The sequence below is a fragment of the Molothrus aeneus genome, chromosome 18 (assembly GCF_037042795.1).
Source record: "Molothrus aeneus isolate 106 chromosome 18, BPBGC_Maene_1.0, whole genome shotgun sequence".
NCBI classification, from domain to species: domain Eukaryota; kingdom Metazoa; phylum Chordata; class Aves; order Passeriformes; family Icteridae; genus Molothrus; species Molothrus aeneus.
In genome coordinates, this window is record NC_089663.1 from 9683731 (window position 1) to 9956495 (window position 272765).

At 51.3% G+C, this 272765-nt stretch overlaps 12 protein-coding genes across 22 annotated transcripts; 6 read left to right on the plus strand and 6 right to left on the minus strand.

Moving 5' to 3' along the window:
- Window positions 1-1362: 1362 nt before the first annotated feature.
- Window positions 1363-46218, minus strand: KIAA1671 (KIAA1671 ortholog). 4 transcript variants are annotated; one of them, XM_066562123.1, is made up of 11 exons: window positions 44651-46218; window positions 44001-44094; window positions 39394-42591; window positions 38509-38631; window positions 11626-11744; window positions 6831-7083; window positions 5193-5367; window positions 4868-4995; window positions 4505-4638; window positions 4270-4352; window positions 1363-3880 (listed from the first exon to the last, which is right to left on the minus strand). In XM_066562123.1, exons 1-10 carry the CDS (start codon window positions 46216-46218, stop codon window positions 4274-4276), a joined length of 5871 nt encoding a protein of 1956 aa, XP_066418220.1. In that variant the 3' UTR covers window positions 1363-3880; window positions 4270-4273. The 4 variants fall into 4 exon arrangements, with proteins under 4 accessions (XP_066418220.1, XP_066418222.1, XP_066418221.1 ...); XM_066562125.1 differs by lacking the exons at window positions 38509-38631; window positions 39394-42591; window positions 44001-44094; window positions 44651-46218 and adding an exon at window positions 34023-34162 and having other exon boundaries at window positions 1455-3880; XM_066562124.1 differs by lacking the exons at window positions 38509-38631; window positions 39394-42591; window positions 44001-44094; window positions 44651-46218 and adding an exon at window positions 22547-23060 and having other exon boundaries at window positions 1455-3880.
- Window positions 46219-76121: 29903 nt separating this feature from the next.
- Window positions 76122-114310, minus strand: SGSM1 (small G protein signaling modulator 1). Of its 3 annotated transcripts, XM_066561927.1 has the most exons (26): window positions 114263-114310; window positions 114126-114169; window positions 103249-103324; window positions 99380-99542; window positions 98463-98615; window positions 97930-97997; window positions 97646-97791; window positions 97097-97228; window positions 96497-96621; window positions 95050-95117; window positions 93764-93927; window positions 93285-93414; window positions 91801-91971; window positions 90799-90937; window positions 90466-90530; window positions 90010-90155; window positions 88973-89101; window positions 88256-88438; window positions 86548-86619; window positions 85468-86049; window positions 84627-84751; window positions 83429-83511; window positions 83105-83214; window positions 82781-82877; window positions 82259-82426; window positions 76122-81968 (listed from the first exon to the last, which is right to left on the minus strand). In XM_066561927.1, exons 1-26 carry the CDS (start codon window positions 114279-114281, stop codon window positions 81880-81882), a joined length of 3447 nt encoding a protein of 1148 aa, XP_066418024.1. In that variant the 5' UTR covers window positions 114282-114310; the 3' UTR covers window positions 76122-81879. The 3 variants fall into 3 exon arrangements, with proteins under 3 accessions (XP_066418024.1, XP_066418023.1, XP_066418022.1); XM_066561926.1 differs by lacking the exon at window positions 91801-91971; XM_066561925.1 differs by lacking the exon at window positions 91801-91971 and having other exon boundaries at window positions 93764-93930.
- A 6186-nt stretch (window positions 114311-120496) lies between these two features.
- Window positions 120497-128952, plus strand: LOC136564484 (sodium-dependent serotonin transporter-like). The gene is made up of 13 exons (XM_066562471.1): window positions 120497-120671; window positions 122367-122501; window positions 122591-122810; window positions 122947-123085; window positions 123273-123407; window positions 124472-124575; window positions 125290-125417; window positions 125498-125610; window positions 125871-126002; window positions 126090-126189; window positions 126458-126558; window positions 127865-128032; window positions 128610-128952. Exons 1-13 carry the CDS (start codon window positions 120497-120499, stop codon window positions 128688-128690), a joined length of 1731 nt encoding a protein of 576 aa, XP_066418568.1. The 3' UTR covers window positions 128691-128952.
- A 758-nt stretch (window positions 128953-129710) lies between these two features.
- On the plus strand, window positions 129711-131671 carry C18H12orf76 (chromosome 18 C12orf76 homolog). Its single transcript, XM_066562054.1, has 2 exons — window positions 129711-129852; window positions 129957-131671. The coding sequence occupies exons 1-2, from the start codon at window positions 129753-129755 to the stop codon at window positions 130040-130042; spliced, it is 186 nt and encodes a 61-aa protein (XP_066418151.1). The 5' UTR covers window positions 129711-129752; the 3' UTR covers window positions 130043-131671.
- Window positions 131672-132631: 960 nt separating this feature from the next.
- Window positions 132632-144798, minus strand: ANKRD13A (ankyrin repeat domain 13A). Of its 2 annotated transcripts, XM_066562227.1 has the most exons (16): window positions 144476-144582; window positions 142975-143028; window positions 142269-142401; window positions 142022-142146; window positions 141530-141575; window positions 140773-140916; window positions 140187-140382; window positions 139556-139622; window positions 138560-138641; window positions 137819-137877; window positions 137073-137209; window positions 136624-136781; window positions 136078-136182; window positions 135748-135899; window positions 135468-135532; window positions 132632-134713 (listed from the first exon to the last, which is right to left on the minus strand). In XM_066562227.1, exons 2-16 carry the CDS (start codon window positions 142981-142983, stop codon window positions 134515-134517), a joined length of 1677 nt encoding a protein of 558 aa, XP_066418324.1. In that variant the 5' UTR covers window positions 142984-143028; window positions 144476-144582; the 3' UTR covers window positions 132632-134514. The 2 variants fall into 2 exon arrangements, with proteins under 2 accessions (XP_066418324.1, XP_066418323.1); XM_066562226.1 differs by lacking the exon at window positions 142975-143028 and having other exon boundaries at window positions 144476-144798.
- A 667-nt stretch (window positions 144799-145465) lies between these two features.
- On the plus strand, window positions 145466-169480 carry GIT2 (GIT ArfGAP 2). 4 transcript variants are annotated; one of them, XM_066561998.1, is made up of 20 exons: window positions 145466-145589; window positions 149830-149963; window positions 150458-150570; window positions 151249-151354; window positions 151671-151757; window positions 151904-152034; window positions 152528-152622; window positions 153169-153214; window positions 153995-154046; window positions 154522-154594; window positions 154917-155014; window positions 155291-155402; window positions 155848-155990; window positions 156724-156873; window positions 158322-158570; window positions 159898-159987; window positions 162304-162386; window positions 162464-162646; window positions 166385-166448; window positions 167247-169480. In XM_066561998.1, the coding sequence occupies exons 1-20, from the start codon at window positions 145466-145468 to the stop codon at window positions 167457-167459; spliced, it is 2346 nt and encodes a 781-aa protein (XP_066418095.1). In that variant the 3' UTR covers window positions 167460-169480. The 4 variants fall into 4 exon arrangements, with proteins under 4 accessions (XP_066418095.1, XP_066418092.1, XP_066418093.1 ...); XM_066561995.1 differs by lacking the exon at window positions 159898-159987; XM_066561996.1 differs by lacking the exon at window positions 159898-159987 and having other exon boundaries at window positions 153998-154046.
- Window positions 168795-174356, minus strand: TCHP (trichoplein keratin filament binding). The gene is made up of 11 exons (XM_066561999.1): window positions 173931-174356; window positions 173722-173778; window positions 173078-173146; window positions 172715-172873; window positions 172400-172512; window positions 172022-172088; window positions 171587-171759; window positions 171281-171362; window positions 170927-171112; window positions 170767-170856; window positions 168795-170309 (listed from the first exon to the last, which is right to left on the minus strand). Exons 1-11 carry the CDS (start codon window positions 174354-174356, stop codon window positions 170277-170279), a joined length of 1455 nt encoding a protein of 484 aa, XP_066418096.1. The 3' UTR covers window positions 168795-170276.
- Window positions 174357-175512: 1156 nt separating this feature from the next.
- GLTP (glycolipid transfer protein) lies at window positions 175513-178282 on the plus strand. Its single transcript, XM_066562228.1, has 5 exons — window positions 175513-175687; window positions 176365-176426; window positions 176619-176752; window positions 177217-177367; window positions 177531-178282. Exons 1-5 carry the CDS (start codon window positions 175585-175587, stop codon window positions 177711-177713), a joined length of 633 nt encoding a protein of 210 aa, XP_066418325.1. The 5' UTR covers window positions 175513-175584; the 3' UTR covers window positions 177714-178282.
- Window positions 178283-180987: 2705 nt separating this feature from the next.
- TRPV4 (transient receptor potential cation channel subfamily V member 4) lies at window positions 180988-187215 on the plus strand. Its single transcript, XM_066562184.1, has 15 exons — window positions 180988-181403; window positions 182471-182643; window positions 182800-182952; window positions 183084-183224; window positions 183316-183614; window positions 184053-184232; window positions 184316-184474; window positions 184588-184680; window positions 184844-184917; window positions 185003-185168; window positions 185368-185434; window positions 185653-185966; window positions 186098-186225; window positions 186428-186549; window positions 186805-187215. The coding sequence occupies exons 1-15, from the start codon at window positions 181039-181041 to the stop codon at window positions 186945-186947; spliced, it is 2577 nt and encodes an 858-aa protein (XP_066418281.1). The 5' UTR covers window positions 180988-181038; the 3' UTR covers window positions 186948-187215.
- A 3843-nt stretch (window positions 187216-191058) lies between these two features.
- On the minus strand, window positions 191059-220054 carry FAM222A (family with sequence similarity 222 member A). Of its 2 annotated transcripts, XM_066562342.1 has the most exons (3): window positions 219990-220054; window positions 204714-204832; window positions 191059-193653 (listed from the first exon to the last, which is right to left on the minus strand). In XM_066562342.1, exons 2-3 carry the CDS (start codon window positions 204793-204795, stop codon window positions 192446-192448), a joined length of 1290 nt encoding a protein of 429 aa, XP_066418439.1. In that variant the 5' UTR covers window positions 204796-204832; window positions 219990-220054; the 3' UTR covers window positions 191059-192445. The 2 variants fall into 2 exon arrangements, with proteins under 2 accessions (XP_066418439.1, XP_066418438.1); XM_066562341.1 differs by lacking the exon at window positions 219990-220054 and having other exon boundaries at window positions 204714-204860.
- A 32193-nt stretch (window positions 220055-252247) lies between these two features.
- Window positions 252248-265806, minus strand: MVK (mevalonate kinase). Its single transcript, XM_066562269.1, has 10 exons — window positions 265706-265806; window positions 265454-265601; window positions 264581-264728; window positions 263422-263577; window positions 261535-261638; window positions 260670-260715; window positions 259759-259849; window positions 259248-259364; window positions 256557-256710; window positions 252248-256246 (listed from the first exon to the last, which is right to left on the minus strand). The coding sequence occupies exons 1-10, from the start codon at window positions 265781-265783 to the stop codon at window positions 256095-256097; spliced, it is 1194 nt and encodes a 397-aa protein (XP_066418366.1). The 5' UTR covers window positions 265784-265806; the 3' UTR covers window positions 252248-256094.
- A 218-nt stretch (window positions 265807-266024) lies between these two features.
- Window positions 266025-270221, plus strand: MMAB (metabolism of cobalamin associated B). The gene is made up of 9 exons (XM_066562057.1): window positions 266025-266104; window positions 266224-266282; window positions 266360-266453; window positions 266558-266615; window positions 267046-267118; window positions 267277-267374; window positions 267647-267711; window positions 268331-268390; window positions 268536-270221. The coding sequence occupies exons 1-9, from the start codon at window positions 266025-266027 to the stop codon at window positions 268621-268623; spliced, it is 675 nt and encodes a 224-aa protein (XP_066418154.1). The 3' UTR covers window positions 268624-270221.
- The last annotated feature ends 2544 nt before the right edge of the window (window positions 270222-272765 follow it).

Consider the following 272765-nt stretch of genomic DNA (forward strand, 5'->3'; position numbering starts at 1 on the left):
CCTTGGCCTTCCTCCTCTACCAACCCCACCAGAAGTTATTCCAGATTATATTTTTGCAATACATTTATATTTGAGTGAAGAGGACAGCTATGGAACAGCTCACCACCAGCTGGGGAAGGATCCCCACACCCTCCACTCTCTCCACTCCCAGGGTGAGCCTGGACTCTGCAGCCCTTGCCAGAACCCCTTAAATCCCTTTAAAGCTCCATAGAAGTGGTTTCATAGAATCACAGGATTATTTGGCTTGGAAGGGACCTCAAAGCTCATCTCATTCTACCTCCCTGCTCCCCCAGCCTTCCACTAGACCAGGTTGCTACAAACCCTGTCCAACCTGGCCTCAAAAGCCTTCACACCTCCTGAAAGTCCATTTTTAAAAGGAATTAAAGCAAATACCTGTTTTTCCTTCTCAGCACTGGGCTGAAGGGATGGATCCAACACTTCCCTCACTTGGCTGCAGCTGCTCTTGCTCCAGTGTCCTTCAGGGAGGTGCTGACAGGGAGCAGTTATGGTGACAGCTCTGGATTTCACTGGAATAGTTTGTTTTACCCCCAGAGCTGGCTTGGGGACAGCAGTGACAGCTCTGGGAACTCACCCCAGAGGTTCTGTACCTGGATACACCTCGTGAGGCAGAGCAGCACCCCAGAACTGCCCACCTGCCCCTGAAACACACCATCCCTGCAGAAATCTGGGATTTGCTGCTCCAAACCTGCTACAGGTCACACTTTGTATTCCCAAATCTGCCCCACGTGCGTTTCAGTTTGCAAACAAGGAACAGAGTGAAACAAACTTCTGTGGGAGTGGAAAGGGGATGGTGTGTGGGGGTTAAGTCCTATGGAATAAAGTTTGGGGATGTCAAAGGTTGGAAAACCAAGCATTGCTCCTTTCTCTGCAGGAAGCGAAAGGCTCTGGTGGATGAGGAACAAATTGAAGATTCGCAGATGTTAAAAAGGTGAATTTGCAAACAGAAAAATAAAAAGGGAGAAATCCACAATTGGTAATTCCAATAAAAAGCAGTGGAGTAGCTGTGCAAGTCCCTGACACAACACCTGGAGCAGGGACTGCTGGGGATCACGAGAGGAGGGCAGTCAGAAAGTGTTCCCGAATTCCACAAAACACATCATCCCACCTTTAAAACCCAATATTGATGTGGCTTTTCAAGCAAGCAGAAACAGCTGAGGAGCTGTGAGGGGAGAGATAAAGGAAATTACAGGACCTCCATCACCTTCAGCACCACTTTTTGGACAAGAGCTGAACCTGCTCCAGGGCAGGATCCAGGAGTGGAGGAAGCGGCACATCCGAAGGAACCTTGGAGCTCACTTCCATCTCCAATAAACAGCAGGAAAAAGCACATGGCAACAAAAGTGGAAGCACAAAAAATTCCAAGAAGCATTATTTGGAATTAAAATAGAATTATATAAAGTGTATTACAGTCTGTTCTATCATTTAAGAAGTAATAACATATTTATATATCTTTTATTACAGAGCGATAACCCGAAGAGAAGGAAGTCGATATTTAATCCATGTACAATATAAAGAAATAACAGAGCAGAAAAAAACACTTTCCCATTCAACAACATTCTAAAGATGCTCTTTAATTAGACATTTAAGCATTAAACACTTCTCAGTAGTAGGTTAAACTACTCAATACAGTAATTTCAGTGCATTGTCCAAGCAGATGTGGAAATGCAAACACATTCAAGGGCTGTGTGGAAACCTCGTGTCAATCCCCTCAGTTTCCTCAACACAAACAGTTACAGAATTTCTGGCCTAGACCAAGAACCAGTAAATCCTCCAACTGCTGGGAACACAACACTGTCACCTGTGGAAGTGGAAAATGCAGCCTGTGGGGATGTTCCTGTGAGCAGGGACTGATTTCTGGACATGGGAGGCCCTACCTGATGTGAGTGAGAACAGCCACCATCCTCCTCCTCACCTGCACCTGCTGCTCAGGCTGCCCCAGGTGAGTGTCACACACCGTGGAACCCTTGGGTGCTGCCACAGGAATATACCCCAAAAAAACACACCAAGAGTCACCTTTTCCACCATCACCTAAAGGAGAGGGAAGGAAATCTGTGCAAGGTTTTAAAAGGAGCTGGGCAATGGTGGTGGCTGCACCGACACGGCCCATCCCAAAAATTCCATCAGAATCCTGGGCATCACTGCTCTGTGGGGAGCAGAGGGGCTGCCAAACTAACACTGGCAACAGCTCCCATGAGAAACAGAGCAAAGCAACAGGGGAAGAAGACTTTTACATCAGACAGACGTCTCCATCTCATCTCCAGGGAGCACAGGGAGCTGCCACCGGAATAAATCCGGGAGCGAGAGATGTGCAGATGGGACTTGTCTCCTGCCATCCTGCTGCTATTTCATCCTGCTGCTATTTCCTGCAGACTGGGACTGCAAATCCCCCCCTGTGACTCCTCCATGAGGTGAATTGGCACATGGTTTTGGCAGCTCCAAGCCTGACAGACATTGGCCTGGGCAGGCCCCATGGGAGCCGCGCTCCCGAAACGCTGATTGGGAAAAAAAAAAAAAAGACAAAAAGGAAAAGGAGCTGAAGGGCTGGTGCTTTATGGTTTGTATCCAGAGGAGCCCCTCAGCAGGACGTGGGGAGTGCAGCCCAAGGAGCTCTGCCAGGTGAGGAGAGCTCTCCGCTCTGCTTTTCCCTCTTCCGTATTTTCCTGGTTCAGCCTGAGGAACACCTGGAGTCACCTCCCTCCCTGGGCTACCGCACTTTTAAAGGTTATTTACTGAAAGAGCACTTATCTGGGGCAAGAATCGAGTCTGTCCTCCATGGCCATGGTGGTTGGTGGTTCAGAATGAGTGTCCAGAGACAGGGAATATCTGAGAATTAGGGATACCCAAACACCCGTGTGGTCCAGGAGATCTCTACTCTGCTATCAGCACATCTTGCCAAACGAAAGACAGGAAATCATCTGAGAAACTGAAGATCACATTTAGGTTATGCCACAAAATCAGCATAAAAATAAAAACTTAAACCTGGTATTTACAGATTAACAAATAAAAATATGAAGTGGGACTATCTGAACTGCTATTAAAGTGACATTCAACAATTAACTGGAACCCTGATATGAGTGTAACATCCTCCCTCTTCCCTTCCTTTTTTGTTATAAAAACAGTATTTACATATTTTTACTTTTTTTTTTTTAAAGAGAACTGGTTGACATTATTGCTTGATCCTTTTTAGGAAAGACATTCCAATGAAGCAATTATTCCACATGCTGACAAAACACAGAATATACCACTTCAAGAGTGACAAAAGTTAACATTTTGTTCATCTAAAAATTATCTCCATCTGCCAGGTCAGCAGATCACATGTAAATACAAGCCAATCAAAAATACATTTTACAAAAAATAATCAAGTTTCCTTTTTCAATATGGCAGTAAACATGATTTGTTCTTCCACTCTCACCTTCCACAAATTTCATTCTAAATAGGAGCTTACTATTTGTTCACCAAAAAAAAAAAAAAAAAATTTGATTAAAATTATTATTTTCATAAACAAACACAAAGCCCAGCCAGACGCAACTCCCAGAGGTGAACACCTAGCAAGGGGAGTTCCCTGGATCACAGCACTCCCAAATATCTGTTTTCCAAGACTTTCTGAAGTGCTAACCGTGACCCAGGGGGGTTTTCCTGGCAGGCAGCTCTGAAATGCCACTGTCCCCCCTGACCTGACAGACACAGCTTTGTATTTGACTATGAATTGAAGCAGCTTTTCTCCACAAAACAGGAAGGCACCATGCACAGAGCAGTTGAGGCAGGAAGCAAACAGCAGCAACATGACATGGGGGTTTAGGTTCAGATGAGTTAAGGCTTCTGTTAAACTTCTTTATCTTCTCCTAGTTAGAATCACTGTCTGGAAAGGAAAACAGAAGGAAGGGTGTGATATGGTTAGCTGGAACAGGAAAACTTTAAAATGTGTTTTCTGTTGTTGTGCCACCTTGGTTGTGTCTATTTAATGCATTAAATGCTTAAGAGCCACCCAGAATTGTGCTGAAACCACACAAAGTTTTCAAACTTTGAAATTCCAACAGAGCGAGGGTTATGGAAATCAAATTATGTGCAGAGAATCGGTGGAACTGTGACTGGGAGTGGAGGGGCAGCAGTCCCTGTCATCCCTGGTGCACAGGGCAGGGTAAGGGCAGTGTTGGTGGGGTCAGAGGGGTGACACCAACACAGCACAGGAAATGTGAGTTTGTCACTGCACACCTGCACCCAGCAAAGCCCCCCTTCCTACCCAAGTACCTTTTCAAACCTGATTCTCATAATGGCTCTGTCTCTTCTTTGATTTCAGCTCCTTCAGCCACTGAGGAGACTTTTCTTCTGACCTAAGATATTAAAAAAACAAAAAAACCAAAACCTCTTTATTCTTTCATTATGAAAACTCCCAACAGAAACAACAACAACACCAACAAAAAAGGAATGTACAGCTTGTTGCATTATTTTTTCCTTCCACCAAGAAGAGCTGGGATTCTCTCACCTGTCCTCCTTTTCCACACTGGAGGGCAGCACTCTGCTGCCGGGAGTGCCGAGCTGTGCTTTGGGGGATTTGAAGAGCTGAGCAGAGCTGGTGTCACCAGTGCTCTCAGACTCCTGTCTTTTCCTCAGCTGGGCCTAAATATAAAAATAAAGAAAGCCTTTTAAGCCAGCATCCAGGCTTTTTTTTTTTTTGGAATGCAGCACAGATCACTCCAGATTTATAAAACCAAAAAATTCCCTGAAATGAGTGAGGGGATTCCTTATAGAACACCTGCAGGTACTGAATTGGTGAGGATTCCTTATTAAGCACCTGCAGGTACTGAACTGGTTTACCTCCCACCTACTGGGCTCTGCCTGAGCTCACCTTGAGAACAGAGTGATCCATCCCTGGGAACACAGGCAGTCTCTGGGCTTGCACAGAAGATGACCTCGGAGTGTGCTGGATCTTGTCTTCCTCCTCAGAATCTTCCTGTTGCATAGTTTTCTTCTCTTCTAATTTATTGTTTAAAAAAAAAAAAAAAAAGCAGAGGGGGAAACCATGAGCTGGCTTTTCATCTTTGCCTCGTCCAACATCTCTTCCTGCGCTCAACCAGGAATGAAGGGCAATATTTAAAAAACACATTTTACCAACTCCTGGCTTCACACCCAAGCTGACCACAACCAATTACTCCAGGTAGCTGAGGGGTTACCTGTGGAATCTTTGAACATCCAGCCATTATCTGACTCTTCTGTCAAGGAGAACCTGTTCTCCAGGTCCAGCCCTCTGCTCCTGCGCAGCGAGTGCGACGCGGGCGCCCGGCACCGGCGCTTCTTGCTCAGCTGCACCCGAGTCTTCAGAGCACTGGAGTCCAGGACATCCGTGTGCTGCACAAACACACACCTGGGAATGAGCCCCAGCTCCTCCACAGTGGAATCCCAACCCACTCGATTGCATTCACCAATTAAAATGGGTATTTGTCTGATTATTATTATTGTGGTCACTTAAAATCATAGTAAAGAGAGTGTATGATGAGGACATGGCACTTGGTGACTAACTGGGTGTAATCCTTTGATCTCTCTAGGCTGTGGATACCTGTGTTGCATGAATAATTTGCACCAAATTAATATAAAAATAACTGCAATAATCAGGAGTTTAGTTCCTAGAGTGTTTTATGAACACAGGCCTTGCTAGCTGGTAGCAGCTGAAGGCAAATCCCAAGACTGGGATCTAAAAAGAACAACTACACAAAATTCCCTTGGAGAGCAGAGCTGCAGCTTCCCTGCCAGCCACAAACACTCAAAGCCACTCAAAGCCACCAGCAACAAGGACACTCTAAGTTTAGTGTCCCAGCCTTCAGAAACCTTCTGTGATCAGTCATTTCCAAGACATCCAATAAACAGTAACATTTATAGAGCAAAATAAGGAGCTGTAATTTATTTACTTGCTTAAAGCAATGTGCTTTTACAGATTTGCCTGTAACCACCAAATATCCCTGAGCCTCCCCTTCTCCAAAAGATGTGGGTTTGTTCCTTTTTTCAAAAGATTTCAGGTCAGGAATAAGATACTTTTCACACAGCATTTGCCAGCTGCACTCAGAGCTACTAATGTTTTACAGAGACACCTTTAGTGGTCCAGGGACAAAACAAAACCTTCTGCAAGTGTTAAAACACTGTGTGGATGTGGCACTTGGGGACATGGTGGTGGTTTTGGCAGTGCTGGGGGAACAGTTGGATTCAATGATCTTAGAGGGATTTTCCAAACTAATTTCTTGCAGCACTAGACATGATTAACTGTGTATGGCCAGGAACTCCTGGTTTTACACCAACTGCAAGATTCTTCAACATAAAAAAAAAAATCCTTTAAAATGCAACTGTGAGCTACTATGGAAAGAAACCAATTGTAAATAAGAAGTATTGGTGAAGGTCCTTACAGCATTAAATCTGCACGGCTGACAGCACAGCAGTCACTGACTATTTGTGTTATTTAATTATGCTTCCAATATTCATCTCTGGAAGTGTCCAAGACCAGGTTGGATGGGGCTTGGAGAAAATCTGTTCTAGTGGAAAGTGTGGATGAGGGTGGAACTGGATGAGCTTTAAGATCCCTTCCAATCCAAATCAGTCTGGGATTCCATGATTGATTATCCAAGGCCAGCAGCTTTATGGAATCTCTCAGAACCTAAACACCACAGAGACTTAGAAGAACTCTGTAGTTTTGATCCTAAACTTTTCAGCCAGGAAAACATCTGGCAAAATTCAGAGTGGGAAAGGCAGGGCAAAACTGGTTGCAAAGTTTCCAGAAGGAACTGGGGAGGGCTTAGCTGAGGGAACACACGATGGCAACTTACATCAATGAAGGAGAAATAACTCTTGTCCTCAGGGAGCGTGTCCCCTGCAGGAGGCACATCAGTGCCATCAGTGGAGTCCATGTCCGTGCTGGAACGGTCCAGGCTGGTGCTCCTTTGCTCTTTGGAGAAGTCATGGTGCTCAGGCAGGGAGGGAGGCTCTGTCTGCGAGGACAGCGAGGACGGGTGGCTGCCCGCGGGCTGCTTCCGCCCCGACACCACCTCATTGTCCAGGGAGGGAGATTCTCCCACAAAGCTGCAAGTGGAGCAAATGGGATCTGTGAGAGTTCAGGGCAAACAGAGACCTGCAAGGCCAGGCTGGATCACACATGGTCAGCAGGGGTTAAATAAAAGTGGAACAGAAAGTTGGAGTGCATCCCTTCTGCAGGCGCAACCCTTGTCACAGATATGTTTTATGAAAAATCCTTCCCTTAGGATTTTTTCTCGTGAGAAGCTGAGAGGTCTCAGGAACAAAATGTGAACAATGGTTATCTGCTGCTGTGGAATGCAACAGGTGCATCTGGGATTGGTCTCATATGGTTGTTTCTAATTAATGGCCAATCACAGTCCAGCTGGCTCAGACTGTCTCAGTCAGTCACAAGCCTCTGTTAGCATTGTTTTTCTATTCTTAGCCAGCCTTCTGATGAAATCCTTTCTTCTGTTCTTTTAGTATAGTTTTAATGTAATATATATCATAAAATAATAAATCAAGCCTTCTGAAACATGGAGTCAGATCCTCATCTCTTCCCTCATCCTAAGACCCCTGTGAACACCACCACAAGCCCTCACCCCTTGGATTCATGGTGTCTTGGGGACTGGGGTGGATTCCACCCAGCCAGAGGAGTTTTTCCTTCAGGAACGCTGGAGCTGAAGAGCTGGGCACCAGGTGGCAGCCTAAGGCAGGGCTCCATGGGCAAAGCTTTTCCTGCCTCACCAAGGAGGGCAGCAGCCCCTGCTCCCCACTGCTGGGATGCTCCCAGTGTGTTCCTAAAATTCCTCCCGTGGCCTGGACTGACAGGAACGAGCTGCAGGGTCAGGTCTGAAAGCTGGACACAGTTGTCTGCCTTTCCTTGAAACAGGAAGACTCTACTGTCAGTAAAAATTGGACTGCCTTGCTTCTAACTCCCAGCTTGAAAAAAAACCCAAAACTTAAAGCATTTAGCTCTGATTTTTTTTTCTCCTCTTGATAGAAGTGATTTGCCACTAAGCAGCATTTCTTGGGCACATATCTAGGAAAACTGTTCTAAACCTAAAACCCCCGTGTATATATCAACATATGTACATCTTTTAAGCAATAAACCTCAGTATTTGGTACAGCAATCCCAGGAGAAAACCACTTAGGAGTTCTCTGCTGGATAACAGCATTCCATCAGCACCAGCACATGGCACAATGTCCAGTCTGGCAGAGCAGACACTGCCCAGAGGGTTTCCAGCACACAAGCAGAGGGAATGCTGCTTCCCTCCCTCACCAGTGGGCCCCAGGATAATTAAGAATGGCACTAATGAGCTCTGGGGGAAAGTTTTTGTCTAGGGTTTTTGCTTCAAATGGCATTTGGTATCTGCAGCATTAGGCTTTAGAGCCACTGCAGCATGGAAGAATGGAGAGAGGAGGGACAATCTGCAGGACCTTTCATGGAAATTAAAGTGTGTGTTGAAAGGATCCTGTTGGATTTGAATATCTCCAAAAAGTCTCTTCCCTGCTACATCCCAGGGCTGCAGCTGATACAATTCACTGAGGTTTTTAAAACTGAAATATCTGAGAGCAAGATGTGATAGAAATCCAGCTGAATTAACATTGATTGGTGGTTCCTCATTCCCAAACCTTCCAAGTGGATTCTCCTTTGGAGTTTCTGCACAATTACAGCCCCATACACCAACCCCCATGGCACAGCTCATCCCCAAATGTGGGAAGGATTCCTGAAGTCCAAACGCAGTTATGTGCAGTGAATTCTTTCCAGAACAGCTAATTAGGGGGAAAATTCCCTTCAGAAAAATGAAACTGAAAACATATTTTCAGTTCTCATTACTGAGATGTATCATGCACCTCTTTCTATTACTTCATTAAGATTTTAGGGTTTGCGAGCATATCCATGAGCTGCCCCTGATGCTCCACAGGTACATTTACAGACACTTCTCTGAGAAATCATGCCTCACGTGGAGCACACAAACCCAGCAGGATGGTTATCACAATGGAAAATAAACTGACAGCAATCCTCATTTCCAACCACAATTAAATTTAATTAGTTCTTGCAAGACAGTGTATAGAGGGAATAAAAAGGTGATGCTTCAGCCTGTGAAATGAGGAGTCAGAGCTGTATGGCTCCACCATCTAAAACCAATTCCTTTCCTGTAAAAAACAATAATTTTCCTTATGAAGATTCTAACCTAAAAGAGTTTTCTACAGTGCCAACTCAGAAAAACTTATTCAAGCACTTGAAAAAATTAAAATCTTTTAGATAAACTAAGAAAAATCCAATTAATGCCTCCAAATGGGAGAAGATGCTTTCTTCCCTGTCCATCCCAAGGAGTTACTGGCCAAAGCCCACTGGAGGAGGTCCTTATGCTAATTCCAGCAGTGACTCAGTTCTAGAGGAAAATACTTCTTCCTTCACCTTCCAAAAGCTCATCTAGGAAAAGGACAGTGTTCATCCTGTTGCCATGAAGTTCTGGCTTTTGATTTCAGAATTCCCTTCCTCTCCCAGAGAAGCAGTGGAGTCACCATCCCTGGAAGTGTCCAAATGCCAAGCAGAGGTGGCACTGCCTGGTTTAATGGCCACAGTGGGACTCAGGTGAAGGTTGGACTCAGAGATCTTGGAGGTCTTTTCCACCCTTAAGGACTCTGTGATTCCATGAAGATGAGGTCATTCACAGAAGCACTAATGGAACACTCCTAAAATAATCCCTGCATGGCTGCAATAGTGGGAAATGCCCCAGGCTGGAGGTTCCCCCAGCACAGCAGGAGGCTGTGACACCCTTTGGTCCCTGCAGGATGTGACACCCTTGTGGGGCTGGCTGAGGAAATGCTCTCCCAGGGAAGGCAGCCAGGCCAAACAGGAAAACTGAGCCATCAACATCTCCTGAGAGCTCCTGCCTCCAGCTGGGGTGAGGAGGAGGCACCAAAGGCAGAGCCCTGCTCAGAGCACCCACAGCAACGGGAGGAGAATGTCTGCACTGCTCCTGGCAGGGACTTATCCAAAATAAACTGCAGACAAAATGCACGTTCAATACATTCCAGGAAGACTTCCATTATTTAGAAGTACATTAATCTCATTTCTCTTCAAGTGCCTGAATTAATATAGCAGTAATTCCCCTGCAATGAGCTGTTAAGTCAAAATAAAGCAGAGCAATGGGGTGGCAAAATGCTGAAGAGTCTCTACACTGTCACCATTATACTTTAAAAAAGGCAAAATCTAAACACTTCTTGCAGTGCAAACAAAATTCCAGCACATGGGATTGAGTCCAATCCTCCAGTGAACCGGAATGTTTAGGTGGAGCTGTTCTAATCAGGATGGATGGATTGAAATAACTCTCCAGTGCTGTCTGCTGTGAAGCTGAGACAAGCACCTTTGTTAAGAAACTGATCTCAGAAATGTCTGTACCATCCTGGAATCCAAGTTAATTTTACAGCAGCCTGGCTGTCACTGTTGGCACTCACTTGGCTGCCGAACCTCGAGCTGGTCCTTACCCTGATTTCATAAGCAATAAAAATATTCAGAGCACACAGTTCTCAAGTGCAGAACAAACCAAACGTAATTGACATTAATGTCTGCTGTAAAATCCCAACAAGTGTAGCATTAGAAACCAGATAAAATGCTATTTTCATACCACACTGAGCAGACATGATACAAGTTCAGGGTAGATCAAGCTGCAAGGACCTCGAGCTGGTCCTTACCCTGATTTCATAAGCAATAAAAATATTCAGAGCACACAGTTCTCAAGTGCAGAACAAACCAAACGTAATTGACATTAATGTCTGCTGTAAAATCCCAACAAGTGTAGCATTAGAAACCAGATAAAATGCTATTTTCATACCACACTGAGCAGACATGATACAAGTTCAGGGTAGATCAAGCTGCAATTTACACAACAGGTGTGAACTATAAAAAACCTCACACTTTGCTGCTCTAGGTTTATTTCACTAAATCATTCTAAGAACAGAAAAGCATCAGCAATACTCAATATCAGTTTCACTCAGCTGATATTCCATTTCATCCTCCACTTCACCACCAATAAAACACTTGAGAGTCTGAGATGTGGGCATGGAGAGATGCACCCTGAGTCACCCCACCTGAGCCCCAGAGGGATTTTGCCACTCTGCTGTTCCAGAGGGATTTTGCCATTCACCCAACCTGGTAGTATTTTTAAAGGAAAGGCAATGACAGAAAATCAGACTTAAAAACAAATAGGAGTGTGTTAGAATGTTGGGGGACACAAGACAGATGATGGATTTTGGACTTGGTTAACATAAGAGATTTGGTAAGAGGATGCTTTGGCAAAAGCAAACGGAACTTTGAAAATTAGACTTTGAGTGCAAGAAGATTAATTTAAACAGGTTTACTGGAAAAAGAAATCTCAAACTTTGCAAGCAAGAGATGTTGTTATATGCATAATTCTGTGTATGTGATTTTAATTTAATGATTGTAGTTCACCAACAGAAGTGTCCAAGAACAGGGCTTGGAGCACCCTGCTCTAGCAGAAGGTGTCCCAAGGCTGAGGACTGGAATGAGAAGACCTTTAAGGCCATTCCAGCATGAAAGCACTGTGGGCTGGTGGGATGGCAGCCTTCCCCCTCCCTCACCTGTCGCTGCTGTGCCGCTGCTCGTTCCAGGTGCCGTACTGGCTGTCGGGCTCCTGCACCAGCGTGTCCGTGTCCTTCGCCCCCGGCGGCTGCCTGGAGAAGCATTTTCTCAGCTGGTCCTGCAAAAAACACCTCCAGTCAGTGCTCCAGCCCCTGGCTGAGGGATTAACAGGTTTTACTGGCAATAATGGCTTGGAATCTGACAGTTAAACTCGGCTGGGAAATGAACTTAAACACGAAGAACTGCTGTGGAGTCGGAGCGACAATTCTCTGTGCAGTAATTCTCTGAACAATAATTACAGTAATTGTTTTCCTGGGCAAATAAAGGATCCCAGAGGTTGGAGATGTCTCCCTGGTTTCAGGAACTCCACGCTGCTTTAATATTGTTCTTATCTCAGGTTGCACAGAGCTTCTCAAAGCACCTATGCAAGCACAAGGAATTGTGCTGGGAATGATATTTCATCTCCTCAAGCACAGCAGGCAAACATCAACTCCACTGCTCTTTTCCTGAGTTTAATAAGATGATCCTTTTTTTTTTTTTTGCAAGCTTTCTTTGGAAGACTTTCAAAATAAAATGCATAAATACATAAATAAATAAATAACCACAGGGCCAGACACAAAAAGCCTTCTCCAAACAGATGTAACATCCAAACCCAACCCAGGACAGACCACAGTGGGTTTGCTTTGTGTTACTCTGACCTCTCCTTTCCTGACTGCTGTTATTCCATGGATCTGCTGCTTTCCTAAGAAGGAAAGAGTGGATCCCAGGCTCTCAGTGTTCCAGGGAGAGAAGTGGGTCAGTGCTGGCACCCCAGATTTGCAGCACACCAATGTCAACCCAGCCCTGCAGTTGTGCAGAGCTATTCAAGGAGCTTCAAGAGCTCCTGAAATCCTACACTGGGAGCAGATAATTAACTGTTGGTCTCTTTCACCTTCATTACCCTGAACAAATACAAGCATGGCTTTCAGATTCAGATCAGTTTTGCTTATCAAGATTTTATCTGCCAGCAAATTACATGGTTTTCCACCTGCCCTTGGAAAAATGCAAGGATTTTTCTCCCTTTGCAAGTACCCTCTGCCTCCAACTCACTGAGCAGAACACGTTGCTGGACTAGAACACAACTCTTCCTCTTCAGGCAGCATGAACAAAGAAACAATAACTAAGAAATACCATACTTAATATGTAGAATTCCTTCATATTATTGGGGGGAAAAAGAGATTGCATGTTTACTTGTTTCCTTAATTTTGCACACCTAAAGAATGCTGCCTTAAGACTACAAAACCATTAAGAATAATTCAGCAGTGCTGACACCTGGCTACTGAAGAAGTCCCACAGCACTCCCAGTTCTCATAACCAGTTCTTATTTCCCAGGGGCCACAGCCACTTTCCATCCCTGTCGTGCTCTTTGCTGCTGACAAAGTTGTTTGTGTTTTAATGCAAGGAGAATACAAAAGGCTCCACCATTTACTCCAACTATCACCATGCACCTCAAAGTTAAAGACCAAGTTAAATTCTGTTTGCAACACTCAAGTAAAACGGGCTCAGTTTGTGAGTTACATGGAACAGATGTTTCCTGCTTTTCATACTCCAGATGTTTCTGCAGCCCCAGAATTCACTGGTTCTTACACTTTATGCAATCATAGGATCTTTAAGGTTGGGAAAAAACCTCAAAAAGATGGAGTCCAACCTATCCTACACAGATATCTAAATAGAGACAAGTACATGAATGCCTGGAGGCAAGTTAAGCTCTTACATTTCCCAGTCCATGCCAGGTACAAGATTGCAAATGTGAGCCAGGCACACACTGCTTCCAACACAGGAGACAGTCTGGTATTTCCTAGAAACCACAGGGCATTTCCTCCTGCTTGGCTTGGCTGTATGTTTTGCCTTCCACAAATTCCCTCTGCAGCTTCCCAGTCCCATGATTTGCTCCAGGGACTCCTGGGCTCAGCTCTCACCCAGTGGCCACAGCCCCTTTGGCTGGTGGCTGCCCTTCTAGGAAAGGCACTAACAAATACCAGTGGCTCTTCTCACTTCCCTCCCAATGCTCATTCAGGGGGTTTTTTTTCCACCTTGATTTTTTTTAAATTTTTTTCAATGCCAATCCCACATCATGAGTTACCCTATTCTCATAATCAACGTGTACGGTGTTTTCCACCAGTTACAACTAAAGCCCGTTACCTCTACACACGGCACCGTTTCATTTGCAATCACTCATGCTGTTTCTGCTAGAAATTAGACTAAAAAGCTTAGAAGCAGGAGCAGAGGAGCAGCTTTTGTTGTGCTGCAGTGGGGAGCCCTTGTTTACACAGCAGTGAGTTATCAGGGCCCTGGGAGCTGTGCAGGAGGGGTGTGGACGGCCCAGATAACAACGGCTCAGCAGCCACAGGGGTCAAGTTTAGATGCAAAGACACCGCTCCTGTGAAGGCTCAGTAATACCTAACAACATTTTACACTGCTGCCCAGAATGACACCATTAGCAGAGCTATTTCTGGGTGCTAAACCCAAAACAAGCCTGAAAAAGAAATAAAATTACTGCTTCTGAAGGCGCTGTGAAGTTAAGTTCAATACAACAAACAAAGTCTAAATGTCAGGAATAAAACACTGCAAACTCTAGGAAATCTAGAGTTCTCTGTGTTCTGAAGGCTTTGTTACATTCAGAATCATTATTTCATTTTGCTCCTGGAGGAAGTTGCTTATTTCAAGATGATTGTGTCCCTGACAGGCCCTTTCAACACGTATTTTTTAAGGTGCCAAATGATTAATTGGAAAAAATAAATGCTCTCTAGGTACCAAGCAGAAAAATAAGGAGTGGGAAGAGGAGCTGATCCTCTCCTTGGCTGGTGGAGGAGGTGTTGGCTGGGGGCACTGAGAGCAGTGCAGAAAAGCAATTTATAACCTGTGCAGCAGCTCAGAGGAGAGGGGGTGCTGAGGAAGGAAGTGACAACAAACCAGGAAGATTTTCCTTGCCAGAAGGTGATTATTAGCAAGAATGAAGAGTTTTAGCTTTTCTTTTGAAGATCTCTTTTCTATTATTGTCATGACACTCCTGAAAGACTCAAGGCAGTCAACACACAAAGCCAGGCAAGGTACAGACGTTTCCTCCATAAACAGAATACTCAGGAAACTGGAAAACCAATAATCCCAAAGGAAAAAGCAGTAAAGAGGGGTCTGGTGTCTTTTTAGCACACAAAATAAACCCAAATTAGAACTTTTCTATTTTACGATGACAGAAAAATCTCCCAAATCAAATAAAACCCATGCCTGATTCAGGTTTCAAATGCTGTAATTATCCAAGCTTTGATGTTTAACTTCCCAATTCTTACACCAGGAACTAGGGATAAAAATCTACTTAATTTTTCTATAAAATTAAGCAGCTGAGCTGTGTCCTGCTTTGCCTCTGGTTCTTCTAAAATGAGCCATTATGATTATGCCTCTTTCAGTCTTCCCTTGGAATTAAGCTGGGCTTGGCTACACTCCAGGGCTGATTACTCCTGCAATTTCCCGTTCCTGAAAATGATGCACACACAACATTGGTCCCACCAGCCCCAAAATTACCCCTAACTCTGGGTCAATGCAGACATTTATGTGCAAAACCCTCCTGCACTGATGGGAAATGAAGACCTGGCACAGGAGGAACCAGAGCTCTGAGAGATCTCCTGAGTCAGAAGCTGCACAGACAGTTTCAAAAATATCTTTGTTTGCCAAGGAGCCCGAGACATCAGCCAGCCAAAGTGACAGCCCACAGCTTGAGTGTGAATGTTCAGAGCTAAATTCCACTGGCATGGGTTGGGTATGAAGAGGAACTGCACAATGGAAGGAAGCTTTGACCATCTGCCTTGTTAATATACAACTCAGAGAAAAAATGGTGCTGATTTCTTGAAAAGGGCTGCTTTTTCTTTTTTTTTTTTCCATTTTTCCCTCTGCTTACTTTAATTAAAGAAGCAAAAAATGTGGTCAAATAGCCCCTTAAGTGTGACACTGCATTTTAGCAGAGCTCACAAGTCCTTACAAATCCCAAAAAGTATTCCAGCTGTTCCCCTGCAGCATGCCAGGAAGAGAGCAACAGACCTCCACCAATTCATATCTTAGGATATTATTTTGTAGTTGACTGCTTTGAATGAGATGCTGGGCTTGATGAGCACAAGAAGTCCTTTATAACCCAAATTATTCTACAATTACTCTAAGAATTCGAAGGACTAAGAGATGAATTATATATTTTAGAGCACTAACAGAATTATCAGGACATAACATCAGATTGAAACCAACCAACACTGAAAACCCCATTACAATAAGAGAGCTTAAGGGTCACAGCCCACGGATTTTAATTTGGAAGTACCCAAATGCCAAGACAGCAAGTGGGAAGAGGATCCCAGGATTTCCATCTGTACTTACTATCCATCCAATGAATGCTGCCCATAAGGAGTAAGTCATGGCTCCAGCTCCTCTTAATTCCCAGCAATCAGGTGGGATTCAGACTGGTGAGATCAGCCAACTCCTGCTTTCATTAATTGCTGAATGGAGTCAGCGCCTGGGGGAACGCTCCAGGCTGAGGCAGCACCTTCTGCCCCCACCCTCCCTGCTGCAGCCCCAGATAAAGAGTTCCAGGAACTGCCCAGCTGAGCCCAGGGATGAGTTCCAGACCTCCAGCATGAGGGAAGGCTCCCCAACCCCCCCCAACACCCCTAAACAGGACAGCACTGCCCCATCCATGGAGACTAGCCCCAAGAGCAGGGACAGAATTAAGGGAATGAATCCATCTCAGAACCTCCAGGGCCTTTCAGCCTGACCCAGCCAGGTAAGGAGGTCAGCAGGTAAGGAGATGGCAGTGAGGGGCTGTGGAGTCTGCTCAGGTGGAGCATCAGCTCTGGGGTCCCAGCACAGGGGGGGTGTGGAGATGTTGGAGTGAGTCCAGAGGAGGCTGTGGAGATGACCAGAGGGATGGAGCACCTCTCCCATAAGGAAAGGCTGAGAACTGGGGTTGTTCAGCCTGGAGAAGAGAAGGCTCCAGAGGTACCTTACTATGGCCTTGCAGTATCTAAAGGGGCTCCAAGAGAGCTGGAGAGGGACTTTGGACAAGGGGGAATGGCTTCCCACTGACAGAGAGCAGGTTCAGATCCATGTCAGGAAGAAATGCTTCCCTGCCCATCCCTGGAAGCGTCCAAGGCCAGGCTGGGCAGGGCTTGGAGCAGCCTGGGATAGTGGAAGGTGTCCCTGCCCCTGTCAGGGGCTGGAATGGGATGAGCTTTAAGGTCCCTCCCAACCCAGACCATTCCATGATCCCTCTGGCCCCGGCGCGTCCTGGGCTGGGCAGCACAAGCTGCTGGTTTTATGTGAAAAAACTGGAGCTGCTGCTGAATGCACAAACAGTGCCTGGAGAAACACACGTGTGCCCCATGTGACTGTGAGCACTCACACAGCACATTCAGCTCTCTCAGATCCTAAGGAGCTCCACTGCTCTGCTCAAAAATCCTTTAAATAATGGATGTTTCCCTCTCCCATGGGCAGTGGAGTACGTTCCAGTCCCACAGTACCAAGCATCTCATAAATGCCATCAGGCCTGACAGCCTCCCTGTTGCTATGCAACCCTGGGCTGCCTTTCCATGTGAGTTTTGCCTGCCTCTTCCACAGGGATATGATACCCAACCACCAATTACATCTCTGCTGCTAAAGCCTGACAGCATTTCCCTTACGAAACAGGAGTTGTTTTTAGAGGGTGACTGGTCTAATTCTCCACATTTCCATTGCTTCCCATTGCTGCACAGGACTGAATCCCAACCCCTTCTCCCTGGAAAGGCACAGCAAAAATTACAGATGTACTAAAGGAGAGAGGGACTTTGGACAAGGATGTGGAGGGGAATGGTTTTAAACTGGCACAGGGCAGGTTTAGATCAGCTATTAGGAAGAAATTCTTGCCTGTGATGGTGGTGAAGCCCTGGCACAGGCTGCAGCACCAAAGAGAGACCCAAAGTCCACCCTGCATGGATTCTGGCCACAGCAGAGAATGTGGGCAGAGGAATGCAGATGAAGTTGGTTTTGCCAGGGATCTGGTTACAACCATGCAGGGACATCAGCTCCCTGCTCTTGCCGTGACTCCTGGTGCTGTTCTCCTCCTCATCCCACAGAGGATTTCAAAGACATCTGAGAGTTTGTCATTTTTTTTCTACTCTGAAAATCGAGCTGCTCTGCCTGGCTGTGAACACTCACCACACACAGGTCAGGTCACCACACACAGGTCAGGTGGTTCAGGGCAAGGCTGAAGATGGAGCAGAGGCTGACCCAATGTGCAAAAAAGCAGACGAAAACCTAATTCTAAATATAAGCCCTGCTAGGGCTGAGTGAGCCACAACAGCACTTCCTCTGAGAGGTGGGAGTGTACAACACCACAGCACAGCAGAGGAACTAGCTGGGAACATCTTTAAAACCTCTCCTATGTCATCAGATTAAATTTCCTTTTCAGCCTGAGGCAGCCAAGCTGATAAGGAATGAAGCCCTAAGAAAGCCAAGGCAGCAGGAAGGAGCCAGAGGCTGGGTCAGGAAGATCCTGAGCAGTGAGAAGGAATCCAGGCTCTGCTCAGGGCACGTGTAACTCCCATCAGAGTTAATAAAACCTGGAACAGGATCCCTCGACTTCAACACTGCAGGAGGCACAAGCCAGAACAAGGCAATTTCATTCTGGGATGCCAAGGAGGGGAGAGATTTGCTTTTTTTGAAAAGCTGCATAGTTGAAATCAACACCTCCTACTCCAAATGCTGCATTTCACAGCTCTTCTACACAGCTAACGTCTCTCCACATGAGACACGAGTTAAACTTCAAACAAACATTCCTGGGAAAAAAAAGCCCTCCCTAGCTTAAAGCCTGGAATTAAAGATGTAGAGAAAGTGATAGGATTTCCTGACAACAAGTGAATAACAAACTTGCTCAACACACGGCTCAGGAGATGTTTTAGGAGACAGCAGTCAAAACACACACACAGTCACCCCCCAGTGAACGCCAGGAGTGCTTCCCAAAACTTTCACAATATTACCAATTTCAATAAAAATGGATTGCCAGGATAGGGAGGCTGGGAGGCCCTGGCACAGGGTGCCCAGGGAAGCTGTGGCTGCCCCTGGATCCCTGGAAGTGTCCAAGGCCAGGCTGGAAAAACTTGGAATACTGCAAGGTGTCCCAGCCCATGGCAGAGGGTGGGACTGGGTCATTTTAAGCCCCCTTTCAACCCAAATTCTTCTGGGAGTCTATGATTCTAAGGCTTGCATTCAGAGAAGTTTTTGTATGATACAATTTATTGCCCCTGAAAGCTGTCACTTACAGCTTAAAAAAAAAAAAGGCAGCAAGGTGGATGAGCAGAAAATATCAGCTCTAAATCCATTTATGCTATTTTCTTCTTGTTTAAGAGTATGGTAAAAATCAACTCCTTGCAGTCAGCATAAGTGAAATCACAGAGTAAAGTCGTTTAAATAATTATTCCTGCCAAAATAATGAGAGAACAACAAAGGCAGCCACCAAATGCCCATCACTATGGGTTTCTGGCCCAGATTTATCTGCCAGCTACGTTCATGGCCTGTTAAACCAAAGAGGAGTTATTAAGAATGAAAAAGCAGGAACTGTTTCAGCACTGGCCCTTGTATCTTCATTAATTAAACTGAACAGCTTCACTCCTCCCCCCAGCTCCAAACAAGACAAACAACTCATTTTTAAAGCCTGCTTGCTGCAAACTTGCTTCCCCTTACCCCAACAGCTCCCTGGGAATTTAAAGATTAAATTTAAAGATTAAAATTCCATTTACTGATAGTACCAAAATATTATTTTTGAGAACAACTCACTGTGTTCTCAGCGAATATTAGGGCAGAACAATTCAGCAACTATTCACCGTAGGGCCTGTACCTATTCCAAGTTCAGAATCAAAGTGCCAACTTGTAGTAATTTCTCTTTACAAATCATTTGTTGAAGGATGTTCACCACAAAGGACAAACTTTTTGCAGATAGATTAGGGTACAACGTAACAGGCACTGCAGATCAAAGCTCTTTTATAAGCAGAGACACAGCCCAGGTGAATGCAGGTGTGGAACTCAAACCAGGACCCTGCCCTGCTCCAGAAAGACATCCTGTTTGATAGGAAAAGGCAGAGTCCACCAGCTTTCCCCAGCAACAAGCTGTACAAGCTTAGAATAAAACATCTGGGAAGATGAATAAAAAACTAGGATGGGAATTTCAGCCTCTAGCAGGAAAAGGGCTGTGGGATGCAGCAAAAACCCTCAAAAGGACTAAGTGGCCTCCCAGCACATCTGGGACACACGTATCAAACAAATCACTCCACTTCCACCTTTATTTTGGAATTAAAAACTGAATCCAAACTAAGTACCAGATGAATTTTGAATGAAAACAACATTTTCTTAGACTGCCCAGTACACCAAAAGCAAACCACTGCTAAATGCACTTAGGTGTTATTTTTAGCATGTATCAGAGCAATTTAGGTAAAGAACATCGACCACACTCAGCCCCAGAATTCATCTTTGCTGTTCTTTGTGAAACACCTCTGAGGTTTTCCATGACTTTTTTTAGCAGTGTAAGTGGAGCCAAGGGAATCAAACAGCTTGCCCTGGTTTTATTGTATGGCAACAAACCTCGAGACCTAGAACAGTGCTGGCTGTGAAACCAGATCTCACACCTATAATAGAACCATGACCGACAGACCCTGATTAAATCTGAGGCCATGTTTAATGCATGTATCTCTGCTCCTCTTACAAAGACACCAAGCTGATGACATGAGATGAAAATGGACAATTAACTCCATCAAAATACCTGAAAGAAAAATCAGCTTCTATTTAAAAGGTCTCACTGCAAAGCAAAAGCTTCTGCAAGCTCAGCTATGGATTCGCAGATGTGAGGGTGAAGAAGTTTACTCAGTGACTTAAATTGTGCTGCCTGAGTTGAATTTGGAGAGCTTTCTGTGCTTTGTATGATGCCAAGTTCTCCACCAGTGGCAGCAGGGAAGGGAGGTGGAAGCCCTTGGCTGTGTCAGGCAGGAGTTCATGGGCATGGCTGCTCCTTCTTTAAAAACTCCATCGGCCCCGAGTGTCTGCTCTACACTACAGCCCCAAAGCAGCACAGAAATCAGTTTACATGAATTACACACTTTTTACTCATTCCATAGTTACTTGTAGCACAATGTCAGTAGTTCCAGGGACTAAGACAGGACCCTGTTGCAATCAGGTAAAAAATACCAGCTCCAGGTCTGTATTCAGCAGTTGTTTACCACAGACACAATGGCACCAACCACAAACTTCTTGGAGTGCTCAGACCTTAAGTTTGAGCCCAAGTGAAACCAAATTCCCATATAAAGCCAAGCACAAGCAGAATTCCTGCTGAAACAGAGGAACAGCAGCTCCAGCACTTTCACCGTGACTTAAGTGAAAAGGTCACCCTGTGTCTCCTAATTTCTGCTCTGTAAGCAGTGCTGGGTAGGACAGCAGAACATTTGTCCTCTGCAGGTTTCACATTCCCATTTTTCAGCCTTCTTCTACACGAGTTGTTCATTCACGTGATTCCAATAAATCTAAACCACCAGCTTAAAAAAAAACAACAACAAGAGAACTTCACCATGCTACCACTGTAACAGTGGTTACCAAATATTTTCTTCTTCATTCTTTTGTGCTTACTTGACACTATTTTCTTTCCCAGTCTGTCCAAACAGGACATGGATAGCAAGCTGGGACAGAAATGCTCTACCCAGTGCTGATAGAGAGCAGTGGAAAGTGCCATATTCAAACACCACACCTGCCCAAGGAATGCAGCGTCACCTGCGCTCATTCCCTGAGCAAACCCCGCCAGAGCTGCCTGTGTTTACACTTCACAGTGAGTAACTGTTTTGTTTAATAATAAAAAAAAGAAACAAAAAACATTTTAGCCACTTCAGAGAGTTTGGATTTACCCACATGTTGGCACCAAGGCTTGGGGCCCCTTTCCACACAACTCAACCACAGCCACTGGTCAAACACTGGGTTTAAATCACCAGTTTCAGGTACAACTCAAACCACTGGTTTCAGCTCCTCTCCATGAAATAAACAGAATAAATCAGATTTGCTTCCCTTTCACTCCCTATCACCTCAAACCTTTGCTGCTTTGCAGGATGTGCCAGAACTAGAATTGGGGGTGTCAGCAGTGACCAGGAAACTCATGGCAGCTGCAGCCCTCAAGAAATCAGCCTCTCCTCCACCTCTTTGCCATGCCATGGAACACAAACAGTGCTTCCTGAAAATAACCTGGAGACCAATGGAAAAGGGAGGGGAAAAGGCTCTGTGTGGCACAGAGCTCTGGAAAACCAAGAGCTCTTCACCTTTCCTTTGCTCCCAGGAAATGCACCCTGTTTGCCATGCCACAGCCTTCACAAGCCACATTGACCCTACTGCTTCTATGGCATGGAAGTAGGAAGTATTCTGAGAAGAAAACACCTATTTTTCAATAAAAGAAGGAAATAACGATCAATTACATCACCTGCACAGTGACAGCACTTCACTCTTCTTACAAATTTAGCTTCAGGCATTTTTTACCAGAAAATCACAAATACTGAAGCATGCCCAAAGCCATGCTGGCCAGCTGGGGAACTGACCAACACCAGCCCACTTTCAGCCTAACTTTCTAATTTCAGACCAGTAAGTGTCCTACCTTACAGTCTTGCTTCAAAATCAACCACATTTTTCCCATTCCCCAAACCTTGAAATGGAAACATCCACCTGTGCTGCAGGAAGAAAGCAGCTGGGAGCAGACAGACAGACAGCACTATCTGGAGGTGTTTTGGGGGCTGTTTTTAGATAGGAAAGCAGACAGGAGGGAGGTTTTGTTAGGAGATTAAATGCTGCAACAAACCCGAGGGTTTGCACTGATTTTTTTTCCCTTGAGGGTCTCAAAAAGGTGCTTACAAGCTCGGGGGGCTCTGAGCTGGGCTGCCTCTTCCTCAGAGAGGAAAACCTCTGCTGACTCCGCACTGAAAACCTTCGGAAGGACTCTCTGCTCCGGGATGCAAAGTGCCTGAAGGAAGAGGTTCTCTTGAAAGGAGTCCTGGTGCCACCTTCCCCTCCACTCCGCTCATGAGCCACCGCAGTAGTGACTAAATTTAGTGCTTCCTGCAAGGATCTCCGCACTGTGCCCATCCACTGGGTCATGTGAGTTTGTGCCACTGTCAGTTTGTCTCCAAGGTAATCCATTTTTTAATTTTTTTTTTCCAGCAGAGATGAAATATCAATATTCAGTAGCAATTAAAATATATTCTCCTTAACAACCCTGATTTATTTTGCGAAAAGCGATTCCGTGTATAAAATATTTCCAGCTAAGGTAAACAGTATTGCACTATCACCCTCAGCATATTCCTAAAATTAAATAACCAAAGATGTGAGGTGGGAGATTGGTATTTGTCAAGTAGGAAAAAATAAAAGACTTTTCCTACTTACAATCGGCTTTGCAGAGTTCCATCAAAATATGTTTAATTCAGCCATGTTAAAGAGATAAATCAATGTTTAAATCCTGACACAGTCACTTGAAACGAGTCCATTTGCAAGCAGAGAATTAGGTTTTCACTCTCTCATTTCAGAGCAGGAAAAGCAACTCCCTTTTTAAGCCAAGTTTTTCTTCTGCTGTAAATATCAGAAGGATAAAACAAATCTTATTCTCCTGGCTCGGCCACTCGACAGGTGAGAGTACACTGACCAAAGTTCTGGTGCTCCTATACAATCCATTTAGCAGCAAATCGATTAGATCTTCTAAACAATAAATCCAGCTCCTCCTCAGAAAACTCTGCAGCAGGCTGTCAGCAGCAGAATCCCCTCCTCACCACCATCCTGGCTGCCTCCGGAGCCATCCTGGAGCTCTCCCGGGCAGAACTGCGGAGCGGAGCGCAGGGAAACGCGTCCAGCCCTCCCCGCGGGGCTGCTCAGAGCCTGCCAAAAGAGCTGCTGGATGACATCAGCTCCTCTGCTTCCAAGGTGGGGGGACAAACACAGGGACTGTCCCCACTCCTCCTGTGCTCACATGGCTCTGGATGCACAGCTGTTTGCAGCACGGCTGCCTCCCAGGCTGGCTCTGCTAAGGCACACGAGGTTACCAGCAGGAGAACGCTGCTGCTGCTGCTGCTGCCGCCTCTGGAATGCTGAGCCCTCCTCTGTGTCCCTGTGCTCCGGGAGGAAACAATGAGGAGGTGACCAGCCGCAGAGGTCTGCCCAAGGAAGGATCTGGGCTGGGCTTTATTATAGTACAGGCAGGGTTCCCATGGCAACGCAGGGAACAGCATCTGCTGGCTCCGGAGCAGGCAGGAGTTGCACAGATCTATTGGAATGATTCATAGTTTGCATACGTCACGTGGACTTACTGATTTTAACCCTTCCTGGGGAACGTGGCTCTGCCAGGGAAGGTCTCACACCCACACCAGAGGATTCCCACTGGGAATCCTACACCTACACCCTTGTCCTGCTGCTCAGTGGGTACCTGGGCAGTGCCAGCACCTGTACCTGGTTCACTGTGCCATTCGTGGCCTCCAAGAGGACATGTCCCAGCCAGTGACTGCTATCAGCACAGGATAATGATTAAGCCAGAGGCTCAAACCAAAGCTGAACAGGTGTGACCATTGGAAGCTGGTTTTTTCCACTTTTCTGCACCATTCCCTGTTATGAGGAATGGCTCCATGTCTTTCCTAAGCTCTGCTCCCTCCCCAGCTGCTGGGAGACCACAGGGTTGGTACCACAAACCCAAAATGATTGAGGGTAACAAGAGGACCCCCAAGTGTCACCAGCCATGGAATCCTGGGAACAGCCCACTTGAGAGGACAGCAGGAATAAAAGCTTTGAGTTAAACTGAGATTTATTGATTTAATGACGTAAGCTTGGACTTTAAAGTCCAAAGTCAAGCTGTGACTAGTTCAGGACCAAGGGGAAAGAGGCAAGAGAGGCACGTTGGGAGCTGCTCGCTCTCTTGTTTGTTCAAGGGGGTTTGTGGCTGTTGCTTAATTTGCCATACAAAGTACCATGAACTTGCATCACCCTCTGCTCCTCTGAACTATCCAGGAAGAGATTCAATGGAAGAAAAAATTTCTAGATAACATTTGATGCAATGGTTCTTGCGTAAGGTTCATTGTATCAGAAATGTGCCTTGCAGACACGCATGAACCCAAGATACCCTGAGCAAACAGGGTGCCTTCCCTTTTAATCCCTGTTTTTAGGAGCTCAGCTCCAACTTGTAACTTATCTCCAGGAAAAACTTCACTGACAACTATGTAGCATTCTCTAACTTATGCTCATTTCTGAATGTATTTGTTTTGAATGTGTGTGAATTAGCAGCCTTATAAAAGCCCTCAGTAATCAAAGGAAATCCAGCCAACAGAGAAAATCCTTTTTTCTCTCCTGCCTCACACAGCTCTTCTCTTAAAGAGTTGCAGGGTTATTTTCGTATGGAAATGGAAAGAGATAGTTTTGACCAGATTCCCCAAGAGCAGGGTGTTTCTTAGATTTGTAAAGAAATAGGAAAAAAATAAATTTATCTACCAGAGTTATAGATAATCCTTCACAAACTATGGAGATCCTGCACCCAAGGCTGGAATTTAAGACTTGGTGCACATTTTCATGCTGTTAAATTTAAGTGTGAAATTTCAAACATCTGTGCCTTTGCAAGTGCAGCTCTGTGCCTGCTGCAGTGCAGGGATTGTGCACGGGGCACTCTGCCATTCCAGAGGGTTTCAGGCTCCATCTGATGCAGGAGCCCCTGAAATAGCAGCCCAAGAGCTCTGCCTGGAGCTGCCATGTGAGTTAGTCAGCAGTTCCTTCACCTCACCAGGATGGGCAGAGCAGAACATAAATTTAACTCCCCATCTGGAATATCACCTGGGGCAAACAGGCGGAGAGGCAGAGCCAGATTTCACCCAGGGCGCAGAGAGCAAAACGTTCCTGCAGCTCGCTGCAAGGACTCCTCACACGTGCATGGAACTTGAAGGATCTGAAAATGCTCTAGAGAATATATTCTACTTTTTTATTATACCTCTCCTGAAAAAGAATGTTATACCAAATATACAAATTTTGTCCTCAGAAGATTGGAAAACTGCTGACTTGAGTCTTTCTGCAATACTAAATTTAGGATCTTCTGGCACCATGTGAACACACTGCTGGGTATTGAAGCATGTAAATTACTGCTTAGATTTACACCTCAATTAACATCAGGGCAAAATGCTTTGGAGAATAATCCAGATGAACCTTCACCATCAAATTCAAATAGTCAAGAGATTTTTCCAGCACTTCAGCTAAACTTGCAGGGGAGTAGAACAAGATGAGCTTTAAAGTCCTTTCCCTTGGAGGCACCTCCCACTATCCCAGGCTGCTCCAAGCCCCATCCAACTTCCCTGGCCTTGGACACTTGCAGGGATCCAGGAGCAGCCACAGCTTCTCTGGGCACCCTGAGCCAGGGCCTCACCACCCTCCCAGGGGAGGATTCTCTAACTGGCCCCCAGCCCAGCAGTCCTGGCTGAGTGAGGGTTTGTTCCTGAACAAGAACAGCACAAGATGATCTTCTGCCCTTGACAAATTCAAGTGATTATCTCACTCTGGGGCTGTCAGGGATCTGCAGCTCCAGAAAACAGAGCACATACACACAGCTACCCAAACTGCATGACTAATTACCTCAGTATAAATGGGACCTCGTTATTCAAACATTGCTGGATACTTCCATTATTAACATCTATTCCACCTACAGCTCAAAACCACAACCCTGCACAAAGGCCTAACAACCCTTGTTTCTCCCCTTATTCAGTAGAAAACAAAATTCCATAGTTACATTATATTTTCCAAAAGCCTCTTACAGCTCATTTGGAGCCTCACCTGCTCTCAAATACATGTAATTATGTTAATGACTCTGTGGGATTGCAAGGTCAATTTAAAGAAGGCCTGAAAGCAGCAGAGCACAGCACACACAGCCCAGGAGGGACAGGGGGAACTTGCAGCCTCCCTATGGGTGTGAGTCCTTCCAGCCCATGGGGTTCCCCTGCCACCAGCTCCACCCCAGCACCATGGAATGGGGAAGGAAATCCAGCTGGAATGGGGAAGGAAATCCAGCTGAAGACCCACCAGAACACCTGGGAGTAGTTTTCACCTCAGCTGGGTCCCCTGAAGGATCCTTTGCCAGCAAAGCAGAAGGGACAGAAGGATGGGCAACCTTAGTCTGGACTAAGTGTGACAACAGTTTCTGCTCTTCCCTTGTGCAACCTCAGTCAGGAATTCACTCTCTGATGGGTTCCTCATATCACCCCCTCCCCCAATCACTCCAATTAGCAATTAGCATTAATTCAGGCATTTCCAAAGGACTTTCTGAGCCACCATCCCACCTACAAACAGCAGCACCCAGCACTTGTGAGGACCACAGCAGCTCCAGTCCCACCTTGTGACACCCTCAAGAGCAGAGCCTGCCCTTGTAAGGCTGTCCCAGCCCTGCATTCCACACCAACTCTCCTTCTGCTTCATTAGTAAGAGAACTTAATTTAACCTCTTGTGCTTGGCAGGATGGACTATTTAAAGATGCAGCACTGGGCTGGGCTCGGTTGCACGGCTCCAGACTAAATTACTCTTGGGCTCCTCAGACATGACAAACAACTCATGGCTTTATGGGCTCCTTATTTTTGCCTCTGTTTTCTGCATTTTGCCAATGGAATTGTCACATTCCAAGAAGGAGCAGCAAGCATTCCTTACTAGTACATGCAACACGCCCATCATGAAGATTTTACCATATCACCTTCCAGTTCTCATTTAATGTCCAAAATAAATGCTTGGCTGCACCTCTGGCAGAGAGAGAGCAAAGCTCAGCAGATGGAGCAGAGGAGCTGCTCCATGACAGATAACCAGCTTGCCACCATTCCAATCCAGGAATTCCCATGACACTTAAAACCACCAACACATTCTGTCTTTGGCTGTGCTATCTGTTCTGTTTTGTGGGTTTTTTTTAAATTTTCATGGTGATATAATAATGCAATTCACTGAGATGCCCAAACAGCCTCACCTGTAGAAAGGCACTCCACAGTCAAAGGAAAAAGGGAAAAAAGCCAAGAGAAAGGAAAAAGAGTGGAATGGATGGAGTGTTCGAACACAAGGACTTTGGACAGTGTCCATACAGAGAAATCTCTTTTGTAACCTGAAACCCCAGGTATCTCAATATTTACACCAAATATTTGGTTTTTATTCTTACTTTTGTTTTCTACTGAAATTAAGCAAGTTACTCTCATTGCTACAGTTCTAATTAAATTAAAGGTTATTCACAATCTTGGACAACTTGCAGAGAAACCTTTCTATTAAAGGTGTTCCCCTTGCACATACCATCTACAAGAGGCTGAAATTCCATACTTTTTCCTTCTGCTAGGGAATTTTAAAAGCCCCCAGAGGCCTCACAAACCAGTGAATACCGAGAGGCTGTGAAAGCAACAGGTTCTGCATCAATACTAGGAACGTTTAGACAAGCACACACTGATATGAGAGGTTTTTAAAGAAAGGCGCAAAAACATTTCATAAAAGAGCCCATCAATGGCTACTTTAAAAAGTCATTTTTTTAAACAGAGATAAAAAGTTTAAAAAAAATTAAATCTGCATTCCTTATTTTCCTTACAGAAGTACCCTTGTGATAAAGAAAACACATTAATAGTTTTCATGACTGAATAAATGCTCCATATACTTGTTTATACCTGAGAGTAATTTTTCCATTCTACTGCCACAGTGATCCTTGACAGCATCAGCAAAAGAAATGAACTTTCCCATTTTATTTGTAATCAGAAAGTCAACCATCCTTTCTCTGCCCAGGATTCTGGGCACTTTTGCAGTAGCATGTCATTATTTCAAATTAATAAGAATCTGTAAATAAGGGTAACCATGAAATAAAATTTTTACTCCAAGTTTTTAAACAATTTTAATGCAACTACCAGTCATAATTGCAACAACTAAAGTACAACAGTATTTCAGAAAATGCCAATTGTTTGGTCCTCCAAACTCCATTTCTCCTGAACCTAAGCAAGGCCCAGTTAAACATCCTGAACATACACAGCTTTTGTGCCTTGAATTGTTTCAGTGTAAAACAAAGCTATCAATGTTAAAGCTGAGGAAACCAGCTAAAAATACACAAGGTTGTTTGCAAGCCCATGTCCATAATCCTGCAGCACTTCCCTTCTAACTCAATGGAGAAGGAAAAACTGAAAAAACAGAAACAGGAAATTCCTACAGCACTGGAAAGGACTAAAACAATTTTCTTTACATTTGTTTATGTCCAAGGGATCAAGCCAAGCAAAAGATGGATGGTTACAGGTTGTTTTTAATTTGTACAAACAAAAATCCAGGATGAAGATGTCTGCAAAGGATCTCCCTACACCAGGGAGGGAAAAAACAAAGTAATGCCATAGCCAGGGCTATCCTGGCCAAGTCCAACATGGAGCAGTCCAACCAATGGACATGTTAAGCACAGATAACCACAAAACATCTTCAAAAGAGAGTTCTTGGGCACAGAACAAGGTCTAAAATACCTTCACCTGCTGAACTTTTCTCCCAGGGCACACAGGGTGAGTGGAGTGCACAGAATCAAGCAGGAGAACACGCTGCTGCTGCTCCACACCACCTGCCTGAGGAGATGTCAGAGCATTCACTGAGGGTGCTCAGGAAATCTCCAACTACTGAAGGCTCAGATCTGACTCACAAAATTCACAGAACCCTCTGAAGGAAGAGCTTTTTTTTTTTTCATGCAAGGGATTTCCTTCTTCAAAGATCAGTAACAAAGAGCTGCTTCTGAACCCATTCCAGCTGCTCCTGGTGTGATCACACACTGCCCAAGGCCTGTCTGAACACTGCTCCTCCATCTTCTCCCTAAAAAACACCATTCCATGTGTCTTCAGTAACAAAGAGCTGCTTCTGAACCCATTCCAGCTGCTCCTGGTGTGATCACACACTGCCCAAGGCCTGTCTGAACACTGCTCCTCCATCTTCTCCCTAAAAATCACCATTCCATGTGGAATCAGGCACTGCTTGATGGCAGTAAATTGAGCAAACACCAGCCCTAAGTTAATACAATAATTCCTTCACCCATTTTAACCCATTTGATGATGAGAGCAGAGGATTTATTTGAGATGGCTGTATAACCCTAAGTGCACACACCTTCCTTTACTTCCAGGTCTCTCTGCTCTTACTGCCTCCTCCTCCCAGACCCAGCACAACAACCCCATGTTGCCACATTCCCCAGGACATGGACAGCCCTCAACCCATTCTGCCTCCCCTTAGATGCCATGGATTTATTGCTCTCCACCATGAATCACTAAACCAAACATTACATTTTCCCAAGGCTCCAGATTTCCCTGAAGTTTCACTTTAAGAACACCTGTGTCCTGCAGTACAAATCCTGTGGTATCCTGAGGAAAGTCCTCTACAAAGAGCTACTTTCCCTGTGCTCAAGCAGCTCCCTAAAATCACCATTTCCTTTCAGCACAGTAAACACACACTGGCTGCATGAACAACTCACCACTGCTGAAGGGACGGGAACAATAGTGGGAACTTGGCTGTGTCCCAGCATCAGCAACATGGACAACAGCTTGGGAAAGCAGGAACTGAGTCAAAACAATTTTAGATCAAAATATTACAAGGGAGGCAGTGAGGTTACCTCTGCTTTGTGTGTGTAAATGAGGTTTAACAATTCTCTTTAGCCTCGTGTTACAGAATGGTTTGGGTTGGAAAAGACCTTAAAGATTGTTCAGTGCCACCCCTGTCATGGGCAAGGACACCTTCCACTATCCCAGGTTGCTCCAAGCCCTGTCCAACCTGGCCTTGGACTCTTCCAGGGATGGGGCAGTCACAGCTTTTCTGGGCAATCTGTGCCAGAGCCTCACCACCTCACAGGGAAGAACTTTTTCAGAAGTATATCCACAATTCCAGATCTAAAATAAGGGGAGCAAGGGCAGGCACAGTCAGCCCCACTTCCAGCTACTCTGAACCTGGAACAAACACAGTCACTACAAAAAAACGACCAGGTCTATAAATGATTACATCTTACTCAATGAAACCCTTATTGCAACAAGTCAACCTAGAATGTGCTATTCCATGTGAGCATTTCATGGTAAATTAAACTTAATGCCACACCTCATTAGAACAAACTGCTGTGCCCTGAGCACAGGAGCAGGGATGTGGCTGTGGGCCAGCAGCACTGCGTGGTGGAACAGCACTCCCTCGTGTTCCCACTGGGAATGGGGCTCCTCAGCCAGGCTGACCTGTCTGCCTGCTCTCAGCAATGCCACAGACACCACAATTCCTCTTCTACAGCAGCAGCCAGGAATTGGGGAAATGCCTTTCCAGATTTTCCTGTGCAAGGGCGTCATTTACCCAGGTTATTGAGAGGGAAGCCAGGTTATCTGCTCCTGCTGGCACCAGGACAGCTCACACCTGGGTGGGAGGGGTTTTTAACTCTTTGGAAGAAACATCCCCACCACCAAAAGCACAAGAGTAGAGCAGCACAGTCCACAGGAACTTTGCAGAAGTGCAGAAAGAGGGAAGGCACAGCACATCTGTACAGAGCCCCTTCCTTCCCTCAGAGCAGGGATAACCCCCTTGAGAGCAGGATGAGCATCACCCCTGGCTCCAGACAATGATTTCAGTTTCCTTCCATCACCAACCCACCTCCTCTCACAGTGACACATCAGGACAGTGGTTATTAACCAGCTGCTGCTTCCTTCAGAGTCACCTGACAAAACACATCAAAACTACTCTGTAAAGGTAGCAACCAAAATCTTGTCAAAACAAACTCTAAATCTTAATTCTCCCTTAAAAACCCCAATTTTCTTTTGATTTTGCAATTGTTCAATTCATGACTATCAATAAAGAACAAGGTCTTTTGAAACCATCACAGTGCTGCAGAGGAACGTTTTATTTAAAACAAGCATTTGCTTTGAGTGCTTTCAGGATTAGCATTTCTTTGCTGTTTTATAAAATGACAAGTGCCAGACAGGGGAAAAAACCAGTCCATCAGGACTGGTACCATCATGGGCAGGAGATCCACCACCACATCCATTCCAGAAAGCCAAAACTGAGCAGTGAAGCAGAGCAAGAATTGCTGACAACTGAGAAAGCCAAGGGCAGGAACAGAACCACCAGAGCAGTCCAGTAGACGCTGTGTCCACCAGGAAGCCAAAAAAACCTGGTTCTTGGACAAAGGGCATTGGAACAGGAAACCCCAGAGCTGTGGCTGCACACTGGCATGACCAGTCTGACCCTGTGACCTATGTCAGACCATGGAGCTGCACCTACAGGGTTTCCTGTGCAAGCCAGACCTAAAGATGCCTTGTGCCAACTGCAGCAGAGCTCCTCACCAGCTGGAAAAGGGGTGATGGATACCCCATGCACAATGGAAAATATTCAAATGTTTACAAGCCATGGGAAAAAAAAAAAAAAACGTTTCACTGGACACAAAGACATTTCTCAGAAACCCAGAGGTGTCACCCACCCACAGAATGCAGATGTGTGATGGTCACACCATTGCAAACAGACTGGGGCAGACCACAGACCCTGCTGTGCTCAGAAAATGCTGTTGGTCACAGCCAGACACATCCTGCCCAGAGATCAGGAGAGCAATCAGCAAGGAATTAGCAAAGAGCTGGCACTGAGTGGGTCCAGTGATGTCCCACAATTGCACCACTGCAGGAGTAAAGCAAAGACACAGCAGAGGAGAGGGAACCCAACAGTAACTCCGTAGAGCAGCTTTAAAAGCAGATTTTTGTTATAGTATTTTTTTAATTAAGAGTTGTAGCTTCTTCAGGTATGTCTGCCTAATGAATAAAGCATCTTAGCTCCCCAAGACAGATTAAATAACACTTGACAACCAACCCCAGCATCTCTGGTTACTCCTGACTGTAAGTAGAGAGAACAGATAAGTATCTTCTCAGTAGCTTCCAGCTGCAACAGCAGCACAGAAAGTGACAGAAGGCACAATTGTGCATGTCCCTTAAATTTCTTTTTTTAACATCATGAATATCAGAACTGTCATTCTAATATTTTCTTGCAGTAAATCAGGGAGTATGCATGAATGAAAGTGAGTAAGGAATGCTCCAGGGCCCCTAAAAGAGAATATACACCCAGAAAATACAACATCCTGTTCTGTTACAGCCTAGAACTGCACAATACTGGAGCCCACTATCCCAGGCACCTTCTGGACTGATCCAAAGTTTGGGTTGGTTTGAGATTTTTCCCCTGGCCTTATGGAAAATCCCATGTCAAAGCAAGAGCAGGGACAGAGCTCTTTACACACTTCTCACACTGACAAACCATGAAAAACATCCACCCTCTCCTCACACTAATGACTAATTTTTTAGTTTGCAATTTAAAGGAGGCTTTTCTCTTAAAAATACATCTGGTCAAATAAAAAAACTGAATTAATGTCCAAGCACTTCCATGTTCTATGCTACTACAATCTCCAGCAGGAAAAGGTTTTCAATAAAATCCCGAATTCTTCAAGCACAGTTTTCTCTCCCAGCTACAAGAAATTCACAGTGGGCAATCTCACCTCACAGCTGATCAAAGGACATACAGGCAAGGATTGCAAAACTCAAATGAGAGAAGGAAACTCTTTGCTACAGTTTTAAAACGTAGCAGCAAACAGCCAACATGAAAAGGTTTGGTGCTGATCACACGCTGAATTAACAGCTGAAAAAATGAAGATCAATGCAAACGACAACAAGCAAATGAAACCTGAACTTTGATGAGTACGGGAGAAATTAAAACATTAATTAGTTCAAAGCAGTACAGTATTTATTCATAAAGGCTTTTCGGCTCAAATTCATGTTTTATAAATGTGAAAGTTTCAGACACACAGCAGCCCCTGTGCAAAGCTGACAGGGCAGCACAGTCATAGCCTGCTAAAAAGAGCTTTTCGTGACAGACAGCCCTGAGGAGTGTTGGAAGAGGAAGTGCTCACTGAGACATCGAAAGCCGTGAAGAGTCAAATTAAAAACAAGAAAGGAACTGTAAAATGACACATTCTTAAAGCTGTTTTCCTGGAATAGCAGTGGCTGTACCAGCAGCAGGGCAGGAGGGTTCTAGGGCAGCAACCCCAGAGCCAGGCAGAGCTTTTACACAAAGAGGGAAGAATATTCCTAACACACACCTAAACTAAACCACAACTCCCATGGTTCTGCATAAACAAGGAAGAAACGTCGATTCCTGAAAGGGTTTTCCAAGGCACATTCGGGTAGGTGACAGTTTTAAGTATTAGAGATAAAACAGCCTTTCTCACCTAAAATAAATCCTGAGTTTCATGTTAGTGCTCAAAAAGGAGCTGCTGAGGAAAGCTTCAGCACATAGTAGCACTCCCAGGATTTCTGAAAAGAGTGGAAACAGCCAGCTCTGGGAGCACACTTACCCACAGATACTGCAGGAACTTCAGCAGACGTGGACAGTAATAATACTCCATTTTCCACAGCTCCGAGTTAACGCCAACCCATCCCTGTTACAGGCAGCTCCCGGGCTCTCCCCGCCTCCAGCACCAGTTAAAAGCAGAGTGGAGCAATTAAAAGCAGCATGAATAATGTAATAATGTTCTGAGTGTGTCTGGCCCCACGTCACCACCACCACCAGGAGCTGAGGCTCCTCAGGAGCAGTCGCTGAGCTACTGGCGGCAGCACGTGACTTAACCACTTGTTATTGAGCAGCCCACTGCTCCCAACTCCGTAATCCGGAGTGGCTCAGGCTGGAATTAGTGACAGGACTTTGGGTTTTGCAGTAAAGGCCCTGCAGGAGGAAAGTGAAGCTCTAAAACCTCTCAGTTATGAAACGCTCTGAACAGCGGAGGGGTCGCTCGCTGACCTTGTTTTGGGTGATGCACAGGAAAGACAAAAACCCACACATGTAACAAGAGGAGCTGCTGTTTTTATGTTCTTTGAATATAAAAATGTCTTTTGTGAAGGAGAAGAAATAGACACAACCAAGTAACTTTTTATACAACCCTGGAATGTTCCCAGGGAACGAAAACTGCCAAAAAAGGAAGAAAGCCCAGGCAGAGCTTTACCCACCCCCGGGTCGTCCTCCTCGGGCTGGGTCTAAAATAGAGAGTGGTGGAGTTGTTGGACATCAGCAGTGGGTGGTTTGTGAAGAGTAAAAATGGGAATTGTAACACTGTTTCTTTTTTACTTACATCCTTTTTTGATAGGAAGGGGAAAGATAAGTGACAGGAGCCCATCCAGGGAGGGCAGCCTGTCCCCTCCCAGCACTGCTCCCACTCTCACCCTTCCCAGGGAGGGACAAGGTTGAGGTGATACAAAACAGCCTCCAAGATGCTGCCTGAAATTTTAATACTTCAAGGAAACTACCTCTCCCTTTCCTAATCATCACCTATGAATTCCTGTAGAGTTCAACCAAAGTATTTTGATTTTCTTCCAGGTTGCGTCAGTTTTTGGGGTAACAGAACAACTCAAGATGGGGTTCAGAAGGAACAAAGCTCCAGTATCAGAGGCTTTACACAATGCAGAAAAAGAGAAGGTGTGGTTTTCAGTGGGCAGGAGACAGACCTGTCATGGGCAGAACTGAAAACAACTGGTGAACTGTGACAAGCCAAACCATAAATTCATCTGCACATGTTTATAAAATATTTATCTTCTCTCCCTTGCACTTCATTTCCAAGATATTTTAGGAGTCAGCTCATGATTTTCTTCAACAAATCCTTCTCCACCCACACATCTCAGTCTCATATAAATGCATCTTTCTATGGAGACCATTAGAGAGATTTTCCTCCCTAAATGACAAAAAAACCCAGACTTTAATATAAAATAAATAAATAATATGTTGAGAGACTTCAAAATAACTCCTGCCTACACCAATCCTAGTAGCAGTGCTCTGTTCTAACTCCCCAAAGCAGTTTGGGTTATAACCCAAAAGCTGCACTAAAGCTGCTCCATCCCCAGCTGAAGGTGCAATTCCTCCAGCCCCAAACATAACTGCAGTTCCTTTATTTGGAGGATGAGTCCCAGCACACATTCCTCAGGTTTTCATTCCCAACACTCTTATCAGTCTGGATGACTCAATCAGGAATCCAGGCTTGTGACTGAACGTCAGCTCTGATGGCATCACACAATTTATGGCAACACCTCCCGAGCTCTGTGGCTGCCCCTGGATGTGCAGGTAGGGCACTGAGAGGGAACAGCCCCACATCCAACCACAGGTGCCAGCCCAGAGAGGGTTTGAGTGCTCACACCTGTCCCTTCACCTGCATTCCAGGTCCAAAGGAACCTACAAGGCCCAGGCTCTGAGATTTGCAGCTGAGTTGGTGAGAGAAACCCCTCACTGTCCAAAGCACAGAACTTAATTTTTATACCTACTCTGTGCTGCAGCAGGGCTAAAAGAGAGGGAAGTACCAGCCATAGTAAAAGCACAGATGATGACAGCCTAGCAGTGATGCTGAATTTTTATAAAAGCTTTCCTCTGTTTTTTAATCAATACAAACTTAAAATAGATGAACAGTGTGATCTAGATGAGTGTTAAATCTCCAAAGTATCCTCCTTTGCAATTTCAAGCACCAATCCCATATTACCACTTTGGTATTTTGCAATGGTCGATTTCAAAGTCATCCTATGTAATGTTCTAAAAGCCTAATTACAAGCAGATTCTCTGGAATATAATCACAAAGAAATTACCTCTCCAGAGGTAAATTATGCTACTGAACCTTGCTTCCATTTGGAATTGTGCTTATCCATAAGAACCTAGCTCATCAGCTGTCCTGGAAAATGCCATTCAAGCAGTTGTTTACTATCACAGACAGATGTGGAATAATGCAACAAATTGATTCTTGCAAATTCATTTGGCAAGTATAAAAGGGTATCAATATGAGTTCTTCACTGCTTTAGTGGTGAATGTGACCAAATAGAATTGTTTATCCTACAACAAGACTTGTCACTTTGAGCACTCAGTCTCACTAGAGCAATACCAACATACCCTCACTGACCAGCAATATGGACTGGAGAATATATTTTGTCACTAAGCCACAAGGAAAAATAAGTAACTTCCCAACCACACAGACCAGAAATTGCACAAAGCAAACAGCAGCACGATTTCACATTTCCATCTAATCCCCCTTTCAAGGGAAATTCAGCCTGCCTTGGGATTCCAGGGAAATAGGGGATTTAACTGTGACTCCTGTGGCTCTTTCCTGACCCCTCGTGTCTGTCCAGCTCACACTGTCCAGCTGGGATATGTCTCCAGCAGAGGGGGGTGTTGGAACGTGCTGACAGAACTGGGAACTGCAGCTCCGCACCCAAAATCTCTGTTTTCTCCAAGGAAAACAAAGGCATAACCTTGCTGCAGAAGAAATGGTTGGGTTTTACATAATCTTCTGCAGTACCTCTGTGGGGCTTTGGAAAACATCAGTGTGGTGAGCTTTCCACCTCCCAAATGCAAGTCAAAGCCCTTTCCATGCACTCACTCACACTTTACACCCAGGAGGAGCAGGCTGCCCTTTGGCTCCCCAGCACTGCACAATCACAGCCCGAGGAGCCTTCCCAAAGCAACACAAAGGAGCAAAGCACTTGGATCCTCCTGAATTCCACACAGGTCAGCTTTCTCTTTTCATGGAGCTGAGTCTCCCTTTCCCACCTTCCCTTCCTGTCTCAGGCTACATTTGGTGAAGCTGAAGGATTATCCTGAGTAAGCTCCCAATCAACAATGAAGTTGGAGAGCAACATTTGTATTTATCTGAGTACAGCACCTGAACAGTTCAGCTATCCCAGCACTACTGTCCCACATTTCCTACCTGGCCAACACCACCTTTATATATTTGCACTATAAGCTGATGGCACATAACATTTAGGGGTTGGATAAATGCCCGTTCTGCCAATAACATAAATTCCCTAAGGTGAACCATGCTAAGAATGGGAAAGAAAAAGGGACATTAGCCCTTGGATACCTTCCATGAAGCTTAAAGGCTGGAACTGAAGAACAATCTGAGCCCACCTGCAAAGCTCCAATTAGGAAATTTGTTTATAAAATCCTTATAGGTTTAAGTGTTCTCTTTTTCTTTGCTAGAAGGAAAGAAACCACTGAGTTTCTTTTCTTTTCTATATTTTTGTGCTCTCTGCTGAAGAGCTGCATACAGTAGAGTGAGAGCCATGACAGAACAGGGCAGTGCAGCAGCTCACTGCAGAGTGTGCTGGCAGACACAGGACAGGGGAGGTGTGACCTTGGGACAGTCCATGGGGACAACATCCTTCAGTCTCCACTTTCCAAACCCTTTACTTCCCTCAGGAAACGCTGATATTTCCTTTATTGCACATCTTTTGGAACATCCAGACCTTTGTTTCGCATTTCAGAACAGCTGGATGTAGGAAGCTATTTCATAACATATAATTTCTCTGAGGGCTAAAGTCAGGATATCCTTCTGAAACTGAGGAAAACAGCACTCAACAACATCAAGCAGGAATTCACCTCAACAATTTGTGTGTTAGAGACAAATCAAACCACCCAAAATGTCAGCTGTGATCTTTCACAGAAACACTTCTCTGTGTGTTGCTGACAGAAAGACAATTAAACCCATCATTTCTCAGAGACACAGTTCTATTTGTCTGCACAAGCTGAGAAAACAACAAAAACTGTAATGCTCTAGAGCCATCTTGAGTTCAGGATGAAAATTCTTCACTCAGAAAGGAAACTGAACAAGCTGCAAGGCTGAAGCTTTGGTGTTGGAAGCTCTGGCAGGGAGCAGTGGGGTGGGATCCCAGGGAGGGGCAGCCTCACCAGTTCAACCCCCAGGAAATGCTTCTCTGCTTGGCAGACACATCCTTCTAGCACAGCCCTTTGTAAAAAAGAAAACAGAGCTGCAAGCTCACTGATCCCACCCCAAACCCTCCTCCAGGGTCACATACCAAACCAAAATCTGATCTCCTCTCCTTGTAGAAACTGTGGTGGCTCCTCTGTGCAGACACTGAGGCAAAGTCTGTTCCTTCTGTTTTGTCTGAGCTCTGCTTGCTCCACTCTTTCCTAGAAGCCTGTAAAATACAGTTATGAATGTGATTAAATATACATGCATATGCACATACATATATACATATTTTATATATATATAAAATGCCTTTTGGGGGAAAAAAACCCAAAACCAGAGGAAACTCAAAGCTGAAAACACAAAATGGAAAAACATAATAGCCATGAACATCCTACACTTTAATCATAAAATTATAGGACCATTAAGGTCTTTTCCAACTAAATCCAACCCCTGGATCTCATTCACACGTCACTGTATGAAGGGAATCTCTTGCCTCTCACCAAAGTCAGGAAAGCAGTGGAGTTTCACAGACAAATGAAGGCCATTCGCAGTAAAAATAAAAATAAAATTTGCTTCCTTCAGATAAAGACAAAAAACAAAGAGAGGTCTAAAAAGATCACTGCTGACAACTCATAAAATAAACCCAAAATTACTTCTTTTCAAGTAAATATAAAATTGCAGAGTTAACAATTGAACCTCCAGGTTCACAGCATTACAAAAACAATAACCACGCTTTTTAAAGCTTTTTCAAGCTCTCCACAAAAACATCAATCAGTATTTCTAGACTTGAAGCAAAAATGAGGTCATCTAGTGCAATAGCCATTGCTCAAGAAAAGAGAGCCCAAAAAGAAATGAACTCCAGTGAAAAGTCTGGATCTGCTGCCTTGCTGCAGAGTGCTGAGAAGTGCTGCAAGGACACAACAAAATCCATAATAAAGAAAAGTTCAGTTACAGCTACATGACAGACTTGGCTACCATTTGAAAATACCTTTTTATCCTCATGGAAGAATGGTTCTGACTCAGCTGACACCTTGTGTTTCCACGAGTTATCCACACCTTCCAAGGGGAAGCTGGGCCTGGATCGATGCAGGTCCTTCCTTGCCCTCAGATCCTGCATGAGGGGCAGGCTGTCCCTCCCTTGGCGGCATTTTTCCGAGTAGGATCGCCTGAGATCCGCAGGGACAGTCCCAAACCCAGACATGTAGCCCTTCCAATCAGTCTTACTTTTGAAAGAGTCACCCTCACACATTTTACTTGAGCTGTCTTTGCTTCTCAGTGTAGAGCTCCTCACGATGTTTTTGCTCCAATCGCCCTCTGGAGCCACCTCCAAGAATTGTTCTTTTGTCACCAACTTCTTCTGCAAGAGCCCATCGTCAGCCTTTAGGGACAGCTTGGAGGCCAGATTGACTTCCAGCCTCTGCTCTGTACTCACTGCATTTATGGGCTGTACCTTTTCAATTACAAATTTTGCACCCTGGTTTCTGGAGGTCAAGTTCACTTCCTCATCCTCATCAACAATGAAAGTTTTCTTCCTAGCAAATTCCACAGGTGAATTTACAAACTTCTCTGGAAAAATGCTGCTGGGGTTTCCCCAGTAAGGAGGGCTGACCTTTCTGTCTTTGGACTTCTGTTTATCAAATTCAGGGCTCCGTAGTTCCAGTTTCTCTTTGCCCTTTTCATTTAGGATTAGTTTCTCTGGCCTGTGCTGCTCTTCTGCACGTTCACCTGGTTTGTTATTAACTGAATAGTGGTCTGATCCACTCTTCCACTCGTTCCAGCTGTAGGTAAGAGTCATTTTCTCTGACACATTTCTTTTGTTCTTTGATCTCTCCCAACTCAGTGAGCCGAGATCTTCAGAAAACTTCTCCTGAACTTTACTGGCCTTTGCTGATTCTTCTTTATATTCTGCCATAAGTGCATCAATATCAAGAATTTGGGATCTGTACCTATCCTCAGCCTTCCTTCCAGGCAGATCAGAATTACTGTCGCTCCTTTTCTGGGGGCCCAGCTCACTGTCCTTACGCACCTGCGCAGAATGCGGCGGGGACCGGGGCTCATGGTAAGAGATTTTCCTTCTGCCACTCTTGAAATCACCTTGAGCTGTACTTTCCACATCATGTTTTAACATGAAAGCATCAACATCTATAATTTTCTCTTTAGAATGATCCAGACCTTTTTCATGATGCTGTTGGTTATCTTTCTTAGACACGTGAAAATTACCAAATGCAACATTTTTGGAGAAAACGGCATCTTTTTCATCTTCTTTGACCCAATCCTTGCTAATACGCACTTCCCAGGAGTCTTCTCTACAAGTTGAACTTGTCACATTTTTATTTGGTTGCTGCAATAAAGGTTTGGACCTTCCAGGAAAACCAGGGTCCAGATTAATTGCTGCTGCCTCGTTTGAACCAGAAACTGTATTAATTTCACTTGCACTGGGAGCACCAACAAAGCTTTTCTCTTTTTTGATACCAGGAATCTGATAAGTCACTGCAAAATAAGTTGCCTTTGGCTCAAAGACAGAACTCTGATGTTTCATGTAATCATCAGGACTGCCAAGAACAGCTTGGTTAGCCTCACTCCCCTCTATCCCATCTTTGATATTTTTGTTTCTCTTTTTAAGTAAATTTTCATTCAATTGCAATGAATCTGTCCGGCTCAGCTTCTTGATATTTTCAGGATTGAGCCACACAACTTCTTCCACCTTGAGTGACTCCTGAGGCAAGGTCCTCCTCCTCCACCTTTCAGAAATCTTCAAGTCAGAAACGCTACTTCTGCTTCTCCTGACCTTCTCTTCTGGATCTGCTCCTCGGAGTTTCTCGTTGTTTTCAGGAGCTGCACAAGCCAAGCTGAAGTCTTGCTCTTTGCAATTTAAGTCCAGACTTTTCCTCAACCCAAAGGCCCCAGATTCCTCTTTAGTAACATTCAGTCCTTTTGTATCAGGGGGGTGGCTACTGGAAGATTTAAAATATTGCCCACTTGCAAGCACTGAAGCCTGAGCCCCGTGTTTATTGACACTTGTGGAAGTCACGTCACGATCCAAGTTGGTTCGGAATTCATGGATGTCAGTCCCAGCTGCCCTGAAACTCCTTTTCTCAGAGGAACATTTCACAACATTAATCCTCTCTGATTTATCTACAGAAGAGACTTCACTCTTATCACCTTTAATTTCAGCATGTAGCTTGCTGACCTTTTCACTCATTCCCAAACCTTTACTTTTGTTTGTGGAATAAGGTATTTTCTCAGCTATGAACAGTGGCTCAGGATCAGTTTTATCAGAGTCTCTTTTCTGTTCAGGTAAAGTGCATTCACTGGAGAGAAAACCAGCAGGTTCTCTCAACACAGCCTTACTTGTGAGAACTTTTGCCTCTCTGGCTTCTGAAGTAACATTTTCTTCTTTCAAGTAAAGAGTGTGACTACTTGTCTTAACTGACTGCCCTGTAGGTACAATGTCCTCATCAGTTTTATTCTCTTTCACAGATGATTTTCTAGTTCTGAGTGTCATGGCCTTTTTCTCAGGAGCCATTGTGATGGTTTCACTAAGAGCCCTTTCACCACATGTCTGAAAGATTTCATACCTGGGCTCTATTCTTTGGTAAATTTGAGAATCTTCTGCATTTTTGGGAGGAGGTTTTTCACTCTTCTCAACCAAAGATTTTTCTAAGACAATTCCCAGACTCATTTTCTTGTCTTCACTTGAAGAAGCTGGTTTTGGACTTTTCTCTACATGTGCTGGATGTTTTGATGGATCAGGCTGCTTGTGATGCTCCTTTGCAGTGGTGCTTTCCTCCTCTTCTCCCATCCACGAGCGTCTGCTGTGCCCTGAAAGCACCAGGTCCTGCTTTGCCTCGGGCTCCTGGTTCCTTTTTGGTGCAGGATCAGCCCCAGAATGCTCAGCAACAACGTTGTGCTTCTGCACATTGTGCTCAAACAGGGTGGCCCGGACAGTTTTAATGAAGGGCTTTTCCAGAAGAGCTGGGTTTAATTTCTTCTCAAAGTTGCTTGTGAATGAGACAGAACTCTCACTCTGCTGGGAGAAATGCTGACCATCTCCCAGGAAGCTCCCTTTCCTCTCCAGCTGATCAGGTTTATTGGTTATCTTTAAAACCTGACGGGATTTCCAAGGCTTCCCAGGAGCAAATGCCTCGGTGAAATCTGTGCCATGGGTGAGCTTCAGCTCCTTGCTCTGGAACAACAAAATCCAACAGTTATCTTGAGTTTATTTTTAAAATGTGTAATAACATTTCTTTTAAAACTTACTTGCACCTACTTTGTGCAACAGAGCTTGTACAAGACAAACACATCCACATTCCCTGAACACAAACTCCACTGAGACCAAGGTAACCTAAGGGAATGTGTAGCTCCAGCTCCTGAATCTTGATTTTAACAGAATTATCTGTCTTATAACCAGTTACATGGTCAAACTGCAAGGAACATGAAGATCTGAGTAAATATCACAGCTGGAGATGCTCAGCTATGAGAAATATTAAGCTGAGATGAAGTAAAAAAGGAAAGAGGGAAATTAATATTTTTTTATCAATCCTTCACTATTATCTACTCACAGGAAATACAAGCAGCATCCTAAAAGATGGTATTTTTAATAGCACTTGCTGAAAAAGCACATAGTGCAAATAATAAAGGGAACCAGAATACGAGAGGTCTTACAGGAGTTCAATCTTTTACTCAAGTCTTACAATTTAAAATTTAAATTCCCTCAAGAGTTGACTTAAGATTGTCTTAAAAAAAAGCTAAAGAACATCAGAAAATTAACTTTAAATGTATTTATAAATGAAGATTTTTAAGTCTGAACTATATTCTTCAGGGAATTTCTTTAATCCTACATTATTGTCAGATTCTGAAAACAGCACTTCCATTAATGAAAGATTTTCCTTTTGAAACAAATTGTTCTCCTTGAAAATAACGCTGAACTACAGAAACTTTGCACCTGTAGCTTTTCCTTACCACATATTCCTATCTTGGACAGGAAAAAAGCCATAAGAACTCACTAGAAACACCCTTAAATTACATTAAATCTCCTCTACCAAGAACTGTCACCAGAGAAGTTCTGTTTTGCAACACTGAAGTGTTGCTTAGAAACAGAGAGAGCCTAAAGCTTCCACAGCAAATCCCCATTTTCCCTGGAACACTTTGTTGTCCAAACTGCTCAGGTAAATGTTGCTGAGGAGACTGACCAAGGTCCAGGCTGGGATTTATCAAGAGCTGTGAAATGGATGCAGAAAAGCACAGTCTTAATGCTCTGCTTGGAGAAAATAAAGAATAATCACTGCACAAACCCACTACAGCCACAGGCAGTTCACTGGGGTTTCATGCATCAGAAATCCCTTAAAAACAGGGCACAAAATATTCTTTCCTCTTTACCACTCCTACACTGAGCAGTGTGCACACAGAGCTGGACAAACTCGGCTGACACAACGCTCCTGAACTTTCCTCTGCACATCCTAAAGACAAACTCACACCAGCAAATCCACTGGGGTTGTGTCAGCCCTAATAACCTCCATACCCATTAAAAAGTCACTGATTGATAAAGCCACACACAACAGGACCTTGCAGAGGCAGCTGCTGCCAGTTCCTTACTTTCGGATTTTCCTGCAGGTCATGGATTGAGTCAGCTCCAGCCTCCCCAGGTTTCTCAGGCTTTGCTTCACCCCCTGATGTTGGACTTGAAAACCTAAAACAAAGGATTGGTGTTATTTCTTTAATCCAGCTGGTCAATGAGCAGAGTGGCTTCATACCAAAGTAGGCCGGTAGAAATTATCCATCCAATTACATTTCCTAAAGAAGAAATATCACTATTTCATAGTAAATGACTGTATTTGGTGGTTAAATTGTATCTAGACCAAAGGGATTCCCAAAATATTAACATATTATTTATTAATATAATATAAATTATTGTTAATATAAATACTATTGTTAATTATGCATCTTCATTGTTAATAAAGGATTTAGATATGCATAACAAGCTATAATATCTCTCACTGACAGTTACACTTACATGCAAAGGTCACAATATTGACAGCTTCATTTTTTTCAGCTGTTGTCAGAATATATTTAATTTTCTCTTTTTCAGATTAAAAAAGGCAGGAAAGGAGCTTAAGAATAATACTAAAAAAAAATTACACAAAGTGGAAGCAAAATGATCAAGCTTTTTTTACTGGACTGAGAGAGCAAGTTTTACTGAACAACACGAAGCCAAGAGGATTAAAGAGAATTTCTCTGTAACCTACATCTTGGTTAAGTCTGCAGAGAGTGGCCGTGACTGCAGTGAGCGGCGCAGATTTCCTCCCTTAACCTCAGGATTTTCTGTTGTCAGCTCCTTGATCCTCTGCTGGATGGTCACACACCTGTTTTCCTTCTCTGGGAGAAGCTCTGGATCCACTGTGGCACTGGGATTTTCTGAAGTAAACAAACTAATGTGTTTTTTAACACTACCTCTTAAGCTATTATTCTCTTTTTCTGAGGAAGCTGCAGGACTTTCACAGCCCAGGAACGTGTACGTTTCCTTCTGATCTGGTCTCTTCCCCCCCTTATTAGCTCTGCTTTCACTGGTTGTTTCAGGGCTTCTTTCAGGACCATGCAAGTTAATTATTATTTCTGGTTTTGTCTCAATTTGTTCACTTTTAGATTTAAGTTTAGTTTCCCATGTGTATTTCCCATTATTTAAGATGCCAATTTCCTGACTACTGCATTTCAGATTTGTTTTAGAAGAACTGCTTTTATTCAATTCAGCTTCTTCATGTTTTGGCCCCGTTTCAGACTGATCATGACTACCCACATCAGTAAAAGCAATTATGGATACATTCTCCTTGCTTTCATGGGATGAACCAGCCTTCTTGCAAGAAGAAAGATCTTTATGTTCAAACTTAGCTGTCAGGTCCATGGACAAAGGCCTTGGTTTTCTAACCCCAGATTTCTCTGTAGGAGATTTTTCCTCAGAAGTTTCCACAGCATGATGCTTTTGATCTCGTAATGACTCCAGAAAAATAGCAGACACTGGTCTATGTTTTGCCCTTTGCTGGACATCAACACAGAAATCAACTTTATTGTTGAGATTATTTGCATCATCATTGTTCTTCTCCCCCGGATGAACTTCACGAGCATCTTTCTTTTCACCAGTTTTGAGGGAGTTCCAGGATTCTGGTCTGAGACTGGAGGAAAATGACATATGCCTATGGAGAGCCCCCTCAGGATTCCTGGGTGTCTCTGCTGGTTTCACAGAGCCCTGGAGGTCCTTGCTTTGCAGAGCAGAGAATCCCCTGCGCTCCTGAGCCCTTTTCTCCTGGACCTTGGTCTGCTCAGGGCCCCCTGGCTCAAACAGAATTACTGTGTTGGCACTGGGCCCCGTGTAGAAAGTCACATTTGTCACCATGTCACTGCCAGCCTGATTTCCAGCGTCAATGGCTTTCTGATCCACTAAGGGAGGGACATTCCCACTCAACACCTTCACAGAGGACGTTTCCTCAGTGGCCTTTCTCACCATGCTGCTGGATCTGAACGCTGGGACGGGCGGTTTGACGTTTGCAAAAGTATCCGAGGATTTCTCCTTACAAAAAGGCTTTGGGAAAAGTCTGGGCCTTGATCCCAGCGAGGGCATCGTTGCAGATCTCAAGGAATTCCCAAATTTCTTGTTCTCTTCGAGAGTCAGGGATGCTGAGGCCTCCTTTGCCTTGTTGCTGGCATCTGAAAGCACGCTGACATACACGCGCTGTGCCTTCTCCTCAGCCCTGAGCTCAGCTAGGTCAGCGACTGCCGTCAAAGACGCCAAAGTAGAATTTATTTCTACTCTTGTTGCCATAGTTGGAATTACACATTCAACAGAAGTGAAAAACTCCAGCAAGGAAAAAGAATCTGCAAAAAAAAAAAAAAAAAAAAAAGGAGAAAAATGCAAGTATTGATGTAGAGTCAGCATGAACATCAAATAACATCATTCTCACATAAATTCACAAGGAAGCAAACTCAGATTAAGGTGCCTTTCAGATATGCTGATCCCAGAGTTTATCACACTGAAAGACATAGTGTTCCTTCTCCAAAAAGAAAGAAGCACCATTATTTACTGACTTGGCCCAACAACCAAATACAATGGAAATGAACATATCCTACAAATTTCCACATTCCCACTTACCATAATTTGCTGCTGCAACCAATCCATAGGGCCTGAATTCTTTCTCATAGTGACAACAAGAACTTGGTCATCAAGGGCACATTAAGGACATGGAATGTGATCACTCCAGAGAGACTGCCCAGACTTCAGCTGCAAATAAACAAAATATTCCAATTCAGGTGTGGCACATACCCAGACAATGCCATGTGGGACAAAAATCCAGAGCATTCTAAGGAGAAAAAGCTGGTTCCCAAGCATAAGTGACCTCATGCAACTGTAAAAAGCAGAAGAATGTTAATTTTTCAAACAGCCATTAAAGAATCCAGAAATTACCACTTAAAGGTGTAATTGAAAGGTGGAGGGAGAATAACTCAGACTGCACAACAGACACACCAAATCTGTGCTGTTAAAACCACATTTAGGTAAGACTGTTTGCATATTCAAGTGTTGTCAATCACTGGTTAAACACAGAGCTTTGCATTACTGTAATCTCAATTACTGTAATTTACTTTCTATTGTAAAGCTCTTTTCTGGGGCAGCAGTCTGTGAAGTGCTACCTGAGCAGCTGACCTGCAAACGGCTGATTTTCCATCAAAATGGAACTTTTACCATGACAAAGCAGTTTTGTATCTCGCTAGCAAAGGCAGGAGAAGAGCTTTGGCTTTAATTATATTCTTACTGCAGAGAAGTGGGAAAACCAGCAGTAATTAGAATTTCAGCTACAAGAAGTAACCTGAATCCTTCCTAACAGAAGTATATTTAAACTCGTAGCAGATGCAGGCAGCTATGTAAGGTTAGATTATTTTTTTCCTTCAAAAGCTGTCATACTGTTCATTTTTAGAAAACTCACACTGTACTTCATAACCAGGGGCCCAAATTGGTGTTGCCACCCTCTTGTCTCTTCTGGGCAGCCTTTGAAGGGGCAGTTTTGGACTCCTCTCACTGGACCCTATATTGGTGTGAATTTACCATGCAAATAAACTTATTTGTAGATTCTGTGGAATATGGAGCTTCCTGCTTGTGATTATTAAAAAAAACCCAACCAGGGTTTTCAGGATCTTGCCTTCCTGAGTCTGCAGTCTGGAGAAGTCGTTATTTCACCTTCAGCTTCCCTTGACCAGACTTAGCCCACACTGGCACTGAAGTTGCAGGGATTTATTTTTGTCCCTGCTTGTGCTCCCTCTCTCAGGCAGAAGAATGAACTCCACTCACCTTGTCCGTTCCCTTTCATCTTCCAATCCACTTGGAGTTCTGTCTCAACCACTTATCCCTGATGCCATCCCCCTCCTCCCAAGTCCACGACCTCGTCCTTCCAAAATAGCCACTAACCCAATCAGCTTATCCACATCAAGCTGCCCCTTCCACCATCTCACAGATCTCCATGAAATCTTCCTCCCTCTCCCACTCCTGGCTCTAAAAAACAGCCACCAAAATCCGATTAAAATGCTCTCACATTCCAAGGATGCAAAGGTTTGGGAGGTGCTGTAAAAGGAAACTTGCTGGAATGAAGCTGATGCTCACAGGCAGCATTGCAAAGGGAAAAATTCAGCTGTGAAAATAGCATGGGTCTTGCAGTAGCTGAGAATAAATTCTCTGGAAAAGAAGAAGGGGGCACAGAGCTTCTTAAATGGACTAAAACTTGATCCTCAGTGGAACGCAGGGCAGTGAATTTACAATGTGGGGCCTAATCCCTGGTAACAGAGTACAACTTGGTTCTCCAGCCAATATTCCTAACACAATATTTACCCCTTCCTCAGTTTCTTTACACTCCAGCTTTACAGGACTCCATTTTCCCCTACATAATCTACCCAAGTCAGTTTTCATGTTTTAAATTCAGACACCCTACAACAGATACATGGCCCCAAACAGACAAATGTTTGAAAAAGAACAAAAATCTAGTGGAAAAAATAATCACCCAAGTTTGAAAATGATAAAGCTCCTTGATACAATTACACTTGATAAAGAGGGATCATGCCATCAATGCCAAGTGTAACATACACCAGACTCTGTGTCTCAATTTTGAAACATATCTTGTTTTAGATAAACCTGCTTCTTTCATAATAAAATACCTCTAGTCCAGTTGGCAACGTACAAAATTTGGGGCAATTTATAAAGATCAACTGTAAATTGTACTGCAGGAGGATTTCAAATGCTATTAATATTTAGTAATTCTACTGTAATCGTACTACTACAGTTGTAAATCCCTCACCATCAGCTACATCATGTCATTGCCTCCTGACCTCCTCTGCCCAGGGACAGTCAGCCAAGCTGCCCACGATGCCCTTTCATGTCCCCATCCTGTGTGGCAGAGCCTCAAAGCCACCTTGTCCCCATTTTTGGGCACCTTACCCCCATTTCTGGGCACTGTTTCTCTCCCTGCCTCCCAAGCAGTGCCCACGCTCCCCTTGGCTGTGGCAGGCACATTCTGCAAACAAATGAAATTATAAATGGCACTGAAGTGTCTCTTGAAATTCTCCTGCTTTTATCAGAAAGGCTGGCATATGAAGGCCTGGCTCTTCCCTGCTGCTCCTCTTCCTCAGCTTCCAAACACCTGTGACTGGGATTTTTTTATTTTTCCTGGGCCAAGCTGAGCCGCCACAGGGTGTCACGGAGATGCAAATGCAAACACTGCTCCAGGCCCCTTCAAATCTTAATGCCCTCGGGTGTTGCCTGCATTTTTAATTAAAGATCATTACAAAAATTGTCAACAATTTTCCTTGTAAGGAACCAAAATGGATTATTCACTTCATAGGGTTATTTTTTGCAGAAGATCATTTGGGAAGGGCTTCACCCCAAACACGCCCTCGCTTTGGCACTTGCCCACCCACCACACACACACAACTATTATTTACATCACTGCTAATTCCTTTAAGCCTATTAAGGCAACAGCAACAGCCTGCAGATAATTTTTCCACCGTGAATCACGTGACTATTGCCAACTTCCTTGCTCAGAAACAAGAATGTTTTAAATGACACAAAGCAAAATTATCTATAATCTGGCCCTGAACCTCGCAGCAGATAAACAAGTCCATCTGTCTTCTCTAAGGGTGGAAAGCATAAAAATTCCACTGAGAAAATGTCTCTGCTATTAAAAAACCCAAACAAACAAAAAACAAAACCAAATATGTTTATGACATGGAAATCAAGCAGAAAGCCTGGCTCCAGCAGCAAATACTCACTGAAAATACGCCCTAGAAAAATCACCTAATAAACATGAAGTTTTTCTTCTTTATATACAACTTTATCAGCAAATCTGCTTCCAGTATAAAATTTTTACTCCCTTATTATGTAGATACACAAAGAATTTTGTTAACAACATATATTAGCAGCTCCTGAAAACATGGCTTTGTCCATGACTGGGAGGTTGGGACTGGGTGATGTCTAAGGACTCTTCCACCCCAAACCAGTCTGGGATTCCATGATTCTGTACATTCCCCTGGCCCAACAAGCCACAGGAGCTACTGGGAGCAATGACCATAAACCAAGATTTATTTCATCCCTCCTACAAAAGTTGCCCTACTGTCTAAAATGATTCAGCCTTTACAAACATTTTTCCTCTCTCCTTTCTCCTTCCTGTCCTCACTGACCGAACCCTGGGGTCAGTCTGCAGCAATCCCTGTCTGTTCTCCCCAGAAATCCTCCTTCTGCTCCTTCCTGCACTTGGAGAGGTGCTGATTGGATTAAATAAGAATTAACAGAGCAGATCCCATCACTTGCTGTGCACGTACGAGTGTGAGTGCTGACAGGAACATAACTTACTACAGCGCAACAAAAATAACACAAAAAAACCTTATTCTGAAACTTTCATAAGCAAGCAGATCATGAAACTAATTCAGTAAAAAGCAGGCTTTTTCTATTTTTGGGTTTAAGCCTGATTCAGGTTATTATTCACTGCAGTGGGATCCATCAGTAGTATTTAAGAGGACATTCAGGGTCTCTTAAAGGGAGAGATTATCAAAAATACTTTCATAATGGCTCTAATTTTTAATTTGCCAGGCTAAGTTTATTCACAAAGTAAAAACAGCTAATAAAATGCATTTAAATTCTCTTCTCCCAAATTCACAATAACTCAGTTCTGCTTCTCAATAATGAAAACTAGAATGCTGAGAATTAAAACTACATATTCCAAATCTCACAAGCCAGATAGATCTGCAAAACCCCACAGACCACTAATATTAGAATTCCAAAGCATTGCAAAATTCAAAATATCCTTCCTCCATTTCCCATGTCCAAGTTTCTTGGAAACCTCTAGTTCTTCTCTTTTACAAAAAGAACTAAGTGCTGTTCTTTTGGACATCCCGGTCCAGTCCCAACCCAAGGATGAAAGACACCACTCTGACATTTCCTCCCACTGCAGAAAAGATTAGCATTTTGTTAAATAAAGTGTCCATCCTATAAATAGCAGCATTTACAAGCACTTGTAAATCTCTAATTGCTCCTGCCAGTACAATTGCATAACGATCATCACCTGCCAGAGCTTCACCCCCATGCAGCTGCACTCAAGAGCTGCAACATTTCCAACCACCCTTTCCATTAAGTGCTGCCATCTCAGTCCCACGGTGAGAACTTTACACCTTGTATTTCGATCTCCATGCTGCAAAGATTGGTTAAAATGGTAAGAAGTTATAGAACAGCAGTTTCAGTAATTCAAGCTGGCCCCATAGAGGCTGTAATAGTTATTTAGTAAAGCAAAAATTCGATGTTAAATACACTGGAATGGTCAGTATGAATTTAAATCTCATTCTTGATGTAGCAGGACAATCAGCTGAAACAGAGATTCAGGAAAACACCATGAGGGTGGGGAGGCCCTGGCACAGGTTGCCCCATCCCTGGAAGTGTCCAAGGCCAGGCTGGACACAGCTTGGAACAACCTGGGCTAGTGGAAGCTATCCCTGACCCTCCCAACATAAATCACTTTGGGATTCTGTGATTAATTTATGGTAGAGTAGGATTCAACAGCAAAATGCTACTGTGTGTAACCAGGACAGAATGCATCATGATGGCTGTGGGGCACAGGGAGTCATCCTCCAAATTTCCTTGAATTTATGAGACAGATGTGTCTGGAGAGAATGATTTGGGTAAAAAATTACATGTAATAATCTGTTTCCATAGCTGTCAGTCTGTGCTATTTTCATAACAACGTGTGTCATATATAAAACATAACCCACCAGGATTAATGTACAAAAAGGGCAGATTGCTCCAATTCTTTCTAGAAAACAGCTTCAGAATACCATCCTTTAGAAAGGAACCATTTGCTACCATAGATTTAGTATCAAGTACCCATTTTTGGGTATTCAGCTCCAAAAATTTCTGCACTGGGTTTTGGGGGCAATGACCACTGCTCTACAAACAATTCAGGCCAACACCTTGGTCAAGATCAACTTTGTCCAAGCCAGGTCTTGGCTGGAGATTTTCCTCTTTGTACATTGTGTTCTACTCAAGAGATCCCTCAAGAGCACAGGGACTGACAGAACATGCTTGGCATTTCCTCTGACCTGCACAACTGCCTCATCACACCCCAATCTTCCACAATTTCCTTCTCCCCAACCCTCTCATTGACAGTTTCAGAGGAAACTCTCTTCCCTTTCCAGATTCACAGTAGGCTTGATTTGTTTTGAAACTCCCTCGAGTCTCAGGTAGAAAAAAACCCCAGCCAAATGAAAATTACATTAAATGTTGGTGAATCACCATTTTTTGGTACCAGAAGCTGCATATCCTCACCCTCCTGTGTGAATCACCTTTTACTTCCAGCATTCCACACAAGGGATTCCACCCAGCTCATTACTGGGTGGGTATTTTCAGAAAGTCCAATTCTTTTGGCAGTTGAAATAGGGAATAAAAGCAAAATCCTGATTTCTGCCAGCTAAGGATGACATTCTGCAGCAAAACATGAATTATGGGATAAGGCTGAAGTGAGGCTAAAAGTGTGTTTGTGCAGAAGGTGGGTATTCCCAGCAGAATGCTGTTCTGTTTGCTTCTCTCATCAAACCTTTGCTTTTGTGGTCAGCTTCAACTCCTGCTAATGTTCTTTTAGGTTTCATCCTTGCAAATGCTTTTAAACCACAATCAAGACCTGCAAATAACCTCCCCATGCAGTTTAGCAGGGAAAAAAAAAGACATTCCAGAAACAACTGCATTGTGTGCCAGATAAAATATTAATAATCAGGTTTGGCTACAAGCAAGAAAAACTGCCTATGGAACTGAAAAAAGATTAATAAGTCAAATTAAGGCTCTTCCAGAAAGATGTTTGGTTGTTTCAGGGAGGATTTTATTCTATCTGTAGCTCCCAAAGGTCAAAGGGGTCATGTCCTGGACACATCAGAGGGTGGGTACTTGAATTTGCAATTTGGCAAGTTTCTCCTCATAACTTTTCAGAATCCTCATGGAACTTCCTTCTGGCTAATTGCAACATAGTCTTCTTGTTGAAGGAAGCTTAACTTCACTTTTAACTGTATTTAAAATAAATTTTGGCTAGAGTTCAGTTTTTCTGCACAGATCCTGAAGGAATGGGTTAAATGCCTGACTCTCCTTTTCATATCTTATGCTACACATCCTGAATATGATGGAATTAATCAAAATCTAATTTATTTATGCGTCCTTTGAGTGTATTTTCTCCATGACCTTGCTTTAAAAAGGTGAAATTTGGCTCATTATAGTTTCAGAAATACATCAGGCAGCTACTGATCCCTCTGACCTCGAGCAGGCAGCACTTTCCAAAGCCCCAGAACTGAGGCAGGGCTGTGTTTCTCGAGAGGCTCCAGCTTTGGGTGGGAATGCTCTCGTTTGGCAGGCACACCATGGACACAGCTGAAGGAGTGCAAGGAGATGGATGAACCAGCTGCAGCACAGACAGAAATATGGGGTTGAAAAACAACTTTGGCATTCTTCCATTTGATACTCCCCTCCACAACACCACGCTCCGTACCATGTTCCAGCAGTAAAAGGAGCTTAGAGACCACCCACACCTGGAAATATTTACTGTAACTGTGCATATTTCTCATCCTCTTGGCAACAAGGGAAGAGGAAGGACAACTGTTTGATCTCAGAGCTGACAGGACATGGATATATCACCACTGGACTTTGTTTTATTCACTGCCTTCAGAGCCACCAGCTGCTGCAAATGCTTTTAAAAGCAGCAATGATATAATTGGGACATTTTCCTCTTAAAACAGTGGTGGAGGCTACTTGGACACCGACATTGGGACTCCTTGATGAGCAAAGGTGCAGTAAAATAGCCCTGCAGCACCTTGCTAAGCCTGGCAGCCAGCGTGGGGACACCAAAGCTTATGTGGACTGTGGGAGGTGCAGCACTCCCGTGGGAGACAGGGCTTGGCTGACCTGCTGAGGAATTCAAGTCAAAGGATTGAGTGAAGCAGATCCGTGGGCTTTGGTTTATTGAAAAAATCCACCTACGTGTTACAAAAATAGGCAAGTGCCTCCACAGCACTTTGAAGCCTTCAGAAATAAAGCTGACCCATGGCCCTGTGCTCCCAGGCAGGAATCAGGGGAAGGATCTCTTCACACAAACCCAGCCTCTGAAGGTCACTGCAACACAGAAATAGCATGAGGTGAGAAGACATTTCCTGCTTGCCTTCACGCACAGCAGGTGCTTTTGTGTCAGAAGGACAAAGCCCCTAATCCTCTGATCTGCCTCCTCAAATTCTAATGGATTTCCAGCGCTGGAAAACGCATTTGTGGCCTGGCACAGTAAACCACCTTCAGAGAGTACAACCAGCTCAAGCTGTGGTGTGATTGATGTGGGGTCACCAGGACGAATTTATAAATACTGAGCCTTTATACATTCATCTGAGTGCTGAAAAATTAATTAAGGTATTGCCATATGGAGAGAAAAAAAAGTGGTTTCATCCAGAAAAATTAAGGTTACTGGCCTTGGAGCACGACCTTGAACACACTGAGAGATCACTTCAACAGTTTAAGCATCTGGAGCAAATTCAAACCCATAAAACCAGAGGACAAAAGAAAGAGAGTGGTGGGCTAGAAGACCAAAATCATGATATTAAAAATGATATATGTGTATACATAGCTATGGTGACTAACATGTATCCAAGGGCTAAGAATTAACATTCCTTTGCTTCTGCAAAAACAAGAAAGCAGGTTTACAGTGCATTATTTTTATACCTGTACTTTTCCTGACAGACACATTTGGAAGCTGCACAGTCGCCAGCAAAGACTCATTCACAAAGAGCACGTGGCAGCTACTGATAAAACACCCAGAGCAGAGATGCTGCAATAGATTACACTGCTCCTAAGCTTTCACCTGGACTAAAAGAAATCACATGATGACTGGCTCAGGCTGGAAGGGACCACAGAAGGTCATCTGGTCCCATCTTCCTGCTCAAGCAGGGTCATTTCAGAGCACGTGGCACATGGCTCTGGAATAACTCCACTGAGGGAGACTCCACAGCCTCTCTGGGAGATCTGGGGAAAACTGTCACTGCACATTCTTGGTACGAATATTTATGTACTGCTTCAGCTCTCACAGCTCTGCCTTCAGATGTCTTCTCTGATGGCTGGTTTGCTACTTGTGATCTTAAAAAAATCATATGCAAAAAGCACTGTGTTCAACAGCTTTTGATTTGGCTGCTAATGACACATTTTCTATCAAAACAGAGTGCCAACACTGTGTCACAGCAATTTCTCCACTCAGTCCATCATTCCACCTTTCAGATATTTGATTAGTCAGAGCATAAGCACGTAGTCAAGTTCACTCAACAAGCAAATACACTCGAGCCCAAAATACTCGTACCAGGCACTGCTCTGGAAATGAGCTGCAGCTGCACGGCAGCAAGACACTGACAAACAGGGGGCTGGACCAGGTGCTTCCCAGGAACAGATGATTCTGTTCTTGAACAAATGAACAATTTCAAAGCCTGCTCCCCTGAGTCACAACAACCTCTGCTCTGAAGATGAAGCCTGCAAAGCTGCAGATAAGGAGATCTCCCTGGGAGTGCTGCGGGAGACAAGCACTGTGACAAAAGACTGGCAGAGCTGGCATTAATAAACAACACAGCTCCATCTCCCAGGCAGCACCTCCATCCTCTGCTCTACAGCAGCAATTCAAGCACTTCACAGAAAAGATGACCCAACTTGGAACAGGAAAATTATTAACAGTATTAAATTGGATTAATTTTACTCCAGTTATGTCTTTCAGGATACTGATGGAGCCATTAAAATTCATTCAGATCAAATGACATGACCCTCAGATTTACCATTTCCACTCCTGTCTCACAGATAGTGAAAAAAGCATTGGACTAAGTAGAGATGGGTGGATCTATTCTGAGTCAAATAAAATATTTTTATAAAAGCCAAATACTTGGAGGCATATATCATTCCCTGAGCCAAAATCCCTTATGTCGCCCTCTGCCCTAAACACACTGACACATGAAATCCTTTTGGCTTTCAGGTTGTTCCCAGTGTTCCAACAGCTCTTTGATCTCTTCCTTGTGTACTGAACCCGGCATTAAGTCAGGTAGGATACGGTGCTGCAGCAGGGTGCTGCCTCCTGCCAGCCATCAATAAACTGCCCTGAGCTGCACACCCAGAACAAACCTGCTCTGTCAACAAAGCCTGACGTTGTGCCAGAGGAGCTACTGCTGCTGCCTTGATGATAAGGCTCCTCTTCTTCCTTCAGTGGGCACATCTGGCTTTTCACATATGCAGGAAATAGGGTTTTTTTCCCCCACATTAATGCAAATGCCCACCTCAGAATCACTGGCTGGGTACTGCCAGCTTGTACAAGTGTTCCTTTGCTTGCCTGTGAGCAGGGCATTGTTACCAGCAATCCACAAAGGAGCTTCCTCTTCCCCTAAAGCCCCAGGAATGGAATAGAACACAGAGGGTCGTGTGTGAGCCAGAGCTGTGATGCTGCATTTCTCCTCATTTCTGAACAAAAGGATGTTTAAGCCAAGAACTCTGACAGCAACAAGCCTGCACATGCATTGTACACTACCTTGTTCTTCAGAAACACAACATTATTCAGCAAAATCAAGGCCTGTAATGAATTATTGATAACACGTACACTATCCAAAAGCTTTGTAAGTACTTAACAATCTCCTCCACTTCCCTACATGCTTGAGAAAGCACAGAAAGGGAAAAAATGCCTATTAATTGAAAGACAACAGCTCAGACACCAAAAACATTAATGTATTTATTGAGGGGGGGGTGAAAGAAAAACAAATAGCTGGAGTTGGAAAAAACCAGCTCTGAAATCCAAACGGTGGCACTGGGAGTGCCTGGATGTGCACAAGCACTGGTGTGGAACATCCCCAGCACATGGACAGGGAGGCCCAGGGAACCCCAGGGCTGCTCAAACCACACTCACAGCTTTGGCACAGAAGGGAATTTTTAACCACAAGTGAACCCTGGGGGCTTTTTAACTTTTTGGGAAGCACTTGAAACTGATGGTCCAATGTAGAGATCACTTACATTTTAAGGCAGGGTAATAATGAATAGCTGACACAGGCATATTTTGCAGCTCACAAAAATTAGGAGGAGTGAAAGATCACAGGTTTGTCCTCACCAGTTCATCCAGACAAAAGTGCCTCAGCATGAGCACTCACTTGTCCATGAGCAGCCAGACCATGAAGCTTCCCTCAAATCACCCCCACCCAGCCACACTCACACCACAATTACAGCAGCCCTGGCACCTGATCCCAGCTTCTCAGAGCATATCCAAGGAAGGGATTTAATAACCTGAAAATGATCTCACAGTGAATTTAGAAACACCCTTCTGAAGTTATTACAAAGAAGGATCCTTGCACTGAAATTTGACTCAAAAGCAAACCAGGATACACCGAGTTCTCCCAGCTCCTCACCTCTGTTCGTGCCTGTCCCCACAGAGCCCCACAGTGAAGCATGACCCACTGATCCCACTGTGATCACTGTTAACACCACTGGAGGCCTCTGGAAGGCAGAGACAGTCACCAGCCTCAAGAAGCACAGCAAGTCCTGCAGCTGCTGAGAAATCTGCTGAGCCAACTCCCTCGCTGGCCTTTTTGGTACAGATCTGCAAGTTCAAAGGGTGGCATAAAGTTGTCATAAAAACAGACAACTGGCACTGCATCAAGAATTTCTGAAGGAGGAATCCTACCTGAGCAAAATCAGTTATAGAGCAGGAGACACACTAATCCAAGGAACTGAATAAGTGGCAAAGTTGGAAAGGAAATTAAAGATCCACATGTCCTAACATCTTTCATGAGACAGCAGCTGGTGAAGGATGCTTCAGAAGTGACTTAAGCACAAAATCTAATTTCTTTTCATTTTCTAGTAATCTGCAGCTTTGAGACTTGATGAGCCAACAAGAGACACCTGCTCAGTGAAGAAGATTGGGCAATTTTTTCATTTTGTTTCATCACATATGAATCAACCAGCAAACCACGGACAAAAAAATCCGCGTGAACTACCAGACACAAACTCTGCCCAGGAGCTGCCCTGGTCAGCCTGATGAGTTCCCCTCCCCAAAGTCATCAGGTTCAAGAGCCAAAGAGTTCAAAAATCAGCATTAACCAAAAGCAGCCAGACAGGCTGGAAGAGCTGTGCCTGACCAAACCTGCCCAGTGCTCAGGCAGTGTGTGGCCTGCTTGCTCTGCAGCAAAGTGATAAACGCCACAGATTGTGAAGTCTAATAAAAGCCAGTCCAACCTACTACAAACACTGTCTTGCACATTGGTAAACAGTTATAAACAACCTTCTGTTAATTATATATTTTAAAATATACACTCATGCCTTAACAAGTTTTACACTCCAGCCTTCAGTCCAGATGTGAGCAGGAGCAGAGCCATTAGATCTGACAAATTGTGGTGCTGATTCTCTCTGTGAGCAGCTCCAACCCTGGGTTTTGGGGGCTCAGTTCAAGCCCAGCTTTCCAGGGTTATTGACAAGACATGACAGAGAAGAGAATACAACCACTTCTACAGTCAAAATAAACAAAGATGGAAAAAGCTTTAACCTTAAAGTAACCATTTTCAGCATTTTTGAAGCATGAAAATCTGACATGAAAGCTGTTAATTTAAAAATAAAATAAACTCAACAGAAGTGAAACAAAAATTTTGGAGACAATTTGAAAAATATATGAACCTGCTCCCTACAGAGCCAAGCTTGTAAAAGCACCATCTTAGCCAGCCATAAACCTACAGTAGAGCAAACCTGAATTCCAGATCAATTGCTTAGTACATTGTGTGCAACAGTCCAATATCAACAAAGACAATGCTCTGTGTGATCATTACTTTACACATAGATCACACACATAGCACAAAATCTCTGAAGATTCTACACGTGCTGGTGTGGAAGCAATACTATTTTTTAAAATATTCATTTTGTGAAGAACATTAACTGAACACTATGATAACTTGTAAGAATTATGATACATAAATCCATACATTTTAGAAATATCTAATACTACTTGGATAAATGAATATATGTATTATAGAAGAACAGAAGTGTTAGAAGCGACCTTAAAGCTCATCTCATTCCACCCCCTGCCATGGGCACCTTCCACAAACACATTCCCAGTGTTTAAGAACAAATAAGAGAGAAAAGGCTCAATATGGTTCCTCAGAAGTGTCACTACTGGGGCCTAAGTTACACAGGTGCTTCAGTGAAGTGCCTTTAGGAGAGGAAAATATGTATTTCATCTTAAGGTTTCCATCATCTCCCTTCGATTTCCTCCTCATGCATGAGCACCAACATGAGAGTGACACTATTCAAGCAAATATTTCACGTGAAGTACAGATCCACACTGAGATCTACAGAACACACCTCCTGTGTGTGACTACAACACAGGCTACAAGAAAACCTCTCCCTGCCCAAAACTAACCCTCTGTGCTCCGAGCACAGGGAAAGGGCTCCCGTGGAATCTGCAAGCACTGCAGAAGCAAAAGGAAGCACAATTCCAATATGTTTAACGACTGAATTAGCATAATGCTCACGAGGCAGAAAGCAGAAGCAGCCTCCCTGACCTTCTTGAAATGCTGACCTGCAACTATTGATGAGCATTTCCAATGGGTGCTGGGATTCACCCAGCTGGGGAAGGAGGCAAGGAAACATCACTGCCCTGTCCAGTGAGAGCAGGTGAGACACGTGGAGACCTCTCCAGCAGCTTCACACATCTACACAGGAACAGTGACTAAAACTGTGCTTAGGAGAGTAACAAAGACCTGAAGTTGTACTGGAAACTCTGCTGTAATCAGAGTGATTCATTTAATCTCTCCTTAGTAGACAGCAGCCACAGAGCTGCAGTGATTTAATTATTTTTTTAAATATTCATTTTGTGAAGAACATTAACTGAACATTAGGATGACTTGTAAGAATTATGATACATAAATCCATACATTTTAGAAATATCTAATAATACTTGGATAAATGAATATATGTATTATAGAAGAACAGAAGGGACCTTAAAGCTGATCTTGTTCCATCCCCTGGGCCAAGCCCTGTCCAACCTGGTCTTGAACACTTCCAAGGATGGGGCAGCCACAGCTTCTCTTGGACAGAACTGCTAGTGCTGCTCAAACATGCAAAAAACCCACACTGCATCGTGTCTGCAGCAGGAACAGGATGGTATTTAGATAACTCTGCAGCCATCATGTTGCTGAAAACATTCTAATGACAGATTACACTAATATTTGACATCAATAGTGCCAATACAGTAAGACACTGTTTGACAACAATAACAACAGTGACATTTCTGTAAGGTCCCTGAGTTAGGGAGCGAGCCAGCCGTGCTGCTCAGCTCCAGCAGAAAGGCCTGTTGTGCTCCTTTGGGTCAATGAAGAATTCCCAGTGTTCTCATGAAATATCAAACAGTGGCCAGAAATTCCAACTCTGTTTTAAATCCTGGTTTGCTGGGCTCGTTATGGATGAGGCAGCTTTGTCCATGGAAAGCCTTGTATGGTTGAACATAGTCCCAGCAGATAAACATCCCTCCTAAATGCTGGCACAACTCCCTCCCTGCGAGGAGCCGCCGGTGCTACGGCTGCACTGAGACAGCCAAGCCCAGCACAGGCTCAAGGCTGAGCTCGTTAAAAGAGCAAAATAAAGACAAACTTAAAATTCCGCTCCTGTTTGTGCCTTTCAAACTGTAAAATAATAATGGGTCCTCGTTTTACAACAGCAGGAATAAGCAGTTTTAGAAGTTGACATTTATTAACATCACTTGTTGAAATGCACTGAAAGCACATATTTAACCAATACTGTGATTACAAAAACAGTCACTATGAAAATATAAACAGAAGAGGCTGCTGTGTATGGCAACAATGTTGCAGCACTAAAAGCACACAAATCCTCCTATTTTCATGCATTTCACTAAAACACTGGCAGCTTCCTACCCCTGGAAAGGGGTTGGAAGGGTTATGAAGGGTAACTACCAAAATCAAAGAAAAACTAACAAAGTACAGGCCGAGCGCCTTCACTTCTTCACCTCCTCCCCAACGCACTAAACCCACATAGTTTCGATTTAAACGACCGAATGCAGCTAAGTCCTTTTTCCTCTCTGCCATCCACATAGTTTAGATTTAAAGAACAGAATGCAGCTAAGTCCTTTTTCCTCTCTGCCATCCACATAGTTTAGATTTAAAGAACAGAATGCAGCTAAGTCCTTTTTCCTCTCTGCCATCCATCTCCCTGAGGCAGAGCTGGAATTGCCCGAGCTCTGTGCAGGAACTGGGTCAAGCCCGGAGCTGGAGTTAACAGCCCACTCGGCTCCTGGCGATTCCCAGCCCCCAGCCGAATGAAAGGGGTGTTTTGACCTGGAAATAAGGCTCAGATCTCCTCCCTGCCCACATTAAAGCCCATCTAACTGCGAACAGTAGGACAAGCCTTACTCCAAAGCTGCGGCATCGCTCTTTGGAGGAGCTGCTGGAGCGCACACGCTTCTGCCCTCCAAGTGAAAACTGGGGAGACACCAAGCCTCCAGCAACTGAATTGTTATCTTTTCCTGCTCGTTACACCAGCCCAATGACCATCCTGACTCGTAATTACTACAATAGTAAGATGCTTTCAGTTCTCACACTGCTCCAAGATCAACACTATCTCCTTTCAGGCAAGCAGAGGCTTTACTCTAGGCCAAAACTGGAAGTTTTGGCACTTAATTCTAATAAGAACTTTTAATGAACAGCTCTGTAAGTGGCTTTAGAAGAGCCCAGATCCCCCCACCCCCAGTGTTTAAGTGTATGCTCATTGGACATGACTCAACCACAAACAAGCAGTGTTTTGGATAATAACCCTCTCTGTGCCCTGGACTGCCCAAGCTGTATCACCACAATCACACAGCCCTCAGAAAACATTCATTTCCTCTCCTCAAGCATATTTTGTAGAGATGAAGAGCATAAAAAGAAAACTCAACTCCCACTGTCTCAACGTAAGTGTAAGGCATTCAGGAACTGCAAAAAAATGTATTAATGATCTCCTATTTATACAGACGCACTGAAAAATATCCCCAAGCTGCTTGAAAGTGTCTTCGTTTGGAGAAGTTTCAGCATTACATATTCCCAGAACAAAGACAGTGGGAACAAAGAAAATAAACCTCCTTGATTTGAGAAAAGAATCTAAAGATAAAGTATGCTCCCCTAAACAGCTTAATTTTAAGAGTCTGAATTCTTTAAGCCTAGGCCTGAGGAAAATCATCACCCAGTAGACTTAAATATCCTTTTGTGATCAGATGTTCAGGTCATACCAATCACGAGAATAAAAGGGAAACATTAGGGAGTTTTTTTAAGCAATAGCTGAAAATAGATAAAACAGTCACCACACTAAATTTAGCGTGTTTTGGCAACACTCAATATCCAGGTTTTCATAAGAATTTGGTTTTCCTGCCAGTTAACAGACCTCAACACATGGGAAGTCCTCTTCACCTACAGAAGCCCTCTCAAGGCAAAAAGCAATTGACTTGCTCTGGCTCGGTTACTTGTAAATATTTTAATTATTCCTGGAACACAGCTTGAAAGGAATGGCCTGAGAGTTCAGAAGTTCATGGATGTCCTTCAATCTCACTGAGAGTCAATGAAGGACAAGAGAACAGAGAACCAACTTCACTTCTTCTAACCTAGCAAGAAGAGCATCTCCTCAGAATCAGCAGTCACATCTCACTGGAAACACATATCCAGGCAACCCAAGAGCCAATTCCTGGACATTTTTAGGAGAAGTCTGCACATCCACCTACCTAGAGCAAGTGCATCTTGAGTTTGTCAAGCATGCATGGAGTCCTCCAGTTAAGCTGTTAAACCTACCAAGCCTGTAGTCACTCCAAGGGCCATGATTAGGATTCAAGACTGGTTGCTGTGGAGAGAATTCCTCAGCTCTCCTGATGCTATTATTCCAGTCTCTTTGGCTGCAAGCTCCAGACAACCACACAGTGGTTTACACTGCAAACCCTACTACCACAGCCAGGGACTCTTCATTTAAAGAGATTTCTGAAGCAAAAGCAAAAAATCTGTGGCTTTTGCCCTACAATGCCTTTGGGCAATTCTTACACACAAAACTAAAAACACACCTAAAAACATTGCAACATTCCCAGGTTCCAGTCACCCCTGTGCACCAAACACAAACCAGTGATACAGACTGGGCTCACAGCATCACCACAAGCCTCATGCCTGGGCTTGCAGGATTGAGCATTTATTTCAGTCTCACTTTTCCAAGCAGCCCACAGCACACAGCAGGATCTCCTGCTCCATAAAGGATTCACTGGAATGGTCCCTTCCTCCCCAAGTGCTGCCTCCTACTTGAGAATTGAACAAGCTGCACTTACCCTAAGAAATAAATAAATTTATAAAATCAGTGAGCAGAAAGGCTGCAGCACTGCACACCCTCCTGTGATCAACAGCATCATGGACATTCCCCCAGCTTGGGAAGTGAAAGACTTCAAACCTCATGCAAGACAACATGCAATTAAAATAAACAGCTTGAAAATAAGGAAAGAACAGCAACATTACACACAAATGGATGCAGAACACTCCAATGTGCATTTAGACACACCCTCTTACTGGTCAAATTTTTCACTAACTACCCAGCATGACCAATGCACTGCCAAAGGACACTTCCCTGGACAGGGACAGTGCCAAGCTACCAACTTCTGTGGAGTATCAATTTGAGAAAACACACCAAGGCTTAGAGAAATACCTTGATCTGTGAAACTCCCCATGATTTTTAAACACATGAGCAGCTAGGAGAGGAAGTCACACCTGTAAGGTGTCCCTAGCTGACACTCAGGGAAATCCTCTCCAATGTGATCCTGAGCCCTGTCCCTGATCTGCACAGCACTCCCCACAAGCAAAGCTACACCAGAATTTTCAGGACTGTGGGAAGTTTTCTTGTCTCCATTTACAAACTCAAGGACACAGAAATCCTATCAATTTGATTCACATGTTACTTGGAAAATCTGCCAGAAGGGAGGAAGCTCCACGAGCAACAACCAAACAGGGAATAACTCCAGGACAAGGACCAGAGGGTGAAGAGCAACACATTCATTACCACAGAGACTGAGCTCCTTTTTCACTCTGCAGTAACCAAACACGTGCCAAAGAGAGGGCAGGTGACAGGACTGGTTTCAAAATTATCTAATAGCCAGAGAAACATGAGTGCTGAATGGAGCAGAGTCCAGGACAACACCCAAGCGAAATCACAGAGCTGTGCAAAGAATCCCAGGAGCAGGAATACCTCAGCTCTCCATCCACCTGGGACCTGCTGGTCAGGACTTGCTTCTTTCACATGTGGTCTGAATGTCACCTTGAGCACATGGGGCAGGAAGGGCTGGTAAACTTATGAAACACCAAGTCTGAAATTCCTGCTTTCAGTAAAGCCTATTTTCACATTGTAACTCTGTTTTTTTCCACTTTGGAAGAAATCAGGCATTCGGGAAGCTTATTGCCACTGCCACAATGGAGTCTGCACACTTAAGGGGCTCAATTAACACCCAAGGTGATGGTGCTGCACATGGCTGAAAATAGAATTAAAAAAAAAAAAAACAAAAACAAAAACCAAAACCAAAAAGAAATCCTGCAGCTAGACAAAGCCTGAGTATGGCAGAGGGAAAAACTGCTTCATCATCAGCCATGGAAATTTTCTGAATCCCTGGTTATCTCGTCAGGAGCAGCACAGATGGGGACTGTGCCCTTTCTCCTGCCATAAGAGCAGCAGCTCCAGAACTGCAGCGTGAGCACAACCCTGGGGCTGGGGCCATGCACGTCCTTTACTGCCACATATAAAATGAGACAGCAAAAAATGACAAACCAAAGTATTCAAGTTGGAAACAGTCCTAGACTTTGCCTCCTTTTAGGGACTTTCCATACCGTAACAGTCCAGAGGGACTTGGTTCTGTGCCTTCTATACATTGGGAAAGAAACATTTAGCTTAGAATTAGCTCAGGGCATTGTCTGAAACAGAGGGAAAGTTTACACACCCATTTTCAATAAACTCTACACCTATCAAAAGGGAATTACAGGCTACAACATCTATTTAAATAGGATTCCAACCTCCTTAACTACTCTGAAGCACAAAGGCTTTATAGCTTTACTTACTAATAAATATCCTTGATAATTCTTACAGGAAAGGCAGAGCACATTGCAAGGAAAATCCTAGCCAAAAAACAAAAGAGGGAAAAGTTTATAAATTTTTGAAAGATTTTTTTTTTTTCTCTGAGAAAGTCTTTACCTGGATTAAGCTGCCAGGCAGCTTTATTAGCATTTCTGCCACACAACTGTCTGCTTCTCTACACACCCTGCAAACGTCACAGGAAAACAAAGAAAACTCCCATTTTTATGTGGTCGTTAGAAAGATGCAAATCCTTCTGGTTTGTGGAGGAGAGACAAGGAAAAGAAAATGCCAACAACCTTCAGCTCTGGCAAAAAAGTACCTCAGAAGCAGCTGAACAACTTCGCAGTTACCCTGGAAACAGAGTTTACCCCTCAGCAGACAGGGAAAATTGCCTGCAATTACCACCCCGGAGTAAAGCACCAGTCTGGACATAACATCAGTTTCTGTTTGCTGCAGCTCCTTTAATGTGATCCCAGTAATTTATCATGAGCAATATTTGATCTGGAATGGAATTCTATTACCAAACCCCAAAGAGCCTGAGCTCTATTACCAGACCTGCAGGTAAAATCAAAGGTTACAATATCTCCTAATGGCACAGAAGAGCTCTGCTATCTGCCAAGTGCAATTTCCCCTAATCCCATTCCTCACACACAAATCAGAATCGCCCGGATTACTCCACAGAAATAGAAGTCAAGTCAATACCTGAATCCACGGGATTAATCTCCCACCTCCAGACGGGAGAAAGGCAAGAACAGCAACAATGCTGCAGGCAGGCTCAGGAAGGCAAAGCTTTCCACCCGGCTCCGTGCAGCACCACACAGGAAATTCTGGGATTTCACTGATTAGCTTCACCCATCCACAATCCCAGTGCTGCTCCCTCCCAAATCCGAGCGCACAACTTCGCGCAAATTCAAGGAACTGACCTCCACGTGATCTTTTGGAGCAGCTATTTCCACCCAGAAGCAGCACTTCAGGTCTCTCCGTGCACATATAAACCGCTTGGATTTGGAGTTAGGAGGAAAAATTAACAAATGATCTGCGTATCACCAGAACAACACATATCTGTCCGCCCAAGCGCTTCCAAAACAAAAATATATGCCCCTAGCAGGGGGGTTGGAATGAGATGAGCTTTAAGATCCTCTCCAACCCAAACTATCCTGAGATTCTACGCCACACGAGGCCAACAAACAAAGCTATGTGCATCTTCAATCAAAAAGAAGCGTGATGACTTTAAACTGGCACTTCGAAGTAATTTTAACGAGCTGATAATATATTTCCCGAAATCCAAGGCATTAAGGAGTCACATACCACTCTCGGGAAAGCCTGAATCCCTCCTGCTCTGCCCAAGGAGCCGTCGCCCGGCTGTAAACCAGGGGGGGAGAAAGGGGGAGCATCTTTATTTGTCCATTTAAGACCTCCAAGCACATTACCATCCCTAATCCAGCGAGGAACAGATAATTGCAACCCGCGTGGATCACAAAATTACGCTCTAATCCTCAGAACCACGAGCAACACCACCATCCACCAAAAACCACCTACAACCCCATCCCACCTCCGGCCGCCGAATTGGAACCACAGAACGGGATTTTTTGGAGGGGGGCTTTTCTTTTCTTTTTAACCCACGAGGACACCAGCCCTTGTTCTGACGCAGTGAGGAAGGAGCAGCCAGGAGGTCCGGCAGCGGGGCTCGGGGCTATGCGGGAGCGGCGAGCGCACCCCGGGACACGGGACCCCCTGCCCGGTGCCCCGGAGCCGGCGAGGAGGGCGAGGCACCCCCGGGGGAAGCGGGGAAGCGATTCCCGTGCCGACCCTACGGCTGAGCGAGCACTGCCCGCCTTTGTCCCACCCAGCAGCACTCACCCAGCCGAAGCACCGGCTGCTCGCTCCGCAAAACAGGGCGCCGGCTCCGCCGCACCGGGGAAGTTGCTTGAAGTGAAGTTGGGCGCGCAGCGGCCTTTCCCCCGCGGCGGCGGCGGCGGGCGGCGAGCGGCGGCCGGGCACGGCCGGGGGCGGGGCGGGCAGGGGGCCGTCCCTCGGCGCTTCCCCGGAGCGAGGGGCTGCGGGAAGGCGGCGGGAGGGCGGCGGGAGGCGGGAATGTCCCGCCCCGGTGCCGGTCCGGCCCCTTCGCCCCGGCGGCCGCGGGGCCCCGCGGGAAGCGCCGCTGTTGCCATGGTGACCGCGCGGTGCGGGCCGTGGGCGGGGCTTCTCCCGCGCAGCGCGGCCGCGATTGGCTCCGCCCCGCTCCACCTGCTCCGCGCGGGCCGCGGGTTCGAGTCCCGGCACTGCCGTCCCGAGGGACAGCGGCTGGGCGTGGGTAGGGCTGGAAAATGTGGGGTGCGTCAAGATTATCTTACTGTGTCCACTTCTGGACAAGGATAAATTAAAATAGGAGATACTGGACAGGGTCCAGCAGAGGCCACAAGGATAATGTAATTATCTATCTAAATCTGGAGCATTTTTGTGATGAGGAGAGGCTGCAGGGGCTGGGCCTGGTCAGTCTGGAAGGAATCTCACTAATCCATACAAACATCTCAAATCGTGTGCCAAGAGGGTGGTGCCAGGCTCTGTTCAGTGGTACCCAGTGATAAGGAGCAGTAAACACGAGATCCACCTCAGTATGAGGAAGAAGCTCTTTCCATGGAGGGTGGCTGAGCCCTGGGACAGCTGCCCAGGGAGGAGTCTCCCTTTCTGGACACGTTCCAAACCCACCTGGATGCAATCCTGTGCCACCTGCTCCAGGTGACCCTGCCTTGTTGGACTGGATGATCTCCAGAGGGCCCTTCACACCACAACTGCTCTGGGATTCTTTGATTCTAATCAGTGGAACAGGCAACAGCTGCATCCCTTAGTCAAGGACACCCTTGAAAACTACAAGCTTTAAGGACATGAATTAAAAGCTGATGTATGTTTATGTAAACATTGGTAACTTTCAAAGCCAGTACATTCTATAGCTGAACTATGTTTGTTACAATAATAAAAATCACACCTACAGGTCAGAAAGACCCTGCCCAGGTGAAGACCCTTCCCCTGGGCATGTGGAGAAGCAACTTGGATGGAAATTACTAACAAATCCTAAAAAAGGATTGTGCTTGGAAAGTTACTAACTCTGAATTTCTGTGTATAAATAATAGCAGGAAAGTTCGGTGGGGTGTGTTGGATTTGTGGAATACACTGAGCACCCAGGCTGCACAACCCTGAAATAAATAATCAATGTCTCTCTCAAATGTGTCATTACTGGCTTGTCACACACCAGGTAAAAAATCCAATTTTGTGTCTACCAGTGGCCACCCTTGGTCACCCTCAGGGCAGCAAGCTTTGGAGCCCAGTCCAGGAAACATTGCCTCAGAGCAGAGAGAATCAGAAAGGAAACATTTCTGTTCCGACCAGGGAGTGTTCCTCTTTAGTCCCCTTCTCAGGAATGGCACCCAAGTCATGGGATCTGCCCACTGGCATCCTCTCCATGCCACAGCTGTCACAGTTCAAAAGCTCCAAGTGCTGCTTTTTGTCATTACCAAAGGTGTGGCTCCCTGCCGAGGAGGCCAAAGTCGGCTGGGCTTCGAGGCGAGGCCATGACTCATGGCAGGAGGAAGGAGAGTGTGGATGATGGGCTGGCCAGGGGCCAGGGTGATGCCATGGCACAAGGAAAATGCATCTCCATGTCCTCATCCTCTTGGCACGGCAGGGAAAGACCAGGCAGCAGGTCCTGTGTCCCTGCTCTCCATGGGGAACTCATTCATCTGCCTTTAACCAGCTCAAATCTCCTTCTGTTGCAGGCACAGGGCTCCTGAGCCATTGGATCTCTCTGTGATCCATTCCAAGGTAGCCAGACAGAGTTTCTGTAGCTGCCCCTTAGCAGGTGCATGGATGGGAGCAAGAGGAAAAGTTTCAGCAGCAAAAACATCCAGCCCTGTAACAACAGCAGGAATGTGGAGCTTGCCTTGCCTCCTCTGTTCCCACCCACATCCCAATTAAATTAAGATCGCTTTCCCACAGCTTCCCCCCTTGCTCCCAAATCAGGATAATATAGGTGTTTTCCCTACCTTAGCAACCCTTTCATCTTCACCACACCAAGGGATCCCAATTCCATGACTCATTTGCCTTTTCACTTTTCCAGAAGCCAAGCCATAACCCATCCCCTCAGCCAGCACCTTCCCTGCAGCTCCAGCAGAGATGAGGGCGATCCATGGCTCAGATCAGCGCCTCTGCCAGGAGGGTGTTCCTGCCTCTTACACCTCTTTGAAGCGCTTCTTGTTCCACCCATGGCTGGGAACCCCTGCTCCAGCACACGGGGCTCTCAGCAAAGTCATAAGGAACGAGAAAAGCGCCTGATCAGTTATTCAGGAGCCACTTAATGGCAGCTCCCTCCACAAAAACACCTACACAGCGACAGAGCCAGAGAACTGGGCATGCCAGGCTCCAGAGGCCTCACAGCCTGGGAGCCGCATTCAAATGGACACTTCAAGAGAGCAGCCCTGTTCCCAAGGAGCTGCTGTCTTGTTTCCCACTGTGTGAGGAGCAGCCTCAGCGTGTGCCTTGGTGAATGCCCCGGGAGGTGAGACCTGGGAGCTTCAAAGTGGCCACAGAAACTCAGCCTGGTTGGAGCTGTGGCAGGCCTGGGGCAGAGCAATGCCGGCGGGATGGCGGCGCTGAGGGGCACGGAGCAGGCCCGGGCCCGACCCTGTGGGGCCTCAGGGGCCAGATCCTCACCCTCACCCAGCCCTTCTTGCCCTGGGGACACCCTGAACCTGTGAGAAAGGGAATGGATGGAGCGCAGGACCAGCGCAGAACTGTGGGACTGGTGGTGCTGCGCTGGGGAGATGAGAACCCCCCGGCTGTGACAGCCCAGCCCTTGCAGCCCAGCTCTGGCACCAGGAAGGAGAATTGTCATCCCACTGCCACCCCAGTGCTGCTGCTCCCTTAGAATCACAGAATTCTTTGGGTTGGAAAAGCCCTCTAAAACCATCAAGTCCAACCCCAGCCCCACCCAGGCCACCTATGTCCCCGAGCTCCACATTGACATTTCATTAAATCCCTTCAGGGATGGAACTCCACCACCTCACTGGGCAGACTGTTCCAGTGCCTGACAATCCTTTCTCTGAAGAAATTTCCACAATATTCAATCTAAACCTCCCCTGGCACAGCCTGAAGCCATTTCCTTCTGGTTTTGTCCCTTGTTCCCTGGGAGCAGAGCCAGATCCCCACCTGGCTGCACCCCCCTGTCAAGGAGTTTTGGAGAGCCAGAAGGTCCCCCCTGAGCCCCCCAACTCCCTCAGCTGCTCCTGGTGCTCCAGACCCTTTCCCAGCTTGTTCCCTTCCCTGGACACACTCTAACACCCCAGTGTGTGTCCTGCAGTGAGCAGGGGTTGAGGACAGGACCTGGCAGGTGGCAGAGCCCTGGCTCCTGGAAAGGTTCTTCCCGTGTGCTCTGTCCCCACCTGAGACCCTGTGTGAATCTTTGTCCCACTGCATTTATCAGCATTTAGCAGAGCAGAGGTGACCCCAAAAGGGGCAGAGTTAAATGCAGAGCCCTGGCCTCTCACCCCATGTATATGAATTAGGGCTGTAATTCCACCCTGCAGTGTGGATGGCAATAGTGAACAGACGCTTCCAGACCCATCTTGCAGACATCTGAGCTTTGACCCTCTGTTTTATGACTTCACCGGAGCCCTCAGAGGGATGGCAAGCAGCAATCTACAGTGAAGGAGTGCCTGCACTCAGAAAAGAATGACAGGTCCCTTATCTATGAAGTTTCCATTCTTCAGATACAGTTTTCAAACAAAAGGCTCCACTCCTCAGATGAGTAATGCCACTGTTTCTCCTCTCCACCATACAATTAACTTCCAGGCTGGGATTTCTTCAGAACTGAGCTAAGAATGGCATAAAGCAGGGAGCACCAGGGAATGTTCTGTGCTCCAGTGGGGCTGCTCGGGTGATTTAGCTCCTCTCACACAGCCTGTCAGTGCCCTGCAGTGGAGAAATGGGTTAATTGCAAATGGCACATGGACACTGCCCATGACAAACCTGCACAGTGAGGGCAGGGAAAAAACACCTGGGGGGCCCAGGCAGACCCCCCCAGCCCCTGCTCTGTCTCATTCCTGTCTCACCCCTGCCTGACTTTGGCGGGTGCGACAAAATCCCCTCCTTTGTTCCAGCCAGGAACAGTCTCCGTCTCTTCCTGCTGAGCCAGTTGCTCCTGTTATGTGAAAAGGTGGAGGTGTATGCAAAAACTGCCTGTCTGGGTCAGGGGAACACTGATTTTTCCAGTGCTCCCCTGCTATCCTTCCCAGGCCCACGTGGCATTGAAATGCTCTGGTCCTCGGCAGGGAAGCAATTCAGTGTCCTGCCTTGCAACCTTCCACCAGGTAACTGCTCCCACAAAATTCAGATGTCACAGACACGTTTTATGAAAAAGCCTTTCCTTAGGATTTTTTCTCCTGAGAAGCTGAGAGGCCTCAGAAACGAAATGTGAACAATGGTTATCTGCTGCTGTGGAATGCAACAGGTGCATCTGGGATTGGCGCATGTTGGTTGTTTCTAATTAATGGCCAATCACAGCCCAACTGGCTCGGACAGAGAGTCCGAGTTGTGATAACACAAGCCTTTGTTATCATTCTTCCTTTTTCTATTCTTAGCCGGCCTTCTGAGGAAATCCTTTCTTCTATTCTTTTAGTATAGTTTTAATATAATATCTATCATAAAATAATAAATCAAGCCTTCTGAAACAGGGAGTCAGATCCTCATCTCTTCCCTCATCCTAAGACCCCTGTGAACACGGTCACATTCAGAACTGTTGGTGACAGCTCAGGATGAGCCCCAGGAGGAAACAGGCTCCCCACACACCTCAGGCACTGAGCACTGCAGGAAGGTGCTCCACTGCCCACTACATATAATCTGCATAAAGGAAAACAGGAAATCCTCCCACTCTCTATCACCACCACAGCAACTATCCTTAAAAGTTCCTTTCCCACCTCTTCTTGCTCATCCACCATGGAAATCAGTGCAGAGCTACACAGAGAGCAAGTAGAGCACAGGGAGGGCACAGCCCTGGCACTGCCTTCCCAATAAAACCTCACTGGCCACGGGGTTGCTGCCTCTCCCATCCTCAAATTTGACTCGGGAACAGGGCTGAGAGGAGGAAGGCAGGAGAGAGAGTCCTGTTTTAAAGGGAATAGTCTGTTAAACACACAGTCCTTGTGAAGGCTGAGCTCTGCCAGGCCCTGGAAAGGGCATCACCCCTCTGAGGGGGTGTGGAGCCTGTGGGATTACACCGTGGTGTCCACACAATATTTCTTCCTCCAGAAAGGAGAAGTTTGGGAAGGCAGAGGCTGTTAAACCTCAGCTGCTGAAAGCAGCCATAGCCAAGGAATCCTTGACTAAAAAACAAGGATAATTGAGTGTCAAATTTGTATGTATAATGCTCTCCAGTAGGAAGGAGCTGTTAGATTGCACCGTCACGGAGGTTTCAGTGCAACAGAGGGAAGAACCAGTGGGTGTGGGATTGTTGCCAGTTATATAATCCCTGGTGGTTTTGCCTGCACTGGTTTGGGTGAGGACATGGCCCCATGGTGATCCCTGTGCTATCAGCCAGCAGCACATGGCAGGCTTGGGGGGCTGTGGGGAGAACAAAAGGATGCAGATTTCCTGGGAGTCTGCTTTTGTTTTGCCAAGCAGAAGAGTGACTCAGATTTCAGAGCACTCCTGTAACTCAGCCAACAACAACACGTCCTTAGTCACGGCGATAAAGCTGAGGATCTGTGTTCCATTTGCTGGACTAAAAAAAGCTCAAACTCATCCACCCAAGGGCCAGGTCAGTCACTAAACAAGAGACTGAACCCCGAGCTGTGTGCAGTGACGGCAGCATCTTCCTCCCCAACAACCTCTCCACTCCTGGAAACTACTCAGAAAAATCCACTGAACCAGCACAGATAATCTGGGTGCTGCACTATCACAGAGCTCTCTGATAACTCCTAAGCACTCACATGTTGTTCCAACAGAGCTGCCAAAGCCTTGCAGAAATGCTTTCACTTCCTGAGAAATGCTCCAGGAAACAGCACCATGCTTCCTTGTGCTTAAGGACTGGCTTAACACATCCCTGTGCTGTTGTCTCCTGGATCTGAGCTCGTTTTTCATGGCTGTGAGGTACATCCACAGCTCATTGGAAATGCCAGAGCATGGATTGCTTCACCTCAGTCATTGCACTCAAAGCAAGCAAAAGGAGAACTTAAATTGACAAAGGGGAGGTTTAGATTGGAGTTTGGGAAGAAATGCTTCCTTGTGAGGGTGCTGAGGCCCTGGCACAGGGTGCCCAGAGAAGGTGTGGCTGCCCCATCCCTGGAGGTGTCCAAGGCCACGTTAGATGGGAATTGGAGCAGCCTGGGATAGTGGAAGGTGCCTCTGTGAGTGAGACAAACTTTAAGGTCTCTTCCATCCCAAACAACCTTGTGTTGCCCTGACATTCCCAATCCCAGGCTAACAAAATCCCTGCTGTACAGTCCTCCAGCCCCCAGTGCTGCAGGGCTGGGTAGGGACCCAAGGCTGTCAGCCCTTTACCCTGCATCAGTCAGGTGGTGGTGCCTGTACAAACTGGGCCTCTCTGCAGGATTTACCCAGGGATTGCTACAGCTGTGAATCAGCCTTTGAATTTTCAGCTTCGTTTTCCTTTGCAAAAGGCCTCTGTGAAATAGGTGCTGGAGCACCTTAAGGCAGCAGAGAGAGCTCAGGGTGTTGCCAGGACAGCACCCACCTGGGCAGATGTTTGTGCCAGGACTCAGCATGTCCATTCATGCATGTTAACAAGGGCTATAAATACTCTGGGTCCTTCAGTGCCACGTGCCTGCGCCTGGCAGGAGGGTGTGTGAGGACGAGCACTCGCACCTGGGCTCACCAGCACAGCCCCCAGTGCCCCCCATCACACCCAGCCCTGGGCCACAGCCAAACTGGTTCATCTGCCACAGCCCCCTGGGAGCCAAAGGATTGGGCTCGGGAGCAGAGGAGCAAAACAGAGCATGGAAAGTCCTGGGGCTGCCACCACCCCTCGGAGGAGCTCCCATAATCCAACCCCTCCTCAACATCTCCTGAGGAGCCCTTGTTGTTGTCGAGGGGTTGGAATGGTTTCTCTTCCTGCACAGGACAGAGCTGCTCCACCAGCTGCTGTCTCCTGCACTGCTTGGAGGTGGCAACTGATGGAAATTTCCATGCACTTCAAAGCACAACCTCAGGATAGCTGCTTTTGTGAGAAACTATCCCAAGTTAAAAATTAATGAAATTCACTTTTAGGATCATTTACTTTCCTCCATCCGAAAGGTGGGAATTTTGCCAGTCTCTCTGCTCAGAGCACAGAGCATTCCTGCTTTGGCACCTTGGGGATGTGGCCTCTGGTGGTTAGGTTGCCAATTAATATCAGGTAATTAACACATTTGCAAGGGCTGGTTGAATCCCACCCTGGCATTTTGCAAACTCTGCGTGTTTGGGGAGTGTCTTCATCAGCTTTTGAAGTTCTGAGCTGTGAGCTCCCTGCAAACCTCAGCCTGCACTGGAAACTGGGGCTGGGCCTTTAGAGCAAACATGCCTAAAGAAGCAAACATATTAAGGATTAATTAAATACCAGGATTTATTTAATTAAGCCTCTTCTCATAAGTAGGTAGAGGCAAGAATCTGGAGCGAGCATCCAGCTTTCCTTGCATTCCCATTTTTAGAAATGCAGTTAAATTCTGTGCTGCTTAAAACACAACATTGGGGTGATGTGGACCCCTCCAACAGCAGTGCAGGAACTGACACCACAGAAAGGAGGATGGGGGCACCTCTTACCTATTTCCACGCCTGGCATCCCCCCATGGAACAGCTGGAAGATCCACAAGCACCCAAGGATCTTGTGGAGTCCAGAGGGGTGACAAGTGCCAGCCCTGAGCAGGGAGCACAGGCAGTTGTCCTCCTCACATTTTTGATGAAAACCTTGTCCCTCCTGTTCCCTGCAAGAAAGGCATCACAGCCCATCCTATCAGTGCCAGTTGAAAGGTCTGGAGACTGATCCAGGAAATACTGAGGGAAAAGAACGACATCAAGTCCAAGGTCATTTTGAGCACCGTTGCAGAATGCACTCCCTCACCTCCTGCCCAGCTCACCTGGCAGCACAGGACCACACACAGGTACAAACCATCACCACCACGGCCCAGCTCTGGGCTGCCACCATGCCAGTGTTGCAGACATCTTTTTATGAAAATCCTTTCCTTAGGATTTTTTCCTCCTGAGAAGCTGAGAGGCGTAAGGAACAAAATATAAACAATGATTGTCTGCTGTTGTGGAATGCAACAGGTGCATCTGGGATTGGTCTCATGTGGATGTTTCTAATTAATGGCCAATCACAGCCCAGCTGGCTCAGACTTTCTGTCTGAGCCACAAACCTTTGTTATGCATTCCTTTCTATTCTTAGCTTAGCCAGCCTTCTGAGATGAAACCTTTTCTTCTATTCTTTTAGTATAGTTTTAATGTAATATATATCATAAAATAATAAATCAAGCCTTCTGAAATACAGAGTCAGATCCTCATCTCCTCCCTCATCCTCTGACCCCTGAGAACACGGTCACACACCAGGACCTTCTGTCACTCCCCATCTGCTCTCTCTGGGGCAGTTCACTCCACACAGCACCAAGGACCTGGCCCAGCCCTTCCCCAGTGCTCTTCCTCCTCTTCCATCGCTCTGTTTCACCATCAGTTTAAATTCTCCACGTTACAGGAGGGTACAGCAAGAAAAAGGACAGAGGTGACAGTGCCAGCAGAACCAAGGAGGTGTCACTGCCACACATCTGCCCAGAGCTCAGCAAAGTTGGACTGAGCAGGGGATGGGGAAAAGTGAGGACAATGAGGGCAAGGAGGGTGCAAAAAGGAGCCCAGGTCCTCCCCAGCACAGGGGACACTCACCATGAGCAACAAGAGGCTCTGAAATCCATGAGCAGTGTGGAAATGCAGAGCATTTTGGGCACTCCCTGCTCAGGGTATCCCCATTCACTGCCTTCCCAGGGACCACACAGACAGAAAGAACCACCAAGATCTGATTGATTTGAAAATACATTAACCATAGAGAATAGAGCTTTAATTTTTCTTTCTCAACAACAATAAGGAACAGTTTACATTAAAAAAAAAACCAAAAGCATGAATAAAATAATATAAAACAGATATTATACCACAGTGTGGAATTCAGATAATCTAAGAACATTAGCAGCACTTCTACAAATAGATTAAAAGCTGTAAGTGCTCATTAAGCTCAGATCGAGCAACTCCCAGAGACCAAAATGGCATCCAACAGAGAAAAGCAGCAATTCTGTGTAGGGCAACAGAAAAGTCTAATGCCAGGACACCAGATACATTCAAATCCCTGTGCTGAGGGGTAATTCCCTGTCCCACAGAGCCCCACGATGGCTGTCACACCCTGCTGCCCTGCCAGGCTCTCCAGAACACTCCTTGAACAAGGGAAGTGACAATCGTGGGTCTGAGGTTACATCCACGTTGCATTTTCAAAGCTTTTCATTAATTCTGTTTGGGAAAACAATTTCTTCCCTGGCTTCTGGGAATTACTCTCCAGAGAGAACGAATTTCTGAGAATTTAAGTCAATCTTACATAGCCACAACAATGACATTTTTAGTCTCTCAGTATCCACGATCAGGATTTTCAATTCTTTATTGTCCTTAGCAGCAAAGCCATACTCATTCCTAAAACTTCCATGTATTTAAGATCTTGTGCATAGTTTAATCTTTAGCATTAATTTGTTAAAAAATAAATTTAAAAAAAAGAGGATAAATGGTGCTTTTCCCCTCCTCACCAAAGCACTGATGCAAAATGCCCTTGCTCCCAGTCATGTCCCACTGCTGATGGCTCAGGAGCCACCGTGGAGAAGGGACTGTTCCCTGCAGCACCATCCACAGGTTCTGCTCAGCCTCCATGTGCAAAACCCATCTATAAAAGGAAGCTATTAAACTACTGAACAGGAATTTAAGGTGGAATATGCACCAATCCAAAATTAAATTAGAAATTAGATTAGACACATTAAAAGACTTCCATGGCTATTCTAAACTGTGTACATTCTCCAGAAGTTCGGGATTCAGGCAAAGCTGGGAAGGAAGGAATCCACACACTGAGCTGTGTGAATGTGTGGCCATGGCCCACGTGGCCACCAGAGGACAGAAAAGTGGTCACACTAAGAACCACAACTGTTTAGATGCCTTAATTGGTGAAATATTGCTTATTCAGGGCAATGAGGATGCTGACCTTGAGTGGAAAAGCAGGAACAATCAGTGGCATTTGATCTACTTCAGGGCATCTGAAAAAGCTTCTACAGGAATTTCTGACACAGGTTCTGGTGAATTCCAACCCTTCCATGGTGCTAGGAAGGGCTGGAACTCCATCTCCACATTGTGCTCTATCAGTTTGTGCTCACACGATAGTAAAATGCTGAAGACAAGCCCAGAACTGCTCAGTACTCAGGGAAATTCCCAAATGGAATGAGAAATAAGACAGAGGTTTTGATGACATGACCATCATTTTGGTCCTACTGATCAAATGCTCAGAGGCTCCCACTGTTCCTCTGGAGAAAAGAGATTTAGATATCAGAAGATATTTCAAAAGCAAACTTAGGGGATGAGAATCCCAAAACTAAAGTGATTTTGATATTGTAAGATATTTCAAAAGGAAACTTAGGGGATGAGGATCTCAAAACTGGTACCAGTCCCTGGTCAGAGGCCCATTGGCTACTGTGGCTCCCAGTGCAGGGGACCAACCTCAGGAAAATCCAAGAAAGACAGGAGAAATAGTCAGGCAAAATAAGTAATAAATAAATAAAAAACAAAGAATAATAAGAACTTCATCCCACAAACTGCTCTTGGCCACAAGGCTTGTGTCTCCAGGGATTTTGGGACCCATCTCTTCAATAGTTCCATCTCTCAGCCTTTTTTCCACCGGTCAGTGACAAGGGCTGACACCTACAGTTCCACTGCTGGCTCACATTGCACTACCAGGTGCATTTGGATGAGTCAAGGGATGTTCCCCATGCCAGGGGCTGGATGAGAGCAGGACAGGGACACAGCAGGAAGTTCCCCCACAAAAAAAACCCAAAAAACCAAACCTCTCAATCTTCGTGAAAAACATTCACAGCAAAGCCATTCAGGGACTCAACACAGCAAGAGAAAAACTATGAAAAATCACACATTTAGGAACAAACACAACTTCTAAAGGATCTGCACAGGTGACACCAAAAGAGATGGGTACCAGGAGCTCCTTGGAAGGTTGCAAGAGCAGAAAGCTCAAATGCAGGAAGAGAATCCATTTGAGGAACACAGGGCCAGGACACAAACACTCAGTGGATTTACACACACTGAGACTACCTGAGCTCAGCACAAACCCCACAGCAATGTGGGTGCTCAGTGAGGGTGTGATGGGAGCCGAACTCAGCCCATGGAGCCCATCCTTTCTTCCTTCCTCAGGCTCAGCTCAGAGTGACTGGAGCAGAGAACGTGGGCTGGTAGCTCATGCCACCCTTGCAGCAATCTCCTCAGAAGGTGTGGAGTTATGGAATGGTTTGGGTTGGAAGGAAACTTAGAGATCACCCAGTTCCACCCCCTGCCATAGGCAGGGACACCTTCCACTATCCCAGGTTGCTCCAAGCCCTGTCCAACCTGGCCTGGGACAATTCCAGGGATCCAGGGTGTGCCAGTGCCTTATAGTGCAGAATTTCTCCCTAAAATCCAATCTAACCCTGCCCTCTGTCTGTTTAAGGCACAGAGCTCCAGTCCCTGTTCCCACAGGCTAAAATAGTCCTGGGCTGGCAGTGCCATTGTGGGGGGGATTTCAGCTGCACAGAGCTGCTGGGATGAGACATTCCTCTTCCCCAAGGGGCCAGACAAGATTACTGTATATGGACAAGCCTGGTGACAGGCCTCTCCTGCGTGAAAAACAGGCCATCCTGGGCTGCACAGCTGGGAGAGATCCCTGCTGGCTCCCAGCACCATGACTGCCCCTGTCAGAATTCCAGAACAAGGCTTTATCTCATGGGGATCCTGCAGGGGGGCAGAGCCAGGCAGGAGAGGCTGAGCCCAGAGAAGACCCACAAACAGCTGCACAGCAAAACCTTTGCTTTTCAGCTTCTTAGCAGCTTTTAAGCATTAAAGAGAGCCCCAAGCTCCTGGTGGGGTCTCGCTGTGGGTCCCCACAAGCACAAGAACTTGCCCAGCAACACAGCTGAAACAAAGCTTTTTAAAATTATTTTTCCTTAATTTTTTTTCCTCTTGTCCAGTCTTAAAGCCAGAAGCAAGATGAAGCCAAACTGAGGTTGTGAGGGTGGCTCTGCTCTGAGCTTCCTGTTGCCCCACCAGAACAACTCTCCCAGCACAGGGACAGTGACAGATTGGCACATCATGGAATAGGTGCTATAGAAACCACACAGTTCTTAGAAGCAAAAGATTTCTCACCCCACCCTCCCCTCAAAAAATAACCCACTTAGTTGACATATTTTCTCTCTATACTGTATATATATTATATATAGACACAATTCTCTGGTAAACATTTACAAGATATCGTAAATAACATTGAAAATTTCTATCTCCATTTGCACAACAGCGCGCACTCACACAGCACACAAGGACACACAGTCAGGTACAATCAATAAATAAATACTTTTTTTTCCCTCCCCCTCCAGAAATTATTCAAAAAAACACTGCTATTGAGCGGCCCAAAGACACTCTCAGTTAATACAGACAGCAAATATTGTGCAGAATTTCTTGGCTGTTTTTGTTTAAAAACCAAGGAAAGAAGCTTGAAAGGTTTAGCATCAGCAATGTTGCTTGGTCAGGTGGTGTTTAAGGTGACCCTGGCCCTCAGGAAAGGGAGAACAGATACTTCCCATTCCCTCTAGACAGGTGACAGATCTGTCCTAGAGCCTTGAGGGAACAGGAGCAGCCTGGAAGGAGGGAGGACATGAGCTTTTCACTCTGCTTGGTGGAAAGATGAAAGATTCTCACAGGAACTGGCAGATCTCAAGCTCTTTGTTTCCTGTGCTACCACAGTCCAGCACCCTTTGGGGTTTTACTGCTTCAGGGAATTTCCCAGATTGTTGCACACATCTCTTTATGGGATTATGAGGAGTGAAGGGCTGCCCATCGCTCTCCCCCTGCCCCAGCCCGTTCCCCAAAGGGTTCAGGATGTGCCACTGCCTTTTCCAGCTGTGACCTCCATGTCCCAGAATACAGAAATTGCTGATTTGCTGAGAAACAGCAAACCACTCCACCAGGCTGCTCAGCCCTTCCCTGAAGCAGCAGTTTTCTCCTGTGCAGACTGACAACCACCTTTTTTCTGCCAGCAACATCTGACACATGCCACGAGCCAACACAAACCAGCACAGACAGATGATCCACAGGAGGAGGGAGGAAGGGCCCCTTCCCCTCCTGTGGGAGCACTCCAGCAGCAAGGCAGGAGCAGGGCCAGAGGAGAGCACACACACAGCACACATTGCACCAAGGGGAACACAAAAGTTTGCAGCAAAACTTGAGAGAAAGTACCCTCAGAGAGAGAGCTCCAGCTCAGCACCCTCAGCACTGCCCTCCCTGGCTGGGCTGGACCCTCCATCCACCCACCCACCCCTCTCCTTTTCCTGCATTGTTTTTACCTGAGTTGAAAAATGACTCCGAAGCCTCTGCAGGGGCAGCCTGTGTGGGACACAGCAGCTGGAGAGGCACTTCATGCACTGGGCTCCAGGCTGTGCGGGAAAAGTGGCCACACAAGGGCATCTTCCCAAAGCAAAGCCCACTCAGGGACCTTGGGCTATTTTCCTCTCACAGGCCTGTGGGAAAAGCCCACCAAGACCTAACTGGAGATGCTCAGTGGGTTTAGGGGACTCAACAGCCAGCCCTGAAGCTGTCAGAGGGAAAGTCAGGATAATCAGGAGCTCTGACTTGCCTTCTGAGGAGCCCTTCCCTCACAAGAGCTCAGAGGAACAAGAGACCAGACTCCTACCACAAGCAGCTAAAGTAAGGCAGGTAAGAAAACCTCCAGCCTGGAGTTCCCAGAGGAGGTCAGGACCAGATTTCCCAGTGTTCAGAGAACATTACAGAGGCTGGACTTTGAAAAATAACCCCAATGCTGAATTTGGAGCTGTTCTGAAAATCCATCCAGACACGAACCTCTTGTGTGCTCAGATATTGTAGGAACAATGTAAAATCCCAGGGAGAAAACAGAGCCCTAAAAAAAGAAAATATTGAAGGGGAAGCAATGCATTGAGGGACAAGATCAAAAGAGGAATTTCTGTGATCAAAGTCCCCCCCATTACTGGCAGAACCTTGTTGTGTCAGTGAGAAGCTGAGCACTGGCAGCATCCCTGTGCTGCCTGGGCTCGCAGGGCTGGCTGCCTTCCCACCCCACAGGGAAGGGCTGCCCAAGGAAGCAGCTTTCCAAGGAATCAAGCAGCTTTCCAAGGAATCAGCTTCCCCTCTGTGCCACCAAGCTCTGCTCCCCCAGCCCCCGAGCTGCACCCTGGGATGTGGCAATGCCTGGGCAGTTTTGGTGGCCACAGCAGCTGCTCCGAGGCCAGGAAGCCACGGCCTGGTCCTGCTCCAGGCACAGGAACACACCTGGAGGGATCTTTGGTTGAGTCACTGCAGAAGGTCTGAGCCTGGGCCTGTGCTGAGCCCAGGGGACTCCCAGCTCACTTAGCAGCACGTGTCCCACCACCTGAGTCCCACAGGTGTGGCACTTGGAGAGACAGGAGAAGGGAGGGAGCCTCGGAGGGGAGTCCTGGCTCTTTGGGTGCCTCGTCTGCTCCAGGTCCTTCATTTGTTCTCAATCAGAGTCTGCACTTTATAGACCAGGTCCCGAGCCAGCTTCAGGATCTGCTTGGTGTTGTGGCGCTCGGCCATTTCTGCAACACAAACCAGACAGGTGAGAGCAGAGCAGCCCCCAGCCCCCAGCTCTTCATTCTGTTATCCCTGTGCTGCCACATTCTCCACCTCCCCTGGCAGGGACACCTGGCTCTGGAGAGCCATCCCGAACCAGCCCAAACCTCAGCTCCCTCCAACACCTCCAGGTTGGCCACTGCTGAGGAGGGCAGGTGGATTCCAGCCCCACCAGATCCCTCAGAGCTCTGGCTGTTGAACATTCCCACACCTGAGCAGCTGCCCCAAACTCAGCCCAACAGAGCACGAGCTGTACCATTGAAAAACTTGATGATGTCTGTAAAATCCATGTTGTTCTCCAGGATGATGTCCCGGTACATCTCCACCAGGGCCAGGGCTATGAAGAGCACGTAGTGAGCAGAGGAGACGTGAGCAGCAGCCCAGATGGTCTCCCAGACAGCAAAGACATCATCATACACCAGCTCTGTGAGCAGAGAACAGCAGTTACCCCTCCACTCACCCCACCCTGGCTCACAGAGCTCACAGCAGCACTGGGGAGACACACTGGGTGCTTCCTTCCCACAGGAACCTGCTCCAGCTGGAAGCAGTCTGTCAGTCATCTGTGGGGAGAAAAATTCTGCCCAGCAGCAGGTGACACAGGCCCCAGGACACACTCATGGAAAAGCTCAGCAGCAGCTCTGGAACAACAGGTTCTGTATCTAGACAGAACAATCAGCCAGACATTAACCAAGGAAAAGTGAAAAGGAATTAAAGTTTAAACCTGCTGAGGAGCCTGGAAGCAGACCCTGCCCCACCCTTGGGTAGTCTCAGCACACACCTCTCTTGAAGTCCAGGAGAAACCATCGGTAGCAGAAGTAGAAATGAGTGTAATCCCCATTCTGGTGCATCAGCTCAAAGAGCTCAGAGTCCAGAATCTGTCAAGAAAAGCAAAAGGAAATTCAGGAATGCACACACAAGGCACCAGCCATCCCTCTGCCTACTTCCCTCCATCCCACTGCTCTCCTACTGCACCAGCACCTCCCTCCCTTTCCTGGCACACACTGCTCCAGCCCCTGCTGTCCCTCCTGCTCCCCAGCCCCTCCAGGACCAGCTTTCCCCCCTGGGTGTGAGGAGCTGCCATCCCCATGCCAGGAGCTCTCACCTGGATCAGCGACCTCATGTTGGCAAAGTGGGTGTCCATGGCTCCTCCATGGGGGAAGTTCTGGTTCATCCTCTTCATCAGCTCGGTGAAGCAGCTGAAGGCCAGAGCCTCTGTGCAGGGAGGAGAGACATCACTGCAGGGCTGCATGGGCCCTGCTGCTCCTGCAGCAGCAATGTCCCTCCAGAAAGTCCAGCCTGGCCCCAGGGTGGGTTCCTGGGACAAAAGGGATCCTGCTCCACACCTCAGGCATTCCACTGCAAAAGGCCACCACCCACCTGGCACATCCCCCCACAGGGACAGGGAAAGCAGAGCAGAGGCACTCACCATCATCCAGGATGACCAGGAGAGGGGCCAGCAGGTCACACATGCCTTGCACATAGCCAATCTCAATGTGCTGCCAGATGTAGCTGTGTGAGAGAGCAGGAGAGGTGACCTGGGACCTGAGTGCCACCACCTGTCACTTCCTTTGCCCATGCCCTGTCTCCCTTCCCAGGATGCTGGGGTAAATCACATCTGTTCATTCTGTTATCCCTGTGCTGCAAATGATTAAATTCTTGTGGTGCCCCCCAGGTAAGGCATGGCACAGTCCTGGATCAACACCCTGCCATGGCCACATCCAGGGTCACTCCAGGGCTGTGCCGTGGCCATTGCAGGGCAAATCAGCACAGGGAAAAGCAAAATGGGAAAGCACAGCACAGCGGGGTCACTGGTTAAAGGGCAGAGACTGATAGAACTTGTTCATCTCTCATTCTCATCCTTCTCCCTCCATTCATTCCCTTGGTTCTCCCTGCAGACACTGCCTGCCTCCCCTTCCCATTCCCAGTGTCCCAGGAAGCACCCAGCCCTGCAGGGATATCTTCCCTTTTTTGGTAGCAAGGCAAAATGTGTTCAGAGAGGACTCAGATCTGCTGCTGGCACAAGGGAAGGATCTTTCCCATCCTGCCCACTGGTTTTCCAAAATGTGCTGTGCTGAAGGTCTAATCTCAGCAGAGATCTCCAGCTCTGGCTGTCGGGTGAAGTGACAGCACCAATGGAACAGCAGCTTCTCCTCATGTTTGCAAGATGAGTAATAATATTTTAGCCTTTACTGCCTGTGAAGCAGGAGCTGAGCTGGAGCTGGTCTGAGCCTGTGAGTGTCACTAGGCAAGCTCTGAGTCACAAGGACTCAGAAATGCACCCAGGTCTGGCTCTCTCCTGGGATTTTGGGCAGGCACAAACCATCCCGGTGCTTCAGGCACTTTCTCATTAGCACTACAGCTCTGTGGGCTGATCCTCATTAAAACATTTGCCAGGCATGCTCCAAGAAGCAGGGAGCCCCTGCCTTGTCCAAAACCCCAGGACACAGCAGTGATGGGGAAGGACAGCCAGACACCTTGGTCTGGCAACTGCCGCATCCTTCGAGCTGCGGCCCCAGTGCTGGGGTGATGAGGGGAGGAAGGCAAGGAGCAAAACTCCATAACCACACCACAGTTTGAGGCTCCAGCCTGCAGGTGAATCCCAGGAAGGCCCCCAGAGCCCCCACCTGCACATGACGTTGCGGAGCTTCTCCAGGTTGGCGGGGGTGAAGTACCAGTAGTTACGGTCACAGCGCTGCACGTCCTTCTCAATGCGGTGCAGGTTCACCGTGTACATGTCCAGCAGCTCTGGCTGCCCAAAACAAGAGCAGAGTTGATTTGTTTTCTAGTAAAAAGCAGGGAGAGAGCTGCAAGGGCAGTGGAGAGACAGGGCAGACTTTGGGTGGAAGGTGGGAGCCCCTCTATGCCCAATTGCGGGATCAGCACAGGGCAAATGCAGGTAAATCCTGCCCCTCCCTCAGCCCTGGTGAGGCACATCTGGAGTGTGGTACTCAATTCTGGGCTCCACAGATAAAGAAAGACAAGGAGCTGCCAGAGAGATTATTTGGAGTCTCAAGTATCTCTCTGATGAGGAGAGACTGCAGGAGTTGGGCCTGGTCAGTCCAGAGAAGACTGAGAGGAAACCTCATAAATCCATACAAACATCTCAAATCATGTGCCAAAAGGAGAGTGCCAGACCCTTTTCAGTGGTACCAAGTGACAGGACAAGGAGCAATGGCCATAAACTGAAACACAACAACATGAGGAAAAACTTCTTCCTATGCAGGGTGGCAGGAAGAAAACTTCTTCCCTTCCAGGTGACAGCCCTGGAATAGCTGTCCAGGGAGTGCATGGAATCTCCCTCTCTGGACCCATCCCAAACCCACCTGAACACAATCCTGTGTCACCTACCCCAGGTGACCCTCCCTTGGCAGGGGATGATCTCCAGAGGGCCCTTCCCACCCCAACTGCTCTGGGGTCCTGGAGGGCAGCCAGGAAGGAACCCCCCCTTGCCAGGTCTGCACTTACAGAGTAGGTGACACCTGTGGAGGAGAGAGCAGCTGGTTCACTGCTGGTCAGATCAGTCACAGTCAGAGAGTCCAGCTGTGGGTACAGACTCTCCATCTCTGGTTCCTCAGAGAGGTTGTCCTCACTCTCCACCAGGCTCTGCTTCTCAGCCTCGCTGTCTGCCCAGCTCTCCACCACAGTCAGGGCCACAGTGTCACTGTCACGCAGGAGCCCCGCCGAGCCCTCACCCATGGGGACAAAATCCACGCTTCCACCAGTGGGAAATTCCCCTTCCAGGCTGTCCTGGCCCTGCAGCTTCTCCTGCTGGACACCATCTGTGTCTGGTGGGGCTGGCAGGTCAGAGCCAGCAGCCTTTCCCTGGGAGCTGGATGAGGATTTGGTGGTTTCCAGGGCACTGTCCTCGTTGCTGAAGCTGCGCTCCGAGAACCCCGATGTGATGGAGAAGTTTTGGGAAGAAGGGTGCCCAGAATCAGGGGAACACGTGCCATTGGGGACTGTCCCATTGGGGATCTTGCTTTGTTTGCCATCTTCCAGCTGAGAATCTACTTCAGTCTGTTCCACCTCATCCACAGATTCAAACACCTGCAAAGTGGGAAGACATCCCAAGCATTCAGTAAATGTTGGGAATATGGGCACTACATCCCCAAGAGCTGTGCACTCATAGTGCCCATGTTCCCAGCAGTAGAGAGGGAGAAAAACCCCCCCTTATCTTCTTCTGCCTGGACTTGAGTCAGTGCTTGGTCATTTGCACAACTCCAAGCCCACAAATCCCTGCTCCAAAGGACTTTGCTTGGCATTATATACTGGGCAGAAATTTCAACAGGTGTTAAAATTAAACACCTGGGCATGAACAGCCATGGACCTTCAGGTGTGAGGCCACGGGGCAGAGCTGGCAGGTGAACATTGAACACCCCAAGCAGAGCACAGATCTGACATTAGTAACTCCAAAGCGGGTTGGGGACTCATTCACCTCTTCAAACACTGGTTCTGTTTGCCAGAAATCGCTGTGGTTGTGGTGAGGGGTCAGCCCAAGCCAAGGCAGAGCCGTGGGGACAAGGAATGGAGGGACAAGGTGCTCACCTGGGTGCTGGAGCTGGAGTCGCTCTGCAGCCGGGCGTGGTTCTGCCGGCCGGAGCTGCAGCTCTGCGAGGACTGCAGGGGACAGGGGAAAATGAGAAACAAAAGAAAAGAAAAGCAAAGGGGTCAGGGTGAGGGAACTCAAGCAGAGCTCTGGCACTTCTGCAGGTGAAGAACAAGCAGAAATGCACCCAGTGAATATCTGACCCACGATTTTCCTGTCACACCCATGGTGCTGCATCACCCAGCACAGCGTCCTGCCTCAGCCCCTGACACTGCTGGGGAGGTGATAAAGGCAAAGCTTTGTTAGGTCAATGCACACAGCAACTTTGTTCAAGTGCTGTGTGCTGGGTCTGAAGGAGCTGCTTTCCTCTGGCCTGCATGGAGGTCATGCTGCCTCCCTGGAGTGAGAATTTCTACAAATCTCTGTCCTAATTTGGCAGCAATGCAGCTCAGCCCAGCTCCGTTTACATAAACGATGAAGTCAGGCTATAAAACACTCCCTCCAAGCATATTCATGCTTTTTTCCTTTTCTTCAAGGACAAATATTGATGTTTTAATCCAGACTCGGTGGAAGCAGCTCCTCTCAAAGTCACGAGTACCCTGTTCTGGCTTCCAGTCGAAGCACAGAGGGAAGGGCTGGGCTTTGCAGGCACCAGCCTGGCTCTGTGGGGCCCCTCTGAACAACCAGCCCACAATGAGAGCAAGTCCTCCTCTTAACTGAGCAGAGGTGCAAGGCATGGCCATGACATCACACACAAACAATAGGATTTTAAGAAAATACAGCACATTCAGAACAGCAGTTGTCCCCACCCTTGTATTGTGGGTGTTTGCTGGGCAGGGCTCTGGTGGGGAAAGGAAGGGCGACAGTTTTCCTCCATTACCATGGGAGCACTTAAAACAGGAAATTTCAGGTTGAGATGGGAAAAGAGGGGAACTTTTCGTGTGTTCACTCTGCCAGCTCCCTTCCCACATGTGGGTCCAAAGGAAGAGCCACAGTGGAGATGCTGAGGGGATAGGAATGATTCCCAGGGCTTCAGCCAACTGAGCAGCACCTCTGAGAGCTGCTCAGCATCCAGTTCCACTCTGCCCATGGCTCAGACCTGCCTTCCCTGCATCTCTCCCTCTCTGGGCACACACAGAGCCTGCAGGACTGGGGCTGAGCTCATCTCTTTCCCAAAGCACCCACATAAACTTCCCAGAGGGAAGCAGATCAAATCTCCAGCGCTCACCTCCCCTCTGGGCCAGCAGCCTGAGGTCAGGGAATGCTCTGCCATGCTGGGCTCTTCTCCTCCAAGGACAAAACTCTCATGGAAACACTCCCTGGACTCTGTTCCCAGGACTGCCTTTCCTTTCACAGGCTTTTCCCTCCACACCCTTCGGTTTGGGTTGTGGACCTCATTCCTCACTGTATTGCTAAAAGCCAGTCCCAAGGTGCTGGATGACACAGTGTGCTGAGGGTGAGCTGAGGCTCCTTCCATGCCGGAAAAGGAAGCCAGGAAGCCCAGTGCCACGCTTCACAGCCCCTTAGTGCCATGCTCTTCCTCCTCACCCCTACTTCAGACCATCTTCCCTGGAGCTAATCCTGAGTATTTCACTTCCACAGGGAGCAGCAAGACACACAGGCGGGCACAGGTCAGGGGAGGAGGCTGGGCAGGACCTGTGTCTGCACCCCACAGGGACTCTGGGTGGGCTCTGCCCAAGCCCTCACCTCGTTGCTGATGGTGGAGTCCCTGTGCATCATCCTCTGGATGTGGGAGTCCAGGCTGGCCCCCGAGGAGCACTTGGCCAGGGCTGCAGCGTGCGACTCCTTCTCGCGCTGCCGGACGATGGCCTCGCAGCCCAGCCACTCTGCCATGGTGTGCTCGTAGCATGCCCGGGTCTGCTCGTCAGCCTGGCACACAGGGGGACAGGGGCTGGCAATGGCTGTCCCTGGAGAGCCCCAAACCAGCCCCTCCTGTGCAATGGCTGTCCCTGGAGAGCCCCAAACCAGCCCCTCCTGTGCCCCACACAGGGCGGTGAACATCACAGCCACACTTACCCTGCACAAAATGTGGCGAAATTTGGATGGAAAACTGCCCACCCATCTCCTCCCTGCCCTCCCAAGGTGCACAAGGCACTGAACATGAGGAGTTGCACAGGTCAGTGAGAAGCTTGGCCCTAGCAATTCCTGCTGATCCAAGGGTTTGTCCCACTCCTACCTACAGCCCAGTCCAGAGTGGACATGAGGCCCAGTGGGCTCACAGGGGTGTGCTGAGGCTTCTTCCATGGTGGAAAACAGAGCCAGGAAGCCCAGTGCCCTGCTTCACAGCCCCTCAGTGCCAGGAACATGCTCTTCCTCCTCACCCCTACTTCAAACCATCTTCCATGGAGCTAACAGACCTCTGCTCACAGACCCCTCCACTGGGCAGGGCACACCCTCACCAACCTCCTTCCTCTCTGCCTCTGTCATCCCAAACTGGTAATGGCCCAGCAGGAAGGGCCACACAGCCTTCCTGATCTCGTGCTGGATCCCGCCGTAGTAGATGAGCCGCAGCAGCTCCTGGTCCTCGTAACTCTGTGGGAAGAGCCTGGGTCAGGGCACAGACACAGCCAGGTGTCCCCAGGCTGGCTATGCCACCCATCAGCACCACAATTGATGCTGCAGGTTTTAGCATTTGTGTTTTTCAGATTCTGAGCTGCTTTGGTGTTCTGAGCTTCATATTAGGGGATGGTGAGCTCTCTTCACAGAGTAGGAAGACACAACAATTCCTTCTCTAGCTGGGGACCAAGGACAAATGATCCAAATCTCAGGCCCAAGAGCAGAAACAACATGGACTGAAGAGAGGAAAAACAAGCAGGATGGAACTGCATGGGCTAAAGCTGGAATTGGACAATTAACTCCAATATGCAAATGGAGCAGAACTGATAAAAGTGAGAGACCCCATGACTAGTCATGCATTTTGGGTTCATCTTGGGTGTAGCCCTGGCTGGGCTCTTGTGCTGCCCAAGGTGTACCCATTGAGGCCTTCCAATAAATCCCTACTTTATTTTTAACTCTGTCTAGTCTCTTTGTTAGAGAGCCCCCAGCCCCACTGCCCATGATCCCTCAGATCCCTGCCTGGGTTTAAGTAGAGCCATAGGCTGTGGGTGGACATTTTGGCTCTCCACACCAAAGAGTGACCCACAAAGTCACCAAAGCACCGCTGCTGTGCCCCTGAGCTGGCAACACATCAGGACCCCACTCAGGACAGCAGCACCTGTGTGACAGACACTGCTGCAGGCTGGCTCTGAGCAGAAGCACCTGAAGAAGAGCAGTGCTCACTCCTCAGCTCTCACATGCCAAGGATTAGGAGCCTCAGGCTCTGTTCATGGGACAGCCCGGCTGACTTCCCTCCTTGAGGAGCTTCTTGACGTGTTTCACCCCCTCCCCGTGCCACACCCACTTCAGTGGCACTGCCCTGTGTCCCCAGGGCACGGCCCTACCGAGCTGTCCTGCAGGTATCTGTGCCAGATGTCCACGGTGAGCCCCGCGCTGGCGCTGCAGGGGACATCAGGGGACACGATGTTGTGGTTCACCAGCGCTGACAGGTGAGTCCTCACCGTGGACAGGTGTCTGCAGTAGGCCAACCCTGCAGCAGGAACACCACACCTTCAGCTGTGCAACTCCAGGAAACACGAGGATGAAGAGCAGGAGAAAGCAAGGACACCTTTACCCAGCCACATCCAGCCCTTGGAGCAGGGATTGTACCAGGACAGGTCCCTCACCTTGTACCCCCAGTGCTGCTGCTCATGGGGCTCAAGGCTGAGAGGCAGAGCCCAGCTGTTTGTTCCCCACCCTGAGCACATGCAGCAGGCTGGTCCCAGCTCCCCCAGCCCAGGACCTCATCCCTTATCCTGTCACACATCCCAAGGCAGCAGCAGGGGGTCACAAGTACTCACATCCGTAGAAGGCCCGGGACAGGATCTGGTACTTCATGTTGTCACACAGCAGCTTCAGTGGAGCTCTGCCAACAGAAACACACAAGATGTGAGAGGAGAAGATGCTCCTGTGCACCCCCTCAGCCTGGCTTTGATTCCACTGCTCCAGCTTTGCCTGCAGGGATTCAGCAGGGACGCTGCCCGGGTTCAGAGCAGCAATTCCTGCTGCCAGGCTATGGAGCAGCTGAGATGTCCCAGATGCAGGGACAAGGCTCACCTCAGCCACATCCCAGTGACCCTGCCATGGCTCCTGGACACGAGCCCTGGCTCTGCTGTGCCCCTGTGCCCCTGTACCTCTCGTGGCTGCAGCCATTGGCCGGGCCCCCGTCGGAGGAGCCGCTCTGGGAGCAGGAGGAGCAGGAGGATTTGCGGGTGCTGGGCTGCCATATGGGGGGCAGGACAGCCCCTGGAGCATCCATCAGGTCCTGGGGCACTGCAGGAGGGCAGAGAGGAGCATCAGCTACAGCCTGGCACTGCCCTGCAGTCAGGGAGCTACAGAGAGAGCTTTCATTGGCAAACGCAGCATCCCACTCTTGCCAAGGAGGCTCCAGCAACCAAGCAGGAGCCACCACAGGGAATCACAGCACTGGTGAGCTCAGGAGAAAGGAAAGGGAACAAACAGCACTGATGAGAGAGAACCATTGCTAATTAACCAGCTAATTCAGAAAGCTGATCTTAAACTGCTTCGTGCTGACCAAGGCAGAAACCCAACACCCAACGCAGAGGTTCCAGAGAGAAAAACAGGATTGAAATCAGCTGCTGTCCCAGGAAGAGTGGAACACTGGAAGGGAAAAGGCCCATCCCTCAAAGGATCTCATCCAAAGTTCAGGGAAAGAAGGGAGCATCCAAATCACAAGAGAGGAGATGAAGACTTGGATGAAGAAGTTGACAGGCACAGCAGGAGCTCTGCATGTTGTCACTTGTTAATCCCTGCTTAAACTCAAAGTGCTACTCCAAAGGCCTTGGGTCCTGCCCAGGTACCACCCACACACAGCCCAGGCCATGAGGAATAATCCTTTTTACTCCTCCTTGGAAATTAAATTGTGGTAGAAATTTCATCTTCTGGCTGGGTAAAGGTGCCCTCGCTCTCCCTTGGTCTCACTGGCTCTCCCTGCTTGTGATAAGGAATAAATTACATTGGCAGGAAAAATACTGAATTATTCCCACAGAAGCCCCTTCCCCTCCCACTGAGCTGATGGGTCAGTGACAATCAGTGATGACAGGGACAGCTCTGCAGGAGCTCTCAAGTGACAACACAGGTGAGCTGAGCACCAGACCCAACCAAGAGCTCATTACACTGATGCCAGGAGGTGCCCAGAGCAGCACGGAGAGCTCGGGATCTGCCAGGGACACTCAGGCACCATTTGGGGATCATCACCATCTTGCTTCCAGCTGGAATCTTCATGATCTTCCCTCTCCCAGCAGTCACAGGTGCAAGGAGTGGGTGAAAAGCACCATTAATGGCAACTAGAGACACAGAGAGAGGACAAAGGCACCAGTGAAAGGGGAGAAAGGAAGAATCTGTGGAGAAGAGAGAATGATGCAGTTCCACCCCTGGCTGAGGAGGTGCACAGGAACAGCACAGGCTGTGATGATGCCAGCTGAGGAGGTGGCAGCAATTCATTTCCCAGAAAATGTGGCCCCCAGCATGGAATTTTAAGGGGTAGACCAAAAGGCAACCACAGAAAGGCACATCTCTATCTGCTGTTTTAGCTCAAATCAGGTTTTTATCTGACTCACTGAATTGTGTTAGTCAGCTGAAGGAAGGGAGAACCAAGTATAATCTCAGCTGACGTTATGGAGGAGTCACAGTGGATGTAATTTCTCCCTCATAGCCTCCAAAATGTACGAAAAAGGTTTCCATCTGATTTCAGAGCTTTTTTAAAAAACACTCCACAAGTCTTCCATCTAAAACTCATCCTCTCCCTCTTCTAAAGTCACCTATGATGTCCCCGGAGGTCAGGAAACAGTTTTTGGCATCTCACAGAAGAGTGAGGATAAATGTACAGACATTTCATCCAGGTTCAGATCATTCACCACCAGGCATGAAGATGCATTTCTGCTTTGGACAATCCAGCAGCATCCCCTCCCTCGAGTTAGGGACTGAAGACAGAGCACGGTGCTGGGACCTCCCCTTTGTGCTGCAGGAGCCACACTGAGGGAACATCACTGGATTTAGTGCAGCCTGGGGGCAGCAAGAGAAGAATCAGCCCTGGGGGCTTGTGATGGCAGAAGGTGGCCCCCAAGTGACCAAAGTGAATCTTTTTACTGATATTATGTGGGTATTATTAAGAGGGGTTTTTGCTGACCATTAACGCTGTTGTGCAGCTGCAGAAACAAAGGACTCAGTAGCAAGTGGAAGTTAAAAGAAAAAACAAAACAAAAACAAAACAAAAAACCAACAACACAAAACCAAAAGATAGACTCATGGAATGATTGGGTTGGAAGGGAATTTGGAGATTACTTAGTTCCCTGCCATGGGCAGGGACACCTTCCATGATCCCAGATTGCCTCAAGCCCCATCCAGCCTGGCCTTGGACCCTTCCAGGGATGGGACAGCCACATCTGGCTGCTCTCTGTGACAGGGTCTCCACATCTGGCTGCTCTCTGTGCCAGGGTCTCCCACCTTCCCAGGGTGCCTGATTTAAATGATGACATTGAAATCAGGCAGCAGTGGCACAGGCAGAGCCCTTCCCCTGGAACCACCTCCCAGTTTGCCCTGTGCCCACCAGTGCCATGTCCCAGCTTCTCCAGCCCCCCAAAGGCTGCCCTGCACTCACCAAACTCTGTCTGAGTCCCAGGGTAGATGATCCTGAAGACATAATCCGTGGCTTCATCATCTTCCTTGTCAGATGCGGACTCAGAGGAGCCCTGGGGGCTTCTCTTCTTCAGTTTGGGGAACACCTTTCCCTGGGGAGCAGAACCTGCCCTTCACCAGCCACCCAGGTCCAACCATTCCCTTCCCAAGCTCCTGCCCCACCTGCTTTGCTATATCTGCACATTCCCTGGATCAAGTTTCCAGTGGCAGGTGACTCCATAACCCTGCTGGGCACAGGGTAAGTACAGCCCAGAGAGCCAAACCCTCATGGGCAGCCCTCCCACAGCTTTCCAGAAGGGTCTGTTTAGCTTGGCATGAGCTAAACCCAACCACCATGTTTTAATATTAATTAATTGAATGTATTAATTTGGGGAGGGGATTAATTCAAACACAGCAGCCACTAATGCCAGGCAGAGAGTCCCAGCAGGAAGAGGCACCCACCTTTCCCCGCTGTGACCAGAGGGGTGGGTCCAGCTGCCCGTGGGGCAGGAGGCCATTCTCCAGGCAGGACAGGAACTGCAGCAAGTGTCCTCCACGGGGGAAGCGCAGAGGTGGCCTCTGGATGCCATCCTGGCTCACCAGGACAACCGTGCCACCACTGTCTACTGCTGGCAACAGCGAGAGCAGACACAGCCATCAGTGAGGGAAACGGTGCAGCCATGATATTTTCTGAAAAATCCTTCCCTTAGGATTTTTTTCTCCTGAGAAGCTGAGAGGCCTCAGGAACAAAATGTGAACAATGGTTATCTGCTGCTGTGCAATGCAACAGGTGCATCTGGGATTGGGCTCATGTGGTTGTTTCTAATTAATGGCCAATCACAGCCCAGCTGGCTCAGACTCTCTGTCTGAGTCACAAGCCTTTGTTATCATTATTTCTTTTTCTATTCTTAGCTAGCCTTGTGATGAAACCCTTTCTTCTATTCTTTTAGTACAGTTTTAATATAATATATATCATAAAATAATAAATCAAGCCTTCTGAAACATGGAGTCAGATCCTCGTCTCTTCCCTCATCCTCGGACCCCTGTGAACACGGTCACAAAACAGCACAGGCAAGAAAGCTCAGGGAATAGAAAATAAGGACTTTCTCCTTGGTGTGGATTCTTCTCTAACTCCATGGTAAGACAGACCCTGGAAAAGTCTTGCTGGGATCGCCCCCTTGGAGCACTCCCAGCCAAGCACCACTGTGGTGGTGTTCACAGGGGTCTTAGGATGAGGGAAGAGATGAGAACATTGACTCCATGTTTTAGAAGGCTGATTTATTATTTTATGATATATATTACATTAAAACTATACTAAAAGAATAGAAGAAAGGATTTCTTCAGAAGGCTAGCTAAGAATAGAAAAAGGAAGAATGATAACAAAGGCTTGTGGCTCAGACTCTCTGTCTGAGCCAGCTGGGCTGTGATTGGCCATTAATTAGAAACAACCACATGAGACCAATCCCAGATGCACCTGTTGCATTTTACAGCAGCAGATAATTATTGTTTATATTTTGCTTCTGAGGCTTCTCAGGAGAAAAAAATCCTAAGGAAAGGATTTTTCATAAAACATGTCTGTGACACACCACAGCCAGGAGCAGGGGAAAGACTTTTCTAGAAGCACTTAAATCACAGTGACCACCCAGAGCTCTGGGAACTGCCCTGGAGCCACAACAGAACTATGTCCCAGAGGTAAGGGATCAAGTGCCAGGTGACAGAGCCCCCAGCAGCCCCAGGTGTGGCCTTACCCTGCTGGTGGCAGTGCAGGTACACGATCTCCTCCAGGCGAATGGTCATGGCATAGTCCCAGTACACGCTGCAACAGAGGGACAGAGAAGCTGTGAGCCTCCAGGGTGAGAGAGGCTCTGCTGCTGCTCACAGCAGCACCAAACCCTGCTCCTCACCCCCGGGCAGCAGCCAAAGCCACAGAAAGGGTGAGATCCCAGAGCAGTGATGCCAGCCTGATGAGTGACAACATGCCTCCAGAGCCAGGAACTGTCCCTGCCACCTCAGCTCAGCCAGGCCAGTCCTGTCCTGCCTGCCCTGGGTGGTTCCTCTGCCCTCACACTGTTCCCAGACACAGGAAATGTGCCCATGGATCCTGGCAACTGCAGGGAGGGACTGGAGCCCTGCAGAGCTGAGCACTCTCCTCTGAGCATCCCAAGAATCCCTCAGGACCATCCCAAGCATCCCTCAGGAAATGTGCAGTGAGGTCCAAGACTGGGCTGCTGCTCTGCCCCAGGGAGGGGGAATAAACCCTCACAATTTGTGGGGTTTTTCAGAGCTCACAACAGATTTGGTCTCAGCTGCTTCTGTTCAAGAACTGTCTCAGCACAGGCACCTCGAGGTGTCTGAGCAGATCTAGAACATGCTGGAGAGCTGGTGGCCACCAGAGAGAGCAGAGAGGAAGGGTTTCATTCCTGTGGAGAGCCCAGCACTGCTGTCCAAGGGTGTCAGCACTCAATCACATCCCACTGCTTTGCAACAAAGCAAATTTCCAGATTCTGAGCAGCAGCAGCTTCTGCCACTTTGTAAAAATAGTGCTTAAATAGCATTAAAAACAGCTCGTGAAGGACAGGAAGGTGTGCAAGAGTGACTCCCTGTACAGTCATACTCACTGTGCCATCTGCCTCCTCTCTTCCTTGGTCACGTCTTGACACTGGGAATTTTTAGAGCTTAGGCTGATGCCCAAGGCAAGAACTCAGAAAAGGAGTGTAGAGATGAAAACAGATTTTAGGGGAGGGTACCAGGCTCAACTGAAGGGCCCAGGGGCCAAGAAGAAAAGGGAGATGAAAAGTACACAGGTAAACAAAAAACTACAGCTGACAATGAATGAAACTGAGACCAAGTTCTGCTGAAGATCTCCAGTTTAAAGCATCAACATCCTAAACACTCCCACTTTCCTGGAGCCAGGAGAAACCTGGGAGCACAGTGTGCCAGGAGGGAGGGAGAGCATTCCCCTCAAAAAAATCCCCCAGGGCAACAAACAAAACCACTCTGTGTGCTTTGGAACAAGCCCCACTCCCTCTCTGAGCACTTCCCAGCAGACACATCTCACACCACCTCCTGCCACCCTCTCCCTGCCTCCTTCCCATTACAGGCTCAAGGGTGATGGTGTTTCTCTGGGAAAACAGTGATGGCTTTGCATCCCAGATGCAAGCTCTGACCCAGGGGAACACTTTCCCCCACAGTCACCTCTTCTCATAGTCCAGGTCCCCCACGGAGCCGTTCATCAGCTGGTTGGGGGTCCACTTCAGTGCCATGATGTCAGCAGTCTGGTGAAGGGACAGGTACCCTGGGATTGCCTCCATGTCATCTCGCTGGGAGGAGAAACACAGTGACACACTGAGCTGGAACAAGCACAAAGCCCCGGAGCCCATTTGTGGCCCCTCACACAGCCCTGCCCACCCAGCCACAACCAGGGAGGAACCCACTGTGTCCCTGGAAAACCTCCCAGCACAGACTCCAGGACACCTCAAGGCCTTGGAAAAGGGCTGAGAGCAATTTCCCAGCAAGGAAAACCTAATAGCTCTAACTAAAAGCAGTTTGCACTTCATTTATTTGACTACAAGAAGCAGGAGGGGACAGGAGGAGGAGTTTGGTGGCAAAGAACAGGCAGGGAGAGGAGCCTGTGTTTCCACCCAGGCTGGAGCAGAGCTCTTCCATCACCAAAACCTCCACAAACACAGCCCACTCACTGCCCTCCCAGATGGAAAATGTGCTTTTCTGCATCTGTTTGGGACAGAACAAGGTGCTGCTGGGCAGAGCAGAGTTTCCAAGCCCAGCAGGACTCACCGGCTGCACCAGGACGTTGTTCTTGCCGTACAGGAGCGTGGCTCTGGAATTCTGGTGCAGGGACTCCACATAGTCCCTGGCAGACAGGGATGGCCTGTCATCCATGCTGCCACTGGAATGTCTTTTCTGAATCTGCAAGAGACACACTCACAAATGTGAGGTGAGCACAGACACCCTCTGGCTTCCCAAAAGCTTCCTTTGAACCTCACTCCCTCCTCACTTATGAGAGTCACTACTGGAAGTCTTTCCCTCAGGGTCCTTTAAGGGGATTCCTGACTCTGTCCAAGCTCAGAGAAGCCCCAGGAGTGAATTTTGTTTGCAATGCACAGAGCAGTTTCAGCTTTTGGTTCATACACGATGATCCCAGGGACACAGACCCTGGCATGCAGTGCCAAGAGGGGCTGGCATGCCAGTGCTCTCCATGGGCCACATTCCCAGCACCTCTACCTCAAAGACTTCCCTCATCAGAGGGCTCCAGAGGCCTTTCCAAGCAAAGGGAGCCCAGATGTGTGGATGTGGGAGGAGCAGACAGGTTTTTCCCCCACTCACACAGAGCGCTGGGCGTTTGGTGGGCGAGTCCTGGCGGCAGTGGGAGCTGTGGATCCTGTGCCTCTGGACCAGCTCATCTGCAGAGGGGTCTGTCCAGAAGTGGTCAGCAGTCTTCATCTTGGTGTATTCCAGTGCACAGGGCCCCACTGTGGAGAGGAACGCCCCAAACATAAGGGAACCATCCTTGATCCCACGGCCGCGGTCACCTCCCAGATCTGCAGATCACAGATTTGGGAGCATGGGTTTGGAAAGCAAGGAGGGAAAGCAAATAAAGCAAGGGTTACCCAATAAAGATGCTAGAATTGGCCCATCCACAGGATCCATCAGGAGAGCTTCCTTCTCATAGTACTTACTAGAAGAAATAAAGGACAGCAGAATGCTGGAGCACTGCCAAGTTACAGACAGTGGTTTAAATCCCCACCATGCCCTTCTCTTTCTGTATCACCCCTTGATGGGGAGAGGGCAAGAAGCCTTAAACAGGCTGAGAAATTCCTGGGGAGCAGCAACCCTCCTGCAGCACACTGCAAGCATCACCATCTCCTAACTAACCTGTCCCAGCACAGCATGCAGATCCCAGAAGACAAGGACAACGCAGCCCTGACAACCCAGCCATCACCAGGGCCAGTGTGGCCTGTCTGTATTTTAAGGAGTGCACAGTGGTCACCAGCAGCAGGGCATCCACCAGAGTCCCACTGAGTGACACACCTGGCCTGTGCCATGCAGGGACTTCCCTGTCCCCTGTGGACACAGGTGTTCCCCAGCCAGCAACACCCCCAGCGCCATGGGCAGGACATGGGTGGGCTGTGCCAGTGCTCACCTGCTGTTCTCCACCAGGTAGTGCACGATTTTATCCAGGACCTTTTCGAAGAGGGCTGTGCGGATCCAGAGGTGCCGGATGGCCTGAGGAGACAGGTTGGGCAGCTTCGGCACCTTGCGCACGTTCTCTGGGACCCCCTGGGCTTGGTTTCTCCTTTAGAGGTACAAGACAAGAGACAACAACACCACAGGCTCACCCCTGAACTCTGAGGGAGCCCAGGGCACCCCTGCCACCAGGGGTTTGGGGGTGTTGACTGTGTCGGCTGGGGGATCCCAGGGAATTTCCTGGGACAGAGCTCTGGAGGTTCTTCCTGTCCCAATCCCATCCCCTGCTCCAGAGGGGCCACACCTGCATTTGAAACCACATCACCAAATCAGTTCCCCACTGTAAAGACAATCCCAGAACTCTGCTCTCCCTCAGCACAGCCCTGCAGCCCACACACATTTCCACGGCTGAGCTCACAGGCAGAGCAGCTCATCCTAGGACAGTTTAAAATTCCTGCCCTCAGGTAGCTGCTGCATCCATCTCCCTGCTAATTGTCCAAGGATGAGTAATCCTCTCCCAAACAGCAGCTGAATTACTGCAGCTTCCAGCCCTGCACACTGAGACAGGCCAAACGTGGTTCCAGCTTGGTGAACTGGTCCATAAACTGTGACAGCTCAGGAGCAGCATGCTCAGCTGTGCCTGAAGCACCAGACCTGAGGCAGAGAGACTTAAAACTTGTCCACCCCTGCTTAAACCACAACCACAACTCAGCCTCCTAGAACATCAACCAGTTTGGTCAAGATATAAAAAACCCAGGAGAGAAGACTGAAGGAGCAATTCCTGCTGTCGAGGCTCAAGTTGGACCCAAACCACACTTCCCAGCCCGAAACCCAAGTGAGCAGAGAGGACTGGCAGCCACGCTGGTGCCTTACGCGTTCTCAATGAGCTGCTCCAGGTCCTGCACCTTCCTGCAGAGCTCCTCTGCCAGGGGGAAGCTCTTGCCCACCTTCATGAAGAGCGCTGCGATCTTGTTGCTGCGCAGGAACCCGGCCGCCCTCCGCTTCAGCCCGAACAGCACACAGCATTCCACGGCGGCTGCGGAGAGCACAGGGCCTCAGGATCAGGATATTCCCACTTGGAAGGAGCCACAGGGGTCACCCAGTCCAGCTCTTTGAGGGATTGGCCCATCAGTGGAACACACAGAGTTATAGCACTACGCAATCTTGGCTTTGGTAGCACCGTGCTCTACCCAATTCAGCCAGCTCGGGGTCTCTGCAGCACCTTCCCTATGGAGCCAGGCTGAGAGAGGTGGGGCTGTTCAGCGTGGGGAAGAGCAGATTGTGTGGAGACCTCACAGCAACCCCCAGGATCTGAGGGGATTACAAGGAATCCAGAAAGGGACTGTTCATCAGGAGCCCTCCTACTAGACCAGGTTGCTCTAAGCCACATCCAGCCTGTCCTTGAACACTTCCATGGATGGAACCTCCTAAAACTCATCAGACAGTAGGCAGAGACATCCCCACCTTGCCTTCAGGAAATTGTAATCCTATCCCACATGGGAATTAACAACAAGCACTACAGCTCCTCCAGGCAGGAGGGCAAACAGGCTGACACTCTTCTTTTTGTGGTTTTTTTTTTTTGTGGTTTCTTGTGGATTGTGGAGAAACCAGCATCTCCCTGATGTTTTCCCTTCAGCCCAGTCTGAGAGATGGGCACAGCTGGAACAGGAGGTTTCACTCCCTGTGCTGGGATGGTGCAAGTCGGGAGGAGAAAACTCAGGAGCAAGGACAGGCACCCTGAAGGTTTCTAAAGCAGCACAGGAAATGGGGCAACTTTCCCCAAAAAACCTTAATGTTCATACAAACATTTTCCTGAAAAGCTGAAAGGAACAAAGACCCTGGGGATAAACCACAGGCAGTGCCAGCAGCTCAGTCTGGCTTTGGGGACTCCACTGGCACTCGGGGACACAGGGACTCATTAAGCCCCTGTGGAAGGCTGTGCCTGACTCCATGTCCTGAACTGTGCCCAGAGGCACTCACCAAACCCCAGTGAGTGCCCAGACAGCCCCAGACACCTTCCCTGCCCTGCCAGGGGCAGCAGGGATCCCAGGAATCAGCCATGACTCCACAGAAAGGCACACACACACACACAGGCTCAGCCAGCAGCTCGTTCCCAAAGCCCCCTGGGAAGGCTCAGGATGGATATCTGGTGCCAAACACAGGCTGATTAAACAGGCTGATCAAAGCACTGGAAAATCACACAGACCCACAGTGCTCAGGCCCTTGATGCAGGTCTGACAAGGAAGGAGTTCTGCTCCCTCCTCCCTGGGAAGCCAGCGCTGCTGAGCTGAGCCTGGACGCTGCTTCCCCTCCTGCCTGGAAAGGCACACTTCCCTACAGCTGAACAACTCCACGGAGACATGGAAAAAGGCATTCCTGCAGCCCCATCTCAGCAGCTCCCAGGCTGGGAGAGGCTCATTATCCTGCCCTGATCCATGCCTGAGCTCAGTGCCCAGCAGCAGCACCCGAGGGGGGGTGAGAACAACAAGAGATTTGGGCCAGCCCAGCCCTGCTGACCCCCAGCAGCCAGGCAGAGCCACTGCACGGACATCTGGCTTTGAAACCAGCCCCTGCACAAGCCCTCCCAAAGCCCAGAGGGCTTCATCTGCCCCAGGATTATGTGCAGCCACAAATAAAATAAACCCCACAAAATAAACCCCAAACTGCTCCATGGCTTTGCCAGAAAAGCCAACACCTCCCTCATGTGTCCTATGCTCCATGGCTGAAATGCAAGTGACAAACAGCCCCACCTGCCTGGGACTGCACCCAGGGGTGCCCATTTGGAGTGCCCAGCTCAGGCTGGTGCTGAAAGCTCAGGTACCCACGAGGGGTGAGCAGCCAGGGCTGCTCCTGCTGCACTCCCAAGAAAGGGAGCTCCCAGTGCCACCAGTTCCATTCCAAATTCCCAGCAGACAAATGGGAGCACTGGTGCTCCCTCACTGTGCTCAGGTCACAGGCAGCACATCCCAGCTCCTGCCAGGCAGGGAGAAATCTCAGCTCCTGCCAGGCCTCTGGCACAGAGCACCAAGACAGAGCTGTCAGCAGCATCTGTTCCCAGTGCCAGATCTGAACCCATGCAAAACACCTCTCCTGCTGGCAAACTACAGGGAAATGTGCTGCTTCCACAGGAAAAACTCTCCCCATGCTCTAGTAAATCCAGGGGCGATGGCAGGATTTTTAACTAGGATGAGTTTTGGAGCTCAGTTTTGTCAGCACTGCAAAGAGATTCTCCTCACCCCTCAGGATATAACTTAGAGCAGAGCCAGGATATCCAGGATATAATCTATGGTGCATCAGCTACACCCAGCTAAGGGGGAAGCTTTGACTCCTGGCAAAAGACTGAAAATATTCCTGAGCTGCCCAGAGCTCTGACATGATCCAAACCCCTGGGGCTGAGCAGCCCTGGCTGACGTGGGCACCAAACCCTGGGCTCCCCATCAGCCTCCCAGGGCAGCCTGGGTGTGACAGATGCCAGCTCGTGTTTGTCTGCTCCAAAACCCCCCCTGCCAGACCCCTGGCTCCATCCCCAGGGGTTTGTGCTGTGCAGAGGGCTCTGCTGGGAAGGGAAGGCAAGGCAAGGCAGCTGTCTCCAGGGAAAAGGGCAGCTCTGGCAGCCAGAGCCAGGCTTGCAGCACACTCTGCTTGGCAGGGAAAGAGGTTATTTATGAGAGGTTATTTATCACCCAGCTCCTGGAGAGCCACAGCACTGGGGAAGGTGAAGGATGGAGATGCTCCATTCCAGCAGATGGAAAGCAGGAGGGGGACACCAGGAAGCAGGGAAATGCAGCAGCACCTTAAGAGGCCAGAAGGGAAGCAAGGAGCCCTTGGTGCCTGCATGCCTCAGCTCCCTGCCACAGGGGCCTATAAATAATGGCAGTTTGAGGAGCCTCGTGCTGCACAGAAAAGCAGGGAATGAGTCACACCTGGAGGTCTGCTCTGCTCTTTCAAAGCCACACAGGGGCCAGGGGCTGGGAACAGGCTCCTGGGTGTCTGATGTGAGGCTCCAGCAGGAAAGGAGTAAGCCCACTGTCCTTTCTGTCACAGACATCTTTCATGGAAAATCCTTTCCTTAGGATTTTTCCTCCTGAGAAGCTGAGAGGCCTCAAGAACAAAATGTAAACAATGGTTATCTGCTGCTGTGGAATGCAACAGGTGCATCTGGGATTGGTCTCATGTGGTTGTTTCTAATTAATGGCCAATCACAGCCCAGCTGGCTCGGACTTTCTGTCCGAGCCACAAACCTTTGTTATCATTCCTTCTTATTCTATTCTTAGCTAGCCTTCTGATGAAATCCTTTCTTCTATTATTTTAGTATAGTTTTAATGTAATATATATCATAAAATAATAAATCAAGCCTTCTAAAACATGGAGTCGGATCCTCATCTCTTTCTCTTCCCTCGTCCTGAGACCCCTGTGAACACAGTCACACCTTTCCATAAACCCCTATTCCATAACAGCAAAGAAAAGATTTGGACTTGACAGACTTTCAGCTGGATCAATTCTCAAGGGAATTTAAAAATAAAACATTGTTTCTAGTCCTTCCTCACTGCCAGCATCCCTCCCTCTTTTGACACATCCCTGTATATTTTAAGCACAAAGACCTCAGGGATTGTGACCTCTGCCAGAACAATCCATCCTCTGGCATTCCCCATTCCCCCAGCCCAAGGTCCTGGAGCTGGAGTGGGTTCCCAGGAGTGGCAGAGCACCAAAACCCCCAGTCCAGGCCAGCACAGGAGACTCACCACAAAAGGAGATGATGTGGCTGCTGTCCTCATGCACAAACTTCCTCGTCACAGCCTCCTCCATGATCTGCTTCACCTGCAGGACAGAGGCACTCAGGGAAAACATGGAATTTCAGCCATGGACCTGCAGTGGGGTGGGTGGACAGGAGCCTCCTCTGCTCCCAGGTTATTCCAATGGCACAGGAGAGCTCACAGAGGGTTGGTGCAGCTCTGCCTGCTGAGCATCACCACTACTTCAAAAAGTCAGGAATAAATAAGAATTGTTTCATTTTCTGAGAAACTTCACAGTAAGAAAACGAAGAGCCAAGAATTAACTGAGGGAACTGAGCATCACTTAGATAAATAAATCTAATCATCTAATAAAGGTACCTAAATCTCATATTTAAGGTTTTTACAGCCTTGTTCTGTTCTCTCATTCTGCTTGACAAATTTCCTGTGACACAGCTGTCCCAAATGACTGCAGCTCTCCATCAGTGCCTAACTCAGTGATCACCTGGTGCCAGCTGTGCCCAGGAATCCCATCTGCAGGGCAGTGCCAGCAGCTCTGCCCTCCCTGACTCACAGCTGGCACTCAGCTGACCCAGGGGGAGCTGTCACTTAGTGCTCACCAGGGCCACCATTAGGGGGACAAAAACAAAGAGGACCCCGCACAGAATTGCTGCAGGGAGCAGACAGGAGGTCAGAGCCAGCAGGCTCAGGGTCTGGCAGCAGGGGGGTGACCTCCATCCCCAGCTGTCACCCTCCCTAATCCTGCTGCAGGCAGCCAGAGCCCAGCTCAATCTTTGCTCCTTAAACATTCCCTTGCCAACCACTTTTCCCTTCAAACACAGCTGCCAGCATGCCTGGATGTCATCTTCCAGTGCCTCTGCAACATCTTGGTTTTGGAAAACACAGGGGGAAGTGTTGCCAGCACAGAGAGCACAGAGCTGAGGGTGTGAAGGAAGCTCTGCTGAGCAAGGTGCTCTCCCTGAGGGCACAGGGGAACACAGCAGGTCAAGACTTGGCCAAGCAAACCTTGGCATGAATGAAAGACCTTTAATGGCATCATTTGGGGAATTAAACTCCTCTGCAAGGTGTAATCAAGGGCAGTTATGCACGGCTGACAGCTCCATAAAGGAAATCCTGAGCATGGATTAAGAGCAGAGGCCTCTGTGAGCCAAGAGCTGCTCTGTCAGAGGCACCAGGTGAGATCCCAGCACTGCTCCCTGCCTGGTGACTAACAGAGCCCTGAGACTTCCCTGGATGCCAGCAGCTGAGGATGAGCTGGCACTGAGTCAGGAACTCACAGCAAGGAATGTCACTGAGACGCGGAGCTTGGGACTGGAGGTGCCTCAGAGCACTGGGGGATTCCTCATGGTCCAGCTCCTGCACCTCCCACACCCCAGCCCTGTGCTCAGGGCAGTGATTCCACCTGCAGGAACACCCCAAGGACCAGGATAAAGCTCCACCTTCCACCTCAGTGCTCTACTGTGTCCTAAAACCGCAGCTGCCCCTGGTCAGGGCTCCTCCTGGTGCTCCTTCACTCCTCATCTCCCACCTTCAGGTTTCTCCTGGTGCTCCTTCATTCCTCATCTCCCACCTTCAGGTTTCTCCTGGTGCTCCTTCACTCCTCATCTCCCACCTTCAGGTTTCTCCTGGTGCTCCTTCATTCCTCATCTCCCACCTTCAGGTTTCTCCTGGTGCTCCTTCACTCCTCATCTCCCACCTTCAGTTTCCCCCTGGTCCCAGAGCCTCACCTGGGCACCAGGGAAGGGGCAGCTGCATCCTCACTGAGGGTTCTTGCTCCAGCACCATTTCATTTTACACTTTACAGCAACAGAAACAGGGACAGAGCCAGCCCCAGCAAGAGCAGAGGAGCCTCTGTCTCCCCACACATCCCCAGGCCTTGGAGCAGGGATGGGGAGCAGCACACACCTCCATGTGTCCACCACGTGCTGCCCCTCTCCCTCCACCTGGGATTCCCACCAGAGATATTCTGGCATCCTGCCCAGCCCAGGAGCCATCACAGACACATCTTTTATGGAAAATCCTTTCCTTAGGGTTTTTCCTCCTGAGAAGCTGAGAGGCCTCAGGAACAAAATGTAAACAATGGTTATCTGCTGCTGTGGAATGCAACAGGTGCATCTGGGATTGGTCTCATGTGGTTGTTTCTAATTAATGGCCAATCACAGCCCAGCTGTTTCAGACTCTCTGAGAGTCACAAGATATTATTATTATTATTCCTTTCCTCTTCTATTCCTTGCAAGCCTTCTGATGAAATCCTTTCTTCTATTATTTTAGTACAGTTTTAATATAATAAAATTCATATAAATAAATATATATTATATATATATAATAAATATATATATTATATAATGTATATATTATATATTATAAATATATAATATATATATAATAAATATAAAAATTCATATAAAATATCATAAAATAATAAACCAGCCTTCTGAAACATGGAGTCAGATCCTCGTCTCTTCCCTCGCCCTGGGACCCCTGCAAACACCACCACAGGGGCCCTCAGGGATTCCCTGAAATTTGGCTGAGCCACCCTTGTCCAGATGGCTCCTGACCCTCACCCAGCAGGACTCAGCCCTTCTCTCTCACACACAGATATTAAATGTACACTCGTGGCAGCACTGGTGGTGTCAGCATTTTAAACCCCCCACACAAAATACACCTGAAAATCAATTTGCAGAGTTATGTCTTTACCAGCTTCTGATCCAGTCAGGAAATACTGGAATATAAGGAGTATATTCAAATATTTGGTTGAAATTTCAGTACATTGACACAATGCCTGCGGGGCAGTGACCATCTGTCTGTCCAGGGCCTGGGGACCATCCAGGACAGCAGGACAAAGCTCTGAGTGGGCATTTCAGTGCCAACACAGCACAAACCACCTGCATGCTCGAGGCACAAACAAAACACCTTCCAAGAGACACAGTTTAGTGGAAAATTACTCATTAAAGGTAAAAAAAACCAAAATTTGCACTGCATTGACTGAGGTTGGAACACTAAAAATAAACCAAGTCTAAAGGACTGGAAGTGGAAAGGGCAGCAAGGGCACTCACCTGGTGTGTGACAAACACAAACACCAGCACAGACAGACAGGCACGGCCTTGTAACACAGAACAAGGGAGATCTTGGAATCCTGGAATGGGCTGGGTGGGAAAGGAAAAGCTCATCCCATCTCATCCCATGGGCAGGGACAGTTTCCACTAATTCAGGCTGCATCCAAGCTGGCCTTGGGCACTTCCAGGGAACAGAATCAACACTTCCAGGCAATGGAGCCGAGAGATCCCAACTTTCTCTACCTACCAAGAAAGTTTTCCAACAAAACCATCTTAAATTTGCCCAAACAGACACAGCTGGCACCTGTAGGACAGCTCAGAGCCAGAGAAGCCCAAAACTCCTGACAGATCTCCTGTGCTGCTGCCTGCAGACCCCAAAGGACTCTCCCACAGGCAGCTGGGATCTGCCAGGGGATTTTGACACCCCTTGGCTCCCTGCACAGAGCAGCCTTGAACAGCCTCTGAATGTGCTGCATTTTAATGCTAATTCTCAGACTGCAGCCAGAACAATCCCAGCAGATGAAGCTGCCCACTCTGGATCTCATGCCAGCCTAGAGAAATGAGATGTTTGCTCTTCTTTTATTAGAAAGGAAATTAGAACAGCAACTAATAATTTAGCTGTAGGTAAACTCGAGAGGAATATCATCAAGTATTCCACAACAGCACAAACAGCCCCCCTGGCTCCAGCTGGGAGCACAGGACAAATCCCCCTGGAAAGGGAAATCAAACCCTCACCTGTCCAACAACCCCAGCGAGGGATGAAGGATGAAGGTTTAGACCTCTCTGCTACAAAACTCCCAGGGACATTCATCATCCAAAGCCCAGCTTTGCTGTCACCCAGCCCTGCTGTCATTTACACTGCTGGAACAAGCCAAATATTATCACAGCCACAGCCACCACCGAGGTGCAGGGACCAGGAGCACACCAAAAACTGCAGGTTTGATTAGCCCAAGGCAATATTGACTCTCAACTGTTGTACCTGGTCAGATTTTTCCCTGCAGAACCTGTACCCTGGATCATTTGCAGTGTATTTTCCTGCCTCTTGCACAGCCTTGCACTGGCTATGAAGGCATTTCTGTGGATGCACAGCACCTCCTGTGTATTTGGCCATGCTCATAACTCTGTGAAATTGTTTACAGCAAGCCAGATGCAAACAGAGCCCCCAGGGAGATCCTTTTCCCAGTCCTGTTCCAGGGTCAAGCTCGCTCACGTTGCCACAGGCTGAGGGCAACTGTGGGGATGCTCCCGGCCACCAGATCCAGGAATGGGCCTGGCTGCCATAACCAGCACCAAAAAATGCCTGGATGAGCAAAAAATGTGGCACAGCAGCTCCACACTGGAGCCAAAGCAGTGGGAGAGCCTCCCATCCCATCCCATCCCCAAAGGATTTACAGCTAAAAATGGAGATGATGGAGATGATGGAGATGATGGAGATGATGGAGATGATGGAGATGATGGAGATGATGGAGATGATGGAGATGATGGAGATGATGGAGATGATGGAGATGATGGAGATGATGGAGATGATGGAGATGATGGAGATGATGGAGATGATGGAGATGATGGAGATGTCTCCTGCTCCCTCTGAACATCCATCTCTACACAGGGTGTCAGATCAGGTGGATGAGATGCTACAGGACCAGAGCCAGGAAGCTGCACTGCCTGGACCCCCTCAGAATCATGGAACTCATCACAGAATCATGGAGTTGTTTAGGTTGGAAGAGACCTCCATGATCACTGAGCCCAACCATTCACCCAGCACTTCCAGGTTCGCTGCTCCTGTTCAATCCACCTGGCCCAGGAGAACCAGCAAGCCCTCAAAAGCCATCAAACAAACAACAAAATCATTTAAAAAAACCCAAAACCACCCAATCCACCGATGGAAAGAGGCTTTAAACTTGATTTGCTTTCGTACATTTGCTTTTCAAATTCTTTTCCAAGCTGGAGCTTTCTCGTTCTCATCAGCGTTCTCATCACTGCTTTGATTATGTGTTTGAAGTTAATCCTTGCACTTAAAAAAAAAAAACAAACAACATTTTCCTTGTCAGTTTTGGTGCAATGTGGGCATTCCCTGCTGTGGTCTGAGCTCTCCTGTAACTGCTGCTCCCAACCAAGGTCTCTTTCCCCAGAAATCTCCCCAGGCAGCAGCTGCCCATGGAGCTCTGCAGCACTTCTCAGGTGCTACAAAAGGCTGGAGATCACTGAGATGCAACACAGGACATCCCCAGGCAGGGCTGTATCTGCAAGGACAGCCAGCCTCCCCTGCACTGCAGGGGGATATTTCCCAGCAGGAATGTGGGCCTGGTTCTGCTGGATGTACCAAAGGCGTCCCAGGCAAAGCAAGTGCAGAATCCCAGCTCAGGACACATTTCTCCAAACCCCAAGTCCTTCTGGTGCCCACAGCAATGTGCAGGGAATGCTGGATGGAAATCCTGGGCTATTTCACCACATTGCCTATGCTGGAGTCTGTCACCATCACATTTTCTGAAAAATCCTCTTTGCCCAGGATTCTTCTCCTGGGAAGCTGAGAAGCCTCAGAGAGAAATGAAAACAACAATTATCTGATTCACTTCTCCTGTGTTTTGCTGCTTTGGAATGTGGTTTGGAGATTGTTTATCCAACAGGTGATTGTTTCATTGGTTTCATGTGAATTGTTTTTACTTAATGACCAATCAGGGCCAGGTTGTGTCAGGACTCTGGAAGGAGTCACAAGTTTTTCATTATTACCCTTTAGCCTTCTGTCTGCATCCTTTCTCTATGCTTTAATATAGTTTAATATAGCATTCTTTAATATAATAGGGATCATAAAATAATAAAATAGCCTTCTAAGAACATGGAGTCAGATTCACCATTTCCCTCCCTTCGTCCCAGAAAATACCACAGGAGCTAAAGCCACTTTTCCAGCTACAGCAGAACTTCTTAGACTGAAACCTCTCACCAACCAGATTTATCTGCTCATTTGAAAATGAAATGTCAGCCTGTTGCCTATCTTGTTGCTACAATGCCCCTTTTCAGCAGCCTTGTTGATGAAATTCACATTTCAAACTTGGTGCTGCAGGTTTTTGTGCCTTACCACCTTCCTGATCTTGCCAGCAACAAACACCCTCATGATCCCAAAAGCAGGTGCCAGGCACTGTTCAGCACCACCCCAGCTGCAGCCACGCTCTGCCACTTCTCCAAGAGTTCACTGGCTGACCACTACAAAAAAAACCCCAATTAATTGTGCAGGGATCAGTTAAACCCCCCCAGCTGCAGGGCACAGGCAGAATTCACACCCAAACCCCAATTAATTGTGCAGAGATCAGTTAAACCCCCCCAGCTGCAGGGCACAGGCAGAATTCACACCCAAAACCCCAATTAATTGTGCAGGGATCAGTTAACCCCCCCCAGCTGCAGGGCACAGACACCATTTACACCCAGATTTATTTTGGTGGCCCCTGGCACGAGGGGACAGCACAGGGACAGCTCTGGTGGCACCAGGCACTTGCCTTGAGAGCCATTTGGCAGCTCCCTGTTCTTGCTGCCTCAGGAACATCGATCACCCTGCAGCCCACTGAGACCTCTGGCTTTTCTAAAAAGTCTTATTTCATTATTTATGACCACTTGCTGAATAAAAGATGGCACCTCCTGCAGCTGAGGGATCCTCCACGTGACACACAGGAGGGAATTCCAGGCCAGCCCTTCCCCAGGAACCACCTGTGCTCACAGCTGGGCACTGGGGTGAGGCTCCTGGGGGGGGATAAGGGAGGAGAAGAACTCGGAATATTCGTGCAGTTTGCTGGAAAATGAATTTAAAATACATTAATGGAAGGATCCATAATGCAACATTGCACCCTGGGGGGGACACAGGGGTGATCCCAGCCACGTGTGTTTGCTGAGAGTGTTTTGCAGCAGATTTTCCTCACAGAGCATCAACTTTTGGCCAAAAAAACCCCTGCTTGCATCACTAATTTAAGCTGCCTGAGCTCACGTTCTAGCTGGTGCTATTCCTGTTGTGCTTGTCAAAGGCACATTTCCACGCCATCTGTGGGCACTGCTTGCTGTAAATGCTCAATGCAGACATTTAAGGAAGCATTTGAGGCAAACTTTAGTCATTTCTGTGTTTCCAGCACACCCAGCCTCGAGGCTGGGCTCTGCTCTCACCACATCCCAAATTCCTTGTTTTTCCAAGCTGCTGATGGCACCCTGAGGAGTTCTTTGGATTCACTGGAACGTGGCAAAGGATGATGCTGAAACCAAGGGCGACTTCCAGCTCCCAAACTGCCCTGAATCTGTGCAAACCCAGGTATTTCCATGGCAACAGCCAGGATGCAGGGAGGGAGGAGGGCAGGGAATTTTGGCAGCAGAGGACAGAGGGTCCCCTGGCCCAGGGAAGGTGTGAGGAAGGGGGAAAGCAGCACAAAAGCTGCTCTGGGGATGGAGGCTCAAGGCAGGGGTTCCTGGAGCACGAGAGCTCTTGTGCACAGCCCTGCTTTTATCTCTGAGAGGAGAGGAAATGGTCCCCAGTGATCAGGGCTGCTCTTCAGAGCAGATCGATGCAGGCAATCGAGAAATGCTGCATTAAGGGCCCTCTGTTCTCTCCTGGTACAGAAATATCTGAAAAAGGCTGCCCTGGGTGCTTGAGAGACATCAGAGGGTCCCCTCTGCCAACAGCAGCTTTCATTACCAACCTGAAACTCATCATCCTCATCCTTATCTTGCCTGAACACTTTTGACAGCTACACAAAGGCCTTTTCCCTTTTTTTTTTTTTTTTAATAAACTGGCCTCGAGAGCACTTAAAGCTCTCAACATTAATTTTTCAAACCTTAGTAACATTAAATTAATTTACAATTTTCTACCCATCCAGAATGAAATAGCTGGCACCGATGCCTGCAATCTGATATTTTGGAATAGCAGGCACACAGAAAAAAAAACAAACCCAAGCTGCAAAAACACTGCTCTTACCAGTCATTTGTGTTATTTAGCCACAAACCAGGCAACATGGCTGCAAAGCAGGGGCTCCTCTGAAAGGGTGGGAGGAAGAGACTGACTGCTGTTCCCATGACACATGATGAAGGAATTAGTCAACAGCTACACAGTGACAACCATTCCAGCTACTGAAAAATAAACAATATATCTGGCAGAAGACAAGCAGGCTGTGGTCAACCCCAATATTTGAAACAACTCTAAGAACAGGTAGCAAAATATTCAATGCAGGTTCAACAGTTCCTGATGAGCAAAGACTCAGAGCTGCTTCCTGAGTGGCAAGTTAAACATAAACTAAGTTTGGTTGGGTTTTTTTGCAGAAGAAGGACCAAGATGACTGTTTGCTTTCACACACCACCCAGCTTTTCTCTCAGCTCACATTCCAGGGACACGTGTGCAGGTGGATTGCACAGGTAACAGCTGCTTCCCTTGCTCTGTGCCATGCAGCTGCCTGGAGGGGCTGAAAACAGAGCTCAGGACTCCCCAGGCAGAACAAAACTCGCAAAAGAAGGAGGAGAACAAGTTACAAGAAGAATATTTCTACTTGAAAACCCTCACCCCTCCAAACCTGGGCATTTCTGGGTTGGTAAAAAAACCTCATTCCACCTGATAAAAGCCCTAAAAAAATCAGAGAGTGTTGGTCATGATGCTCATCCTGCATAGCAGCACAGAGGATGCCTCACAGAGTCAGACTCCACTGCTTCCCTTGCAGCCTGCTGACAAACAGTCAATCCTGCAGCTCCCAGGCTTGGTTTGATTTATTATGGCCATATGGGCTCGGGGGGAGGAAGAAGATGGTGACAGATAACACAGCTCATCTCAACCTGCACATCCACTGCAGCACAGGACTGCTCCAGAACCCAGTCCTTAACCATGGCAACAGCCAAATAGTGAGGGCTGCTCAGTGCCCTGGCTAATTCCAGTTTATTGTTTGTGTCCCTGCTCAGATCAGACCTTCTTCCCAGTGTTTGTCTTCTCAGTTATGGCCCTGGGGTGACAGATGTGGCACAGCTCCCCAAGCACTGTCCCTGCTCTCAGCTGGGCTCACCTGCACTCAGGGAGCAAAACCAGGTGTGGCCTGGTGAAATGAGAATGATACAGCTCTAGAAAGGTTAAAATTCTGGGAGTGGGGGGGAAAAAAACCCCAAATTTCTGCACCTGGCCCTTTCTACTGCTCCTTGGAGTCTGCACAAGTTCCTGACTTAACCTGAGGTCAGCCTAGAAGAAGAAGAAGGAAAACCAAAAGCATGAGCAGAGGGGCACCAGAATGCCCCACCTGCTCCTGGTTTCAGGATGGTGCTGAATAATTAACCCCATAACCCACAGGATCATGTTTCCCCAGGTTTTTCATTCCCACCCGAGCACAGTGGGAATTCCACTCCATGGAGCCCCCTCGCCTGTGTGGCTGGGCACCCACAGCCCCCATTGCTGGACACAGCCCCTGCCCAAGCCCAGCACTTCCAGCGGGAGTGGCCGGCAAATCCCAAGGCAATGGCAACCACCTGGTGCCTGCAGGGAACCCACACCAACATCCTGAGCAACGGGATCACCAGCAAAAAGCCTCTGCTCTGTGTCAGCACCAAGGGGCTGCTGCACAGAGCCCAGAGAGTGACAAACCCAGCTCACAGCACCGTGGTGGCTCTGCACAGGGCAGGAGGGCTTTCCCCAGGCACCCTTCCCTCCCTCAAGCTTTCCCCACATTCACCAAACCCACACTATCTCCCCCAAAACCAGCAGAAGGGCAGGAACCAAGGCCAGCTCTGCTCCCTCAGGTACCAGCTCCCCTTTCCCCAGCCCTGGGAGCCAGCAAAGCCGGGCACTGAGGGCCAGCACAGGAGGGGCTCTGGGGGAAGCCAGGAGCAGCCCAGGCTCCCACCCTGCAGCAGCTGTCTCTGCGCTCGGGAGCTGCCACAGACAGCAATAATGAGATGGCAGCTCTATCCACAACGCTAAATAAATGTCATACCCTTTTCCTGGCTTAATAGCCGTTGCTGAGGCAACCAGTGGTATTCCTCAGCATAGGATTAAAGGTGGGAAGTGGTCGGGGTGGGCAGCGCTGTCACCCTCCCCAGACCCACCACCCACGGCTCCAAGCAGCGTCTCCCACTCCCTGTAAACCGGATAGCAGGATGCTCGTAACGCCAGAAACAAAACACAAACCCTCCTCCCTCCCTCCTCCCTCCGGCATCCCGGGAGGTGACCTGCGGGGACACAGCGTGGGCAGGACATGACAACAGCCCCCGGTGCCCCGGCACCGGGCAGGACTCGGCTCCGGGACTCGATGGACCGTGGGCTCGGCTGTGACACGCGGGATAAACACGGGCAGCTCCAGGCATAGAACAGCGCACAAACTGATAAGAGTTAAAGATGCCCGAGGAGGGGGAGCACGGCGAGATGCGGAACGCCATCCCCCCGCACCGGGCACACACATTTGGGCCCCCCCTTTTCCCCAGCAGCCGCTGCCCCCCGCCCTGCCCAGGAGCTGCGGGAAGGGCTCGTCCCATCCCCGCTCCCCAGGGAAGGATGCAGCGCCGGGACTCGCCCCTTTTCCCTGCGGAAAATCCCAAGTTGTGGCGCGCTCTGCCCCCAGCCAAAAGCGATTTCCCAAGGATTTTCCAAGGCACTGGCGCTGCAGGGATGCTCCTCCGCCCCCCCGGGACCCGCAACCGCGCCCGGCCGGGCTCTGGGCCCCGCTCCGGGTTGGTTTTTGGGGGGTCTGAACCCCACGGCAGCAGCAGCCGGAGCAGCGGATGCCACGGGCGGGCGGAACCGGGGCTCCCCCCGGGCAGAGCCGCCGCTCCCCGCGGGCACCGGGCCGGGGCTGCTCCCGGGGGTCCCGCACCCACCTCCTTCTTCACGGTGCGCAGCAGCCGCTGCCGGGTCTCCGCCTCTGCGGGGAGAAATGAGGAGAAGAGACCCGTTAGTGCTGCCCTGCCCTGCCCCGCTACCGCCGGTGCCCGGTCGCGGTCCCCGCCCGCCGTACCCGCCGGGGCCGCCGCCATGGCCGCGCTCGCTCCGCAGCGCCCGCAGACTGCCGGGCACCGGGCCGGGCCCGCACCGCCCCCCGCCCCGCCGGGGAGGGGCCGCGCCGCCGCCAATCCGCGACCGGCACCGGCACCCCGGGACCCCGGTACCGATGGGTCCGGTACCCCCGTACTCCCGGCACCCTGGGACTCGCAGCTCCGGTACCGATGGGTCCGGTACCCCGGTACTCCCGGCACCCCGGGACTCGCAGCTCCGGTACCGATGGGTCCGGTACCCCAGTACTCCCGGCACCCGCAGCTCCGGTACCCCGGTACTGATGGGTCCGGTACCCCCATACTCCCGGCACCCCGGGACTCGCAGCTCCGGTACCCCGGTACTGCCGGCACCCGTGGCTCCGGTACCCCGGTACTCCCGGCACCCCAGTACTCATGGCACCGGCACCCCGGTACTCTGGTACTGATGGGTCCGGTACGGTACCCCGGGACTCCCGGCACCCCGGTAATCCTGGCACCGGCACCCCGGTACGCCGGCACCCGCGGCTCCGGTACCCCGGTACTCCCGGTACTCATGGCACCGGTATCCCGGGTACTCCCCGCATCCGCAGCCCCGGCTCGCCCCGTACCCCCGACACCCCCGGCAGCGGCGGCCCGAGGGGCGACCGGCTCTGGGCAGGTGCTCTCGCCGGGGTCGCAGCCGGGACCGGTCCCACGGTGCGGTCACAGCCGTCCCGCGGCTCCCGGTGTCGCCTCCAGCGCCCCCCCCCAGCCAGGTCCCCGCACCCCCGGTTATCTCCCCGTTATCCCAGCCCCGAGGTGCCCGGGGACGGTGGTAGCAGGGCTGGGTGACCCCGCACGGGAGAGCCCTGGGGGTGTCGCCGCTCATGGGGATGGCTGGGGCAGTGTGTGGCCTCGGACGGGGGGTCAGGGCTCTGGGGTTCCTCACAGGGGCGGAACAGCCACGTCCTTTCAGGCGTGAGCCATCCAGCCCCGCTCCGGCGGCCTCCAGCGCGGCGGGAAGGTGACAAGGACCAGAGACCCCCAACGCCTCCTGTGAAAATGACACCGCCAGAGCCCCTCGGAGAGCGTGCCCTGCCTGCAGCTCCATCACCACCTCTTCTGTTTTCCTCTTCCCTGGTTTACTGTTCCAGGACATTTCCATAGAAACAGCATCCTGGCTCCTCCGCAGTCCGGTTTCCAATAACTACAAACGGCGGCGGTGCCAGGGCAGCGGCCACCGGCACGGCCCCGCTGCACCGGGGCTCCATCCCGGCAGGGACACCCCCGGCAGCCCCCAGCCTGATCCCAGAGCTGGGCTGCATCCTCTGTCCCCGAGCTTTGCTCCTCCTCGGTGGCTCTGGTGACAGCAGGGACCAGCATCATCCCGATGGTTCCCTGTTGGAGCATCGGGACGGACAGAGACGGACAGAGATCCCTGAAGGAAGGTTGTGGAACTTGCTGTTCATTGCAAAGGGTGCAGGGCCCAGCTGGGAGCTGCCAGCCTCAGCTCAGAGCAGGACTGAGAGAAGAGAGGGGGAGAGAGGATGAGAGGGTAAGAGAGTAAAAGAGTAAGAGCATAAAAGGGTAAGAGAGCAAAAGTGTGAGAGAGTGAGGTTCCCCTTACAATACAATAAATCTTCTTCTGTGTTGAATATTCTCATTCTCACTAACCAATCGAGTACAATATACAAATCCTATAGCATTTATACATACAGACTTTAAGAACTGTTACATTACCATACTGTGTTACATTTTAAACCCTAAAAACTCCTCTTTGGACCCCTTCTGCCAAGCTGGCAGGGTCTGCTCTGACCCTTGGGCCTGTCTGCAAGCAAAGGGTGTTGTTTCATCAAAAGGGGATTACCTTTAGCCAGCCACACCATTGTTTTCCAGTAGTTCAGAAACTGGGGTATCTCAAAGCTTGCTTTCATTTCAATCTCTCTTATTTCCATAGTCTCAAAAACTTTTGCCAGGCAATCATATTTATGAGGCTTTCCTGTTTCATCTTCCCCAACAGTTCCCTCCACTGCCCAGGCTGGCAGGAGAACAGGAGGGAGCTCTGGCCTCGGGATTAATCCAAATTCCACTCCTTCAGTGCCTTCCAGGGCCAGGTGGAAGCCTGGGCTGTAGCCATATTTCCGTGTCCTCTGTTTGCTTTTCACTGTTTGTCTGCTTGTTAAATACCCATTTAGCACAAGTGCAACTCGGGGGAATGCGATTGCTGGACCAGATGGGTCCCAGAATCTTTGGGAGAAAATCTGAAAAAAGCACGGGACAAGCTCCCCTCAAGCCTTGCTGGTTCCTTTTCTTCGGAAAATTCTGCCTCTCCCCAGATTAAGGCCAGGTGGGAGATGATTGGCCCCTGTTTTCTGGAGCTTGGAGAGCTTAAATGAGAGCACGTTGATCTATACTTAATGTGATTAAGTTACATCTCCGAGTATCATGCTAATTAAATTAAACTTCCCACTGCTGCCTCTGAGGCTTAAGCAGGATAGTTGTTTTAAGACCACAATTCACTCCCCTGCATGGCTGAGCAGGTGGGATAAAAGCACTCTGCTAATCAAGTCATCCTGGTGTTTAGAAACAACTTCTAAAGCAAGGGATATTCAAATTTAAATCTGATTGGAGTTGGATTTAAACTCTGCATTTTCAATCTGAAGTGATTTGTGCTTTGAATAAGGAAAATAACCGGGAAAAAGCAGAAGTTACAGGGTGAGACAGTGCACAGACTGTCTGACCACAGTGTCTCAGGTGTAGAAACAGAATTTTGGGAAGGAATTCCTCCCTGTGAGTAGTGGGCCCTTGGCACAGGGTGCCCAGAGAAGCTGTGGCTGCTCCATCCCTGGAAGTGTCCCAGGCCAGGCTGGACAGGGCTTGGAGCAGCTGGGACAGTGCAAGGTGTCCCTGCCCATGGCAGGGGTGGCCCTGCCTGACCTTTAAGGTCCCTTCCAACCCAAACCATTCCATGACCTCGCCGAGATCCCTCTCCCCCTGCCCTCCTCCCATGTCCAGCAGCTCTTTCCGCCTTGCAGCTTCTCAAAGCAGCGGAGATGTCAAAGCTCCCGGCTGATGGATCTGACAGCGCTGCCCTGCCCCGCAGGCGGGACGGCAGCACCGGCAGCGTTCACGGCTCATTCCCCAGCCGGCCCGGGGGCTCTGTCAGCCATGGAGGTACCGAACCGACGGCTCGGCTCAGCCCTGGGCTGGAGCGGGGCATCCACCGTGCTCGGTCCGTGCCTGAGCTCCCGGAGAGCAGCGGGAGCATCCCTGCGCTGCCAACCCGGCACGGCCCGGCCACGGACATTCCTGCAGGCCCAGCTCTGCCCCCCCGAGCGTGATTTAATAGCTCGGTGTGAGGGAAACGAGACTCTTCAGGAGAGAAAGGAGCTTAGTTTTAAATGGATGCCAGAGCTTGGAGAGCCGCTGCTCCACACTGGGAAAGGGGTCACTGTTCAGTGTTCAAGGGATGCTGGGGGCTGTCCCTGCTTCCCACAGACCCCTGAGACCCCTGGCAGTGCCTGAGCCCATCTGCTGAGCCCTCCTGAGCAGGGGCAGGACGTGGGCACAGGGAGGTCTCCCACTTGTCCCACCGAGCCGTTCCATGCAAACCACCTGGAGAAAAGAAGGGCCAGCAGCAGAGAAAGAGCTGCTCTCTATTATCTATTCTCTGTGATCTATTATTTTTCACAGTTGTTAGGGCTCCAGCTGCCTCAGTTCTGTTATTTACACCTGGAGATGGTCTTTGGTCAGGGGGGTTAAACCCCACTCCCCAGCAGGGAATTCTCTCCCCTTCCTCCCAAATCCCGGCACAAGGGCAGCCCCACTGGCAGCCCCCACAGCCTCGGCTTCCATCTCCACTCCAGCTCTGAAGGATTGGGATGCACGGCTCTGGGAAGTGCCAGGAGGGGCACAAATCCCGCGTAAACCACAGCAGATTAACTCCCCCTCACCTGTGTGCTGGGGCTGGGCTCGGGGGGAGCCACGCCGGGTTTAGGAGCAGGGGCTGAAGGAAGGGCTGTGCTGGGACCCCCCCAATCTCAGCTCGCTCCCCCCCCAGCCCAGGGACCACCCTGAGCCCCCCCTCCACCCAACCCCTTCACTGGGGGAAAATCCACATTACCCCACCAGCAGAAAACTGCTGTGTTTCACAGGAGAGGTGTTCAAAGAGCGATTATTTCACCTTAAAGCAACAATAATTTCTGGTTCCACAGTGCAGAGGGAGTGCAGTCCACCCCGTGGAGGGACTGACAGGACTGGACCCACTTTTAGGTCTTTCCAACCTAAACAATGTGGGAATTTTTCGTCACTTGGGGTTGCTAATTGTGGTGGTGTTTACAGGGGTCTCAGGATGAGGGAAGAGATGAGGATCTGACTCTATGTTTTAGAAGGCTAATTTATTATTTTATGATATATATTATATTAAAATGATGTATTAAAACTGTACTAAAAGAATAGAAGAAAGGATTTCATCACAAGGCTAGCAAAGAATAGAAAAAGAATAATAACAAAAGTTCCTTTCAGAAAGTCTAAGCCAGCTGACTGTGATTGGCCATTAATTAGAAACAACCACATGAGACCAATCACAGATCTACTTGTTGCATTCTACAGCAGCAAATAATTATTGTTTACATTTTGTTCTTGAAGCTTCTCAGCTTTAAGAGAAAAAAATCTTAAAGAAAATATTTTTCATAAAACATGTCTGTAACAAAACACTTCCACGATTCTGTGATTCCATCCTATGACAGCCAAAGCAGCCAGGGCCGGACACAAACAAAACAAAACAAAAAACCACATAAATGTGCTTTTAACTGGAGGTTTCTGACGGGTCCCCGTGTGTGTGCCTGAGGGATTAACAGTGTCCAGAGGCTTCCCGTGCCCGGCAGCTGCGTCACGATGTCACCGTCGTCACAGCAACCCGCTCGCCATGGCCCTGGAGCCGCGGCTCCGGCTCCGGCTCTCCTGGAGCTTCTTTTAATTAAAGATGGGAAAGGCTGTGAAAGGCCCCCAGAGCCCCGGGAGAGCCCGGTGACCCCAGGTCTGTGCAAGCCCTGCACGCACGCGTTTCACCGCAGTGAATTTTGCTGTGGAACTGTCACAGGGCAGAGCGGGGGCTTTGGGGACGCTGCCATCCCCTCCCGGTCACAGCTCAGCTGTGGAAGTTGTTCCACTTTCGTGTGGCTTTTTCCCCAGCAATTCACACCCCAGAGAGACCTGTCGAGCCCAGATGGATGAGATGACCTTTAAAGGTCCCTTCCATTCCCAAACCACCCCATGATTCCCGAATTTCCCCTGCAAGCATCAGTGTCACCTCCTTAGCAAAACGCACCACGGAGAGAGAAATAAGGATCTGTCAGGAGGAAACACAGTCCCATTTTACCACCTCAGCCCCAAAAACTGAGCTGGAATCCCCTCCCCTGGGTGGGACCCACGGGGTGATGCTTATTCACACAAGGTGAGGTGATGCTGGTCCCTGCAGGGTCAGGCTGGTCCCCATGAGGTGATGCTGGTTCCTGCAGGGTCAGGCTGGTCCCCATGAGGTGATGCTGGTTCCTGCAGGGTCAGGCTTGTCCCTGTGGGATGATGCCAGTCCCTGCAGGGTCCCCATGAGGTGATGCTGGTCCCTGCAGGGTCCCCATGGGGTGATGCCGGTCCCTGCAGGGTCAGGCTGGTCCCCATGAGGTGATGCTGGTTCCTGCAGGGTCAGGCTTGTCCCTGTGGGATGATGCCAGTCCCTGCAGGGTCCCCATGAGGTGATGCTGGTCCCTGCAGGGTCCCCATGAGGTGATGCCGGTCCCTGCAGGGTCAGGCTGGTCCCCATGAGGTGATGCTGTCCCTGCAGGGTCAGGCTGGTCCCCATGAGGTGATGCCAGTCCCTGCAGGGTCCCCATGAGGTGATGCTGGTCCCTGCAGGGTCAGGCTGGTCCCCATGAGGTGATGCTGTCCCTGCAGGGTCAGGCTGGTCCCCATGAGGTGATGCCAGTCCCTGCAGGGTCCCCATGAGGTGATGCCGGTCCCTGCAGGGTCAGGCTGGTCCCCAGGCTCGGGGGCCGCCCTCCCCAGCTGCCTTTGATCAGAGCACGGCTCTGTTTCCCTGCTCTCCGTGCCGTGGGTTTCCAGCGGGAGGTGGGGAAGCGCGCTCAGCCTGACCCTCCCCTCCTCGGATCTGTCATCAGCCGCACAGAAATCCTCCCCAAGTTACCCAGCCTGAATCCTGCAGGATTTGCCGGGGTGGCAGGATGGCAGAGCAGCCCTGCCTGGGTCCCCCCGCCAGCCCTGCAGCCCCAAACCTCCAGAGCCACCCCAGGGACAAGTGGAGCAAAAAGATGGATTTCCTCCTCTCCGTCGTCGGATTCGCCGTCGATCTGGGCAACGTCTGGCGGTTCCCTTACATCTGCTACCAGAACGGAGGGGGTAAGGACACCACTGGGCTTATTTAAGTCTTCTTTTGGAGAAATGATGCCTTTTTCCTCGTTTTCTATCTTTCCCACCCTGAAGAATTCACTGTTTCTTCTCCTTCTTTGTTTCCAGCTGCTCCACTTCAGACAGGGCGGTTTAAAGACCGACCCAACTTCTCCCGACATCTGTCTCTTTTCTGTTTGTGTCTTTCTTCATTCAAAATCCTCCTCCACTCCCTCCATCCTCCTTCCCTGGGGTCCTTTCCTCATTTCCTGGTCTTTCCCTCCGTTCCTGGTCTCCTTCCCCAGTGGGGTTAGAGGTGCGTTAGCAGCTCTAGGATCACAAAGGGAAAATTAGCACGGTCCAAATTGCAAAAAAGGATAAAAATCTGTAAATTTGGGCTGGGAGGTTCACACAATTCATGATTTTGAGACTCTGGGAAGCTGCCCCTGGTTTAAAATCATCCTCATGAGCATCCCACCCTCCTGCTGTGGATCCTGGCTGGCAGTGCTGGACATCACGAGCAGCCCCAGCTTTGAGGGATCAATGGGAAGCAAAGACACAGAAAAAACACCACAAAGGGAAAAAAAACCTTCAGTAAATGACAACTAAATAAATTGCTGGGAATGGAGCAGGATAGAAACCCCCCTCACATGGAAATGAAAAAGGAGGGATGAGAATTTTGTGCTGTTTGGGAAAGCGCAGCGGATTTAATTGCCAAAGTTGGCTTTCAGGGAGCATCCTCCACTGCTTGGGAAAATTAGAAAGAGGTAATTAGTTCCATACTCAAGGCAAAACTGTGGATCCCAGGTGCCCACGTTGAAACAGAGTTATTTGTGAGATGCTCCTCTGGGACTGGGAGCAGAGCTGAGCCCCTCTGCGTGCCTGTGGTTCGGGTGGGAGGTTTCCACCTGCCCCACACACATGGGAGGGTGAGGAGTTCAGGGAGCAGCTCTGGGGGAGCACAGCCCCACGGAGGGGGAGCACGGGGATGGGCAGCGCTGGACTCACCCACAATTCAGGCTCTGCCTGGAAGGAAAACACTGGAAACACTTGGTCCTGTTGGGCCAGCCCTGCCAGGCAGCCAGGGGTGCTGCAGGAGGGTGTTGGGGATATTTGGGATACTGGAGGTTTCAGGGATATTGGAGATACTGGGGGTTTTGGAGATGCTGGAGGTGCTGAGGGTTTTGGGGGTACTGGGAATGTTGGGGTGCACCACACTCACATCTGTCAGAGGGAGGAGCTGTGGGGGTTAAATTAACTAATCCCAGCAGAACTCAGAGAGCAGTTCCACTCCCAAAAGCTCCATGGGGTACAAGTGTAGCCCCAGTAAAAATGAGGATGTAATGAATAATGCAGATTACAGCGCTAATTATGTGTCTTGGGGTGGCTGTGCATATTCAGTCAGATTTTCCTCCAAAACTCTTCCAGACCTGAGGGGTGCTGGGTGTCCCCTCCCCTGTGTCCCAATGGTTTATGTGGTTCTTTGTTCCAGCCTGGCCAAATGGTGCCTCCCCAGCAAGGGCTGGGACCCCAGCAGGGCTGCTGGAGCACCAAGCAGGGTCTCACATCTCTGAGCTCCTCTGACCAGACAATCTCCAAAGCTTCCCACAAACGCATCCAGACCTGCTGGGGCAGTGCCGGGAGGGAGGGAGGTGACAATGCCATGGTCCCCTGGTGTTCACCCTGCTCTGCTCCCCCCCACTGCAGGAGCCTTCCTCATCCCCTACACGCTGATGGCTGTTTTTGGGGGGGTGCCTCTCTTCTACATGGAGCTGGCCCTGGGGCAGTTCCACAGGACAGGTGCCATCCCCATCTGGAAGCGCATCTGCCCCATCTTTAAAGGTGAGAGGCCCCAGCTGGGGTGACACCCTGACCCCCAGCAGGTCCCCAAAGTCGTGTCCCAAAGCTGATCCCGATCCTGCTTTTCCCAGGCATCGGCTTTGCCATCTGCATCATCGGCCTCTACGTCTCCTTCTACTACAACACCATCATTGCCTGGGCTCTCTACTACTTCTACTCATCCTTCTCGGCCACACTGCCCTGGGCAAGCTGTGACAACCCCTGGAACACCCCTGACTGCACCAACTACTTTGGGAAGAGCAACGTGACCTGGACCAACTTCTCCAGGTCCCCCGCCGAGGAGTTTTACACGTGAGTGCAAGGATGTGGGTGGTGTGAGCTGGGCACATCCCTCAGGGGGCTCTGGGGTGGGAATGCTCCTGAGGAGCTCAGGGACTGCCTGCCTGGGGCTGAGGCTGCTCCCAGCCCTGGGGATCCCATCCTGCAGGAGGAAGGTGCTGGAGATCCAGAAATCTGGGGGTCTGTATGACATCGGGGGCATCCGCTGGCAGCTGCTCCTCTGCCTCTTCCTCATCTTCACCATCGTCTACTTCAGCCTGTGGAAAGGGGTGAAAACCTCTGGGAAGGTGAGGGGAGCTCCAGCACTGCCCTGCCAGGGCAGGAGGAACCCCTCACCTGGTAGGATCTTGCCACCCCCGAGAGGGAATGTCACCTCCTCCTCCTCACCCCTGTCCCCGAGGCCACCCTGGGCGGGCCCAGCGCAGGGTTTGGGTGCTGGGTGGTGACACAGGGTGACAGTGCCTCCCCCCCCAGGTGGTGTGGGTGACAGCCACGCTGCCCTACGTGGTCCTGCTCATCCTGCTCATCCGAGGGGCCACCCTGCCTGGAGCCTGGAGAGGAGTTGTCTTCTACCTGCGCCCAGACTGGGGCAAGCTGCTGAGCACCTCGGTGAGTGAGGGTGGGACCCCCTGCCCAGGGCATGGCAGCACCCAGAGCCCTCCAGAGCACACCTGTCACAGACACATCTTTTATGAAAATTCCTTTCTTTAAGATTTTTCCTCCTGAGAAGCTGAGAGAACTCAGGAACAAAATGTAAATATTGATTATCTGCTGCTGTGCAATGTAACAAGTAGATCTTTGATTGGCCCATGTTGGTTGTTTCTAATTAATGGCCAATCACAGTGAGCTGGCTTGGACAGAGAGTCTGAGCCACAAACCTTTGTTATAATTCCCTTCTTACTCTATTCTTAGCTGGCCTTCTGATGAAATCCTTTCTTCTATTCTTTTAGTACAGTTTTAATATAATATATATCATAAAATAATAAATCAAGCCTTCTGAAACATGGAGTCAGATCCTTGTCTCTTCCCTCATCCTCAGACCCCTGTGAACACAGTCACACACCCACCCACCCATCTGGTCAGGGCAGCACCCAAAACCCCTCCCCAGGGCACCCACCCAACCCTGCCCACGGGCCTGGCCCCACCACAGGGCAATGGGGCCCTTGTTCCCACAGAAACGGTGCCCTGGACAGGCTCTTGGAAATGGAAATCCATAATTGAATCACCCATCTCATTCTGGCCGGTTTTGTTTGTGCTGTGCTCCCCCCTGGGCTGACAATGGGCTTCCTGTGGGTAATTACCAGGCAGCACTTGAGAATTCTCATTAAAGGTAATGAGGGCTGCCAGCACTGAATGTGCCAGGCAGGAGCGGGCACGGCAGGCTCGGGGCTCCCCTCCATCCATCCCTGCTCCAAGGGTGACACTGCTGAGTGTCCAGGGTGGAAATTAGCTCATTCCATGCCACAGCAGCTCCTCAGCCCCCAGGACATCTCCTGGGGGCACAGGGCAGGCAGGAGAGGAGCTCTGGACCCTTTTCTCTGGACACTCTCAGCACAGCCCCGGCCCTGTGCCAGGGGGTGTCCATGCCATTGCTACTGTGGGGCACCTCCCAGCCCCATCCCAGCCCCAAGGACCTCCTGCCCTGCCCATCCTCCTGTTGTTTCTCCCTCCAGGTCTGGGTGGATGCTGCTGCGCAGATTTTCTTCTCCTTGGGCCCTGGATTTGGAGTCCTCCTTGCTCTGGCCAGTTACAACCATTTCCACAACAACTGCTACAGGTGAGGGTCCATCCCAGTGGGCAAGCTGCAGTGGAGGCACATCCCAACAGATCCTGGTGCCCTCTGCCACATCCCAACAGATCCTGGTGCCCTCTGTCACATCCCAACAACTCCTGATCCCCTCTGCCACATCCCAACAGATCCTGGTGCCCACTGCCACATCCCAACAGCTCCTGGTGCCCTCTGTCACATCCCAACAACTCCTGGTGCCCTCTGTCACATCCCAACAGCTCCTGGTGCCCTCTGTCACATCCCAACAGATCCTGGTGCCCACTGCCACATCCCAACAGATCCTGGTGCCCTCTGCCACATCCCAACAGCTCCTGGTCCCCTCTGCCACATCCCAACAGCTCCTGGTGCCCTCTGTCACATCCCAACAACTCCTGGTGCCCTCTGTCACATCCCAACAGCTCCTGGTGCCCTCTGTCACATCCCAACAGATCCTGGTGCCCACTGCCACATCCCAACAGATCCTGGTGCCCTCTGCCACATCCCAACAGCTCCTGGTGCCCTCTGCCACATCCCAACAGCTCCTGGTGCCTACTGCCACATCCCTGGTCCCCCTGGCTGCAGACTGGGCATCTTTCCCCATTTCACTGATGGTTTTGATGTAATGGGCCAGGAGAGGGAACTGGAGTGGGGCAAGGCCAGGGCAGCTGGAGCAGGGTGAGGGCTGACCTGGAGTGGGGTCTCTGCCTCTTTTCTGCCCTCCAGGGATGCCCTGGTCACCAGTGCTGTGAACTGCCTCACCAGCTTCCTCTCAGGCTTCGTCATCTTCACCGTGCTGGGCTACATGGCTGAGATGAGGGACGTGGAGGTGGAGGATGTCGCCAGAGATAAAGGTTCTCCTCCCTCCAGCAGCCTCTTCCCACCCCCAGGGCTGTGCCAGGGAACAGCCAACCGAGCCAGTGTCCCCTCCCAGGGCCCAGCCTTCTCTTCATCACCTACCCTGAAGCAATTGCCAACATGGTGGGATCCACCTTCTTCGCCATCATTTTCTTCCTGATGATGATCACCCTGGGGCTGGACAGCACGGTAGGAGGGGACAGCCCAGCTGTGTCCCCAGCAGGGACCGGGGGTGGCCATGTCCCATGGCTGAAAGTGGGGTGACAAGGGGAGGGATGGGCTGGGATGGGATGGGATGGGATGGGCTGGGATGGGATGGGATGGGATGGGATGGGATGGGCTGGGATGGGATGGGATGGGGCATCCCCACTCTGCCATGCAGATTTTCTTGGAGAGCAGGGCTGTCCCCACACCCCATTTCTCCACCCCTCACCAGCATTTCTTTGCAGTTTGGAGGCTTGGAGGCCGTGATCACGGCCGTGATGGACGAGTACCCCCAGGTCCTGGCAGGGCGACGGGAGCTCTTTGTCCTCGGCCTCATCACAGTCTGCTTCCTAGGCTCCCTCAGCACCCTCACCTACGTGAGTTCCACTGGCACCACCCTGCCCTGGCCCCCCACATCCCCTCCTGCACCCCGTGGGGTCTGCAGCCTCCCCCTGCTGCTCCAGGGGGGAGCCTATGTGGTGAAGCTGCTGGAGGAGTTTGGTGCTGGCTGCTCCATCCTGGCAGTGGTGCTGCTGGAAACCATCGCTGTCTCCTGGTTTTATGGTAAGAAACTGCCTCTGTCGTGGAAAACACTCTGGGGGCACCTACACAGGTGAGTGACCCTGCACAGGTGAGTAAATCCCAGGCACTGGATCCTGTGTGGGGCTCCTGGCCAGGCTGGGATGGGAGCAGAGGGCTGGGATGGGGGCAGAGGGCTGGGATGGGAGCAGAGGGCTGGGATGGGGGCAGAGGCCGTTGTGTCCGTGGGGATATCCCTGACCCCACATCCCCAGCAGGATCCCAGGGCTCTGAGGGCTCTCTCCTCTGGCAGGGATCCAGAGGTTCTCCCACGATGTCAAAGCCATGCTGGGCTTCACCCCAGGGCTCTTCTGGAAGCTGTGCTGGGTCGCCATCAGCCCAGCCCTGCTGGCGGTGAGTGTGCATGGCCAAATTATGCACAAGGTCATTGCTGTCCCTCTGGACACCCTGCAGCCACTCCCCTCTGCTGCCCAGCTCCCTGTGCCATGGATCACTCCCCTCTCACCCACACGAGGTGACCAGGAGAGCAGACAGGGCTGTGGGACCTCACACCAGCCCTCCCCATGCTGCTGCTCCAGCCACAGTGCCCACATCCCCAGGACCTCACCGAGAAAGGGAGCTGGAAGTTCATTTTCCAGTCTTTTCCACAGCTCCAGGGCAAAGCTGGGTGCTCACACGGGTGCCAGCTCAGCTTTGCCTCATCCTCCCAGCACTCAGCATCCCTGGCAGGGCTGGCCACGGGTCCCTGTCCCCTGTGCTGGGCTGGATCCATCCCTTTGAAACGCCAGCTCCCACGGCACTTCAAAGGCTGCCGTGGGCACAGGGGCCTAATCTCACTGGATCTGCAGGAGAAGAGGCCTTGTGAGGATTAATTATGGCTCTAAGCACTTTGCCCTGGTTATTAAGAGAGGAGTATTATCATCAAAGCACACGCAGCAGAGGGTTTTGTTTCAGCACGGGGCTGAGCAGCCCTGGCAGGCCAGCAGCTCACAGGGATTGTCAAACAGAGCCTCCCAGCCCTCACCCAGCCAGGGTGGCAGCCTGGGAGGTGCCCCTGTGATGCCCATGCTGCCTGGGATTTGGGATGACAGGGGGAGCAGCAGGACGTGGAGGGTGCTCATAGAATCATGGAATTGCAGAATGGTTTGGGTTGGAAGGGACCTTAAAGATCATCTGGTTCCATCCCTGCACCCTGATAACCTGTGGGGTGAGCTGGGGAGATCAGGGAATTGTTTGGGTTGGAAAAGCCCTCTAAGATCAAAGAGTTCAAGCATTACCCAGCACTGCCAAGGCCACCGCTAAGCCATGTCCCCAAGGCCCACATCCAGGGGGATATTAAAGCCCTCCAGGGATGGGGACTCCACCACTGCCCTGGGCTGGACAGCCCTTTTGGTGAGGAAATTTTCCCAGATGTCCAACATAACCTGGCACAACCCGAGGCCATTTCCTCTGGTTCTGTCCCTTGTTCCCTGGAAGCAGAGCCCAACTCCCATCTGGCTGCACCCTCCTATCAGGGAGTTGTGGGGAGACAGAAAATCCTCCCTGAGCCTCCTTTTCCCCAGGCTGAGCCCCTTTCCCAGCCCCTTCCCCAGCTCTGTTCCCTTCTCTGGCCACGCTCCAGCCTCTCCATGTCTGTCTTGGTGTGAGGAGCCCAAACTGCTCACAGGACTGGAGGCCCCTGTGGCTCTGCTCGTTACAGTTCATTGTCATCAGCTCCCTCCTGGAGCAGCCTCCCCTGACCCTCTTTGAGTACCAGTACCCCGAGTGGAGCATCTCCGTGGGATTCCTCATCGGGGCATCCTCCTTCATCTGCATCCCCCTGTACATGGTGTACAAGCTCGTCTGGACACCAGGGTCCCTCAAGCAGGTCAGGACTGACAATCCCAGGGCTCCTGGGTGGGCTGGGGTGGGCAGGGACCCCCCCTTGGGAAGCCAGGCTGGTTGATGCATCCTTGTGACCGTGTTCACAGGGGTCTGAGGATGAGGGAAGAGACGAGGATCTGACTCCATGTTTCAGAAGGCTTGATTTATTATTTTATGATATATATTATATTAAAACTATACTAAAAGAATAGAAGAAAGGATTTCATCAGAAAGCTAGCTAAGAATAGAATAAGAAGGAAATGATAACGAAGGCTTCATCTCGGACTCTCTGTCGGAGCCAGCTGGGCTGTGATTGGCCATTAATTAGAAACAACCAACATGGGCTAATCAAAGATCCACCGGTTGCATTCCACAGCAGCAGATAATCAAATTTTGTTCCTGAGGCCTCTCAGCTTCTCAGGAGGAAAAATCCTAAAGAAAGGATTTTTCATAAAAGATGTCTGCGACACATCCTCAGCATCTTTGTTGAGCGGCAATTAAACCCCACCGGGATTTAATGCCCTGGGGAGGGCTCGGGGGAGCGCAGGGAGGAGACGCGCTGTGTTTTATCTCTCCATCAGCGCCTCGCCGTCTGCATTCGGCCCGAGAAGCTGATGCGAGCCCCCCAGGCAGAGGGGGTGGGCATGGCCCCGGTCCTGTAGCGCGGGGGACGCGGGCACTGCTCGGGCTCCCTCTTGGCACAGCGATGGGGCAGCTCCTCAGCACAGACCGGACCTGGCATCTCCACGAGCATCACCGAGGGCACATCCCGGCGGAGCGGAGCCCGTTCTCGCTGCTGGCAGGGAGGAAAGCACGGCGGGGAGAACGGGAGCAGCGCTGCGGCCCCTGCGGGACCAACAGCCGGGGCTGGGGGAGAAGCCCAGCTCCCGGAGCAGATGGAGGAATTGCCTCGCTCCAAGGTTCCCCCCCGTGCGTGTCTGTAGCTGTGCCGTGAGTGTTTGGAAAATAAAGCTGATGCTGATGCTCGGAGCTGAGGGGAGGGAGAGGAGCCGGAGCTGGCAGTGCTGTGTTCATGGAGCGCCGTGCGGGGCTCAGAGCCCGGGCTGGGATGGGGGACAGGGGTGCTGTCGCTGTCCAGACACACTTTATCCTGCTAAAAAGATCCAAAATCCGGCGGAGGACTCGCCCGAGCCCGGGGGTGGGTCCCAGGTACTGCTGAATCCGAGCAGGTCGGTGCCTCCTGCCGCCCCATCCCGGGGGATGCAGGGAATAGGCATTTAAAGAGGGGAAAACCCCTAATATATCTCATTTTAAACCCAAACCCTGGGTCGGGGTGAGGCATCCCTGGACCGGTGTCAGCCATCCACCCGCCGCGGCTTCTTATTCCCATCGCTCCCAGAGCAGCATCACCGTCCCTCGGTGTTTGGGGACCTTAAAACACCGGGAAGGACCCACGGTCGTGACAGCGGGGGCTTGAGGGGACACACGGGGCTTAGGGGGGACACACGGGACTTGGGGGGGACACACAGGGCTGAGGGGCAGAGGGTGCCCACGGGGGTGCAGGGACGCGCTATGGACGCGGGGGTCTGTCCCGGGCGGGCGCGGGGCGCAGCGCTCCCGGTGCCGCTCCCGGAGCCGCTCCCGGTGCCGTTCCATCGCCCCGCTCCCCCGGAAGGCCGGTGCCGGGGCGGGGCGGGCGGCAGGAAGTGGCAGGGCCGGGCCCGGCGCACAAAGCCCGGCGGGGTCCGTGGTGTCGCGGCGCGATGGGGCTGGCGGCGGCGCGGGGCTGGGCGCTGTCCCCGCTGTCGCCGGGCCCGGCGGAGCGCAGCCGGCCCTACGCTGTTCTGCAGCATCAGAACCTGGGTGAGGAGCGGGGGGCACCGGGGATAGCCCCGCCACGACCCGGCCGGGGGCTCGGGAGATGCTCAGGGAGTGTTGAATTAATGTTCTTTCTCTTGCCGCCGTAGTGCTGCTGGGCAGCATCCTCAGCGCTCTGCTGCTCACCATCATCCTCATGGCCATCTGTGTCTACCGGCCCGTCCGGCGGCGGTAGCGGAGCGGGACCCACCGGGGCATCGAGAGAATGCTGCATCCTACCCGGTTCTCCCACCTGGAATCCGCCATCCCAGCATCGCTTCAGCCCTGCCGGTTCTCCCGTCTGGTACCCACCGTCCCGGCACTGCTGCTCCGGACCCAGCAGGTTCTCCCCTCCGGTACCCACCGTGCCGCCGCTGCTCCGGTCCCGCCCGGTTCTCCCGTCCGCTCCCGGCAGCTGCTGGGGATGCGCTGAGGATGCGAGCGTGGCTTTCCCCCCATCTCTGCCCGTGCTGTATCCCGTGGCTCCATCGTGATGTGGCTTCCAGCGGTGCTCTGGCCGGGTGCTGGAAATCATCCTCCTCTTCCTCAGCAAACAGACTCCTGGAGCTCCTGGGCCGTGTTCGCAGCGATCCCGCCTGGCTCGGAGCAGGGGCTGAGCAGCGCCTCCTAAATCCCCGCGTTTTGGAGAGGCTGATCCGACCCCGTGTGCTCCAGAGCATCCCCGGGCTGTGCAGGCAGCCGGGGCCTCGGTTGGCACAAGGACGGGGCGAGATTGGGGACATTGTCCGAGGAGCAGCTCCACGTGCTCGGTCACGCCACGTCTGCTTTTTGCTTTCTGATTAATTCAGGTCCTTGTTTGAACGCCGAGTTCTGGGAGTTGGACAGGGCTTGGAGCAACCTGGGGTAGTGGGGGGTGGCCCTGTCAGGGCAGGGGTGCAACAGGATGAGCTTTAAGGTCCCATTCAAAAATATTCCAAAGGTAAAAGCTCAGTGAGCCAGCCAGCAGTGGGTGGAGGGTTTGGTCCATTCCTGCCTGTGAGCAGAAACACTGATGCATGACCTGATCCTGGTGTAGTTTTCCCCAAGCCAGGCTTCTCATTCCCAACGTTATTTGCTTTAACTCCTGGCTAAAAAGCCCCAAATAACCTCCCATCAAACCAGCCCTGCTGAACCTGTTGGGCACCGGGGTGCAGCTGAGGGGTTCCAGCATGTGCTGCTCACTGTCCTCCTGCAAGCAGGAGCCTCCAAAGGTCTGCAAGCCAGGCAGATGCTCTGGAAGAGTTTGAGCTCCAGCCAGACCCATTTTATGCAGTTTCAGTAACAAGTGTTTACACTGAATCCCACTTCCATACGAATGCTGCTATTTTGTTTTGCACTGCTACAAGTAGTAACTGGATTTTACTAATTATTACTTTAATATTTAACATAGGGGTGTTTTGCTTAGTAATTTATTTAGAGTTTTAAAAATGTAACTTCCAGACTAATTGTTGTTGACCTGTTCTCAAGCCCTCGTGCTGCATCTGAGGTGTTTTCTGTTCTGTTTCAAGGACACTGAGTGCTGGCATTGAACAGGGATTTTCTTTGTTTTGAGAAATGACAGAGTGAGCCTGGCCTCGAACAGATGGAGTTGTTAATCCAAGAGTGTTCTTTCTATTGCTTTCTGCTCCTCCTTTTGCTCACTGGTTCCTGATTTTCCTTGCTCCTTCATCGCTGTGAAGCCTGGCCTGCAGTCTGTGCTGCTCGTGGGGGTGGATGGTGAAGCTCCCAGCCCCAGCTCTGCATTCCCAGGAGCAGAATTTCTGTTTGCTCTCATTCCTCACTCCCTGCTATGCCTCTTTGTACAAATAAAATGCTCAGTAAACAATCCAGGCTCTTATTTATTCATGGCTGTGCTGTTTGTTATTAACTGGGCTGGAAAGGGGTGAGGCTGTCCTGATCCCCACCTCTGGTCCCCTCATGGCTCCTACCTTGTTTTTAGTGGGATGGCAGTGCTGGGGGAAGCCAGGGAAGAGGATGGCAGTGCTGGGACAATGTTTCCATGGATGTTGGTCAACAAGGAACCATTTAACAGCACAATGGAAGCACATCCTACAACGGCTGTGCAGTTTCCAGCAGCTCAGCTATGAATCAAAACTCAGCCAAAGCAGTGTAAGAAGGGTTTCCAAATAAACAAAATCATGAATTGCTGATGTAAAAAGCCTTGAAATGGGGTCAAAAGCACAAAAAAAAGCACATAGTCTTGCTTTCAGGAGCTAGCAGCATCAACTTAAAGAACTTTTTAGAAGAAGCTACAGCTGTTTGTAACTCTGAGCTTCTCTTTCCTACATCAGCCTCAAGCTGCCTCAGAGAGAGGTTGGACTCTGTTTACACAACAATCTTGGCCTTAATATTAAACCCACTCAGAACCCTCTCTCCTCTCTTACAAGAAGCTGCAGAGAGAAAATAATAGGGTTTCCTGCTTTTCACTGCCTTAACTTCTGTGTTGTACTGATTCTCCAAGACAGGGAGACTCAAAATTTGGCTGAAAACGTCCAAAAGCCAGAACTACCTTGGGAGAATTTCAGATGATAATGTCACTTTAATATACAAAAAGACAGATAATTCATAAAAGAAAAAAAAAAGACTCCAAATACAGTGTGAGAAAAAAATACCCGTGTGTGGTGTAATGTGCAGTACCTTTGGTTTTTCTTCCAGCACACAGAGCATGTCCATCTTACACTGAAAGGGTTAAGTCAGGCTTTAAGAGAAGCAGCACCTGGCTGAGGGAAGCAGGGCCTTCTAGTTTTAGCTGGAATCATACAAATGCCAAAGAAAGCAAAAAAAAAAAACCCCAAAGCTAATCCAATTTATTTTACAGTCACAGACTAAGAAGCAGGAGCGTAACAGAACTTTAACTGAAAATGCTCAATGTTCTTTAGTTTAAATATAAAACCAGAACAAGTCAGCTTGAAAAATGCTATTTTTACCCCTCTTGTAACCTTTGAAAAGCTTAGCAGAAGACAGGCAATGCCAGGCAGGCGGGTTTGTAAAGGCAACAGCACTCTTTATTCCCACTGGAGGAATGCCCACAGCTCCATCTCCTGCCTCCCACCCTGTCAGGAGCTCAACACGAGGCCTCTTCCCTTCTCCCACCTGTGACAGCCACAGGAATCCCCTTTTGCAAAGAAAGAAATCCCAACCCAGCCCACTGCCCCTGTGCAGGACAGTCCCCATTTCCAGCAGCTGTTTTCAGGGATGCAAGTTGTGCCAGGGAACAACAAACCCAGTGTGGAGAGGCCGGTCCTAGTGTACACTGAAGGAATTGTAATCATTTCCTATGCAAAACAATGGATTATTGGTTTAAAATAGGGTTTAAAACTGCCCCACTGGTTATGATCAAGTCCATTTTAGAGTGATTTTACATTGGTTAATTAATAGTTGGTCACCCAGAACTGCCCTGTTCAGCCTGAGGAACAGGAACAACGTTAGGAGCAAGCTCAAGAGCAGCTGTACCAAAGGTTCCTCCAGCCCTGCCAGGCAGAGCAGAGGGATATTGCTCACATTTAACAAGTGTAAGGCTTTCCTGTGGCTGTTCATCGTGTACCTGTGGAGTGCACTTGAGAGTCACAGTGTGAGTACTGTAAACACCGAGAGGAGTGCAGATAAAAGAGCTACAAAGATCCTGTATGGCCAAAAAACCTGAGGAAAGCTGGTTAAAACAGACCTAGGAATCGTTACAAGACCAGTTTGATGAGTGTAGGCCTAGTGGTTTGGTTTAAAAATCAATAAAAATATTCAGGTAAAAAAATAGATGCATTCACATGAAGGACAAGCCGCTGGGGTTTTAAAAAGCAACACACGTTTCCCTTGCAGAATTAAACTTCTCTTCCAATAAGGACACGTGAAAATCTCCCCTGAATTCTTTTCCTGGCTGCATTTAGCACCCACACTCAGCCATGCACACCAAGAGATCCCAAAGAAGCACCTGTATCTATCCCTTAATTTCTTGCTGCCCTCTGAGCAGGGGAAAGAGCTGGTTTGGAATCACTGCAGAAACTGCTGCTGTACTGGACAGATGGTCCCATTTCAGCATCTAAAATATTACTGGCTACTTGTTTTGTCCTTTTTCAGAAAGCACTAGTTTAATCTGGAGCTTGGATGAGCTGTTCAAGTATAAAATTATCCCTCTTAAGCCAAAAATCTCAATAACTAGAGGAGAGATAACCATATCTAAACAAAACTAACAGAAAACATCTGTCAGCATGAAGAACTATTCTGTGTGTATAGGCAGGGAGATGCTCTCCCATGGAACAGCTGGAAAAACAGGCAATGGCATTGAATTATTAAGAAATAATGAAGCAGATGAGTTTTTCTTTGGTAAGTAATGAAGTTTTCCTCCTGAACTCCCCATAAATCAGGCTTTCAAGCTTTACTGCAATCCTACATCCTGATGCAAAGCAAAATTTCCATCTGCTCTTCAATAAATAAGTTTAGATAAAAACATTTCCTTCAAAGCTAAGACTGCATGGTTGGGGAGCCAGATGTGGAGTCCTGTGATCTACAACTCCTCCAAACAAAAATAAATCAGGTTTTTGCAGCTGATGCCAACTTAGAAGGCAGTAAAATGTTTCCTTAAGCAATCCAGGAGTGGTCTTCAGACTGACAGCTCTGACAATCTCCAGTTTTACACAGATTTGGTCATCCCTGCTTCAGGAGGTCACTTAGGAGTTATTTTTCCACAAGAGAGAGCTGTAAGACTTGCTGGAGCTCTGCATCTTCCTTTTCCTGACGCTGCTTCTCCTGCTCCTCCTGCTCCCTCACTGACAATTCCATGGCAAGCTGCAAGTCCTTCTCAAAGCTGGAGGCTTCACTGGAGCTGCTGCTGTGGGAGTTCCCTGATCTTGACAGAAAGCTCTCCTGAAGTGCCCTGATGGAAAAGAACAACTCTGAGAAGTAAAAGAGACAGAGCCTGTCTCATATTCTTTGCAATGATCCTTCCTGGCAACTGTTTTAGGCTCAGAAACCTGAAAATCTCTCCCAGAGGGGAGAAAACAGTTTGAGGATATGAGAGCAGCTGTTCCAACACGTGTAAAATTCCCTATGACAAACAAGGATTCCTTTGAATCATTCACAGATACCAGCAGTTCTATTTTCAATGGGCCCTCTAAAAGTATCCTCACCTGGTTTAAAGGATTTTTCATGATAGAAGAACCCAGAAGATCCAGTTCTTGGTTTCTTTGCACTTAACTGCAGGAAGACTCCACAGACACCAGAGCCCATTTTTAAGTGTCCATTAAATCCATGTTTTTAAGGATTACATAAGAATTTTGAAAAGAAATAAGATCTGCCTTGAAGTGTGCAGCCTCTAATAACCAAAGATGCAATGCAGAGGGAAATTCAGAGTTTTAAGAGCAGAAGAGAAGGACTGGGTTTGTATGTTGGGTAAAGAATCTGCTGTGTGCACAGACCAGCCCCACAGCTGGAAAGAGCTACACAACATAAACCAGGGAGGCCCAGTTTGGAGTTCCTGTTTCTTAGAAAAGTTGGAAGAAGCAAAACAAGAAATCTCGAGTTTTGTGCATTTGCTCATATATATTAAAAAAAAAAAAAAGCCAAATTGCTTCCTGGTACTGCTGGGGGTATTTTTGCAAGGTTTGATGTGAAAAAAAAAAAAAACTTACTTCTGATACTGCATGTTGAAGTCTGAGGAATATGCAACTGCTCCGTTGGAAAGCATCTCCAGCTCCTAGAGATGGGCAAAGAGACAATTCCACAGCAGTTATCAGATCTGCAGAGTAACTCACTGAAAGTCACCCTGAAACCACCTTTATTTCTTCTTTGAAATGCATTATTTTTATCTTCTAAAGTCTAAAGTAGAAAAAGTGATCCTACACTGGTTTCCTTCAGCTCTTGCTGCACAGTCCTTGCCCAGGCTGCCACTGTACAGACCCCAGCACTTACTTTATTTGCACCAGATTCCAACAAGCTCTGCTGGATGGCAAACTGCATGATCTCATTGTCCTCATCCTGCACGAGGATGTTCCTGCCATCATCCTGGATGTGGTAGGATTTGGGGATCTCAAACACCGACTGGTCAACCTCGAAATTAGCACCTACAGAAGGCAAATAAAGCTAAAACCACGCTGTGTCCTGTTTGTAACAAGCTGTAACAGAATATATTCTGATGAATGGTTTTGCAGTTACACCTTGCAGCTCCCCCTGTTCCATTCCCTGCTTCTCCCTCCTCTGTGCATTGCAGGGACAGGGATGTAAAAAGGAGAGATCCCTTACCTGCATCACTCTGTGCACCTCCAGGAGAGGTTCTCTCAGCTGTCCTGCAGCTGTTGACATTTTCAAAGGTAATTCGAGCATTCAGCACGTGAAACAGGGGAATTTCTGTAAGAGAACAAGATTTCTGCCAACATGAGAACAAATGTTTGCTTCCACAACAGCCTCCTATAATGACAAAGCACAGAGGAACTAAACTCACCAATAAGGTGGCTTTAGTTATTTATTATTATTCATTTAATTTTTATTTTTTTAATTATTATTTATTTAGCTCAATCTCTCTCTAAATCTCTTGTTTTAAAATAAGATTTGCCAAATTTAAGGCACTGAAGCTAAGAGGAAAGGGGCTGACAGCAGCTCATGCTCACACTAATGACATTGTCTTTAAAATGATATTTCTGGATTGACTCCAGATGTACAAAACAATGTTTCAGGTAGCAGTGAGAAAATAAAAGGCCAATGTGTTGTTTTTTTTTTTTTAATAATATATTGTGAAACCAAAGGGGGAAAAATGGACAAGATGTTACTATAAAAATTGCTAAATATTACCGATTTTGACAGGAAATCCTGGTGGAAATTCCAGAGTGATGAAATCCCTAAGTCTGGCAAAATGAGCACTGGTTCTGGCCATCAGGTCAATGATTGGAGTGACTTGCTCCATAAGAGACAAGGGGAACTCTTCACTCATCCATAAGGTTGCTTTAAATCTTAAAGACAAAGTAGGATAAAAAACATCCTAAATTCACAGTTTAGGAACAGATGCAAAGCAAAACAGGCAGTTGGGCAGTGACAGGAGGTTACTAACAAGTTACAACACCAGCCCAAATGTTTGCTTTGACTCAGTGGAATTAAAAATAGATTATACTTCAAGATCTCTCATCTAATTAATTGTGAAAACTTGGGGGGAAAAACCACACTGGATATTTGTAAAAATGGTTTTCAGGGATTAGATAACCGAGAAGAGACAAACTAGAAATAGTTAAAATGGTATTTCTCACTTCTGTGTTCTAACAGTGACTTCCTTTGGTCTTCCTATGTCTCTGCCTTTCAAATCAAATTCTGGGTTGAAGTATTCCTCCAGAGTAATAGCAGTGGGATTGTTGGTTGCAGCATATTCTGTAGTCCTGGATGTACTCTAGAAGGAAAGAGAGGGGAAAAAAAGCAACCCAAAAAATAATGAACAGTGGTTACAACAAGAAACTTTTAATTTACCCTTTGTGAAGTAACTCCTTCCCTATTTCAGACACAGTGACACCCAGCCATAAACACCAGCTGTTATTAGACTGAGGTTTTGTTCTGTTTTACTGAGGTTAAAAATCTCCAAATTTTTAGAGACAGAAAAAATCTTAAGACACTTTAAAGATGGAAACCAACTAGAAATACACACATGAGCCCCAGCATTTCCAGGCTCCAAATCCTTTATTAAAGTCAAAACTTGGATGGAGGATTTGAACCCAAAATCCCTGTAAATGTGCAATGCCATCCTGACAGAGAACCAGCAAATCCATTATCCACTGTTCTTTCACAGTTTAGAAGCAAGGGAACTTCTAATGCCAGGTGGAATCATGGAATGGTTTGGGTTGGAAGGGATCTCAAAGTTCACCTATTTCCAACCAAACAAAAACACCCTCAGGGCAAATGAAAATCTCATAATGAAAACTGCTGCCAAGCTAAGGAAACAAGAGGTGACTCCACACACCAGGAATTCCTCCTACAGTGACCTGTGCTGACATCAGACACTCACCTGAGCACCACATTCATGCTCCACTGTCCCCAGGAATGATTCCAGAGGGCTCCTATCAGCTTCAGGTAACAGGAGGGAAAACAAAAACAGCCATTAGCATTAATTAGCAGTAAAACTGGCACTCAGGCCAGGCTTCCCACCCAAAGGGAAGCTGTTCAGATCTCCTGTGAGCTTTACCAGGCAAGCCCAGGACCTACAGCTGATGGTATAAAACAGGTACAACACACAGAATAGAGCACAGATTTTCAGTGGTTTCTATGATTAGCAGACACCTTTATGAGTCCCAGTTCCTCAGTGGCCTCAGGGTAGGAGAATTTCTATATAAAGTTACTGGCTGGTCACCCTTTACTCTAATTCAAATACCAGAAGATATTAGTAGACCAAAACAAAAATTCCAAGCAAACAAAGCCTCTGTGAATCTCGTATCCATGGCCAAAGTGAGGTAAGGGCAGGAATACATTCCTGAGCAGAAAAGTGCAGCCTTTTAAACTGTCAGCAAACTTTCAACAGGCTTGAAGGGTTTTTATTTCCTCTAAATACAGCTGGGATAAAACCAGGTTCATTTGTAGGTTAAGAGTGAAATAATGAGCTGCCTCAGACACAGAACACGTCAAAGAAAATCAGGGCAAAGTCAGCAAGAAGAGAATTTCCTTGTTTGTCTGCCCAGTTCTTCAGACACAAAGGAGGTGTCAGACAGCCAAAGGGTTGTATTTATTCCCAATTTTCCTATGGGGAAGATACCTTTATATCTTCTCTTCTCCTCTTCTGTTAAATGCTCTGTTCTGATCCGCGTGATCACGTTCACGTTGTTCGCCGTGTAGACCTTACAAAAACACAGAGACAAAAACCAAGCAACATCACAAGTTAAAAAAGGAGTTCCCCAGTAAAACATCATGTACACAAAACTAACTGAACCAACCTCAACACCAGACAGGCATTTCCAAGAGATTTTAAGAGGGAATGGAAAAGGAAAGCCAGGGAATACTATTTCTAATCAGAAATTAGTTATAAGACCTCAGAAATTATATTTAGTAACAGTTGGGGAACACTAATGAACCCTCTGTCCAGCTGAACAGCCCTGCAGTCTTATCAGGAAAAACCTTCAGATAAATGTAAAAACTATTCAGCACTTACTCTTCTGGTGAATTAAATTACAAAATGTAATTATTGCACCAATTCCCAAACCTGGAGTAAACACGGAATCAGGGAAATTAAATCTTGTGATTCTGAACCTAAATTCCTACCACAGTAAGGCTGCAAAACCACCTTGAAAAATATTTCACCGAGGTGAAATAGAGGTCAGAACCAGTGTCAGGAGGAACCATTCTAAGCAGCTGTGACCCAGGTGCAGTTCATGAATTCAAGATGCCACTCATGGCTGCTGGTGCCTTGCAGTGCTGTTATTATCAGCAGGTTCCTCAACTTCCACCCACTGAAACAATGGCAGTGTTCAAATGTGAGTTAAGTGCCAGCCTTTGGAAGGGAAGGACTGCAGGCAGCTCTGCTGAATCTTCTGTCCCTCCTCTCCCCTCTTTGATCCCCCTGGGGACATTGCTGCACATGGGCTCCATCCCTCCCACAAGCCTGGAGGTTCCTCACTCCAGCCCCATTCTGCTGGCAACACAATCAATGTCCCAATAGGAATTTTGAGACCTGAAATAGTCAGGGAATACAGAAAAAGCACAATCAGACTTCAATTTGCTGCAAGATCTGTCAGAAGAACAGAAAAGGCTTTACCTTGGCTTCATAACCATTGACACCTTCTGATTTTTCTGTCCTCCATACCCAGAATCCAGATGTGGTTCTGACAAAAAGGGAACACCACAAATGTCTACACAGCTGCATTTTTATACAACCCCCAGCTGGTTTTTCTAAATCTCATTTTAAAGAACATTTGACAGGTTATTAATCCCAGATACCTGGATAAATAGGTGTAGTCATGAAGTAAGACAAATGTGTCTGTTAAAAGACACACTGTGCACATTTATTTAAAGTATTCATGTGAGAGTTGACTTATTTGGTACCAAATCCAAGTTCTTGTCCATCGGTTCCAGCACATGGATTTGTGTGAAATGCAGATTTGAGTGAGCAATTGAGTCAATCCTGGAGGCCTTTTCCAACCTTAATGATTCCATTCCACTAATGTGATAAACTGGAAGTTTTCTGCCACTGATTTCTTTCAATTGGAACCTTTTTGCCAAGCAACGGTGGCAATTTGACCAACCCAAATCTCTTCATCTATCGATTCATGAAGCTTAAATTCATTTCAGACCTAGCCCTAAAAGTTTTAATTACCAAAACTTTTGTGGGTTTGTCATTAAAGCTAACATCAAAATGCTTATTTGCTAAGAGAAGCTCTCTGTCTTACCTTTCAAAAGCAATGTTTTTGGTATCAAGGCACGTGCTGATGATTGGGGATGTGAGGCGCCTCTCCACATCTTTCCTCTTGGGCGTCATCGATCCCAAAGTCAAACGTTTCATGTGCTGGGAGATCTCAAACCTCTCTGTTGTAACAAACTTGTCATCGTGGTTGATCTCAATGAGCTCTGCCCAGCCACCAGTGTCTGGTGGAAGAAAAGGAACATTTCAAGTTAAAAAACTCAGCAAGTGTTCCGGGGTGAAAAGCTGGGGGTGTATCGTGTATCAAACCCGGGTGTTTCTGCATTCAGATGGGATCAAGCTTGGAGATGGAACTAAAGTTATTTTTTATATGTAGGGCAGCAGAAAAGGAGGGAAACAGAAAAATATTGACATTTTACCCCATCACCAAATTTTTACCTCAGATTCACTCAAAGCAAAGAAGTTAAGCCATCATAAAACAGTATCTCTTTAAGACACAAACAAGCATAAAACCTTCATAAAACACAAGAGGCCTTTTAGGTGTAAAATCAGGATTTCTCACTGTGCTCACACAGTGTTTGGGGGTCAGTGGTGCAGACAGGTGAACCCTTTACCTTCTCCCTTGAAGATGACAGTCCTCCTGCCCCTCTCCCAGCTCATGTTCTCAAAGCCCAGCAAGGTGATGTCCACACGCAGCTTGGCCCGGCTCTTCCAGATGCGGCACACGTCGCTCGGGCACACCCTGGAAACCAGGGGCACTGGGAGAAAGGGAGAAATGCAAAGGGAAAATGTGCAACAGGTGCAGCACAGAGGAAATGAAATCCAGCACAGGGATTGCTCACTCCTGGGAATGTCATTCCAGAGGGGGTGAGATGCTGATCCTCTTTAGATTTAAGAACAACCAGCTTAGGGCAAAACTGGCCTAATTTAAAGAGGAATGTGAAAAGGAAGAAGATATTTGTTCAGACTGAAGGGTGTGAAATGGCATAAATCCCATGCCTGGTGGTCTAATAGTTTTATATTTGAAATATTTAATCAGCTGTGAGGCCTAGTGTTCATTCCTTTCAGGGAAAAGCAGGTACTTCCCAAACAACCAGTGCATCCATAGATAACACATGATCAGATGGCCAGGGATAGGTAAAAAACCCCAAGAAAAGTCTTCAGCAACTGCAACAACAGCTAAATTCTCCACTACCAAAAACTAACCAACCAACCACACAGGAAACAAAGAATAATTGTGCAACAAAAGCACAAGAGGTCATTTAGAGATGGAGGAGAGGAGGATTCTGGGGAGCAGATATTTCCCTGCCTGTGCTGTGGGACATTTGAAACTCATTTTTACAGCTTGGAATTGGTAACAAGGATTCTTACCCCAGCTAGTGAATTCCCATTTCATTTCCACATAAAAGTCAGGAGTCTGCAGAAGGAAAATATCTGATGAGTACCTCATGAAATAGTTTGACATTCATTGCAGCATTTCCTGTGAACATTTTAGATAAAGGAAAAAAAAAAAGGAGAGCAGAACTGGAGAAATGATTAGCCAATGCTAAAACTGAAATTGAAAGTAGCAACAACAGGCACTGCCCTGCCCCTGCTGCTTTCTGGGGAGCTGTTCTTCCTTGTTCTACTGGAGGAGCAGTACTGCCTTCAAGATTCAGCCTCCAATGTTGGAGTACATAACCAAGGATTTAAATAAAGTCAAGGAAAAGCCTCCATGTCCCTCAGCACTATGGAATATGCAGGTTGGAACAAAACACAATTGCCCAGCTAATTGCAATAGTTCACTTAACTGAACTGCTTGAATGAGAATTCAAGCAGTGATTTCGGTCTGCAGTGAGAGTTTACACTTCAATAAATCATTACCTCATTAATTTTCTGCAGTAACTCAGGAACTCCTCCGAGGGTCATGGAGGTCTGCTGGTAGTCCCGATGCTGCAGGATCAGCTGGACCATCTCTGGATCCCCTGTGCTGACAGCCTCGTGCAAAACTGAAATAAACCCAACCACAGCCTCGTGTCACTTTGCTTGCTGACCAAAATTCCCCATAAAAACACAGAACATCTGCTACTGAAAGAAAGACACCCCAGGCTGTTCCCCAGGCTGTCCTTACCCGTCCATCCTTGTGCATTCTCCTTGGTCACATCTGCCTTGTGCTGCAGGAGGACCTTGGCAGACTCGATGTAACCCAAGGAAACAGCCAAGTGCAGCAAGGTCCTGCCCCGTGGATCCCGCTGGTCAACGTCCTGCCAGTGTCCAGGAGAGAAGGAACAGAGCTCATCAGAGCCTGCACAAACAGAGAGCTAATCCAGGAGTCAACATTCCCTGCCATTCCCATGGACCTGCTCCCAAACTCTCCTGCACCGCCCCTCTGCAGGGCTGGCTCGCTTCCCCGCGTGAATAAAAGGAGAGGCAGAACGGGGCCCAAGAAACGACACAAAATCTGTAGGACAGGAGTTCCTGTTGATGCTTTTCAGTTCTTTTTCTGTCATTATTTCCCCTCTGGCTCCCCCCAGAAGGCTCAGGAGGAGATGGGGGGAATCTCATCCGTGTGCATCGCCCCACGGACAGCCGAGAGCCTGAGACCCCACAGAGGGCTTGAACTGTACAACAAAATGGGGGAAAAACAGGAAAAAAAGGTAACAGAGCACACAACACAGCTTTTGGACAGCACTTTTGGAAAGGACAGAAGCAGATGGTGTTTCACAAAGCACACACAGCACAATGAGGAGTGAGGGCATTCTCTACAAGTCACTAAAATAAAAAATAAACTACACAGGCACAAATATCCAAAACATGCAAGCACAACATACTCATACCTTACACATTTTTCACTATTAGCTTAGAGATTTGAAACAGAAGAGCATCTATAACTAAAGGAAAAGGGGAAAGTCAATAGCAGAATGAGAAAGGAAGGTTATTATGCATGTTAACAGCGTTATCTGACAGCTTCGAGTCAGACTATCTCACAGAGAGTGGGAAAGCTTCGCTTTAAAGCATCTTCTCTTCACTTCTGGGGTGGAACATTAATTAATTTGCTTTCCCACCTCCTGCAGCTCCAAGACTGCAGCACCAAAGAGCTCCAAGTGTCCCTCCCCACTGTGGTTGCTGCTGTTCCCTGCCCCCCACATGCCCAACCCTGTTTGCCACCCCAGCTGCAGCTGGGAGGTGCCTTTGATCCCTTCCCGCGTCCCTCCGGCAGCAGGAAGCTTGTCCCAAAGAAGCAGGGGGAAATAGATCTTTGGAATACTTAAAAAGAGGAAAAAAAAAAAAAAACAACGTGTTTAAAAGCAGGTAAAGGAAGTAAGAGACACAGTCCATCTTCACACACTGCTGGTTTCCACAGGGAATGGAGGGAGGAAGCAGCATTCCACAGGTGGGAGCTGCTGAGTGATCCCTATTTAACCACAGACTCTCACACGTGTCAGAAATAAACACACAGGAGCAACGTGCCAGTGAGGTTAAAGATTTTGGTTAATGCAGAAGGTGACATGAATTAGATAAGAAGTGACTGCATTCCAAAGATTCTCCCAAACCAGGGCAGGAACATGCTCTGAGCAGGAATTAGTAAGTCAGGTGCACCGTTAGAGCTGCAGGTGACAGTCAGGAGGTGGCACAGCTGGTGTTGGGCTCACGTACTTGTGGTGTCAGGTATAATTAATTAATCAGCTCTGCTTATTAACTGTACCTCACTCTAGCCCTTGTCAGAGCTTTTCCACAGCAGCTCAGCCAGAAGGATTTTTGCTGCTCAAGCTCTGCTGCAGCTTTCAGGCCATTTCCTTACGTCATCATGTCCCAGAGAGGGGACAGCTTTGTGTTTTCTACTCTCCAGCACGGAACAATGATCCTTTTTTTTTTTTTTTTTTTTAAGCAGAGATACTGAAAACATTCCAACCAATATAAAAACTCTGCCCTCAACCTTGGGCAGCAACAAATCTATGAGAACTGATGGTGCTCAGCAAGGTGGGGGCTGGTTTGATGTCCAGCAGCAGCAGCCACTTTTGCTGCACGTTGACTTCCCATTAAGATAAACACTATTTATTGCTTTAATAAATAAATTGACGTCCATCACAGCTGCTCTCCTTGAGCGACTCCCCCAAAGAGCTACTCTGCAGCTGGAATGCTCACAGCAAAGCTTTACAGATGGGAAGCCAACGTTTAATATCTGACATAAAAATATATTCCTCCACCTTCTTACATCAATCCCACACCACAAATAAACGGGTAACGAAACGCAGGGATCCCTCAAGCTCCTGGCAGTACCACCAGGGTGCTTCCCCCTGGCACAGCGAGGGCCAGCAGCCCCCGAACCCCCGTTACCTGCTCCTGCAGCTCTTCGTCCAGCCGCCTGTAGTCGTTATTCCACACCAGGACGTGCAGGGGGAAGGCGCTGCTGGCCCCGCCAGGGGAGCTCATCCCGGCACACACCTGCGGAGGGGCAGCCAGGGCCCCTCACTCTTCCCTCTCTGGGTGCTGCAGACCCCAGGTTACTCAAGCCCTGACCCCTTCAGCTTCTGCTCTCTGTGGCACCCACCTGGCCCAGGTGTGTGTGAGAGAGAGCCACAACCCTCTAGGAACCGTTCACCCCTCTCCAAAGGGAGCCCCATGCAAACCCCACCGCGGAGGTCTCCCCTGCTCCTGGTGCCCCTGGCAGCCCCCCGCTCCCGAGAATGTCCTCCCGGAGCCCCTCAGCGCCGCTCCCGGGGGTCTTCCCTGCTCCTGATGCCCCTGGCAGCCCCCCACTCCCGAGGGTTTCCTCCCGGAGCCCCCTCAGCGCCGCTCCCGGGGGTCTCCCCGCTCTCGCCCCCTCAGCCGTCCCCGTCCCTCTTCCCTGTCCCTCCGGGGACGGCTGGGACGAACCACAGCGCGGCCGGAGCAGGGGGGGGGCTCCTCGCTGTCCCCCGCACTCTACCGCCACCGACAACCGCACGGAAAGCGGAAGCCGCTCCTCCTCCCCCTCTGCGAGCGGACAGATGGAACGTCCCGCCCGCAGCTGTCCCATTGCCTTCCGCGCGGGGGGGGGAGCGCTCCTCTCACCCCGCCTTCGCCCGGCCTTGGTTTCGCTCGCCCGCCCGCCATGGCGGGTGAGGGCAGAGCTTGCTGCACAGCGGCCTCTTCCACCAGCCTTCCGAAGCCCCGTCTCTCCCGTCACCCCGCTGAGAGGGCGCAGCGGGCGGACGGCCGCACCCCCGAGCGGGAGCGCTCAGTGCTGCGCCGCTGAATAAGAGCTCAGTTAAAGTCAGGCCCATGCCAGCAGTAAAGATGGCGGTACGGGCGACATGCGGAGCGGCACAGAGCGGCTCGGTGCGCATGCGCGGGGCCGGCCCGGGGCTGGCGGGGCCCGTTACCGGCCCCGCTGCCGCCGCTGCCGCCGGTCCCGCGATGGCGAAGCGCCTGAGGAGCAGCGAGGTGTGCGCCGACTGCAGCGCCCAGGGTAGGCATGGCACCGCCACCGGCACCGCGCGGGCTCGTCCCGCCGACCCCTCTCGGGCCGGGGGCCGCGGGGGCGCCGCTGGCCCGGGGGTGTCACCGCCCCGGAGCGGCCGCTGCTGCACCTGTGATGGAGCGGGAGGGTTCGGGTGGAAAGGGACCTAAAGCCCATGGGCAGGACAGCTTCCAGCAGCCCGGGCTGGGACACTCGCAGGGGTCGGATATAACTCCGTGTCCGAGCGTCCGGGTCCCGCCGGCACCGCCGCCCCTCCCGAGCCCGGGGCACGCAGAGCTCCGGGATATCCTGGAGATCTCCGGTGTGGAGGAAACGCGGAGCTCCCCAGTTTAGGAAGGAGAAAAGCCGACAGAAATGCACCGGCTGAAAGGCGGGAGGAGGGCGTGGGTTGGGAATGTGTCACTGAAGGGACGGGGCTGCTTTGGGGGAGCGGGGCTGGGCTCGGAGCTCTTCATCCATTCCCTCTTCATCTTCCCAGGTAAGCTGGGAGTTGTCCCACGGCCCGATATGGGTGTAGGTGTCCCAGACTTCCAAGGAAAGTTGTGCTGAGGTGTCTGAGACGCTCAGTGTCTGCTCTGGGCTGACACATATCCCACTGCAGACCAGTTTGGGAGCGTGTGGAAACAGATCTTGTCTTTAGGAAGGCTGTTGCATCTCCTGACCATCCGTAGTTCTGCTGCTCTTGTATCTAAAACTGTCCTGCTTTATTTCATCAGCTCTGTCTGTGTCTTTTCTGTCTCTTTAGTTTTTGCTGTTTGTGTTCTGGGCAGGTTCTTCCAATACAATTGATTAATTATGCACGTACTGAAATGAATTAAAACACTAATGTAAAAATACATTATTATTACATGTGTATTGTAAATGTCTGTGTAATGTCGATAACGCTTGAATTGGCAGAAGATAGGATGTGCAAGAAGGGAGAACAACTTTTGTTAAATCTGAGTTATGTTTCAAAAAAAAATGATAAAAATTCCAAATTGACTTCTAGAAAGTTACTTTCTTCTTTCTACAAAAGGAATTCTTCCCTACGAGTGTCGTGAGGACCTGGCACAGGCTGCCCTGAGAAGGTTGTCCCATCCCTGGAAGCATCCAAGGCCAGATTGGGCGGGGCTTGGGATGATGGATGGTGTCCCTGCCCATGGTAGGGATTGGAACTGGGTGAGCTTTAAGCTCCCTCCAACCCAAACTAGCCTGGATTCTACTTGAACCCCTGTAGAAGTTTGGTTTTACACTCAATGGAGCTGGCATCTCTCAGGCAGGCAATTTTCCCTATCACACAGGGCAGCCTATCTATTCTTGCACACCTCAGGGGTGTTGTGGCTCGGAGATAAAGCTGTGTGAATTGTGTTCCTTAAGCTCCTGGGGGTATCAGAATCACTGTCTGGTAATCCTGTAACCCTGCCTTTTATCGTGACATTAGAGCACTGCCAGCTTTTTACTTATTTACTAGAAATCTGCTGGCTTATCCACATATAGAAAGAAATCTTTACTTATTTACTAGAAATCTGCTGGCTTATCCACATATAGAAAGAAATCTTAATTTAATCTTTTTGTAAATAAAACAAATCAACCCCTTCCTTTAGCTAAACCAGAGAATTTTTCCCTGGGTGCAGGGGGGTTGTGCCAGGAGACCTGGGGGCTGCAGCCTTTGCACCACTGTGGGTGTGCCCAGCACCTGCATTAATTATTGCTTCCCCTGGAAGCTCATCAATGCCCCCTTTGTCTCTGCAAAGGCAGAGTGTGTGGAGGGTTTTCTTTGACTGGGGGTGATCTTAGAGCAGCTCTTGTGCTGCACTTCCTATCCCGAGGCAGGAGCTCAGTTCTCAGACCCAGGGCCGGGTTTGTCTCCATCTCACACTTCCTGTTTTGAACCACCCTGCAGGTTCCTGAAAGCGCCAGCCCAACCCTGCAGCTTCTCCCCAATTGTCCTTTGTATCAAAACCAGCGTGGGCAGCAGGGCCAGGCTGGGACCAGCCCTGAGCTGGACACTGAGGCCCCTCAGTTGCTTTGTCCAGCTCTGGGCCCCTCGCTCCAGACAGACGTGGAGGATGTCCTGGAAAGGGAATGGAGCTGGGAAGGGGCTGGAGCAGCTGAGGGAGCTGGGAAAGGGGCTCAGCCTGGGGAAAAAGAGGCTCAAGGGGGACCTTGTGGCTCTGCACAGCTCCTGGCAGGAGGGGACAGCCGGGGGTGTCAGGCTCTGCTCCCAAGGAACAGGGACAGGAGGAGAGGGAACTGCATCAAACTGTGCCAGGGGAGGGTCAGGCTGGACACCAGGAGGAATTTCCTCGTGGAAAGGGTGCTCAGGGCTTGCTCAGGGAAGTTTGGATTCCCCACCCCTGGAGGTGTCCAAGGAATTCCTGGATGTGGCACTCAGTGCTCTGGGCTGGTGACAAGGTGGGGATGGTCAGTCTAAGGTTGGGCTCAGTCTTGGAGGTCTTTTCCAACCTCAGTGATTGTGGGATTCTATGTATTTTGGTACTGGCTTAAACATATTCTGATTGAGTCCATAATTAGGTCTGTCTTAAAAATTACTCAAATTCCAGGACAGATACTTCATTACACTAAATTTAAACCTGAAATATCCAGGGCCATTGGGTGTTGAGGTGGAGATAAAGAAAACCCCCAGTGCTGACTGTTGATAATGCAGAGCAGTGCTCACAAACAGGCTGGGAATGGGCAAGGGAAAGGATCCTTAAGGATCCCATCCATGTGTGATGAGGTTGTCTCTAACAAGAAGGGACCAGGCTCATTAATCTGGAAGGCTGCCTCAGTTTGGGTCATTAGGTTGCCATGAAATCATCTTCACTCCATTGCTGTTCTTTTTCTTCTTGGAAATCAAAGTTTTTAAATAACAGAATGATTTAACAAGGAGTTCAATGTGCTTGTTGTAATTTGTTGTTTAATAAATTGATTTTTTTTTTGTCTCACCTGCTTTAATTTGGCTCCGGGCTGGTTCTGGTGGGTCAGGAGATGCTGCTGTCCCTCATGGCTCAGACAGGTTTGCCTGCATTGCCTGCAGCACACCCAGATCACCAACTCTGCTCAGAAACCTGGGAAGTCACATCTCATTTGCAGGGATTCAGTCCATTTGTGTGGGTCAGAGGAGACTTTTCCATATGATGCACCAGTGCTCAGATGTGTTCTGACAGGACTCAGAAGTTCTCTCATCAAATACCAGGCTCGCCTTGTACTCACTTATTTGGCCTCAGACCCATCTCTGCATTTGAAATTAAGATTTTTCCAAAATAAAAGAGATCTTGATTTCCTTTTTTGTTCTCCTGGGAGGTGCCAGGTCTGAAGCTCTGTCTGGCTGCTCAGTTGCCTGTTCCTGCAGGGTTCTGGCACGTTGAGTTTCACGTGTCACTGACAGAAATTGGAATTTCTTCTGGAGACTGAGCTCTGAGCTGCTGAGGGACCTGTTTGGTGTCCTGTGGGCATTTATTGTTTTAGCCTAATCTACCATTCCTACTTGATTTTATGCCTTTTGATGTTTGTAGCTCATATATATTATTTACTACTTCACTTCCCATCAGTTTTCTTTCTGGGCTGCTTATAAGATGGTTCAGTTCAGATCTGCTGTGAGATGAAGTTATTTTGCTTGAGAATTTTGGATTTTATTGAGCCTTTGACTTGGCACACATGTATCCCTTTTTATTATGACACTCTTGTGTGTTGTTATTATTTAAAGTGGAAATTTAAAAGATGTTGTTATACTATGGAACTGAAAACTGAGTAGTAGGGGGAAAGGCTGGTGCTGTGGCAACTTTACGTATAGATCTTGTGTTTTTAAAAAGTATTTTTTGAAAAGTTTAAAAAAAATCCCAAAAAACCAGAGTTTTTTTCAAAGAGCAAGTAGGCACTGTTGTTAGGAATACTTCTGTGGGAGTCCACAGAATAACAAGTAAAGCACTTCAAGGTGGTGATAAATTCAATGTTTTGTTATGTTTAGAAAGGAATGTATTTTCACAAGGAGAACTGCAAGCAGTGGGGCCTTTCTCCAAATTTCCACTGCAAATCTTCTCACTGTCCTTGGAATCCCACATCCCCCATGAGTGCCAGGACTGGTGTTTCCCATTTTCCCAGCATCCAGAGCCCCCAGCAAGGCTGTGACGTTCCCAGGCTCACACAGTGGCTGAGCAGGGAAGGTTAAAATGCTCATTTTAGACTCTGCTTTTGCAATCCAAGGTCGTGCTGCTTCCTGTGTTATAATGGATGGCTTCTTTTGCAGATCCTTGCTGGGCATCCATAAACAGGGGGATCCTGATCTGTGATGAGTGCTGCAGTGTGCACAGGAGCCTGGGCCGTCACATCTCCCAAGTGAGGCATCTCAAACACACCCCGTGGCCTCCAACACTGCTGCAGGTACAGAGGAAAGCTGTTTTCCTTCATTAAAACCAGATTTTTAAAATGTCATTTAAATCACTAAACCTTTTTTTTTTTTGAGAGGGATGGTCCTTTTAAGCTTTGTTTTTTTTTAAGTTATTTTCATTTTGTTTCTCTTCTTTTGTTGTGGTGGGCCACTAAGGTCAGAATTATCTTTGCATTTTGAATTTGATACCTTTGCTTTGGAAGGTCACTTCAACTTTTCTTTCACAGTACATCTGTGAAAGAAATTCCACTGCACATCTGCTTTAACCTGATTTTTCTTTTCACTGTATGTGCTGTTGGGAAGAGCAGAGAATTTTAAGGGGGTTCTCACTAAATTCCACATCATAACATCCTAAACATGTGCCCAGTTATGATATCCCAGCAGGTTACAGATGCTGGCACACAAAGTGGGAATCTGTTGCTTGAAAATTATTACAGATAGTTGATTAATCCAGCCAGAAGCAAAATATCTGTGTTCTGGCTTTCAGATGGTGGAAACTCTGTACAACAATGGTGCTAATTCCATCTGGGAGCACTCCCTGCTGGACCCTGCCTCTGTGATGAGCGGGCGGCGCAAGGCCAGCCCGCAGGATAAAGTGCAGTAAGTGGGAAATGCAGAATTGTTATCTTACAGAAGTGGGATTATTTTATCCAGCAGTGACAGGACAACACGCAGGAACCGGTGTGTGTTTGGTCATTATTTTTTTCTTTTATTTCCAAGTTGTTTTTTTTTTTTTTTAATTTATAGCAGAAATAGGAATACAGTGCTTGAATTATCTGAATTATTGATTCCTGTTGAATAGTGAGGAGCTCTGCTTGCACCTTAGTCAAAGGACTTTTCTTTGTCATATGCTTCAGTTATCTGAATGCTGCCAACAAAATGGAGTTTGGTTGAGGAATTAAATAAAAGTTCACAGATTTTTGTCCCTGACTATGGTGCTTCATTTTAAAATGTAATAACTGTGTAGAGTAAGCATAGATTCTAAGTTGTCATGATTTTAAAGTCTGTATTTCTTTTAAGAAACAGACACCACATGTTACAGTCTGCAAATATTTGATGGTTGTAACAGACTTTTTCTCTATACAGTCAGACAATCTGCACTGGGTTGTTTTTTAATGAAAATATTTTTCCATGCCTAACTTTGCCATCAGCAACACACAAATCTCGGATTCAATCCTCACTTGTAAATTTTTTCTTTTTCTGGAGCGTCTGTATTACTTATAAAAACACTGATATTTCTTTCCTTTCCCTTCTTGTTGCCTGGATTGCTCTTTGCAGTCCCAACAAAGCAGAGTTCATCAGAGCTAAATATCAAATGTTAGCGTTTGTGCATCGCCTGCCGTGCCGGGAGGACGACAGTGTCACTGCCAAGGATCTCAGCAAGGTCAGTGCCTCCTGGGACAGCACAGGCAGATCTCACTGACTTCCCTTGCTGGCTTTTGGCTTAACTGTTTCTGGTTTTCTGCACTATCACATAAATAAATAAAGCTTGACTTCAACTTGAAGCCCCTTTTTTGTGGGTATCACTGGAGGCGATGATTGAGAGGCATTAATTGAGGTGAACTTTGGAGAAAAACTTTTACACAAAAGACCTGTAGTAAGAGCTCTGCATACTCTTATTTCTCAAAGCATGGCTGAGAAACAACTGCTAAATCACCGTTGCTGCTGCTGTGTTAAATATAATTCTGCTTCTTTTTCAGCAACTCCATTCCAGTGTGAGGACAGGGAACCTGGAGACCTGTTTGCGACTGCTCTCCTTAGGAGCTCAAGCCAACTTCTTCCATCCTGTAGGAACACTTTTTTCATTATTTTGATGATATACAATCAATTCCAATTAATATTATTTACACTCATTTCAACTGATTCATGTTGTATTTTAGTGTCCTACTCAGACCTGTAGGTTAAGTAGATATTTTTCCTTAATCTCTTGCAGGAGAAAGGAAACACCCCTCTGCACGTTGCTGCTAAGGCAGGACAGACTTTGCAAGCAGAACTGTTGGCAGTTTATGGTGCTGATCCTGGTACACAAGATTCCAATGGGAAAACTCCAGTTGATTATGCAAGGTAGGAGTCTCTGATATCCATAAATCACACAATAGACCTGCTAAGTTACGTTTCCGTCCTGAAATAATTTGTCTGCTAAATGCTAATAATACTTTTTCCAGAAAGAAAGAATGAATAAAAATGAGGAATAAGTATTTTCATCAGATCGCAGCCTGTGTTCTGTGTGCCTGAGACATCAGCTATGATGCCAATGACACAGGCTGTGCCAATCTAGCAGCTCACAGGAAATTAATTAGAGAAGAGTTTCTGCAAGTTCAGGCTCCAGGAGTCTCCAGTTCTGCCCAATTCCTGAGCTAACTCCAGGAGGGTTAGCTCAGGAATTGCTGTAGGAATGTCCCAGCTGCAGAGATGGATTGAGGCCCGGGGGTGGAACTGGGCTGTGAGTCTGTGATGGGTTGATGCACCAAACAGTGCAGTGGTGGCTTGTACTAAATGTGTTTGTCTGACCATTTCTGAGTGTCACTGACTGCCCCCTGTCCCTGTGTGTGAGCAGGCAAGGGGGGCACCACGAGCTGGCAGAGAGGCTGGTGGAGATCCAGTACGAGCTCACAGACAGGTTGGCTTTCTACCTCTGTGGCAGGAAACCAGGTGAGCTCCACACCTGCACCCTCAGACCTGTCACTGACACTTACAGGACATTCAGACTCTGCTGTGTCATATTTGTGCGCTGCATTTTTTGTATCCCTTCCAAAATAGTCAAATAAATTACACATAACCAAAGAAAGTATAAGATGCATGATTAGGGATGATGCATTTAAAATTGGGATAAAATAGCAAGGTTTTAAATAGAAATAAATTAAAAACAAAATTCCTTCCTGGTTTTCCACAAATACGTGTTCTTTATGTGCTGTAGAAACTCTTCCAAGTAGTTTCTTCTAATTGAAGTGCAACAGCAGGGGAGTGTTCTGTTAAGTGGGTGCTTTTTGAACACAAGGACACTTACAGATTTTTAACCATAAAGGTACCTGTGCTAGAACTTAATTTTCTTTTTTTTTAACGGAATTTCAATACAACTAATAAGCCTTAATTGAGTAGTTACATGCAAGATAAATTATTTAGTGTTCCCTGATTCTTATTATTGAAAACTGGTGGCCAGTACCATCCTAGTAAAGTACAATTTGTTTTCAACTCTAGAGCACAAAAATGGGCAGCACTTTGTTATACCTCAGATGGCAGACAGGTAAGTTGCTGATTCCATCACATGTCTGAAAACATCAGAGTTAAAAACCCCTAATAATTAAGTTTTCTTTCCTTTCTGAAACACCTTTTAAGCTTGTGGCTATTCTAACTTTTTTATGTGTGCCTTTATTAGTCTTGAAAGCTTTTTTTTCATAGAAAGAATATTGGAATATCAGCAAAATTAGAAAATTACAGAAGCTGATTGTATTTGTTAAAATGCAGGGAGAAGGTGAGACATTTCTGGGAAGGGAAACACAGAGGGAATTCCTAAGAAACAGATTGTGGAAATAATTTAAGGACCAATTGAGTATTTTCCTGATTTTTTTAATGCTTTTAACTTGTGATCAATGAAATCAGATTTGTATAAGAAGTATCAAGTACTAATTTTAAGTTCCTGTTCCTCTTTTATTGCTGTGCAATTGGAAATAAGACGGCTGTAAGTAAACCACTGTCCAACCTCCTGCTTGCAAAACTTCTGTGAAAAACTTCAGTAACTTAAAAATTGTGTGGGTAAAAAACCTGTGGGTATTCATATTCCAAAGAATTTTTTGTATTATTTCATTTAAAATTCAAAAAGAATGCTTAAGAATATGCTAATTGTGATGTTATAGTAGCAATATTAATAACATCAGTGTGTTAAAAACAATGATAAAAATACTGAAATATTAGGGGGGTTAAGGTAAAAGTGACATTTTAATCACTGAGTTACCAAAATATAGAATTTGGATATGTAGAAGCCATGAAATGCTGTAGATGTAATGATCACTTCTTGTTTTCATAGCAGTCTGGATGTATCAGAACTGGCAAAAGCAGCCAAGAAGAAGCTTCAGTCTGTAAGTAAAACTCCTTTTCTAGATGTGGCAAACTCTCATCTCTCAGGCTCTAGCACAAGTGTCTCTTGACCCATCTGCTGTAGGAGCAGCTTGAAACACACAAATATTTTGTGATCCTTCACTGTTCATTGGAGTTCACATCTCCAGTGCCATTTTGGTACCTCATTCCCACATTCCCTCTGCCTCACCCCAAACACAAAAGGTCTTTTTGTGATCAGATGGGAGAGGAAAAAATAAATCTATTAACCAGGAAAGGAGGAGTGTAGAACAGGATGGTTGTTTCTGTACCTAGAAATGGGGTGGTCATGCATGTCTGCTGCCTGTGCAGGCTGAGAAAGGAGCATTTCTATGCATTACAGAGGCTGGAGAAAAGAGCAGAGTTGTGCTCTTATATTTTCTCAGTTATTTTCTGTTATCAGAGATCTTACTGGGTTTCATTTCTTTTCAAACTGTAATTATTCTCCTTTACCCTTAGCTAAGCAACCACTTATTTGAAGAACTTGCCATGGATGTTTATGATGAAGTTGACAGAAGGGAAACAGATGCAGGTGAGACTTTGTGGAATGAAATAAAACAAGTCTGGATTGTCACTTCACCTACAAAATTCCAATCCAAGCACATGTTCTGTTCAAGTGCTTCTGTATTCAGCAATTACTGCTGAGGGGAGTTTCTTTGTCTTGCATTGCCTGAAGGGGATGTTAATTGAAAAGAATCTTGTGTTTTTCACAGAGCAGAGAACCCTCTGGGGAAAAGCTTTCCTCGGAATTGATTGTGTTTGTGTTTGAAATTGCAGTCTTTTATTTGACAAAGAAATTCTGTCAAGCAGTACAGGAAGGTTATTCCCTCTTCTTTTTTTTTCCTCTGGAGCAGTTTGGCTTGCTACTCAGAACCACAGCACACTGGTGACAGAGACCACTGTGGTCCCTTTTCTTCCTGTAAATCCTGAATACTCCTCAACCAGGAATCAGGTATGAAATCTTAATACTGTAAAAAATAATATAACAGCCCAGCTAACTAAGTAGGCCTAAGTAATATTGCTTTACTGCATTTCATTATTGTAGAAGAATTGCATCTACTTGGAAAGAGGTTAAGTGAATTCACATTTCCCCTTTAAATCACCCTTTTTGCAATAAATGTAGTTGAACAGTCAACTCCAAGTGTGTAGTTTTAGTTTTTCCTGGGGACTCTGCTGTTCTTCTGATACAGGATGTACTTTTCTTTCCTCTGCTTTATTCTGTATTTAGGGAAGGCAGAAACTGGCTCGATTCAATGCTCACGAGTTTGCTACACTGGTTATAGACATTTTAAGTGATGCCAAACGAAGACAGCAGGGGAATTCTCTCACTGGTTCCAAAGGTGAGTGAGCTTTTCTTGCCAGCTCCTTTGCAGGCACTTCTTCAGTAGTTCAATCACTCCCAGAGCCCCTCAGCAGAGCTGAATTATGGAAGAGATCTATATATTGTTTTCATATATGCTTTTCTCTCTGCAGACAAAATACCAAAAAAATCTTTTCTAACTTTTAGTATTTCCCTATATTTTTCATTTGCATGCTGACATCCATTTATCCAATGTAGTCTGTTGGGGTTTTTTTTAATTTATATGAATTTTATTAAGCTGCTGAAGGATTCTCACCACTTATTTTAACTTAGAAGAAATAAAAAGACAAAACCATAATACTTTGAAGTTTTGGACACTAATCCTTCATTCCTCCTAGGTGGATCTAAATTAAATTTTTTCCAAATTATGAACTTCTGTTTCTTCTCCAGACTTACTAGTATGTGTTTTATGTGTTGATCTGCAGAAAATGTGGAGCTGATCCTGAAATCAATCAGCAATCAGCACAGCAGTGAAAGTCAGGACAATGACCAGCCTGATTATGACAGTGTTGCTTCAGATGAAGATACAGATCTGGAAACAAATGCAGCTAAATCAAGCAGGCAGAAGGTAGGATTGAAATATTGATACTTACCCCAAGTGTTATTCATAAAGGTAATTTGCATAAATTATCAGAAAATTAATATTTTAATTAATTTTGTAATCATGTCTCAGTCTGTGAACTTTCTTAAATGAAATGTTGTCGCTTAAGGATTTTTTTATTGTAAAAAAAAAAGCCTCTCTAGAAAAGTAATGTGTATGGCTGGAGATAAGCTACAGATTTAATTGCATAGATGAAATAATTGGATCTGCCAGAAAGCTCTAAATCAGTGATTCCATGGTATTTCAAAAACATTTACTGCTTCTTACTGGAGAAATACTCACAGCAGACCAATGGTGTCCAAGTGAGTCAAACCATTCCTGGGATAATGCAGAATGGCATCAAAGGGCAGAAAAACCTGGTGGTTCTACTTTAATCTTCCCTGGAAATGCACACTGGGTATTTAGCAGTCTGTCTTTCATAACTTTGCGGTTCTTTATTGCATATTTTTAAAAACCCTTATAAAACAGTATTTTATCACTGAAATTCTGATGCAAATATTTTTAGAGGAGCTAAGAGCTGATTGGCATCAGGTTACTTTTCTAGAGGACTTCAAATGATTCTGGTTAATGGCTCTTATTAATTTCAACCTTATTTGAACTGTGATGCCTTTAAAGTAAGTACATGAAAAGCTGTTGAAATCTCATTTTCTTGTTTTCTTCTTCTTAATGGTGTAAGTATTTTTCTCTTCCTTTTTCCTAGAGTTTGGATTCAGATTTGTCAGATGGACCAGTGACAGCCCAGGAATATATGCAGGTTAAAAATGCCTTGGTGGCTTCTGAGGTGAAGATTCAGCAGTTAATGAAAGTGAACATCAACCTGAGTGATGAGCTGAGGATTATGCAGAAAAAGGTAACAGAGGAGCCCCTCTCTCCAGCTCTTGGAGTGTCTGAAATTGTCAGAATAAAACTGCTGGAACTGAGGATGAAATAATCCAGTATTAGGATAGTGAGAAAACTCATTTTAAAGTGGAGCTGCTTTGGGATCAGACATGAGACTATAAATATTTATGTGCAACACAGGTTTTAAATCTTGTTTTTTCATGGTGCTGGTGGTGACCCAGCCCTGCAAATCACGAGAATGATTTGACTTATGTCAAAATTTAACATCAGTTTTCCAAGTGACAGGACAGTTGTTGCAAGTCTTGGGTGTTTTTGCTGTCTTGCTTCAATGTAAGCAGCTTTAAACAATGAGGAATCAAGTGCTAGCACACCTTGTGTGTGTGCACTTACCTGTATTTTTGTGGGGTAAAGAACAGTTTGTATCTGAGTTCACTATCCTGTCTGGCTGGCTAGAAAGGGCTGGCTGCGTACCCTCAGATTAATTGGAATATCCCTGTCTGTTCAAAGTGCCAATTCTCTTCTGTTCTGTTGGAATGGTGAACGCTGGGAGATCTCAGGGTGTTTCCTTGGTCTTTCAACAGCTTGTACTGGTTTCAGCATTTCTCTTGCATCAATTGAATTCATTTTTCACTTAGATTGGGTTTCTTTAGACACGTACAATCATTTAGGGTAAAAAAAAAACCTTTGGGGCCTATGAATTAATGAGGCTTTAGGATATTTTCATGGTGTAGCAGAAGGGAAATTCTTGCTGTCCTGCAGTTTTTCTTCACTTCATCTTTTCTTTCCGATGTGTTAATATAGCAAACTTACTCCAAGTCCACAAAACAATCAGAATTGGTACATTTTCACTATCAAATAAATACATGATAATAAAAAGCTTTAAAATGCTTTCTTGTTGGCTTCTTAGATAGCAATAGCTGATGCCTGATTTTCATAAGCTGAACTCTCTCCTTGCTTTGCAGAGCAAGCTCAAGTTCCTTTGTGCTGCCTCTGGTGTCTGTGCTGCAGTTCTGGCATTGTCAGATTTCACTGGCCTTATGTTAAAGTCTTCTAAGTCCTTATATTGGCTGCTGCAATGGATCCCTTTGCTTGGAAAACTGTTGTGTTGGCAGTCCTTCCCCCACAGCCTCATTCTATCCCAGGATTCCTGTGCCAGTAGAGCAGGCTGGAGGGAATGGGTCGTGTGTTTCTGAACTACAGCAGCCAATTTTAACATCTAACTTTAGTTTACATCCCAGAGGCTGCTGGAAATCAGCACCTAAATATTTCCAGATCTGGAACAAAGGTGTTTTCTATGCTTGTACCAAGCAAGTCAAGTAGATTTTGAAAAAGAAATGAACCCCCAGGCAGCAGTACCTGGATTTTCTGGTACGGCTGACAAGCGAGTGTCGCGTGGTCACTTTGCTTTTGGCACTTGCTCTTAGGAAACCAAATCCCACTGCTAAACATTTCTTTCAGCTCCAAACTCTCCAGAGTGAAAATACCAACCTCAGAAGACAGGCCACAACCAATATCTATCAGGTGCAAAGTGGTTCTGAGTACCCAGACCCCAGCAGCAATTCCTCCCTAAAGCGGCGCCCGTCGGCCCGGGGCAGCAGGCCCATGTCCATGTACGAGACTGGCTCGGGGCAGAAGCCCTACCTGCCCATGGGGGAGGTCACCTACCCAGAGGAAAACATCACCAGGCTGCAGCCCTTCCCTCCACACGTGAGTAAAAGCGCTGCTGCTTCTGCACTGCCTCTCATGTTCAGCTTTGCTGTCTCTTCCGACGCCGCTCGTTCACTCAGCTTCTGCCTCAGAGGGGAAAAAAAAAAAAACGGGGGATAAAACTCTGAGAATCGTTCATGTTTGCTGTATTAACATGTCTGCAGGAGCCTGATGGTTTGAAAAGCAGTGTGTGTATATCTACATATCAATATATATATAAAAAATATCAATATGTGATTGTCTGAAAACCAGGAAGGGAGGGAGAAATAGTATTCCAAGAAGGTAGGTAAAATTCATGTGTTTTTCTGGAGATAAACATGCAGGTATCAATTTGTGGAACTTGATAACCACCTTAGAAAAATAAAATAAAATTGAAAAATTTTCTCCAGACTACCAGTTTCTTATTCTGAATTTAGAACTGGAGGCTGGAGATGGTTTAGATCTGCCAGTCAAGCAGATTCTTCTGGTTTAGTATTTGCCTGTGTGATGTGGGGAGGGAGTTCTCTGTTGACCAGAGGGATTTTGCACTGAAGTGTTCACGCTTTACAGAAGTGACCCAACACATACTAGTGCATTTAATTAACAAGTGCATTTAATTAATTAGCACAGTTAATTTTTTGTTTCGCCTTCTTAGATTGTCCTGTGGGCTGGAATACAGGACAGTATCTTTTAAACACGCATTGAAAATATGTGGATTTTTGCCAATATCTTTCCCTCTTAGTAGCAATGTCTTTTATTTCCTTCTAGTCAAATCATTAAGACCTTTAAAATGTATTTTGAAGTACCTTTGGCATGAGGGAGGGCAAATATTCCATGCACATTCCACAGAAGACAGTTGAATGCACTAAGGGAATCAATCCCCACCATGAATTAAATCAATTTAAGCTATGAAATATGAGTAATTTTAAATTATATTGTCATGTTGATATGATGGCAGTTCTGGCAGCAAGAAATGTCAGAATTCATTTGTGTGTGACAGTGTGTGCAAAATGTGACAGTGCTTTGTATAGGTCCTTTGGTCATTTGGGTGGAAATTTGGATAGCAGTGGCAGTTCTGAAGCATTGATTTGTTTTGTGGAGTTAGTTAATTTGGCATGTGGCGAATTTTTTTTGTTCTCCATGGAATTTGGCACCTCTGGAATCTCAGTATTAGAATGGGCATGAATTCAATTGTATACTTTGAAAGAATTAAGTCCCCTCAGCCTAAGCCAGATTCTCAACATCATTCTTGCTTTATGTCATCTCCATGGTTTTAAGCATGTTCCTTTGATTTCAGTTAAGAGTTTGTTTGTGTTTTGGTTTTGGTTTTTGTCTTTGCCATTTTTAGATCGGGAGGAGTGCGTTTGTGACCTCCTCTTCATCTCTACCTTCCTTCCCCTCCACGCTTTCCTGGTCGAGGGATGAGAGCACACGAAGGGTTAAGTACCTTCCCCATCGATCTTCTCCCTGGAGGAGGTGCCAATCTCCCCAGAAGCACATTCTCTCTCTTCCCCCTCTCACTGCCTGGCCTTCCAGCCTGCATGGAGCAGAATTTCCTCCCTTCCATTCCTGCTGCCCCCAGCTCCGGGCTCTCGCCTCTCTCTAACTTCACATCTTCAGCCTTTAACACCGCGCACGGTTCTCCAGGTCACTCCTTCAGCTGCACAACAGCCCTGAGACAAGCTGGCTGCTGTTTGGACACTGATTTTCCAGGCTCTCACTGATGTTTCTAAGCCAATGTACAACTCTGCTGCTGACTAAAAGCACTGCATGAGGCCCAGCTTCAAAGCTGCTTTCCTTGGGGGCCAGTGGCTTGCACCAATCCAGGTGGTCCGGATTGACTGTTTGCCTTACAGATAACAAATTTGGGGGTTTAAATGTTTACTCTGGTCTCTCTCTGCCAGGATACAGATCCTGCTTTTTAATTCCTTCTGTCCCCATTTTATTTTGACTGTGCCATGTTTGGACATGTTAGTTCAGAAAATATTAGATTTGCAAGTAGGGATAGAAGAAAAAAACTTTCAACGGAATATCCAGCTTGGCCAAATGGAAATCTGGGCTTGGCTGTCTGGTACTGGAAACTTGCACAGGTTTTAGTTGATTGTTTTTATTCTACACTGATTCTATATTAGTGATTCCATAGTAGCTTCTTCTTATAATTCATCACTGTTGTTTGTATTTCTGACCAGATGGTCGAGCTTTGCCACTATTAGGATTGTTGTCTCTGTACACCTGGGAGTGGGGAAAGGTCAGACAAAGGTCAGACTCTACATAAAATAGTTTCTTACCTTCAAAATACATTTCACTTTTACAACTGATCTTTACCAGCTGTCCTCAAAGAAGAGTGTTGAAAAAATGCTGGTTTTTCCTCCTGTGCAGAGTAACTTTAAAATTGAAAAGGGGTTCCTAACTCCAAGTGCTTCACTTAAGAATTGATGGGTTTAACATCAGATGAGTGCTTAACAAATGTTCTGAATCTCAGTCAGTGAAAACCAGTTCCTGGTCACATTTTTGGTCTGTCCTTGAGGCAGAAATATTATTTGATCAGCAGATTGGAGGTGTCCCTTACAGATTAACCCTGGAGACTCCCTCATGATGACTTCAGGGTTTCTGTAAGAGCCTCAGGGCTGGTTTTTGGGGCTGCTCTGGGATCAGAGTGACACCAGCATGGTGTATTTGACACCAGTCACACTGTGCTGGGCACCTGGGTGAAGATTTGCAGTTTTTAGAAGACTTGAGGAAGCAGATGTGTGGTGATCCTGGGGCCTGGCTGAGGATTTGCCCTCCAAGCTCATTTTGATATCCTTTTCTTCATTCAGCCTTTTTTCTGGGATCAGCCTCCCACTTTGCAGTGGGCCTACAGAGCTCAATCCAGCCTCTGCTTCCCTGCATTCCTCCTGCTCTCATTTCAGCTTCCACTTTGGAATTGGCCCCTCTCCTCCTTTTGACACTCTTCTTCTGTGGCCCTCTACTCTCCTGGTTGGCCTCCTGCCCTTGTTGCATCCAGAACTCTCACTTCTTTGGTCTTCCAGCTCTGTACCAGCATTAAGCATTCAGTGGGCCTCAGTTCCTCACACTTTGGCCTCCCACCCTGTTTTGGGCTTCACTTTGCAATGGGCTTTAACCCCTCTGGCCCCAAATTGTGATGAGCTCCAGGTCTCATCAGTTCCATACATGCCCTCATTCTTCCACCTGCAGTTTGGGCTCTCCCATCTCTGTCTCCTGTCTTTATTTGGGCTTTCCCATTGCCACAGTCTTCAGCCCTTGTTTTGGGCTCCCATTTTGCAGTGGCCTTCCCACTCTGCATTCAGCCTCCCCACCATGGTCTCTGGCCTCTGCTCTGCTCTCTTGGTCTGGCCTCTTTCTCTCTGGGGTTCTCTCCCTCTCCAGTGGCTCTTACTCATTGATCAGGCTCCTGTTTCATGGTGCTGCTTCTCCATTTGGCCTCAGCTCCTGGTGGCCTCTCAGAGTGTGTCCCTGGCGCAGTTTCAGTGGCAGGGAAGGATGCTGTGCTCTGTCTGTCTGTCTGTCCTGCTGTGCTGGGTGTCCAGGGGCTGGTGGGGCTGTGCTGGCAGTGCCCAGGGCTTTGGGTACAAGCTGAGCAGCAGCCTGGCATGGGGAGAGGGGCACAGCAGCTCCAGGGTAATGCCAGAGCTGTTGTACAAGGAGCAAACCCCCGTGCACAGCACATGGCTCTGGCCCAGCCCAGAGCTGCTCTTTCCTTCACAGGCTGAAGTAAATCTGTTCCTTGCAGGCCTCCAAGCTGGAGAAGCAGAGCAGCGTGTCTGAGAGCGACTATGACAACCCCACCACCCCCGTGGAGCTGGAGGAGCCAGGGTAGGTGCTGTGACACAGCTGGGGGGTGACAGGGCACTGCTGTGTCCCCATTCCAAGCCCTGCTTTGCTCCCTGCAGGTCGGGCAGGAAGGGCAGGCAGCGCAGCGTGGTGTGGCAGGGGGAGGGCTCCATCCCTGAGGACACTGACCCAGCCCCCAGCTCCAGCCTGCCCAGTACAGAAGATGTGATCAGGAAAACAGAGCAGATCACCAAGAACATCCAGGAGCTGCTGCGAGCAGCACAGGAGAACAAACATGACAGGTAAGGAGGGAGGGCTGGAAAAGCTCTGGAGTTGGGGAGGAAACAAAGGGAATTCTTCAGGTGTTTTCACCTGTAGCACAGGTGAACGTGAAATACAGCTCCTCTATTTCACACCTGTAAAATGTGTAGGTCTGTGGTGTTCCCTGGTGTCCTTAGTGCCACAGGGCAAGTTGGGGACAAGTGACCAGCCCCTTGTGAGGGGGTTCTGGCTGCAGTGCTGCCTGCCCTGCCCTTGAGTCCTGCAAAACCAGGGTTGTAATAGGCACAAATCAAATGTGTTGTAGAAAACTCACTGCAAGTTTTTCTTGGGTCTTCACTCTCTATGTCCATAGGTAATTACACCCTGCAGAGTGTGATAGTAACACCAAGCCTTGCTTCAGGAGCAAATTGTGAAAAAGAGAGAATTTGGTTTTCCTATTGAGGTATTAGTACAAATTTTGTAGCAGCAAAAGCATTTTGAGCTATTGGTTTTAGATACAGAGCCAGCTGAGTAAGCAGAACGCTGACTGAGCCCATCAGGCTGCAGCAGCTTCAGCTCCCTCTGGGAAATTCTGGCCCACCTGAACAATTTCCAGAATAGCTGTGGCTGACTAAAAGTGATCTACCCTTGCTGATCATCAGGTGCTGCTGCCCACACAGCTCTTTTAGAAGGCTGTAAATTAAAGGTGTGAGCACATTTTGGGGCTGGAACACTCTGGGCTCCACAAACCTGGCCCTGCAGGCTGCTGGGTCTGGCTGTGCTGTGGCCCCAGCTCGGTGCCCTCTGTGCCTGGGAGGAGCAGCAGAGGTTTGTGTTGAGCCCTCACTTCCTGCCTCGCTCAGAGAAGTGAACAACAATGGGGCCACTTTTGTTCTGTGTTTTTTCTTTCTTGTACTTTGCTATTTTTAGCAGGGCTGGCGTGGCCTCTCCTTCTCACCCAAGTGACGACTTCTGCCGTGTTTGTGCTGAGCTCTTTGCCCTTGGTGTAACCTTTTCAGTGCAGTCTCTTGGTGCTTGTTTCACACGGAGAAACTTTAAATGAGTGTAGTTTTTATGTATATCACACTATAAAGTTGTGATTTTTTTTAAAATCATTGAAGGAAACAAGGCAGCATACCTGGCTTTTGTTGTTGAATTGATCAGGTTTTTTAAAAGCCTGTTATGCTGCATTTTTGTTTTCTGTACCACACGTGGAGTGAGGTGTTTGCCTATGCTTAGATGAGTGTTGTCTTGCAAAACACTGGACTAGGAAGCTGCTGTTGTTTGTTTTCCTCTTCCCTGGTTTCCTTAACACAGGAGAATGCTTCCTTACCAAAATGAGACACTTGAGGATGTAATAACACATCCTCCAAGTTCATGCTGGGAGCATAGAGAAAAATCACATGCTGCATACCTAACTGGAGAGTAAAAAAAAAAAAATACAATGCAAGAGTATCATCTATTAATGAAACCCCTTCTTCCTTTTGTTTCCCACTCTCTCCCATCCCTCTCCCTGTGCTCCATGGGCTCAGCAGGCCCTTGGAGCGTGGGGGCCCATCCCAGCTCAGACCCAGCCTCGGCCCTGAGCGAGTGCCCCTGCAGCCTCAGAGCAGCCAGCAGCCCGGCCCTGCCTCCTGGTACTCTGGCCTCTGTCCCTGCCTCCCAGGCACAGTGTCCTTTCTCCTTCTCTCTGCTGCCTCTTTCCCTCCCTCTCTGGCTGCACAGGGGTCGTGGAAGGCGATGCATGAAATGCTGTGGGGGATGAGGGAGCTGCAGGCAGCCCCTCCAGGCCAGGGGGGTGGCACAGCCCCTTCAGCTCCCAGTAGGTATTAGTGGGGAACAGAACCACAGCCTGGAGCTGCAGCTGGCTCTGGTGTATTCTCCTGGCTCTGTTTTGGTTTTTATTGCCTGTCAAGATAAATTCAATTACAACTTGGTTGGTTTGTGGAGTCACAGAATAGTTGGGGTTAGAAGGGACTTTGGAGACCACCTTGTTCCAACTCCTCCATGGGCAGGGACACCTTCCACTGTCCCAGGCTGCTCCAAGCCCCACCCAGCCTGGTCTTGGACACTTCCAGGGATGGGACAGCCACACCTTCTCTGTGCCAGGGCCTCCTCACCCTCATAGGGAAGAATTTCTTCCTTTAGGAAGAAATCTTTGAGGTTTTAAGGGTCCCTTCCAACCCAAACCATTCCATGATTTTATGAACAAAACATGCAGTTGCTGCTTCTTAGCACCATTGCAAAAGTAGCAGGAGTTTCACATTTCCAAAGTGGAACATTCACACCTGACAGCTGAGGCCCTTGGAGTGTTTATACAACTGGGGGTCAAATGAGATCATTTGTATCCCAAATCCATGAAAAAAAAATGTTTGTTTATGGTATCTTCCAACCTGACTGAACCATTGTTAGTGCCTAAAATAAAAGTGACATCTGCATGAGAGGCTCTTTAAAAAGAACTGCCCAGGTTCAAACCCCAGCCAACAAATGTCAGGATTGGAGGAAGAGATTAACACAATTTACTGCTAATGAGGGATTCCTTTCCCAAGCTGTCACTACTTGAATATCTTCCTGATGTCTCACTGGAGTGTGTGTAAACCCAACACAGTGTCAGAGCATCTCACAGTGAGTGTTTAGACATTAAACTAAAGCCATTCCTCCAGGCTACACTGGAAATGTAGCAGCTGACCTAGAGAACATACAGTGAAACGTTATTCACCTGAGTGTCTCATTCAGGTTATTCTCAGGGCTTTCTCTGCCTTGTTAGTGAAGGGTTTAATCAGTAAATTGACTTTTTAATGAGGTAGGGTGCTGGTCACTGTGACTGCAGGGAGCAGATTAATCATTAACTCCACAGCAGAAGGGGAATTGTGGTGAACTTGGGAAGATCTCTCTCCACTTTTAGTTTATTTGGGAGAACTCATGTGACTCGAGACACATGGCAATACTCCTTTTGAAGCAATTTTCCTGCATTGCCAAAATGACCCCAGTGTGTTGCTTTTCTCTCAGTGCATTTGCAAGTGAATGATTTTTTTGCACCTTTGGTGTTGCAAGAAGATCAAACAAATAATGACTGGGGGGGGGGGGGGTGGGTTTGGGGGCTCTTTTTGCTTGAAAGGGCACTGGCCTACCATAACCCACACATGCTGAATAGTTTTCTTGAATGCTTTGTGAGTTTTGAGATTCTCATGTGACTAACTTATGCTAAAATTGAGTTTTTGAAGCATTAAAAGTGAGTCTTTTGAAATGAGATTTGTCAGAGAGCACACTAACACTTCACTATTCACAGCAGTTCATGGGAAATAGTTCTATTTTGAACAGACCAGTTTTCATTTGGTATATAAATCAGAAGTGAAATCTGTGAGGATTCATGGAATCTGTTTTATTTTATTAAATAACTCATCAGAATTAGTGAATATTTAGAATTCACAGACTGTGAGTGCAGTTGGTAGTTTGGGGATGCATGTGTGTAAGAATTTGCCTTGTCTGTTTACTGGGTGTTAATTAATCCAATAAGGCATCTTGGTGTTCTGGAGTTGCACACAAATGGAGACTTTCCTAACAAAGTTTTTTTATATAAAAAAAGTATGGAAAATTATTCCTTCAAACCAACTCCGAAAAACAACGAGAATCTAAGCAATAATTTTGCACTTTTGGTTAAGTTGTCGCTTTTTCTGAAGTCACATGGTTGTTTTTAGAATAACAATCACTGAGCAGTGAAGAGGAAGAGGGAAGGGGGGGTCTGTACACAATGAATAACCCAGGGCATCTTTCTGCAGCTATATACCGTGCTCCGAGAGAATACATGTGGCAGTGACAGAGATGGCAGCCTTGTTCCCAAAAGTAAGTACCTGCCACCATCAGTTTTGGCCTCAATCTTTATGTGTAATTCCCCTTCAGAATGAAAATCAAAAATTTTCTCCCTTCAAAATGAAAACAGTAGGGAGAAATGATGGGGTTTTATGATGCACCTTTGTATTTATTAGCATGGCAACTGGGAAAGGCTGAGGTGGGAGTCCAGGCCTTTAACTGTACTCTCGAATGTAAAACTCTTTAAGAATTGTACAAAACTGGATCTGGCATGAAGAGTTGTGTGGTTATATGGGGATTTCACCAGACTCATCACCCCCTTTTCCATCTGAGTGCCATCACCTGGATTTCTTTCCTGGCAGCCACGTTTAGATCTGTTATCCACCCACCCATCAAAGTGATCTGTTTGGAGAGGTGGGTAAAGACTGTACAAGAACTTGGTCATGGGGATTTAGGGACTGAAATCCCCATGACCAAGTTCTTGTAAAGTCTTTACCCACTTCTCCAAAACTGCAAGGAAAGAGCCAAGGCTGCTGTCCCGCCTGCACCCATCACCCTGGACATGCTGTCCCCTCCTGCCAGCCAGGACGTGGGCTGGGACAGTAAACAGCCGCCAGAAATGTCCATGAGTAACTTCCTAAGGAAGGGCACGGAGCAAAATCCCTGCCTGCTGCCTGGCAGCCCTTGGGGATCTCCCGAGAGGAGGGAGAAATTCCGCCCGCTGCCACGAGGGGAATCAGGGCTCGGCCGCATCAAAGAGCCCTTGTGAGCACGCTAATTAAAAGGTTGTGTTGTTCTGCCTGTCGCAGCGTCTGTTTTTTCCCTTCCCAGAAGCCCAAGTCGGAGCTGGTGAGGACTTCCCTGCGGCTGCTGACCTCCAGCGCCTACAGGCTGCAGTCGGAGTGCAGGAAGGCGCTGCCCGCCGAGCCCAGCGCCGCGCCCGACATGCAGCTGGTGACACAGCAGGTCATCCAGTGCGCCTACGACATCGCCAAGGCTGCCAAGCAGCTGGTCACCATCACAACCAAAGAGAACAACAACTGAGCCACTCGAGGCTTTTTACTCTGGGGTTTTTGGTTTGGTTTTTTTTTTAAAGGTTGGATTTCAACATCTAGGTGTGGAACTATGCGCATTTTTACGAGGAGAAAAAAATTCAAGGGGCAAGAAACTTTTTTTTTTTTAAACTCAGTATTATTTTTTGCATGTTTTCTAACAATTTTATGATTAATTTAACCCACTGCCTTATTTTGTGCCTGTGTTGCCAGTGTAGTTATGGATAATAGCATGTTGCAAGTAGCTGTTGAGCCACTCTCATGTCCCAGCGCTGTAGATGTTTCCTTGGGGCCACGTTCTGCTTTCAGATCCTGCTGGTGGAACTGCTCTGACACCACTGCACGGATGGCAGAGCAGCATTTCCATCCCTCTGGAGCCCTCCCCATGCTGGGATCCTGCTGGCTGAGGCTCCCCAGGCTCCAGGACTGCTCCCAGCAGGAAGAAGGTTTGTCCTGGTAACGGGGTGCGAGCCCAACGTTCTCTGTTCCCATATCAACTGTTGTGCAATATGTTTGTTTTTTGTTTTTTTTTTTTTAGTCTGCTAAACCAGTAGTAGTTGTGGGCATCCAAGCTTGTTACGTGTAGCTCTACAAGGTCTTTGTCACTTTATGTTTTGGAAGGAATTTGAAACTTAATAGTTATTTCTTTTAGTTGTCACTATGCCATTAATATATGTTTGATGTTATTTTAGGGCATTAGTGGTTAAAATATTATCCTTTGTTTCTGAGTTAGTAATTAATTGTTAAGTTTCCTGCAGAATTTTCCTGTCATCTTTGAAGTCTTGTTTGCAGCAGCATTTCTCAGTAACTCCAGATGCAATTTCACTAAAGATTTCTGTGCTTATTAAAAAAAAAGGAAGTTAGAAGAGTGCCAGTGCAAAAGCAGCTGTGTCTGCCACAGCACATAACCTCTGTACCTCAACATATCCAAATGTGAAAACGTTTCTCTTATCTCCTCTAAGTTTTTTATGCAAATCTTTCAAAATTTGACAACTTGCTGAGTAACCCCTGCCAGGCTGCCTGGCCCCAGTGGCCATGTGTGCTCCAGGTTTCTTCATCCATAACAGTTCACAGGAGTGTGTCAGTCCATAATTTAAAAATTGAGAATAATTTTGGGAGTCTGAATTTTAGGTGGTGCAGGAAATCACTGATTTTTGCCGATGTCCCATTTGGAATTGTGTTGTCCCTGCCCAGGAGCCAGCCATGGTGTGTTTGTGTGGATATCTCCAAGCACAAGTGCCACAGCACTGCTGGATTCCTGGTGCTGTCTGGCTCCCAGAGGCTGAGGGAGGGAAGGAATGGAGAGAGGAGATGACAGCCCAGTAAATTAATGTTCTTCACTGTGGTGTTTTATTTCCTTTCTGCCCTTCTGAACCCCAGAAGCAGCTCTAGGCTGACAGCAGAGGCAGGCTGGGATTAAAACTGCAAATGACCTTTGTGAAACCTACTTCAAAATCATGCAACTGGCAATTAATTAAGCACATTGAGAATCTTCTAGGAACTTTTCCTTAAATAATGGCTGAAAGGCAGCAGATGGTATTTTTCAGTCTCCCAGGACACCACTGTGTGCTGTTCTTTAACATATCTTACCTGCTTCCCAAAGCAGGGTGACACTGAGCTATGGTGTAATTTATCACTTATTTAAACCTGCCTTTGATCCAAAACCAAGGGGACACTTCAGTAACTGCAGCCCCTGCTCCAGCTACACTGAAATCAGAGTGGTCCACACCCCACAGGAACCCCCAGCAGCAAGTTCATGAACCCTCCACTCACAGCACTGCAGTCACAGAGTTTGTAGCACCTCAAGTAACAAAGGTGTGTTTTTCTTTTAGGACTAGATCTCTTGTTCCCCTGTAAACAAACTTGCTCTTCCTTTACAAAATGCTGCAGAGGAAAGGAAAAGCTTTTTTTGCCTTTTTCCAAACCTTGTATTTATCAGTGTCATTCTGTCTGTACAATATTTTGACTTTTAATCTTTTGTTTACAGTATTACTATAAAATGCTAAAACCCTTTCAGTGTGTGAAATAATGTGGGCTTATTTGACTGCTGGTTCTCTAAAGATCTCTGGAAAGGTTTCTACTCTTGAGTAAAGTGCTGCCAGCCTTTGTTAACAGCTCCTTGTGCACTGTGACAGGACTGATGTCAAGCTGCAGTTGTGGATGGTAACAGCAAGGAATGAGCTGCAATAATCAACTCAGCCTCCTCTCCTGTTGCTGCTGTAGTTTGCTCATGTAACAAAACCAAATCCTTGTTCAGGTTTCAATTATTCATTATTTATGAAACAAGTGAAAAACAATGTTTAAATCTCCAGCACCTTCTGGAGAGGAAGTGGCCAAGCACTGCTGCCACAGCACACACGATCTGGCTCATCTGCAATATACATTATTAATTAACTCCTCACAGTCCAGTGGGAAGCCAGGCACAGCCTGATTCTCCAAGGTGGGAGTGACACAGCCCCACAGCTCCTCTTCCTGGGGAGACACAGATTCTTTTGTGGCTCAGGTCCACAGGGCCCTTTTTTTTTTTTTTTTGCTGGATTGCTTCAGCCTCTCACATACTGAAATACATGAGCACAACTCCAGAATGCAAAGTGAAGCAGTTCACTTCTCTGAAGGTGCTCACACCTCCACATTCCTGAAGACAATAGAACTTCTCTTCAGCTTGGCCACAACTAAATGTTTTCAGAAATCTACCGAGTCAAGTCTTGATCTCACAGTAGGCTGTTCCAGAGGCATCAATATTTCAGGAGTTCCTTGAGTCCTCAGAGTTTTCTTTCTGTAGTCTGGAGCTGCATCTCATGCTCATTCCTCAGGTCCAAGCTGCTCCTGGGTAACTGTAGAACTAATGGGGTCAAAACAAAGATTAGCACAGGTTTAGGGGCTCTGGAATTAATCCACACAAACTCTTAAGCATGCACAGGAGCTGATGGGCTGGGCAGGGGCTTTAGGTAGGGTTACTCAAATTTGATTTTAGAGCCAGGCAAAGCAGGACAGTCAGCAAAGACACTGAGCAGGGAAGTTGCACTATACCAACTGCACTAATGCGCTTAAAATAAATCCTTTTCAGCACAGAGCAAGATTTGAGGCATTAGCAACACATCTGCCTCAAAAATTCTTTAAAAATTAAGGCCTAATATATAAATAACATCAAAAAAAGAAAAGAGAGAAGTGTAGAGTTCTGTGAGGGGAAGTGCCCTAGCACTGTGCTGTCTAAAGTGCAGAGCAGAGACAATGATGGTGTCACTCTCCAAGATGGGCTCCTGTGTTGGGGTGACCCCTGTGCCAGGGTGTGACCTTACCCTGCTGTGCCAGCCCTGCCTGGCCTCCAGGTGCTGCCGGGCTGATCCCTCCTGCTGCTGCTCCTCCTCTCCCAGGCTGAGCTCTGAACCCTGTGCAGGGGAAATGGGGTGAGATGGGGCAGCCTCAGCAGCCAGGTGTGTATTAGGGAGCTCAGCCTACCTGTGCCTGCAGCTCCCTCCTGTGGGCTCTCTGCTGCTCCTCCTCCTGCTCCTGCTCCCGATGAGTCCCTTCCTTGGCCTCCTCCAGTTCTTTGATCAGCTGCTCTCGATATTTAATGGACTCTGCTTGGGCCCTCCTGTTTAGCTCCATCTTCTCTTGGATCTGGCGCTGCCTGCCTGCAAGGACCTGTGCAAAGGGAGGAGATGGTGAAATAGCTCCCAGGAAACACACCAGACAAGCAAAAAAATTCCACCCTGGTATGGAAGGCTCTAGCTCTCCAGAGGGTGGTGGGTTACCAGTGGAATGATGGTTTCACTGAGCCAAGGGGGACACATCATCAAGAGAGGTCATCACCTCACTCATCAGGCGATCTCTGGCCACCTTCTCTCTTTCCCATTCTTCTTCCCTCTTCTCCCACATTTTTTTTGCTTCTTCCCTAAAGGAGAGAGGAGGAATTATCTCTGAGGTTAACCCCCCTGTATACCCCACAGGCACAGACAAGCTATCCTGTGCTTTAGAGGAGACCTTGGGTTTCTCTTCAGGTTTGTTCCCTGCCTGTTGGTGTGTCTATCCCACCTGTACCTCTCAGTGACCCCCCTGACCTGGAACACTCAGCACACATGGAGTCTTCAGGTGAGGTTCAGAGGTGGACAGACTCACCTGAAGATAGTCTCAAGCTCTGCTTCCCTCTCCTTTTCCAGCTGGAGTTGTTCCTCAATGACCTTCTTCATCCAGGCCACGTCTGCCACCGCACGTCCCCGCTGCGCACTCTGCCAGCTCTGATCTTCCTCTTCTTTCTCCAGGAGGACTGATAAGATTTGCCTGTCTGCCTCCTGGAGAAAAAACCATGGGATTAACAACTATCCAACAGCCTTCCAGCCTGTGTGCAGGGCTCCTCTAGGCATTACTGGTGACAGTGTCAAGGGTGTGCTCAGCAAGATGCTCCATCTGCTGCTTCCCTGTGAGCTCTGTGCTTCAGCCCTATGCACAAGCTGGAAGGGGCCTCCTGATCTGTAGGAATCAGAGGCAGACACAAACCACACACAACAAGTTTTTCACCACACAGCATCTATAAAGTATAAATTAATCTCTTACCAGCTCCTCCTGTACCAGCTGCGCTCGTCTCCTTAACTGGACATCACACTGATGCTTCAAAAAGCGACTGAAGGAGGAAAAAAAGCAAAATTTAAAAAAAAAAAAAAAAAACAAAAACATTCACACTGACTATAAGCAGCACATCATTGTAGAGCAGCACCTGGGGAGGTACATCTGTGACAATGAGGAACCTGCTACCAGAAACAAAAAGCAGTAACAGCACCAGTGCCTCTGCTCCCAGGCTGCTGTGGGCAAGTCCACCAAAACCCAGATATTTACATCCTACCACTGCTACCTGGAATATCTCCTTGTGCCCCAAGTAGTGGTGTGGGCACAGGAACAGATTCTATCCAGAACAAGCTCTACTTGATGTCCTACCCGAGCTCTTTCTTCCTCCGGTGCTCTTCCATTTGTTTCCTTTCTTCTTCCAAATTCTCCAGCTCCCACTGCTGCTTTAATAAATTCTCTTGTTCCTTTTTCAGCTTTGTTGCCTAAAAAGGAAAACACAAGCACCAAGAGAGAGTACAACATCCCAGAGAGCATGCTTGACCAGAGTTTGTACCCTGCTCTGCTCCTCTGCAGGCAGGGAAAACCCTCCCTGCAGTGCAAACATGGAGAGGTCAGGTCAGCCTTGCTGTATTTCCAAGTGAAGCAACAAATTCCTTTCTCCTATGAGGAGAAAGCCAAGATTACCTTTGTCTCCTGCAGTTTCAGTTCTTCTATCTGCTGAAGCAAGGTCTTCTCCAGCTGAGGCTTCTCTTCCTCTTGTCTCGTTCCTTCCAGCGCTTCCCCTCCTGCCGTTTCGTACCTGTTTTCATAACGTTTCTTCTCTACAAGCTTGGTCCCCTCTTCCTTTCCCAAAGAAAAGAAAACAGCATTTCAGGTTAGCCTGACACAAAGAGACAACTTCTGGCTCAGAAAATCCACAGAGCAAGCTGGATGGCTTTGTTAACAGTGCCCTTCCTGGCAGCAGCTCCCATGGCCTAAGTGTCACCCTCCACCCACGCACATTTCAGAGTCCTCCCAGTGACCAGAACACCAGGGCTGCCCCCATACCTTGTTTTCTTGTGTTAGCTGATCCCTCCAAGCCTCCCTCATGTGCTTCCTGTGCAGCTCAGACTCTGCCTGGAGACACAACAGATGTAACAGGGCCATCAGTGCCAGAGGTTCTGTCCCCCAGGACCTTCCAGACTCTCTGGAGCAGCACCTGAAATCCCAGGAGTATCTGCCTCTGCAGAGGTGGGCTCATCTGAGTGTCCAAGGTGCCCACCAGGTCCTGAGGGTCATTGTCACCTGGGAAACACCACAGTGACAGTGATACAGGACTGTAATGTTGGAGCAGCATGTGGGTGGAATAAAGAATGAGGAAGCACCACAGCATGGCAGGTACAGCTGAGATATTAAGATTTATATTTTTTGTATTATTTATATTTTATGTGCCTGAGATATTTACATTGTGAGTTCTGGAAATTTGCTCAGAGTCTGAACAGATTTCTGACTTTTAAAAATACAGCTTTGAGAGAACTTCTTAAAACTATTTGAACTTAAACCCTTTCAGTTCTTTGCCTTTTGTTTATCAGAACTTGGGGCAGTTGCTGTGATGTAAGATGAGCGACCACAGTAGAGATATGATGACTTTCAAGTTAAAAACCAGTTTAATAAATACAAGGCAGCAGGGACTCAAGAGAAAGCAACATCACCTCTCGGAGCTCCGCGTTGTGTTTGTTCCAGCGCTCCTGCAGCGGCGGCTCAGCAAACTGGGAATACAGAGATGGGTCAGGTCAGGATACGGGATTGCTCAGCATCTCAAACCCCGCCGAGGCTGACAGGGGTTCAGGGCTGGCAACTCCAGCAAGTCCCGCTGGTACAGCTGAAGCACGGGACGAGCAGGGCCGGGCCGCTCCCTCACCTTCCTCCCGCACTCTCCGGGGCCGTCCCGCAGCTCCTGGCTCCGCATCCCGCCCCGCCGCCGCTCCCGCAGCTCCGCCGCCAGCGCCTCCCGCTCCTCGCCCAGCAGCCGCCGCAGCCGCTCCCGCCGCCGCTCCAGCCGCGCCGCCGCCTCCTCCGCGTCCCGCCGCGCCGCCGCCGCGCTGCCGCACACACCGGCGGTGAGCGCGATCCCCGCACCGCCCCGGGACCCGCCGCACCGACCGCGGCCGTACCTGGGCGGGGGGACGCGGGGCTCGCTCCACCGCGCCTGCAGGGAGCAGGCGGCGGCGGCGCGGGCGAAGGCGCGGCTGGTGCTCTCCCACTGCTGCCGGCTGCGCTCCTGCAGCTCCCGCCGCTCGGCCGCCCAGCGCTCCGGGCCGCGGCCCCGCCGCAGCCACAGCGACATCGCAACGCGCCCGCCCGCGACGGCTCCCGCCGAGGGACACGACGAGACGGGCTCCGCGAGCACGGAGGGAGGCGGGGACCGACGGAGGGAGGCGGGGAGAGAGGGACGGACGGGAGATGGAGCGGCAGCGGGGGATCGGTTCGCTCCGACCCGGCCCGGCGGTGCTGCCGCGTCCCGAGCGCTCGCTGGGTGTGCGGGTACAGCCCGGGCCGGGCGTGGTGCCGCTGTGCCGGCTCGGAGCGCGCAGCACCGCGGGGTTTGTGGCGCTGTGAATATCTCAGGGGTTAAAGGTTTCTGTTTCTGCCCGCCTTGGCAGGGCACCAACGCGGCGGCGCCAGCAGCGAACCCAAACGGACCGGCCGCTGAGTGAGCCAGGACAGCCTGGGCAGCGCCGGAGGGGCTGCGGGCATCCCGAGAGGGACTCCGGGCATCTCGAAGTGAGCGCTGGATATCCCAGGACAAGCTCCGAGCACCCTGGGGTGGGCTCAGGGTACCGCAGGCACCGCGGAACTGGCTCCTGGCACCCCAGGAAGGGCTTCAAGCGTCCCGGGAGGGGCTCCGGGCAGCACGGGAGTCTGGCAGCGGGGAGGGAGGCGGCACCAGCCGGCAGCCCCCGCCGGTGACCCGCAGCTCCCCGCACCCGCCTTGTATCCGCACCCGCCCTGCCAGGCACCGATCGCTATCGCCCCACGACCTGTTTTTCCAGAATAACCGGTAAAAACACCGTATGTGGGGCCCTGGCACCGGCAGTCCGCTCCCCACGCAGCGGGCGAGCTGAGCCTCCCTCCGCTCCCACCTCTTCTTCACCTCTCCGTGTCCCCGCTCGGTGTCATTTTCCCACCCAACCCCTCACTGAGGTGTGTCATCACTGCCGCGCGTTGAGGTTTGTTTTCCATCTGTTCCCTATAAAATATTTATCACCCGTGAATAATTAACGCCGGCCCGCCTGGCGCTCAGAACGCGGCCGGGGCAGCGCACGGCCCCGGGCACGGCCAGGCCCCGATCTGAGGGGGCGATGGGGGCGTGGTTTCCTCTTTGCAATGAAAGTCCCGTCCCCCGCCGCTCTGACCAATGGCTGCGCATCGGCCGTACGGGAGGTGCGCAGCCATTGGTCGGAGCGGCGGGGGGCGGAGCGTGGCGTGGGCGCGCTGCCGGGTCGGCCCCCGCTGCCTCAGAGCCCCCTCAGCCGGGGAGCGGTGAGGGGTAAAGCGGGAGCGCTGTGCCGGTCATGGCGCTGCTGCTGGAACACGAGTTCAAGCCGCTGCCGGCTGATAAGCAGATCGAGACTTTGCCCTTCCTGGAGGCCGTGGCGCACCTGCCGCCGTTCTTCGGTGAGACCGGGGTAGCCGGGGCTGGGAGATGCGGGCTGGGACCAGGCCTGCTGCGGGCTCAGCCGCTCCGCGTGCCCCCTCCCCGGTTCTGGGTGGTGACCCCCCTACCTGATCCAGGGCTCACGCCGGGCTTGGCTGCTCTGCCAGGACCGGGGTTGCATCACGATCCTGTCAAACCCGCCGAGCAGCCCCGTTGGGAAGCGTCCTGGAGCACCCCATGCAGAGGCATCGCCCGAGGCAGGCGCTGCCATCCCAGCCGTGGATCCCACCCCGTGTCGGGACACGGGTGGATGTCGGCGTGGCCGCCCTCGTGGCACAGTGTGCCCGCTGCCCTCCACAATGTCAGCTATTGTGTGGCGGCTCGGTGGCAGCCCCGGAAGGGCAGGACGTGGGGCTGCCTGCCTGCCTGCGGACGGGCAGTGTCCGGTGCCGGTCAGGCTGTTCCAGGATGTTCTGCCAGGGCTGTGTCCCGGAGCCACGGGGATTGGAGGTCACTGGTGGGGCCGCAGTAGATGGCAGGGCTGTCCCAAGGGCCAACAGCCGTGTATGAAGCTCAGAGATCCCTTTTTGGGTTCAGTGCCTGGGCTGTGCTTAAAGTGAAACCCGTTGGTTTTGGGAAGTGTATGGTGTCCCCTGTGTCACCAATGTCTAATTGTCCTCCCTCCCTGTCTCCACAGATTGCCTGGGGACTCCCATCGTCTACTCGCCGGTCAAAGCAGACCTGACTGGAAATATCAAGGTAGGAAGGGACTCAGGAGGGCTGAGAGAGGAGAATCCCTGGGGAGAGATGCTGAGGGACTGGAGGTGTTTCAAAAGGCTTTTCTTCCCACGGGGACTTGGCTTAGCAGTGGCTCACCCAGTCACAGTTTATTCCCAGAGCTCCTGCTCAAAGTCCCTGCTCCTGGGTGCCAATCCCCTTTTCTGCCCTCAGAAAATCCGGGCGGTTTATGACTCCAACCCTGCCAAGTTCAAAACTCTGCAGAACATCCTGGAGGTGGAGAAGGAGCTGCACGGCTCGGCCTGGCCCAAGACAGGCGCGACGCTGGCGCTGATGTGGTTGAAAAGGTGACTCACGGCGTCGGGAGCTGCTGTGGCTCTGTCCCGGCATGTGGGGAGCTGGAGAGCTCCAAGTGGAGGCTGCCTGTGCTGGGCTGGGCCCTGTGGGCTGGGGCTGGGCAGCTGGAAGTGGGGTGCTGTGTTTTGGGAGCACGGCTGTTGGGAACCCCCTCCTCAAATCTCCTCTCTGGGAATGCACAGGGGAATTCAACCTCAGAGCATGAGCCCACAAATCAGACAGGGCAGTGCCTGGAGGATCCATGGGACTGCACCTGACCCTGCCCAGCTCAGCCCTCAGCCCTGGCCTCACCTGGGGGTTCCATCCTGCCCTGGGGGCTCCATACAGCCCTTCTCTCTCTCTCTCTTCCCTGGATGGACACACAGGGACAGGGGCAGGCACTTGGAAACACCAGGCTGGAAGCTGGGAAGCAGCACCCACTTCCCTGAGCCCAACATCTCTGCTCTTCTCCCAGGGGTCTGAAATTCATTCTGGTGTTGCTGCAGAGCATCTCTGACGGTGAGAGGGATGAGGAGCATCCCAACCTCATCCGAGTGAACGCCTTGAAGGCTTACGAGATCGCGCTGAAGAAATACCACGGCTGGATGCTGCAGAAGCTCTTCACGGTGAGCATCCCCTCCCTCTCCAAGCACCCAACCACCATCCCTAAAGCTGTTCCCGTGCACTGACAAGTGTCCAGAGAGCCCACAGCACTGGCTCATAAGAACAACCCAACCCATGGTCTCTGTTGGGTTTGTGGGAGTCAAACACCCTCTCCCTGTTTTACAGGGCTCAGTCTATGCTCTTCCCTACAAATCCGATTTGCTGAAGGCCTTGGAGAAGGGTAAAGAAGTCAAGGAAGAGGAAAGCATAGAAAAAATCCACCAGTTTCTCACCAGGGTCACTCCAATCCTGGATGCAATTTATGAGATGTACACGAAGATGAACGCTGAGCTGAGCTACAAAGCCTAAAGCTGGCACAGGATTGGCACAGATTAAATAACCTGTGCTGGGTGTTACCTATGTCTTCATCGCTGAGGCAGCTGGGGCGGCTCCCTGCTCTCTGGTGACTTCGATTCCTCTCTGGATCTGCAGTGGATAATGTCTTTTCTAACCTAAAAAATAACAGTAATTAACTTCCTATTAAGAATACGGCAATAAAACAATTGTGGGTGTCACCCCTGGATTTCCCAAGAGGAAGAACAAGTGTTTCTAGTCCCAACCCCTGGATTCCTGTCTCCAGTGGGGCAGGGAATGAAGTGTCCTGCTGATGAATGAAGTGGCACTCGGGCTGTGCCTGGAACCCACCGACGGGCACCTCGTGTTGATTGGCACTGGATTGTCCGGAATGATGCCCATGGAGGAGGAGCTGATGACTTCCCTGGGTGATCCCAATTCCTCCAGTGCTGGCCTGGGATCAAGCCCCTGTGCTGGGATTCAGAAACCAGGGACTGTCCCCGTGGTGTTTGCGGTGCCTTATGAGCCCCCCTCGCCTCCTGAGCCCCAGGAGCAGCAATTAATAAAAACTGACAGTACCCATGGCCTGGGAGCCTCATTTGGGGCTGGGTCAGCCCCAAAGGGTGTTTGGGGAGACTCTTTTGGGGCAGGGCTGTTTTGGGTAGTGAAATTCGGGGTTTTTTTTCCTAGGGGAGCTGTTTTCAGGAGGATGTTTTGGAGCTGTTCCTGGGAGGCTGTTTTGAAGCTGTGTCCTAGGAGAGCTGTTTATGGGAGGGTTTTTGGAGCTGTTCTTTGGGAGTCCTGTGCCAGAGACGTTTTTCCTGGGGGGCTTATTTTTTGCAGGGTATTTTGGGGTTGTTCCTTCTGGGCTGTTTTGTGGCCGGTGTTCCCGGGAGACTGCCCGGGGGCGGGCGGGGGCCGATCCCGAGGGCGGGTCCCGGTGGCGCCTCCGCCGCTGGAGCCGGGGCCGGGGCGGGGAGGGGCCGCTCTGGGGACCGGCCCCGGGCGACTCGGCGGCGCCGGAGCCTACGGGACTTTCCACGGGACCTTTGGCGGTACGGAACCGGGGGAGCGGGCAGCGGGGGCCACCACCGGGAGTGGGACGGGCCGGGACACGGGCACCGGGGCTGGATGGAGCCTCCGGTGCGGGGACACGGAAACTGGGGCAGGATGGGGCTCTCCGGGCAGCACAGGGCGAGCGGGGCAGGATGGAGACCCCAGGTGAGGCCGGGGTCGAGGGCTGAGCTGGGCAGGGCCAGGTGGACCCTCATGGATGCCCCGGCACTGTCTGGACAGCCTGGGGACTCGTGATCCGAGATTGAGGTGCCGGGTGGGTTCCCAGGCGAGCTTTGAGGAGGGGGCTCCGAACCCCCCATGCTGCCCACACCAGCTCCTGGCTGTTGCCGAGGTGAGCACGGGCCCGGCAGTGAGGATGATTCTGGGGAGCAGCTGCATCACTCGGGATGAGGATTTCCGACTAGAACTCGCTGTGGTTTCAGTGATTCACTCCCACCCTTAATCACCCTTTAATGTCATGGGACACCCTCCCTGCCGCCCACCCATGGATGTCCCCGCACATCCCGGTGTTGGTGACAGCGTCCGTGCCCCCGTGGTGGGCAGGAGTGGGCACTGACTAGGGACACTGGTCCAGCTGGGAGGTTAGGATGCTGGGAAGAGGTGGGAGCACACGTGGGGTTTGTGTTGGATGCAAGAGCTGTGCCTTGACTCAGTTACTCCATGAGGTGAGGAAGTTTGAAAAATCCAAACCCAAATAACCAAGGGGCCAAATCAAACCCCTGTGACAGCACCTTTCCTGGCAGCATCCGGGCTGACGGCACCAGCCCTGAGTCCCTCATTCCCCACACAAACTTCAAGCTTCAAGGCCGGTGACAGCAGGTGTGGGACAGCCAGTACTGTGTCCGGGTTTTCCCTAAAACTGCATTTTTTCGGGTCCCAGCAGTTTGGGCAGGTCAGGTGCTCCATCCCCATTCCCAGCCCGCAGGGTCCGTGTGCTCGGCAATTCCCTTGTCCAAGGTCAAACCGGCCATGCGAGGGCCCCTGTTTGCATGGGGTCAGGATGTGGGACCTGCGGGCTTTGGCAGGTGCTTGTGGAATTTCTTGCAGAGGTGGGGATGGCAGGAAAGTCAGCAAAGAGGAGAAACTGTCAGCTCTGTGTCCCCCAGGGCAGCACTGTCCTTTCTGGGTGTCCCCCAGGGCTGCACCAGCCCCGCTGGGTGTCCCCAAGTGTGGCAGGGAGGGGGACCACTGCCTGAGCGCCCTCTCTATTGCTGCAGGGTTTGGGGCCGTTTGCCACCCTCATCCCCGTGCCCACGGGAGCACCGTGTGGCTGCCAGCACCCTCTGCCTCATTCGAGCCCTTTCCCCGGCCGGGCTGCGCTCCCGACAGGGCCGAGCCTGCCGCTGTGCCTTGTCGCACAGAGTTTCAGCCCAGCACAAAATGACACGTTTCCCGCTGCCTTTTCCGTCCCGGGTTGGGCTGAGCTCCCCGCGGGCGGGAGCCGTGCTGAGCCCTAACGCTGCTGGGTTTCACCGGGGGGTTTTGGTGGAAAGCGGGGCTGGGGGAGTGCCTGGGGTCGGTCACTTGTCCGTGTCCCGGGCGTGGCGGGCAGGACGCGGTGACACGGTACAGCGCTCTGCTGGCCGCGCTGGTGGCACGTCTCTCCTTCATCTCCACGTTTCTCTGGGTAACCTAAACCCGTAATTTCTTGTCCCAGCCGCTGTGTCTGCCCCCCTCCGTGCCACGCCCGTCCCCTCCCGGTGCCCAGACCCGCGTCCCACCGAGCCCCCCTGGCTTGTGGAGCATCAGGAGCAGCCCTGGCCCCGCTCCCAGCCCTGCTGCGGTGGCAGCTCCTGCTGCCTCTGGGCGCTTCCCTGGCCGCTTCCTTGGATGTGGGGAGTATCCCAAGGAATGTTTTCTTTCCTTGGGCGGCAGATCGCAGCGCACAGGGTCTGCTCTGTGCCCTGTCCTGGGCTGCACCCCGGCTGACCGCAGCGGGGCCAGGCTCGCCCTCGCCCAGCACGGCAGCGCCGCAGCCAGAGGGGCCCCCGCAGACGTGAGGGGTCCCCGCAGAGGGTGGGTGGGTGCCGAGGAGAGCCGGGACAAGGCAGGACCATCCGGGTGACTGAGCTACAGCGGGTTCCAACCTCCGCCAGGGTGGGTGTGGAACCTGTCCCGCCGCGGGGCTCGGGGAGAGGATGGGGAGAGTATTTTGGGGGTGACACGGGGTTTTCCTCCGCCAGGTCTCCTGGTCTCGTGGAAGGAGCCGGGGGTCACAGCCAGCCAGGCAGGTCAGTCGTGCCCGTCCCTCCGCGCAGGGACCATGGCAGACGGCGAGGACGCCCCGCGCGATGCCGGCGAGGGCGCGGGGGAGGACGGCTCCCTCCAGAACGAATCCTTCCCGCTCTCCTCTCTGGCCAACCTGTTCGAGAGCGAGGACACCCCGAGCCCCGCCGAGGCAGCCCGGGGTCCCCCCGGCGCCGGCGATGGAAAGCAAAACCTCCGCATGAAATTCCACGGGGCCTTTCGGAAAGGCGCCCCGAAGCCCATGGAGCTGCTGGAGGCCACCATCTACGAGTCCCCCGTGGTCCCCGCGCCCAAGAAAGCCCCCATGGACTCCCTGTTCGACTACGGCACCTACCGCCACCACCCCAGCGAGAACAAGCGCTGGCGCAGGAGGGTCGCGGAGTGAGTACGGGACACCCGGGTGGGGATGGGGACGCTCGGTTGGGGACACCCCGGTGGGGATAGGGATGTTCAGCTGGGGACACCCCGGTGGGGATAGAGATGTTCAGTTGGGGACACCCCGGTGGGGATGGGGACGTTTAGCTGGGGACACCCCGGTGGGGATGGGGACGTTCTGTTGGGGACACCCCGGTGGGGACGGGGATGTTCAGTGACTGGGGACGTGGGGGGACCTCCGGGCGGCACTTTGGGATGCTTTGGGCAGAGATGCCGCGCACAGGGAGCAGCTCCCAGTGAGTCCCAGTGGCTGTGCCGTGCCGTGGAGGGGCTCCGCAGCTCCCGGTACCGCGGGGCTGGGAGAGCGCTCCCCTTCCCCCTGACGGGCGCCATGAAAGAGGCTCTGTGCGCCCGGCCGCTCCCCTGGCCGGTGCGGCGTCTGGCTGCGGCATGAAAAGGCTTTTCAGGAGGGCCTCCACCCTGCCCGCGCCAGGAAACCGGAGCCGGGGGGGGCAGCCCGCGGCCGGACGCACAATGCCCCTCTGTGCCGGGCACCTGGGGCGGCCCGCCAGTGTCCCCACCCAGGGGTGCAGCCGGCTTAGGAGAGCGGGATGTTCCCCGTGGAGGTGGGTGGAGGGGGGCAGGATGCTCCATGAGCCCTCAGACTGGAAGTCACCGGCTGGAGCAGCCGCCAAACGTCCTGCCCCCATTCCCGGTGCGCGGAGCTGCCGCCGGTCCGTACCCCCCGCTCCGCTGCCGACTGCTCCGACCGGTCTGGCTTCATCCGTGCTGCCGGAGCGTGACCAAACCCGCGGCCCGTCCCTCCTGGGGGGCACAGCTGGGGGCCCCAAGCGCTGCAGCACCTGGGTGGGAGCTGGCAAGAGCTGGCAAGAAGGCACTGGGAGCACCGGGCTGCTGTGGACGGGGATGCTGCCCTGGCCTCACCGGTGATCCCCGGCCGGGAGATGTCCCCACGTGCCTGTCCCCGGTGGCTGAGCACCCTCAAGCTCGTCGCACAGGTGGGAGAAGCCGAGGCAGCGGCTCCCGTTCCCAGCGCTGGCGTTTCCCCGCAGGAAGCAGCCGCCCGCCGCAAAGGGGCCGGCTCCCGAGCCGCCCCCCGTCCTCAAGGTCTTCAACAGACCCATCCTCTTCGACATCGTGTCCCGGGGGTCCCCGGCCGGCCTGGATGGGCTCCTCTCCTTCCTGCTCACCCACAAGAAGCGCCTGACAGACGAGGAGTTCCGAGGTGAGGACCTGGCTGTTCCTTGCCCTGGTGCCAGGGCTGGGCTGTGACCCCTGGCGATCCCTGTATTCCGAGGGATGGGGATGCACAGCTCTGGCATGGGGAGCCGGGGGCCTGAGGGGTTTGCCCTGGCCCCCCCTCAGCACCCTCCACTCGCAGAGCCCTCCACGGGAAAGACCTGCCTGCCCAAAGCCCTGCTCAACCTGAGCGGGGGCAAGAACGACACCATCCCGGTGCTGCTGGACATCGCCGAGAAGACGGGAAACATGCGGGAGTTCATCAACTCACCCTTCAGGGACGTCTACTACCGAGGTGGGGGGCGTGGGGCCACTGCTGGGGGGGGACACTGGGCTGGTTCGGGGACCGGAGAAGGGACCTGGGGCGGCTGGGACGCGGGGGAAGTGCCGGGACAAGGCGGTGGCTGACAGGCGGTGGTGGCACAGGTCAGACAGCCCTGCACATCGCCATCGAGCGCCGCTGCAAGCACTACGTGGAGCTGCTGGTGGAGAAGGGAGCAGACGTCCATGCCCAGGCCCGCGGTCGCTTCTTCCAGCCCAAGGGCGAGGGTGGCTACTTCTACTTCGGTGAGCAGGGAGGGAGCCGGGGGGCTGCACCCCGAGGTGTCCCTCGCAGCGGGGAAGGGGTGACCCGAGCCGCGCTGTTGTCCCCCCGCAGGTGAGCTGCCCCTGTCGCTGGCCGCCTGCACCAACCAGCCGCACATCGTGCACTACCTGACGGAGAACGGGCACAAGCAGGCGGACCTGCGGCGCCAGGACTCCCGCGGCAACACCGTGCTGCACGCCCTGGTGGCCATCGCCGACAACACCCGCGAGAACACCAAGTTTGTCACCAAGATGTACGACCTGCTCCTCGTCAAGTGCGCCAAGCTCTTCCCCGACACCAACCTGGAGGCTCTGCTCAACAACGACGGCCTCTCCCCGCTCATGATGGCGGCCAAGACCGGCAAGATCGGGGTACGGCGTCCCCCCCGTCTCGGGGACGTGTCCCTGCCGTCCCTGCTGAGCCCTGTCACACTCAGTGCATGCACGGCTTCTCTCTGCAGATGCTGGTGGAAACCTGGAGGTGCAGCCCTATTAACCTGGCTAATTAACACCCCTTTGCGTTCTGGCCCTTTCCCAATTAACTCCAGACCCTCACACAGCCCAGCTTCTCCCCTGACCTGCCCTTGGCCTCTGGTGGGGCAGGCAGGGGAGTCACCAAAAATGCAGAAGCTGCAGCATCCTGCAGGGCTGCCACAGTGCCTGCATCACCCCAGGAGCGCCTGGGAGCACCCTGAGCCCATTGGGGTGCAGGGAGGGGGTGGGGGGATGCACCCAGGATGGGGTGGGAGGAGGGCAGGGTGGAGGCAGGTCTGTGGGTAGCAGTCCTCCCTCCATCCCTCCCTCTGGCAGATCTTCCAGCACATCATCCGGAGGGAGATCACGGATGAGGACGCCCGGCACCTCTCCAGGAAGTTCAAGGACTGGGCCTATGGCCCCGTCTACTCCTCCCTGTACGACCTCTCCTCTCTGGACACCTGTGGGGAGGAGGTGTCCGTGCTGGAGATCCTCGTCTACAACAGCAAGATCGAGGTGTGCAGGGCTGGGGGGCCTGGGATGGGTCTGGAGGGGCCTGGGTGGCCCTGTCCCCTCTGCCATCACCCATGTCCCACCAGAACCGCCACGAGATGCTGGCTGTGGAGCCCATCAACGAGCTGCTGAGGGACAAGTGGCGCAAGTTTGGGGCTGTGTCCTTCTACATCAGCGTGGTCTCCTACCTCAGCGCCATGATCATCTTCACCCTCGTCGCCTACTACCGCCCCATGGAAGGCCCTGTGAGTGCCCAGGCTGGCACAGCCCCACGGGCCAGCCCTGCCTTGCAGGGGGGTCTGGCAGGGCTCTGTCCCAGGGGATGGGGGAGCAGCTCAGCTCTGTCCTCTCCCCACAGCCACCCTACCCCTACACCAGCACCGCCGACTACCTGCGCCTGGCTGGGGAGATCATCACCCTCCTCACTGGAATCCTCTTCTTCTGCACAAATGTCAGTGTGGCAAGGCAGGGGGTCCTCCCATGGGGACACTGAGCTCTTTGGGGTCTCCAGGGGTGACAGCCCTGTCCCCTGAGGCATCCACCCCTGCCAAAGTGGCCTCAGACATGGGGACCCTGCCACTCGAGACCCTCCAACCTCTGCCTCTCTCCCACAGATTAAAGACCTGTTCATGAAGAAGTGCCCAGGTGTGAACTCCTTCTTCATAGATGGCTCCTTCCAGCTGCTCTAGTACGTGGGGAACTCCCAGGGCCACCGCCAGCCACTGCACCCCCCAGGCTCGTGGCTGCAGGCTCTGACCCCAACTCTCCTGCAGCTTCATCTACTCGGTGCTGGTGATTGTCACGGCGGGGCTGTACCTGGGTGGCATCGAGGCCTACCTGGCTGTCATGGTCTTTGCCCTGGTCCTGGGCTGGATGAATGCCCTGTACTTCACCCGTGGGCTCAAGCTGACAGGGACCTACAGCATCATGATCCAGAAGGTCTGGTGGGGTCGTGGGTCTTGTCCTTCTCCAGGGGTGATGCTCCTGTGGAATTACAGCCTAAAAAGGACCCTCCAGGCTTTGTGAAGGGTTCCTGTGGCTCTCCACTGCCCTGCTCCCAGGCCAGATGTGCCAGCCTCACAGCTTGATGATGATGCTGTGGTCCAGCACACCTCACCCTGCTCTCCACCACTTTCAGATCCTCTTCAAAGACTTGTTCCGCTTCCTCCTGGTCTACCTGCTCTTCATGATTGGTTATGCATCAGGTAACCAGCCAGCTCCCCTGGCTGGGGCAGGGACAGCTCCTGGCTGGGCAGGGGGCTGCAGACCCTCAGCTCCATCCCACCTGCCCACAGCCTCAGCCTTTGCCTCCTCCCACGGCGGAGAAGGTCTCAGCCAGCACGGAGCCACACTGGGGCCCATTGTGGATCCTGTCCTTGCCACTGCCCCTATGGACTCGCTGTCCCTGTCCCTTCTCCCCCAGCCCTGGTGTCCCTCCTCAACCCGTGTCCCAGCAGTGAGTCCTGCAGCGAGAAGTCCAACTGCACAGTGCCCACCTACCCGTCCTGCCGGGACAGCCAGACCTTCAGCACCTTCCTGCTCGACCTCTTCAAGCTCACCATCGGCATGGGCGACCTGGAGATGCTCGAGAGCGCCAAATACCCCGGCGTCTTCATCATCCTCCTCGTCACCTACATCATCCTCACCTTCGTGCTCCTCCTCAACATGCTCATCGCCCTCATGGGCGAGACCGTGGGCCAAGTCTCCAAGGAGAGCAAGCACATCTGGAAGCTGCAGGTACCACCCTGGGCGTGGCGGGATGGGATCTCCAGGAGCCGCCCGTGCCTGGGGGGCTGCAGCATCGAGGCATCCCGAGCTCCGTGGGCAAGGCACCCCCATGCTCAGGCATTCCCTGGTGTCCCTGGCAGTGGGCCACCACCATCCTGGACATCGAGCGCTCCTTCCCGGTGTTCCTGAGGAAAGCTTTCCGCTCGGGGGAGATGGTCACTGTGGGGAAGGGCACGGATGGGACCCCCGACCGCCGCTGGTGCTTCAGGTAAAGGTGGGCGCCCTCGGAGGCTGGGGAGCAGCTGAGCCTCTCCCAGCAGCATTTTTGGGGGGCTGGCACCGTGCAGCACTCATTTGCTGGGTGCTTTGTAGTGGTCTGGAGGCAGCTGGCATTGCTGGTGGGTGCTGGAGGTCCCACCCTGGCTCCAGGGCACTCCGTGCAGCCCCTGCGGGTCTGACCTTCCCCACAGGGTGGACGAGGTGAACTGGTCCCACTGGAACCAGAACCTGGGCATCATCAGTGAGGACCCGGGCAAGAGCGACACGTACCAGTACTATGGCTTCTCCCACACCATGGGCCGGCTGCGAAGAGGTGAGCGTCCTGCTGTAGGCTGGGACATCCCTCAGGATGCTGCTGGCGGCCTCTGATGAGCCCCAGGAGCAGATCTGGGGGCTGTGACATCCCTCAGGAAGCTGCTGGCAGCCTCTGACGAGCCCCAGGAGCAGATCTGGGGCTGGGACATCCCTCAGGATGCTGCTGGCAGCCTCTGACGAGCCCCAGGAGCAGATCTGGGGGCCTGGCAAGCAGCCAGAGATGGCCTTTGCGCATCTCCCGCCCTCTCCACAGATCGGTGGTCGACAGTGGTGCCACGCGTGGTGGAGCTGAACAAGAGCTGCCCTCCGGAGGAGGTGGTGGTGCCCCTGGGGAGCATGGGCACGGCGGAGCCGCGGGAGCGGCGGCACGGCCCAGCCCCGAGCTCCCCGCTCTAGCACGGCAGCACCGGCAGCTGATGGACTCTGCCCGGGCCCCCGGAGCGGCTGGGGAATCGCCACTGGGCTGGATGGATGGTACTTGTCTGCTCCTCAGGGAATCGCGCAGCCTCTGTCCCCTCCGGCGGCCGCTGTCCCCGGCCGTGTCTCGGCTCTCACCGAGTGCCACCGCTTCACTTCCCTGTGCCGGGGCCGTGCCGTGCCGGGAGCCTCGGCCCGGGGTGGGGAGCACGGCCCCCGCCGGCGCCGATGGTTTTGCCACAGAGTTTTGCACAAGGTTTATACGGTTATTTATTCAGTAATAAAGACTGACGCGCCACCGCCGTCTCCTCCCGTCGCTGAGTGATTCGGCGTGGGACAGCCAGGATGCCAGCAGGGTTTGGGGAGGGATAGGATGGAGGAGCTGCCTGCTCCCCAGTGCTAACCAAGCCAAACCGTGCCAAACTGTGCTGTGCCTTTGGTCATGGCCACCCAGCGGGCTGAGCTCAGGTTTGGTGCACGGATGTGGTGTACAGGGATGTGATGATGTCCAGGTGTGGTGCAGGGATACGATGCACAGGTGTGAGACATGGATGGATACGATGCATAGGTGCAGTGCAGGGATGTGATGATGTCCAGGTGTGACACAGGGATACGATGCAGAGGTGCAGTGCACAGTTATGATGTCCAGGTGTGGTGCAGGGATACGATGATGTCCAGGTGTGACACAGGGATACAATGCACGGGTGCAGGGCAGGGACGTTATGATGCACAGGGGTGGTACACGGTTACAATGTACAGGTGTGGTCCAGGGATACGATGTACAGGTGTGACACATGGATATGAGGTACAGGTGTGGTGCATGGTTACGATGCACAGGTGCGGTGCAGGGGTGTGATGATGCACAGGTGCAGGGGTGTGATGATGCACAGGTGCAGGGGTGTGATGATGCACAGGTGCGGTGCAGGGGTGTGATGATGCACAGGTGCAGGGGTGTGATGATGCACAGGTGCGGTGCAGGGGTGTGATGATGCACAGGTGCAGGGGTGTGATGATGCACAGGTGCGGTGCAGGATGCGGTGCGCGCTCGCTCCACTGGAGGGCAGCACACACCGCGCGATGCGGGCCCGGCCCCGGTCTCGCCGGGCTGGCCTCGCACCCCGAGCGCAGGGCCGGGGCCGCTACCGGGCCGCGGCAAACCAGCTCTCCGCATCCCCATAACATCCGTGCCCCATCCCCTCCCGTCCCTAGCCCATCCCTATGGATCTCCATCCCATCCCCATCCTCAGCCCATCCCATGCATCACCCCTCTGTAGCTCCTTTCCTCCTCATCCTCCCAGCCACCTGGTGAGCGTTCCTTCAGCAGCTGGACGTTGTGGGGGTGTGAAGGGGCGCTTTCGGTGGGCACCAGTGGCATGGTAACACGGTGGCACTGACAGAGACCCTGGCCAGGGCCTGGGGACAGCCCTGCTCTCTCAGCAAACGCTTTAGCAGCAGAGGGGACACTTCATCTTCCAACTTGATGAGTCGCCGTCAGCGTTAACGGCACCGTCTCCGTTTAAATGTGATTTACATACATCTCTCATATTGTGGTTTAAGTATTTCCCCAGGGTGAGGGATGAATATGTTTCATTATCGCTCCTTGGGAGAGGCGGAGGTGGCGGCTCCTGCTTCATAATCGAATGAGGAGCTGAGCTGCTCTGCTTCTAGGCTGGATCTTGGGTGAAAACAATGAACGTGGCTTTCACCCGACTGGGTCCGCAGTGGGCAGTCCTGGCTGGGTCATGTGTGGTGGCTGGGGAGCCCTGGAGCAGGACTCAGCCAGAGATGGGCTCAGCACCGTGGCTGCCCCCGGCTGCAGCACTAGAGATGGGATTTTCCAGTAAAATGAGACATAAACCAATTTCCTACCCTCCCGTGCAGATCTTAATGCCCCAAAGCCAAGAGGCCACATATCAGTGAGCTTTAAAGAGATTTGGGCTCTGGGAAGGACAGCTGTCACCAAGCCCCTGCATCATCATCACTCTGCACCCTGCAGCGGCTCCGTGAGGACGGGGCCACCACAGCCACCGTGGTGCCATCCCAGCACTGGAGTCCTCTGCCGCCTTCAGGGATTGGTTTTGGCCCTTTTACCCCCTGCCCCACCACGCCTGGAGCTGTTTCAGCCTCAGCTGGTGAACGGGGGGGGTGCTTGGCCCCGGCCCCCTCCCGCCCCTCCCCGCGCCGCCCTGCCAGAGATGACAAACCCAACAAAGGGAAGAGAAGAGCACTTGTCATCCAGAATGCGGAGCGTGGAAGCAAATTTATTTTTAGATAAATCTAAAGCTTAATTTGTGAAGCTAATATCAATCAAAATGAGAGATGGGTTTTTTTAAGTCCTTTTGCAGCCGTGCAATTTATACTGCCTGTCTCTCCTCCTCGCTCCCAAACAGCAAAGGCAGCCGCTAAGTTTAATATCAGCCTCATGCACACCTGCCTTAGAAATCTGTGTGATTATTGGTATTATTATTGGTATACTTTGAATAGGAAGGTGTTTGTAGGCCAGAAGCAGCATAGTTTCCTTTAGTGTGTTCCCACAGCACCCGTGGATGCTGTGCCCCATGGAACGGAAGGGCAATGGGCTGTGATGGGATGTACCTCAGGTGTCCCTGCCCCATCTCCCACCAGTGTCTGTGCACATTTTTTGTCCTCACGTGCTCACCTGCACCTGGCAGGGCTGGCACTGCAGCAGGTGCCCACCAAAGAGAAACCCATTCATTTTGCATTCCACACTTGAAGCCTCCCCAGCGAAATCCTCCTCCCAAGGAGCGATCTGAGGGGAGAATTAACCTGCTAAATAATAAAAACCCCCGCACACCTCCTAATGAAATGTAATGACTTGGAGACCTGCAAGATGGATCGCGCCGTCGCTCCCAGCCACTCGCCCTGATTTATGGCGAGCTGGGAAATCTGATGGAGGCAGCGCTAATGAATCCTCCTCCCACGGGCACCACTGAGGGAGCAAAGTTTCTCCTGGAGCCCCCAGCACGGCTCAGCGCAACCCAGCCTTTGTAGAGTCCCCCTTTGGTGCAGGGGGTCCCCAAGGAGGGGCTGCCCTGCACAGAGGCCCCGCCGTGCTCCAGCCTCACATTCCTTTGATGTGGCATCTTTTTAATGACAAAGATCTGAGCAGAGATCTTCCTCCAGACGGAATAATTTTAACACGCAGGCAGGCAGGGGCACCCCCCCCCCCATGTTAACCTCTGTGAAAATTTCCTTTTGTCCCAATTTCTCTTTGTTCCCCGGATCGGCTGTCACGCTGCTCACTGCTGCTGGTGACAGAGAGGTCCCCTCCCGGTGCCACAAATACCGGAGGAGCCACACGCACCCTTGTCCTGCCCACATCCCTATCCTATCTCATCCCATCCCATCCCCATCCTCATTCCCATCCTCATCCTTTCCCCATTCCCGTCCCCATTGGTTCCCATCCCCTTCCCCATCTCATCCCATCCCATCCCCACCCTTATCCCATCCCCATTCTCATTCTATCCCCATTCCCATCCCATCCCACCCCATCCCATCCCTGTACCCTCCTGGTCATGCACAGAAGGCAGCTGAGCCTCTGTCACCCTCAGTCCCCTCCCTGGCTGGGATGAGGCCATGCTGTGTGTCCCACCACGGGACACGGAGGCCGGGGAGATGCATCCACATCCAGGAGCAATTTGGTATTCAGTCCCATTATCCTGCTGTGATTGCTGCTGCTTGGCAAAGCAGCAGGGTTGGATTTAGGGCCGCCAGAGAGCCCCCACCCCACCTGGGCACCAGGAATGGCCCTGCAATGGAAACCCAGTGGGAAACAGGAGTGCCGGATGGCAGCGGAGATGCCACCCCTGTGCTGGTGACAGGATGGGGACGCGGTGCCTGACCCTGTCCCCCGGGTACACGTGAGGCCACAGCCCTAATCCCAGGGATTTGTCCCATGTGCCACCCCTTGGGTGTGAGGCGGAGACTGGTGCCGCCGGGATTAATGGCTCAGCATTGTTAACAGGTTATTTATAGGTGCTCCTCCGTGCCCTAAAAATCTCTGGGAGCAGGGGGGGTGTCCCGGCTCTGGGGGAGGCCACAGCAAAGCAAAGAGACTCCAGAGCACACATCCAGCGAGATCCTGGTTTTACTTTGGGAAAAACACCATCCGGACACACGGCTTGCGGGTTTTGTGTTGTTTTTTTTTTTCTTTTTTTTTTTTTTTCTTTTTTTCATTTTGTTTTCTCATTTTTAAAACAATATAGTGCAGCCAGCACTTCTCACAGTAGAATATAATGGTCAATTTTAGTATAAAAAAAAAACATTCTCAGAGATTTGTAAATGCACTTAGTGCTTGAACAGGCTTTCAGGGATACAGTACCTCTTTTCCGAGCACAATCACCTTGGGTTTCATCAAGATATTATTCTTCTTTTACCTTTAAACATCAAAACACTTTGTATTTCGTGGTGAGGAGCCTTTTGTAAATGAACAAATCTATTAAACACAGAATTACACAGAGTGAATAACGGACCATAATCATTTTGGAATTGTTTGGGGTTTTTTTAAAAAAAAAACCAACAAAAAAAGAGAAAAAAAAGGAGGTATGTGAGCGCCCCAGTACCGCGACCCAGAACCAAGGTAGAACTGACAGTAAGGGGGGAAATAAAACAGCCTGGAAGTGTGAGAGCCAGGGGTTCCCAGGAGAGAGGGGCTGAGGGGGTCCCGAACCTCCTGGCTGAGTGGGAATAGGAGCCGTGGCCACTGTGGGGCTGGGTGAGAGGAGGAGGATGAGGAGGAAGAGGGGTGGGAGGAGACTCTGTAGCAGCCAACACGTAGATGTACAGCCTAGTCAACTAAAAAAAAAAAAAAAAATTTAAAAAAACCAAAAAATCTGTTCAAGTTTTCAAGTGTTTTTCTTAAATAGCCTCCAGACTGTCCCCAGTTATTAGCTTTAATCAAAGCAGTGCAAGTTACGGACTTCAGCTACAGGTCAGGCGCCAGCTCCCTGCGGCCACACGCCGGGCTGGGACCGGCCACCTCTAGGCTGGCACTGGCCACCACGGAGCCTCCCAGCCACTGCCGTGCCAGGACAGGCCACTGTGGAGCCTCCAGGACAGACGCCAGGTCAGCACTGGCCACCACGGAGCCTCCCAGCCCCGCACTGGGCTGGGACCCACCCTGGAGCCTCCTGGCCGGCCACGACACCGGGCTCTGCCCCGCTCTGGGCACCGCCAGCACAGCAGAGCCTCCCCTCCTCCCTGGATAGCAGCAACTCGTAGCAATTCCCTGTTCACATTCGTGGAGATAAAATGATTTCTGAGCTATATAGACAAGCGGTCCTTCGGCTTCCAGCGGGTCGCGGGCGTGTCCAGTCTGGGGACCCCGGTGCAATGCCAGTGTCCCGGGAGCCCTTTCAGCAGCCGACCCCACGTCCCCCTCCCTGTCCCCCTGCCCCGGCACCCGCAGCTCGCGCCAAAGTCCTCGCCCTGGGTTTGGGAAGAGCAGCATCCGTCCCTTATCTGTAGACGGGCAGGCGGATGTGGGCGTGCTGGTGGTCCAAGAGCCTTGGCACAGACACGGTCTCGTAGCCCTTGCCCAGCATCTGCTCCTTGATGCAGGGCGGGTGGATGTCGTTGATGAGATACTCCAGGGACTGGAGGCTGCTGCTGAGGATGGAGGTATTGCAGAGGGTCTTGCTGGGCAGCCCCTCGGCCGGGGGCACCCCCAGCTCGCGGGGCCCGGCCCCCAGCTCCGGCGGGTTGTAACAGTCGCTGTTGGGGGTCACCAGGATGCTGTTCCAGGGGGGAGCAAAGTACTGCCCCACCGCAAAGTTGCCGTGCATGCAGTTCAAGGGGGACGAGCTCACCTTGTCGGCGGCGCCGCCCAGCCCGTAGGGCCGCGAGGCGCCCGCGCACGTCTCGGGGGATTTGCTGAGAGCCCCGCCGCCGCCGCTGCCCCCGCTGTACATTCGCAGGTGCTGCTGCTGCTGCTTCTGCTGCCACACCAGGTAGTCCATGCCCTCGGGGTAAACGCCCGCCTTGGGTCCCAGGGCGGCGGCCGGGTTGGAGCCCAGCGCCAGCTCGGCGCCCTTGCGGCACTCGGGCAGGACGGTGCCGCCGTAGCCGGGGCCGAAGGCGCCGTGCTTGGCCGGGCTGGGGTGGGCGGCCACGACAGCCGGGCAGCCGGGCTGGGCACCCTGCGCCTGGCACTGCTGATTGATCTGGTAGATGATGCTCTGGATGGAGGGCAGGTTGGAGGGCGGCAGCGCCAGGCTCCTGCCTGCCAACGGCAGCACCGAGGCCGCCACCGTCACGTTGGGGGGCACGGGACCCTCCAGCTGCTTCTGGCCGCCGTGGTAGCTCAGCTGCCCGGCGCAGGAGGGACCTTGAGCTAAAGTGCTTGAGGCGGGGTAGGGAGCGACGCCCACCTGGGCGGGCGAGAGCTTAGTCCGCTTCCCCTCCGAGTTCTTCACCACGCTTTTGCCGGAGGCTTTGACGATGGCCAGCAGCCCCTGGTAGCCGCCGGCGTGCAGGGGGTAGGGGCTGTACCTCTGCCCCGTGGTGTCGTAGCCGTTCACCGTCCGGTTAAGGTGCTTGTGCTGGGGGACCCTGATGTTGGTGGGGAAGATCTTGATGGTCAGCGGGCTGTTGGCCACCTTCTGTGCGTAGGCGTCCAGCTCGGCGGGGCTGGGGTAGCGTGGGGAATGCATGGGGGCCGTCTCGCCTGCGGGGGCAAAGCTTGGGGTGAATCCAGTGCCAGCAGGGTGAGGGCACCCAGCACCCCAGCACCGTCCTCCCACCATCCTCCCCCAGACCTCTCCAGGCAGAAACCAGGTCACGGCACCGAGCTGTCCCCTCCTGCTGATGGGAGTCACTTGTAAGTGGCCTAAAATAAACTCGGTGTGGAGAATGGAAATGTCACTTTACCCAACGGGGGAATCTTTCTCTGAGATTGGATTTAAACTACATTATACAAGCAATTTCATGGGTGCTTTGCGCTGCTACGAGAACCTCACCAAAAATGGAAAAGCATTGCATTTACCAGCCATAAATCAGCAGTTCCTATAATGAGCACAAAAATGTCACTTTTATGCAATTTTACAGATGAACAAAACTGGTGAAATTAACTGTGGTAACCTACTGGAGTCAGCAAAAGCCACTGCAGAAAAAAAAATTATATATGTATATAGTTTTGTTCCTTTCAAACTCTTTCCTGAGCAAGTTTCTGCCATTCTGGTGTGAAAACTCATTTGTCGTTCCCATTATACTTTCATTTGGAGTTTATCTTGAGTATCCAATGAGCCACCAACTGTGAAAATGATTAAATCTACAAAATCTATCTAATAGATGGAATAAATTAGGTGTTTAAAATCTCCACACACTCACACACACACACACACGCAGGCACGTGCATGTACACGTCGGAACACGGGAATGAGGGTTGGTTCCCAGCTGGTTCCCAAAATTCCCAGCCCTGCCAAGGGATGTCTGTGACACACTGGTAATACCAGACCTGGTGCCTGCCCAGAGGAAGGTTTTGCAAGGGAGAAATGGTAAAATTGGGGGGTGTGTGGAGGCCCAGCCTTCCCAGGCAGTTCAGCCCCTCAGTAGTACCTGGAGCATTCTGCTCCCGATGCCACCAGCATCAGCAACCCCTGATGCCACCACACCCTGGGTGGCAAAGCCACTACAGAAGAGCTGCACCTCTGGGTACATTCCACATTCCCTGTGAGGGGATTGCCTGTCTCAGTCCCACTCTGAGTGACATTTCCATGGCTGTGACACGCCCAGACGAACCAGGCATTGGTTAAAACCAGGATTCAGCAGGAGGGATGCACTGGAATCTGTGACTCTCCACATCACCCCTGCTCCCAGCAGCAGAGGGGGGACACAGCAGAGAGGCTGTGGCTGCTCTCCATGCTCTCCATCCATGGCCACTCTCCGTGCTCCCCATGCTCTCCATCAGGGCAGTAATTGCACAGGCAGGATGCACCACCTGAACCAGCCATTGCTCTCATTAAGCTGATGTTATGGGCTTTTTACAGGTGTCTTAAATAGACATTGTTATTAACGAGTGTATTAAGCCAATTAAAAGCAGCGCCTTTGAGGAGGATTTAGAGGAGCTGTCGGAACACGGGAGGAACCAGCAGCTCCCTCTGGCAGGACACGCGAGGACGAGTGGCACCAGGACATCCCAGACTGAGCCTCCAGCCTCTGGGAAGCTCCTGCAGAGGCAGCAGGGCAGTGAGGGCACACTGAGGGGGCTCTGCTGGGCATGGGAACCCCCCAAGCCAGTGGGTGCAGGGGGCTGAGAACGGGACCCCTCTGCCCAGAGGCACAGCATGGAATGGCACAGCATGGAACGGCACAGCACGGAACGGCACAGCACGCACATCTGCATTCCCCTTCATGCCAGCACCACTGTCCTTGGAGGTGGCAGCATTGTGAATACTCAATTAACATGACACTAATTAGCTGGTGACACTTGCAGAATCCCTAATGAGCCCATACTGTAGAAACGCTCCTTTCCGAGGAAAAAACATTAAAAAACCAAGGAGCTGTTGCGAGAGGGAGGGAAGGAAGTGGTGTCACCTGTGGTCACCACAGCTCCCTGAAGGGGATAACCAAAACCTCGTCCCCAAGCACTGAGGCTACAGGTGACACTTTAGGGCTGGCCCTGTGCCATGGGACAAGATGGGTGATCCGAGCCTGGATCTGAGCCTGGATCCAAGCCTGGATCTGAGCCTGGATCCGAGCCTGGATCCGAGCCTGGATCCGATCTTTTTACTTTAGCAAATTGGGGCTGGGGCGCGTGCCCGCCTCAGCCTTTGTCACCTCTTTGCTCCAGCTGCGTTGGATGTGACAAGCCACCGATTCGGTTGTGTTGTCACATCTCAGGGTGACGCAGCGCACCCCCGCCGGGAAAATTACAGAGAGCCGCTCTGGTGGCGGCGGCGGCGCTGCCGCTCTCCGCAGTAATTACTGCTTTCCAGGGGCTCTAATTGCTGCGGGATGCAAACTCGCCCGAGCCACCGCGGCACCGGCGGGAGCAGCCAGCCCCGACACTGCCGCTCGCTGTTTGTCCTTCCTGTCCGTCTCCTCCTGAACCTGGAACATCAGAGCCAGCCCTGACACTGCTGCTCGCTGTTTGTCCTTCCTGTCCGTCTCCTCCTGAACCTGGAGCATCAGAGCCAGTCCCGATGCTGCCGCTCGCTGTTTGTCCTTCCTGTCCATCTCCTCCTGAACCTGGAACATCAGAGCCGGCCCCGATGCTGCTTCTCACTGTTTGTCCTCCCCGTCCATCTCCTCCTGAACCTGGAGCCAGCCTCAACACTGCCACTCGCTGTTTTTCCACTGTGTCCATCTTCTCCTGAACCTGGAGCATCGCAGCCTGCAGGTCGGGGATGCACGGCTGATCCCCCGGCTGCCAGCACAGCCATCACCACCTCTTGCCATCCCTAAACCCAGCCCAGGCACAGCCATCACCACCTCTTGCCATCCCTAAACCCAGCCCAGGCACAGCCATCACCACCTCTTGCCATCCCTAAACCCAGCCCAGGCACTGCCAGCCACTCCTCCTCCTCCTCCCAGCTCCTTCCCTGCCTCCCAGCTCCCTCCCTCATTCCCATGGGATGCGTCCGGCACCCCCCTCCCTGGCCAAGATCCCCCTCCCTCCCTGACCTGCTCTATTTTTCCAGCCTGCACTCAATAACGGCTAAATAATTGAATCTGCTCAGCAGCCGAAGATTTGGTTTGAATTTTATTGGAATTTTAAATTGTTTTGTTTCTTCAGTATTTTATTACTGTAAATGGAAAATGCATCGCCTGCAGTAATAATCCGATGGCTTTTTATATTACTCTGAGCTTCTGCTTGGAGCATTATTGGAAAGCCAAGGCAGCGAGGAGACCCCAGCTAATGGCAGCACGGGCTTATGAGATTATGCCTCCAGCTAAACAACTTTTTACTTTAGCAAATTGGCCACCAAACCCAGTCCCAGACACAGATGTAAATCCCAGACCCTGCTGGGGCCATGGTCTAGGATAAATCTCCGGTTTATGGAGCAGGGAGCTCCATCCCTGCTGTGCCCAGAGCAGCAGGATGAGGCAAAATGTCCAACAGGGACCAGGGATGGCTGCAGGAAGGGTGGGAGAGGTGGGAGAAACCCTCCCAAAACCTCCTCAAATATGCGCACCTGCTGCTGGCATCACTCACATCCCCCACACATCCAGCATTCCCTGCATCTCCCAAATCCCCCCCATGCACAGTATTCCCTGCATCCACTGCATTCCTCTGATCCCTGGTGTCCCCAGGGACACCCACACCAAGCCTGGCTACAGCCACAGCCTACGAGGTCAAGGATAAAAAAGGAAGATGGGAAGAAAAAAGAGAAGGGAAGCTAACCAGCATTAGCTTGGTTTAATTGGTTAAAGCAGTTGTGGGATCAAAATGGCACCAGGAAGGATGGCCAGGAGCATCCTGGAGAGGAATGATGCTCAGGACCAGGAAGGATGCTCAATCCTGGGAAGGATGTTCAGGACCGGGAGGAATGATAAGAACCAGGAAGGACAGAGTGGATCCTCACTACTGGGAAGGATGCTCAGTACTGGGAAGGATGCTCTGGACCAGGAAGGGCAGGACAGATACTCAGCACACAGCAGGAATCTCCACTCAGCTCCCACAGCCCAGGTGCCTGTGTGACCCCCAGGATGGTGCTGGAACAACATCCCTGGCTGGGCTCCCTCTTCCCTGGATGATGATGAACACGGGCACCAGCAATTTGTGCCTTCAGTTCCCAGTCCCTGAGGCTGCACTGCCTGGCAGCTGCCCAGCTCTGGAAGGAGATGGGGAGCATGAGGATGTTTGGGTGCACAGAAGGAACAATTTGGGGATCAGCACCAGCAGCACCACAGCCCTGAGCAAGGACTCCTCAGGGAGAAGCTGAGAGGGAATGTGGCAGGACATGGCACCTCAGTGGTTAACAGCAGCACGAGAGACACGTGCTGCTCCCTCCCTCCCCCCCATTCCTTCCCAGATAAGATGGGACAATCCTTATTTTTACACATCGAAGGCGCTACAATATTTTGCAATAAATGAAAGAAGTAATCTCGGCAGGGAATCTTTATAAAGCTGCCAAAGGCGACGTGTGGCTGGCTGGAAGCTTCCCTGAGCAGGGGATGGGCCTGGCCTTCCCCGTGGTCCCAAAGGAAAAGGCTTTTCACCCCTTTTTCAGATGGGAAAAAAAGCTGCAATGGAGGGCTTGACCCCAAAAAAGCAGCTCAAGAGAAGTGTCTTCCCCAGCTCTGTCTTCACGTGGTCCCACTGCCACATTCACCCTGGGAAGGGGCATTTTCCTGGAGCCCTGAGCATCCTACCCAAGCTCACCCTCCCTGCTCATCCTCACTCTCCATCCCTGTCCTGCCCTGCCCCTCTTCCAGAACAGCACTGGCATTTCCAGCCCTGAGCTCCTGGTTTGTTCCTGCCCAGCCTCCCTGAGCTGGCAGGGCAGAAGGGCAGCAATTAGGCAGGATTTTTAATTGGCACAGGGGCAGGAGGGGTGGGAAGCGGAGCGATGCCGGGAGGAGGCAGGAGCACACTGGGGACCTGAGCAGCCCTGCCAATGGCTCTTATTAAAAAATAATAGTGCTGCAGCCTCCAAATGAATTAAATTCTGTGAGAGCAGAGAGCTCGTCCCCAGCTTTGGGACCAGGATCCCTGTTCCCCTCGCAGTAAGGCAATCCCAATGCCTTCAAAGCTTCAAAAAGCATCAAAAATCCCCCTTTTCTCTGCCTGCTGCACTGGGAACAGATTTTGTAAAAGCTAAACCCTAAATATTTGCAAAACACTTGGAAGAAACCTCAATATTTGGAAAACACTTGCAAGAAAACAAACAAAAGCTGCTACATTTAACAAATCAAGACAGTCCTTCAAGTTTTGGGTCTGTGCCCCAAGCAGCAAAGCTGCCTGGCAGGATCTGGCTGCCCTGGAGGGCAGAGCTGGCACAGCTGGCACACGGAGCCAGTGACCCCAGCCAAGGGCAGGACACATTCCAGGGGGTCCCAGACGGAGCTGGGGGGTGGCTGGGGGATGCTGCCCTGCCCAGACTGGGGTGCCCAAAGGGTGGGCATGGGCAGAGCAGCCATGTGGTTTTTTGGGGGGGGCTGTGGGCACTGTGCCCCTCACTCTGGGAGGGTTGGGCGGCTGCCACATCCCCCAGCCCTCCCACCCTACATCAGCAGCAGTTTCTATGGTGACAGTGTCCCCAGGATGGGTGGCACAGAGTGGTGACAGTGTCCCCAGGATAGGGGGTGCAAAGGTGCCATGGGGGTCCCTGCCTGCCCTCCCTATCACTGCAGGGACAGCACCACCCTGTGCTGTCCCCAAAACTTGTGTCCCCACAGCACAGCCCCCACTGCAGGACCCCCTGGGCCTGGTGTGGAGCATCCCCCGTGCCAGGAGCTGAGACAAACCCCAGCTCTGGGGGCTTTAATTAACCCAACTCCAGCAATAACAGCGGGAGGAATCCATCTGAATAACCGTAGGTGGCAAACCCCGCGTGGCGGCGGCAGCGCCGGAATCTGCAAAGACAACAAAATTCATGACAAAGCACAAAGGGAAGCGCCGGGCTCGCCGTCCCCAGATATTCATCCGTTAACACGTTCCCTTTTTAGGCTGACATGTCATTTCAGACGGGCCTTTCTTCCTCCCCTTTCTTCTCCCCCTCGTAGCGCGCGGCTCTGCCGAGGCGGCTGCTGAATTGGATCACCTCGGGGCGAGCACTTTATTATCTGCAGTCAAAGCGTCACCACAAATACCCGTCTACACACACACGTGTCACTTCCCATTTGTCTCCTCCACGAGGTATCAGCCCTGCACAGGCACCGTGCTCTGTGCCACCACAGCCACCACAGCCACCGTGCCCCGGTGCGAGGATGCCCCGGTGCCACCCCAAAGCCAGCGTGGAGCTGCCCCACTGTCACCCCAAAGCCAGCGTGGAGCTGCCCCACTGTCACCCCAAAGCCAGCGTGGTGCTGTCCCACTGTCACCCCAAAGCCATCCCAATGCTGTCCCACTGTCACCCCAATGCCATCCTGATGCTGCCCCACTGTCACCCCAAAGCCAGCGTGGAGCTGCCCCACTGTCACCCCAAAGCCATCCTGATGCTGCCCCACTGTCACCCCAAAGGCAGCGTGGTGCTGTCCCACTGTCAGCCCAATGCCATCCCGATGCTGCCCCACTGTCACCCCAAAGCCAGCGTGGTGCTCTCCCACTGTCAGCCCAATGCCATCCTGATGCTGCCCCACTGTCACCCAAATCCATCCTGATGCTGCCCCACTGTCACCCCAAAGCCATCCTGATGCTGCCCCAGTGGACCCTAATGCTGTCCTGATGCCACCCTCACGATACTCAAGTGCCACCTCAGCACCACCATGATACTGTCACAATACTGCCCTAATGTCACCTGTATGTCACCCAACGCTGCCCAAGCACAGCCCTGAGGGCACCCCAGCACAACTGCCATCCCAATGCCATCCCAGTGCCGCCTCTCAGCAGCCCTGATGCCATCAGGAGGGGACCCCACCACCTCTGTTGGCCCTGCAGCTCATCCCAGCTGCCCCCAGCCCCTCTGCTCACTCATCCACAGCCAATTAATATTTTAATTAATTTAAGATACGAGTTCTGTATCTGCCAAGGGGAGCAGGGTGGGCACCCCCAAAGCAGGGTGCCCCATCCTGGGGTCTGCCAGTGCCCAGGAACCTGCTCTGTGGCCAATGAACCATCACAATCCTGGGAAGTTTGGACACAAACCTCCTCGTGCACTGCACCATTACCACCCAAAGCCACCCCAAATCCAGGGCTCTGACCTGGCAGGAGATGGGCACTGAGCAGCCCCAGCTCACCCTCCACACATGACCAATGGAAAAGTGTTTTTGCAGCAATTCCTGGCAGGGAAAGTGCAAGTCAACAGCACATTTTGGGCCCAGCAGTTAATTGAACTCCTTTTTATGGCACATATATAAATACACAGAACCATCATTAACCGATCCCTTCCAGAAACTGAAAATGAAAGAATTAATCTTACTTCACTCATGTGTAACCCCTCATGAAATTAAAATGATATTTTATGGGTGTGTACAAAAGCAAAGCCTCGCTGCAGCCACTCTAATGAAAATGCCCTTGGAACAAGCAGAATTGGGTAACGAGAGGCCATTACATGGGGCCTCATCCCGTGTGCAATTAACTGGTTTAACACTGATGAGAGTCCCCACAGGTGCAGGGAGAGCTGTGGGTGACCCTGGAGCTGAGTCCCTGGCAGGGAGCCCTGGCCATCACCTCTCATTAGGGCCATCACCTCGTTAGTGTTTAAATACCCAGATGGGCCCCGGGAGGGTTTGTGCCACCCCCAAAGAGCCATTTATCACACTGTCCCCCATGGGGCCGAGGTGACAGCTCCCATGAGACCCCTGGCATGGAGGATGCGAATGGTGAAAGAATCCCCAGGCTGGTTTGGGTTGCAGGGACCTTAAAGCCCATCCAGTGCCACCCCTGCCATGGGCAGGGACACCTTCCACTATCCCAGGTTGCTCCAAGCCCTGTCCAACCTGGCCTGGGACATTTCCAGGGACGGGGCAGCCACAGCTGCTCTGGGCACCCTGTGCCAGGGCCTCACCTCCCTCACAAGGAAGAACTTTTTCCTAAAATCCATCTATCCCTTCCCTCTGGCAGTGTGAGGCCATTCCCACTCATCCTGCCATTCCACAGTATTGTAAATAACCCCTCCCCATCTTTCTTGTAGGCCACAGAGGATGCTCAGGATGTTCCCCTCTGTGAACTCCCCACGGCTCCCAGCCCCTTTAGGGGGACACACATCCTGCTCCCTGCCACACTCCCAGTCCCAGGCTGCCTGGAGGAGGGCATATGGAATATAACATTCCATTAAACACCATCCACTGCTCCGTGCCTGCTGAGAGAGTGGGAGCAACCAAAGAGTTTGGCCAAGCTGAGAGGGGCATTTGATTTATAATTTAAATAAAGCTCAGGATTCCTGTAACGCGCCCAGGATAAAATCAAAAGGGACCAGGCTGCTGGAGTTAATTGGACGTGATATTTTCCTGAGGATGCTGCTGCTCTGCAGGCTCCTGCTCCTCTGCTGGAGGAGGGAGGCACAGATTGGGCTGGAAGGGCTCTGGCACCTTCCTGCATCCTCCTCAAGGCATGCCAGGCTGGTTCCTATGGAACAGCCTTGGGAATACCGCTGGCAGCAGCAGCAAAGTCACCTCCAGCTCTGTCAGGATGGATTTTGTGGGATGCTCCGGGCCTGCTGGGATGCAGCCACACCAATGTGGGAGGCACAGAGATGGGGGGGACAACAGTCAGCAGGAAAGGCCAGGGGCAGAACCGAGGGGTGAAGGCACCAGCAGCTCCCTGCGTGGGCAGGAAAATGAGTCAGCTCACCTTTTACGTGAAATTAATACCAAAATTAATCAGCGGCGCGGGCAGGATAATAGGATTTCACAGTGGTGCCGGGCCAGACGGCCAATGTGCCGAGAGCCAGACTCATTTAATATCGACAGAAACAATGCCAGAGGACAGAAATAAGACCCATAAAGATAATTACTGAGATACTCAGGAGCAAATTAAGTAATCAGAGGCACTTCTAAATTGCGCCTGGTTTGAAGAGCGCGCTCTCCGTGCCGATTCCCCGGCGGGCGCTCCGGTGGCAGCCCCGTGCCTGCTCCCAGCTCCTCCACCCTGCTTCCCACAGGTGCCATAAATAAGGAAGGGGAAATTGTATTCCAAGCCAGATGCGTGGCCCTGGATGTCACCTGCAATTTAATTTGCACTGGCAGGAGGCAGAGAGGAGCGAGACGTGCCGGATTTGCCCGTAATGAGCGGAAACATACGGGCAGCTAAACTTTGATTAAGGTGACCTGGCTGGTGGCAGCCCGTGGTGAGTGCAGCGTGGGGGTCTGGGCAGGAGCTTGGCTGCTGCCACCCATTCCAGGGGACACAAATCTCTTGGAGATCTCAGGTGAGCACGGTCCTGCCTGAGGGATGGGGTGAGACCAGTCAAAAACTCTCTCCAGGGTACCCCACACTGCCAGGGCTCAAACCTCTGCCCTCGTCCCACTGGCAAAACTCCAGGACCATTGGGATCCTGGGGCTGGGACCCTCCCAGGACACAAGCAGCTGTATCCAGAAGCATCTCTCACACCCAGTGAGAGATGCTTCACACATGTGGTGTCGCACCCATGGCACCGTATGTGACACAACATAAGAGCTCCTGCTTCCCAAACCTCCTTATTTCAGCACCTATGGCAGGGAGGGAAATGCTAGAAAGCACCACCCCCCCAGCAGGAAGGTGCCTCTGGGCTTTGTTCCATGAGCTGAGCTGGTCCTTAGCTCTGTTGGGAATGCTGTGGGGACCAGCAGGTGTATCCTGACCTCAGGAGCACAAGGAGCTCACACAGAGATTCTCCATGCTGAACACCTCCAGTCTCCAGAAAACCCTGTCAGGCTCATTTTGCCCATGTGTCTCAGACCATGTGGGCATGGCTGAGCTCACTATTCCATGGCAACGAGGTGCTCCAGGAGCTGGACACCTCTTACCAGCCCTGTGCTGCTGTGATGCTCAGGCATGACAGATTACGAATAATTTTACAAGAGCAGCATCCTTTTTCCTTCCAGACGCCAATAAGGAAGAGACCTGGGAGACATTGCATGCTCCAGTGCAGTGCAAGCTGCACTGTGACACCTGGGTGCCCAAAACCCCACCTCTGGTCTGGGTGTCCTACTCTCTGTGCTGGCCATTGGGGAGCTTCACACAAAAAATAATGGAATCCAGAATGGTTTGTGTTGGAAGTGACCTTAAAGATCACCCACTTCCCCTACTGACATGAGCAGGCACACCTTCTGCTCCAAGCCCTGTCCATGGCCATGAAAATGACAAGTTTCAGGGATAAAAGAACTTCCAGGGATAAATAACCCTCCTGGCTGGCAGTGCAATGCTGAAACAATGCTGGGGGTCCCCAGAGAGGCTGAGCATCGTCCAAAATCCATGCCCAGCTTGCCCAAACCCCATGCCCAGCTCACCTGGCTGCTCAGAGTGCCCAGGTAGAGGAGGAAAAAAAAACATCTACAGGAAAATCCAGCTCATTAAACAAACACCCGGGGGCTGTCACAGCCTAACAAGCAGAGCTTTAGCAGCTGATTTGTCTTCAGCCAGCAATGTTTAAAAATCCAACTGAGACCAGCAGAAAAATATCCACTCCCCTCTTTAAAACACACATTCATCACTTGAGAATCTTAATGCGTCTTTCCCAGCCGGGGAGGTCAAACACGCCTGCCTAAAGCAGGCTCATTAAATATACATTTAATCACGGTTTGGATTGAGAGACAAAGGCTGGGAGAGACAGGTGCTTTGCTGGAGTGACCTTTTGGATCCCATTTTAATGTAACTAGTTTACAGCTTATCTGAAAGGCCAGCTCCTGGGGAAGGCGAGCTGCAGCACAAACGGGGAAAGTAATTAGGGGGGGAAGGGCCGGGGAGGTTTGGGGGGCCGGCTGCACCATCCTCTGCTGCCACCACGCTTCCCAGGCAGCCCTGCAACATTTGCTGAAGTTGGACTTATCAACCACAGAACCCAATTTAATTTGCTTATCTTGGCTCCTTCCTCCCCCTCTCCTCCCCGCTTCTCCTGCTCTTTTTAATTATCGGTTAAATAAATGTCTTTTTCAATAAGGGAAACAGCATCAAAGCGGGCACCCGCCCCCGGGGCACTTACACTTGCGTGGCTCCAGCGCCTTGTTGGGGCAGGGGAGGTGCTGGGCTGGGGGGTTCTGGGTCCTCTGCAGGCAGGCCAGCATGGTCTGGGCTTCCCTGCGGGCGTTGCCGCCCCACACCCTGCAAGAGAGGAGACACACGGTGAGCCAGGGACCTGCCACCCCCTGCCACCACCCCCTGCCACCACCCCCGTGGAGCTCCCCAGCACTCGGTGCCCTCGCTCCTCTGGAGATAAACAACCAACTCTGAAAGCCTGAAGTGAATAGGGATGTATATAAAATAAATATGAAGGTCTCAGCAGGTGATTTGTGCTTCCTGCGGAGCTTCCCGCCCTTCCCAACGGGAATGTGGCGGAGCCGGGGCGTCACAGCGGTGCCAGGCGTGCCAGCCGGTGCCTCCTGGCACGGAGTGACCCCAGCCAAGGCTGGGGAAAGACAGAGCTAACATCCCCACTCGGGGTCCTGGGATCTGTCGCCAGCTCCCAGCTGGCATCAAAATCTGCGTGACAAAAGCTGGAGGGGTCAGGCCAAAGCCGTCGTCACCATGGTGCTGCTCATTGTACATCCGTCCCCAGCCGCCGCTGCCGGGGCCCTGAGGTATAACCAGTTGCTGCTGACACCCTCCCACTGCTCCAGCTGGCGCAGGGAGCGATATTCCCACTCGGAGAGGGCAGGGAGACGTGGGCAGGAGCAGCAGAAAAGCAGGCGTGGTGCCCATCCGCCAGCGTTTTGAGTCCTGTGCTGCTGCTCTCTGGCTGAACGTTCATGGCTGGCTGGGGGTCACAAGTGAACGTCATAGATGGGTGTCACTGCTGGGTCCATCACTCCATCTTCTCCCTCGTGGGGGAATCGTGCCCTCCTGCAGCCATCCAGGATGTTCCCCACGTGTCCCAGTGCAGGGGAGTGATGCGGTGGCCTCAGGCACGTGGTGGCCTCTGGCAGAGCCCGTGACCATCAGCACCAGGAAACAAAGCATGGATTGATGCTCCCTAAGCTGTGCCCGGAGCTCTCCAAGCTCTGCTGGTTTAAATGTCACCCTTTAAAACACCTTTGCAGCCACCATGGGACCTGTGCTGCTCGCCCCTGCCCTGTGCCCTCCACCAGGCAGGGGGTGCCAGGCTCTGGGATAATCCACAGGATGGGATCCATGCAGGGTGTCCATGCCTCAGCTGGACCCATCAGGCTCAGGGTCTCACCCTGACTCCCCCAGCAAACCAGGGACAAGGAGAGACTCGTCGGGAAAAGGTGTGAGGAAGAGGAGGAGGAGGAGGAGGAGGAGGAGGAGGAAGAGGAGGAGGAGGAGGGGAGGAAGTCATCTAATACCGAGCAGGTGTCTGGAGAACCCAAATTGTGCTGTTTTCTCCTAATAATGAAGTATTCATGAGTAAAAGCCTTTTTCACTACTTTCTTAAGATACTAATTTCACAACAAGCGCCTTGTTACCATGCAATTATTCCAATCGTGCATTTCTCCCAGATTCCATCTGTCCTCGCGCTCTCTAAATGAAAGACAATCATGTAACCACCTTTCATTATTCACTATTTTACTTTCAGCAAAGGTACCCTGAAAGAAATGATTTCCTCTGAAAGGGACTTTTATTCAGTTTCAAAACCAATTTTCTCCTATTACTGTCTTAAAAAAAAAAGGAGGGGGGCAGGGAGGTGTTTTTATTTCATGCATTACATATCCTTTGTTAACGCAGCTCGCAGTAAAAGCAGCCGTATCCATTTTCTGGCTTCGATTTCTGGTAATTTTAAAATATGCCATTACAATCAGGCAGAAATTATACAATTTGAAAGGAGAATGAAGTGCTTCTTATTCAGAGCCTGAACGCACTTGACTGCCAGGAGTTCTCCTCTCCCCGCCGGGACTCGGGGTTCATTACGCAGCCCCACTCCCGGCGCCTCGGCTCCCCGGGAACGTGCCCAGCACCCGGATTTTCCGTGGTGGGACCTGCCACCCTGACCTCATCCCTGTCCCCAAAGGGTGGCCCTGGATCAAAGCACCCACGGCCGTGCAGGAGATGGATGGTGGCACCAGCTCCTGCTGTACCTGAGCCCGAGCTCTGCGGTGACCTCAGGGCTGGCGTCCTGCCGGGTGTCACCATCTGGCCGATTAGTGGCGGACGTCACCCTCTCCCTGTGCCCAGGCAGCTCTTCATGGGGACACTGACCCGTGTCCCTGGCAGACACGGGCGGCGTGGGCGGCTCTTGGATCAGTTCCCTGCTGGTCCTTGGGGCACGCAGGGCTCAGAAAGCACCCAGGGGGTCACCAAACCCATGTGTGGGCACAGAGCGGGTGTGAATGCAGCGTGTCACAGGAGCTGAGGGCCCAGCAGAGCCCTACGCTGGCACAGGTCGTCCCCACCACTGCTCTCTGTGCCCTGCCATGCACAGCCCAGCTCCCTCCTGGAGCCATCCCGACCCTGGGCTCGGATCATCACCAGCAGCAGGCGGGAGAGCCACACACCAAACTGAATAAAGGCACCCGATTAATTCAGACCCTGCTCCCGGCGTCTCGCAGCCCAGATGATTTTTCCGACAGCTACGCTGTGCCTCACCCCACCTTCCCAGGCAAGGTTCTGGTGCCACAACCCCAGAACAGCGTCCATCTGTCCATCCCAGCACCCTGCAGGGAGCCCCAAGCCCCAGAAGGCCCGTGGGCGAGCGGGTGGGCGCCTGGCACAATGGGCATCTGTGCCACGGTGGCATTTCACTAATGCTGCTCCGAAAAGCCCCTGAATCAGCTGATGGGAATTGGGCGCTGGGCTGTCCAACGCTTAGCGCCGGCTTAGTTAGCTCCATCTGCATTTGAACTAATTCCAATCAGCAGGATCCGATTTAGTTCAAGCTGCTCTGGCTCTTTCGTGGCAGGGAAGGCAACACTCAGCAGTTTTGCTGGAACGCCCCGAGTCCGCGCGGCCTCTGCCCGGGCTGTGCACGTGGACACGCCATCACCCAGCACTGGGGCACAGGGTGTGTCCCACCAACAGTGGGGTCATCTTGGGGACATCTGGAGCAAGGTCCTCCAGGTGCCCCAACCCCACACCCCACAACTCTGGCATCATAGAATCACCAAATGTTGGAAGGGACATTAAAGCCCATTCTGTCCCACTCCTTGCCATGCACAGGGATGTCTTCCACTAGCCCAGGTTGCTCCAAGCCCTGTCCAACCTGGCCTTGAACATTTCCAGGGATGGGAGAGCCACGGCTCCATCCTGCGCCTCTCCCACCACTCCATCCTGCCCCACACCCAGCTAATCCATCTCGACATCACACTATTTATAAGCCCAAGGTCTTTGTGACTTTAATAAAAAACACCACCCTCTATGTCTAAAGCCCCAGTGATGGGAGGGTTTGGCACCTCCTCTGACATCAGCAGCTGATAAGTCGGGCTTATCTCCTCCGAGAGCCCTGCGAAGGTCCCTCCCGCGAGATAAGGCCAGCGCAGCTGTCGATAGAGGCTTTTGCAGGCGAGGATTTAGATAAAAGAAAATGTGACGGGAGGGGGGGAGAAAAGAAAAAAGGAACTTTTAAAGTCTCAGCCCGAAGTGGGTCTGTGTGGCTGCTGAGCTGTGGCAGGGGAGGGATGGTGAGGGACAAGGTCTTGGTCACCATCCAGGCTGTGGTGGAATACATCCAGATCCTTCCCTGGGTGTTACTGGGGTGCAATCCTATCAAAAGGGAGCTTTTGGGGTTAGGAGAGGAAAGGGGGGCAGGACCAGGGATGCTGCAAAGCTGGTGGAGCCACATCATGGCCATGACCCCCTGGCTATCAAAAGCCAGCACTGGGTTTGGCACAAGGACGGGAGGTGAGGGGTGACCCCGGCTGGGAGAGGCACAGGAGGCTCCTGACAGTGCCAGACAGACACATGGACAGCACGGGGGCAAGGTTAAGGCTGGCAGCAACCAGAGAAACAAAACAAAAGCCCTCACTGGCCCCTGGTGTGCAGAGTACAACTGGGAACATCCCCGTCCCTCGTCCTTACACAAATGGAGGAGAATCCAACCACCTCACAGCCCCGGGGACATCAGAGCTCCCTGTCACCACCCCCTGCCACTGCCACCACCACTGGTCCCACATGATGAGATTTCCCATCCCATGGTGAGGGTGAGGAGGTGCCAGAGGAGGAAGGATTCCCCTCTGCACACAGTTGATGCCCACCCCATGGCAAGGTGAGCAGGATTTTGGCTGGTGCTGCTGCCTGGCACTGCCGTACCCATCTCCCATCCAGATTTAGGGAGGAGGGGATGCAGCGACACCACAGCTCAGCCCTACAAGGGGTGAGCACAAAAAGGTCACCCCACAGTGAACCATGGGGAGCATCAGGTAAAATAAAACCCAAAGTTTGTCACCAAAGGTCACCCCATGACCTTCCCTGGCCCAACCTTCCCTCATCCCGCCCGGCTAATCCGCTCCCCTCCGCGTGCTCCAGCCCCGGGGCTTTCAGGGGGCCCTGTTAATAATTAAATGTTAATCTAAAAAGCAATTTTAGCTGCAGTGCTGCAGATCTGGTTAGAGATTACATTAGCATGTAAGAGTCAAGGGTAATTTTCTCTAACCCCTCTTGTGATCTTTAAAACCCGCAGATCTTAAAGCAACACCAGCTCCTCTGATTAAAATTGGAAGCTGGGGTTTGCGATGGATAATGATGCTGGAAGTGATTATTTTGCTGCTCAGGGGTTCACTGGGATGTGGGGACTGTGAGGGGCTGGGGAGGAGACCCAGAGCAGCCAAGCGGCTTCTCCCAGCCCATGCTCTGAGGAAATGCTGGGAAGGTGCTGGGGCGAGCCCTGGACCCAGCACTGAGCAGAGCTGTGACACCCTGAGCATCCTCATTTCCCACTTTTTTGGGCTGCTGTGACACCAGGATGGCACAGAGCCCACCAGCTGTGGCACAGTGCCAGGGACAGAGTGGACCCTCACTGCTGGCATCCTACAGCAGCATCTCATGTCTCTCCCATCCCATCCAGAAATGAGGTTTCTGCTCTTGTGGCAGCTCCAAGGAGAAACCCCTTGGACTGTTCAAGAGTCAACATGAAAAAATACCCTAAAATAACCTTTTGCTCACAAGCAGGGTGAAAGGAACTGGGACAGGGCACGGCAAATCACCTCCTGAGCACTTCCAAAGACCCTAAGGAAGAAATAGGGTATCAGATGCGTCCGCAACGATGGAATTTAAAAAAACCCAACAATTCGAGTGCTGTTGAGCATTTGCAGACGTCCCTGTGCAGGGCTTGGGCGGCCTGGTTAAATTTATGTGTCAGCTTTAAGGAGGCCTCTCATCAAATGAGCTATTTTGGGCAGAGATTAAAGATCTATTTTCGCTGCGAGCGGGAACAGCTCTCGAACAGGTTAATAATGATTCTGGAAAGCCAAGCGCCTCCAGCACCCTGAGGCAGGACCCCAGAGCCCTGGGTGCTTTTGGGGGGTTCCTGAGGCTCCCCTAGCCAGGAGGGTGGGGGATCAGAGTGCAGCATCCCCCCGCCCTGCTGCCATCCTGCCGGGGAGGAAGGAGCCCCGCGTGCTGCGGCGGGCGCCGAGCAGCCGTGGGTAATTGGAAGTGGCAGACGCTGGCACGGCGCTGCCGAGAAGGTCATTACGTGGGACTGGGAACAAAATGCCAGGAGCAAGGGGGGGAGCAGCCCTGTTAGCAAAGGTCAGGGCCCCGCTCGGGTGCCGTCGGTGTTTTTGGCAGGGCTCAGCCCCGGCTGTGCGCAGCGAGGTCCCGGCAGGGCCAGTGCACAGCGGGCGGGCAGGATCTGCCAGGTCTTGCCAGACATGTACAGACGTGGCCCCTTGGATGTGGCACCAGCTCCTCAGAGCAAAACCTCACTGATGTGACACAGTCGTGCCATGCCTTCCTCCTGTACACAGATTGGGGAGCTGTCCCTCATGGATCTTGGGATGCTCACGGGCTTTAGTCCCAGCCCTAGCACAGACCTGGGATCAACCAGCAGAAAAGCCAAGTGGCTCCATGCAGCAGCAACTAAAAGCATTCTGGACTCCAACAAGCCAGGAGCCAGCTCCAGCACGGGCAACCACACCATGGGCACTGGCAGCATCCACAGCTCCAGCTGAGACCAAGCAAACTCAGCAGTGCAGAGAGCAAAGCTTCCCATCACAGCTCCTGTCCCATCCTGGCTCACTCCTGCCTCATCCCAGGGGTTTGATTGTCCCCTGCAGTGACATCCCTGTGCTCCCATGGCCATGGTGCCCCATCCAGCTGTCCCACACTCGGCAGCCGGGCGCGCTCCACTCCGTAATTACAGCCCCAAGAGCCGGAGCTGTGAAAGAATCTGACGAAGGAATCCAGGGTAGATCGCGCTGCTGAAATTACTATAATCAAAGGCTTTCACAAAGGCTTCAAATGCAACCAATTACCCTGAAAGGCGAGGCAAGAAAGAAAACAAATTAACATGTTTGCACAGAGCCCCGGCGCAGCGCACACATCGCCCCGCGCCGCCCTCGACCCCGGCCGGCCGCTGCTCTCCATCCCCGCTCCTCCTCCTCATCCATGGCCACCTCTCCTCATCCCTGGCTACCAGCTCCCCATCCCCACGGCTGGGCCCTATCCCACATCCTGCTCTGCTCACAGCTGCACACAAAGGGGCTCTGTGCCCGTCCCTCAGCCCGCAGCCACCCACTGCCCCCCGGCGCACAAAAGCCCTGCCTGTGCCACGGCCGGCTCCGGCGCAGGCTCGGGGGCTTGCCAGGGTGGCCTGGGGATACCTCCCTGCCTCCCTCCCTCCTCCCCCAGAGCTGGAGGGGTCCCCAGGCCAAGGGAGGAGTGGGGGGTACTCAAAGGCACCCATTGAGCACAGCCCTGTGTCGCCCACCAACAGCTGGGGAGGCTTCTCACAGCAGGGACCCCTCACCCTCCCCTCCTTATGTTCCACTTTGTCTGCACTGCCGGTCTGGGGGGGAAAAAAGGGGGAAAAAATAAAAAATCAACTTCTTCCTTTTAATATTTAACGTGAGTCCATCACCCTCAGTCTATTTGGTAACACAAAGCTCTGGAGATTTAAACCCTTCTCACCCGGAGAGATGGAAATGAATGGTGCTCTTTAATGAGCTGGTTCAGCAGAAAAGATAGATTTCCAAGATTACTGTAGGAATTCTTATAATTGATGTGTACTTTTGTAACAAGGATTATTCCACCATCCGGCCAAGTAATTCCAGCTCTTTTCCCCCCTTCTCCCAAGCTCACCCTGCTTTTGGGGTTCCCTGGGGAGAGGGACCAGGCTGTGTCCCCGTGGGGGAGAAAGCAACTCGAGAGGGGGAAGAAGAAAAAAGACAAAGAAAAACTAAACAGGTTTTTCTTATTTAGCCATAGACAACCTAAGGCAGCCACTGAATGGGAAAATAAGGCATCTCTCCAGATTTCTCTATTTGTTTTACAAATCCCTACTTTCCCCCACCGATCGGGAGGCCGGATGAGCCGCTGAATGCCGAGTAATTAAAAGGAACAGAGAACAATACTCAGCGCTGCCGAAGAACACGGAGTTTCCCTCAGATGTTTATAGCAATTGTATGAAAATGTACCAGGCGGGATGGGGAGAGCTGACAGCCGGGATTGGGAGCAGCAGCCGGGATCGGAGCTGGCTGCCTCCCCCGCCTGATTGGCATTAATTGTGCGCGTTTGCAAAGCAGAACGGAAAGTCTGACACGAGCTGCGAGCCAACATTTCTTTCTAATAGTCTTAATGATTACGACGAGAGCTGATGATCATCGCGGGGTGTTAATAGCCCCGGAGAGGAGCGGCTCCCGGTGGGGACAAGCGGGGATGCCCCCAGCCCAGCTGCCGCGGGTGGGCTGGGGGGCGGTGGGATGTGCTCAAGTGGTCCCATGCAGCCACATCACTGCCTGTCAGGCTGTAAAACTCGGACAAGGGGACAGGAAGGACACGGAGGGGACAGGAAGGACACGGAGGGCACAGCAGCCTCCGGCTCCATCCATCCCCAGGCTCTGCCCCATCGGAGGGGTGGCAACAGCAGGAGGGAGGATGTGTCCCACCCTGAGCCCCCTGTGCAGCAGGAGTGTCCCAAGGCTGAGGGGGACACCCTGCTCCCACAGGTGCCCCAAACCAGCTGCCACAGCCCCATCCCCAGCAGGTGCCACAGGAGGGGCTGGGGCTGCTGCCCTGGGGAACCAGGAGAGGCTGAAATACCCCACCGAACAGCAGAGCCCGTCATTAACGGCTGATTAATGAATCCCGAGTTTTCCCCACTCTTTACAAGGCTGTTTCTCCGGATGTCCTTGAGTTTCCCTGCTGCAGAGGCGAGCGGGAGCTGGGTGGGATCGGGCACCAGCACGGGCTGCTCTGACCACGACAGACACAGAGCCAGACGTGCACAAAAACCCGACCGGGCCGGGTTTACACGGGAGGAAAAATCGATGGCCATCGATCTGCAGTACAAAGGGACTGTGGTGCTGGCAGACGGCTGCCATCTGATGTGACCGCGCTGTGCAGGGGACACGGCTGGGGTCACCCACCCTGGGACACAGCCAGCAGCACCCACGGCCACCCCACCTGCACCGGGCCGGGCCATGTGCCACAAAGCCTCGCAGCAGCACATCCATGGTGTGTGGGTGGCCCTTGGCCGTGTCCTTGCTGTCACCTGCTCAGCCTCCCCCAGCTGGATGGAGGGATGGCCTCAGCCTGGCTCTGAGCTGTTTGATTTGTTTTATCATCTGCACTGGCCAACAGATCACTCAGCTTTGGGCTTTCTGAGCTCGCTAATAATTGTTCCCTGATGAAAAGGAATCGAGACTCGGTCCCTTTCTTCTTTCCCCCCTCATCTTTTCCAAAAAAAAAAAAAAAAAATCAGTCCGTAAAGAAGAGCTATAAAAATGGCTTGTTATCTCACCTAGCGAGGCTCGGGCTGTATGTTATTGCTAATTGGGTATAACATCCTTGTCTTGTTCTGCTCTCTGAAGCTAAATCAAGAAAGCACCACTGCTGCGAACTAATTATATCTCTGGACTGCAGACTCCAGCTTGTCTTCCCCTTTATTGAGTTAAAAAATGGTCACTAACCTTAATCTCTCATATTCCCAAGAATTAGGGCTGCTGGAAACCCACCACTTCCACCTGCATCCTGCTCTGTGCTGGGAAAGACAGAGCACATGGCCTGAGGAAGGGTTTGTGCTGCTCTGGGACACAGCCCTGAGCCAGATCCCAGAGCTGCTCACCCCTGTGGCATCCCGTGACAATCACAGGCACTGCTCAGGTCCCTGTGCCATGGACACTTTCCCACACACAGCTCAGAGCTGTTCTGTGCAGCACACGCTCAAAGCCTGGCCACCTCTCCTCACAGGAGACCTCAACCTTCTTTCACTGGGATGCTTTTAAAATCTGTACCCCCCTCAGCATTCCCAGGCTTGGCAGATGTGGGCAGATGTGAAGACAGGGGTCATGTGTGCAGAAACAGAGGGGAGAGGATGCTGCTCCCAGTTCATCCACGTCAGCTCCTAGTCCCAGCCCAGGATGGACCCCCACGAACCTGTTAAAGCTGCTGCTCACCCTCGGGGTGCCCCACAGGAGCAGGGACACTGCAGCCACCCAGCTGTGCCACTACACATGGCTATGGATCAATCTCTCTGGTTACTGGCACAGCTGCACCCTCTGGCACTGCAGCCATGGCACAGGCCCCAGGAGAGAGGACAAGCAGAGCCACAAAGGACACCGAGATGAGCAGTGGAGCTTGGGCCACACAGGACGGCCCTGTTCTTCCCTGTCCCTCAGCACCAGCAAGCTGGGGTCAGAAATACCAGCAGCAACGTGAGGCTGTGGGACAGGAGCTGGAGCAGTGGCACCAAGCTCAGCATCCTGCCTACCTCCATCCCCCTGCCCGTGGGCACCCACTCGTACAGATGGTGCTACTTTCCAAAGGCAAAGTCAAACTCCAGCTCTCCCCGCGAGCCAAGAGCATCCCTTAAAAAAAAATTGATACTTCCCTGACTATTAATTAACCTGAACCACTTAAAACTGCCTTCAATTTGTCAGGTTTAACTGCCAGCTCTCCTCGGTAAATCAAGCGTCGCGTGCAGATGGAGGCTGCGTGCGCGAGGCGGCGGCGAAGGAGGAGGCGGGGAGCACGGCGAGAGGGGCGCCCTGTGCCACGCTCACCACCCTGTCCCCTGAGAGCCCTGGCCATGATATTCACACCCCACAATTAGCCAGGGCACGGTATTAAACACGCCAGGCAGGCAGGAGCAGGCAGGGCAGCCAGCGGGGCTCGGAGCGCCCCACACCGCAGCCTTCCCGTCTCCCCCCACGGCGCCCTTGTCGTGCAGCCAAGGCTGAATTGGAAAGCAATATGAATATTTATCTCTGACAGTGAAATCTCCCCGCTGCAGGGTATTAAGGCTTTATTAGTGTGTGGTTACCAGCCACGCTAAGCCAGCCCCTGCTCTTGCCTGGAGCGCAGCAGAGAGATGACCTACAAGAGGCAGATGGCAAAGCCTTGGAGAGCCCCCGACGCTGGGATGTGCCTCCTCAAAAAGGGGGCTGTGCATCCCAGTCCCGTGCAGGGACACAGAGCCAAGGTCCCCCTACCAAAGCCCCCTCCTCACCCAGCACCAGCCCCTCTGAAACGCCTCCCCAGGCTGGGGCTGTCCCCCCGCCCCCGCCGCGCGCAGCTCTCGCCGTTTTGGGTTAAAACGTTGATGTATTCTCTCTTTAGCAAAAGGAGTCCCAGGGGCTATAAAAACTCCCAGCAGGCTCCTGTCAGTCTCAGGTCATTAACTTTCTTTCATTGGGAGTTTGTTTACAGCCAGCCATAAATAGCGGCGCCCGCGCCGCTCGCTCGCCAGCAGGACAGGCTGGGATGGGATGGGGTGGGATGGGATGCCTGGGCAGAGGGACCCAGCACCCCAAGCTCCAAGGTGTGGGGTCCAACACTCGCTCTCCTCTATCAACTTTTCCCATGCCCCGTGTTCCCTGCGCCCCGTCCTGCTCAGAGCAGCGGCACCGTGTGCTCCGGCGCCACCTCAGCCCTGCAAATGGATGGGGTCACCTTGTGCACGGCCTGAGGGAGCTGCAATGTGCCTGCGGCTCAGTCCTGGCCTTTCCTGGAGGAGGAGGAAGGAGGCAGCTGGCTGGAGCTGTCCCCGTGGCCACCTGCCCCAAATCCTGCCCCACACTCTCACCCAGCCAAGCCCCAGCCCCTGTCACAAGCACCAACCTCAGTTCAGGACCTCTGCGTGTTTGAGGTGACCCAGTGCCAGTGCACAGAGCCCTGGGGGGACACCAAGACCCCTCATGCCCCCCCTGCCAGCACCTCAGAGCTCTGCTTTTCCAATAGCACGGGTAAAAACACAAAATTGAGCACGCCACTGGCACAGCTAGCCTGGCATTCCTGCCAGGATGTTTCCCACACGTGGCTCCTCTGCACCCAGGCACAGATGGGACAATCTCAGAGCACCCACACCCTGCTCTCTGTCCAGGACAGGCACCCACAGCCCTAACACGGGGAGATCACCCTGGACCCTGTTGATGCCTTGGCAGCTCCAGCGAGCCAGCCTGCTGGGATCCTGCTGGATGCAGGTGCCCAGGGCTGGCACAGGTGCTTGGGAGCTTCATTTGCCATGGCTGCGTGAGCTCATCCCATGTGAACCCAGCTGGGGCTTCGGTGGTTCCACAGGTACCCCCAGACACCATTTCCACAGGTACTCCCTGCATGGGGGGGCTGAACAAGAAGCTCAGGCTGTCCCTTCGTGCCACCCCCATCAGCCCCACGCTGGCACAAATGGCTGGAGTGGGGACTCGGTGGCACAGCCCCCCCATGCCTCACCCCAGGCTGCAGAGGGGGGTCCTGGGGGTCCAGCTGGTTCTGGCAGCAGCCAGGAGCCCACCTCGCGTTGTAATTCACGATGGGATGGCTGCAGGACCAGCCCCCGGAGCATCACCACAACAGTCTGCGCACTGGGCTGGGGATTAAACCCCAAACTCACACACGGGTGACTTGTGCTCTTCCACCCATCCCCAGGCGAGCAGGGACTTGCCAAAAATCCCAGCCTCATCCCTGCCGGTGCCCGGCATCTATGGAAATATCTGTGTTTTAACCCATATACTCGCCCAACCTGTAATCAGAGCAACACAAATAGCCCCTGCTTCCCATGTAAATTAAAAACACCCATTAGGCAGATTTCAAAAGATGTCAGTAGGCTTATAATTATACACGACATCCTTCCGAGATAAAAGCGATTACCGGGGATGCAAATCACTTAGCAACCAATCAGTGCCCCCAGAGTGCGGAGCACTGACCAGCCATCCATTTTCGCCTCGTCCTTTTATTCCCTGCATCGAGCAAATACAAACACAGATAAAGAGAGGCACAATAGCTCTTGACACGCAAATAGGTTAACATAATAAAGCCAGCTTTAGCCGGCTCACTCGAGGGAGAAAAGCAATTCTCAGGCAAGCAGGAGGTAATAAAACAGGGCTTTTGTGTTCCTGGCTCCCATTCTCACCCCTGCGCCAGCTTTGCTGCATTAGCTGATAGGCATCGTGGTTTGATTGAATTACCTTTCATGAATATTAGCTTTTTGAGGAATGCGCAGGCAGAAGAGAAAGAAGAAATGTCTTATTTTTGCATGCATGCGCCTGCTGCAGACGGACATGCGGCGGCACAGATGCCGGCAGGGGCCAGGAGAGGGGTCCCGGCAGGTGCAGCCCCCGGCCCACCCCGCCAGCTGCAGCATCCCCAGCCCTGGGGGGGGGGGGGTCACACACACACACTCCCTGCATCCCAGGATGAGACACCACCAGCAAAGGACCTTCCCCAGGGACACGCATCCCGCTGTCCTTCTGCCATCACCCTCCACGCTCAGCACCCCGCATCCCTGCCCGTGGTACCCGAGCGCCGGAGGGGGCTGGGGTGGGCTGGCTCCCAGCGCACATTCCCGAGCCCACCGCGCTCCCTGTGCCGCAGGATCACGCCGGAGAAGGAGCAGGGGCTGCCCGGCTCCACCGCAGATTTTTTTTTCCCACACAAGTTGAGGCCACGCAGGAAACCCGCTCCAGGCAAAAATTAACTCCGGCGCCTGGCAGGGATGCGAGCGGCCGGCGCTAACGCCGCACGCACGGCGGGGACAGCTCGGGGACGGGACACCCGGCTCGGGGACATCACCCCCGTGGGGTCATAGCACCGGGAGACCCTCGGTCCCACTGCCAGAGCCCTTCTCCTGACAGGGCAGCAGCACGCAATTAAAAACCAGCCCCAGGAGGGAGGGGACTGATCCACAGCCCGCTCAGGGATGGATGAATTTTAGGCTCAGATAAAACAGAGAACCAGAGGGGCTTAAAAGCTGAGGTGATGTGGCCTCAGCAGCCTGGCAGCAGCCATTCATGTCCTCCTTCCATGGGCTTCCCAGCTCCAGCCTGAGGGGAAATATTCACACCGAGATATTGCAATTTTTAACGACACGCTTGGCTGAAACAGGGCCCAGCTCACAGCATCCAGAACGTGCCCTACCGGTACCGACCCTCAAAGCAGCAGGAAAGCTGCTCCTGAGGCTGGGAAAACAAGCCGTGCTCCCAGGGAATGGCTTTCCCTTCCCCTGTTCCCACACAAGGGAAGCACACGGCAATGAGAGCTTCCCTCTCCTTCCACCACGGCTTCGACCCGACCGCACCCGGCTCACACCGCGGCTCCCGGCACCGCCAATCCACTCCTCAAAGTTTTATGGATCATTCACAAGAAAAATCCCTCGCAGGATGCCGGGTGCCCTCGGCCAGGGACGTTTCCCACCTCAGCCCCAGCACCACAGCCTGGGTGTGAGAGCTTTGAGTCCCACCAGAGCGATGGCCACGTGTGTGGCCACTGACCAGAGACACAGCGGGCAGTCAAAGCCCACCACAGGGCCTTGAGAAGGGATGAGACACCACCAGCAAAGTCCCAAAGTGCCAAATCCCACTAAATTATCCCGAGAAAGATGCTGGACGGTCCTTGTTGAGAGAGGGGCCGCGTGGCTCTGTCCCCATGCCTGCAGAGCCCCACGGTCACTCCATCCTCCATGAAAGCTCCTCACCCACCCGGACAAGCTGCCTGCAGCATCCCGAGCAGGAGGATGCACATTAAAAATATATATAAAATATATATATACACACATATAAATACGTATCAAAAACCTCCCTACGGAGATCCCGACAAGCAGAGCCGGGCAGACCACCACTGCCCAACACCAATGAATTCATCCCTCGGCAAACACCAAGCACGGCTGGAAACTTTGCCAGTGCCTCTCCTCGGAAATACCCCGCAGGGCCGGAGCCGAGCCCCGGTTGCAGTGAGCTGTGCCGTGCCGAGCCGTGCCGTGCCGCCGGCTCGCTGCGTCCAGGCCCTGCCTCTCCAGCCATTAAATCTCCACGACGTGACGGCTCTCCCCGGAGCTGGATTGGGACGCTGGGGCTGAGCTGCTGGCACCGGCAGCACCTCATTTCTGCCGGGGACCGAGCCGGAGAGGCGGCACAGCTCGCTCGTTCCCGGCTGGAGCCGGCGGCCGCCCCGGTGGATGCCCAGCCGTGCTGCCCAGGAGATCTCGGGGACCACGATGCCTCGTCCCCGGTGAATCGTATTCCCAGCGCCGATGGTCCAGAAGACGCCACAGGGATGCTGCCTCAGCAGCGGAGCTTTTCCCAGAGGGGATTTTCCCCGGCAGAGCCTCCTGACCCGGCGGAGGCAGCCAGGGAGACGGGTGTTAAATAAACCATCGCTGGGTGGGTCCTTCTTCCCTCTCCTTTGTGACCGGCGGGATCCACACCAGGCGCGGGGTCCATGGCGGGGTCCTGCTCTGCCACCACCCGCTCCGGTGTCGCGGTGGGATCGGGCGCTTTCCTGCCCGGGACGGAGGAGAAAAACCTTTTTTTTTTTTTTTTTTTTTTTTCCCCAGGCGGAAAGGGGCAGAAAAGGGTCGCAGCAAAGGTGGCAGCTCCCGGTCGGCTCCCGCTGGAAGTGTCTCAGCTTTCCTCCTGGAGGCACCCGTGGATATTTTATTTCCACTCAAGAGTCAGGCGACCCAAAAAGCCATTTTAAAAAAATCAAAAATCGGATTAAAAAAACAAAAAAACTCAAAAAAAACCAAAAGTTGTTCCCGTTCCTCTCCGGTAGCGACGGGCGAACCGGGCTCCGGCGGCGACGGCTCCGCGGGCACCACCGGGCACCGCGCTGCGGCGGCACCGCCTCCGCTGCGCTCCGGGAGCTGGCGGAGCCCCCCACTCCCCGCGCCCCCGCCCGGTAACCCCCCCGACCTCCCCGGTGCCCGGACCCCCGTTACCGTCAGAGCTGGATCCGGGCCGGCTGCGGGCGCTGCGTTGCGGGGCGCGCCGGGCCGCCCCCCCCGGGCCGCGCAGCAGCAGCGGCGGCGCCCGCCCGGCCCCGCGCCCCGCCGGCGGCCCGCCCCGCCCCGTGCGCGGCCAGCGTGCGGGTCCCGGCGCTCGGCCCCGGGGGGGGACGGCGGGGAGCACCGCGGGGAAAGGAGCGGGGGGGGACGGGGGGTGGACAGCAACAGCAAAAATATCCGGGGAGAAAAAAATTAAAAAATAAATTAACCCCAAATCCACCCGGCGCGGCTGAGCTGGGGCGGCGCGGCGACCCCGCGGGGCATCACACCGCGGCTGCCCCCGGTTCCTTTGTGCGGCGGCGGCGGCGGCGGTCGGTGCCCGGCGGGGCGGGGCGGGGTGTGGGGGGTGGGTGTCGCGGGGGGCAGCAGCAGCAGCGGCGGCGGCGGCTCAGCGCTCCATGGCGGCGGCGGCGGCGGCGGCGGCGGGCGGGGGTCGCGGCGGGGCGGGGCGGGGAGGGGGGCGCTGGCGGGGCGGCCCCGGCGCTCGCGGCTCCCGCCCGGCGCGCGGCTGCGGCGGCTCTGAGCGCCCCGCGCGGGGCCCGGCGGCCGCACGCGGCTCGGCCCCGCCCCCGGCGCGTTGCCATGGCCACGGCGCCGCGTCCTGCGGGGAGGGAGGGAGGGGGAGAAAAGGGGGCGGGGCGTCCCCGCCGGACGTGCGGCGCCTTCCCCCCCCCCATCGGCTTCTCGAGCGGGAAAATCCGAACGGCGGGACTGCGCTTCCCGGCGTGCCCCGCGCGCCGCCGCCGCGCCGCGGGGCTGAGGGGCGCCGTGAGGCATCATGGGAGTTGTGGTCCTGCTGGCGGGAGGGGTTTGCGCCGGGGAGCACGTGGGGACAGCGAGGTGACAAGTCCGGAGTTAACGGGGGATGAGAGCCAGCCTTGGAGAGACTGTGTTTATCTGTGCTTCAGATAAACACAGTGTTCATACAAACTTTGAGTTAGCAGATTTTGTACCTCAGGGCTTCGTTTGCCATACAAGATGACTGAAGCCTCCAGCAGAAAGATTGTTTAGTGAATGGGAAAAAACAAACATGTTCTCTTTGACTCTGCGTGTCATTAGCTATCATTTGTTTTTTTTTAAAGTGTCCTATTGAGTTATTTTCCTGTTGAGTTATCTTTTCTTTCTCTTTAATTAATTGTCTGGTGTTATCAGTGAGACCCCTGGTCTCACCCGGCGACCCCAATGGCCATGGCCACAGACACCCCTGAGCCCTGTGCACTGTGAGGTCTGAGCAGGCACTGCAGCGGCTGAAGCTGTCCCCTTAGCACAAGTCCTGGAATCCATTATTGCTTCCTCAAAATCTTTGACCCAGGTTCTTTGTGGCACTTCACGTGTATGAGGGTCTGTGGGAAGGGGGCAGCCCGTTCACTCTTGTCCATAATGGTCCCACACGGGCATAGGCAGCTCCATCAGCAGCCCAGTGTGAGCCTCCAGGGCCCTTTACCTCCCTCCATCCTCTCCCTCCATCCCTCCTCCCTGTCTCCTGTCTCTCAGCACTGAGGTTTGGCCACTTTTGGGGAGATCTGACTTCTCTACAGAGTTTTGAGGAGTTTTGACTGGATCTGGTTTATTCTTGGGGCCTCTCCACCTCGTTCATAGGGGGAAGCACCAGCAGCTTTCCAGACATCCATAATCAGGGGTGACAAGGGGAGAGCTGACACCCAGGGCCCATTTTCCAAAAACATGAAGCTGCTCCAGTCACCACTCCTGATCCAGCAAATGCTGAAGGTTGGGAAATTAAAATAATAGCTAGATCTGCTTTCAGGAGAGCGACTCCTCTGTGCAATTATAACACGTATTATCCTCCCTGTGAAAATACATTATATTGAATAAATTCCCTCTCAGAGCAGGGCTATTCATACTGCTCATTTGTTTCAGTTCAAACATTTTTAGCTCATCTCTCTGGCAGGTTCTGGTGCAGTTTTATACCTTCTCTGCAGCTTATTTATCTGCTTCCCCGTGTTGCAATAGAGGCCGGCGATAAGAATAAAACCATTACAGATTTGCGAACAGCACTTAGATTTTTCAGAGATAATTTAATCAAAGCTATTAGGAAGGCAGGAAGAAAGATTGCTCTTTATTCGGGGGGAAAAAAAAGATATAAAAGATATAAAAAGGAACCTTCATTCTTCTCAGAAAATGTTTTAGCCACCTGAAGTCACTCACAGGGACTTGAAAGGGTGACGGCGTCTTTGCCAGGGAAGAGATCCATCCCGGAATAGCAAACTTCAAAAGGTGGGTGTTTTGGCACTGCCTTCAAGGAGATACTATTAAGCAGTTCTGACCTCCCCATTTCCATCCTTTTTCTCCTTTTTTTTTTCTTTTTTTTTTGAAGAAACACTTTTGTGATTCAGGGAACCCGTGAATACTTTGCCGGAACATAAATTTCCCCCAGCGATGTTGGGAACACAAGGAGAGCCTTAATCTGCTAATGAATGAGCTCTGCAAAGTGAGACCAGCCCCGCTGCCACTTCCAGAGGGATTGAATTGCAGGGAGGAAGCTGGAGGAGAGAGATTTTTAAAAGTCCTTCTGCTTTAGCACAAATAAATAATGCATCAGCACGTCTGGGGTGGCGGCGGGTGAGTCCCTCCCCTGAGGCACTGGCGAGCCCACCAGAAGTTTTCCATGCTCCCAAAACAGGAATAACACTGGATTGTAGTGACAGGACAAGGGGAATGGCTTCAACCTGACAGAGAGTAGGTTAAGATTAAATGTGAGGAAGAAATTCTTCCTTGTGAGGGATGTGAGGCCCTGGCAGAGGTTGCCCAGAGAAGCTGTGGCTGTCCCATCCCTGGAAATCCTCAGGGCCAGGTTGGATGGGGCTTGGAGCAACCTGGGATGGTTGAAGATGTCCCTACCCATGGCAGAGGGTGGAACAGGATGAGCTTTAATGTCCCTCCCGACTCCAACCATTCATTGATTCTCCTCTCTGATTCTGTGCTCTTTCAGATAACGATATCCCTTTAATTTAATATCATTATTTTTGACCGGCACTGGCAATTTGGAGCACGGAGTGTCTCCATCTCTCATCCTGACAAATGCATGCTGTAATTCTTTGCCCAAAATGTCACTCTGCCCTGGCAATGCCTGGCCCTCAGAACGAGAAAGATTTCCCGGGGATTAAAACCGGGCCATTACTCTCTTGCTTTAAATGCATTCAAGGTTCTGAAAGCTGTATCTGCTCTCGTTCTTTTTGTAGGAAAAGTTATTGACTTATCAAGGTTAAAATCCATTCCGTATGGCCCAATAAAACAGGGATATCTCCGCATCCGTGCTGTCATTTGCAGGTCCGTTTTCATGGCAACAGGGCTCTTTTCTGCACATTAAACGGTTCAGTTGTGCAAAGTTCAGACATTACATAAACACAGAGGTAACAACAACAACAAAAAAAAAAAAATCAATGAGCTCATAGGCATGGAAAGAGGAGATAGCATTGATCGGGGCCGCTGTCGATATTTGGGATCGCTGGCTCCTGCCCCGCACGCAGCCCTCCTGTGCTGGCAGCAGGGACACAAAGGGATGATGAAGGACACGGAGGGGAAAATGGCACCTTCAGCTCCCTGCCAGCTCCTGCCTGTGTTTAATGTCACCAGCAAGGGGTGCAGAGATGCCCAGCCACCCCATTGAGGTTTTTGGTGCCAGCAGTGCTGTTGTCACTTCAGTAGGTTCTTCCCATGGCTGATTTTGGCTCTCAACCCCAATTTCCATTCCCATCAAATCCTTAGAGGCTTCCCCCAGCTCCCAGCTGGGGGAAATGCAGCACTCCAGGGAACGGGGCTCTAAGAGGTGGCTCCAGGCAAGGACGGGACTCAAACACTGCCCTGGCAGCACCACACTGAGGACACGGAGCACTGGTGGGGTGTGGGGTGTTGGGGCCAGGGACTTTGATGCTGATGGGAGATGTCAAGCTTTTTGCTTCCCAGTCAGAGGGGAGAGAGAGATTCCGGCATTAAAATGCTCGTTAGAGGAGAGACACCAACATCTGTTGGGAAAGCAAATGGAGAGCAGAGTGAGACGGCCAGAGGCAGCCAGGCGTGAAGAGGAGGAGGAGGAGGAGGAGGAGGAAGGAAGGAAGGAAGGCAGGAGTGGGGGTCTCTCCAAGCTGCTGCTGTGGCACAGAGGATCTGCTGCGCCTCACCCTGTGCCGGTGCACGGGCACATTCCTGGATCCCAAATCTCATCAGAGTGAGAACAGAATTTGCCCACAAAGAAAAACTGGTCCCTTACAGCTCCTTGCTGGGATCCTCGGGGTCTGAAGCTCCCTGAGTGCTGGGGCCAGACTCTCCAGGGAGCACAGAGGGCATGGAGGGCATGGAGGTTGATCCATGCGCATGGGACAGGTGGCTGATCCAGGCTCAGAAATCTCCTGTTTGGCCGAGGAGCTGTGTCCAGCAGCATCCTCCCTGCTGTCCCCCTAGATGCCACTGCTCTGGGTGGGCACAGAGGTGCAGCTGGGCAGCATTTTGGGGCAGCTGCCTGGGGTGCTGCAGGGTCAGCGAGGCAGAAGCTCCCGTGCTCTGAGCTTGCTTCCCCTCGGTTTATTTATAGATTCAGCAAGTTATTCAGCTGAAACAAATCCCCTTTCCAGCCGGGTCCCGGGGCCAGCGGCGCCTGCGTCCTCTCCCAGTGCATCAGGCTGCGTTTTCTGGGGGCACTGGCGGCCCCACAACACCACCCTGGCATCTGCAGGGCCAGGGGGTGGCCTGGGCAGGGTGACAGTCCCCGGGGGACAGGTAGTGACACAAAAGCCACCCGAGAGCAAGCCAGGATGGACTGCCCGTGGTAGGGGATCAGGATGAGGGGTGAGGGGTGGGCTGGATGGGGTGAGGGGCTGGGGTCCACGCTGCCCCCCCTCCCAGCCCCCAGCCCCCTGACAGTGATGCCAGGAGCGAGTGCTCGCTGCCAGCCTGAGTCTATTTTTACTCCCTGCTTAAAAATATCCCAGTCCGGGTCACTGGCACATGATGGATCATCCTTCCTGCGACTGCCCTCGGGGTCTTCCCAGCTCCAACACAAGGAGCAGAGCCCAGCTTCCTGCCAGAGTCCCCCTCACCCTTCTCATCCTGCAAAAGCACCAAGGGGACACCACAGACCCCACAGAAATATCCACGTGTTCCTGGGGCTGGAATGTGATGAGCCAGCCCTGTCCCAGCGTGGCCCTGTGCCAGCTCTGCATCCCAGCAGTGACCAGGAGCATCCTGAGGTCACTGTGTCCTCACTCTCTGCTGTCACTGCCCGAGCAGAATCTGTGCCTTTTTTCTTCCCTCCTGCTGGTATTTTGTGAAAAATCCAACCTATTTCACCAAAATCTTGGGTGAAAGCTCCAGTGAGCAGAGCTGGGAGCATAAGGAGGAGCCAATTCCAGCCTGTGGAGCATTTTCTATCCCTGCTAGTCCTGAGGCTCTGATGCCACCGGAGATAAGGTGCTGACTGACAGGTGATTTGGTTTTATCTCACTGGGAATGTTTCACATCCTGCACAGGGGCTGTTCCACAGCCTCTTTGTGCTGGAGTGCTCAAAAGCATCACTGGGTGGAGGCAAGGCCAAGAGGTTTCAGGGGGTCCCCAGCCCCCAGCTGCAGAGGGGACCCTCTGTGGGCAGACTCCCAGTGGTGCCACTCCCAGGGAGGGCTCCGTGGGCACACCTGGGTGTTGTCCTGTGGCCATCACCTCCTCCCTGCTGGTCCCCAGCGTGCCAGGGCCTCAGAGCCCATCACAGGGAATTCAGCAGCTCCTTGGCAAAGCCTTTTGGCTCTGGGAGTGACCATTTCCCAGAAGAGGACACGATTAGGCCCAGGTCTGGTGGTGCTGCTGGGCTTGTTCCTGCCCCATCTCTTGCACATGGTGTTCCCTCCCCACACCAATATTTTATCCCCCTCCCCTTGTTCTTTAACCAGTTTCCTTCTGCACCAAAATTCTCGACTGGGGTGTTTAACTGCATTTATGGAGCAGTGCTGGGATGTTTTTCCAGCCTGGATACAGGGTGGTCCCTGCCAAGGGGGGCAGCCCCAGGAAGTTGAGCTATGGGAACGAGAGCAGAGCGAGCTGGAGATTCCCAGGAGATCTTCACCTTTAACTTATTTGCTTCTTTCTCCTCCAAATCTGCTGACATTTGGAAAAGGGGAATCGTTGCAATTTGCTTGTTTCAGCAGGTTCCCCCTCTCCCCCGTGCTGCTCCCAGCTCTGCCGGGCTGTCAGCAGCCCCAGCACCGTGGAAGGCACTGACTGTGGTGGGAGAAGGAAGGTGAATGATCCCTGAACCTTCCAGCGTGGGACAGGGCAGTGCCCAGGGCACCAAGCAACACCCAGCAGCTCCAAGCAATGCCACATGGTGGGACCAGAACCCCTGTGCCCCCCATCAGGGCTGCCAGGAGAGCTGGCACAGCCCCCTGGCCTTTCAGCCAGGGAAAGCACCCGATTCAATCCCCCTGACAGTCAGGAATTTCAAATGATTTATTAAAAATGTATAGAGCTGGGTTGTCGGTGTCGCTGCTCTGATAAGAGCTCGTCTCCCGTGGCAGCCGCCGGGTTTGTGTTCCCCTCACTCAGCCAGCTCCAGGGGGAAGGATCCTTCCACCTGCATATTAATTTTTGGCACATTGCTGCAGGCAAACCCATCCATGAGGTGCTACAGCTGAGCCATGACCTCTGGGAAGGCATTGTTGAGTCCCCTGGCCAGCCTGGCCGTGGCACTGTGGCCAGGACAGCACCAGGCACAGCTCTTCCTGCTCCCTCTGCCCCTTTTGGCTCCTTGGGATCTGGGGGTCCCTTCCCGATGACCCACAGCACCCAGGAAAGGTTAATGGAGACAGAGAGAGCACAAGGAACTCCATTCCCCACATGGTGTATTCTAGAGAAGGAGAAATGGGACATCTCGGCAGTTCTGCCATCCATCTGTGCCATCCCTGTCCCTGTTACCAGCCACTGGGACCTGCCCATGTCCTCAGCAGGATGTGCCCAAGCCCACTGCCTCCACAGCAGATGATCAATTAAAAACAGGATTTTCTCCTGTATTTTTCAAAAAATTCTTTCTCTGTGGCACCCAGGCTTTCCCTGGAAACCCAGCTGGCAGCGTTGGGCATCCCCAGCCCTGCTTGGGCTGTGATTGTCCCGTGGGACCATCCTCCCCACCCTCCCCACCCTCACCATGCTCAGCGTGGGGCTGGGGATGAGGCAGCCGGGTCTCGGTGACTGAGCCAGCACATCTGTCACCATCAGCACGGCCCTGCCTTTGTGTGACACCAGGACCGTGCAAATCAGGCTCTGTGTGCCCCCGAGCCAGGCTCTGCGTGGAGCCAGCCCCAAAATCCCTCCTGGAAAAGGCACAGCACTCTTGGGCAAGAGCCTTGTTGTTCCAGGATAACGGGAGCCTGGCAGGGCTCCCACGTGAGGGCTGCCAAGCCCAGTGGATTGGCAGGACCACCCCACCTCCTGTGGCATTCCTGATCCCAGATCCCACTCCCAGAACCCTGCTCCCAGTACCATTTTCTGGAAGTCAGGAAGTCAGTCCATGTCCCCAGGAATGTGCTCCCAACTGCATCCCTCCAATCCCATCCCTGCATCCCTCCTCTCACAGCCCACTCACGCCACCCCCTCTCCCAGTTTTGAGTCCAATTATGGCTCAGAAACTAGCACGGTGCCCAGGTGTACAATCCCAATTAGGCTTTGCTTAAAACCAATTAACCACCGTGATAAGTTTTCCATTTTGGAGCAGGTTTCCACGGGACAACCTCTGTCCTGCTGGGCCTCCCAGAGATGGGTGCCAGCAGAGCTGCCAAAACCTGGGGCTGCCCTTGTGTGGGGGGGGGACACTCCTGACCCCACCTCATCATCCTGGGGTGGCTTCCCAGACCTGAACCCCTGTGGATGGTGCTGAGCACTGGGCTGGTCCCTGTCCCACCCCTGGGGACACATGGGGACACCCAACATCGGGCTGACAGCCATGATGAGGTGCTGGAGGCCTTGGCTCCTGCTGCATCCCACAGCAGTGGGGATCCCATGGGAACAGGGAGGAGGTGGCAGCTCTGGATGGTGCTGGACATCTCCAGGCTCTGGGGCCGGGGGCTCATGCTTGGCTGAGCTTTCCATGCACTGCTGGTGCCCTCCCGCCGCGGGCTTTGATCCTCACGGCCAAAGAGCAAAGGCAGCGCCTTTGTGTGCCGGGAGGCTTTGAAGTCTCCCAAAATGGGGCACAGGGGAGTGACCGGCCCCTCTCTGCCTGCCCAGCCCCACTTTCACTCCCATTTTATTTCCTTCTTCCCAATTAGGAGCCACCTCCGGCAATAAAACCTGCAAACTTTCCCTGGCTGGGGCTGGGGGCTGTGACACCTCACAGAACCCCCTGGGGGTCGCAAAACGCCCCCTGCCACCCTCTGTGATCACACTGATGTGTTCCCCCAGCACAGGACATCAAGTGACTTCCCCTGCTCCAGGAGGCAACAGGCATGTCCTGCCCAGCGGGTGACACTAATTATCTCTGTCCTTAATTCTCATCCCATTTTTAATTTCCCACTCCAAAAGCAAGCACAAAATGTGCCTCTTTTCCAACCCCTCCTTTCCCTTTCGGTGGCTCCGCTGAGCCCGGGAGGTTGAGCGGAGCCCGGTGGGGACGTGCGAGCCTGGGTTTTTTTGTGAGAAAAATGCGCATTGATCATTTCTGGGAATCAGGCTGTGTTTTTTACTCTGAAGCATCCATTATACACAGCTGCTTAATTGACGAGCGCTGCCGAGTCACCTCGGCTGCCGGAGTAAAACAGCCTAAAAGCTCCAGCGCAGAGGAAGTCCGCGCTTTATAAATTGATTCAGTGGGAGAGAGAGAGAGCGAGTGAAAAAAAACATTAATTACAGATGCTTCTGTGGGCACTGTTTTATGGCAGCGAGACCAGGATGTGGGCAATTCTCCTAAATGTGCTGATTAGACAGCACTTCATGTCTGGGAGCACATTAAATGGGCTCTGTAAAGCTATTAAAGATGCAGCGCCATAAAGAATTGACAAGAGCGAGCGGCAGCGGCGCAGCCCCGGGCTCCTGCCGGGCTCCAGCTCAGCTCCTGCCCCATCCCTGCCCCAGGCTCCTGCCCCATTCCTGCCCCGGGCCCCAGCTCTGCTCCTGCCCCATTCCTGCCCCAGGCTCCTGCCCCATTCCTGCCCCGGGCCCCAGCTCTGCTCCTGCCCCATTCCTGCCCAGGCTCCTGCCCCATTCCTGCCCCGGGCCCCAGCTCTGCTCCTGCCCCATCCCTGCCCAGGCTCCTTCCCAGTTCCTGCCCCGGGCTTCTGCCCCATTCCTGCCCCATTCCTGTCCCAGGCACCTGCCTCACTCCTGCCTCACTCCTGCCCCATTCCTGCCCCTGGCTCCTTCCCAGCTCCTGCCCCATTCCTGCCCCTGGCTCCTTCCCAGCTCCTGCCCCACTCCTGCCCCAGGCCCCAGCTCTGCTCCTGCCCCTTTCCTGCCCCAGGCTCCTTCCCAGCTCCTGCCCCACTCCCATCCCAGGTTCCTGCCCAGCTTCTGGAAACTCCTGCTGTCCAGAGGACGGACCCCCTGGGACCAAACAGGATGAAAGTCAGGGGGCTTTGGGTGCTGCTCTGGCTTCACCCCCCATCTTTGCCCACCCCAGGATGGGCAGGAGATGGGGAGGAAGGAGCCATCCATGCTGTGGCTCCAGGATCCAATCCTGGCAGGCCAGAGTGACCCCGGCGCGGTGGGCGCAGGACCGGCCGGGCGTGCGATGTTAACACAGGCTCAAATCAATTTGTCAGGACACAGCTCACCAATTAGCACTGCTGGGATTATTACTCATTTGCGCACTGCAGGTTTCAGGGAATTAATCAAGGGCTCACGGGTAGCTGGGACAGCCAGGGAGGGAAGGGTGACGGCAGCACCCAGCACAGCTGATGGTGCCTGGAGCTGTGCTGGAGGTGTCCGGTGTTTCCCTGGAACCAGGGGGATTTGGCCCTTGGAGGACACCCCAAAATAACAACCACCCCCTTTCCTGGAGCCACACATCCGCACCCAGACCCCAACGGTGCCAGATCCTGGCTGCAGTGGGACAGGAGCAGCGAGAAGTGAGCCCAAGGCAAAATGACACTTCCCACATCATCCCAGGGAGCTGACGCTGAATGGTGTCACCCAGCCACACCTGGCCTGGGGAGCAAGCAGGGCCCTGGTCCTGGCACGGCAGTGAGGGTCCTGAGGGAAGCAGGCGCTGGTGCCAGGGGTTTTTGGCACCAAATGGGTCACCCAGGCGGGATTGTGAGCAGGAATGGAGTCACAACCTGTGAGCAAACAGGACAGGAATTCACAACCCAGGCTATCAACTAAAACAGTGTGGGCTGGGCTGTTCACCCCTGGATCCCACTCTCCAGCACAGGAATATCCACCTTCCCAAGGTCCCTGTCCCTGCCCTGCTCAGGGGAACACTGGATCCAGGTGCCCGGGGGGTTCCCCTGGCCCTGCCCTGGCTGGGGGTCCCTGGGCTGCCTGGCTGTGGATGCCAAAGCGAGCTGGGAGCTGGGAGCTGGGAGCTGTGTGCAGTGCCAGCTCCAGCCGCCGTCCCTCTGATGGATAATCGATCCCTCCGAGCCGGGGAGAGACACCCTGTCCAAACGCATCAGCCTTGAAATGCCAACCTCACTAATGCGATTTTACAATCTCCTATAATCGAGTGGCAGCAAAACTTCCCTTTCCCCAGGCTCCCCTCCCATCACAGAGCACGTGGACTGAGGCTGCATCCTCCCAAAGTCCTGCTCTCCATGGGGGTCAGCTCCCCTCTGGGATGAGATGTGGCCTCAGGGTGCCAGGGGCAGCCTTCTGCCAGCCCCCAGGACTGATGAACCTCTGCCCCAAAATATGGCCATGCTGACCCACAGCTGTCCCAAACCCACAGCCATCCCAAATTCACCTCCCTGGGGTCCCTGCAGCTGGGTGAGCACCCCTTGTGCCTTCCCAGCCCCCCAAAATTACAAACTAAGCCCTAAGCATTGCCGTGGGTATTTGGGAGTCTTGTACCCCACCACAGGCTCCACAACCTCTGCCAGGGCCCAGGGGAAGGTGCAGAGCTGTCAGAGCTGAGATCCCAACACCCTTTTTTGTGGGAACAAAGCCACAGCAGCCCCTTGACCCCGTGTAAACCCCAAAGTCAGGCTGGGGGGCTGCAGGGGGGTCTGGCAGGACCGTGAGGCTGAGCCTGCTGGGAACCCCAGCGCAGCTCAAGGTTAGTGCCGGTAATTAAGGGCTGGGATTTGCATGCAGCAAATGACTCCAGCTAATTGCAGGTTTAAAAGGAAAATGATCGGAGAGAGGATTGTTTGCAAAATTGGGGCACGGCGGAGGAAGGGAGGTGGAGGAAGGGACGCTCTGCTCGGCTCTGGAGGTCACCAGGCTGGCTGTGCCACCGCTGCTGGGGACAGCACACCTGGGTGGCCGTGGCAGGAGCTGGCAGTGCCACCACGGCCCCGCAGGGTTGGACTACCAGGTCAACGAGCCCCGAGGGATGCAGAGTGACCCCCAGCTCTAGAGCTGCCCCCCAGCCCCAGGCCAGGCTCCCAGACCCCCCACACGTGGGCAGAGCGTGGCACTGTGGCTGCTGGGCCACTGCCAACTTACACCCCAAACCCCCCCCCCCCCACCCAAAAAAAATAGTTACAAATGCCAAGGTGCTGAATTGATTCATTTAATTTTCCCTTCTCATTTGATCAAGAGCAGGGTGACATTTGGCAAAAGTTGCTGATGAGGGATTGAATGATTAATTGTCATGACAACCATTCCTGGTTAATGACAGGGATGAGATTGTGCCGGCATAAAAGCCGGAGAGTGGCCTTGAGTGCCGCGGTGCTAAATTACCAGGCATGTCACTGTTTGTGCTTTTGGTAAAACGTGGCCATGCGTTTCTAATGAGAGGTTAACTGTGTCCCCAAAGTAATTACAACTGATTGAAGAGGTAGTTAGTAATTAGAGGATTAACTGTAATGAGTCTCACCTGCAACTGTTGCCATAGTTACAGTATTTTAGATGATCGGAGTTAAAATAGGACGAGGTGCTGGCAGAGGTGGTTCTGCCCCTTGGGGCACCCTGGGGGCCTGGGTGGGCTGGTGCCCCCACTGCACCCACCAGCCCACGGGGTGTGCCATGGGCTGGGCATGGAACTGCCAGGGAATCCCATCCCAAAGCCAGGGATGCCAGAGCGGAGCATCCCCCACAGCCCTGCCAGCCCTGGGGAGCAGCAGGTGGGAGCCCCAGGGCTGGCTCTGCCAGCAGGAGATTTCCAAGGGCAGGAAAGTCACCAAAAAAACTCAAATCTTCAAATTCTGACAGCCAGGGCTGGCTCTCTCGGGGAGCTGGGAAGGGGGGAGCACAAGCACGGGGATGGCCTCAGAGCATCACTGGTGTCCTCCAGAGTCCCTGACTGCACCAAAGTGCCACCTCCACTGCCCAACCTGAGCTTGTTCCAGCTCTCCTGATTCTCTGCTCTCACGGCTGACAATTTACAGGCCCATGTAAAACCTCCAAGTACAGTATCTTTAATTATTCCATCCATAAATGATAAGAGCCATTCATTTCAGGGCTCTCATTACGAATTTATACCCCTGTTTAATGTGCTCACTAGCAGCAGACATCCCACAGCTCGCAGAGAAATATTGAACAATCCTTTCTGGAAGAGCCAAGCGGATACCAACGGAGCTATTTTGGACTTGGGAAGAGAGATGGGCAAAGCAGGGGGGATTGGGCTTTAAAATCAAGAGCAAACCCCTCACCCCAGGGAGGTCTGGGGGCTCCAAGGGCAGGTGGCTCAAAGCTTTTCATCCAGGTGCTTCCCAAGTGGAATTCTGCTGCTGGTTTTTTGGGTTTTTTTGGTTTTTTGTTTTTTTTTTTTTTTGATGTGCTGATGGTTGAAAGTGAGCTTCATTTTGATAGAAGTATAAAAATAGAGCTTCATATTTATATATATGACTATAACTACGGGGAGGCTTTTGCAAACACTTAACTTGAAATAAAAAAAATAAAAGAGAGAAATCCCAAATATTCACATTTCCAATCAAATACCCTGAGTTGCTTTGACCTTTCACGATTTTTTCCTGGATTTTTTTCCAGCACCCGTGTGCTCCCAGGTTGGAATCAACCCCTCCCACACAGTTTGCCTTTGGGAGCTGCCACCTCTGTTGCTTCTTTTCCACAGGGACAAGTGCATGTGCCCAGTTTTCGTTTTCCCAGGATTTCAAGGCATTTCCCCTCCTGCCCTGTCCTGCTGGTGATGTCCTGAGTCCCACAGGTGGGACCACAGTGATGGGGAAAAGGAGGGGGCATCATCCTGCCCCCAGCACCACATCCATCAGCCACGCTGGTGTTCTCCAGCCACCAGTGATGGAATCATGGAATCCCAGACTGGTTTGGGTGGGAAGGAACCTTAAAACTCATCCAGTTCCACTCCCTGCCATGGGCTGGGACACCTTGCACTAGACCAGGTTGCTCCAAGCTTGTCCCCAAACTTTGGGCTAGGATGTGTCTTTATGGAGACTTTCAAATCACTTCTGCAGAGCCTGGAGGGAAAACACACCGTGCCTGCTGTAAATTGGCAAAAAAACCCAAATGTAACGTAATTAATGGGAATATTGGCTCTCAGGTCTTGGGGTTTTATCAACAAATCTTAAATTTAGAAGCTGCCAGGGCTCTTTTAAAGAGGAATTAATCGGAAGTGGTGCTGTAATTGCCCACGAGGAGTAGCCACGGTGAGAGATAAGCTCATAATGAGCTGTCACTGCTGGTGGCTTTGGAGTATGAACACCCAAATTAATAAACAGGGATAATTGGAAGGAATCAGGAAGGGACCTTGCTGGTCCCTGCAATCCCTGCTGGAGCTGGAGATCACTGGGTGTGATGCTGGATGGATGGATGGATGGATGGATGGATGGATGGATGGATGGATGGATGGATGGATGGATGGATGGGATGGGATGGATTCATGGATGGGATGGGATGGGATGGATGGATCTATGGATGGATGCATGGATGGGGATCTCTCCAGGTGGGATGGTGCCTGGCTGTGGTGCTTGGTGGGTGAGACACGGCCCAGAAGCAAAACCTGGCGTTTGGGATGCTTAACGGACGGGATGCCCAACAGGTGGGATATTCATGGGACTGGATGCTCACTCAACGGGATGCTCAGTGAATGGGATGCTCACCAGGCAGGATGGGATACCCCGTGGGTGGGACACCCCTTGGATAGGCTGTCTCAGGGCAGGACACCCACTGGATGTGATTCTCCCACGGGACACCTGGAATGCTCAGCAGGTTCTCCCTGGACACCATGGGATGCAGCGTGCCCTGCTCACCTCCCCTTCCAGCCCAGCTCCCACCCCTGCCCTGGGCTGAGCACCCAGAGCATCCCAGCCACGCCAGCCCCACTTCCCACTGAAATTAAAAATATAACTCATGGAAGCCCTTCCACTTGTGCTGGGCTCGGAAAACACCAGGCTTCCTCCCCCTCCTTTTTAATAACATCCAAACTGTGGAGCTAAACTACTTGACAGAGGCCTTTAAATATGTGCAAATATATATTTGGACTCGGTCGTTTTTTTTTTCTTTCCTTTTCCCGGAGGCTCTTCCATTAGGTAATATTTGTTGCCAACATTAATTTCATTAGATTTTCATGGCATTTTAATAGGAGCCCCGGTGGTTTTTTGCATATATTAGCATGCGGGAGGAAGGAGAGTCACCAAATTAGAGTGTAAAAAAAAAAAATCTGGTGTAAGAGGCAGCAAAGGGAAATTCCTGGGAGTGGGGGAGAAGGGGAACCGTGGCATTCCAGGTCTGGCATTCCAGGTCTGGCTCTTTCCCGTCGGCTCCGGAACCTGCCAGCCCTTAATGAAGATATTTCCACCCTGACTGTCAGCGGCGAGCGGAGCCTGATTAGAGCCCGAACCCGCGTGGAAGAGCTCGCAAATTAAATACGCGTTGATTATGCAAACTCGATCCCGGGTTTATCCCTCATAAATAAGGCATGAGCCGGGCTCGGCTCTCCGAGGGCAATATTTATTGTATGCAAATCGGGCACGGGGCTGGGAGGAGAAATAATCAAGTGTTTATCAGGCCAGGAGCTTGGGAATAATCACCCGGGAAAAGCTGGGGATGGGTGGAGGAGGAGGTGGGATGGGGGCGGACAGGGGTGGCACCGGCAGGTGACCGAAATGCCCGCGGGCACCTGCCTGGCACCGAGCCCGGGGCAGGATTGTGAGGTGGACATGAATATTTTGGTGTCTAAAGGGATATTTGGGGGCGTATAGGGATATTTCGGGGTGTATAGAGATATTTTTGGGTGTATAAACTGGCACCAGTCCGGGAATCTGCAGGGAGGGATTTTAGGGCGGACGTGAATATTTTGGTGTCTAAAGGGATATTTTGGGAAGTATAGGGGTATATAGAGATATTTTGGGGTGTCTAAACTGGCACCAAGCCAGGAGTCTGCAGGAAGGGATTTTAGGGTGGACATGAATATTTTGGTGTCTAAAGGGATATTTTGGGGTGTCTAGGGGTATATAGAGATATTTTGGGGTGTCTAAACTGGCACCAAGCCGGGAGTCTGCAAGGAGGAATTTTAGGTGTCTAAAGGAGGGATTTTGGTGTCTAAAGGGATATTTTTTGGGGAGTATAGGGGTATTTTGGGGTATATAGAGATATTTTGGGGTGTCTAAACTGGCACCAAGCCGGGAGTCTGCAGGGAGGGATTTTAGGGTGGACGTGAATATTTTGGTGTCTAAAGGGATATTTTAGGGTGTACAGGAGTATTTTACTCTGCATGGGGATATTTTAATGTGTATAGGGGACTTTTGGGGTGCAGGGAGTGTTTCAGGGTGTACAGGAATGTTTTTGGGTGTATAGGTGTATTTTAGGGTGCGTAGGGATCTTTTGGGGTGCACAGGAACACTTTGGTGTGTGTAGGAGTATTTTACTCTGCACAGGACTATTTTGGTATATATAGGTGTATTTTAGGATACAAACAGGTGGTTTAGAGAGCACAGGACACTCTTAGTGTGCACAGGGGTATTTCAGTGTGTTATAGGTGTATTTTAGGGGTATTTTACTCTGCGCAGGGGCATTTCATCACCCACAGGTGCCTGTTCCTGTGCTCAGCTCTGCTCCACCCGATGCCATGCAATTCCCAGGAGCCGAGCTCCAGAATGTCCAGCACCTCCAGATCTCCCATGACCTTCTAGCAGAATGAAAAATGGCATTTAAAGTTTTTAGAAAAACCAGCCCTGGCAGCCTGTGTGGTCCTGCCCAGCGGTGCCCCTTCAGGGAGCTCTGGCAAGGAACATGTGATGATGATAAATGCATCCAGGGCAGGTTTTTCTTTTTTTTTTTTTCCCTCTTTTTCTTTTTTTCTTCCCTTTCCCCCCCACATCATTTTATAGGAAATACATGTTGGAAATGAAATTGAAATGAAAATGAATAAATATTTCATAGAATACAATTACCGTGGCTCAGGACCAAGACAACTGCAGCAGCTCCTGCTGCACACAGCACGTTTGCAATTCAGTGGCAAAGAATTGCTCTCTGGGCTTTTAATCTGCTTTTTTGCCAACACAAATAATCCCCCCAGCCCCCAGCAGGGAGGTGCCCATGGCAAGGCCTGGATCCAGGCATTCCCCATCACCCCAGGGTGCACGCTGGATTTGCCACCCCATTAAAAAAAAAGTCAACTTGAATTCAATCCTTCTGCCATAAAAGTGAAAAAGAGTGAAAAACCCAGCAGGGAACAGCCTGGAAGGGCTCAGCTTCAATAAAAGGTGACTTGGTGTCTGCCCTCTCCCTGCTGCTGCAGCTCCCGTGGAGCCAGGGACAAACATCCCGAGCTCTGGCGTGGTTTCCAGCCACCACCAGTCAATGGAGAAGAAAAAAAAGCTTTTTTTTTTTTTTCAGAGCACAGCGGGAAGTGGAGAATTTATGGGAAACAATTTGGTGTTGAGAGGTGGGTTTGTTTGTTTGCTTTGGCTGCCGGGGTGATGTGAGAGCGCCCCTGGGCTGTGACAGCAGCTGGGGCTCATCCCGAGGGATCCTGCTGGGATCTCCCAACTTCTCCGGCTCCGGGGGCATCAGTGGGTGCCCAAGCCAGGGCTGGCTGGCACTTCCCAGATCTCCAGGTGTTGTGTTGTGATTTCATGGTTTACCCCAGAACCCCAGGTCCCTCCCCTGATAATTCCCTCCCAGGTGTGTCCGTCTCCTCTCCTTTCCCCTCCCAGCACTGTCTGTCAGTCCTGGAATTCCAGAAGGGCTTCGAGTGATTGGCAGACTCAAAGGATGCCCTCTACCCCTGGGGGGCATTGGGCCATCCAGGTGTCCTTTGTCCCTTTGTCCCTCCCCTCCTGTCCCTGCTTGGTGGCTCCCTGCCCCTTCCCTCCCCTCTCCCCGGGGTTCAAAGGAGCAGCAGCCACGGGCTCAGGGAGTTCTGTTGGCGCTGGTGCTGCATTCAGAGGCCAGAATAAAGCTCTGGATCCAAACCCTCCATCAGAACCGACTCCTTTCCTTCACCATCGCCTCAAAGCTTCTCTGCCCGAGGGAAACCTGAGGAGCAGCCCCTGTTATGGGGGGAAGCTCCATCCCAGCACCACCAGAGCTCCTGCAGGCCTGGACTCATCTCCACGTGCCCAGCTGCAGCACCCAGCCAGCCAAAAGTGTCTGTGGGGTGAAACACCACACACCCAGCCAGCCAAAAGTGTCTGTGGGGTGAAACACCACACACCCAGCCAGCCAAAAGTGTCTGTGGGTGAAACACCACACACCCAGCCAGTCAAAAGGGTCTGTGGGGTGAAACACCACACACCCAGCCAGCCAAAAGTGTCTGTGGGTGAAACACCACACACCCAGCCAGTCAAAAGGGTCTGGGGGGTGAAACACCACAGTTTCTGCCATTTGGTTCAGCACCAAGGGCCAGACAAGCCAAGGCACATCCCGCCTGCAATATTGGTGATATTCCAATAGCCATGAGCATCCTCCTCCCTCTCCCGGGGGGACACTCGGTGCTGTCACCCTGAGGGGACGCTTTGCCCGGGAATTCTCCCCATGCTCCCCTTCAAACCCAAGGAGAATCGCACAACCCCCGCACAAGCCCGCACCCATCCCCATCCAGCCCCCCCGAGCTCCCGGTGGGGCTTTGATGCCGGCGGCGGCGGGAGCGCGGGGCCGCGGCGCCGCTTTGAACAGGAATTACAGGGAAAACTCAACAAAATGGCACAGCCGCGGCGGCGGCGTCGTGTTCTCCCAAAGCAGGAATAAAACAGACGCGCAGACGGTGCTTTGCAAACAATTTAATTTGCCTGATGCTTTGATATAGATGAGGATGCGGCGAGGCGGGCGCGGGGAGAGATGAAACGGCGCTGTCGGAGGGGGGGGGGGGATGCGCCGTGGGAGATGTGCCGAGCACCGTGAGAGATGTGAGATGTGAGATGTGCCTGTGTGAGATGTGCCCGTGTGAGATGTGCCCGTGAGAAGTGTGCCCGGGAGAGATGTGAGATGTGCCCGTGTGAGGTGTGCCCATTAGAGATGTGCCCATGTACGGTGTGCCTGTGAGAGATGTGCCCTGCAGGGTGTGAGATGTGCCCCTGTGACATGTGCCCGTGTGAGGTGTGAGATATGAGATGTGCCCATGAGAGATGTGCCCTGCAGGGTGTGAGATGTGCTTGTGAGAGATGTGCCTGTGAGAGATGTGAGATGTGCCCATGAGAGATATGCCCATGTAAGATGTGCCCCTGTGAGATGTGCCCGTGAGAGGTGTGCCCATGTAAGTTGTGCCCATGTAAGATATGCCCCTGTGAGATGTGCCCTGCACAATGTGAGAGGTGCCAGTGGTGGCCAAAAGTGCCTCTGCCCATCTCTGACCTGCTGAAGTGACCACAAGCTCCTGCAGGACTGGAGCATCGTGTGATGGAGGGACACCACTCCATCAGGGACACTCTCTGTGGCCAGGGCAATGTGACACTGCAGGCTGTGACAGCAGCTGGAGCTGGGGCAGGTGCAAAACCTCATATCCTGTTGGGATATCTGAATATGCCCAGCTCTGAGGGGACATGAGTGTCACCCCGCCCTGCCCAATGCCCACACCGGGCTGGGTCTGTGAGAAACCTTCACCTCCCACCTCCTGCCATCGGTGCCAGGGTGACTCCAAGCTCCTGCACTGTGAGCATCCCATGCAGGGACACAGGTGACACTCAGGGACACGCGCGGTGCCACCCAGCCCTGCTCGACGCCCACGCCGGGCTGGGGCTGTGGGAAACCTCCACCCCCAGCAGCCGAAGAGGCAGGGCTGGGAGCGTGTGAGGAGCACTGCTGTCAGATATGGGGCACGCTGAAATATTAATGGAACTAACATTTCAATTACCTTTTATCTGTACAGGCTCAGGCTGCGGCGAGGGGGCTGGGGCGGGCCCCCCCCCGCGGGCTGTCACCCAGACATTCATGCTGTGCTGGTTCTTTTTATTGGTTTTCATCACTTTTGACATTGCCAACAATGAACCTTGAAGTAAATTTTCAGTAGTGACTGTGTCAGTGGAAAACCGTCTCCCTGTCATTTTTCTAAATTAGGCAATGATTCCAGTCCTTGGGGCTGGGGTGGGAGGGGGAAGGATGGGGCTGAGCAGCACGAAGGGGTGGCCATGGGGAGCCTCCTCCAGGCCCCCCTAGCAGGACAGGGGGACTGTCACCTCTTGCAGATGCCCATCACCTCCCTCCTGACACTGCCAAACCTGCCCCAGATGTGCCCTGAGCAGTGCCCAGATGTGCCCTGAGCTGCTGATGCTGCAAAACCTGCCCTGAGCAGCACCAGATGTGCCCTGGGGCAGGGCCAGCAGCAGAGCCACGGTCCAGCCGCCCACCCTGGCCCCCCATGGCACCTGTGACCCCCTCCCTGCCGTGCCATCAGTCACCCCATACCTGGCACTGCCACCCCTGTGTGACAGCGCTCAACCCAGGGCTGGCCCTGCTCCCAGCATTTCCTTGCCTTTGCTGGTCCCGGGAGCACTCAGGGCTGCAACGCGTCCTCTCCATCCCCACCCATCGCACCCCACACCCCTCGGTGATGCCAGGATCATCCCTCAGCCTGGCAGAGCCCTGGCACATGGGCGCCCCTCACCTCTGCTCCACCGCGGCCCCTCCTCGCCCCGAGGGGGGACACTGAGCAGAACTTTAATTTTAATGTTCATTGAGCATGTAAAGGGGGAAAAAAAATCAATTTAATAACCTCTCTTCACAAACAGTGCCTGGAGGCTGCTCGGCACACGCGGCTCCGCGAATTTCACAAAGTCTTTTGTGCCGGTTTTTATGGCGGGGATTAAACGGGGCCGGGAGGGGGAGCAGCTCCGGCGTTCCCGAGGGGACCTGGGGCGGCTCCAGCCCCACATCGGCAGCACCGGGTCCTGGAGGCGAAGCCAAGAGGGTGTAAAGGGGTGTGAGGGCTCACAAACATCACCGGGAAAAACTCCTCCCTCGGCTTTTCCAAAAGGAACGCTGCCCCTCCGTCACCCACTCCCCAAAAGCGGCTTCGGGGAGCCCCGAGGATGGAGCAGGAGTGGGGGGCTCTGGCTGGAGACCCAGGGAAGGATTTATTGTCGAGCTCCATGTGATTCCTGGAGGAATCATTCAGCAAACCCCCTCGATGCAGGGCAGGAGCCCCGGTGCTGCGGTGGGAGCAGTTTGCCTCCCAAAATGCAGCCCCAGAGCTGTGAGGGAGTGATGGGCACCGTCCCCGTCCCTGCAGCACCGTCCCCCTCTGCACAGAACAAGTGTTTGCCATCAGCTGTTGATTACAGCCTCCTTGTCTGCAAGTTTCAGCGCGGTTACAAATCCCAGTGTTATTCAAATTGCATCAATTATTCAATTCCTGCTGCTGGGAGGGTGATGGGAAGGTGGCTGGCGCTGAGCAGCACCCACCCAGCCTCCGTGGAGCGATTTCTGATTCCCATGGGAAACCTTTGATCCCGTGCCTTTGGCTCCTGTGGAATCAGAGAACTGCTCCCGAACCACTCACAAGTTCGTATCCAGAGGCAATTTGCAGTGGGAATGATCCGAATAATCTTTCTGTTGGCTTTCTGAGCGATTTTCCCAGCATTTTTCCCAGCCCAACGCCTGGCACCCACCTCGTATTGGGCTTTAACAGCGGGGGGGGAGCGATGCCAGGGTCCTGTCCCCCCTCATCCCATCCCCATTCCAGCCCCAGCGATGCTCCAGAATCACTCCCAGGGGGAAAATCCACTCCCAGCATCATCACCGCGAGGGTCTTGGCCCCAAGGTGCCACCAGCACAGGGATGCCACCACCAGCCCCGCCGTGCCGCCCCCTCCCGCCCCGTTTGTGCCCTGCCGGGTGTCACGCAGACACAGAATTGTCGCTGTCATCGCTCCCTCCTGTCCCCAGGAGGTGTCACCGGGATTTATGGCACTGCCCCGGGCCCTGCTTGTCCCCAGGGTCGGCTCTGGGGACACCGGGCCTGTCCCTGTTGGGGACTCTGGGTGCTGCCAGCTCTTCCCGCGGGGTGCTGGGGGTCAGTAAATCACATTTATGCGGGGTTAAAAAGGGGGCTCAGGGCTCCTCTGGGGTGAGCCCGCTGCAGCATTCCCGGGAGAGGAGCAATCCCGGATTCCCTGCATCCCCCCTGCCTCGCTGCCTCCTTTCTCGAGGCTGAGATTCCCGACGGGATTGAGGAGGAACAGGGGAATGCTCCGGGGAGCTGCGAGCTCCAGCGTTCACCCACAGGACCCTCCGAGGCTGAAATATTCCCTTGGTGCTCCAGATTCTGCTCTGCACACCCCCACCTCCCCCTGCTTCATTCTTCTGGAGGAAGCCAGAGGCAGATTTTGCCCGAGATCTCCAATATTGGTTCTTTCCCACTGGGAAATTGTATAAAATTCCAGAGAAAACGCCACAGACCCAGAGCTGCTCAGAAATTGCCTCAGTTAAATGAAATCGAAATAAATTCAGAGACGTGGCTGACATGCAGAGGTGAGGGATGGCACACAGGTCCCCCTCCGTCCCCTCCGTCCCTGCTCCATCCCCATCCCACCCCAGCATCCCGACCCCGCTCCTGCCACCCCCGTGTCGCTGCCTCCCCTCAAACAGGGGCCCAGATTTCTTTGCTTTCGGTGACTTTTTCCAGGCACGAGGATGATTAACACATCAAAAGGCTGTTTTGCTTTGCTTAACAATATTATCTGCTTAACTGCCCCGTTAATTGAATCAGGCAGCGTTTGTTTGCGCAGGGGGAGTCACCCCAACAAGTCTGTTTTATTTTGATGACTTTTGTGTCCTATTAGTGGTTTTTAATGCTGCCTCTGCCTCGCAGCAGAGCTGGGCAAGGACAAGCAGGATGGACGTGGAGCAATCCCGGTGTTTCATCCATGAAATCCTGGCTGCTGGATCCTCTCCAGGGCACAAGGGGCAGGGATGGGACCCTCAGGGAGGGCAGAGCCCTGCGAGGTGAGCTCCTCTGGTGCCCTGAGTGTCCCCAGCCCCTCAGTCCAGGCAGATTCAGTCCCTGTGCCAGGTGCCAAAATCCTTCCTGCCTCCACAGCTGGCAGATCCCTCTCCAGGGCTGGGAGCAGGGACAGGGACAGGGACAGTGTCACCCCTGGGGTTGTGGGACCACAGGGATGCTGGGGGTGGAGTGGGTGCTCAACAACCCCAGTTGGTGTCCCAGTTTCCCAGATTTTGTTTGTTCTGGGGGGGGGGGGTTTGTTTGTTTGGTTTTGGTTTTGGTTTTTTTTCCGGTTTTTCTGCAGCTCCTCCATCTCAGGGTGGAAACCAAACTCCGCCAGATTGGGAGAACACCCCCGGGGGTCCCCCCCAAAGCTCCCACTGAGGTTTTTCCCCCCCGGGCCTCTGAGACCTCCCTGGAGCCCCCCGGGCCCGCTCTCCCCCTCCCCTCCCAGGGCTCCCACGCCTGAAGTGCACGGAATCAGATGAAGGGCAGCGGACAAAGCCCCGCACAGGAACAAACCCACGGGGCGGGAAGGGCCCCGGGGATGGGGTGGCCGGGCAGGGAACCGAGCCCCGTGTTCCCCACAGGGTCCCTGTCCCACCCCGAGGGACACAGGGACATCCCCCCGGTGAACACAGAGTGGGTTTCCAGGGAGGGTTTCCAGGCCCTGCTGGCAACAGGAGATGCGGGGATGTCTCAGGTGTGATGGGGACACCTGGGGGCACCTGGGGACAGTGACCCCGGGGCAGGACCCGGTGCTGCAGGTTCAGGAGCTCAGGGCTCGGCCCCTGCAGGCGTTTTATCCTTCCACTGCTACCGGGGCCGCCACATCCCCGTTTTCCTTTGGTTCCCGGTGTTCCAGCCGGGCTGGGCTGGGGACAGGTTGGGGACAGGTTGGGGACAGTTGGCGGACAGGCTGGGTGATGCTGGGAGCGGAGGAGACGGGATCGCTGGAGAATCCAGACAGCAAATAATCTGGCTCTGAAAAGAGCTGCTGATGCCTCATTAGCAACTTTGAAAAGCATCCGGTGAAAAAGCCTCTGCCCTTGTGCTGGGGGGTTTCTGCTCATTCCTCCTCTTGTCCTTGATTAATAAGGACATTTGCATGTAAATTGGCTCCTGGATCCTTCCCAGCGGTGCCGGCTCGGCTCTGGCCCCACCTGAGGCTCTCCCAGTCTGTACCCACTGCCCTGGGAATGGGAATGTCTGTGCGCCCCTGGCACGGCCTGGCACGGCACGGCTTTGTCCAGGATGGCACATGGAGCTGGGACACGAATCTCTGCTCTGCTCTGCAGTAACAGCTCGAGTCACCAATGCCTGCAGGGCTGGGACACGGGGCAGGGACACGGGATGGGGACATGGGACAGGGATGCAGGGCAGGAAGATGCAGCTGGGATGGGGAATGGGTTGGGACACAGGACAAGGACACGGAGCTGGGATGTGGAATGGGGCCACAGAACAGCGACAGGGAGCAGGGACAGAGTGTGGGGACTCAGGGCCCCCTGGGGGAGCTGCCAGCCCAGCAGTGCCCAGATTCCTGCTGCTGCTGCCCAGCCGTGTGAGCAGCTCCGCTCTGGATCCTACAAAGGCTTTTCCAGTGTTGGAACTCGCTCCCTCTCCCACCCGCACTCCCCTGGGATGGCATTTTCCAAAACAAATGCATTTGCTGGATGCATATGGGGAAGTGCCTCTCTGCCTGTTTGATGGCTGTTCCCACATCGTGTCCTGTTAAAAGGCAACTTTTTGTTCATGGAAAACACTGCCTGGCTCCTCCCTTTCCTCTCTCCCACCCTCGTTTGATGGGGGGCAGGACAGAGGGACAGGGCATGTGCCACCAGCACTGCCCATGTGCCATCTGTGCTGCCACTTTCAGAGCAGTGGTGTGAGGAGCAGCAGACACGACCCTGCCTGTGGGAAGGTGGCACAGGGAGCAAAGCTCAGCCCCCCAGCCACGGCAGGGAAAGGGGACAGTGGGGACAGCCAGGGGACAGAGGTGTCACTGCACCCTCCCGTTGGGTACAGCCAGACCCCCATGGCAGGAGCTGTTCCTCCAGGGTCCTGCAGAGCTGGAGGGGTCCTACACTCCCAAAAGACACAGCCAGGCTCCATCTGCACCCCGACCCAGCCTTGGGAACCCCAACACCCATTCGGGCAAAGCCAAGCCTGCAAGGGGCCTGCAGAGCCACCAACTGTGTGACATCAGTGCCAACAGGGACTGGAGGCAAATCAGCAGGAGAAGGGCACTGCTTCTAGCTGGGCACCGAGTGCCACCACCACTGCCGTCACTGTCACCGCCTGCCAGCCCCTGGCGGTGGATGGAGGGGGCCGGCTCGGGGATGGCCCGGAGCCAGCGCTGCCACCGCTCGCTCGGGTGACGCTGATTTCCCAAACACGGCACAGCGAATTCCCCAGCCCCCGCTAATCAGCAGCCGGCGCTTAATTGGCACAGTTCTGCCTGGCTGGGGTCTCTGCCAAGGAGGGAACCTCGGCGCTGCCGGCAGCCGTGGCCTCCCGTGCCCTCGGTGGGGACAGAGCGGGGACAAACCGGGATGACCGCGGCCACCCGCTTGGCTTGGCTTGGCCTGGCCGCATCCCTCATCCTCGGGTGTGCCCATGCCGGGGGCAGCACGGAGTCCCCCGGAGCAGCCGTGCCGTGGCAGGGGTGACGCGGGTGACGCCGGCGGTGGCGCTGGCGCGAGCCCCCGGTTGTGTCGCTCCCAACCTGCCAGCGCGAATCAAAGGAGCTGCCACGCACGCCGCAGCCCTTTCTTCTCATATCACTCACACCACTGCCACGCTGCATTGTGACAATGGGGTGTAATTAAGGTGTCAGCATATCATTTAGCCTTTTCAATATAGAACCGGCAGAGAGACAGGCTGGGAAATCTGCGGTGTTCTCTTTAATGAGGAATGTAGGGGGGAAAGAGGAGAAGTGGAGGTAGTGGCTTGGCAAGGGCGGGACAAAAGGCACCTCTGTGGGGTGTGGGGTTCTGGAGGGTGCAGGGCACTGGGCTGGCACGCTGCTCTGTTCTGCTGGGACCGTCCTGCCCAGGAGGGAAAAGGGACCCTGCCAGGGCCAGGCACTGCCAAGGCTGTGGGAGCATCCCTGGGGGGCTGCAGGAGCCACCAGCACCTGGAGAAAGGGCCTGGCAGTGCCATGCAGGGCATTCCAGGCGTGTCCCACCTGGAAGTCGTGCTCAGATGTCGCTCCCACCCCGTGGGGGCCTTGCAGAGCTGTGTGGGACACACAAGGAGCTCATGGCATGACCATGACAAGGGATGGATGTGTGCCATAAGCTCACTCTGGTGCCACAGCAGCACCGGGTTTGATCAGTGCTGCATCCACCACGTCGCTGTTGGGGTCATCCCGGCCCTGTTAATATTTTTCCCCAATTCCCAGCAGTTCAGACCATGGCTGCATCCCCCCAAAAGTCACACATCCCTGTTGCCCCCACCATCCCATGGGCACCGAAGCTCTCCAGGGCCGGCTGCAATCCAGAGGGCAGCCAGAGAGTTCAACACCATCAATAATCCCTGATGGCTACAGAAAGAGCTTTCCCGAGGAATAAATTCTTGCTGCATCAAAAGGAAGCTGCAAATCAATGCGGGAATCGCTCATTCTGAACGATGGGAACTCGTCTCGCTACAGTGGGAAGCGTTAGCTGGGAACGGGGGGAGGACACGGGGCCGGGAGCACCAGTCCCGTCCATAAAATAGGAACAAAAATTAATGATGGGCTGGAACGGGAGCGGGATGATCCATCCCGGTGTCCCTGCTCATCCCTCCGCCGCGCCAGCCCTCGGAGCATGGCTGCAAACTCCTGACCCCGCTGCCTACGGAGCAGCAAATTCCAAATTCCATCGGGATTTTTTTTGGTTTTGTCTTTGTATGATCCCCGACAACTTTTCCGCGCGGCGCATCCCGCTCGGGCCGGGCGGTTCAAAGCCGCAGCGGTGGTCCCGGAGCTGCCTCCGCCTCCATCCCCGCCTTTGTCTGCGCCGGCTCCGGCTCTCAGGGCACTTTGGGAGAGATGGATGTGCGGCCCCGCCGAGGCAGACATGTTCCAGGCGAGATCCTGGGAAGAGGTTTCCTTAGCAACAATAATGAAGTGTGAGCGAGAGAAAAGCTCTCCCGGCTCTGCTCCCTCCTCTGGGGACTCCCAGCAGGTTCGGGGACCCCAGGAGGAGGGAGGCATTCCAAGTGTCCGGGGTGAGTGCTGGAGCGGGAGTGGAGCTGCCGCAGATCCTGGCATCGGGATCAGCCGGGAGAGGGGATCTGGGTGTCAGTGCTGGTGTGTGGAGAAGCCAAACCAGAGCAGGAGTGGTGACCCTGGCACTGCCTGAGCATCCCATGGAGCAGCCTCACCTCCCAAATCTCTGAGCTGCACCTGCTCAAGAGGATGGAGATGTGCCATGGAAGCAGCCCCCGAATCCCAGCTCTGGTGGGAAACCCTGGAATGCGTGACCCCATCCCTGGCAGCACCAGGAGGCACCCCTTGCCCGGCAGCTCCTGCTGGGATCCTTGGGAAGTGGGATGTGCTGTCCATGCTCCGGGAAACATCTGCTGGAGCAAGGGACAGGGGTGGCTGTGCCAGGACAGCCCCTGCTCCGTGCCCCATGTCCAGCAGGACCCTCCAGACCCCTCGGGGAGCTCCAGCCTGATCCGAGCTCCAGCCTCAGCTCCACGCCCCCTCCTCCCGGCCGGGGGGATGGCACTGTGCCTCGAATCACAATTACAGTAAATAAATCCTATTAGAAGGACTTTTACTACCGCATGCTCCTCATTACAATCTGCCCAAACCCCCGGCTCCTGGGATCGCCCTGGTAATGAGGCCGGGATGGATGGATGTGGGGAAATTAACGCTGCTACAAGTTAATTTGTTTTTATTAGCAGGCGGCGGCTGGCAGGGGGTGGGGGGTGGGTGCCATCCCGCTGGAGCAGCGCAGGGATGAGGATCCCTCGTGGCACCTGGATCGCTGCGTGTCGCCGTCCCCTCAGCCGCTGCCTGACTGCTCCTGGCCTTGGGGACAGCACTGTCCCACCCCAGGGCGGGACGGGCAGATGGCAGTGAGGAACCAGCTCGCTGGATGAGGTCACATCTCATTAATAAAGGCTAATTAAGAGTAAATCATCAAAAAGGGGGGTTGGAGTTGTCTGAATAACCCACGCAGGTGCTGCTGGTAATTAACTCGGGGCTGTGACAGCTCCTGTGGCACCGGGGGGTCACCTGGAGCATCCCCATCCCCATCCTCCGCCCTGTGGCCACCAAGTGTCCCCTCGTGCCCCCTGTGGCACCAAGAACTGTTCCTTGGGAACAGCTGGCCCTGGGAACAGCTGGGCCTTCCTTGGGCTTGGAAAATATAGATCCCGCCGTTAATAATACATACATTTATTAAAATTAAACCACCGGCAGATATTACATCCAGCGGCACTGAATTATGGATAGACCTCAGCCCAACCTTTGTTTTTAATTAAAAAGCCCCTTTCAGTAATTCCATTAAAGCAGCAGCTTATGTTTTCCTCCTCTTCCCTCCCTTTCAAGCGCAATCCGGCAGCGTTCGGGTTGCGCTGATGAAACGGCTTTGAAGTTTCATGAATTGCTGATGTAATTGAATAAAAATAATATTAAGGGGAGAGAAGGGGCGGGGGGAGAGACAGAGACAGAGACATAGAGAGAGACTTTTCTCTAAACCTAAATCCTAATGAAATCACCTTAGTGCGCCCAGCAGAGTGACAGCGAGCCGCTGGATTTGCGCATATTCCCGTAATCCTAAACCCATTAGCCAGGAGGCTCCGTGTGAACCACATGTTGCGGATTACAGCCGGGAAAAGGCTCCCACAAAACCCCAAACCTCCCTTTAATTGCCAGGGCGAGGTGCAGAGATCCCCCCACCCCGAGGATGGGAGGTGCAGCTCAGATTCCCCCTTGCCAGCAGCTCATTAATGCTTTTTTTTAAGGAATTAAAGTGGGGACGTTTCCAATTATTTTGCCGTGTGTTGTCATTAATGGAAATTGGGATTTTTGCCATCACTCACCTGGTTTTGGAAGAGCAGTGAGGGATGGCTGCCCCCAGGATACCCAGCTGGAGGGGATGCTTGGGATGAGCTCTGGTGCTTCCAGAGCCCAGGTGGGAAGGGGACCGTGATCTCTGGGATTGGGAAGAGAAAGAAGCTCCTCTCCCCATGGAGAGGAACCTGCTCTGGTGGAAAGTGTCCATGGCATGGGGTTGGAACGAGATGATCCTTAAGGTCCCTTCCAACCCAAACCACTCCAGGATTCCATGATCCTATGACAAACTCGCCTCTCCTTTCTTCTCTCTCTCCTAATTCCTTCCTTCCCAATTTAAGCTCCTCTCCAGAATCATGCAATAAAGACATGAAGCACCTAATTTTCGGTGGGGGACAACAGACGCGACGGTGTATTTACCCAGTCAAACCATTATGAAATCCTACAATTAAGGCTTCAATCAGATAAATGCAATTACATAATACGATCTTATACGATATAATTAAAAACATCTGCAATCAAACCGAAGCCGATGGTACAGTAATCCTTAATCAGAAATTACCCAGCTCCAGCAGAGAGGTTCCATCCCGGAATCTGGTGGGACACGGTGGTGACGGTGCCATCCCTCACTGAGGGAGGATGATGGTGGCCATGGGGAGCTGGAGGGACCTCTGGGCCAGCCCATCTGGTCCCTGCCTTGCTGTGCCCCCAAATCCATGCCCACCTCCCCTGGGACATTGGCTCAGCAGGCACGGTGGCACACAGAGGTCATGCCACAAACAAGGAAGGTGTCCTCAGGCTGGCAGTCCCTGCCTGCAAAGCGACCAGGGATTTCCACTGGGAATGGACATCAACATCCACTTTTGGTTGTGCTGGCCATGCCATCCCCCATCCTGCTGCTGGGCCAGGCTGCAGCTCCAGGGCGCTGTGCCCAGCCCTGGCGCGTCCCCGCAGCCGCCGGCTGGCACCAAATGAAGACAAATGGGCTGGGTGACACATCAGCATCCATTAACGGCAGCGCCGTGCCGGGAATGCTGGGGATGTGCCAGCACTGTGCCAGCACCAGCAGGAGGAGCAGCAGCACTGGGGCCAGCACCCCACCCCAGGGTCACAGGGGGTCAGCAGGGTCAGCCTTGGGCTTCCACACCCCCAGCTCGGCTCTGCTCGGAGCTGTTGGCAAGAGAAGGAGCTGGGTGGGATCCAGCCCTGGCAGCACAGCCCTGCCACATCCCCGAAGCTCTGAGCCCCTCACCCCTGCAGCCCCAGCTCCTGCCCTCCCTCACACCTGCCTCTCACAGGGAGCTTTTGGGGGTGCACACGAGAACCCTCTTTGCCCGTGCTGACTCATCTCTCAGCTGGCTCAGGTATACCAGAACAGCACGTGGCATTACCAGCACTGGAAGGGATATCCCAGGCACTGGAATGGATATCCCAGCACTGGAAGGGATATCCCAGCACTGGAAGGGATATCCCAGCACTGGAAGGGATATCCAGCCCATGCAGTGTCTGTGCTGCAGTTGTCCAGGGGGCTCAGGAGCAGCCTCAGGATGAGGCAGGAGCACCGACCCTGCCAACCTTTTCCACCCCCTGACCTTTCCCCAGCCCCTCTCGGAAATGCCACGGAGCTCCTCGCCCGGCCAGACGAAATGTCAGGAAGGTGGATGGAATATTTCCAGCCGCTGAGCCGGGCGCTGCGGGCGGTTTTCCCCAGCGCTGTGAGTGGCTCCAGAGGGAGCAGGGGCCGTGCTCCAGCCTGTCCCCATCCTCGTCCCCATCCTCGTCCCTGTGCCACCCCAGCGCGGGGCCCAGCCGCGCTCGGCTGGCTGCGAGCGTTTAAGCAGAATTGAGTGTGTGTTCAGGCACTTTCAAACACAAGTAATCTTCATCTGGGAGACGGGAAGTGAAATATGTTATTGCCGAGCACAGTAAATTACCCGTGCCAGCCCCGGCGGATAAAACATCGCCGTCGCCGGCCAGCGCAGTCACTCACCCGCGCCGGGCCGCCACCGCCCCATCAATTACAAAACAAACGGCTGCTGGTCAGCCTGGACACTGCACTGGGACTTGTGTGGCCACTGTGGCACTGGGACCTGCCTCAGGACTTGTGTGGCCACCGCGGCACCGAGCTGCCCCAGGACCAGGCAGGCACCCGGTGTTGGTGGATGGATTCCTCCTGGAAAGCACCAGAAGGGCAGCGGGAGCTGGGGATGGACTGGCTCTTCCAGCAGCTCCTCCAAGCAGCTTGTGCCGGCTGGTTCAGCCCCCGCTCCCCGGAGTGGCCCCAGCGGGGTGTCCTTGTCATCGTGGTGATGCTGCTTCGTCAGGGCTAACGAGCTGCTGAGCTGCCGCGGCGGCGGAAGCACCCGGGGAAGGCGGGAGGCGAGAGCGCAGCTCCCTCTCCTTTATTTTCCTGGGAAAGACCTTCAGAAAGCCAATCCCTAGCCCATAAAATAAATAAAATAAATTCCTGCAACTTTAACAATCATTGTGTTGGATTTGGGAGATGTTATTCCTCGTGACAGACAAGGGCAATTATCTGCTATCCGCCAGCAGTTTTAGCCTAATTTCATTACTGCTGTGCAATTCTTCCCGAGCCGCCAGTCTATCACTGTCTCCCAGAAAGGATTAGCCGGCACTTTCTTCATCTTCAAATGAATTTTAGCTGTCATGCCCTTGATGAATAGAAGAGGGAGGATGGTGAACCCACGCCGGTGAGCAGCAGCCTGGCTGTGCCACGGCGCCAGCACCGGGACCGTGCCAGAGCATCACCAGAGCTGCCTGGCTGTGCCCTGGGATTTCCTGCCATGCAGGATGAATCAGCCATGGGGTTTTCTTGGAGAGCACCCTGGAAATGGGCAGGGCTGGAAGCTGGTGACCAGCATCCAGGAGGGATTAAAATGACAGGATCTGTAATACAAGGAAATAATGAACACGCCGTCCTTCCCCCTCGCCAGGAGATGCTTATCTGTCAGCCCGGGCCACTGAGGGATAGAGAAAAGCAATTTCAACTTCAGAGCTGAAACTGCAGAGGATGCTGCAGGGAGAATGTCCAGGAGATGGTGTCCCAGGAGGATCCACCACAGTCCTGAGCTGGAAGAATTGAGGGTTCGTTTTCCTGGCCGAGATGGAATAAGGCACACAGATCCCAGCTCAGTGTATGCCGGGATGCCTTGTCCCCATAGCCTCAAGCTGTGCCAGGGGAGGGCCAGGATGACGCCAGGAGAAATTTCCTCATGGAAAAGGTGGTCAGGCCTTAGCAGGGGCTGCCCAGGGAGGTTTGGAGTCCTCATCCCTGGAGAAGTGTCCAAAGAAAGCCTGGATGTGACACTCAGTGCTCCGGGCTGGTGACAAAGTGGGGATCGGGCACAGCTTGGACTCGATGTTCTTGGAGATCTTTCCCAAACGGAATGATCCAGGGATTGTTTGAAATACCTGAGCTTACCAGCAAAGAGGGCCCAGCTGGACACCCAGAGGGGGTGCAGAGCCCATCCTGGGTCCCCCCGGGACGTGGGACGTCACCTCGCGTAAACGGAAGCTGCGGAGCCGGGGGCTGGCACCGGCCCAGGGCTCTGTTATTTTTGTAAACGTTCATTCCCACCCGGCACAGCATCCTGGCAGAATATTTTAGCACCTTTAATGCAATTTCCTTCTCCCTCTGAAATATCATTTTAATAGAACCCAGCCACACCGTGTACCTGCTCCCTAATAAACCTCTGCGACTTTAATGAACTAAATAGCAAATTACTTTTTTATTCAAGAATGAAATTTCATCATATTCATAATTCATATTTTATTTCAGACATCTGCTGCTGATTACATTACATTTAACTAAAATTAGATGATGCTCAGAATGTAATTAAGCCCCTGCCAAATTCTCTGGCCCACCAATACCAGCCTCGCTCAGCGGGGGCCGCTTGGAACCTAATATGTAATTAGGAGCTATTTTCTAGCTGTTTTTAAAGTCTGAAAATTAGCTGCCTTTATTAATCACACAGACAAATATAAAGCAGAGCCAACGCTTGCTGAAATTTCTAAAAAGGATTTTTTTTTAATTATACACCACATAGCGCTGAGACTCATTTTGAATGTTGATTTGTTGTGCACTGACATTTTGACAACTAGTTCTCAATTTGTCTGTCGTAGTTAGGCAACAACAAAGCAGACGGTAATACTTAACTTTCAAAACCTTCAGCGTGCTGGGAGGGGAGAGGGATGGGGGGGAACAGGGGGGACGGGCTCCCCACGAGCTCTGGGAATGGGGGAGCCCCAAAATCCCTCGGGATGAGAAACAGAGGGGACAAGGGAGGTGCCAGATGCACAAATGGCCCTTAAAATGGCTCTGGGGGGGTCCCTACTCGCCCCAGGGGACCTCCCAAACCCTCCAAGTGTGTCTGAGGACATGGCAGTGGCCCTGCAGGCCGTGCAGGGGGTCCCAGTGCCACCTCCTGTCCCCAGGAGGGACCCCTGGAGCAGCGGGAGCCCCGGGGGTGTGAGCAGCCCCCCAGCCCCGCCTGACTGCGCGCTGACATTTCCCCTCTCTCTCCCTGACCCTGTTCCTGCTCTCTCCGTGATCTCCAATAATGTCACTGCCTCCTCAGCATCTACTCAGCGGAGCAGAAAGAAGGCACTGCTGACACCGAGTGCAAACAAACAATAATACCATCTGTGCCTGCCAGGGCCGGCCGGGGAGCGCCGGGTCCGGCTCAGGGGAGGACGTACAGGGAGGGCAGGAGCCCCTCGGGGCACCGGGACATTCCCCAGGGATAGGGGGAGACACCCTGGCAGAGATGCTGCCCCAGGCACTGGCTGTGAAGGACAAGGACGACTTTAAAAGGTATTTTTATTCAAAGTGTTTTCTTTTTGTTGTCACTAAACACCGGTGACCCCCAGTTCTCACCTCTGCAATTCCTCAATCCCTCCTTTAGGCTGGAGCACAGCCTCCCCTCCCCGTCCCTGTGCTGGCTATTAGAGGCAAAGCCAGGCTCGTTAGTCTTGCTGCAGAGCTCGTAATGTGAAAAATGAAGCTCAAGAAAAATTAGCCAAATTACCAGGCTAATCCTTCAGCAGCAATCGCTGCCCTGCTGCACATCCGTCCCGCGGGGTGCCTGCGAGAGGAGGGGCTGATCCGTGGGGAGAACACGCTCCACAGGCTTCAGTTTTGTTTCCAAAGCAGCAAAACACACAAGAGACAGAGCTGTGCCTCCTTCTGCCCCTCTCTGTGTCCCCGTGGGGCACCAGTCCCACGGCAGCAGCTGCTCCTGCCCCGGGCTGAGGAGGGGCAGGGATGGTTTTGTGTGTCCCAGGGCTCAGGAGTCGCAGCAGGAGGTTGGAACTCTGAGTGCAGGGGCGATTCCCGTGTGGAAGGTGGGGTCAGGGACATCCCAGCCACCCCTCGGGGTGTCCCTCTGGGTGTAGCAATGCCCCTGCAGAGCGTTTGATGGAGCTGGTGAAGGAGGAGTTTGGAAAGGATGGAATGGGCACTCCCGTGCTCACAGATGGATGTGAAATCTGTGCTCACTCCAGACTGGGACTGGCTCCAGCTGCTGACTTCGGCAGATCTGGTCCCTGTGGCACAGGGAAGGCAGATCCCAGCAGTGCCTGTGTCACCCTGGACCCTTCCCACAGACCCCAGCGTGGGTCACCCTGCTGCCACGACACTGCCACCACCCTCCCTGCCCCGGAATGTCACCGCTTCCACTCTGCCACAGAGCAGAGCGGGATGAGGACTCAGGTTGGACATCAGGAGGAATTTCCTCATGGAAAGGGTGGTCCCTTTTGGGGAGGTTTGGAGTCCCCATCCCTGGAGGCATCCAAGGAATGCCTGGATGTGACACTCAGTGCTCTAGGCTGGGTGGGAAAGTGGGGATTGGTCACAGGCTGGACTTGGAAAGCTTTCCCATGCTGAATGATCCTGGGATTCTGTGAATTTCCCCTCAGTTCTACTCCCCAGCCATCAGAGCCAACAAGGCTCAGCCCCAGACATGCTGCTTTGAAGGGAAGTTCCCTGTGCTGGATCTGGCATCTCTTTGTGCCAACATCACAAAGTCGACACATGTAAGTGGTTAAAGTCAACACGCTCCCAGATCCTCACATTGATTACACTGTATTAGAAAATGGTAAATTATTTATCAGCCTTTCTGACTTGTGATTAGTGTAAAGCAGCTCTCAGATGCAAATTGGAATTGTAATTAGACATGTAGAAAGGCAGCATCTGAGACCTGCTTTCCTGAAGCAGTGTAAGGTGCTTTTTTCCTTTTGTATCCAGCATAATTATCAAAGAACACTTTGCACTAAAAAAAACCCATGGATTTATTAAAACCAGAGACAGTTTTACATGGGATCAGGGAACTAAAGCTGGTCACCATGACGCTGGGAGTTTAGAGCTAGAACATCTCAGCTTCTCACAATTAGTTTTTTTTAACCCTGGGTTGGAAGTGGAAGGCAAATTCCCCACCTCTGCCAATTCATTACTCAGCTTTGAGTGAAGTGATTCTTGAACACAGCTACACTTAAAAACCCACTTAAAAAACCCACCCCAGACAAAGAGAGTGATGATAAAACCCCTTGGCAGGTACAGCAGAGACCACAGTCCCTCAGAGTCAGCTCATGACTCCCAGAGATTCTGGCCTCAGCCACTTCCCTTTCATTCTGTGGCACAGCTCATTAAAATTTCAGGAGTAAAAAATGCATTTACATTTGTGTAATAAGTCTAAATGCATTTAGGTTTTAGAGTTTGTCAACTGCAACTTATGGTGAGCTTTTGAGGACGTGGTTTGGGTTTCTTTCCCCTACTTAATTACACCAAAGTAAACCCAACACCAGGCAGGGTCAGGGACATGCTGGTTGAAGAGTGAAGTGTGAGAGAACAGCTTTTACAAGGAGGAATTTTAAGCCTGCCCTTGGCCTGGAGCTGCCCTCCTTGCAGGTGCTGTTTGAGCCAGACCTTGCACATGTGAATAAAAACCAGAGCCTGACTACAGCACTCTGCTTATCAGCCCAGGCAGAGATTATGGAAAAGAGTGAAAATCAGTAATTTCACTAGAATTGTGCTTTATCTTGCATTTTAATTACCCAACACTTAACCAATAGCAGGGAAGAGCTGTATTAAAGGTTTCCTCTTCGCTGGGAATGTAGTCCAGAAGAAACAGAGACCTGAGCATCAAGCCCTGAGCTGCCAAAGATGCTCTTCACCCAAAAACGTCAAAGCACCATGCACATCCACCTTGCCAGCTCCCACAGGACAGCAGGGATGAGGGAAGAGACACCACATGCATCTGAAGCAGCAAAGTGTCATTATCCACCCTGGAATCCAGCCAAGCCCCTCTTCTCCTGCCCCTTGGGATCAACACAGCAGTTGAGGAAGGAAATTCAAACCAAGATTTTTGAGAGCTTTGGTCAGACACCACTGGGTGGGTGCTCCCAGGTCCCCATTGCAGCCCCAAATCCCAGTGATACCAGGCCCCAAACTGGCTCCATACCCACATCTGGAGGCCCTCAGCCACACAGGAGAGGGGAAGGAAGTTTCCAGGCATCTGGGCACGCAGAGCTCTGAGGAGGTGGTGCCAAGAGGCAGCAGCTCAGCTCTGGGCGAGCGCGTGCAGCACTTGGGCACTCAGGGAGGAGCAGGAGTGCAGGGTCACCCCGGGGGCCCCAATCTTGGTCTCCCAGCATTCAAATCCACAGGCACACAAGTCTTGCTTGGCTGCTTCCACGGCCAGAGGGGAGGTGTCTGCCAAGAGCAAGGCAAGAGCAGCCAGCGAGTCAGCTCGGCCACTGCAGGGAGAGGGAAAGGGCCATGGCTCCTGCAAACACAGCCCCTGGCACAGGGCCAGTGCCCTCAGGGGCTGACACACATAAATGAACACTCTGAATCGGCCCTGGATCACACACTGCAACCCACAGTGCCAGGCAGTGCTGGGACACATCCCACCCATCCCTCCAGAGCCAGACCAGGGCTGGCAGTGATTCCTCTGCTCCCAGACCTGCCCCACCTCCCAGAGCTGTGAGGAAGGGGAAGATGCCCAAGGGGCTGTACTGACCTGGTGGCAGCAGGGTGATGCCACAGCCACCCCCACCAGCCCCTGTCAGTTTGCTGTGCAGGCTGTGGGATGCTGTCACCTGGCACAGCCTGTCCAGGGAGGGGTGGCCCACTCCGAGCACATTTAAGTGGTGTTGGTTTATGTCAAAGAATTCCTAAAAGCAACACAAAGAGAGGAGATGAGCACACACAGAGGCAGAGGCTCTTTACAGCAGTGGCAGCCCTGCCTTCCCAGCCATCCCTTCACAACCACCTCCTTTATGCAGAAATTTGGCCACCAGCTCCAAGGAGCAAGGTCAGGCCAGAGTGTGAGCTCTGAGCTGCTCATGTATCCCTGTCCCCCATCACAATTTGCACAGTGACAGTGGTACAACACTCCTGCACCTTCCAGGAAAATCCTGATCACTGCAAGCTGCCAGCAGGAATTTTTTCCAGAGCTCTCCAATGCCTCCTGACTGCTTCTCCTCTGCCCTGTCACTGAGTGCTGAGCAGGAGGCTGTGCAAGGCCCCTCGCTGGCCGTGGGAAGGGCACTGAGCCAGCAGCTCTCATTCCTGGCTGTCACCCTGCCCTGCTCTGCCATCCATCCAGCAAGGCCAAATCCAGGGACTTCTGACACGGCTGAGGCATCGCTGGAGAGGTGACACAGAGGGACGTCCCTTTGTTTGCTCTGTGCTGCACTTCTCCCTCCTCACGGGCAGGGCCCGGGCCGGGAGCCAAAGAGCAGCACCACGCTGGGAATCTGGCACCCAGCTCAAGTGAGGTCAAGAGGGTCCTTCCCTCTGGGAGCAGCACAGGCCCCTCTCTGAGTGAGCCCACCCTCCTGGCAGAGCTGTGGGAGCATCCCTGCCACACTTCCCAGCCAGCCAGACCTGCTACTCCTGGAGAAAGCTGCCCCAGCAGCAAGGTCCAAACAGCCCGAGGGATGGACAACACCACACAGAAATGGAAGTTACAGCTTCTCCCCTCCCAGCAGGACAGGTGAGGAACTCAGGAGCAGAGGGAAGGGCTTGGCCTCTGCTTGGAGTAAGTCTGGAGCAGGGCCAGGAGCAGACATCAGCTCCCTGAGCACCACGGGGCCCTCCCAGCCCTGTGCTCCCTCCCCCAGCAAGCAGCACTGAGCTGTTCCCTGCTTGCAGCTCCCTGTGAGCCAGGAGGGGCTCTGTGCACAGGGAGCACGGGGCAGGTGTCAGCCACAACCCCCTCCCTCAACTCCACCCAGGAATCCTGCCAACCTCACACAGGAGGGGACACTGCAGAAAGAATCCCTCTCCCCCCTCCAGAGAGAGCATTTCTGCCCAGTGCTTAAGGAACTGTGGGAAGAGCAAGGAGCGGGTGGCAGGCAGGGCTCAGCCACCACCCACTCCAGGCTGGGCAGGACACACGTCCATCCAGAGGCCTCTTTATATGCCTGAGTGAGGGCACAGCAGTGCCTGTGATGATCCAAGACACCTGTCATCTCCTGATCCAAAATCTGCCAGGAATCCGATGACAGCTTATGACACACTAGACTAGTTCCATGGTTCAAATACAGCGCTGGCCAGAGCTGCACATTTCAGAAACAGCCCAAAAGATGTATTTATATATCTGTGTGCTGCATCTAATCAGCTGGGCCCCTCTGGGCTCTTCAAGCACAAGACAAAACAACAAGATTCAAGACAGGAATCTGCTCACTGCAGTGCTGCTTCCCGGGTGTGGGACACAAGGATGCTTTGGCATTTTCCATGTGAGGAGCTCAAAGCACAACTCAAATTATCCCCTCTCTTCCCTGTCCCCTGACACTTCTGACAGCCTGAGGACGTGGAATTAAGATGAGTTATGTGAAGCTGTGCTGTGAACAGACCTCCCTCAGCTGATGGCAGCTCAGCCCATCGTGAGGGGTCCAGAATCCCACCCTGGTGCCACGGGAGCAGGACTCTGCTATGAATCCCATGGGAACAACCCAGAGCAAGAGCAAGGACAAGCAGAGATCCTCCTGAGAGCCAAGGGGAAGCATCCAGATGCCAACAAGGACTGGTACCAAATGGGTCCTGAGTGTCCAGGCTGGCTCCCAGGGCCAGGCCAGGTTTGCCTCAGCTGGGACACAGACACAAATCCCTCCCCCACGGTGCTGTGGAGCAGCATTACAGCACTCTCAGCACTTCTTCCACTCGGAAGCCTGTTCCTCCCCCCTCCCCAGCCTCTGCTCTTTGAGCAAAGCCAAGACAAACAGATCTTTGTGTGCACCTCGTGCATCAATGTCAGGTCAGCTCTGGGCACAGCTCTGTCTGTGGCTCTCTGGAGCCAGGATGAGCCTGGAGCACCAGGAGCTGGCTGGGAACCAGTCAGTCCATCACAAACCAGTGGCTCTGGGCTCTCCTCACCCCAGCCCTGGCAGTGACAGAGCTGTTGATTCACAGGCAGTGACTGCCAGAGCTGGGGCACTCAATGTAAGAGAAACAAACCCTCCAGAGCCACAGGTCCCCAGAGCCCCAGGCCTGCCCCTCCCTCCCTGCACACAGCTGGGAAGAGGCACCAGCAGCAGCTTCTGGCTCCAGGAAGGGCATTAAAAGCAGCACACCCAGACCATGGTTTCACTTAGAACTGAACATTTCCTGCTATCACTTTTTTTTTTCCAGACCTAATGTTCTTTAAATGACATTTTGATGTTCAACAGTAACAGTGGCTAAAAATACTGGCGAGCAAGCCCCTTACCTCCAGCACAGGGTAATGCTCTGGTGATGGATTTGCAGGCATCGCTTCCAGAACACTTTGGCACTCCTGAGAAACGGCATCGATGGAGTCCAGCACCGGGTTCATGATGGCAGGGAACTGGAAAGGGGGAAGGAGGGATGTCAGGTGCCTGCTTGCTGCTCTTCCAAAACCACTGGGAGGAAACTGGTCCCAGTGTCTTTGAGCTGGGCAATTCCTCGCTCATTCCCAGAGCAGGGTGATGATAGCCTGCTCCTGGCTGCAGAAAAGGGAGGAAGAGAAGGAAACAAGCCAGAGGAAGGAAGTGCTCTTTTCATGGTTGCAAATTGGTGATTTTAACTCCTGTTAAACTGGAGGAAGGGAGGAGATGAGCTGAAACCCCATTCCCAAGCAGCTGGGAGACAGGAATACAGTGGCCACAGGAGAGATGTCCCAAAAGATCCTGTGGGACCTGCAGTCCAGGGTTATCTCCCAAAGGTTATCCCCCACTTCTCCATCCCACAACCACCTGCACCTTCAGGATCTTCTCCTTTACACTAGCCACCAGGACCTTGGTGCTCCGAGGGACTTTGGTGTTGGTCAGCAAGATCCTCAGTGTGGGCACCCTGGAAGCAACAGGAGACAGAGAATCCCAGAGTGTTTTGGATTGGAAGGGACCTTAAAAGCTCATCTCATTCCAACCCCCTGCCATGGGCAGGGAACATCTCCTGGCCTCTTTCCTTCACACTCCCCAAGGCTACAGCTTATTCTGCCTCAAAAGGCCTCCTTGAACAGGAACCTAAGATAAGGAGTCCCACTCATTTTACAAAACTTCAGCAGGTGTTTCAGTGCTGGCTGGGATCAGGCTTGTTCCTCCTGGATACAAGGAACAACTGTACTAGAGCTATAAATAGGACTCTAATGTATTTACTAAAATCCGTGTTTTTGAAGCAAATTTTTTCCTTTGAAATACTCTCTACAAGAGTAGCCAGCAGTGGCCATTAACTGCTAATAGAGCAATTTCATGCACTGTGAAAGATTTTAATGGAGTCAGATTATACTTCTCTGGCAGGAGGCAGAGGGAACACACAGGACCCAGATTTCTCTCTGCCAATGGGTTTTCCCACCACCAGGTAAGCACAAAGTTCCCCCTCCCCACAATGTCATTTGCTGCCAGGAGCAGATCCATTCCTGCTGCCCATAATGCCATGAAATTAATATTGATCCTTGCTGCTGTGTTCATCTAATGTCAGATAATGACCAAACGTTTTATTGTCCCCATCCACCCCAACAACTGAGGCTGCCCATACCCAAAAGGGGGTTGCAGAGCCCTTCCCACACTCCAGCCATCTCCCATCATCCTCATACCCTCCAACATCCACCCAGAGCCTCTCTGACATGTTCCACCCACCGTGTGTGAGGGTTATTTTTAAACTCCAATATTACCTCTTTAACGGTGTGATTTTTCCTGCTTGGTATCTCAGGGCTCCACCTAAAGTAAAATACATGTTATTGTCTCAGCAGAGAGCGAGCTGAGAGATAACACAGAAGGTCTTTCATCTTCAGAACCTCACCCAGAGCCTGTGACAGTAATTGCAAGAAACACCAGCTAAATGAACCATGTTCTCCAGCAGTACGGCCCTGCCTCACCCTGCGGCCTTAATGAGAGGGTCTGGCTGGACATGCTCAACCCAAGGCCTTTCCCTTTGCTCTCCTCCTCCTCCAGGATCACATCAAATAATTTTTAAAAAGGCAAAGAGTTTGGCCAGCACGAAACCTTTCCTGAGAAAACAGAATCCAGCAGAGCCAAGCACACGGGATTCCAGGGACTGAAGTGGTGTGCACTGGTGTCAGCAGCCATCCTGCAGCATGGAATTTCATTGTCCAGAAGGAATGTCTCACTTGGCTCCTACCCTCGCACAGGCACTGTGATTAGGTCTCATTAGAAAGATTATTAACAGTCTCCAAGGACACTTTCAAAACACTGGGAAGTCTCTGCTAATTGAAACTAAATGACAGCTGTCCAACTGCATTTTCCCCTGCATTATCCCTGGGACAGGATTAGGTTTCTTTGTTCACTGCAGAATGTTTAAATATCAGTTATTTGCAGCAAGGTCTCTGCCCTGTGGCACCTGCCTGGGGGGGGGACAGAGCTCTGGTGCTCCTGCAGCCCATTCCCAACATTCCAGCTGGCTCCAGGCCCAGCTCACAGATGGGGCAGACTGAGACAGGGGTAGGATTCCCTGTGCTCAGGCCAGAACAGGGAGCTGAATTTGGGAGTTTCTGCCTGAGAAGCAGCAACCACACCTACCCCAGGTGCCAACAGCATTGTCCACACCCGATGGATTGCCATGGATCACCTGCTCCCCTCGGAAGGCCCAGCTGTTGATCAGTGTCAGCTCTTCTTCTGTCCACCTGGAAAGCAAGGAAATAACTCCAACCAAACAACTCCAAACCAGTGGATAAGGAGGGATCAGGTTCAGGGGGAAGATCCCAGCTTTGGCCTGGTGTAGATCAGATTTAATGGAATTCAAGTCCAGACTCATCCCCACCTCACCAAACAGGGTGTGTTACCACACACACTGGAAAGGCTGAGGGAGCTGGGATTGTTCAGGAGAGGAGTAGCTTTGAGGACACCTCATTCCAGTGCCTGAAGGAGCTACAAGAAAGATGGACAGAGACTATTCACAAGGGCCTGGAATGACAGGACAAGGGGGGATGGCTTTAAGTTGACAGAGATTGACAGGTTTAGATTGGATACTAGGAAAAAATTCTTCCCTGTGAGGGTGGTGAGGCCCTGGTTGGGCAGGGACACCTTCCACTGTCCCAGGTTGCTCCAAGCCCCATCCAACCTGGCCTTGGACACTTCCAGGGATGGGGCAGCCACAGCTGCTCTGGACAGCCTGTGCCAGAGCCTCACCATCCTCACAGGGAGGAATTCCCAGTATCCCATTTAATCCTGCTCTCAGTCTGAGCACAAAAACACACCTCTGACCCTCCCTGCACACCACAAGTCCATTCAACAGGTATTCCATGCGGGGGAAGAGGCACAAATTCACAATTTGGGAAAGCCTTGCAGCATCTTGCAAGGCAATGCAGAAATTCCAAGAGCCACCTTCTATCCAGAAACTGCTCCCCTTCACTCCTGCTTCCCTGGGCCTTGGCTGAATGTCCTTATCCATGTCCACACACCTTGCATTCCACCTGCCAGGATTTAATCTGGGAGCACTCAGCAAACAGCTCACAGCAGCAGCCTCAGGAACAGAGTAAACCACTTGTTTTTAATCCTCTTTGAGAGGCTGCAATTCCTCCCGACACAGGAGGCTTTCTATCCTGCTGTTCTTTTCTTGCCATGGGAAGCAAAACCCTTCTGAAGTCTGACAACCCCAGCTCTCTGCACACCAGCTGCAAGGCAGGAATTATGCTGGATCCATGCTGAAGCCATGGAGGGTGAGCAGGGAATGAAGACATCCTTGCTGCAACACTTAGAGCTGCCTTTTTATTTCCCAATTTGGGAGATTTGCTCAAGTGCTCCCAACAAGAACCTGTTTCTGGGTCAGGCTGCAAGTTCTGGCTCAGAAGCAGAACACAGAACCACCCTCCTTGCTGTCTCACTCTCAGCCCCACACAAAATCCCACACAACAGAGGTTCTGCCCCTCCAGCTTTGATTTTAAACAGCTTCAAACAGAGCTCCCTCTCACAGGGGCACAGCACTCCAGGTTTCCAAAGGGGAGCTCCAAGGGCAGAAGGAAAGAAACTCTCTTTCATCAGGTACTGATAAAAGGGAAAGACAGGCAGGAGATCAGGAGGAAATGTAGCACATGCAGAAAAGAATTCATGGGAAATGCAAAAGAAACCCAGAAAGGATCCTCGAGGACTCAAAGCAAAACCTGGAAGATGCTCAGAGCCAGAGGAAACTGAGCTTGAAAATTTTCAGTGTGTTTTATTAGATTGAAAAAATAAGGGTTTTTCCCCCCTTTTTAGGTATGGTTATCTGACCCTAAACAAGGGAAACAGGGGGAGTTTTACAAAGTCTGGGACAGGGCTGGGAACACTGGGCATGGACAGGAGATGGGCTCAGGGTGTCACTTGTGGTGACAGCCAAGAGAGACCAGCAGAGGTGGCAGTGCCAGAATTCGTGCAGGCAAAAGGAAAGGTGGGGCACAGAGCTGTGCATGCCAGGATGGAATTCCTTACCTGGCTGTGGATTCTCCCTCCTGCAGTGGGCAGGAGATGGCTCCACACAGCATGAGCAGGGCTGCAGCCAGGCACACAGCATAGGCAGCACTGGATCCCAGCCCTGCTCCCGTGGGCAGCTCCGACCACACCACGATATCCACGCTGGGAACATCCCTGGGGAAACAGACACACACACAGGGACTGGCACCAGCACCCTGAATTCCACCTCCACACACAGGGACTGGCACCAGCACCCTGAATTCCACCTCCAGACAACACAAAAAAGGCAAAGAAGCCAGTTAGGAGGGATCACAGGGAAAGGTGGGTGAGGATTTGCAAATCAGCACGTGCATCTGACACACTGGGGCTGCAGGAAGGCTCATTCCTGAATGGGGCAGCCTGGCCAAGCCCCTTGTGATGGAATAAAGCCCTCCTGAGCTGGATCCATGATAGGCACAGCTTGTCAGGCTGCTAGGAGGGGCTCTTGGTAACTAAATACCTGAGCAGCACCATAAAGAGCCCTTTCAGAGGTTGTTATAAACATATTTCTGAATAAAGTGTAAACATCCCAAATCTGTATTTGCACAGCCACATCCCACTGGAGCAAGAGGCTGGTGGGGGAGATGGAACATGGACATATCCACATTCCCTTGCTCCACTGAACACACCTGGGTTGTGTTACTGACTCCAAAATCAAGCCCAGGAGCTTTTCAGGGCTGCTGAGTGACAGTCCCAGTGCCACCCTGAGACTGCAGGGAAACCACAACCCAGCTGCACACCACAGTTCTTTATCCTTGGATTTCTTGGATGAGAAGATGGAAGTTGGGCTCTGCTTTGGTTTCTGACACTGCCCTGAGCACCCATCCAGTCACACAGAGATGGTGCTGGGCAAGGCTGAGAACTGGAACAGCTCCAAATTTTCAGAGTTTTAGGCAGATTCAGCCCATAAAGAGATCAGACTTAGTTCAGACAACAAATTCACAGTTTATTTCTGCTTTTCCAGCCTAAGCCAGGATGACAGGAGCTGCCTGCTGTGGGGAGGGGTGTGTGTGTTGTGTCTGTGGCATGAACTGCTCTGGTTTCAGCCCTTAAAATTAAGTGAGAGCAGAGGCTCCCAGCTCACCTTCCTGAAGCACCCACCCACCACTAAAATTTTGGGGCAGGAGCAGAGCCTTACCCATACTTAGCAGAAATAGCCAGGCACATATACAGGAAGGCAAGAGTAGCAAGACTTTCTGGAGCTGTGGCCCCGGCAGCAATTCCAGCAAACTCCCTCAGTGCATCCAGCTGTTCTGCACTGGGGGACTTGGACTCATCACCATCAGCTATGGAAGCAAGCAGGGGAGAGTTTAAACACTTAAAAACCAGGGAATTGCTACACTGAGAGCAGTATTTACAACAAAACCTTCTGTTACAGCAGGCAGAAACAGCTGGGGCCCATTTCAGGTTCTACCTGAGGATCTGTGATGAAATAAAAGCAAAATCTCCACCAGGCACTCTGAAATCCCAAGGTTTCCACACTCCATATTTCCAAATGTTTCCCTCCCTACACCTGCCATTGCATCCATCCATAATCACTATGGAAAACATGGCAAGTCACAAACTCTTCACTAAAGGATGTGGATATCTTGGGGATATCCTGGGGCTCCAGCCAGTGAAAGGTGCTGCAGAAATTCCTGTGGGAGCTGGTGTGGGACAGACAGGCAGGAAAACAGACCCAGGCTGGCTCGAGGCACAACAGCACCAGAACAAGTCCCTGGAACCCAAACCAGGAGGGGACAGGGCCGCGCACGGACACCTGAGCATCAGCGGGGCCATCAGGGGAATGAATGTAAATAACTGTGAGAGGCAGGGACAGGTCAGTGAGCAAGGTCAGAGACAGCGAGGCCTCGAAACACTGCAAGGGGGACAAATAACCCCACAGGGGTCCCTGCAGAGTCACCCCACGGGGGGGTCCCAGCACGGTCACCGGGGTGTGGCAGGCACCGAACGGTGCCGAGAGCCCCTCAGTGCCTCAGGGTAGCTCCTCCTTCCTTCCTCCGGGCCTTGCCTGCGATCCGCTCCCGCAGGGCCCGGAGATCGGGGGTGTCCCAGCTCCTCCGGACGCCGACGCCGGGCAGGGAGACGCTCAGCCGGCCCTCAGCGCCAGGCCTCAGGCGGAGAAACGTCCGCAGGTCCAGCGCCACGGCCAGGGCCACCTGCGGGCGGAGAGCGGGGGTCAGCGGGGCCGGGCAGCCCCGGTTACCGAGCTGGGCAGCCCTTTCCGGGCCAGGCTTCCCTTGTTTCCCCGCCGTGCCCTCACCTTGCCCAGCACCACGGCGTGCTCCCCGTGCAGAATCACCTTCCCCGGCGCCGACACCACCAGCTCCCGCGCCCACATCGCCTCACGGCAGCTCACGGCCCGCGCCGACTGACAGCCCCACCCACCAATCCGGGCCGCGCCCTGCCCCGCCTCCCTGCGCTCAGCCAATAGCTGGGCGTCGTGCGAGGGCGGGACTTTGCGGACGGCCAATGGGAAGGGGGCGTTGCGGGGTGGTGCGGCGCTGGGGTGACAGCGTGGTCTGAGGGCGGGACGGTGGCCGCGCGGGGTCACGGCGCGGCGGCGACGGCGGCCGGCAGGGATGTGGCGGCGGGCGGCGGTGGCGGCGGAACGGGGCCTGCGGGGGATGGCGGGGCGGCGGTGGCGGAGCGGGGCGGGCAGGTGAGCGTGGGAGGGCCGCGACCTCTTCACGGTGTCGTTCCGTCCCTCTCGGTGTCGCCGAGTCCCTCACGGTGTGTCCCACCCCTCACAGTGTCCCCTCACGGTTTGTGCCTCCACAGCCCCGAGCGCGCCGCTGGCGAGCGGGCCCCGAGGATCTACACGAGGACGGGAGACTCAGGTAGAGCCCGGGGGGCCCCGGGGGCCGCGGGCAGAGCTCCCCAGCCGGGCCCTGAGCGCCTCCCGCCCTTCCCAAAGGATTCTCCAGCACCTTCACCGGGGAGCGGCGGCCCAAGGGCGACCGGATCTTCGAGGCCCTCGGAGCCACGGATGAGCTGAGCTCGGCCATCGGGTAAGGACCGGCTGGGAGTATCCGAATCACATGGAAAAAAGTATGTTTGTTATGATTTCTTCATTCCCAGCTAACTGTGTTTTGCTTTTTTCTCTCTACCCAAGGCTGGCTGGTGAGTTTAGCAGTGAAAAGGGTTACACATTTGTTGATCAACTTCATAAAGTGAGTATTAATGATAATCATCATTCCAATGCTATTAAAACATGAACTCCTTCATTTTAGCCGCAGTGCTCACACTGACACACAGGAATTCAATACATTTAGTATTTTAATATATAAATCTTTAAGACTCCCTTGATTGCTCTCTAAGAGGCAAATTTCTTTAACCAAGAAGGAAGCTGGTAGATCAAATTATTAGTTATGGGCAGACAGATTAATCTCTAGGTTTATTCTAAGTCAGATCCACATTATTAACACGAGTTTTGTTGTAACAGAGCTCCAGCTTTGAAACTGGGACACAAACAACCACAAGGGCACAGCAGTGACACAGGTCCTGCCTGGGCAGCCTGTGAGTTTGGCTGATCAGCTCTGCTGAGCACAGCAATGCAAAAAGCCATGGCTGGGAGTGACAGCAGTTGTGGTTTTTGTCCAGGTGCAGTGCATGCTGCAGGATGTGGGCTCCAACATTGCCACACCACTCTCCTCAGCCAGGGAGGCTCACCGCAGTAAGTCCTGCCTTTCCTGGGGTGGCACAGCCTGTTGTGGGTGGTGGGATGCTGAGTATTTGGTTTCTTAGGACTTGCTGACACAAGAAAGCAAAATGAGAGCTCAGCTTGTTGTCTGAATCACTGTTTTCCATCCGGTTCTTCTCTCCCCTCTATAGAGCGAACATCGTTCAGCGAGAAGCCCGTCCTGGAGCTGGAGCAGTGGATTGACAGCTACTCAGAGCAGCTGCCTCCTCTCAGAGCCTTCATCCTGCCTGTAGGTGCTGCCTGTGCCCCTTACCTCCTTGGGGTAGCCCTGCTGCTCTGCTTACCATGGGAAAACAGCCTGGGAGGCTGCTATTCCCATGGGCAAATGCCAAGAGAAAAGCAGAGCCAAGGAGCTGGGAGTTACATCTGCCCACCCTGCTGCACTGGGCTGTCCCTGCCTTGCCTGGCCATGGCACAGGGCTCAGTTCCCTGTGTGTGGGAGGGCAGGGGGAGCTGTCCCTGCTGGTGCAGACCCTGAGTGGTGTTTCCTTGCTGTTCCAGTCTGGAGGCAGGAGCAGTGCTGCTCTCCACTTCTCCCGAGCCGTGTGCCGCAGGGCTGAGAGGTGGTGAGTGCTGTGCTGGGATCACCCTGAGGAAAGGGGATGGGGACGCCCCAGTGACAGCAAACCAGGGCTGGGCTGGGCTGGGCCTGGGGCTCAAGCCAAGCTTTTGTGTGTTTAGCCCAGTTCCAGGAGCGCAGGAGGCACAAAGAACAGGCTCTGTTCTTCCTTCCCCAACCTAAACCTTTTGGGATTCTGCAGCCCCGTCCAGCCTGACCTTGGATGCTTCCAGGGATGGGACAGCCAGAGCTTCTCTGGGCAGCCTGTGCCAGGGCCTCACCACCCTCACAGGGAGGAATTTCTCCCAGTATCCCATCTAACCCTGCCTCTGGCAGTGGGAAGCCATTCCCTGTGTCCTGTCACTCCAGGCCCTTGTAAAGTCTCTGTCCAGTGATTTCCATGGATGAGTATCCTGGGAGGAGCAGAGCAGGGAGCTTCCAGGACAAACACAAGCATTTCTGGCATCATTTACCCCTCCCAGATCCCCCTGGGAAGCAAAGATCCTTCACTTCTGCAGGAGTAAAATGGGGACTCCATGGGGAGGTTTGGGGTGGGAAGGGGCTCCAGCCTTTGTGCACTCAGAGCTGGAAAATTAAACACCAGCATTTCCCTTTGCTTTTCCCAGTGTGGTCCCTTTAGTCCAAGCAGGGGAAGCAGATCCAAATGTGGCCAAGTATTTAAACAGGTAAAAAAATAAAATCCCAAACCATTGCCCTGCCCTACTGAAGCATTCCCTTAGTTCTGGGAATAAAACTGGGGGGTTTGCTTCTCAACAACCTTCTCTTCTGGAATAAGATCACTGGTTTTCCTGCTTTTCCCCTGTTTTCCAGGCTCAGTGATTATCTCTTTGTCCTGGCACGTTATGCTGCAATGAAGGAAGGGAAGGAAGAGAAAATCTACATAAAACCTGAGCCCTAGCTGGGAGCTGGAATGTTTTTTTCCTTGATCATGGGAAACTAAATCCAGTTGACTGCTTTTGTCCATCAAGGAAGGGAGAGAGAACAAGCCTGGACTGAAAATGGGAGCTGCCAAGGATTTCCATGTGAAATAACCAGGACCTTGTTGATAAATCCTGAGAGGAACAGAATCACAGAATATCCTGAGTTGGAAAGGACCCAAACACACCTGTCCTATTCCCTGGGCCTGGCTCACACATCCCATGTGGAGATGGCTCTGGAGCCACTGCTTCTCCTAGCTGGGAGTAGAGGCAGGAGAATTCCATAACATTTTGGAGATGCCTTCATTTCCCTGGGCAGCAGCAGGTGCTGTGGGAAGGCTCTGAGGGGACTCTGAGGGATGATGAAGGGAAAACAATCAGGAAAACAATCAGCTCCTCCTTTGAAGTCACAGTGCTCGTATGGAGCAGCAGCTGGGGCCTTTGGGAATTTGTGTCCACAGCTCTGAAATAATAAATGTGAATTTCCTTGTACCAAAGGGCCACAAACTGTCACGTTTTAACACCGAGCCCTGTGAGCTTTGCTGCTCCAAGTCCCTTCCAATCCATCAGCTCTGGCTGGAGCTGAGCTGTACAGATTTACAGGAATGCACCAAGAATTCCTTGGCTCTGGCTGCCTCTCTTTGTGCATGTGAGGAATTCTCTGTGCTGACAATCCAGGGCATCCTCTGCCAGGCACAGGGGTGAAGCAGGAAAGGCCAAACCCCAGGGTCTGTGTGCTGGGGGTGTCTCCATGTGGAGCTGTCCCTTGGAATGGTGGGTCCAGCTGCCCCTCCAGCTGGGAGAGCAGAGCCCAGGGTTTGGGAGCACCCAGGGCACTGAGGGTGCAGGAAAAGGGGCTGGGGTGAGGAGCAGGGCCCTGCTGGAGCTGGGTGAGAGGGGCAGCACCCCGAGGGCTCCTCCCAGGGGGTCTGTGCTGAGCCTGGAATGTTTCTGCATGGAGCCCTCAGCAGAGCAGGCTGGAGAGAGCTCACACCCACATCACACACAATTCCAGCTTTGCACTCATTTTCCAGCTTGGAAATACAACTGGGAAGAACCCATGTGAAGCCTCCTGGTGTAATTTTCCCCCCTGGGAATGCTGTGGGCTGCAAGGTGGTGATGCCCATCCAGGGCTTGTCCTGCTTTTAGTGGAGCAGCTTTTAAATCCATCCTGCCCCTTTTCCCATTCCATTATTTGAGTAGAACCAACCTTAAACTTGTTCTCCAAGGAATCTCTGGCTCTGTGTCCCTTTTTGGGCAGTGAGGAATGCCCAGGAATGAGTGAGGAGTGCCCGGCGCTAACAGATCCCCCATCTCATCACTCACCTGGGTTTGAGGCAGATATTTCATGGCTCTTGTTAATGCACATTTTTCATGGAGTAATTTTCCAAGCCTCAGCCTGGAACACATCCCAGTGACAAATGCTCTGGATTTGGATGGTCCCATCAGCTGCAGTGTCACCTCAGCCATTCCCTCTGCCTGCTCCAGCCAGTTTTACGAGAGCTCTGGCTCTGGGACTGAACCTCAGGAATCAAGAGGCTTTTCAAGTTTAATTTAATAAAATCCTTTGCAATATAAATTCTTCATGAATGCTCCATAAATCAGCTTGGGGAGGGATTTATAGTATTTCTTTTTTTATTTTTTTTTTTCCCAGCTGGGGGGAAGAAATCTCACTACTGTTTTGGGACCAAAGCTGGCATTGTTTGGATTGCAAGGAGAAATAAATCAAGCTGCTACACTTAACATGATAGAGAGATTAAATTTACTGGGGTGCTTCCAGCTGCCCCCTCCCTCTCTACCCACAGCAGTTGTTTCTGGAGGGCTGAGGCAGAGGGAGGTTGCTGGGGTGACCCTTGGTGTGTCACTAAGCAGGGCTTGACTTAAAGAGGGAGTTGAGTCAAGGCTGCAGCTCAGCAGGGCTGGGACATTCTGCCCTGAGAGTTGTCCCCAAGGTCACAGGACAGCCATGGGCTCTTGAGCTGGGGAAAAGGAGGCTATGGGGGGACCTTGTGGCTCTGCACAGCTCCTGGCAGGAGGGGACAGCCGGGGGTGTCAGGCTCTGCTCCCAGGGAACAGGGACAGGAGAGAGGAAACTGCATCAAACTGTGCCAGGGGAGGGTCAGGCTGGACACCAGGAGGAATTTCCTCATGGAAAGGGTGCTCAGGGACTGGAAGGGGCTGCCCAGGGAGGTTTGGAGTCCCCATCCCCAGAGGTGTCCAAGGAATTCCTGAGCGTGGCACTCAGTGCTCTGGGCTGGTGACAAGGTGGGGATCAGGCACAGGTTGGACTCGATCTTGGAGGCTTTTCCAACCTGGATGATCCTGGAATTCTGTGATTCCCCGGGCTGTGGTGTACCCTCCTCACCAGGCTGGAGCAGAGGCACAGGGCAGCTGAGCTGCCCCTGCTGCTGACCCCACAAGGTCAGCCAGGCAGCAGCAGCAGCAGAGTGACCAAAACAAAACCCAGCCTCTCAATCCAAATAAACCTCCCTTGCTCTGGGCTGGCAGTTGTTTTTCCAAGCTCTTTGTCTCTTCCCAGCCCTCCCAGCCATACAGCATAGGGATTCCAGTGCCTGCACCTCATTAATATCACGGGGGAAGGCAGATGCTTTGTCCAGGCTGCCCAGCTCCAGCGCCCAGCAACATTCCTGCCTCGCAGGGTGCCTGATCTGGGACTGCTCTGGAGCTGCCAGCACAGCCATATGTTGCTAAGGGTCGTTTATTCTTGTTTGTAAAATGTATGGCTGCTCCCAGCTTCCACACTGTCAAAACGAGAAGAACTGGCCCCAAAATCTCTTGCTGCATGATTGGATCAGACGCCCGTACATCTGTTAACGCTGTAGGAGCTGTAAAATGGAATAAGTTGGGCTATAACTCAAGCACCTCGATTACCACCACGATGTGGGAGCAGCAGAACGGCTGCTGCTCCGCCAGCAACGACACAAACATCCATTGTGCCAAGTCAGATGTAAATTTACACAAGGCAGCATTTCCTGGGCCAGGGCTCAGAAGGGAGGAGAGGGATGAGAGCCCCCACCTTGTCAGGGTGTGCTGGAGCCCCAGCATGGTGAGTTTTGGGGTGCATAGCCCTGGCAGTGGGGAGCCAACAGCTCCACTGGAGCTGCAGGAGCAGAGAGAACCACAGGGCAAGTCCTGTGGGCTCACAAGCTCCTGAAACCCCCTTTTAGCCTGGAAATGGGCAAAGAAAAACCCTCCCCATCCCAGGGCAGGAACCATCAGCTCTGTGCCTGACAGGAGCAGGCTGAGCCTGTCTGTGGAGGAAGGGGCTGCCTGGGACCCTCAGCTCCCCCTGTGCTGCAGCCTGGCCCAAAGTGCCCACCCCAATGCCCACCTCACCCCAGTGCCCCATCCCTGCCTTGGCAGGGCAGGCACAGAGAGGCAGAGCAGCACAGGGAGGGCTCAAACCACCCCAGGGACACTGGAGAGGGTCAGGCTTGAAGAATTTGACCTCAGAAACAGCCACAAAAGCAGTTTGTGAGCACCAGTTCAGTGCCACTTACCCAGGTGGTGACAGTGCCAAGTGCCACATGGTGTGACCAGTCCAGCACCTGCTGCAGGAGCTGCTGCACCTCTTGGTAAATGGGAGCAAACACAAAAATGAGCTGCAGAGACATCAGGGATGTGGAGACCAGAGCACAGCATAGCTTCGTCTTCATCCTAACCTGGAATCCAGCAAGGGGCACAGGTGCAGAACAGAGGGATCAAACAGAGGGAACACCAGCCTGGGTGTGAGCCAGGGGTTTGGGACAGCCTGTAGGAGCAGGAGAGGGGCAGCAGGAGCTGCTGTTTGCTCCTGAACACTCCATGCCTGCAGCAGGTTGGGACACCCAGCTCTGCTCTGTGCCAGCACTGAGTGAGCACCAGGTTCCAGGGATCTCTCCCAACCTCCAGGGATCCCTCCCATCCTCCGGGGATCTCTCCCATCCTCCGGGGATCTCTCCCATCCTCCAGGGATCCCTCCCAGCTCCTCACCCCACAGTTCCCGGTTTTATGGGGTAGCCATGGCCACATCTCCCCTCGGTGGCCCCGAGCGATGCGTGCCCAGGTCCCGGCCGATGCCAGGGAAGCTGGGGCTGTGCAGGCCTGGCTGCTGCCAGCTCTG

Bases quoted from the DNA above. Each gene is read 5' to 3' on its own strand.
- FAM222A (XM_066562342.1), bottom strand. From the start codon at position 204,795: ATGCTGGCCTGCCTGCAGAGGACCCAGAACCCCCCAGCCCAGCACCTC. The intron at 193,654-204,713 runs GTAAGTGCCCCG...TTGCCCCCGCAG, and splicing joins GGCGCTGGAGCCACGCAAGT to GCGAGACGGCCCCCATGCAT.
- ANKRD13A (XM_066562226.1), bottom strand. From the start codon at position 144,571: ATGAGCTCCCCTGGCGGGGCCAGCAGCGCCTTCCCCCTGCACGTCCTG. The intron at 136,782-137,072 runs GTGAGAAATACC...TTTGTCTTTAAG, and splicing joins GTCACTGTTAGAACACAGAA to ATTTAAAGCAACCTTATGGA. The intron at 135,900-136,077 runs GTAAGGGATCTC...TGCCTTCTGTAG, and splicing joins AGGTGCACAGAGTGATGCAG to GTGCTAATTTCGAGGTTGAC.
- GIT2 (XM_066561998.1), top strand. From the start codon at position 145,466: ATGCGCGGGGCCGGCCCGGGGCTGGCGGGGCCCGTTACCGGCCCCGCT. The intron at 151,355-151,670 runs GTCAGTGCCTCC...CTTCTTTTTCAG, and splicing joins CTGCCAAGGATCTCAGCAAG to CAACTCCATTCCAGTGTGAG. The intron at 162,387-162,463 runs GTAGGTGCTGTG...TGCTCCCTGCAG, and splicing joins GTGGAGCTGGAGGAGCCAGG to GTCGGGCAGGAAGGGCAGGC.
- MMAB (XM_066562057.1), top strand. From the start codon at position 266,025: ATGTGGCGGCGGGCGGCGGTGGCGGCGGAACGGGGCCTGCGGGGGATG. The intron at 266,105-266,223 runs GTGAGCGTGGGA...GTGCCTCCACAG, and splicing joins TGGCGGAGCGGGGCGGGCAG to CCCCGAGCGCGCCGCTGGCG. The intron at 268,391-268,535 runs GTAAAAAAATAA...CCTGTTTTCCAG, and splicing joins GTGGCCAAGTATTTAAACAG to GCTCAGTGATTATCTCTTTG.
- MVK (XM_066562269.1), bottom strand. From the start codon at position 265,783: ATGTGGGCGCGGGAGCTGGTGGTGTCGGCGCCGGGGAAGGTGATTCTG. The intron at 264,729-265,453 runs GCAAGGCCCGGA...TTGCTTCCATAG, and splicing joins CCTGCGGGAGCGGATCGCAG to CTGATGGTGATGAGTCCAAG. The intron at 263,578-264,580 runs GTAAGGCTCTGC...CTGTTTCCCCAG, and splicing joins GCTATTTCTGCTAAGTATGG to GGATGTTCCCAGCGTGGATA.
- GLTP (XM_066562228.1), top strand. From the start codon at position 175,585: ATGGCGCTGCTGCTGGAACACGAGTTCAAGCCGCTGCCGGCTGATAAG. The intron at 175,688-176,364 runs GTGAGACCGGGG...CTGTCTCCACAG, and splicing joins GCACCTGCCGCCGTTCTTCG to ATTGCCTGGGGACTCCCATC. The intron at 177,368-177,530 runs GTGAGCATCCCC...CCTGTTTTACAG, and splicing joins TGCTGCAGAAGCTCTTCACG to GGCTCAGTCTATGCTCTTCC.
- TCHP (XM_066561999.1), bottom strand. From the start codon at position 174,356: ATGTCGCTGTGGCTGCGGCGGGGCCGCGGCCCGGAGCGCTGGGCGGCC. The intron at 173,779-173,930 runs GTGAGGGAGCGG...CTGTATTCCCAG, and splicing joins CCGGAGAGTGCGGGAGGAAG to TTTGCTGAGCCGCCGCTGCA. The intron at 172,874-173,077 runs GTATGGGGGCAG...TCTTTGGGAAAG, and splicing joins AGCTAACACAAGAAAACAAG to GAAGAGGGGACCAAGCTTGT.
- TRPV4 (XM_066562184.1), top strand. From the start codon at position 181,039: ATGGCAGACGGCGAGGACGCCCCGCGCGATGCCGGCGAGGGCGCGGGG. The intron at 184,233-184,315 runs GTGTGCAGGGCT...ATGTCCCACCAG, and splicing joins TCTACAACAGCAAGATCGAG to AACCGCCACGAGATGCTGGC. The intron at 184,918-185,002 runs GTACGTGGGGAA...ACTCTCCTGCAG, and splicing joins GGCTCCTTCCAGCTGCTCTA to CTTCATCTACTCGGTGCTGG.
- SGSM1 (XM_066561927.1), bottom strand. The intron at 97,229-97,645 runs GTGAGTGGGGGA...TGTCTCTTGCAG, and splicing joins CCAAACGCCCAGCGCTCTGT to ATTCAGAAAAGACATTCCAG. The intron at 89,102-90,009 runs GTAGGGCCGTGC...CTCTTCCCACAG, and splicing joins GATACCTGCAGGACAGCTCG to AGTTACGAGGACCAGGAGCT.
- KIAA1671 (XM_066562123.1), bottom strand. From the start codon at position 46,218: ATGGCAACAAGAGTAGAAATAAATTCTACTTTGGCGTCTTTGACGGCA. The intron at 5,368-6,830 runs GTAAGTTGCCAT...GTGTTTGTGCAG, and splicing joins GTTATTTCTCCTTCATTGAT to CACACGGATGTCCTGGACTC. The intron at 4,353-4,504 runs GTGAGAGAATCC...TTAATATCTTAG, and splicing joins AGTGTGGAAAAGGAGGACAG to GTCAGAAGAAAAGTCTCCTC.
- C18H12orf76 (XM_066562054.1), top strand. From the start codon at position 129,753: ATGGGGCTGGCGGCGGCGCGGGGCTGGGCGCTGTCCCCGCTGTCGCCG. The intron at 129,853-129,956 runs GTGAGGAGCGGG...TTGCCGCCGTAG, and splicing joins TCTGCAGCATCAGAACCTGG to TGCTGCTGGGCAGCATCCTC.
- LOC136564484 (XM_066562471.1), top strand. From the start codon at position 120,497: ATGGCAGAGCAGCCCTGCCTGGGTCCCCCCGCCAGCCCTGCAGCCCCA. The intron at 126,559-127,864 runs GTGAGTGTGCAT...TGCTCGTTACAG, and splicing joins TCAGCCCAGCCCTGCTGGCG to TTCATTGTCATCAGCTCCCT. The intron at 128,033-128,609 runs GTCAGGACTGAC...TCTCTCCATCAG, and splicing joins CACCAGGGTCCCTCAAGCAG to CGCCTCGCCGTCTGCATTCG.